The sequence below is a fragment of the Mesocricetus auratus genome, unplaced genomic scaffold (genome assembly GCF_017639785.1).
Source record: "Mesocricetus auratus isolate SY011 unplaced genomic scaffold, BCM_Maur_2.0 Super-Scaffold_100011, whole genome shotgun sequence".
NCBI classification, from domain to species: Eukaryota; Metazoa; Chordata; class Mammalia; order Rodentia; family Cricetidae; genus Mesocricetus; species Mesocricetus auratus.
The window spans coordinates 57586385-57802748 of NW_024429195.1; the positions used below are offsets into that span (position 1 = coordinate 57586385).

General features: G+C 37.7%; 1 protein-coding gene across 15 annotated transcripts; it reads right to left on the reverse strand.

Moving 5' to 3' along the window:
• Window positions 1-16121: 16121 nt before the first annotated feature.
• Window positions 16122-199524, reverse strand: Kcnc2 (potassium voltage-gated channel subfamily C member 2). Of its 15 annotated transcripts, none has more exons than XM_040754868.1 (6): window positions 199243-199524; window positions 197436-198141; window positions 26012-26939; window positions 23876-24040; window positions 18297-18391; window positions 16122-17237 (listed from the first exon to the last, which is right to left on the reverse strand). In XM_040754868.1, exons 2-5 carry the CDS (start codon window positions 198120-198122, stop codon window positions 18330-18332), a joined length of 1842 nt encoding a protein of 613 aa, XP_040610802.1. In that variant the 5' UTR covers window positions 198123-198141; window positions 199243-199524; the 3' UTR covers window positions 16122-17237; window positions 18297-18329. The 15 variants fall into 15 exon arrangements, 14 of the variants coding, with proteins under 14 accessions (XP_040610802.1, XP_040610805.1, XP_040610803.1 ...); XM_040754871.1 differs by lacking the exon at window positions 18297-18391 and adding an exon at window positions 25520-25623 and having other exon boundaries at window positions 199243-199521; XM_040754869.1 differs by adding an exon at window positions 25520-25623 and having other exon boundaries at window positions 16122-18391; window positions 199243-199521.
• Window positions 199525-216364: the final 16840 nt, after the last annotated feature.

Sequence of the window (216364 nt, forward strand, 5' to 3'; positions counted from 1 at the left end):
CTACTTAATACCTGAGCAGAGTCAAACCTCAGGTCATGAGTGTATCAGTTAAACATCTCCCTCCATTTCCAGTGCCCTCCTCTGCTTCCCAGCTGCTCAAGGATTGACTCAGAGAATGACTTCCTCGTAAATGTCGGGTTCAAGATTTTGCCGTTCACACTCAACACACCTCATTCACGTTTTGTTCTCACAGTGTGTGACTTCCTAGCTAATCGGATTTGAGAGGATTTTTTTAATGGATAATGGGTTATTTTGCCTGTCCTCTTGAAGGCTATTCAGATAATTATCAGCAACCTACAAATGCTTAACTCAAGGGAATGAAATATGTGGTAATTTTCAGCCCTGTGGCAAGGATAGGGGAGAAATGTCTTTGAATCACAGTGTGTGGGAGTGGCAGGATTCTGGTTTAAGAAGCGCTGAATCACTCTGTGTGGGCAATTCTGCCCACACTGCCCACTGACAGGTGACAATGCTCTGTGAGTCGTCAGCCTAAAGTTACAGGTGTTCAGAGGCTGAGGACTCAGTCTCCAAAGATAAACAAGAGTCAACACATTGGGAACACTGCAAACATGGGCATATGTATACACTTGTACGTGTATATATATATATATATATATATATACACATTACTTAGATAACATAAATAGGAAACTCAATTTTATTGAAGACATTTTAGCAAATTAATTTGCTCTAAGCTATGAATTTCATATTACATGGAAATAAATAAGTTGACTCATTGATAGCTAGTTGTAATTGTAAAGATTTGTTGTTTTCATTTTTTCTGTTTTTTTTATGGCAGCCTAAAATGCTTCACCTGGTCTAGACCCTACATCATCCCTCTTCATTTCATTCCCATCATTCCAGTCAAGCTATGGTATCTTCACTCCCTGTCATTTAAAAACTCCTTAATTTGTTTCATAGTGAGGTACTTCCTGAAGACTTCATATAGCATAGTACCCGCACATCAAGTCCTTGTTCCTGTCTACCTGTCTGCCTGTCTGCCTTTCTGTCAGCCTGTCTGTCTGTCTGTCTGTCTATCTCTCTGTTTATTTCTGAAACAATGTCTCACATAGCCCAGGATTTCCTTGAAATCACCATGTAGTGAAAGATGGTCTTGAATTTCTCATCCTGCCTCTCTGTTCCCAGAGCTGGGATTACATATGTGAGCTACCACACCTGTTGAACTCAGGGGCCTGTGCATTGCTGGACAGGCACCTTACCAACAAAGCCATATCCACAGACCTTCTTTGCTAAGTGTATAGCCCTAATCACTTTCTAGAAGCATTTTTTTCATAAATGTTATGTCTTTCTCCAGTGAAGCACATATTTCAGTCAGCAAAGAATTTCTTTCATTTGTTAAAGCTGTGTGCTTTGGAAAGTAACTGGAGTTCAATAATTATTTACCAATGAATGAACCAGTACGGACTTCATGTATAGTGTTAATTATAAAAGAAATCATATAATTCTGAAGCAGTGCTAAATAAACTTGAATGGCAAACTGTGGAAACTCCTTAAAGTACATAGTGTGTAGTATGAACAAAGGATAGTAATTCTCTATAACCGTCATTCATAACTGCAACTTCATAAACTATTTATACAACTGAGATGGTTTTATTTTGCTCTCATTTCTTTTGCCTTTCTCCAGTGCTGTATATCAAACCCAGAACCTTGCCCAAAAGAAGTGAGCATCATACATCACATCTACATCCTCATTCCAGAAATAAGACTTTTCATCATCGGAATAATATTGATCTGAAAATATAGATAAAAGAATGCCAATAAGATCAATACAAAAATAAGCAACAATGTGTAAGCATTTCTTTCATTCCTTACTATTAAGGACCAGAAATTGATTACATTTGGTGACTGAAATAGTAGATTATGATTGCTATTTTTAGAATGGTACTATAAAGTTGAGTGGCAAATGAAGTTTTGAATTCCAAAACATGCATCAACTATAATAAATTTACAGTCATGTTTTGCTTCACATGCTTTTGTCACTGTGGCAAAAAACAAAAACAACTGTATTTATTATTAAACATGTTATCTGTTTTGTTCCTAAAATTCTAGGAAGATGCTAGGGTCTCAACAATTTCAGAAAACAAACATTCCCCCTGGTCTTTGGTTCACACAGATGGTTAAAAAATTTTCAAGTGTTTCAACTTGACATTTTTCCTGGTGGGGAAAAATATATGTGAAGAGTTACAGAAGTTCAAGGCTGCCTGTCTCATCCTCCACTTTCAACCTTACTATATTTTGTTTTCTTCCAACCTAAGAGACTAGGAACTCTGGGATCTCAATGTACCTGATTCTGTGGGTGCTTGAATTACCATGTGATTCAGTACTGATCATGAGTTGTAGAGCATTGTTTTTCCTTCATGGCAGCTTACCCATTCTATTCCATAGACCAACAATGAGAGGCTAGAATATGAAAAGCAAAGTGTCAGTATCTTAGTGACACTGGCAGAACAGAAGGACACAACAGTTTGTGTCTCCAATAACATTGCTGAATAGCTTAATGGTGCAAAAACCCCACTATTTACTGAATATGAAGACAGAAAAATAAATATCTTGGTTGAAGACACTGGATTAGTTAGTTTTCCTTCACTGTTACAAAGTCACAGAGGAAAATCACCTTGAGATGAAAGATTTGTTCTGGCTCATGGTTTTGGACCATCCATAACCACTTGGCACTGTTGTTTCTGGAATATGGTGAAGAAGATATTCACAGTGACAGGAAAGTGGTATAGAAAAACTTTTCACCTTGTGGCTTTGAAGAAGCAAGGAGGGGGGAGGTAGTGATATCTTGCTTATACTCTAACAAATAAAGCTTGCCTGAAGATCAGAGGGTGGAGCTAGCCACTAGTTAGCCATAGAAGTCTGGAGATCTGTACACAGAGACAGGAAGTGATATAGCTGGGTGGAGAGAGGAAGTGATAAGGTGGAGAAGACAGGAGCTTAGTCTCTTTTTGTCTGGGAGGTAAGTGAGGTAAGGTATAACAGTGGCTTGTGCCTTCATCTCTCTGATCTTTCACCAATTTTTTGTATATCTGACACCAGGCTTTTGAATTTTAACACTCATGTTTATTTTTTATTGCTAGAACTCATGCTACAGAGAGATAGAGTCCCTGGACAAAAAACAGCCCGCAGTCATGCTATCAGTAGCAAGCCTAGGTTCCATCAACTCCCTGCAAAGCTGTAAATCCCCTGATAGATTAAGTCATTCATGTTATAGTCTCCATTATCCAATGGCCACCAAGGTGCCTTATCTCTGAAGACTACACACTTTAAACACAGGAGCTCTCAGGGGACACATCAGATGAAAACCATAGAAAGTGTTTTACAGTTCTGTCTTCTGGATGAAAATATCTCTGACTCAAACACCAGCCTGGAGACAGGACTGTCATCTATAGTGCTCCCCCTGCCAGTTAGAATTGTACACCAGGCAGCTACTTCCTTAGTGCTATTTCCTAAGCAATCATGACACAATGGGTATAATTGCACTAATTAGCTTTGATTGCTATAATGAAATTCCTCAGTTATATTGGTAGTTGCCTATACAAGAGTAATGTATTTTTTATAATTCTGAATGCACTGGTGTCCATAATTAAGATACTAACTTTCAGGGTTGATGCTTTGGAGTGATCTCCCTACATGAGAGAACAGAAAGGGTAAGTCTCTGTCGACTTTTATGATGTCTCCTTTGTAAAGTACTTGCACTTATGATGTAATCAACTTTGAAAACAATCTCTTCCCTATACCATCATACTAGTGCTAAATGTCAACATATTGATTTAATGGTGTACAAACATTCATACAAGATGTGATTCCTATAACTGCCACTATGCCTTAAATATCTGTCTCTTTCCCTGTTTTAGGAAGTTTTACCCATTCCTAGAGAAGGTGGCTCCAGTCTTTCTTCTTCAAACATTTTGTTCATCCTTAATCCTTTTAGAAAGATCAAATACATTCACTGAAAATGGTTTTCAAACCCGAAATTGAGATTTTTTTAAGGGTAAGATATAGAAGAGGAATAAACAGAAAGGAGGAAATTGATGCTGATGCTTGGTATGTTTTTTGTGTTAACTTGCCAAGTTACACCGTGATAACCTAACTTCTCCAATTTCCAATCAAAAAGTCAATTTTAAATTCTGTAGTCTGTGACAGCTACTATTAGTCAACTGAATGACAAACATACTTGAGGCATTTGTGATGAAGATAGGACAGAACAAATTCCCACATTTCAAATGTTAAGCTATACTTGAAAAGATAATGACAGGCAAAACCAAAATTTAGTTTGGAAACACATCTTATCTGAGAAATAAAAGCAAAGTCTAGTTTCAGTTCTTTGTGAGCCACTTGAAGCCTCACTTGGCTCAGAGACTCTACACTACTTCCATATAAAGTGCAGTCTAGAGCAGTGGTTTTCACCCTTCTTAATGCTGTGACACATTAATACAGTTTCTCATACTGCGCTGACCCCCAATCATAAAATTATTTTCATTGCTACTTCATAACTGTTACTTTGTTACTGTTATTAATAATAATATAAATATATGACATGTAAGATATCAGTCTTGCTAATGCTGCAACCCTTTAATATAGTTCTTCATGTTGTGGTGATTCCCCCAATCATAACATTTTCATTGCTACTTCATAACTATTGTTTTGCTATTGTTAAGAATATAATGTAAAGGCTGGAGAGATGGCTCAGAGGTTAAGAGCACTGACTGCTCTTCCAGAGGTCCTGAGTTCAATTCCCAGCAACCACATGATGGCTGACAACCATCTGTAATGAAATCTGGTGCCCTCTTCTGGCCTGCAGACATACATGGAGGCAGGATGTTGTATTCATAATAAATAAATAAATCTTAAAAAAAAGAATATAATGTAAATATCTGAAATGTGACTTCCAAAGGGTTGTGACCCACAGGTTGAGAACCACTGGTCCAAAGAAATCTTCGTTTGTCCAGACATAAGTGCAGCACATTTGTGAAAATATTATAAATCCTGCCTTATTTATTTCTTTCAAAAGTAGTATTACTAAATTCAACTGACAGAACTCACAGTGCTCATGTGGTGGGTTTTTAATTGGGGGAAAGGGATTTTAGAAGGGGGGGTTGGGAAGGTGTCAGGAGCCCCCAGCCATCAGCCAGCTAGGCTGCATCACATACTCATAGAGAAGACGTGACACTAAGATCACCCTGCCATCTCTTCTGACATAAAGCAAATTCCAAGAAATAGGCCTGCGGTTTATCTGTCAGTTAAAGATTAGCTTAATTGGAAAACTACAAAGTCCTCAGGAGGTGGGCCTGAGCAATAGTGAATTGTAATAGATAGGATCAGACCCTGCTGTGAGATTACCAAGCAACATAGGTGGTCCTACCCCTGACCTCTTGCCCTGTAGATTAGGTTACCAGGCAACGCAGCAGACCACCTCTCCCACTGACCTCTTGCCCTGCCAGTGTCGTTGCAGCTGCAAGTACACTCTCATCCCTTCCCCTCCTCACTTCTCCTATATAAATCCCTTTGTGATGAATAAAGACGTCACCCTGATCAGAATCCTGTCTTAGTGTCCTTTCTCGTATCCCCGTCCTCCATCTTTCTCCTAGGTGCCATCCAGTCCCCACATTGAATGTCCTGTGGTTCAGGATAAGGAGGGAGAGAATGGCCTATGGGGACAGGAGCAGCAGAAAAGTAGAGGCAGAGAAGGAGAAAGAGGGCGGCGAACAGACAGACAAGCAGAGAAGCAGAGAGAGAAAGGGACTCACAGAAAGAGAGAGGGAAAAAGAGGGAGATGGGAGGTGGGCAGGGCCATTTTAAAAGGGAACATAGCGAATGTGCACAGGTGGTGCTCTCAGTGGCTGCAGCTGAGGAAGTATCCTGTAAGAACCCCAAGAGCAAGCCAGTAGAGATGCCTGAATACTAACACACAGTGTATTATAACCTCCATTTACTCCACATTTCAGCTACTATATTCTCCTGTATTCCTTTCTAGCTCTCTTTATTCTTGATTCCCTTGCTGCTTCTCAAAGTCCCTTCTTCCTTGTCAATGTGGAAATGACTGAGGTAACAGTCCTATGCTCCTCTTTCATGCCCCCACCCTGCCCTCCTTGATGAGCTCAGCCGGCTGGATGACTTGAAAGGTGTTCAGTATGCTAACTATATCAAAGTGGATGTTTCACAACATAGATTTCCCAGATAATCTGCAGGCTCATGTATCTACCTCATGCCTGAACCCTCCATCTGAGTATTTAAAGGGAAGTGTTTGCATATGATTCAGAATTACAGAAACCTTATCAAGTTTTTAAATAGATTCTACCAATTTCTATTCATTTTTATTAAATATAATTATTCATATCCCATGAGAATTAGTCTACCATCAACAAAAGACATTTGAGATATATTTATGTTCATTAGAGGATGAATTTAAAATAACATTTATTATCTTTAAAGACATTATGGAATGTACTTAAAGACCCATCCAAAATTGTTCCATGGCATACACTTCAAATAAAATCATTTGCAAGAAAAAATTACAAGTTACTAAGCAATAAGAATTGTTTGTAAAAACAAATCAATGATAACATAATAATTACAATCACATAAGTTTATTTTTGAGAGGAATTGCTGAGCCCATTACTCCACTAAATATATCACTTATATCATCTTATTTAAATCATATGACTATATTATAAGCATACTAGTTTTACCAGTATACCAATTTTTATAAAACCTACAGTTCAAGGTGCTTTCCTGAAGTCACTGAGCTAGTAAAGGATCTCAACTTAAATTTACTTTGACTCTAATACCCATTTTTTTGCCATGGTTAAATCTACAATGCATAGCAGGAAACAATTACTTGAGTTATCTGAGGGAGGAAGCACCAAGGGAGAACAGGAATGTGATATTTGGCCCTAGGAATTAACTTTAACACTGCTCCCCAAAAATGTTAAGGAAATATATGAGACATTTCAAAAATAGTAACCATAGAGTCAGTGACAAAATGAATTGCATTACACTGGAATTAATGGGTGAGAGAGTCCAGCCCAACACAAAAGAGAGATCAAGAAATCCAAAGATGGTGGTAAAAACTGTGCTTACCACATCCCAGACAGGAGATGATGAGAGAAAAAAAATGAAAAAGAAATCAAGAATGCATTCACACTTGACCCTAGCTAGGTAAAATTCACATCATCAAATGCTTTGGATGGGTAAGATTTTAAAAGTTTGCAGATTTTGTTTTCCTCTTAGGTTTAGAGATGAACAACTAGGGACAACACAGCAATATATGTATATTTCAGAAAAGTTAGTCTGAGTAAGTAACTACTCACTTCAACAAATATTTATTAAACATCTTCTGCAACCCTGGAAGAATATCAGGCATTGGGGATGGAGTAAGACATGCCTGCTGGAGGGATCTGGAGGACAATATCCAGAGAAAAAGCCTGAGCACTTAGATCATTTTATCAAGTTTCTTTACAGTAAAGTGTAGAGTAAAACATAAAATAGAGAAGTAAAGCTGCAACAATGATTTTAGAAAGAGGGGACTAAAATATTAGAAAACAAAAGGAACTGGTTTTTAATGATTCTCACATAATATTTATGATATTATTAAACTTTAGCAACAGAGACAAAGATGGGGCACTTAGGAAGAGAAGCAGGAAAGATGTAGGTCCTGGGACAAGATACTACAAAGCACCAAATCGTATCCTTTTAAAGAGGAAGAGTCTGATTGTGGCTAATAACCTAATATGTCTACAGTTTCAATTCCATGTGACACATTTTAAAAAGCTGGTCCAAATTCACTCTGCATGACTCGCACTGGAGACAATGACAAGGGGGCTAGAGTTGTGCTAACTTGTTAAGAGAACAATTTTTTTAAAAAACAATTTTTTGACTGGGATATGCAGATGAATGATAGAATATGTATGTATTATTCAGAAACCCCCGGGTTCATTCTCTGGCACCACATATGCACCCATGATGTTATAAACTGAACACACTTATGGCACATGATCCAGCAGCAATAATGCTCTTTGGGAGTTATGCAAGTAAATAGAAACATATAGCCACACAAAACTGCACATAAATGTACACAAATCTTTATTCATAATATTGGAATTCAAATATTGAAATCACCCTATCCCAGGATAAACCAAATGACACTGTTCACCAGTTAATGTGGTAGTTTATGGAAGTCAGGCAATTGACAGTTTTGGCACAGATCCATCTTCCAGTGATCCCTGGGGGTTTCTCATCTCACTTGGATAGATATATTCAGCAGATGATAGAATTCCTGTATTCATTTCCTGACTTGTAGAGTGGGAACTATTACGGTGAGAAAAATCAAGTGGAAGCCACTATAACTGTTAGTAAAACAAAGTACTATGTTCAGTTTCCTATGCACCAGTTAGCGTGATATTCAAAATAAGTATTATTCTATGTTATTAAATTATATTAAAATTATACATGTGAAACAACAATTAATAAAAAGAGGCCATGGATTTGAAAGCAAGGAAGGCAGTTTACATTGCAGAGCTTGGAGGAAAAGGAAGAAGGAAATTCTGTAATTGTATTATAACCTCAAAAAAAAGAATGTGGAATATTATTGCCATATATCTATTCAATTAGCACATTTTACCAATGGGAAAGAAAAATGGATATTAGGAAATGACAATGAGTTCTTATAAACTTAATCAGGCAAGGATTTTAATTGAAGGTGTTCTCTCAGATTCGCCTTTGTTTAAACAAACTAACACATCTGGAATTCAGCTATTACCTGACAAATGTCCACCCCTGCTCCCGTTAGGAGTAGTTGGCTTTTACCTGGTGGGACCAGCAATATGCCTTCACCTCAGGAATGTTTCAGTCTCCTGGATTTTCACCATAATTTTGACATAAACTTAATCATCTTTCTCTTCTGCAAGATAGCACTTCTGTTCATAGCATTAACAGTATTATTCTGATTTGATCTTGCAATCAAGAAGTAGCTACTACACTAGACTTATTGCTAAGGCATTTCTGAATGTCAGAAAATAGAAAAATTATCCCACAAAATTCTCAGTTCCAGAGGTTCAGCATCACAGAGCATGTCAATATATTCCTTCAAAAGTGAGATATATCTTTTGTTACTTGTGGTTCCACCAACAAAGATGAGCCACAGCACCTATTGAACCTCTCTGAATTGCAGAGGTGCCATATACCTGATATGGATGTCTTACTTGTGCCAGTTTGCTGCATGATCCATAAACCTTCTAGTTTTGTGTGGGACCTAGTGAAAGACAAGGCACTAGAACGGGACCAGGCTTTTATGCCAGCTACAATGATAGGCATTATATAATAGAGTAGATCTATTGTGCTGTGAAGCATTAGTTACTTTTAAGGATCCCATTGGAACCTATCTGTAACCATAAATAAATTATAGCAAGAACTCTTATGATTTATAGAGTAAAACATGTGCCATATTACATAGACAAGCATTATTTTAACAAACAGATTTTAGTCTGTTTTGAAGAATGCATAAACTAAGCACATAGACACATAACATTGTTATAATGCTTAATGTACAATATCAACTTGATAAGATTTGCAATAACCTAGGAGACACACTTTTGGATATGTCTTGAGGGAAATTCCAGAAGCATTTTAATGAAGAAGAAGACCTACGCTAGTATTTTTGTGTTAGTAAATATAAAAAAAAATGTCAAAACTTAAGTCTACCCCAGTGAACTAGGATACTGGTACATTCCATGTACTTGGATCCCACACTAAATAAACAGAGAAAGACAGAGGAGCAACATCATTCACCTGTCTCTGCTTCCTGACTGCTGAAGTGGTTAGGAGTGTCTGCCTCATGTCTTCTCTACCACAAGGAACTGTATCTTCTCAAACCATGTGCCAAAATAAACTCTTTCTTCCCTGAGTTAGCTTCACAAGGCATTTCGCCCTAGTAGCAAGTAAAATAACATTAATTATGCAACCTTACCTAATTCCATGAATTGGGTGTTGACACATCAAACTATTAATTTGGGAATGCACAGTATTCCACTAATGAATGTTGGCGATATATAAAATTTGGTTGTACAATCCATAAAAAAGTATCACATGAAGTAATGTAAATGTGAGTGGACTGTTACAATGCTTCTTGTCTCCTAGCCAATTCTCATGAGAAATACTATATTAGTTGTAAGTGTAAGAGAGACTCTGGAATGATATATTGATTATTCAGCATCATGTATTGGCGCAGCCTGAAAGTGGACAGCTGTGATATGAAGGCATTTTTTCTAGGACATCTCTTAAATGCAATGATAAATAAAAAATTTTCTAAGTGGTCAGAAATTGCACAATTTCTTCTTTCTTGGAAGGAACTACAAAAACACATGTAACTACGTGGTGTATGGCCATTTATTTCACTGGGTAATAATAAACTTTGGAATAATATATTTGAAAATTGGTGGCAAGGAATTTGGTAGACTTCTATGAGTGCATACTATATGTTTTGACAAGGAAAAATGTGGATAGTTTTATTGTGTATGGATGTTCACTAAAGACTAAACACAGAAGGAAAATAGTTTTATTATCAGTTCACAGAATGGCCTTTTATGACAATGTCAGTCTGTGGCGGAGTATTATTTTAAGGCATGTGCCTTTTGTTTATGCTGCATTTGTTTAACTCTGTGAAGCTGTGATTCTTTGCTTTTCTAAAACACATGATGGTCTAATAAAGATCTGAACAGCCAATATTGAGGCAGGAGAAAGGATAAGTGGGGCTGGCAGGCAGAGAAGATAAATAGAAATGAAACAAAGGAAGCAGCAAGAGAGCAAAGAGAGAAGGAAGACTGGGGGGGGGGCACCACCCAGCCAGCTAAGGAATGAGAAGGAAAGTAAGATAGGCAGAAGTAAGAAAGACAAAAACCCAGAAGGAAAAGTAGACTGGATAATTTAAGATAAGGAAATCTGTAGAAACAAGCCAAACTAAGGCCAGGCACTCATAGATAACATAGCTAAGATAAGCCTCCATGTGTGATTAACTTGGGAGCTGGGTGACAGGCCCCTCAAAAAGACCAAAAAGCCAAAAGAGCAAAAAATCAAAACAAAAACAAACCCACGATATCAATCTTTTTGCCCAGAAAACAATGCCAATGACTAGTGGGATTAAGAACAAAATTTCTGTGGTGGTAAGGTTAGGTTATAAATCAACAAGTTCAACAAGGCATATTCCTACTCACCTAGACTGACCTGGCTATAGCCGTTGCTGCAGGCACAATCGTCCAGTGGCAGAGACCCACACTGAATTGCTGATGTTGCATCATTTCTTCAGAAGGGATGGACAGACAGCTGCCTGGTGGTAAGTTGACTACACTAGACAACTTCCATCATTCTTGTTGCAGTGTTTTGTTTTTACTGAAACACACAGGACTCTGGATATGGATTTCCTTTCTGAAGTACAGTATTCTTACCTAAAGTCCATCTGTGGACTGACAGAATACCTACTTATGGACTTGTGACACAGAACAACCATCAAGAAGCAACTGCCATGTGATAGCTGTGAATGACTTTGGGCGTGCTCATTTGTATCATGGTATGGTGGCAACAAGTGCAGGCCTTCTCAGAAGGCTCTATATACTCTGAAACTACACCAAATTTATTTCTCAATAGGACAATGATTCATAGATCCAAGAGTTAAGTGGAGGAAATGCGGATAGCATCACTCTCACTACTAGTGACCTGTTAGAAAAATTTGTGTTTTCTTATTTTCACTTATGTTCTGCTGGAGGAAATATCATACGTCTGTGGAAGCCCCAGAGTCCCAAACTACTGTTCAGTTCCTTTGAGCTCTTCATTCCTCTTCATCAAAAGAAGATTGTTAGTGTATTAACAAGGGTGACTTGTGATTTTCAAGGAAAGTTATCTGGAACATCTCAGGGAATCTCATTACTATTTTTGTCTGATGACTAGCTTTAGTGACAAATACAATTCCTCAGAACTACGGGACTGTGAATGCTCTAACTCCTTAAGGAATGAAGGTTGTGTCACCCTACAATAGAAGAAATCACAACTAGCTTGATGAAGGAGTACAGAGAGAGTGGTCCTGTAACTGGTGATGGGTCTTTTCTCACTTCTATGCATGTTCATCCATGTAAGTATAAGACTTGATTTTTTTCTTCTCATTTTCATTTTTTATTATGATTCATAGTATCTACTGACTTTGTATCACCGTATTATTAATTTTATGACACAGCATTTAAGTAGTTACTTTTATAGCACAGTATTTGAGTTCTTGGCTATTATAGAGAAAAATAATCACCACTTAAGGATTTTACCATGTTTCCTGCCTAATTATTTAGTGTATTTTCAAATGAAATTGGAATATTTTAGTCAGTCACACCAGAATTTGAAGGGTATCTGTGAGACATTAGGACCAGAAAACCACCTTCCAGTACAGAATGCACACATGCTCCAGTTTCTTACAACGGAAGACATAGAATCTGCATTATCTAAGCACGTCTTTCCCTATGTATAAAAAAAATAGAAATTACTTATGCAACTAATATATGTAAATGTTATGTAAATAACTATGAGAATGTTCTTCAGTAAATCATTGCAAGAAAAGGTGTGTGCATATTTATCAATGAAACAATTATTTTCCTGAATATTGGTTGGGGGAATTCAAGACCCAATTACATAATGTCAGTTAGAAATATGATCTTCTTGCTATCCTTATTTGAAGGGTAGGTATCACTTAAAGATTTACTTCTGGGTTCAAAGTGATAAGTTGAATATTTTGGATTTCTGTTGTTTGGTTTGCTTTGAGTGTCAAGGATCAAAGACAAGACCTTGTGCATTCTGGGTAAGAGCTCTAGAGAACTGGAAGATCCCATACCCATGATGCAGACTTCAAGCTCTAAATTCCATGTGTCATTTCAGTGGACCAGTATTCTGACTAAACATTATTTCTGGATGTGTTTCTGATGGTATTTATGGGAGAGATTAACATTTAAATCAGTAGGATGAGCAGAGCAGATTGCCCTCCCCAAGGTGGGTGGGCATGATCCAATCTGTTGAGTGACTGGATGGAATAATATAGTGGAGAAATGGAGCTTGGTCTTCTGACTTAATGTTGGAGCTGCCATATGAATCTTCTCATGCACCTGGCCTTGGGTTTCTATTACCAATACTTACTACTAGCTCTGAGGCCTTAGCCTAGATGGAAATTCCAGTCCCATTCTTCAGTGGTTAGGCCTTCTGACTTCCACTAGAACTTCAACCGTGTTCTGTTTTCAGACCTTCTGACTCACAGTAGAAATCTAGCACCACCTCCAGCGTGCAAATGCCAGACTGAGAATTCTGAGCCTCCATAGTTCCATGAGCCAATATCCTAAAATAGATCTCTTCCTGTACGTGTGTGTATGTGTGTGTATTCTGTTGGTCCTGTTTCTCTAGAAAGAGCTGACTCTGACAATCTCCCCTAATAAGTAAAGAAACTGGTGTACATATAAAGAATGGAATAATAAAGGAAATGAGTTATCCATTGACCTACTTTGTTTCTCTGCTGCTGTGATAAAATACTCACCAAAACCAACTTGGGAGGAGAAAGGGTTTATTTCATCTTAATACTGCCAAGCCACAGTTTCTATAGAAGGAAGCTACAGCAGGAACTCTGGATGGAAACTGGAGCAGAGGCCATGGGTGCATGCTGCTCTCTGGCTTGCTGCTCCTGCCTTGCTCAGCCTGCTCCCTTACACAGCCTGGGAAAACCTTCACAGAGGTGGCTCCTCCCACAGTGGGCTGGACCATCCTACATCAATCATTAATCAAAACAGTGTCCTCACAGAAGTACCTCACAGTACCCTGTGATGGAGGGAGTTCGTGAATCAAGGTTCCCTCTTTCTAGGGTACTCTAGTTTATGTCACATTGACAAAACAATAAGCAGCATATCAAATCATTAAAAGATATAAAGTGACTTAATGTACATTAGTAAATAAAAGATGCTTCCTCTAAAAACTGAGCTTACTGAACAAAGAAGCCTCAGGCTGTGAAGTGGTTCTGTGTGGTACCACAAAGGAGCATATAGGGCACTATTTACTTTTCAGACTACATAGAAGCACAATGCCTATGATGAACTCTACTTTGAACCATGGACTCTGTGTGATAATGTTCACTGAGTGCACGCAGACTCCCCAACTGAAGCAGAGGGACCGTTCAAGTGTGGGGGAACATGTGTGCATACAGGTAAGGAACAAAAGGAACCCTCCCTATACCTTCTTCTGTAGAAGAATAAAAATTCTATTTTTAAAATAATGTGTGCTAGGTTATCTGAATGGAGGTGCCTCTATACATTGGACATAGTAATGCAATGTTCAAATCACACATTCTCTCATTTGTCACTTTGACTTGATAATGTAATGACAAACTAAATGTTATACTAATGGTTCAACCATTTAGTTTTAGAGAACAATGGAAATATATTTCTAAGAAAAAGTTGTTTAATAAAGAATTAGGTGGGCTGGGCGTTGGTGGCACACGCCTGTAATCCCAGCACTCAGGAGGCAGAGGCAGGTAGATCTCTGTGAGTTCAAGGTCAGCCTGGTCTACAGTTCCAGGACAGCCTCCAAGACAATACAGAGAAAGCCTGTCTCGAAAAACCAAAAAAAAAAAGAATTTGGTGGTATTTTATAACAATATTAAGCTCACTGAACCCACAATAGAAACTATTAATGTAAACCTATCATTTAATAATATTTAAATGTTAAAATGTTAAAACTTTCATTTTGGCAATGAAAATTGGGAGGAAAGGGGACATTCTTTTCAGTAAGGAAAACTTCAAGGGACATATTAATCAAATTTAACTCCTAATGATTTCAATATTTAAAGTGATTCATTTGCTTATAATTATGTTTCCAAGCAGATTGTAATCCCCCCACCACCACCACTAGAATGATCACTGGAAAGCTAACCTTTAGTCTGACTGATTATTATTTTCATTTTTTATTTATATGAGTGTGTGCCACACTGCATGTGTGGAGGTCAGTGGACACGTAGCGAGTCAGTTCCTCTTCCATTGCGTAGGTTCAGGGCTTAAACTCTGGTTGCCAGGCCTGAAGGCAAGAGCCTTTACCCTCAGAGATATCTCACACTCCCCCATTTGTGATTTATTTTAAAAATAAGATGAATATCTTTACTCTTGAGTCATGATGACATATTCCTGTTTTTTAATAAGAATTGGTGGTAATTACTACCTATATAAGTGTATGCCTTCTCTTTCTTTCACAGCACTCCTTTTCACAGTAAAACTTTCAACCTGATATCATTGTTTGTTAGTAAAAAAATGTTAATAACCTTTCACAGGTAATTCCACTTGCAAATGCCCCTTTGCTAGGCTCAGCTTCTAAGAAATTCCTTAATCATTAGCTTGAACAGCTTTGAAGACAAAAACTGCATGCTGATACATTATAGAAAAAGTTTGGATTTGCCCACATTCTTTTCTGCCTCAGTGTTTTTTCTGTCTTTCCTTTCCCCTCCTACCATAGGCAGGCATGACAGATTTGTGGATGGTAAATTTATGCGCATTCCTGCTCTATGACTGGAATGCCAGCTTTGTATGTCCCATGTAGGAAACAGAGATCTAAAGACAGAAGGCCTGTTTTAAAGTAGAATTTACACCAAGAAGTTCAGTAAATATTTAAAATGTAGGAAGCTACTGCAGGAGCAATTGTGACTAAAAAATGTAAATGAACAGTTGTGCCTTCCAGGTCCTTAACTGTACTGCTACTAAACTTAAAACAAAAGTATTTGCCCCCAGAGCTGTGGAAAATATAAAATATAGCTAAATTTTTATAATGATCATAAAATTTCCTATAAATATTGAGTACCACACTAATTAGTGATTTTATACTCTTCTAGGAGGAATTTAGACAGGGGAAGCAAGAAGGCATAAAGAACAGGAAAGTATTAGCTATCTTTCTAAGATGTGAATGAAAATGAGAGCGTTAGGTATTTTAAAAGCCCTTTATTCCCAATTTCATTGGGATGTATGAGTGTGTGTGATGGAACCAGGAAGCAGACAATCGTAAAAGCCTGATGAAATAGTAACACACAAAGAAAGAAGTCCAGAGAGTGATAGGAATAATTTAATCAGATAGGATTCAAGTTTATCCCCAGCTGATTTGCCTTTTATTCTTCATTTAAGCTAGTAACACGTCCATTGGTTTATCACCAAGGTCAGGCATGCACCTTGAGATGTCACAAAAGGTACACAATACAGGGAGTTCATAATTAGGTTATATAGTATATTCAGAATCCCAGGGCAACTAGTCAATTCTGGAAACATTGATTAAGCAAGATGAAAAACTCTTATACAGTTTCAGCTACAGCAGTGTTAAAGACAAATACACGCTTCATTAGCCACAAAGCTCACAAAAAAGGAATTGATTGAAGAATATCTCTTTTATGCAAAATAGACATTTTAGGATATAATTTGATAATATTCTACTATATACTGACATTTTCCTTGATCATTTAATAAAAAAATATTCTCATTGCCAGAATTTATATTTTAATATTTATAATTGAGGTAACAATGACAAAAGACTTAAACTATGAATACTGTTGGTAAATTTCTTGTAGATAGTAACACTTTTCCAGAACTAAATGAATACATGACTAAAAATGAATTAGATTTTATGTGGAGATACTAAAAGTCTACAACACAGTTGACAAGCTGATATATAAGTGGTTTGCAAGAAAATGAGGCAGTCAGTGTTTGTGTATCCAGCACGTAATGTACAAATAAGAGAAACGAAAACAGACCTATACTACATCAGATTCGCTGCTTCTGTAATTCTCAGCAAAACCACCATGAGCCGGAGAGGAGCCGTTCAAAGCCTCGTGAGCATTACTTGAAGCTTCAAAGATGTTGATCACAAACTTGGCTTCCTGTGCTATGAGATTGTCAGAGCGCTTGACCCGTGCACACGTTGGTATTTACAGTTCTTTCCTGGACACTGGTCAGTCGAAAAGCAGAATATTTCCATGGCAAGCACCATTTCAATTCCAGCCTCCATTCCTTTACAAACTTTCAATGCCTCACGAAGGTGCGGGACCTCTTCTGAGCATAAACTGGTCACATCAGGGCACATTCGGTATCAGAAGTTTCCAGTACAATCCTTGGTATGGCTAAATCTCACTGCCCCTTTTTCAGCAGTCAAAAATCCATGATAAATTCTGTACAACACTGCAGTCAATAACAGCAGCACCAGACAGCATATTAATTCTTTACCATAAACCTCTGAGTAGTTATAGCATTCTATGTGTGGTGTTATCAAAAGAATCACAGTATCTCTAAATCTCAGATAGCTACGTCTGGGTAAATGCATTGTTGTACACGATCTCTGACATGCAGCTCATGCTCTATGGCTTGGGAATAACACATATCTTTAGCCAATAGCAAAACTGACAATTGTCTTCCTATCAAAAATAAACAAGAGGATTAAGAATTCATCAACAATCTTAAGGATCAATGCATCAAAAGTAGTGTTGTCTATGCTGCAATTATATTATGGCATTTTTCTTCCCTCACACACCCAAAATATCAGACACACTATTGCTATGGCATTTGGTAGGGATGTGTAAACAGACTATCCTCCCTCCAGACTGCAGAAGACTCCCTAGGGATGATTGCTGGAATGTAGTGATGAATGCTGGTTGCTAGGTAGTAAAAACCAACACTGCAGTAGGCAACCAAGTCCTATGGTGAGATTGCTGCTTCAGTCCTGCTCATCCAAAAAGATTCACAGTGCCTAGTAATTTAGGTAGTCTACAGAGCATCATTAATGTATATACAAAGCAGAGAGGCTGCTCCAAGTAGCAAAGAAGACAGGGGGCAGGAGGTAGGGAGATCAGTACTAAGTTTAAAGAGCCCATCAGGGCACGTCTACCCTCTATGGAGACAGGTGGCGTATGCGGTTAAGACAGGGAGCTAAGACAGACAGAAACAAGACATAGGACAAAGCACCTGATTAAACACAGCATGAAAAGTCTGGTTAGTCCTTTGATGCAAATTTTAAGGCTATTCCAAAACAAACAAACAAACAAACAAGCAATCCTCCATTGAACACCAGTAACCTTTGATGTTCACACAAAATCATAAATAAAAACACACGAGACCTTTGGGTAATATTTAGTGCTCTATCTCTGAAAATAATGACAAATTGTAGGACTTATAGCGGGGGAAATGGCTCTATTACCAAGCAGCAATTCCTGGCTAAACAATGCAAGCCTGGCTAGCAGTTACCTTTCTGTCATGTTTTGTGCCTTCCCCAAGTCATTAAGTAAGAGATCTGGCCTCGGCTTGCGTGTAACCAGTAATGACAACCTCTTTGCAGTTATCTGTGTGTACAAACAACCAAAAACATTCAGAACACCAATACAGCATTTTCAAAGACAAATTAATCAATCAAGAAATTAAGCTATTTAAAACAAATATTTCTATCAAAGAATAGGAGGGAAATACCAAGGAGAAGGGCACCCTCCCTGCCCCACAATTCAACATGCAGAACAGGCGACCAGTGCTTTCACATTGGCAGGATGGTTTGAAGCAAGAGCACATATCCTGAGCCATCCAGTCCCAGGACTCTACAACATTGTATTCAGGTGATTACAGACAAGATGGTCCATGCAAATGAACTGACCAAAGTCATGTTGTGTGCAATCTAGATAGAATCCCAGACATCTTCAGAACGGTTTGGAGTCACAAGAAATGAAAGTCCAGTGGAGTGGTTGGCATTTAGAAGCACACTATTTAAGTATATCTCCCTGAAGATATGGTTATGCATTAGTGTACTGGCCAATATCTGACACTATTGGTCACTGTATTGCAAAAGGAAATTGGGGGCAATTCATACTGAGTAGTAGCACTACTTCAGATCATCTTTAAAGCCAGAATAAGATGTTTTAGCTACTCAAGTAGCATTTCTGACTTCAAATAGTAATACCATGCAGAATTTAGACTGTATTAATGGAGCCTGGAGAAACTCTACATTTAATTATTTCCATTACAGGGTAAACAGTACTTGTATTGATATAATTTAGCCGGTTGATGCAGTTTGGTTTACAAGATAGATGGGATGGGAGACCGAGAGCGCCTCAGAGGACAAGGAGAGTTGTAGGGTGATGTTACTGGAGAGAGCCTCAGAGCATTGCCTGCCAAGCCCGCTATGTTGTTTAAGCTTCGGGACTTTTCATATCCTTTTATGAAAAAATGCACAGACATCAGTTGAATTCAACAAGAGAATAGACAGAGACAAACAATACCGTGCAGGGTAATCAAAAGGGATATTTTTGTGTTCAAACCATTTGCAGAGGATTCAATATTGAGACAATTCATATACCTGAAAACTGAAATTCACTGTATTTGGCATTCTGAAACTATTATATCAGCTATCACAAGTTAGAGCTACAATATTCCAAAGTATGTTTATGTCCAGATTATATTTAGCATTGAACTAATTTGGACATAGAGACTACAAGAATTTTTAAAACTTTGGCAAAGCAACTTAAATAAGATTACAGACTCAACAGTTTAAAAAGTTCAGGATGGGTTTCTAAAAATTAAACATACATGAGCTATTTTTCTTTTTTAATTTTAGTTTTAGTAGCAATTGAAGCATGCTTAACTTGAAGTGTACACTTGTTTCCAATATATGTATTCTTTGAGTTTTACAAATTTAAAAGGGTGATTCATATAATAATGGCATTTGGTGCCATTATCCAGGTGATACAGGATGAAAAGCATGTTACCAATCCCTTAGGTAACAAAATAAAATTAAATAAAAAAGAAGCAAATGAAATGTAAACTGAGTCATAATTTCAGTGAAATAAATCTGAATTTGATGTTCTCAGATGACTTCATCGTTTTCCCTCACCCTCTAGAAATTGAGGCAAATTTTATCTTAGTCCAAATTTTTCCACCTAATGTATTGTTAGTTATAGATATGTACTTAGATAATAAAACAGCTTTTCAAGAATATTGACTTGGTTGTTTTTTTTTTCTTAACCATTCAGCTAGTTACCCCATCCTGTGACCTTTGGAGGGACTCACATGTTGTAGCATTTTCAGTAGAGTATTGGAGGCAGTTGAATGAGTTTGGGGTGCATCTCATATAAAGTGTGATGGGAAGTAGAAAGCAAGACATTTGAAAGAAAATGGAGTCCTATCACACAGCTTTGGAAACAAATGTTTTGGCAGTTCCACTGAACAGTTATAGGGCTGGAAATGAACTTCCTGTAGGGCAACCAAAATTGAGTAAATGCACACAATCCCAGTGAGCTTCTTGTCTTGTGTCTCCTCTAGACTGGGTAGTGCTCTCCATGGGCTCTAGTGTGCTGGCTGAATGTGGGATGAAGAGAAAAAAAGAGTCCTTTGTAACTACCTCTACTGCTTTTAATTGGGACTTTAGTAATTTACCTATTACTCTGACATAGGGGAGGCCAAGACAAATATGCATCAAGACAAACACCATAACAACCTTGTCACAGGCTAACACTGGATAGACAGGAGAGGAGAGTAATGAATACCCCCTACCCACATGCATACACACTGATTTCCAGCAGACTGGGTGTCTTCTAAATGGTTTTGTGAATAGATATTTCACCACCCATTAATTATAATAGTGGTTTGGGGGGATATATTTTCTGTTGAATACACATTTGCCTGTCTCTGTTCTTTTAGCATCCTTTATAAATAAACAACGAAGAGGGTGTGTTTTCATTCCATGTTGCTAGATGCTGTGATAGTTAATGAAAGTATGTCTTCGTTTTTTTAATCGAAAGTAATTTATCCTCACATAGAAACCATGTGCATGGTAATTTCATTATTACCGCTCTTCTCTAAAGTGACTGATATTATGACTTTGAAAATTACAGAGAAAGTGATTTTTCTTATGCAGTAGAAGTTGATTATGTATCCTAAAAAATGTAAACTAGATTATAAACATTGATGAATGTTAATTACTGGTGTCAATGCATCAGAAGTGTACTTTGTATCCCAAGCCCTTTATACAACTCTCAGGAATGTAATGACCTGTAAGATAACTTTATTTTAACCACCCAGTGATAGATGAATCTTGATTGCTATTTTAAATGTTAATTGTTCTTCTAAATTATAGATTTTAAAGTAAATATTTCTTATTTTGTTTACAGATCCTTTTATTTTTAATATCAGTAATTTAATATCATTTGAAAGAGCTCTCCTCATTTAGCAACAAGTGTTTAATTAGTAAAATTAGATGCTCTTTATATATCTTTAGTTTTACCTACTCTAAATATTTCTGATTAAAAATTCTGATACATTTTCTGCTTAATTAAGCTTTTCCTGGAGTGATTGAAAATATCAATGATGATTTAAATATAAAATCTAAGTTACTCATGAAAATAAACAATGGTAAACCTACTTAGAAGCAGCATCAGAATATAGAACTCATATCTTATTCAGTTCCTAGAACCATGTGCACAATTGGAGTAATGTCAACATTATTTAAATATGCATGTGTGTGTTTATATATATATATGTGTGTGTGTATCATTGTTTATATATGTATATGCCAGTGTTATATTATATATGACTGTTTTATGTATGTATATGTGTGTTTATATATATCAGTGTTTTATATGAGTGTTGTTATATATAACACTGTTTCATACGTATGCGTGTTTATATTTATATCAGTGTTTATACATATCAGTTATTATATTATACATAACATATTTTATATATACATATACAATGTGTGAAGGCTTTATTTGAATAATACGCTACTTAAAAGCGTTGTAAAGAAACACAAAGGTCTGAAATATTGGAAGGCTACTCTTTAAATGAATTCTTTCTCTAAAACCATTATGGAATCTTCTCATATTTATTTGTATTAAAAATTTATATAGGAAGAATATTTTGAACTTTGAAATAAAATAAATAGAAAAATCAACTTGAAAATTTAATAGCTTCTATGGAAAGTAAATATTTGGGTAGAATAAAATAACTCTATATACTACGTAAAAGAAAGAGGAAGGCCAATGAATGACTTTCTGTAACAACAGAAGCCAAAAGTCAAAACGGTTCAGTGTTTCCAGAAACAATATCCACATAGAAAGAACATATAGTTATGAAAGAAATGAACAAGGGTGTGGGAGAGTTGGTGTGGTAAGAAATGATGGAACACAAGAAACTCACGTGGGCTAACTGGTTTACAAAAAAAAGTCATTAAAAAATAAATTTTTCATTTGTGAAATAAAACTGCATATATGTTCCCTTGCAAAATAAATACCTTATTAATGACTTTGTTCATAAAGCTTTGTAATTTTACAATAAAATTTTATATTAACATACTATCTTATAGTATCCAAAGGTTTTCTCAGGCATTTCTTAACAGAAGTAGCAAGTATTATTTAATGGGGAAGAAAATTTGTGTCAAGATCTTTAAACACATTACCCTTGTATCAGCACTGCATATAATACTTTAATGAAAGATGCATAAAAATGAATATATGTTTAATCTCATATACATATAGATGTGTGTACACACATATATCCATGCATGTATACAAAGATAAAGTTTATCAAGTTTTATTTGCCCTTAGAAAAGTATTTTGAACACACTATATTATGATCTAATGTATACACATATATTTGCTCAAATACTAAGAGATTTTTAGCTATCCTCATAAAACATTTAAACTTTCTAGCACAGATATAAATGTAAAATAATAAAGAAACCCATTCAAAAGACTGGAACACATTTTTGCTCAAGGAACACATGGAAATGATGGAAATGATTGGGATGATGAACTATTTGAAATATTACTCAGCAAAAAATGAAAACACAATGAAGAGTCCTCTATCTTTGCTTTCAGTGTTCAAAAATACCGAAGCAGAGAAGAAATAAATGTACAGAAGAAATGAAAGTATGAACTATGAGATACTTTTTAAGGAAGACATCACAAAACACACATTTTAAGTTTAAAACATTGAATAATTAGAAAAACAATTTTGCATGACAAATATGGACATGAGTTACAGAATACAGTGTACAAAATAGAGAAGTTTCTGTTCAGATTTAGCCAATGAGGCTAATAAATCATTACATACCTTTACCTGTTCTTTAACAAAGACACTTGCTCAATATTTTAATCTCATCAAAAAAAATTATCATCTCCTTCATGTTAAGTAGTCTTTAGTATCTACTGAAAAAATTAATGGATTTATTTTATTGGGTCTACAGAAAAATGTGTGTATTTTTAATCACAAGTGAACTTTCAAGTGATATTTTTAAAAAATGAACATGGCAGAGCAGAGGCTCTTGCTCATTGAAACAGTCAAGGAAGCTACTGGTATTAGCTATCTGGGCAGTTATTGGGAAAGGTATTTAAAGGGTATTTAACTCCTCCATTTGAAAAAGAATATGCCTTACCAATTGTTTAATGGCTATTAGTTACTTAACAAACATAGTTATAGAGCCATTTAATGAGTGTTGTTTTAAAACAAAAGATAACTTTTAAAGGCTGGTAAAAGCATTGTGCCAAAATAATTAACGACTGACTTAATGACATTTACCTGTTGTTAAAATTCTACCCATAGACAAATGGTAAATGTAAGGATGAAGAAAGTATTAAGAATAAAGGGTGATGCCTTTTACATGTAACAATTAAGTAGTCTGTCATAATAGGTATTATAAAGTGCTTAATAATGAGAGAAGATGTGATGGAGAGACTAAAAGAATACCACATGCAGAGTTCCCTGGAAAATGATGAATGAGAATTTACGTCACTCTTACTTATTGGCAAAGTTACCTACTACGATTTGATTAAATGCGTGCCTACCTTTCCTGATCCCTCCATCAGAAGCACACGTGTAATCACCTGTCGTCAATAGGAAACACGTTTCCCCTCTTCTGTTTTTGTCTCTGGTACTAGAGCGTCTGATGGGGAGTCTTTCTGGAGGTGATAATGGCGGCTCACTTCCTGTACTGTCGTCACCTGATAACACTGGTCACAGCACCATGCCCATTGACAGACAGTGATGGATGAGGAAATGAGACAGTACAGAGAGTTTACAACAGATACCTGTAGGCCAGTCACTCAATATACAAAACACAGTAATCACATCACAGTATTCACCACAATAAAGAAAAAATTACACGGAGTAAAATGGAAATGTATCGAAAAGGGGAGAAGTGTTCCCTACAAAAGTCTGATTCATTTTTGGAATCAATCTCATGGATAATTAGCTTTTACACAGGTGGTATGAACTCAAAATAAATGCAGTAATGACTTCATACAAATTTACCATGTAATTTGTTACATGTTATTCAGATACTATGAATGGAGATGGCTAAGAGTATAATATCTTTAAGGAAACCTCTCAAGAAATACTGGTCTTGCAGTTAATAGAGACATGCTTTCCCTACCCTTCTGAAGTTAAATTCCCCAACAAAAAAATCTTGAATAAAATAATCCTACAGCACATAACTACCATCCCACTTTGAAGACACAAAATCATCTTGAGCAAATCGTACAGCAAGATCTCCCTTGTTGGTGGAAGTGGTGTTTACTTCTGCATGCTTGCCAAGGCTTCCTATTTATCTGTATCAACCTGTACACTAGCTTGACATTGCAATGCTGGACAGAGATGAAGATGTGTCCTCTTTGCCTGTGCCTTTCTTAAGGCTCCTACATAAATACACTGAGAGTAAGTAATGAATAATAACCTTAGCTAAGTTTCCCCTTTCAGGTAGATATTCTTAATAGTTGTAAGATAGGTGCTGATGGAATTTGCAGATGAATTCTTAAATGAATATAAGGACTGCCAATGAAAATTTTGAACAGCAGTTTTTCTCTAGTCACTTCTTTAAATTTTCTGTTTACTTAATAAAATTTTTGCGAAGCTAAGGGGGTCCTTGTTTCTAAATGAGACATGAGAACATCAACAGTCTCATTTTTTCATATAAGAAATAGTTAAAGTCTATCTAAAAGTGTGCTGTACATTTACTTTAAATTTCAAAGGAAGCTACTTAAATTGTTAATCTGAAAAATATTGTGTGTTACTAGGACATAATAGACAAACAAGAATTCCCTCTGCCTTGGCTTGGACAGACTGACTCTCAAGTTACAATCAATCAACTGTAGGTTATCTATAGCACACAGGGAGCAGGATTCCAGCAAATGCCAAGCAGAAAAATATTCAAAATTCAGTTCTAGAAGAGAACAGAGACCAAGGCAAAATGCAATTAGAAATGATTGCCAAAAGAAATGGGACTTGTCATTGGTTACCATGGTAGATTGGTAGATTGGCTGTGCACTGAACAATAGTGGGTATTTACTTTTTTTTTTACATTATATGTAACTTTGTATCATTAAGTGTTAGGTTGCATTATACTACTTAATTTTAAAACAATGGAATTTTAGTCAGTCTAGAATATTGCTAATAATGAGCTTTCCTATTGAAATATCTGTCTTCCACATCACCTCTTTAGTGTCTAGGTCTTTGATGTGCAAGCATCTATTCCCCTTAAGTAACTGTTTCTCACGAATTAGGCTGAGATGCAGAGTACCATGCGGCAGAGGTAAAACTGAGACAAACACACCAAGCCAAATGATATGGAGGTGAACATTTTGAGAACGAAGAGTGGAAAATGGTTAAGATCATACCATCACATCATGCAGATAAACAAAGAAACATTGGCACAGAAGCAACAAATGGGCAAAAGAAAATATTGGCACCATCAGCAGAGGTCATTCCCACCAATTTTAGAAAGCCCCACCGACCTGCTATGCAGATCTACATGCAGAGATGCTACAGTCTCATTATCTACATTATCTACATAAACACACATTTTCTGAGCATGTTAATCTGAAAACTCAAGTATATTTACAGCAAATAAGCACAGCTCCCTTCTACCTATAGGATACCCTGATCTATAACGTCTTTCATGGTACATGTTTGAAATCGTGCCTTACCTGATCTGTTATGTTCCAGAAGTCGGTTTTCTTTCCCCAGACATGAATCACTCTGGGTACTGTTGCAAGCCATATTTAACTCTGTCTTGCAAAACGTAGGTGAGCTTGCCAGAGGGGCAGGAGGGATGTGTTTCTTTCTTTTTCTCGGAAGTTTCTGTTTTGCCATTGCCAAGGAGTAGTACATTCCAAAATTGTTGACAATGACAGGCACAGGCATGGCTATTGTCAGCACTCCAGCCAGAGCACACAAGGCCCCCACCAGCATCCCTGACCATGTTTGCGGGTACATATCCCCGTAGCCTAAGGTAGTCATGGTCACCACAGCCCACCAGAAACCAATGGGTATGTTTTTGAACTGTGTGTGCTCACTAGCTGAAGGGTCATTAGGCTGAGCTCCCACTCTCTCAGCATAGTAGATCATTGTAGCAAATATCAAAACTCCTAGAGCCAGGAAAATGATCAGAAGCAAAAATTCATTGGTACTTGCACGAAGAGTGTGTCCAAGCACCCTCAGACCTACAAAATGGCGCGTGAGCTTGAAGATTCTCAGGATCCTCACAAACCTAACCACCCTGAGGAAACCAAGCACATCCTTAGCAGCTTTGGAGGACAGTCCGCTAAGTCCAACCTCCAAGTAGAAGGGGAGGATGGCCACAAAGTCAATGATGTTCAGGAGATTTTTGACGAATTCAAGTTTATTGGGTGAAAAAACAATACGGACTAAAAATTCGAAAGTAAACCACACCACACACACTCCTTCTACATACGTCAAGGCAGGATCCGTTTCGATTTCATACTGGAGAATAGCACTTGTGCCATTGATGACTGGCTCTGTCTTGTTTTTAACAATATTGAAAGCTTCGTGTGTCTCCAGGCAAAAGGTTGTGATGGACACCAAGATGAAGAATAAAGAAGCAAAAGCAATAAACTGCAGAAAGAGAGAAACAGAAATAGAAAGTGACCTGAACTATCACAGACATATATCTGAATCCAAAAGGCACTGGTCACTGTCCACCAAAAGGGATTACAGTGTATTTGGGGATGTCCCTTGCGATGATTCTCAAAAGCAAACCAGGCTGGAACTGTGAGATTATTCAAACCCTTGTCTTTGCACACATATAGACAAAGCTTTGCCTTATGTTGAGTGAAAGGGGCGAAACTGTGAAGAAACCATGAAAATTATCTCATAACAATACTTAATGACAACAGTCTGAAAAAGGAAAACGAAATTATGACAATAGCTCCAATTTTGACAATAGCTTATGCCCTGGAAATTTTAAAACACAGTTTATAACTGCACATATAAGGCAGATTACACTGGTAGAAATTCAGGAGCCACACAAATGTAGCTGCCAATTTCTATATGTGTTTTGGGTATCATGTGATGTGAACATGAAAAGAATACTTGCAGTGTACAATGGCACACTGAAGGCAGAGACTCCCAAATTTAGTAAATCTGGGTGGAGGGCAAATTCAACCAGTAGGAACTGAAGGAGACAAACTGAGTTATGGAGACAGTTAACATATACATATCTTCCTATGCTTAAAATAGGAACTTGAAAAAGGTGATATGTTACAAAGCTAGTTTTTCAAAATTAAAGATTCCACTTCTTTAGTTAATGATATATGAAAACATATGTACCTACAAATACAGATTAATCCTAAGAACTTCCAGGTACTTAGTTCTGACTAGGACTCCACATGGTTGACCTTATTCACGTTGATCTACATGACAACACTACCACCATCCCTATTTTACAATTCAGAAATATCAGCTCAGGAGCGATGCATCTCTTTATTTTAAGTCGGTTTATATAAAGTGATAGGTTCAGACAATAACCTGGCAAATTCAGCCACAGCTTCCATGCATTTAAACTATCAAATTCCTAAAAGAAGGAAGTGGACTGTTGAAAACCCTTCCTTTAAACCAGGGTCATGTCTTTCTTATTACCACAGATCTTAATATTTAGAATGTGGATGTTAGAAAGAAGGGCATGGCTCTCCTTCAAAGAAGGAACTGCAGAATAGCCGAGGCTTCTGGTACTCTCCTCTAATGTCTCAGAAGCTACACTTGCTGAATGAGAAAGCTATTCCTCTAAAAATCCAGGGGATCACCAAGAGAAAGAAACTGTAGTCAAGCAGAAGGAGTCTCTTAGTTGTAAATTATGGGAGCATTTCCAATACCCAATCTGTCCCGTGACAGCTGTTCTTCAAGCATGACTGCCACTGAGAAGGGCTGAGCTGTGTCTCAAGAAAATACCCCAATCCCCTCTGTTTAATTCAATGAGCTTGTGGGGGTATCACAAAATAACTAATCATTACTGCGCCTGCCTTATATAACCAGTCCAAATTAAGGTCTTACCTATGTGGTCTGAGCATGTGCCTCATAAGACACTGAACAGCTGTCACTTCTTCAGCTTTGACCTGGCCCCCATTAACATCATCCATGCACCCTTGGTTTGGGCATTATAGTCCAACTGTTCAGTTTCACAGGAGCATTTGAGACATTAACTTTTTCCATTTCACATTTTAATTTCACGTACAAATAATACACAGCACTGTTCAGTCAGTTGTTGTAAGACTAAGTACCGCTACAACTTTCCATACACTAAATGATGATGTGCCGTGACTGGTCATTGATTTAGAACTGCATCCTTACTTTAGCTCTAGATTTGAAATCTGTATTTTTTGTCATTAAATTTGAAAACATTTTTTATTAAGGCCTTACACATATGGTTCTACTCTTCTCCGTGCATCCTCCTCTACAGTACCTACAAGGCCATTCTGCCTCCAGCATTTCAGATTACGCATAATACTTTAGCTTGCAAAGTCTACGATCTATCAGTTAAGCTGTAGTTTGATGCCCTGCTTACACCGATCTTCAGTTGACTCTGTAGTCTTTTTTTTTTATTTTATTTTATTTTCCAGTTTAAATTTAGATAAGAAACGAGGTTGCTTCACAAGTCAGTTCCAGGTCCCTCTCCCATTTCCTCCCCTCCTCCCGTGCCCTCCCCCCAACCCCCCCGTTATCCCCTCATTCCCCCAGGGAGGGTGAGGCCCTCCATGGGGGTGTCCATAGTTTGTCATTTCACATAGGGCAGGGCCTAGACCCTTCCCCAAGAGTTCAGGGTGAGAGTGCACCTCACATTGTTCTATAGGAGTCCAAAGTCCGTGTGTATACTTGGGATGGGTACTGATCTGCTGCCCAAGGCTCAATAGATTCCCTAGGCCTCCTCACTGACACCCAGATTCAGGGGGTCTTGGGACTGATCAAGACTCTGTAGTCTTAAATAGCACCATTACAGACAGTCCTAATGTGCCTGCCACATCCAAACAACAAAAACAGTTCTAGAATATGCACTGATCCTGGTTAAAAAAAACTGGTACTTTCATAACAAAAAGTAAAGGGAAAATATATAGGATAAAGCATGGACTGTATTTGGGATGAAGGGTCCCTGTGACCTTTGTCCATAGACTTAAGTGGGATGAGCCAATGTTAACTGCACAGAAAGTGAAGAGTTTTAAAACCATGTAAGAAGTTTTAAAAAGTCGTTCTATGATTGTTTTGAGAAAGGATATCATAGCTCAGGCTACCCAAAGACAAATATTGGGGTTCACACTGAAGATCAGGTAAGCAAATCAGCCAGCCACTGGAGACTTCTCACATCTACCAATGCTCAGACCGAAGGGGCAATCTGCCAAACCTCAGACTGCTCCTGACTGCATTGCTGCTCGTACTCACTGAGACTGCAATGTGGTCCTGTCTCCTCCTGTCCTACATTCCTTTCTCCACCCAGCCATACGACTTCTGTCTCCACCTCCCTCGTGCTGAGATTAAAGGTGTGAGTTTTGTTTCTCTTTTAGACTGATTCACTCTCATGTAGCCCAGGACGGCCTTGAACTGACAGAAATCCATCTGCCTGTGTCTCCCAAGTGCTGGGATTAAAAGTGTGTGGCACCACAGCCTGGCCTCTATGGCTCAGGCTAGCTTTGCACCCTGATCTTCAGGCAAGCTTTGTTAGATCATAAACGAAATATCACCACAAATTCTCTATGTGGGCGATGACGATCATCAACCCCCGGTTCTCCTACTTCAGACCCTAAAATGCTAGGATTATAGGATTGAACCACCAAGCATGGTTTTTACAGTAGTGGAGATCAATCTTCAGGTTTTATGCATTTAGGAAAGAATTTTGCTACTGAGCTACATCTGCAGGCAGTTGTTTTAATTTCTTTTCTCAACTGACAGTTTGTTGCAACACCGCAAGAGTTGCAGGGTTTCCAAATCTGCCATCCATGTATAAACTATTATTTAGAAACCCCATCTAGCACACATACTGTCTTTGCCGAGGTTAACCCATTTCTCTGAGGAAATGTTATTGAGCATAAATATTACCAGGGTTTTAAAATATGGCTACAAAGTGACTTTAGAGTAGTGGTTCTCCACCTCCCTAATGCTGTGACCCTTAATACAGTTCCTCACGGTGTGCTGAACCCCAACCATACAATTATTTTCGTTGCTACTTCATAACTGTGTTTTTTGCCACCGTTATGATTAGCAATGTAAGTATCTGTGTTTTCTTATGGTCTTAGGTGACCCCTGTGAAAGCCTTCTTTGACCCCCTAGCCCCCAGATTGAGAACCATAGTTTTAGAGGCACTTAATTACTGATAGTGTTATTTTGGACTTCTTATTCCATATAATTCACTTTTGTTTTTGAAACTAGTGTACTAACTTTAGACAATATGGACATAGAAAGTCTATGCAAAAGTGATTTTTTTTACTTTAAAGCATATATGTATTTTTAGTTAACTTTCTATAAAATGCAATTTTTGTCTCAAAATGCTCTTCCAGAATATGGTGTTTATATGCATTGAAGCAGCTGTATTTATAAACAATTTAAGTTATCTCCCCTGTTCCTAGAAGAGGGTAGAGCATAGCTCCATTCAACAAAGTCCACTGAAGAATGTACAAAAGCCTGAATTCCTTACTGCCCACCACCAGGAGACTTTCTTCTGCAGGGAGAGGAAACCTGCATTTAACAAGCTTCCTGGGTGATTGATATGCATATTAAAATTAAAAATCCATTTCTTGTGTATTTTTCAGAAAACAGATAAAACAATTATCTAATGAATTGGAATGTTTTTCAACTTGTAAACATCCATCACTATTCTTATTAAAACTCCCCAGAGGCTTACTAATAATAAGCATTTACCAGCTTGATAGAAGCATGTCTGGCTGTTAGGTCTGCTTTGATGTCATTCTGGGATTTTTCCCTGACCCACCCAAAAAAAAAGTTTTGAGAAAATAAGCCATCTGAACAACCTATGAATGCAAACAAGTTTAAAACATAAAGCTTTGGACTCATGCAGCTGTTTCTGTGAGCCATGTGCTGCATGAAGCTGCTGATGTTTGTGTCATCATTATTTTAAGAACCATAACTAAGGGGCTGGAGAGAGGGCTCAGCAGGCAAGAGCACTGGATGCTCTTCTAGAGGACCTGGGTTGGATTCCCAGCACCTATATGGCATCACAAAATCATGTGTCGGGAGATCTAACACCCTTTCCTGGCTTCTGGGAGCTTCACATGCAAGTGGCACACAGGCAGATATGCTTCCAAAACACCCACACACACGAAGTAAATATAAAGGTTATAAAAGATTAAAGAATTCTAATGAGAACTTAGAAGCTGCTTCTGCCTAAAGCATCTGCAGATGTCTGAGGAACAACACAAAACAAGATGAGTTTGCCATCACTGTGTCTTTCCATGTGAGTCGTTCTTTGCAGTCTGATGGGGGAAATCCTGTGTATATGTCAATAAAGCACTGTTGGCCAATAGGGAACCAAGATAGGTGGGACTAGGAGTCCAGGAGGACTCTGGGAAGGAGAAACACAGAAGTCGAGATGTAACCACCATGGGGTAGGAAGCCCGGAAACCTCTCCGGTAAGAGAAATACTTAGATTAACAGTTATGGGGTAAATACTTAAGTCAGAGCTAGCCAGTAAGAAACAAGCAAGGCCAACAGCTTCATAATTAATATAGTCTCCTGTGTGTTTATTTGGGACTGATGCGGCTCTGAAACCAGGCTGGTGGGAAGGCTTCTCTTTACATAATGGTGATCAGAAGTGGGATCATGAATTTCCACATAGAGCAACAAAAGCTTTAAAGGAATTTTAGAGCCAGGCCGTGGTGGCGTTCGCCTTTAATCCCAGCACTCAGGAGGCAGAGGCAGGCGGATCTCTGTGAGTTCGAGGCCAGGCTGGACCGACAGCCTCAAAAACAATACAGAGAAACCCTGTCTCAAAAATAAAATAAAAAAAAAGAAATTTTAGAAACAAAAGGAAAGAGAGAAGCACGGCTTTTTGGTAGCAGCATTTTTCTCAGGTGGGCTCTGCTTTGTAGCAACAAGCACTCGTTGTGCTTAAGTGAGTCTTCCTGACTCAGCATAAAAAAAAAAAAGAAAAGAAAGAAAAAAGAAAAAAACTAGCAAGGTTCTTTTAAGAGACTCTGCTAACAATTGAAAAGTGTGTATGTACAGCTGGAAGTGGCAGTAACCACATCTCTAGGCCGGCAGCTTTTGCTGGATGTCAGTACAGACTCAGGCGATGATCTGGAATCACGCTTACGCCCGCCATCTTGGAAAAACTGCAGTTTAAACAGCCGCGGTTTTAACAGATAAAACATGTGGCCAGGAAAACATAAAGATTTACAGTAAAGTCAGACTTGGATGAAGAAAAACCTCTAAAGGTTTACAGTGTGTTTAAAAATGTACATAGGATTGAGAGTGTAAAAGAAATGACATAGTGGTAAATAGAGAAGCCGGCTGTGGTGGTGCATGCTGGGAGGATTTGCTCCAGAGGCAGAGGCAGGCAGATTTCCAAAGAGAAACCCTGTCTCAGGGAAAAATAAATAAAAGTAAAGGAAATATAATAATAATAGATAAATAAATAAGCCACGTAAAGATGGAAAATACACAGAAAATCTGGATAGTGTATGCTATTGTGTTTTTCAGTTTTTTGATTGCTCAGGAAGGAACAACTGCTAAAGTACACTTGATTATAAATGCTGCTGAATTAATTCAACTTATATCTTTTGAAAATGCCTTGACGTCAAAATTTAAGTATAAGGATATGTTACTTGGGAAAGGAGTTTTTGTTTATGTTTCTACAGAAAATGAAAATCTGAAGATTCCTTCCAGGCTTCTGTGGTTTGATGAACCAAGACCCCCGAAAGCAATGGCCCAAGTGATTCAACATCTAGAACAGCTAAGATGATGCAGTCTTACAGACCCTGAAACTAAGGACTCATACAGGTTTCTGAGTTTTGTCATGATCCCCATGGTATAAACAGCGCCCCCTTCCAGCATGAAGCAGTTTGGAATGAGCGACGTCCTAATTCCCATCGTGTTTATAAATCTTTGTTTTCATTTAAATGGGATTGTTTATAATTGGCTAATAATCACAGCCAATCTCTTTTTAATGGTAAAAAGGGGAATTATGGTATGGGTATGGTTTTTCATTTATTGATACAAATTTAAGGTCAGTTTTGTGATGTGTGTATTTCTCCTCTTGATTAAGTATTGTGCTTATACTGGTCATTTAAAAAATAATGCATAATTAAATACAAACTATAGATAGTTAATTATAATAGTCAGATCTTATAGTTAGGTAAGTCAGGTTTTCTAGATATACAGACATATATTTGAGATAGATAATCTTCAAACCTTTCAAAGACCTTCAGAAAATGGCATTTAAAATGGTTTAGGGTTTTTCTTGACAATGAGAAATGTCTACTCTTGGCACATCAATTACGTCTGATAGGAAGATGGGCATCGAAGACTCCTTATGGAGTTTGCTTTCAACATGGCAAGATTAGCCATTTGGGCAAGAAACTGCTCTTGCCTAGACTTTTTGACTGTTGCTGTATAAACTGGATCTGCAGGACCCATAGGAAAGTGACTGCTGAACTCAAACAGTCCTACAGGGTTCCTGCTTCATGGAACAGTCTACGAAACTTTCTCCAGGACACAGAAAAATGACTGACAGACTGCCAATGCAGATGGACAATTTGAAATTTCCTGCTTTGCTGAGAAGTGTTCCAGACACACTGTGGCCTATGGGCTGAAGATGGATGCCCCAACGTTACAGAGGAACTTCAGGTGACTGTCCAGGAAGCGAGATGTCTCTGTCAGTTCTAGTGTTTATATTATCATCCTTCTGTGGGCTTTGATGGAGTTGAAGGCAGATAGTTATAATTATAGTTTTCCTTATTTATGATAAAAGATAAGTTACATATAGAACTTTGGACTCACAAGGATGGGATGGATATTTTCTTTAAATCTTGCTAAATGTTTACAGACAAAATGTTGTAACTGTATTCTTACTTAATAACTGTTCTGTTATATATAATTTGACTATGTTAAAGTTAAGACCTTTCTTTTGTTTAGACAGAAAAGAGGAGATGATGGGAGAAGTCCTGTGTATATGTCAATAAAGCACCGTTGGCCAATAGGGAACCAAGATAGGTGGGACTAGGAGTCCAGGAGGACTCTGGGAAGGAGAAACACAGAAGTCGAGATGTAACCACCATGGGGTAGGAAGCCCGGAAACCTCTCCGGTAAGAGAAATACTTAGATTAACAGTTATGGGGTAAATACTTAAGTCAGAGCTAGCCAGTAAGAAACAAGCAAGGCCAACAGCTTCATAATTAATATAGTCTCCTGTGTGTTTATTTGGGGCTGATGTGGCTCTGAAACCAGGCTGGTGGGAAGGCTTCCCTTTATAGCAGTCACCTTGGATCCTGGGAACAACTTGTTTAGCCTACAAGAGTCCTATGATGAGTTGAAGTGACTACATAGGCTGCATCAACTTTCTTTTCTCCTAATAAGATCCACATGACCATTCCTGAGGTTTCAATATACATACTTATTGACACCCTCACTCTCGTTCCTCTTGATACTTATTTGAAAAGCTCATGAATACCAACACAGGACTACTTATTTCCTCAACTCCCCAAACTGTCATCCTGTTTAGAGTACCTATCTCAGTTTTCACAAATTCTTTCTTCTGTTTGAATTTTGTGGGAGTGATTCTGTTGGGGTCCTCAGAATTGAGTCTTTGACTTAGGACCCCACAGCTGGACCACATTGTGATTGTGTATTTTTGCATCATTTTTTATTGCTATATTATAGCTATAAGTAGTGTTCACTTTTAGGTGCTTTATAAATCTGATGGAGTATAATATTACTAACACCGTGAAAAAATGATTCCTAATTATAATTCTGTTATACTTGCAGATCAGAGTCTTGTTCGGTGGTCATTGGTGCAGAGACTCACAGCCAGTCATTATGAGAGAAAGAGAGATTTCGAGGGTGCCTCCCCTCAGAGATCAGGAGACCCCATGGAAGAGAAGACTAATTGTAGGGCTCAGAGGTGAAGAAGGACACCAGGAGGACATGGCTCACCAAATCAACTAAGCAGTTCTCACAAGGGCTCAGAGATAGAAGTGGCAAGCACTGGGCTGCATAGGTCTGTACCAGGTTCTCTGTGTATATGTTGTGGCTGTTATCTTGGTGTTTTTGTGGGAATCCAAACAGTTGGAGTGGGTGTATCTCTGACTCTTTTGTCTGCTCTTGGGACTCTTCCTGTTATTGGTTGCCTTGTCCAGCCTCAGTATAAGGGCTTTTGCTTTATCTTACTGTATCTTGTTTTGTTCCATTTGGCTATGATTCTTGGAGGCCTGCTCTTCTCTGAGGAAGAAACAGAAGGGTATGGACCAGGTGAGACGAGAAATGGGAAGGAGCTAGGAGATGTGGGGAAAGGGGGAACTATGATAGGTAGGTAGGGAGGCAAAGTATGAGTGAAGAATCTATTCCAATAAATGTAAAAGGATAAAAATACTAATAATCTTTAGCATCTATAAAAATGGGCATCTATTTTGGAAACAGATAATTGTTATGTTTACATAAAATCAGAAAAATAAAAAAATTGTTTAAAAGTTAAAGATCAGGCATACACTAAACTGAGAGAGTTACAACAAAGAACACAAGTGTTCTATATGACATGAGAGGAGTTGGAGTGTCTTCTGACTCCTTGAGAGTAGAGAATGCTTGAGACAGTAGAAGATGAAGTTTGAGAGGAAGGGGAAAAGGCAAACTCTGTAAGAAGACAGAGTTGGAGATGTAAATCAAGCAAATACCCGCACAGGTTCACCAACAAAACTCTGGACAAGCAAGGACAGTATCACAGCTTAAGATAACATAACCTCTTTTTGCCACTTGCCAAAATCTGTTAATTTTGCTTTAAATCAAGAAGGCATTGAACCATGTGAAGACAAAAAGAGAAAGGAAATCTTATCTGTGAGACAAGACAGTCAGAGAGGTTCAGACCCAGAGAGCAGAGCACTCAGGGAGGGAGAAAGTCAATCAGAAGTTTGACATCAGTGAAAATCTTAACAGATTTTTAACAAGCATGCAGCCTCCTGTGAGAGGAAGAGAAGCTTGGTTTATTAGGAATTTCATTTACATATCAAACGAATGGGTGATCCTTGGAGCTTTGAAGATTGCAATCACCCAGAGGCAAATATTGGCTACATTTGTCACAACTTGATGTGATTTATCTTAACTTCACTGTAAGCTCTTTGGATACAGGAAATGTCTTCTTTTCTGGCTCACTGCATGGGGCTGAAACCCTCAGATGTGAAGTTAGAGTAAAAGGCTAGGAAACAAGCTGGAGCCCAAGAGAGATGGACATGGTGCCCCAGAGAAGGGGAAAGGGACAAGATCTCCTGAGCAAATTGGGAGCACAGGCTGAGGGCAGAGGGAGTTAGGAGAAAGAGAGGGGGAGAGGAGGGCATGAGGGAGCAGGAAGTTTTAGTCCGGGGGGGGGGAAATAGAGGAGAGCAAGAAAAGAGATACAATAATAGAAGGAGCTAAAATAGGCTTAAAGAGAAATCTGAAATAGGGAAATGTCCAGAGATCTATAAGGATGACCTCAACTAACAATCTAAGCAATAGTGGAGAGGCAACTTTAAATACCCTTCCCCTATAATGAGATTGATGACTACATTATATGCCATCCTAGAGCCTTCATCCAGTAGCTGATGGAAGCAGAGGCAGACACCCACAGCTAAACACTGAACTGAACTCCTTGAATCCAGTTGTAGAGAGGGAGGAGTGATGAGCAAAAGGGTCAAGACCAGACTGGAGAAACCCACAGAAACAGCTGACCTGAACAAGGGGGATCATATTGACCCCAGACTAATAGCTGGGAAACCAGCAGAGGACCGACCCAGGCCCCCGATCGCGGGTGTCAGTGAGGAGGCCTCGGCAATATATGGGGTCTCTGGCAGTAGATCAGTACTTATTTCTAGTATACAAATGGATTATGGGAGCCCATTCCACATAGAGGGCCTAGACACATGGGGGAGGGCCTAGCTCCTGCTCCAAATGATATAATAGACTTTGAAGATTCCCCATGGAAGGCCTCACCTCCCTGGAGAGCAGAAAGGGGATGGAATAAAGGGTTGGTGGGGGGCAGGGGAGGAGGGATTGACATGTAAAACAAGCTTGTTTCTAATTTAAATTTAAAAAATCTGAAAGAAAGTAAAAGAAAAAGTAAAAGGAAAGGAATTTGGGAGGAGATAAATTGTTATTCTCATTCACTGAAGTGGGCATTCATTATGAGTTGGAGTTATGTCATACCTGTTTTCTAAACCCCAATGCCTTGAATGGTCATTGGTGCCTACATGATCAATAGAGATGAAAATACCAGACAAATTATTGAGAGGATAAATAAATGTGAAAAAATAAAGTGAATTATATTTCTTTGGTGATTGAAATGTTCATTTAAAATTACTAACAGAAATTAAACAATACAATAATTGAAGGAAATTGTCAAATTTACGACAGAAGCCAATTAAAGTGGTCATTATTTCCCCAAATGTTGCCAGTAGTATCTTCCATCCATCCTGTTAACAGAATGCATTTGAGGGAGGAATTGGGGGAAATCACCTTGCCATTTCTCTTGGTTTCCCATTATAATAACACCACAGACTCTCATGGCATGAAATTAAAAATAATATTACACAAGTTAAATAATTAAAGTGTTAGAAAGCTTTCAGACAAGGTGGGTCATTCAGCCTGAATTCAGAGAATTAGTGCATAACTCCAGGAAGTTTTAGAATAAAAATACCACCTTTTAAAAATTGAGTTGTGAGTCTAATCAGTATAAACTTTTCTTCCTCGAGTCTAGTGTCTCTTATCTGCAAAAAGTGAGTTTGCCTCAATACAAACAGTCTCTCTCTCTCTCTCTCTCTCTCTCTCTCTCTCTCTCTCTTTGTATCAAAGTAAATGAAATTGGGTTCTATTAGCTTGTCCACAACTACCAAGCTTTCCAGTTTATTGTATTCATCTTTGCTCCTAATACCTATGGTCATCAATGTGATTTCTTCACATTTTTCTTATTTCACTTAAATGCAACTTGCTCCAAGTAAGGGATTTACACACTCTGTCCTCACCTTGCCAAAAACATGAAGTAGGTGTTCAGTTCCTGGCATTGACTCAATAAAAGGATAGTTTTTTAAAAAAAATATGTTAGTGGGCTATGCTAGGATTCCAATAGTCCCAAAGCAGGGTATGTCACTTTATTCACCAAATAATTCATGATCAGAAAACTTGGCAACAGAAACCTTAAGAGGAACATATTATGAAGAAAATAAAATCAATCTTCTTAAGTCAACAGGCAAGTTATTCTCTCAGCCTGGACACTTGGGGAAAGGCCTAGGCCCTGCCCTGAACGAAATGACAGACTCTGAATACCCCATGGAGGGCCTTGCCCCCATGGAGTGGGGGGATTGGGTTGGGAGGCTGGTAGGGGGCAGGGAGTTCTGGGGGTTTGGTGGATGGGGGAGGAGGGAGGGAGAGGAAACTAGGATTTACAGGTGAAGCAAGATTGTTACAAATTTAAATAAAAATTATAAATAAATAAAAAGAAAATTAACATTTTATGGGATGTTTTTATGTTGCTTTACTATATAATGTGGAATTTCTCACCTGCTAGCATCAAACAAAATGAATCCATTTTAATTTATGATCTAATGATATTACATGTTTTCAAATTGGGAATGCCACACTTCTATAACATTTTCACTCCTTTCTTTCTTAAGTAAATGGCATAAAGACAGAAGATTGAGAACAAACAGGGCCAAAATAACAGTTGCTCATGGAGCCCCAGATACAATATTCACACTTTCAGAAACCTATTTGCTAATGTTCATATTAAAGCACTGGAAAAATGAATGTATAAGGATATGCAATTAGTTAGCATTTGTATTTTGAAAGATTTTCAGGTGAACGAGTTGACATTATGCCCATAATATGACATTAAATACTGACATTGGTCAACATGTATTTAAATGAAATAATCCCAAATAATAATGTTGAAATAAAAATAAATGGCACATAGTCTAATTCTGTATACCTAAGGAATCAAATGAACAGAAATACTATGTTTTAGTAGCAGTAATATGTGGGTATGAGGCAGTAGCATTGGATTGGGTGTTGCTAGGGGAGACTCTTGTCTGAATTTAGATCTTCACAAAAAATTTAATCACATGTTATAAGTTTAATTTTAAAATAAATTTTAAATAAGACAATAAGAGAATATCAAATTTAGTGTTTAAAAACAGACTACTGAACTTTTTTCTAGTTTTATTAGTCAAAACTTATACAGTAGATTTTTTTCTTTGCTCCTACAGCATCTTAAACTCAGTAGATTGCTCTTGGTTGTCTACATAGTCAACTCTTACACACAGCTTTGCCATAATTAACAAGAGTGCTGTACTTTTCACAGCACGATGGTCTTGAAGAAGACAAAGAAATTTCCTTCATTAGTGAGTCTACCCTTAAAAGTCATGCAGACAGGAGTAACTAGGCTGTCAAGTCTCCTGTTCCCATGGAGAACTGAGAAAGGCTAGAGACATCAAGCTGGTATCATCCAAGCTTACCCACTTAAAAATAGAACCCCAGGTTTTCCTGAATTCTTAGTACCGTATTAACATAAGGAAAGCCAATCACATATCAGTAGATTCTCTGTACATGATTATCAACTTCAGACACTGGTGGAGATGATTAAGTTTCAGGCATCTATTTATAAGCATGTGTATGGCATGTGACACATTCACCTTTATAAGCATGATATATATATATTCTATAAAAAGTACAGATTATATAAAGAAATTATTATATTATTAATATAGGCCTAGGAATTAAATTAACATAATTTAGCAAACAAGAAGCTATTATCAGGAACTGATTTGACCATTAACATTCATGTATTCCCTAATAATATATATTCTACAGTTTTTTAAATATTTTGGTTCAATGTGAATATATACCATTCCCTTTATATTTTTACTTCAGACTATTTTTAAGGGAATATCAATTGTTTAAAGTCTGTTCACATCTAAGTATAACTTAGGAAGACACAGCAAGGGAGGCTTGCATGATTTAGTAGTGTTATTGCAATAGGTCTGGCATACAGTCATGCAGCCAGCATTGAGAATCATCAGTTATGATACAGAGCACAATTTTAGTTTTGCAAGTCTCATGATAAAACTTAAAGTGTTTTTCTTTCCACATATTTCCTGAAAACAATTTTTAATTGTTTATCTATACTAAGGTAAAAATGTCACTTCTCACTTGTAAGTATGATTTAAACTCTATATTCCATAAATTCATGTCATAAGCCAGACTTTCAATTTCTAACTTCAATTATTGAAATACCTCTCCAAATTTCCATATTTAATATAATATGTTTGTGAACTTCTCTTTTAAGTGATTCAGTTTGTCTGGGAATGAAATCACCTACCCTATCATAATCTAGGATGTAAAGCATGGATCACGGATTTTGTAGCAGACATATGCTCCCTTGACTTGTCAGTAAAAGTGAGACTCACCAGTCCATTCTGCTATGTTCCTCCAGGCATCAAACCCAAGACTGGTTTCATTGACACTACAGTCTCATTTCATCCTATGTCTAAAGCCATGTGTTAATCCTCCTCAGAAGACACAGGGAAGTTTGTGGTATGCCACAAAAGCAATAATGATGTACACTGTGGAAATTACAATCTGGTTACAAGAAGATTATTAATTGATTAAAATTAATTAAAATCCAGAAGGGATCAGTTGGCAATTCAATGGAGAAGCACCAGGGATGGGTCTCAGTGTTCATTGCCTTCACAATTTAACTAGAGCAACAGATTATGAACTGTGGTCTGTGAACTACTAATGACCCTTAGTCCTTTCCTTGGGTTCACAAACAATGGTATTGGAAGTAATACCAAGAAATTAAATTCAATTTCAGTAGGGGTGAGCTCATATTATAATCCAAGCCCCCTTTAGAGGCATGGAAAAAGGTACAGACACAGGTGAAGATAAAAGGAAGCAAAAGAAAAAGTACTTTTTTTTGGTTGGAAACCTGCTACATTTCTGATCTCCCAGCTTGTGTGTAAGTTCTTTCTCTGGTAAATAAATATATTATATTCCATATTGCATTGACCTCCCTTGTCAAATTTCCCTCTCATTGCCTTATTAATTTACAGTGGAATTTTTTAGGGCTTCCTGAAATGGTATCTCAACAGATTGACTACAGAATCAGGCAAAAGAATCTTAAAATACTTGTCTTCTATCAAGCCAAATAGGAAAGATATTTGAAAATGTAGAAAACAATGCTCTTCTGATCATTTTATATTTACTTTTTCAGAATTAGTTTTCTCTTTCAGATCTTTAGTTTTCATTGAAAATATCCTTGCTTATGTTGCTGGGCATATTGTAGTCAAGGAAAACCACTGACTCCCAGAATTTTTATAAATCAGTAAGAGAGCTAACTATTCTGACTCACAAAGTCTCCTGGTCCTAAGCAACACAGATGACTCCTTTATTATATTATAAACAATATGTACTTACTATGCCAGAAACATTTCACAAGCATGAACAATTGGACTCTAATATAAGGAAGTCTAAGACTCACAGGAATTTTGAATAAACAATAAATAGGCCCACTGTCCAAATACTGGAGCTTATTGAAATAAATTGATCTCATTTACTTCTGTGATTCCAACAATGATCAATGAACCAATAGCAACTAAAATGTCAATCTCCAGCTGATACTTTGTGCTTGTGATTCATAATCTTTATTTTCAAGGCAGTAACACTCTTCACATCCAGTTAAGTGACTGGCAATGTGAAGACAATCAAAACAGGTGCATACACAGTTCTGTATTGAAATTCTAGTAGATATCTAAACACTCTTTCTAATATATTGTTCAATTCTGCTTTTTTCATCATATGTTTTTGTTTTGAATATTCTATTTCTAATTAGCCAAAAAATCATGACAAGGCATTTTCTTCCTTCAACACCTGCATGTGTTGGATCACTGAATCCTGTAAATTCTGACTCTAAATATCTATGACATCATGATCTCTTTTTTGCCATTCCTGGAGCCAAGACCCTAGCTTTTAATTTGCCTTAATTGGCCTTTCTTCATTACTTGGAATAAATCCCCCTTCAAAGAAACAAAAGTAATTCTGTTAATCTGTCCAAAATCATTTAATGACTTCTAGCTTCTTGCTAACCTATAATATTCTTTTTTTTTTAAAGCAAGGTTTAATGATTATTCATCCAAACATAACAGGGACCCCGTCTGGCTAGCAGCCCTTAGAGGGAGTGAAGCTCCTGTCTCCTGCTAGGTTTTATTATTATTTTTATTTTTTTATATTTTATTTATTGTGTATACAGTCTTCTGCCTGCATGCCAGCGGAGGGCACCAGATCTCATTCAAGGTGGTTGTGAGCCACCATGTGGTTGCTGGGAATTGAACTCAGGACCTCTGGAAGAACAGTCAGTGCTCTTAACTGCTGAGCCATCTCTCCAGCCCAACCTATAATATTCTTAACCTACTATTCAAAATATTTCTTCACATGGACCTTCTTAATCTACCATTCCCACTGTGAATATCACCTTCTTCATGATGTATCAATCACCTACACAATATGGCTCTTTTCCTTTTAAACACCTGTTTACTTTGTGTGACTAGCAAAGAAATGGATAGAATTCAACTAAGAAATCATTAAAGAGATCCCTGATCAAAAAGGCACAAGCAAGCTCTTCTTGTTAGTTCATCATTCACCTCTTTGTTCTAACACCCATGGCTGCCATGTTCTCTTTTCTTCTTTAATAACTTTTATGCCTTTCAGAGTTATTTTAATTCACTTTTCTTCTAATTGCATTGAAGCTAGTAAGTACTGAAAAATGATGCTAAAATTTGTGGTCATGTCAAGTATAAAACTACATTCTTTCTTGCTTCCTTTTTTACACACCCAGCCATTTCCTCCAAGTAGATTTTTACAAAGGTTCCCCAAAACAAAGGAAACAACGTCACAGGAAGAAAAATGTAAGCTATTAAGAGAAGAGTAGAAAAAAGTAAGTAAGAATGGGACATTTTCAATGTTCCTGGGACAAGTCAATGCCAGAGACATGAAGGGAATTGAACATATGGCCTCCTGAGGGAAGGAATAACAATGTCCTGTTATGCAGAGTCTGAAGAAAGATATAAAGAGGCTCATTGAATGAGATCATTCACTGATGGCTTCTATCAGAACATTGTTTTTAAAGTAAACTACAGATTTCAAAGGATTAAAAAACCATGTGGTACCAAGATGTGTAGTGGCAAATGCATGAGTACACACGTGTTACTCTGTACACAACAGTACATAGATATCATCACATTTCAATTTTTTGTTCTTTCCTAATACTGAACATGTTAATTCCAGCATATAATCTGCACAGATGATGTAACTGTCTGATCACATTTAAGCTTCAGAGATCACATTTAAACATCAGAGATTGATGGGAATATCTTGTATCTGAATGTCAAATGCTCCTGGGTACTATGACTAGGGTTGAAGAAATAATAGTTGTTTTAATATAACCTAGTACAGAGCCACAGTATCTATGTATTATTTGTTATTGCTATTGACCTCTTTTCTAAAAACTAAACCGTCTGTTGAACTAAGGACATCAAGAAAGGAAGAAGTTCAGGCATGTGCCACTGATAAGGACAACGCAAAAGTGTAAAAGAAGCTAGCAATAGCTTTACAATGGCAGTGACCATGCTATCTTGATGCAAGAAAAGTAATAATGTTAAAAACCAAGACACATTTAAATTGTAAAAATGATACTAATAACAATATCCATAGGCAAAACTCAATGAACATATCTCTCTTAATTATAAATTTTTATTTCATTAAAATCTAGACAAATAGCATAGCAAATTGCTTTAATACCATCTTTCAGAAAACCAAACTGATGGTTGAAGAGTAAAATAAAGCTGACTGCTTTACAGCATGTATATTATCTCTAAATGTGTCTTTTAAAGCAATAATTTCCCATTCTATAAAACAGAAAAGCTTAGAACACAAATGCTAGTAATACAAATTCCTGTAAATAGTATTTAATTCACATATACCAAGACACACATACTAAACTTTGGTTATTGATAGCTAAAGTGTGATAAAAGCAGAAGAATGAAAGTCCTAAGCTTTTCTTCCTCTCATCTTATGGAGTTTTCAAAGTTCTTATAAGGTAAAAGTATAATAACTAAAGGCTTGTTTCCCATAAATGGAGCAAACTAAGGAAATGAGCATGTGAGTAAAATAAAGTACATATATGGGCACTGAAGGCAGGGTTTTAATGAGTTCACCAGACCCAAGATAAAACATGAATAGGTGTTTTATTGGAGAACAACTTACACAGATAAGAATAAATAACCACAGCAGCCTTCCTGCTCTAGAAGATGCAGTCTCTGCCCTTCAGATGCTCTCCAAGACCCAAGAGAGCACATGCCTGCAGACCCTCTCCCAAAGGGTGAGGCTCAAAGAGTGTGGCTACTACTGCAGGTTCACTGGCAAGGCAAGATGGCACTACAGGGCACTAAAGACTGGAAAATTGTATATCCTATGAATGGTTCGGTGTGAGCTGCATCATTCCTTTCCTTTTATATTTCCACTCTAACCTCTATTTTCTTGCTGGTGGAAGAAGTGATGTTTTCATAGATTACCTAGCTCATTTCAGGACTTATGGAAAGGTATACAAGCCTTGCCCTTGATACAGAGATAGCAGAAGAAAAACCACTGAATATTTAATAAAGCTGGGAAATACTACATTTAATATGCTCCTGACTTTGCACAGAGCTGACCCTGAAGGAAAACCAGAGTCTCTTTGCACATGTAGATGCTCAAAACTAGAGACAGCAATCTGTTCTCTAAAATGACACCCATAACGTGAATGACTACAGTCTTAATACCAAAGAGTTTCTTTTAAAAATTGGTGTGGAGTGCTCTTGGCTAGCCAGAGAACAAATTACTGTGAGCTCTCTGTACTCTAGGGCTTCCTTTCATCCTTTTTAAAACAAACAAACATTTCTTCCTTTTCCAATTTCAGCTCTTCTGACAATGGCAGAATTTCAGTTAGGCTTTATGTTATATTACTTTGATTCCCACTTTTTGTTTTCCTTTGTTTCGAAAAAAGGTAAATTTTAAGAATGCTAAGCAAATCATTCCCATAAGATATTCAATAATTTATTGCATACCCCTGACAAACATTTTTATTTTTGGTTTGACAAATGTAAACATTTCTTTAAATTCCGTAAACCTTTGAAAACATTAGAATTAGAGAACTACCCCTCATCCCTAGAAGCCAGAAATAGTAACAATCATTCATGGGACTGTTTAAAGAATATTCTGTGTTATTATATGTCTTCTCCATTCATCATACTGCTGATTTTCTTTATGATATTTTGAGGAGAAATGTTTTGAGACAGGTTGCCACTAAGAAGTCTCAGCTGGTCTCAAGCTTGTGGTAATCCTTGTGCCTGCCTCCCAAGCCAGTGTACCACAAACATCTGTCACCATACCAGAATTGTGAATATCATAATAGGCAATGGGAAAGTCTGCAATTCAATAAATATTTATTTTCCAACAATCAAGTAATGATTTTCAACTGTGAGGTTCTAGGAAGACCAAGATGAATTCCCAAGTGTGAGAAATATGCAAACTGTTTGGAGGGTGAATATAGAGAAACAAATGCCTTTAAATGTGTAGATAAAGTAAGTCCAACGAGGAATACAAAATGCTGAAGAAATCATCAGACTAGCCCAGTCTCCACTCATGTTTCCACATACAGAAAAGCTAGCTTAGAAGACGAATGGAGGTCTTTTATGTTCACAATTCCAGGATCAGAAATGACTAGAGATTTTACCATCTCTAAAAGTCTCAGTGATTAGTTTCCCAGATATCATGTTCTCATTGAACATTTTAGGTTTTGTTTATATGTTTCTTTTGTTTTCTCAGAAATATATTTTTTCTCATATAACATGTTCTGATTATGGTTTGTCCTCCCCCAGCTCCCTAGAGATCCCACCCAGCCTCCCTTTCTGTCTCATATGTGTCTTGTACTTTTTCTTTGGCTCCTTTCCTTCTGTATGTTTGTTTTGTTCTAGACTGCCTTGTTTGTTTGAGTTTTATCTTATTTTATCTGACTATTATTCTTTAGATTCCTGTCTTTCTTTCTAATGAGAGATAGAAAGGATGTGGATGAAGATGGGAGAGGAGATGTGTAGGGAAAAGGGACCAGTAAAAGAAACATACCCTGAGCAGAGCCAAAGAAACACATGTTGGCTCTGCAACCAGAACTAAAGAAATGTACCTTGACCCTGAAACCAGTGCCAAAAGAACACATTTTGTCCCTGGAATCAGGGTCAGTGAAAGAAATGCGCCCTGGCCCTAAAATTGGAGCCAAAAGGCTAAAAAGGACCAGAGAAAGAAACACACTTTGGCCCTGAAAACCAGAGCCAAATCTGACCCTAATCCTGTACAGAAAACTAGCCAATCCTCGAGCAGAGGTCTAGCCAATCTGAGCTCAGCACTAAAATCTGACCAATCCCCACCCTGGAAGCCCTATATAAACCCTGTGTCTGTTCAGCTTGTGGCTGTTCGTGCTACCCGACTGTCCTCTGCCACCATGGCAGAGGGAAGCCCCTCTCCTAGATTCTTCCCTCCCAATAAACCCCTTGGATGAGGCGACCCTGGGCAGAGCAGAGCAAGCAGGGCTGTAACACTTTTACTGGGGAAACCTTCCCTTGGCAGAGCAGAGTTGTTACACTCAGCTCTCCACTCTCAAATCTCCACTCTCTGGGAGCCGAGCTGAACTGTAGCAGCTTCACCTGAGAAACTTCCTGCTGAGCAAAACTGCTATACTGGATGAAAATCCCCAGCTGGAAGACCCTGTCCTGCTGGAGCAGAGCCAATACACTGGGGAAGCCTTTCCCTGAGTCTAGGCTGGGCTGTAAGCTGTTAAGCTTAGTCCAACCTGTGGTAGTCCTTGGCTCCCGAGTTCCAGTATACCTTTTCCCCTGAGCTGTGTAACTCTCAGTATTCTGTGGCTCCTGAGTGCCAGAATACCTGTCCCAACTCGATCAGCCCACAACGCTTACAAGATGAGGAGGAAATGGGAGGAGTAGGGGGAGGGGAAATCATAAGAATACATTGTATGAAAAAAATCTATCTTCAATAAGGAGAAAAAACAGGCATCTAAAGAATAATAATAAAACAATGTCTACAATTCAATAAATATTTATTTTCCAACAATCAGGTAAAGGTTCTCATCTGTGAGGTTCTAGGAAGAACAAGATGAATCTCCAAGTGTGAGAAATATGTAATCTATTTGGAGGAGGAATAATCCAATTTAATATTTTATTACCAAAAAGATATATATTTATGAAAAATAATTTTAAAATTCATGTTCATAGATAACAGGGCAAAAAAACAAAACTTTAAGGTCTTTATGAACCTTTGTTCACTTCTTTTTCCCGGAATTTCATACTTTTTCCCACAACAGTATGATGGGAGAACTGATTTGCTGTCATGACTCAGACCCGATTTGCTGATAACTCATCTACTGGATGGGATGCAATTTGTGACTCAGGGTTATCCAGGCATCTCTAGGGAGTAATTGCAGCTGCCTCTGAGCTGGCATTGATGTGGCTGCTGACCTTGGGAGGCATCCTTATCTTTCTCATGACCATTCTCTATGGGTCACCTTTAAGGGAAAGGGCCCCTGTAGAATTGTGGCTTGAAATAATGCTACATCATCTGCTTTGTTGATTAACTTGTTTCCTTTACCCTACCCTAGTTCTTTTCCAGTAGGACTGGAAGCCTGTTTTCTGAGACCATAGGATCTGACCATAGAGTAAAGTGGAAGAAAGTAAAATCTAAAGGAAACCTAACTGGAAAAGCCTACTGTTAACAAGGAAGAATGAAGGAGACTGAATAATCTCGGTAACATGGAGGAACTTGAATTTACACACCGTCCATAGGGACTAAAGTTACTTCAAATAAGGAAGTTTCAAAATGGTGACATGAACTTAACAGCAGTCTAGGAAGTGAAAAATTATTTCTTTTCCAGAAATGGTGACAAAAGGTAGCAAAGATTAAAGGTAATCTCAAGAAAAGTCATCTCAGTTAGGCAAGAAGGTTAAAAAAAAAGATGGGAAAATAAGCTATCAACTATCAACTGATGTATTAATATGTTTAGGATGCCTTTATGGAATACCAGTTTAAACAACATCTGAAAGTTTTTGTTCTCATGGTCCTGAGGCTGCTAGAAGACATAGTGAGAGGGGAAGTCTCTTCCTGGTTTGAAGCTACTTGCTTTCTTGCTGTCTCTTATTTCAGTAGGTGGGTGATCCATAGTCTTTCTTTCTGTTATGGATGTAGTCTTATTGGATAAAGAGTTTTCCTTGTGACCTCACTAATCCAATTCTGTCCTCAGAGGTCCTAACTCCAAATAGAGTAACAATGGTTTAGGACTTCAACCTCTGACTTTGTAGTAAGACATGGTTTAGTCTACAGAACTGGGATAGTTATTTGTAATGAAAACAGAAGGTGAGTCCCGTGGTCTAAGAGAGAATAAGAGAACACAATGTTTCAGGCAGTTCTAGAAACAGAAAGGTATTAAAGAGTAAAGGGATGGGAACTCAGAATAGAGGAGTGAACAAGAGTAAAAAAGGACTTAGAATCAGAAGTGGAGTCATTAGAACTATTGAAGGGATGGCATGAAAGTTATTACAAATCACAGGCAATAGAGCTGCATTAAAACTCAGGGTTAAGTTAAATATTATTGGCTAGGAACTATAATGTAAGTAAACATTCAACTTATGTATTATGCCTTGGCTCCTCTTGGTGCCAAACAAAAGGACTTCCCATCCTCACAGCTTGCTTTGTCTAACTCTAGAAGGGCAATTGCACCACAAATAATGATGACTTTTAGTACAGAGACTAAGGGCAGCACACATGTTACTGTAATGGGCTAGAGATGATGGTGGACAGTTCAGGACAGGTAAAACAGAAGACAGACAGTGGATTGTCAAGTGTGGGCTGAAGACAACCTAAACTCCCTTCGATAAGCAATCACTGGTAGCCGATATGAATCATTTGAGACCCTTACAATTCTGATTAAACAGTTGGGCCACACAGCAATCCGATGGGCCACATCATAATGTATACTGGGCGTGTCTAGGCAGGCAAGAAAGAGCGGAGAAAATAAGAGTGGGAGCAAACCCCATCATGTATGCCAACATTTCCTCAGCTTGTCAATGAGTTCATTTTCACTCACTATGTTTCCCCCCCTCTCAAATTCATTCTGTTGATTTGGATGAATTTAAAACATTACAACAAAAGCTAGATAATTGCAAAATTCCTCAATATTACAAAAATGATCTTTGGTAATAGGTGACCAAAAGAAAATATGATGAAAAACTGTACATCTGGTTTGAAATTTTTGTCTTATTTCAGTAAGTAGAGAGAAAAATGAAACCTAAGAATCAAGAATGATATATATGTGCATAATCTCCCCTGAGTTCTATTTTTGAAATATTTTATTAGTGCCTTTCTACTGTCATTCCTTTGCTACACTGTTTTGAGGCACTGTTTCCGACTTCTGTGCTGATTGGTTTTTTTTATCAACTTGACACAAACCTAGACATATCTGGGAAGAGGGAATCTCAATCTCTTCATCAAATTGGCCTGTAGAGAAGTCATCAGAGTCATTTCCTTTATTAATAATTGACATGGGAAAACGCAGCTTACTATATGGCAGCCCCACCACTGGAAAGGTGGTCCTGATGCAGAAGTCATGAGGAGCAAGTCAGTAAGTAGCATTCCTCTATGATCTCAGCTTCAATGAGAACATCCAGGTTCCTACCTTGAGTTCTGCATTGACTTTCCCCAGTGGATTATAACTTAGGATATTTATGCCAAGTAAGTCCTTTCCTTCCTAAGGTGCTTTTCGTCACGATCTTTATCACAGCAATAGAAACCAAACTGAGACACCCCTTTGTCATAATTTAACAGATTCTAATCCCATTATCTCTCATTTCATCTTTTATCTTTCATCCCTCAGGTATACATCATGAATGTGACTTTTTTAATAAGGCATCCAATTTTATTTGAAATTTTAATGACAACTTTTCACTTCTGTGAAAAATTCATGAGTATGCTGAATTATATTTCTTGGGATATATAAGTATTCCGTAACTTCAGGGGAACCCCCAATAAATGTTTCTTTAAATCATAGCTATTAAGAACTGATACAGAAATAGCCTTTCTGATTGGGAGTCTTCATTGTAATTAAAAGACAATATAAATATCATCCCAATGAGATATCTTTCTTCTATTGTCAACAGTGACAACTGATTAATAAAAATAGACAATTTCAAAAGCAGTTGGCAATAGAAATAGCTCACAAATATGACTCTGGGTTTGATTTCTTGTGACAAGTTATGTCATTCTTTTGGGAACTGACTGACCAAACTGATTCCTGCTCCTTATAAAGATTTCTTTAATGCTCAGATGCATTCGTTTTTAACATATTTTAAATCAGCGTACCAAGTACTAAGTTTCATGACAGCATTTCAAACATAATTTGTTCTTGCTGGTGACCACTTTTCCTCACTCACTTTTCCCCGTTCCCACATTTTGACACAGTGGCATAGACAAGAACTTTCTGAACAGCTAATAACGCATGAAAGGATCCCAAGAACTGACAAAAATGATTGTGCAAAATTAAAAAAAACATAGGAAACCATCAGAGAAATGAGCAGACAGTCCATGGGGAAATTCCTTACCAACTCTACTGTAGACAGAAGTTAATATCTAGAAACTATGCAAACTGTAAGAATTAAAGCAATACTGCCTGTCAATAAATGGATCAATAAAATGAAGAAAGTGCTCATACCAATAAACACCAACAGCCAATAAATACTTTTGAAAGTTTTCAATTTAAAGTTTATATTTGAATTTTATGAATTTAATTCTGTTAAAGTATATTACTTACTATTTCCTTTCTTGCTGTTTCTTTTTTCTTTAAATTAAAAACAATCTTATTTTTTATACCAATCCCAGTTCCCTCTCCCTCCCATCCTCCCATACCCGCCCCCCACCAACCCCCATCCCATCCCTCATCCACTCACCAGGGAGGGTGAGGCCTCTAGCCAAAATGCTTTTATGTGTTATGGGAAATTTAGAGTGTGAATATGAACACTGTACTACACATATATACACACAGTGCAACATTAACACATACAGAAATTTCAAGAACACTGACAAAATTTCAATATTGTGTGTATTTCTAGAAGACACAAAACCAACTGTGTAAAGACATGCAAACACCACTCAATTTCATCATAATTTGACCATCTAGTGATTTGCATTTACTAACTTAACTTTTCATAAGGTAGCATTGATGCTCTGAAAATGAAAATATGACATATGGCTATCAGTCTTGGAAGAAATGTATTTTAATGATAAAATAAGACTGAATCACAAGAACTCAGTGAATACCCAGAAAGGAGCCAAACGATCCAAAGATTAGTAATTACTGTGCTGAATATGCACTGATTCAATTTATTTAGGTTTTTGGGTTGGATATTATGCTTTTAATGAAGTCTGTATGCATTTTTCTTAATATATTAAAAATTTAATTACAATAAAATTCTCCCCTTCCCATACCTCCTCCCTCCAAACTCTCTCATGACCCTCCCTTACTCTCAACTAAATTCACATCTCTTTTAATTGATTGCTATTGTCACACACATATGAGTAAATATATAAATACAACCTGTTAAATCTGTTCCATGAAAGGAAATTCCCAATTTTATCTGATTTTTCCAAAGTCCTGAAATTAATAGCATTTTTAAAACTTAAGATTAGTTTTGTAGAAACATATTAAAACTATTTTACTCACTCAGAAGGCTTACACTTCACTAAAATTGTAATTTTATAATGCTCAAAAGATAACACACAATATCAAGCTCCTTTTAAACTCAGTAATCAAAATTACATTCACATTTCTAAATATACATCCTGGATTGCACCAATAAAAAGAATTTTACAAAAAAAATTTTAAAGCAGTCTATAAAAACCTTATGTTGAAACACTCCTACTTTCGTGATGTTACCCAAGCCTTCGTGGAGTTTTATGTCAATGTTCCATTTGGGATTGAGCACTCCACATATCTATTCTCAGCTCAATGACTCTCTGCACTAACTGCAGCTCACCACAAAGATAAGCTTCTCAGACTCAGGTTGAGTGCAACACGAATCTCCAGGGAATAAACATAAATATTTAGAAAATAGATTCATGTGAGAATTTAGTAAAACAATAGTGGTTCTCCCCAGGCTCTATGATGTCCCCAGCAATGGGCTTTCAACCAGATTTACAGTACCAGGACTCAAAAAGTTGTTGGTAACTTCCATAACATTACTCAACCATTGCACAAAATGGGCACATCTTGCCTAATGGATCATTGCTGAACCATTTTGAGACCATTGATATTTATTCTTACACTGCACCCCAGCAACAGCCCACATAGCACAGTTAAGCACTAAGAAAGTTTGCCAGCTGGGAAGAAGTTTCCCCCTATCAGTTCTAGATTGATTTTTCCATGTCCTGCAGTCAAAGTGGGTGGTATCATTAGTAAAGGGGTTTTGGCATGAAGTTATAGTGCACTAGCAATAATTTGTCTTCTTTTTCGAGGGGTAGATGAACAATGGGATTCCTTGACTAATAACTCATAAGACCAATATACTCATGAACTCATGGCAGATACGATTTCTCATGTAAGAACTGTGCAATATCAAGCCAGTAAGTATTCCAGCATGGACAGGGAGAGCTCATGAACTCCCACCACTACCTAAGGAGCTATTGACAGTTGGTGACTGCTAATGGGGAAGGTTCTATTGCTGTGACATATATCATGACCATGGAAAAAAGGGTTCATTTGGCTTATATGTCTAGGTCAGAGTCCATCATTCAGTAAAGTGAAGACAAGACTCAATATATGAACTTAAAGCAGAAATTTTGTTGTTGTTACAATGTAGGCATTTGGGCCGGGCGGTGGTGGCGCACGCCTTTAATCCCAGCACTCGGGAGGCAGAGGCAGGCGGATCTCTGTGAGTTCGAGGCCAGGCTAGACCGACAGCCTCCAAAACAATACAGAGAAACCCTGTCTCGTAAAAACCAAAAAAAAAAAATAAATAAATAAAACAATGTAGGCATTTGTACTGGCCTGGCCTTGGAGCTCTAGCAGGAAAAGTCCTCAGCTGCAGCCATTAAGGGCACCACCTGTGCACATTCACTATGTTCCCTTTTAAAAGAACCCTGCCCACCTCCCTCCCATTCCCCTGCCACCTCTCTCTCTGCCCTTCTTTTCTCTCTCCCACTGCTCCTGTCCCTGGAGGCCAGTTTCCCACCTCCCTTTGCTGCTTTTTAGGATCCCTTTGCCCTAATACACACTCCCCACCCCCTTGAACTCTGTCAAATGACTCTCTCACTTTCTCACACAGCTTTTCAAAAATCACAACAGGTGTAACACTGCTTGCTGGCTCCGGCTTATTTAGTTTTAGACTAAATGGCTTGACTTCCAGAAAAGGAGCTATGAAATTTGAAGAATGTAGTTCAGATTAACAGTTATAAACACCAGAAAGGCTGGGCATTGGTGGCACAGGCCTTTAATCCCAGCACTCGGGAGGTAGAGGCAGGTGGATCTCTGTGAGTTCAAGGCCAGCCTGGTCTACAGAGAGAGTTCTAGGGCAGCCTCCAAAACAATACATAGAAACCCTGTCTTGAAAAATTCAAAAATAAATAGGTAGATAGATAGATGGATGGACGGATGGACAGACAGACAGACAGACAGACAGACAGACAGACACGACAGATAAACAAACACCAGAAAGGCAGTGAAGGAAATTTTAAATGAATCCTTGGACTTAGGAATGGGAAGTCCTTGTTGACTCTTTCCTTTTCATGCTGATTACAGATAAAACTTCTCTGTGAGAGGGCTAAATTCAGAACCAACTTGCAATAGCTCCAGACTACAAAGTGAGGGGCTCACTGTTCATCCCAAATTCAGCAGTGTGAAGAATGAAGGCGAGTAAAATCCTAAAGGACCAGCACAAGTGAATTCATCTTTGATGGAAGGAAGAAGTCAGGGGAATGGAGGTGCTTGGGCATACAAAAGGAAGCCTGCATCTCTGGAAATATCTTTAAAAAGCAGTTTTTGAAATTAAAAAGCCATTGGAACAGGTCAAACAACTGAAGCATGACTTTGTTTTCGTGGAAGTAAATTGATTTTTACTTTAGGCTTAGCATAATGCTTCTACTGAAAATTTCTGTTGGATTGAAGTTAAAATATATAATAAATGCTTCAGAATAATTTCAGTGGACAAATTCTGGAAATCTTATTTCAGTTCTTCACATCCAAATGCAGTGGGTTCAATTAACCATTATTTATTATGAAATATTCAATAAAAAAGAAATTCTTTCATTACATAGATCAAGAAAAAGAAGACATGGTCTTCCACACTGTCAGCCTCAAGTACAAACTTCTGGCATAGATCATAAACTGTTGAGATTAATAAAACTTGGAGTAAATAAGGTGTCACCTCCATGCTTCAGGTGAATTATTAATACTGTATGGAGTCTAATAAAATACAGTAGAATGACTTTCACTCTCATAGACAGTTTATAAGATAATAGTAATAATAATAATAATATAATAGTATTAATAATGATAATAATAATAATCAGAGCCAAGGAGAAGCCCCATGGGTTTAAAGTGTTTGCTATTTAAGCAAAAGGACCTGAGTTTGGTTCCCGGAACTCACATAAGAAGTTGGGCAAGGCATGACACACCTATAAGCCCACTGTTGGGAAGATGAAACAGAAGAATCCAGGGGAACTTTGGCCAGGCAGTTCTGTCATTTGGTGAACTCCAGATTCAATTTAAGATTCTGTCTCAAAACTAAGGTGGAAAATGTGTACACAAGTACACAGTCATGCATATGCATTCACATCGCACAAAGTATTAATAATAACCACCATTATAATAAATGAGATGAACATGGTTCTCTCTTGTGAAATACATGGATTTGTGCTATATTTTGATACTACATTTCTACAGGCAGCATAGTCATTCTAAACTCTAAGCAAGGAGCTGAAAATCGAAAAAGCAAATTTTTAAGAATAAATGCGCCAATACCAATAAGACCTCTGACAGTGGAACTAGTATTTATCCCTAGTACACAAACTGACTTTGAGGGTCCATTCCTTATCGAGAGCTACTCAGTCTAGACAATATGACAGACTTTGATGATCCCCCATGGAAGGCCTCATCCTCCGAGAAAGTGGATAGGGGGTGGGATGGGGGAGTTGATGAGGGTCATGGGAGGATGAGAGGGAGGGGGAACTGAGATTTATATTAAAATAAGATTGTTTATAAATAAAATAATAATAAAACAAAACAAGAAAATGCAAAAAAATTATATGTGTTGGAAAGATCATCCCCAACCTGACAAATGCATTATAAATTCATTTTGATTATCAAGGTGAGATATGCGCAATAGGATCCAGAATAAGTACTATTCACTTTTTTGAAAGTATATGGCGTTAGTTACAATAAGATCTTAATATATACTAAATATGGGTGTTAAGAGATGCATACATATCAGAAAAGGTAATGTAGTCCTGGCTCCACTGGGTACACACTTCTCAAGAGAGTGTCATCTCATATATATTCTAAAATATCAGTACTAAACATAATAACATGCATAAATACACAGAATATATAACTTATATACAGGTGTTACAATGTTGATGTATTTTCATTGAGTACAAAGAAAATGATTTTATTAATTACAAATATAATTAAAACAGTGTAGGGAATAAGTGGACTACAACTATTTTTTGAAAAATCTCATTTTTTTAGCTTAACACTATAAAGTATACTCATGGGACACTTGAATGCAGAAACACCTAGTCAATATGCAAACCTATTGCAGTAAAATTGATAGTTAAATTTCTGAGGCACAGGCATGCTTTTTACATTAGCTCTTATTTTGCTTGGAGCTTTATTTCACATTTGCATGATTTTCATATACTTAATTCATTTTCGTGGTATAGAAGAAAGCAAATTTTACAGGCCTGGGCCTGAATCATATCTTTAACACTGCCCATTTGTGTAACTCTGGGCAATTTACTTAGGGTATTTGTGTCCCAATTTAAAGATGTAGATAATGGAACTCTTTATATAGCTGCTGTTTGACCCTGAAAATGACCTGATGTAAGTAAAGGCATTGCATAATGCCAGGCAGGGTCTCTTGTAACATAAAGGATGCCTTGATAGCACTTAAAAAAGAAAAAAGGAGAGAACATCATAGTCTTGTACATTTATTGAAGTAGTGTTCAATACTCAGTTTCATCTCTCCTTCTTTAGATTTAGCTACTTTATGAACAAAGTCTGGCCTAGAAAACATTGTGTTACCTTTGTTGCACTTCTTAAGGTAAACAATCCAGGAAACAATTTACTTTCGTTTGTGGTTTTAAATGGGTACCTACATAATCTTAAATAGCTGGGTACAGGGTTTATTCTTATTGATAGCTACCCCATGCAGGCTGCATAATGTGTCCATTTTCAAAGAACAAAGTAGCTATGCTTTCTACTGAAACTGTGCATAAATCAGCAAACTCCAGTGAATCATTGAACAGCTTACAATATTGTATCCATCACATCCCTTAATGTGAATAAAATCTGAGCATCTTTGGAAGCAACGACTGCCTAATAGAATGGCAGGTGCAAAGTGCTAGCTTGGTGTTAATATGTAACTTTATTGGTGGATACTTAGAGTATCCTTGGTCTTTCTGCTGTGCTCTTACTGTCCATTGTAACTATTCCTACCAGTGACGAAACTTCACTTGATTGAAGTAGAGAGCTCATGATCTTGACAGTGCCCTGAGCACTGTGGTAAGATGATTGTGCTATCTAAATTGATTCAGTTTAGAATGTTCTAAAAGTTACTAACCTCTACTGCTAAATTCAAAATAAGTGGCATAAACAAATCTTTAAAGAAATAAGATTTAATGGTGAAAAGGAAGAGATTTTTCTATAATTTTAAATAAAAGACAAGTCTGAGACCTTGAGGAGAGCTGTTGTTTACATGCAGGTGTTTTAGATACTGTAATCTCATTAAGTTGCTGAAGTCTTGGAAATAGAGACTACTTGGGAAAACCAAAAGATCTGTGATATTTAAAGAGTTAAAAAGGAAAACAGACAGTAAATCAAGTAAATCCTATATGTAGGAGATTATTATTAGCTTTTTAGGAACACCTCTGCACAACTTGAAGTTTTCTTGCCAACTCACAGAGTGCCTGGGAATGACAAACAACTTGAAATTTTCCTTGTCTTCTCGGTTTGAATCAGAATTTCAAAACTATTTCAGTAAAGATTTCTTAACTGCAGGTCTTGAAATGGCTTTGATCTGGCATGGTTTTAAGACAACTTTTTGTTTTTCATAATTGCCAAATAAATATAATTTGCAGACTATTGAGGAGTTTGGAATTTCTTGATGAGAGTTTCCGCTGATGCAGGGAAAATGATGACCTAAGCCCCTGTTCCCATTGAGGAGTTGCTGTTGTTTCCTCCATTATCTACACTGGGTATGTAATGTGTGTAAGCTTCACTAAGCTGCCTTCAAACAAATGTTACTACACTGATGACAAAATATTGACAATGATTTCAGGAAGAGTTTTTAAAAAATTAAATCAGTGAATGAGTTATTGGTTGTCTCAATACTCCTGAAAATAAATTTTGGTTCTACTTGAGAATTTCAGGCTTTAAAAGTAAATGAGAATTCGAACATCAATTTATGAGCCCAGATTTTTGTAATTCTATGTGCATTCTCATGTTTTTAGCTAGGTGAGATTTGCATTAAGTTAACCTAAATATCGAAATAGAAAAACGTCTCAACATGTTTAATTTTTTCTCAGTTACAATGTTATATGAGTTTCAGATAGATATAAATGCTCTTATCTAGGATGTTTAGTTTTGTTTTGATTATCTTAAAATATTCCGCACACTTAGAAAGGCTCCACCTAAATTTAGGAGACTATGAATTATTCATTCAAACTACCTACAATTAAAAAATATTTTTAAGGAGGAAGACTATCATATTCCAAAATCAAGACAGAAGGTTTTTTAATATCTTTACTGAATAAGTCATTGAAGAAATTTAGTATTCCACAGAGCATATTAATTTTGCTCTGTCTAGAGTCTAGATAATAATTATGCTTAAAATATTACTATGTCTTACAATTCATATTCCTAACTCAATGGATATAAATAAAGCTAAATATATCTACCCTCATAAAAATGTTTTCTTTGTAATGAAATAGTCCTTAGATTTATGTCAATTTGACACAGCGCAGACACTGGTCATTAGTAATCCTTCTCTTTGATAGCTGTCCATATTGCCTGCCTTTCGAAATTCCAACTATTATGAGAAAGATTTGGCCATAGGAGAGCCAAAGAAGAGAGTTAGATTGACAGCTAATTATGATGGCAGTTTGGTTTTATGATTGTTTCATGGAAATGTCTTCATAAAAAGCACACACCTTGGGCTATAATTCTTGTCACGTGGGAGATAGATAGAAAATCGCCCAGGGATACTTAAGACTCCTGATAGATAAAATTCCTATTGGTATTCTTTCAAACTCTTCAGTGTTTGTTACCAGGAGGGACAGTACAAAAGAACCCCATAACCCGATTTGGAACAATGCAATGAGGGAGGAAGAACGGTGAGGTAACAGATTCAGTTCTCTTCCTGGGATGTTCATCCTGACGCTCAAACTTTTATGAAGTTTCTACTATTCTTCTTTGTCTTTCTGGGTATTCAGCAATATATCAAGTTACTGCAAGGCAAATGAAAATTCCTCAACTCACATTTTTTTTAGCCTGACTCGGAATTCAATCTTGGTCTGATGTTGAAATCCCTTGGGTCCTATACATAACTCAGGATTGGGACATGATCTTGGCTATCTCTTCCAAATTTAGAGTTCTAAGTCTTGAATAAAACTAGAGCATTGTTTATCTCTAATGTATTTAATAAACATTTAGTGTCTTTCAAACATTACAGAAGTCACTGAAGTTGATGGGGGATGTCCTTCTGTATGCTGTGAATATGTGTTTCTCTCATTGGTTGATGAGTAAATGCTGATTGGCCAGTGGCCAGGCAGGAAGTATAGGCAAGGATAGCAGACTAGGAGAATGTTGGGAAGAGGAACACAGAGAGTGAGTCACCAGAAAGACACCTTGTAGCTACTGGGGAGATAGGATGTCTGGGCATTCTCTGGTAAGCCAGGACCAAGTGGAGATACAAACATCAATAGAATGGGGTTAATAATTAAGGGAGAGATATCCAATAAGAAGCCTGAGCTATGGGCCAAAAAGATTATAAATAATATAAGCCCCTGTGTGTTTATTTGGAACTGAAGGGCGACAGGACCAGGCTGGACAGAAACATCTGTCTACACATAGTCACAGAGTATGCAATGCTAGTTCAGGAAGGCAGGTGACTAAGTACCATGGTAAGTAGTAAGTGTTGTGTCACCAAGGAATGTGTTTTACCTAAGGAGGAACAGTAAGAGACAAGTCTAACGCAGATGAAAACAAAGGATTTCCAAATAGGATTAAGCTTCAGATTATGGAAGGAGGAACCTGTGCCCAGTAAAAGATAGAAAGATAAATTACTTACTGTAAGCCTTATTTGAAAAATGAAAACATAAGTTAGAAGTAATTGTCGGTGAGCCTGAACATAGATGCATTAGTAAGAGGAAACAATGGATAACGGCACTTATTGCCAAACCCAATAAGCTGTGCTCTGTCCTCAGACCCACATGATAAAAGAGAGTACAGACCCACATGATAGAAGAGAGTACCAACCTCTGCATGACATTCTCTGACTTCCATGCACACATCATTGCATCCACACACATGCACACAAGTACACATGTACTTGCACTCAAATTAAAATATGTAAAGTAAATGAATAAAAGCTTGTCAATAGTATGAAACACTCCCAACGTCCTATAGCATGATTCAAGGTCTACTGCAAGAGGCTGATAGAATTAAAGCTGTCCCTTGGAGCCCCAAGGAAATGTGGAATGATTATGTATTTCTATTCTTGTTTCACCCATCTCTTTAACTCATATCTGAAGAGACCAAGAAGGTGATTTAATCTTGCTCCAGCAAAGAGATGATGTGATTATTCCCATCATTGCTCAAACAAACAAACAAACAAACAAACAAACAAAAAACATGCCTTTGGCATATGAACAGTCTACTTAGTTCCTTGGAGGGAAAAGAGATGCACTATTGCAGCCAGGTCTATTATTTGAAAAACTTCTAGCCTTAGAGTTGAAAATTAGCAGATGTTTTATAAAATAATTGTTTTATACATAGATGTCTTATAAAATAACACTTGCATCATTTAGACTCATCATGGTAGGACACTTGGCCTGAGTGCTGACCCTCCAGATTTGGACCCTGAATGCAATCTTAGCTAAAATATACAAATGAGAGGCCTGATGTAGCCATACTAGTGATAGCTCTTGATAAGCATATCTGGGAGAAGTAGAGTACAGGAACTTTTCCAACATCCTTTAACAAGGTCTTCTTCATAGTGGGTAGTAGACTGCAATAAATTGATTAGTTCCTGTTTAACATTGCCTTAATAATCCTTCTCCTCAGCCTTTGGAAAAGACCAATTCTAACTATAAAAACATTGTCAAATAATCCAGTGTTCAGACTAATGATCCAAGGACTTTCACTAATCTGTTCTCATTTTACATTTCTCATCTCATAGCCTTCCCTTTCTCATCTTTTTTTTCTTAGATTTATTATTTTTTCCTCTTCCTGTTTTTAATTTAAGTTAGAAACAAGGTTGCTTCACATGTCAATCCCAGCTCCCTCTCCCCCTCCTCCTCCCCCACCATCCCCACCAGGTCCCCCAGTCCCCCACCCAGTCTCCACTCTAATCCCCAGGGAGCCTGAAGCCCTACATGGAGGATCTCCAGAGTCTGTCATTTCATCCAGGGCAGGGCCTACGCCCTCCCCCAAGAGTCCAGGCTGAGAGAGCATCCCTCATTGTGGGATAGGCACTCAAAGTCTGTTTGTATACCAGGGATAAATATTACCCACGACCCCAGAACCCTAGGCCTCCTCACTGACACCCACATTCATGGGGTATATATCAGTCCCATGCTTTCCACACAGCCATCAATCTGGGGTCCAAGAGCTCCCCCTTGTTCAGGTCAGCTGTTTCTGTGGGTTAAACCAGCCCACTCTTAACCCCTTTGCTCACCAATCTCCCCTTTCTGTCTCTGGGTTCCAGGAGTTCAGTTCAGTGTTTAGCTGTGGGTGTCTGCCTCTGCTTACATCAGTCACTGGATGAAGGTTCTGTTGTATTCATAATCATAAAGTCTCTCACACGCACATAAATACATGAATAATCTTACAAAGGACACACATATAGAATGCCTGAGATATGCATAAACGTTTTTTCCTCTTACCTACTTAAGACAGAACTACAAGCATTAAAATCTCAAGCCATGTAAAGTGGGAAGGACTTGGAATACTATTACTCCAGAGGAAAGGCAGGAAAGTACTGTCTCAAAGCTAGACGTCCGGGCTACATAGTGATCACAAGTTGTCCTGGCTGTAAAAAAAAAAACCCACAACACGAGTATTAGAATGCATAACGAACGCCAAGGCAGAATTCCTCATATAAAGAGCTTTCAACCAACTTACCATTCTTACCATTCGGCACAGTAAAAGCAGCATTGCTGTTGCTATGGCTGTTGTTATTGCTCTTTCAATTAGTAACTCCTGCCAATATTTTAGTTATGACTAACATCCAAAGTACACGATTCTTAACATTATCCTTTTCAATAACTGCTACCTATGTCTGCTTTTTGCAAGAGATATATTGGCTTACTGATTATTGGCCTTTATTTTTTTTTCATGTTAAATGTAACATGTCCCTGTCTAACACTGTGCAAACATCACTTTTTTCTCCTATTAAAGTTTGGGCATGCCAGCCTACAATCCCATGGCCAGAGAGTCTGGGAAACAGAAACTTCATTCAGTGCCTGATGGAAGAAGAGGCAGACTCCCTCCATTAAGTACTGAGCTGAACTCAAGAAAGCCAGTAACAGAGAGGGAGGACTATTGACCAAAGGGATTAAGACTGGGCTGGTTTAACCCCCAGAAACAGCTGACCTGACAAAGGTTAACTCTTGAATCCCAGGCATCAGCCTGGGAATCCAGCATGGGACTGATCAAGACCCCCTGAATGTGGGTGTCAGTGAGGAGGCCTAGGTAATCTACTGAGCCTTGGGCAGCAGATCAGTACTCATCCCGAGTATACACATGGACTTTGGACTCCCATCCAACAATGTGAGATGCACTGTCACCCTGAACTCTTGGGGGGAGGGTCTAGGCCCTGCCCTGTATGAAATGACAGACTATGGACACCCCCAAGGAGGGCCTCACCCTCCCTGGGGGAATGGGGGGAAAATGGGGGGTTTGGGGGGGAGGGCACAGGAGGAGGGGAGGGAAAGGGAGAGGAACTGGAACTGACTTGTGAAGCAACCTTGTTTCTTATCTAAATTTAAACTGAAAAATAAATTTAAAATAAAAGTTTGGGCATGTTTTTATTTCTGGCTAAAATTACCTTTAAAAGTAATGTGATCGATAAATATAAGTTTGTAAACTTAAAAAATTCTGTTTGATCAACTTTCAGTCATAGATTTATAATGTCACGAAGTACCTGTTAGTGCTAATATCATTGTGATTATCTAGGGAAAAAATTCTCTTGAGCGTCATTATTAGACAATACAATCAGTTATGTATGGTGAGCCATATTGAAATCAATTCTTTTCTTAAGACTTAGTGTCCTGCATTACAGGTTTGAATGATACATACTAATTGCTTCCTACACTTGGTCATTTCAGTAATATCATTTCACAGTCTGAACAAATTTATTATTTTTTCTGACGGGATATTTCACACGTCTTACTAACCACAACTGAGAGACAAAGTAAGGATTTTGATACAACTCAGCTTCTTGGTATTGCTCATTTGTTCTTTTATTATTTTGCCCATGGTAACACCGAGGGACAAAAAATTTCATCTCTTCAAAAAGGATTCCAAAGTACACCTTAATTTATAACAATGGACCTGTCACCCATCTTAAATAATCATGGTAATCATTAGAATCTCAGAAGGGAGGCTCAGACAATTTAAGACCTATTCAATGGGTAACATTCTTTGTTAGAATATCTAAGTAATAATAGGATAAGGCCTTCAAAGTACATTACAAAAGATGTGTTTTCAGGGGGAAATTAACTGACTCCTACTTCTGCCATAGTGATGATATAAGGAGGAAGAAGAGAAGAACCTTTAGGACAACAGCATACAGGAGTCTCCAAAGATGACTGATGCTGGCAAAAGACTCAGCACCACACGCTCAGGTAAGTTCAGGGCTTGCTTCACAGAGGAGCCAGTCATTATCATAGTATCCCTTCCCAGCTCACAAATCACACTCTGGCCACATTACCTGTGCTACTTTGTTTCTGTGAAGTCCTAATTCTTATACTTCTGTTATTGTGTGGATAATCTGAACAAAATAGAATCCACTCGATCCCTTGTCATTCACCATGGATATAATATTCATTACAGAGTTTGTTCAACAGCATCACACCACAAACTATACATGCAGGAAGTATTGTAAACAAAGAGTAGAGAAGCCAGGGTGTGTGTTCCAGTGCGTGGGCATGCGTGCGTGCGTGTGTGTGTGGGTGTGGGTGTGTGTGTGTTTAAGAATGTATTTCCCCAAAGAAAACTGGCTCTCAATAACCCATCAGCCACCACCTTCTCATCTAGAGGTGAGACTTCATTTAGTCGGCTTCTTTCTTATGTGCTCAAGGAATTAGGCAAAAAGAATTACTGGATGGAATTGTAATGATTCTTTTGCAGCGGTTGGAAACCTCTAGGCTGTGACCCCTTTGGAGTGGGTGAATGACCGTGTCACAGGGATCACATATCAAATACAGGGGTCTCATATCAAACATTTTGCATGTCAGATACTGACATTAGGATAAATAACAGTTGCTAAATTGTAGTTGTGAAGTAGCAACAGAGTAACTTTATGGTTGGGGGCCACCACAGCATGAGGAACTATATTAAAGGGTCACAGCACTAGGAAGGTTAAGAACCACGGCTTTAAAGTGTCAGTAAGCTGCAAAAAGGCATTTTCTCTTAAATGAGCTAATTATTAGTGAGACAGTATTTTGATCGTGGCTGGAAAATTTTCTATAAACTCTATATACATGTGATTTTTCAAGTAAAGGCCACTGGTAATTTTTAAAGTATATTTCCTTACTTCAATTATATAAGTATTTATTGTTTTTACAACACAAATACTATTTTAAGTGAGAAGTTTAGATTGGATCAGCATCTCACTGAAAATAGAATTGCTTGTCTTCATTTAGATCCCAGAAGAGCCTTCCAAGCTGTAGGTATAATATGTGATAAAAATCTGTTATGTTGTGAATACAAAACTGAGGGAGTATTTCAGGTCACAGTTATGCACAGATGCCTCCTCCAACAAACATTTTAGGCAAGTAAGACTAATCTATAATCTTTATAATAGAAGATCAACACAGGGGTGCCTGGAGATTCTCTGTGGTCCTTTCACTGAGCATGAAGTCCTTCTATCAATGATTGAAAAAGTGCATTAAAATTTCTATTTTGCAAGAAAAAAATCAGCTATGAAAAAATATAAAATCTTTGAGATTTTAAGAGAATAGTTTTAATTGCAGTTGGCATATTTGTGAACCAAATGAATGAATGAAAGAATGGATAGATGGATGGATGAATGGATGGATGGATGGATGGGTAGGTGGAAAAATTCAAATAGAATAATTTTGTTATATACCTAATATTCTAGATCATAGACATCTGTACATGCAGACACTTGTATACTGCTTGATGCCAGGAATTTCCCACACCACAAATCTTAGCACATGCCATAAATACAAACTGGGTCAATACAACTAGGTTTCTTAGTAAAAGTAAAACAAAAATTCAGTCACTAGGGATCAAAGCCTAGGATATTTCCGAGGATTCAAATGATGAGATAACGTCTGCAGTTCTCTGGATCAATGTCTTAATGTAAAAAAATCAGCAAATCATCCAAAGTAGAGAAGCTTGTCTGAGCGTTTGGGGAACAGAAAAAGACAAGTGCAGCCCCTCTCCTTGGTGTACAAGCATTTCATCATGCAGTTGTACAGAGATGACGCTCCTCTGCTCTTGTCTGAGGCCTTCCCACAGAGCACGAGCAGTAAGAATAAAGAGTGGCCCAGGAGGAGCCTTGGTCTGTGCCTATTCTGGAAGCACAGTCTCCACACCCAATGTATTTGCTGCTACTTTTAATCATTCATGTTGACCTTAGAAGTCCCTTTGGCTGAAGGAGACACAATAAAACAACATAATGAGACCAACCTCAAAACCTTTGTTCTACAGATTTATAGCTTTTTCTTAAAATAATAATTTGGTTGCCGAGGATAGTTTGCTAAATATTTCATCTAGAAATATCTTGATTCACATCTTGTAATAAATTATTTTCAGCTCTCTGGGAAAATGGTAGCAATAAAATTTTCCAACTCAGCTAACAGTTATGCTTATATGATAGCTTGAAAATATAAGCACAATATAAGTACATTTTTTTGTACTTCAGAAAAGAGAGTTGTAAATGCTTTAGTGGAAACATGAATAAACTGAAAATCATGATGAGCACATACTAAGCACAGACAACTTTTATCAGCAGGCATTATCTGGTAAAGTGATGGAATGATATCTAGAAGTCTATTAAAATCACAAAGTCAATCTTTTATGGGTGTTTCTGTTAGTTTTCAGTATCCATTGTCTTTAAAACAAGTACTTACAGCACAGACAGTGAGATCAACAATTAATAAATGGGACCTCCTGAAACTGAGAAGCTTCTGTAAGGCAAAGGACACAGTCAGCAAGACAAAAAGGCAGCCCACAGAATGGGAAAAGATATTCACTAATCCCACATCTGACAGAGGGTTGATCTCCAAAATTTACAAAGAACTCAAGAAGCAAGTCTCTAAAACACCAAAGGATCCAATTAAAAAGTGGGCTGCAGAACTAAATAGAGAATTTTCAATAGAGGAGTCTAAAATGGCTGAGAGGCACATGAGAAAGTGCTCAACATCCTTAGCCATCCGGGAAATGCAAATCAAAACAACTCTGAGATACCATCTCACTCCTGTCAGAATGGCTAAAATCAAAAACATCTAAGACAATTTATACTGGAGAGGATGTGGTGAAAGGGGGACACTCCTCCATTGCTGGTGGGAGTGCCAACTGGTTCAGCCACTTTGGAAAGCAGTATGGAGATTCCTCAGAAAAATGGGAATAAACCTACCACAAGACCCAGCAACTCCACTCTTGGCATATATCCAAAAGGTGCCCATTCATACAACAAGGATGTCTGTTCCACTATGTTCATAGCAGCTTTATTTGTAATAGCCAGAACTTGGGAGCAACCTAGATGCCCCTCAACCGAAGAGTGGATAGAGAAAATATGGTACATTTACACAATGGAGTACTATTCAGCAGAAAAAAACAATGGAATCCTGAGATTTGCAGGCAAATGGATGACACTAGAAGAAACCATCATGAGTGAGGTAGCACAGTCACAAAAAGAGAAACATGGCATGTACTCTCTCATATATGGACTTTAGACATAGATCTGGGGAGTGCCAAACATCACTTTTTTCTCCTATTAAAGTTTGGGCATGCCAGCCTACAGTCCCATGGCCAGAGAGTCTGGGAAACAGAAACTTCATTCAGTGCCTGATGGAAGAAGAGGCAGACTCCCTCCATTAAGTACTGAGCTGAACTCAAGAAAGCCAGTAACAGAGAGGGAGGACTATTGACCAAAGGGATTAAGACTGGGCTGGTTTAACCCCCAGAAACAGCTGACCTGACAAAGGTTAACTCTTGAATCCCAGGCATCAGCCTGGGAATCCAGCATGGGACTGATCAAGACCCCCTGAATGTGGGTGTCAGTGAGGAGGCCTAGGTAATCTACTGAGCCTTGGGCAGCAGATCAGTACTCATCCCGAGTATACACATGGACTTTGGACTCCCATAGAACAATGTGAGATGCACTCTCACTCTGAACTCTTGGGGGAGGGTCTAGGCCCTGCCCTGTATGAAATGACAGACTATGGACACCCCCATGGAGGGCCTCACCCTCCCTGGGGAAATGAGGGGATAATGGGGGGCTTGGGTGGAGGGCACAGGAGGAGGGGAGGGAAAGGGAGAGGGACCTGGAACTGACTTGTGAAGCAACCTTGTTTCTAATCTAAATTTAAACTTAAAAATAAATAATAAAAAAGGAAAAAAGAAATATAAAATAAAAAAAACAAGTACACACAAAACATAAAGAGAATTTAAGGTTCCTAGCTGTATGCACTCTTGAGCATTCCTTAAATCTGTTTAAGTTTGAACCAAGTAGCCTTTGTGTTGTTTTTGTTTTTGCTCTTTGAACATGAAAACCATGTAGATACTTATTTTTTTACTATTATCTCACAGAAACAATGTGAAGATCAACTAAAGCACTGCTTGGGGGGAAAACACTGGAAATTGATGTATAAATATAAAGTAGTGCAATTTGAGAGATCATAGTTAGTGAAGGGTTTTCAATCCTCAAAGCTGGAAATGTATGCCAAGGTGCTGCAATTGTGTGTAAACACGCAGGAATATAAACTATAGTAATGGCAATAAATGCGATTTCATATAAAGTTATAGAATCCCAATGGAAGAGAGATTCTACATTCAATCTTGTAGCTACACCTGCTCCCAATGTTTTGTACTAAAATTATATCTTCCTTATACACACCTGCAGGAAAATACAATCAATAGCATCCTTGACAAGTGTATTATATATCACTGCATTATATATCAGACACTACACTATAGGGCTGATATTTTATAAGTTAGTTTTATACAATTATAGCATTCTAGTTTTACAACAATCCTTGAGTTGAGCATGAGTTTAATTAACTCAGGGGTAGAAAAATCCTGTCTCAGGTATTTCAAAAAATGTACTCACATCAAGCAACTCTTACTTTCTAGAATTTACATTCATGTGTTTTTGTTCTTGTACATCAACATGCCATGAATATTTTCTCATTGACATATATATAACAAATGCTACCCTCACTTAATGGGACTTGAAACCTATGAAAAGGAAAAATATTGGCCATCCCTAAGGAAAGGCACATCCACATTTGAGAAAGGAAATCACCCATTATTGGGAGGACACTATTCAGTGAGTAAGTAGATAACTTTTAGCATCTCAAGTGAAATAAAAATAAAGTAAACATCCTTAGGATAGCTGGCAACACAGCTCAGTGGTAGAGCATTTGCTTAGCATATGTAAGATCCCATGTCAACTCCCATCATTGCAATAATAGCAATAATTATTGTTGTTATAACATCATGAAAATAATATTTGCAACATCTGTGATGAGGATTAGTATTTTAAAATATAAAGAATGCTGTTTAAAATAAATCAATATATTTTAAACTTACAAAGTGAGTTATACAATAGAATGAATCTGTCAGGGCTTAAGCACAAACATTCATTATGCATGTCTTAATGCTTAGCTTCATTAGTTAGAAAAATAAATAAATCAAAATAATATTTGTGAGGCATTGAGATAGCCTTATGACTTGAGTTCAATCCCAGGAACAAACAACATATTGAAATGAGAGCATAGAATCCCATAATTTTCTGGCCCCCACATGTACTGTATGTAGTATGGGCGTAGACTCACACACACAAGTGTGCGCGTGCACACACACTCCATAAACAAATGTAAAAGAAAGAATTTACAAAAAACTTCTGTGAATCAAGTGCACATGTAAATCAGTGATAACAAAATTCAGAGATTCCCATTTTAGTAGTAAAATGTAACTAAATTGTAGACAATTAATATAATTTCAAGATCTTGAGAACATAAGTTCTATTTTCACAAAATCCCTGACAAATGAATTTATCACAGATGTGTAAAACAGGGTGAGCTGCAGAATGTACATTATGGTGCTGCTCTCAGTGACAAGCAACCTCTATGCCCATGTAATGAAAGATGGCAGATAAATCCTGGTACATTCACAGCTTGACTTATTGTGCAACAAATTAAGGTGATATATGGAAAAATATTTAATGGCATGACAACTCATGATTAAAAAGAATCTCAAGGATTATTCTAACTAAGTTTAAGAATTACATATGCTTGACTGTTGAATCTAAGAATATCTATACAGAGAAATATGAATGAATACAGGTTATTAAAGAGCAATATAGTAAGAGAGATGGAGACAAGTAGGCTACACAGGTAGAGGTATCTGCAGAGAATAACAAAATACATCCACAAAGATATAAGACACAATCATGTTTATCAAAATTTATAGATAGTTGTATATAGGCGGTGAATACTAGAAATGTTTTATTTATCTCTTACTTCAAAATTGTCCAAAAATTACAATACTGTTTTCAAAAAGTGAAAAAAGACATATTTTAACAAAGTAAGGGCTACTACTTTTTTTTCTCTCTTAGTCATTTTAGCATATAGAAAGAAGAAAGCTAATACCTGAGTTGTCCAGTTGCAATTTATTAACTGAATTAGTGGTTGCTTGGATAGTACTAAAAATAAACTTCAGAGTATAACTTCTAATCCTGTCAAGAATGTAGCTTAACTTGATCATATCAGCTGGGTGAGATCGAAGCTAACAAGAACAATAAAGAAAAAGTCACGTAGGCAGAGTCCAGCACAGCCTCTGCCATTGACTGGCAAAGAAGTTTGGAACATTTCCTGAAATTATCAACTACTGTTTCTTCATCTGTAAGACTGCGCTAAAAACAATCTCCCCCATATTAATAATATATTTGAGTACTATGATATATATGAGTATGTTTTGCATAAGCATAAAATTTAATTAAATTACATAAAAATTGGAAAATTGGTAACTCATTTTCTCTATTTGTGAAACAGATTAAGTTATTTAAATACAAATAAGTCAGATCCCCCTCATGTTCTTAGTACATATTTAGTTGGTATGTGGTAGGCTAGTTCTAGTGGTCATGTCAACCTTCAAAGCTAAGAGTTATATTGAGTTCACCTTCAAATAAGAATGGATTTCCTTATAAATCAGATTCATCTACATATATACTACATAATATAAGTATAGTTTATAATGTATATTATATATATATATAGTGTCTGTGCATGTACAGAGATAGAAAATATGGATACCAATCAAGACATTAAAAATATGAGAATTTTCCATTTCCCATACTAAGTAGAACATAAATGAAATATTATACTCTTCCTTAGTTGGATAGACTAGTAAACTGGCATTGAATCACTACAATACATATTTTTACAATATTTGCTATGTTCAAAGGCATTTTTGACTATTTATATTTCATTGACATAGCCCTTCTACAACAAAAAAAATTAAATATGTTCTACTGCCAAGATTCCTGCTAAATCCCAATGATTTGAGAACCAGCAGCGCTCTGTGAGGCCATGTCTTTGCAGAACCTAGAGTGTGAAGAGAAGAAGCACATGAAAACAATAGCTAGAATTCCATGGAAGAAGTGAACATACTAATGAAAGGACATTTCAAAATGTCAAACCATTTTCCCCTCACAGCAACCTTCTGAGCTAAGCCAGTTGTTAGTAACATGACTGAATTGAGGCTAAAAATAGCATAATGGCTATAGAATGGCTTCTCTAAGGCCTCAGAGCTAATTGAAAAGAAAGAGTATGAAGAGCCTCATCTCAGCCACTCAAGAACTTGGCACTTCCTCCAATAAATCAAAATAACGTTCAAAAAGTTTCTGCTCACAGACACTGTGCAGGGGTGTGTGTGAAAGAGAGTACGTGCACACTCATGCACTGAGATGAGCAACACAAGCAACACTCAATAAAATATGATAATTTTATATTCTCCATATTAATACCATATTAGTGTATTATTTGAGGAAGGCAGAGTCAGTACATATTGATGTTCCTCAGCTTGATGCTTTAGTTCAGCCATGTTGAAACCTCCAGTAGTCTGGGGAAGACATGATACATTTTCAGGTTAAGTTTTTGAACTTTCAGGTTAATTTTTTGAACACTTTCCTTATTCTGAGGAATAAATATTTCATTTTTCTTTTCAGTGTCCCCGACCTCAGTTCTACTTGTTCACATTAGTCTCATGCAACTCAGTCTTGGAGAATCTCGGGCCAGCAGGGAGAGTTAGTTGGCAGGAACTATTTTGAGTGTGCAGTGCTTTGAAACTAGAAAACCAGGGCTAAAGCTAGCGAAGGTCAGGAAGCTGGAGGAGAGTGGCCTCCTTGCACCAGCAGTGTAGATCTGGATTCAAAATCCTTTGCAAACATCACCTACATGAGTAGACCTGGGCCACACTCACATACTTCAAACGAAAATCTTGACCGACAGTTCTGATGACTTCTTCATCCTTAAACTAGCCATTGCCCCAGTGTCAGAATCCTAAGTTTCATGACACCAAGCAAATATGCCCAATAATTGAAGAGTAGCCATTAATCTGACAGACTTAAATTCACATCTGGTTAATAACACTCACCAACTATGTGCCACGCACAACAGGAATTTTCAAAGTTACTGGCCTAATACATTCATTATAAGGCCTAAATGAGAAAGCATGCATATTTAGCACAGGGTCAAGACGAATGCAAAATAAAATTTACCAAATTATATGAAGATTAAGTCCTTTATTAAAGGCTTAATGAAGATTAACTTTTTCATCCATTAAATGGGGATAAAACTACTCTATCTCATAAATTTGGGGCATTTAATGAGGTCCTGCATTATATCTATTTCTCTTGGTGTCTGTTTGAAATATGAGCTTAATAAGTGTGAACTCAGTATACTGTGTAGACACCAAATTACAAAGGAGTCTCTCTCAAACCCCATGTGACTACTGTAATTAACCAAAACTCCTATTGTAAAAACTGTATGGCTGATAAACGACCAAAAGTCTGTCTATTCAATGAAGCCAGTTATGGCCCCTGTTACCTTAAAAGTATCTAAATTGGATGACAAGTTTTATCATCATTTTGCAAGTATACAATAAAGGTCTTTGTCACTGCCCAATTATTTGCTTGTCAAGTTTTCCCATATCAGTTCCCACTGGTGGATTTTTTTTTAGTCCAGATCTACCTATTACTGATACTTCATCATTCTATTGATATTTGAAAATGTCTAGAAAATACCCATGGAATTATACATATCTTCAATAAAAATTTACATAATCTATGGCTATTCCTGGAGTATCTATTGGATATGACAGAAAACTTTTTAAAAAATCAGGATGTGGCATTAAAGGGATTGAGATGTGTGTCTCCTCACTCATAACGCTTTCTAAGTTAAATTTCTGCCTAATAACTCAGAGAAAGTAAAAGTTTCAAATGATGCTTTAAAAAATGTACAGAATTTGAAGGCAGATGTGAGATCACATACTTGAGATCTCAAAACAAACTTGTTAGTTTGCCTGGGTCCATGAATCTAACGAATAACTGCGGTGAATCCCAAACATGGGTGTAGCCAAAGCAGAATACGATTAGTAGTTAGTTAGTACTATCTATCCCCTCATAATGAAGAAACAACACAGAAGCCACAGGAGGAAAATTCAATGTCAGTTTTAGATCTTAAGTCAAAATGATCAGAAACTTTCTAGAAGATAGATTGAGATTGTAGTAACAAACCCCCACCAATTAAGGATAAATCATTATGCTCATGCATGAGCATTCAACAGAAATTCCCATGTGTGTTTTTAATTGCTAAGGAAGAAATTAAAATGAAGTTAGGCACACAGTGTGATTATTTCTACATGTATAGTTTACCAAACATTAAGTTAGTGTACAATCTTGCTGTAGCACACTAGTAGAATATGTTTACTCTTCAATCAACCAATGCATAAAATTTTATGTCAAGTAAGAACTTGTAATTGCCGGGTGGTGGTGGCGCACGCCTGTAATCCCAGCACTCGGGAGGCAGAGGCAGGCGGATCTCTGTGAGTTCGAGGCTGGGCTGGACCGACAGCCTCCAAAACAATACAGAGAAACCCTGTAAAACAAAAAAAAAAAAAAAAAAAAGAACATGCAATTGCAACCTCAGCTTCCACCACTTAATGCTATGAACCAGATATCTTGTCTCAAAACACTGTGTGTATGATGTTACCATGCAATAGATTTATGGCCTGTCAATAACTCAGTTGGCTGTTCTTTGAAGGGTGACCTTAATTGCAGTGAACTCAAGCAAAGATAAAAGCCTAGTTATGTTTAAAATATACCTTATAAATTTTGGAACATTGAAAACATTTTTGTCTACATGCTTCATTCACATTTATGGTGAATGTACAGCTGCAACAATGTGCAACATTAAACAATTTTAGACTTAACTAGCTGTACATTTTTTCTTTATGAGTGATGATTTGGCGGAATTATTTCAAACAGATCCCTCTGGTTATAAAAATTATTTATCCTAAAAGAGTTAAAAATCAAATGAAATATTAAATTCATCTCCTCAGCTGCATTAGTCACAGTTTAAGTATTCATTAAACACATGTGGATAGTGATAACTTATTAAACTAGGTAGACCTGAAACAATAAAATTTCTATTGTATGTCCTTTTATTAGCTTTACTGGAGGCTATTTTCAGTTCTGATTTTTTAAAGTGAGTGTAATACCCAGTTCAAGGCTTTTTGTAAATCTAGAACCATATATTTTAAAAATAAAATAGCATCATAACAGCATTAATAAAGTAGTCTTTTCATGTTTGCCTTACAAGGAGCTCCAGTCGTACTCAGACACTCTGATGTTGCCTGCTTGGGTGTTTCTGCAGACTCTCAGCACACTAAGAAGCTGCTCACTCTCCATTCTCCTGTTCCCTTCTCTATGTTGCCACCATCTCCAAGGCCACTTCAAAATAAACTTCAAGAGCAAATCTCTCATCGCCTCTTCTTCCTGTCTTTGCTCTTCTCAGTGACCATCAGGCCTTGCTTATTGCAGCCCAGTGCATGGCTGTCCGAAAGAAATGTTAGGTTTTTAACTTTGCACTAGCTAATAAGTAACCTTCACCCATGCATGTTTGTTAAACAACACCAGTTTCAAATTTTGAAATATCTGAAAACATATTTTATTAGCATGGGAAATATGCATCTAAAGGATGTAATATTTAACATTTTTAGACTTAGCTGGTTCAGTGTACAAGAACACACAAAGTGTACACACACACACACCTTTTCTTCATCTCTACCCTCATGGTCTCTAGTTTATTTATCATTCTGTCACCACAGTGTCCCTTTTAAACAAAAGTCAATACAGCCTTCTTGGAAGACAGGTAGGATAGTATATCTGAGATATCAACTGCTTACTATAAGATTAAGAGACTAATCATTGCTTTCACCTACCACCCAATGCCCTTCATAGTGCCTTTAAATATTGAGAATTTTACGCACTCTGAATGAACACTCTTCTAAATACTTGACAATGATTTCAAGATCTTTAACTTTTATGATTATTGATTCTTCCACCTATGAAACAATATTTTATTCAGTCATAACTAAAAGGCCCAAATGAAAGCCTGTAACAAATTGTTACTGCTAATTTCACCAACACCATCATTGCGATTGTGGGCTTTCATTGGATTGTACCCTCCATGTCTCCAATTGTATTCTCAAAGTTGTCCACATAGACACGGAAAAACCCTGCTGTCCTGTTGCACTAGTGAAGAAAAATGAATCAGACAATATACAATCCACTTGCTATAGCCAATCATATCAAGTAATAGTAGCTTTGTATGAAGATATCCTCTCCATGATAGAACATAATCATTGAGCACTTAAGCCCTTTACAAAGGTAGTATATGTTCTATGTATGATGTCCAGATATGTTACAATGCTGATACTACCCAATTGATGGTACTGTTTCATGAACACCAAATAAAAATTATTGAACCTCCATTTTTTATTTGCAGTTGAAGTTTTGTGTTCTTTAGGGTTGTTGTTCAGCTATATGACAGCAACAGTTCAGGAATAGTATCCCATAAAAGCAGTGAACTATGTCTTTAGAAAAAACAACAACATTAGTGAAAACATAAAATTTTGGGTTGTGACAAAAAATAATCTTTTTGAGGCTGTCTCAACAAGTTAATTTTTTTGAATTTCAGTTTTGCTCATACTCAGCTCTGCTCTAAAGAACAACAAAATATGTTCAAAAAGAGCTTTGCCGTCTAGGAAGTCCTTTTATCCTCATGGAAACTAGAGACAAATTCAAGTATGTCACCCTGACATGAAGTCCTCTAGTTTCAATGATGCAAACAGATTTTGTTTTATTTTGCTTTTTAACAATGTTTAGAAATGTACTACAGTAAAAATTCTTCCTAAGTCATTCTAAAAATATATATGGTTCTTAAAAATAATAATCTAATGGTATGGTAGGGCAGAAGAGGCTGTAGGAAGAAGGGATAAACAACAGGAAAAAAAAGCTATATGGGAACCTACTATATTATAATTCCACTATAATACATAATAAAAATGTTAAAATGGTACTATTGACATGGAGTGATAATGGTCTACAAGGCCATAAATTATTAGATAAAAATTCTAGGTGTAGATCTTTGGGATCAAGACCCCAGGATGATACAGCTTACTGCCATAGCTCTTGGATACCCATCAGAACTTAGTGGCAAAACTGTCATAAAGATACCACACTTGGTCACATGACATGGAGGAATAAACTGGTGCAGAACAGGAAACTTTCTCACTGTTGACTAGTGTTCGTAGCTCATGCACTATCATTTATATGCGGACTGCTGGTGGAGAACACTGATTGGGAGTGTTACCCCCATGAAAGCCACACTTGCTACAGTAGTGACTGGCCTGGTAAGGCTTAGCCAGCCACGGGTGAAACAGTGGCATGAATATGATGGGCAATCAACTGCTTTCTGATTGAATTTAAGACCTGCTCTAAAGGACAGAGCTCATGCCTGGTAGTGTAAACCGGACTATAAATAAAATCATAATAACCTAGAAGTAAATGACTCACTATAAAATGCTGTGTTTTTAAAAAACTATATCCAAAAAGGCAAAATATCATAAAGACTATAAGAAAATTTAGAATCATGTTCTTTAAGATAAGCATGTAAACATTGCATATTGTGTTCTAAGAAAGAACTTACTTCATAATTTATAATAAATGTTTAATACTTCAATTATACTACACTAGTGGATTTAATTTAAAATATCCATGTTACATGTCTTCATGGTTTTCTTTAATTATTAGCATCTAAATGTTTCAAAATGCATTTCCTGGGTCAAGATGTTTGTTTGAATGTGGATCCCTGAAATAATATGAATTTTAGATATGTGGTTTTCTCTGAATTTTAGCACTATCCTCAGATAACATTCAAGGTGTCAGCATTTTAAGATGTTGTACTATAATATTTGGAGTTATAGAAGCTGAGCAGCAAAGACAGAAAAAAAGCATGATGAGAAGAAACACAAAAGTTCTCTATTACTCTCTCAAAACTCACACTGAAAAATAAATTTCTCCGTTTAGATGTAGGGCTGAGTTAATATGATGGATCTGATTTTCAATTTTTCCTGACAAAATTTTAATATTAAAAAGTAATATTGGCTAATACTTATACAGCTGGCTTAATAATTGCTTTATTGTTATGAAGAGACATGACCAAGGCAACACTTATAAAAGAAGGAATTTAATTAGAGACTTGATTATAGTTTTAGAGTGTCAGTCTGTTATTATCATGGAGATTGGTGGCAGACAGGCAGGAATGGTGGCAGACTACCTGAGAGTTCACATTTGATACACAAGTTGCAGTCAGAAAGAGACTCGAAGGCTTTTCAAATCTCAAGGAAGTCCTTTCTACAATGGGGCAACACCTACTCCAAAAAGCTCATACCTCCTAATCCTTCCCAAACAGTTCCCCTAACAACTGGGACCGAGCAGCAAACATGAGACTGTAGGGGCCATTCTCATGCCAACAACCACAACAGCCAACAGTTTATTTGTGAAAATATATTAATCAATGCAGGTCTGCCCTGAAAGAAAAAAAACAAGATTATTTTTTTCATTCTCTAATGAATGTCTCCAAGTATATTTTGACTCAAGTTTTCATTAAAATTCACTGATGACAACTTATGTAAATATCTCCAAGGCAAACTGGATAAACCCGTCACATCAATTTCTGGAGAATGAGACTATTCCTTAAGTGACGATTCTAGTAAGGCAACATAATTCTAAATAATACACAAAAGATGGATTTATTATAGCTAATAAATGAATAATTATCTATTATTTCCTTTTCCTCATAGCTCCAAACATCTGACATACTCTGGGGGGAAAAAGAAAGTAATATATCAAAACTATATTTCAGTCTCAAAGGCATCATTTCAATAAAAATAGCATGTTAATAACCTTGATGAAAATTAGCCCTAATGTGTATACAGGCTTCTAATATTCCAGAAGAAGTTATTATTGTATGTATTGTCCCACCAGTTCATCAAAAAATTTAATCATAAACATTATCGTGACATCAAAAGACAATGAAATCTAGTGTGGGATTGTTACTTGATCTTTTCATTTTTAAAAAAACTGGTTGAATAATGTGAGAGTCAGTGAGGAGGCCTGGGCAACCTATGGAGGCCCTGGGCAGTGGATCAGTGTTTATTCCTGGAATACAAACAGACATCATGTGTCCATAACAAAAAGAAGGATGCTCTCTCAGCCTGGACTCTTAGGGGAGTGCCTGGACCCTACCCTGAGTGAAATGACAGACTCTAGATATCCCCTATGTGGAAGGAATTGGCAATAGGGTGGGAGACTGGGGGGTGATGGGGGATGCGGGAGGAGGGGAGGGAGAGGGAACTGGGATTGACATGTAAAACAAGCTATTTAAAATTAAAATAATAAAAAGCAAAAAAAAACTGGTTGAATATCTCTGTGGTTTTTTGCTTTACTAAAAACTCTCAAGGAAATTAACATGGAGAATGAAATGATCAATCAACTAAAAATAACCCTTTATAAAGGGTCATTCCATGAATTCATACAACCACAATCCCCTTGCAGCCATAAACATGAAAGAAATGTGTGTGTTCCGATGAAGGAGCACTACTGCCAACTCTGAATGTATTACAAGACTAGTTTGATTTAACGAGAGAAAGAGAGAGTGAAAGAGAGAGACAGATAGTCCAACAAGAGAGTTCCTGTCCTGATACCCTTGGTGAAAGCTGAAGGTTACACAACCGTGGATTTCCTAGATGCAATATTTATCTTTGGTGGAAATCAGACATGATGACCATTACCTGGAAATTCATGAAACATGGGGCTATTCAAGGTCTTGAAGCCCTCTTCCAGTTTACAAAGGAATAAAACCACTTCAGGAGGTTTATATGGAAACATGTTAAAGAGGCAAGAAAGTTGTCTACATTGCTGACACTGTGTGTGGATTCAGAGGTCCTGGGACAAGGCTACCCTTACTAAAGCTGATTTCAGTTTCATATCTAGGGACAACAGGAACTTCAAGAGGTTCAAGATTTTCAGAAAAACCACTGTGAAATTTTTATTACTTACAGTTCAAAACATGTTTCTATTGGCAAGAATAAGAGGAATAAGAAGGGCTTTGCTAACATGATTTTATTTTGCTACAAAGTTCAAGACTGTGCATACCATGCTGATTCATCATCTGTGTGTGTATACTTAGTTTCATGTTACGCACAAAGTTATATCTTTTATTTTAAGTAATTTTCAGATTTTCAATTAGTTTAAAAAAGTATATACAAGGTTCATCAAAAGTCAAAACACAATCTATTCCTTTTAACACTACATAACCTTTCCCGTCTGCTAATATTGAATAAATAAACCACCTTAAAACATTTCTCTACCAACATGATACATGGTGAATGAGTTGCCAGTCTCAAGAAGACAGTACAGTAGCCTAATATGCTTAAAGTACTATAAGAGATACAGTAAAATTATTTTGCTCCTGTATATTTACAAACAGCTGCATCTATTCTATATTCTCCTAGCTCAAAATGCAAAGTTGAACATCAAAATTCTTCTCCATTTCTTCAAAGTTATATTTAACAATAATTCATCTTATTTAAAGCTACTGAAAAACATAACCACTCTAACTCAAGAACCTGTCTGAATTGTAAAGTACTTGTTTCTTTTTACCAAGGATTTAACCTTTCTAAAAATCAAGGTTTCCAGAAGACAATCAAGCAGACCTTGAAAAGTTTCCAGGAATTTTTTAACTGAATCAGAAATGATAAGGATTAATTAGCTACATCTGTCCTCATTACATTGCTGCTATGGCATCAATAATAGAATGAAAGGTCTGTCAACAGAAATTGGCAATGATGTAAGCTTTCCTGCCTCTCTTATCCAAACCCTCACTGCAAAGACATCACAGAAAAAGATCTAACAATAATATGGAGAGTATACAACCCATTGCACTTGGAAACAGAGTCTAAGAGTCTAATGAGTCTAAGAACATCATTAAAATGATTTTAGTTTAACAAGAAGAAAAATCTGAAAACAACATAGAATGTTCCCTTGATATATATAAAAGAGCATTACGTTGTTTATTCCAAGGACAGAAGAATCTTTGCTTATTGGTTACTGATTTATATATAACCAAATAATCACAAGGATGGAGAGGTACAAGAATAGTGAATGACTTGATAATGATTAATACAAAATTATACAACTGTCATGACTTGCAATTTATTCTCTTAATTCTCAGTGCTGCCCCATTTCCTATATTCTGTCAGTTAGATCACAATCCAGGGTTTGGTTGAGCAGTGTCATGCTTGGAAAGGATTAGAGTCCGATTAGCACTCCACTGTCAATCTCTTGACATTCTTATCAATTTTAGCAAGAGCCCACAGTTTGACATTTTCTTGAGTCCTCCCTACTCTTGGCAACTCATCCCTACTCTCTCTTTCTCCTTCGTGACTATTTCACGTCTTGTTTTCTTTCATCCTCAAGAATATTTCCCTTCTTGTTCCAGTTTGTTGATTTGGAGTTGTATTTTATTACAGAAGAAATAAATTAAAATTATCAAAAAGAGTTCCTTTCCTACATCAATGATTTACCGAATATACTTAACTATACTTAAATAAAGTCTGGTTTCCCATTAAATTGGATGGGTGTTCTTTTTTTCTGAGTTAGCCAAATCCCTGGCCTATTCAGTCCTATAACAGGGTAATTAATCTGTGTGATTAATTCCAAGTTCCATTTTGCCCTTAACCCTGAACGATGTTTTCCATAGACCATAAATATTATTATACTTTGGTCTTAGTTTTCAGTGGGAAACCAAGATGACATGGCTGCCCCTGTAAGACTCACGTAGGAAGTGATAGCATCTGTGGGACTTGAGGAAATGGACAAATGCTTCCTGTTCTGTTCGTAAATGTGCTTCCTTAATCTGCTAAATAACTTTAAATTGCTCGATTTTCTTAATCTTGACTCTTCTAGTGTGATTATTATCAGTCATTCCTCTCTCATGAGAAAGTGGGTGTACACAGACTTTATTTGTGATTCTACACTCCAGAGAAACCTGTTTCAAGTAAGAGGGCAGAGGCTCAAGTGAGACCTCATCTGAGAATGTAACTTAGATTGAATTTGGCAAAATGGTGAAGTTACTAAGCAAAATATAGACTAGGTTTCACTCTTTCGTATAACAAAGACAATCTGCAGTTTGATTGGTTTCCTTGATTTTCTACAAGTATAATGGACAAATCCGGTTAGCGTTTACATATCACTATAGTCAGTCAAGTCTGTTAAAAGCAACTCATGTCAAACTGATTTCCATTTAGAAATAAATATCCAATTCATTCTCCCATATCTACAGGAGTTTCAGTTTATATAAGAATAGAGGGAAGCATAAGCTAGAATATATTTAAGTCATTTTTTAAAAAAATACTTTGGAACAGCTTCAGGGAAACAAGGATACTGGGGGAGATTGTCAGAGTGTAAAGGGTCTTTTTCTCTACAAAGTACATCATCATCTCCTCCTCATTCATTAAATGTCTTCCTAATACTTCACTTGAAGTATTATTTTTCTAAAAATGACTTAAGGTCATCACAGCTTTAATATGTGAAGGAAGCTTTGTATTGAACATAAGAAAAACTACATGGTCAATTTGTTATTCAAGGAATCTGTATGTATAGAAAGATTATGTTTACTGAGAATAAATTCCTGCTAATAAGTAGAATAAAGGAAAATTCATGAAGGCAGAGGCCAGCATAGCCTCTGCCATTAGTTGGAAAAGAACTTTGATACATTTCCTAAAATTCCCAACCACTGTTCCTTCATCTGAAAAGCTACACTTAAAACAATCTCTCCTGCTTTAATATTATGAGAAATAACTGATTTCTTAACACTATTTTTTCCTTAGGGTAGAGAGTTAAAGCCAGGACATTGTGAGCACCAAATACTCTTTCACCTTTAATCACCGGCATGAAAGTTTTTTATAAATAAAAATAAGATATCACATAACTATTCATAACAACTTCGTTGAGAATTGCCAAGCTTGCAAGCAACCATGCTCTCCACAATGAAGAGGCTAACAGACCCACCTGTAAAACACAGCTGTAGTGGCATCTTGCCTTGCCAGTGAAATTGTAGTAGTGTCCACACCCTTTGGGTATGGTTTCAGGTGCAGACATGACCCCTTAAGGTAGAGGAGGAGCTGGCATGGTCTCATGGGTCCTAAAAAGTGATTATTTCCTCTTATCTGTGTACATGCTTCTCTAATAGACACCTGTTTATCATTTATCTTGGGTCTGGTGAACCTCCACCTTCACACAGTCACAAAAGCCAACTCTCAAAAAACAAAGTGACATGGAAGAAACTTAAATGCATGTTGCTAAGTACTGGCTGCCTTCTCTTTCCCTACCCCCCGTAATTACTGCTTCTTTCACTGCCTCCAGACTTTTTTCTGATCCATGATGTCATGAAATTGTAATTCACAATTTTCTATGATGTAGGTAAATAAATCAACTTCTATTCTTTAAAATCTAATAAAGCAATAAGGAAAAAACATCCCACCTTATTTTAAAAAGTAATCCCACTTAATAAAAATATTTAGAAATAATATATTTTAGTTCTGATGACAAAGACTGGGGACAGTTCAATAATCTCAGTATAAGCAGCTTTACTCCCTAACAGCTATGTCACCTATGACGAAACAATTTAAATTTTAACCTCTCAGCACGTAAGTTTAAATATTTACAAAATAGAGATATCATGTGCAGTTATTCCCTGTGTTTGCTGTTCTTGATATGAAATATTTAGAAACCTAATCATCTTTTATTTCCTCTTGTGAAAATAAGAATGGTATCAAGTTATAAGATAGTTTGCCCAAGCCATTAGTATGAATTTACTACTTTCCACCTTCAAGAATTCTATAATAAGCAAGCAGCTTATTTACATTGATATGAATGTGCTTAATTAAAAAGTCTTGCTCATTTCCAAACCTTAAAGGGAAGGTCAGTTTACAGTGTTCACTATCCAATCTGAGCTTTTTGTAAGTGCACATGAATCATATCTAGATATGATTAACTTAAGACATACTTATATCAGTGAATATTTTATGTTACTAAACATTCGCAGCATTTTATAGATGTTCTCTCCTATTTTTCTTAATAAGAAACATAAGCAGCCGTTTAAGTGCTCATGTGTCCTACTGGGCTCTCATGTTGCTATGCAATCTGCTGCTATTTGTAAAATATTTATTTCACATTACTTTAGTTGGCTGACTCAGGTTTCATTTCCACAGAGAAATGCAGAGAAGCTTTTCAAACATTCTAAATCTAACCTAAATCCCTTTTCTATGTAGACTCTTAGATTTTCATGGTCTGGTGAGAGGATTTTTTTCCCAGCAATCATACTGGAAGAATTTCAAGGATGAATAAAATCACAAGCAAAGTGTGGTCTGAAGAAAAACATCACACAAGAGACCTGCTAATACATGGAGTAGGACTTTGCCTTGGGAGCTTAGAAATGTACTCCTAGAGTCCTGCTGATTCATTGTTTGAACTTGTTCAAGGACTCTCTTAACTGGATGGGTCAAAAGAGCAGAAAAGTGTGAATATTTCTACATTCTTTAATGGTAGCTTCTGGAGTAATAACCTGTTTTAAAGACACATCTCACAAAGGGTGCTGCTAAGAAATACAAAGCATCACTATTATTTATGCAAAATAATGTAGTAAAATGCAAATGGAAAGCCAGAGTGTATTAATTTGAAAAAAAAATGAATAGGTTTTAGAGGACTGGCAGAAATGTGAGGGGCCATTTGTGCCAATATAAAATAAGTTTCAAATCCTAAGATTCAGATGAAAGAAGGAAAATAATTATTGTGCATGCGAACCCTCAACTGTACAATGTACTCGGGGTCTTGGAGTTGAATTTCATTCACATTCAGATACAGTTCCATTTGTTCACACTTTTGTTTTGTTCATGAAAAGCCCAGCTGCTTGCCCAGCTGTGTATCAGTCATTCTTGACCACAGCTCTATTAGTGGGTTTGTCCTCCTGCTATTTCCTTCAATGCTAAAAATGGTAGAGTCTCTATTTCCTCCCTCTGAAGGTCACACAGAAAAGTTTCTGATTCTATGAAAACGAGGATTATAAAAGAGATACCATTCAGATATTCTCACATAAACATATGGTGTTTATCAGAATTCAGTCCTGAGTTATTGGAGCTTTATCACATAGCTGTCAAATGATCAATTATCTGAAGATAAAGAGCTCAGCTTTTGCAAAAAAAAATCTATATACCTATTACTGCCATTCCAATTCCAAGTAACTACTGAAGAGAACAAAATAATATACACAAAACATACGTTAAGAGTTGCTGTCATATTTTTGTAAGTTACCACATTTGTCAGAGAGGCAGAACCACTGTGATCTGTGGAACAGGAGAACCAGGGTCTGCTTTTTCTGAGACCAACAGCGGTTTGACATGCTGTCCTCCTTGTTGGCAGTCATTTATGCCCGAAGCCAGGGTACTTTACAACTGTGTCGAAAATGGGATTCTGTGATCATATTTTAGGGAAAGTTTAAGTGTCAGAAAAGAATTCAGCTGGATGGGACTCAAGACTTCTACTCATTAGTCTCACTGTATTTAGTCCTTGAGTTGTAATAAGATTCAACTTAATAAAGGTACTTGCTCTTGTAAGTACACCTTAAAGAATAAGCTAGTTTCCACAGCCTTTGTGTTGGAATTGAAGAGCTAATAAAGAAACAGTTGATGGAGCTAAGATAAATTGTGTTCAACCTGCTCCTCAAGCAGACCTACATCAGAGGTTTGCTCCTGCTTCAATTAATCTTGTGTTATTATAGCATTATGCACTTAAATATGTTTCTGCATGTCTTCTGAGAAACAAGGTCTGTCTATTCATATGGCCATTAGGAAAATGTATAAAAGAATCAATAACATTTTCCTGGTGTTATATAATTTGGATAGATGCATAAATTTACATACTGGTTGTGCCCTTTAATTGGATGTCACAGCTGGCAGTATATAGAATAATCCAGATATAAAGCATACAAACAGAAAAAAAACACAAACAGATAATTTGCCTTTTTCCTGAATCATTTTGCCAGCACCCTTTCAGAATTTTTCACTTTCAATAGTGGTTGTGAGTTTAAAGTGTCTTGGTAAAGTATATAGATAAATTATTCAAATCTAGAATTATATCATAGATTTTTGACTACATACAATTTTAATACAGTTTTGTCTCAAATACAATGTATGTCATAATCATGATAGTCTTTAATCATTTTAGGCCATAAATATTGATCTATGTGCACATAGATTCTAATGAAGGTGAAATTAAAATTTTAAGTAATCATATATCAGGAGATATGCTGCTGCACAAAACACTATGAGATTAAAAACAGTAAGGGAGTTTTAAAATAAGACATAACTTATATAAACATCAACCTAATTTGGAACATAAGACTAAATGAAAACCCTAAAACTACTCAACTTCCAGAAGAAAACAATGGAAAAATAACCTTGTAAAAAGTGGGTTAACCCAGTAGTCATAACCCAAACCTTTGCACCCTAAAGATGATAAAAAATGAAGTCTTGTTTTCTGTTTTTATAAAAACAATGTAGCAAAACAGGCAAAAGCTCAGAAGTCATTGGCAAAACATGTGAATGGTGAAGGACTTGTGCCTACAGTATCCAAGGAACTCAGGACCAAGCATTAAGAGGGTCAACCAGACAAACACTGGACAAAAATTCGGAAGATGTTTCATTAAATAAGAGAGCAGATGCTGTACAAAGTATGTAAAATAAGTTCAGTAGTCAACAGAGAAATATGAATGAAATCAAGTACTGGAAAGGCTAGAAATGAATGCTGTGCAGCATAGTCACAAAGATACTTTATTAAGAATACTGTGGCCGGGCGGTGGTGGCTCATGCCTTTAATCCCAGCACTCGGGAGGCAGAGGCAGGTGGATCTCTGTGAGTTCGAGGCTGGGCTGGACCGACAGCCTCCAAAACAATACAGAGAAACCCTGTCTCATAAAAACCAAAAAAAAAAAAAAAACAATACTGTGAAAAGTTGCATGGTGCTTCATTTACCTTGGGGCACATGCAATACTTGCACGACTATATTGCATTGGGCCATTTAGATAATTTGATAATGTGCATGAAAACATATTCTTACTAAATAACTTCAAAAAAGGGAGAGTCTCAGAATATGAGCATCAAGATAACTGAAGCTACTCATTCATCCATCATTCTAGCATATAACCTGGAAAAAACTATCAATAGTTAACTGGAAATTGTCAAAGCTCAAATAAAATTTTACTTAATCTGCATACTAGACATTATACACTTCTAATTAAAACAATTGATGGCCCAGACTTTGTTGTATCTGGCCCCTTTCCTTCTCTGATTTTTAGGTTTGCCAAACTTGCAGCTAGCCAAAGATGGAAAATGGTATGGAAAAATACTGAATGAATGTCAGGGGATCTAACGCTTTATCCTCTCTGAATGTGACCAAATCAATTAGCCATAATAAAATTCGATTTCTTTTTAAGAGGACTTTAAATGTATCTAATTCCATTGGATGACAAATTAAAGTGAAAGAAAAGTAGCTCCCTGAGCCATTATATTATAATATTGAATTTAAAGTGTATCATTAATAAGATGTTGAAAAATTAAAAATCTTGACTCTTTTGAATTCCCTTCACATATTTTATTTATAGCCCATAAATTATTATTTTACCTATTTCAAATTATTTTAGATATTCCACTCAAGTAAATATGAAATTGTGATGTACTTAGGACTGTAACATAACTAAAAGCATGCTAGTTGGTAGATTAAGAACACGCTTTTCCATATTTTGTCACTATGCTATGGCTTGGCATTCTTCATATCTCTGGGTAACACTGGTATCAATGCCTTAGCACAGTGGCTCTCAACCTCATCGAAGCTGTGACACTTTAACACAGTTCCCCACATTGTAGTGCCCTCCCCCGCCCAACCATAAAACTGTTTTCGTTGCTACTTCATAACTATAATTTTGCTACTATTATGAATCATAATGCAAACACCTGTGTTTCCCATGGTCTTAGGCCATCCCTATGAAAGAGATGTTTAACATCGCCTCAAGGGGGTTGTACCTCCCTGGTTATGAAGCACTACTTAGAGAAACATTAGGTGTTTAAGAGAATCATCCTCTAAGCAGGACCTGGCTGAAAGTTATATCACAGCACTGAATTATAAATATTAAGACTGTCTGAGGAAATCAGCTTCTAAACAGGAGGTAAATGAAAGATGTGTTATAACACTGAATTGTGTATATTAATTTGCCTTTAAGGAAAGAACTTATGCTTATGCAATGAGATGCCTGTGCACACCCATCATACCAATACTGACAGTTTTCAGTCAATGAACCTAAATGAACACATTTTATTTTAAGGCAGACTTGCTTGCCCTGTTGATATGATGAAACTTTCTCACATACCGATAGGTGTCTTGTACTGGGTGGCAAGCTTCACTCCAAAGACAAAGCTTTCTAATTAATGTGATTTCTTATCCGTTCCCATACACACAAAAGAACAAAAACAAACAAAGTAACACAGTAGAGGAAGGCAGCTAATTGAATTTCTAAAAAATGAACATTTTACTTACTTGGTTTTTTTCCACATGAATGAGAATGGTTAAATTTCACGGAACACATTGTTCAGAGACGTACTGTATCATTCTGAAGCAATTTCACATCTTAGCCTATTCTAGGAATCCCTGTAAGGAATTCTGAAGTGTTTTACCAAGAAGCCATGTTTTGTTTCTGAGCTGGCTGTGTGGTGGGTTAGACAATGTGAGGAGCTTTGTACTGGGCTTGGCAACAGAGAAGGAAGGATTTGTTGATTTCAGTGTAAGAGTCTAAGAATCCTAATTTCCACACAATAAACAAATGTGGCCACCATCTACTATCCCTGGCTCCAAAGAGCTATGTAGTGTACAGGTGCTTCTTCATCTGAAAATTGGAAGGACCAAGAACTGTAGTTCTACTCTGTTTCAGAGCAGATCACCCAAAGCTTCAGGTACAGCCTCACTGGCACTAGACTGTCCTTCCCCCGTCAGCACCAAGGGGAAATGATGAAAGGAAAGTGAAACAAAGACTGAATTCATATTCCTCTGTGACCAAACTTAACAAGCCTTGAAATCGTGAGAAAATGAAATCCCATTTAAGAGGAAAGAATGCGTGTACATTACCCAATCATCAAGTTCAAACCACTTATCCTCGCAATGCAAGCTGACAGCATATGCACATGTATAATCAAGTGGGAAAAAGTAAGGTGCATCTTAAAGGAGTACCTAGCACTGGAAAGTCCCCAGCCCAAGGGATCTGTCAAGAATAATTTCTTTGCATGTGTTGGCCTCATGCTGAGTTTTGTCACAGGGCAATTTCATCAGTGGAGACTGTGTGAAGCTCACAAGCAATAACAGATCTTTATTCCCAGCAAATGTCTTCTCTAGGGGAAGATAAATCAGGTTTCCTGTAGTGGAAGTAGACATATTTTTGTGTTTGCACAAAAATTAAGAAAGGAGAGAAATGAGTTGTTTTTCCATATGTGAGGTCAAAAAAAACAAACAAAAAACAAGCAAACAAACAAAAAAACGGTGATGCTGTGGTGGTGGAGTAGATTTCTCCCCGCCCCTTTCCTAACTAATACTCAATCGTTTGGAATACTTTTAAAATAGAATCATTAGATGTGGATTAGGTAACTAAGGTGACAAATGCATTGTTGCCTATTATTAATTTTGGAGGAAGCCAATGGCAATAGACTCAGGAAGAAAGTATGCTGGGAACCAAAATGGACTTCCTTTGGGATCATTAGCAGTGTAAATGACTGGACATATTCATATTTCCTACCATTGGCCAAATACATATAAGAATGTGTGTATAAATGTACAACCAGATTTCATATATATATATATATATACATATATTTAAATACATATGTTTCTAATGACATAAACACATACACACTGATTTTGTATTTTAAAATAAAAAGAAAGAGTTATAAAATTCACCCAGTAACCTCGTATAATGCAGGGACACAAGATCAACTGTCACATGGAAAAAAATTGAAATGCCTTAGAGAATTGATTCTTATTATCAATGACTATTCTAGATATTCTGTCCTTACCTGGTTTCCTTACTCTCTAGCCCCAGATGGTACATAAAGGTGTATACATATCTCATTGTAAGGTGAAGTGAGTACACTTTAGCATTAGTAATTCAAAGTTATCCATTAAGCAACAGATGATACAATGATTACAAAACTTCATATCTGCTAGGTGGTGTTAACACAGACCTTTAATCCCAGCACTTAGGAGGCAGAGACAGCTGGATCACTGTGAGTTAGAGGCCAGCCTGGTCTACAGAACAAGTTCTAGGATAGACAGAGCTGTTATACAAAGAAACCCTGTTGTGAAAAAACTAAAAAGTGAACCAAAAAAAAAAAAAAAGCAAACAACAGCTTCACATTCATAGAGAAACTGACAGAAGCATATAAGAATCAGCACAGTACATTTGTTCCAGAAACATTAACTATGGAGCATTTTGCACTTTAGCAGCTTCCAATGAAATGTCATTCTGCCCATGATTTTGAACTCTGACTAGTCCATGCAATCCTCATCATAAACTTTTACTTAGAATTTATATGCCTTGGGTGTCTTTGAAATAATTTCCAAGTGTCAATTAACCTTTGCAATATACTTTTAGAGTAGATCCACATAAGAAAAAATAACACAGAGAACTTAAGTAATTTGCCAGAAAGTAGAATCAGGATTCAAGTTCAGAAGTCTGCTTGAAATGTGGATTTCCTTCAGATTGATAAATCAACAAGAGTACAATCATGTATTTCATTTTTTAAACTATGCATGTGTTATTTAGAGAAAACTGCCAGTAACTGTGTGTGTGTGTGTGTACAAATGAGTAATAACTTTTCAGTACAGCTCCATTTTCTGTCAGCAAATTTAAAGCAAATTGTTTTATGTTTGATTAAGATAAATAAAACCAATGACAGTCAAGAGTAGAGATAATTGCTCTTTATAATAAATTCATTATTCATTATGAAGTCACATATCATAGAAGTAGTGATAACAAGTATTAGTAAGCAACTTTCATATTCTATGTATTGATTGGAATATATAGTTTATTTTGCTAACTTCTGTTTGAAAAGGAAAGTGTTCTCTAAGATTAATCTCTGTTTAATGATAAGACCAGTCAGCCTCAAACCTTTGTAATAGTTACAGGTTCAGTTGAAGCACAGGGAGAAAACACACAATATATCTATTGATTTGAATATATTGCTTGCAAATACTTCCAAGTGATACAGTTACAGCTTTTTGGTTTAAAACCCAGAAAAGTACAAGGAACTTGTGATGACATTCCCCAAATAAAAGATTTTTTGAGTAATCTTAAAGAGCAAACAGAGAAAAACTAGTTCCTAAGTCATCAATCTTACCCTTTCCAAAATATTCAGAAAGAGCTGCAATACAATTACTCTGCCTGATACATATTAAAATGAAGAGCTCTCCAGACTCCTTTATTTCCTGGAAGTAACAAGTAGAATACTGGTGCAAGCCCAATTCACCTTTAAAGTCTGTATTCACATCACAAAAAAGTAAAATAAAAGTTGAGGAAAACAAACGTAAGACTTCAGAGCAAAAGTCCTCAGAACCATCCTTGGGCTCCTGCCTTTGGAAGCAGACACATCATTTCAGCTGATAGTAACAAAGAGTCGAGTCGATCAATGCCGATTTGACATCATTTTCTACTCACTTCTTTACTGACATGACTCTGTCTTGTTAAATATGTATTGAAAATTAACTCCCACTATGGATTTTTTTTTTACCTCGAGGATAAAGATTTAAATGAGAAACACATAAGTCACAGATGTGGCCTTCAGAAAGCTACTCAACCTCTCTGACATTTAGTTTCTGCATCCACAGTTTTGAATGAACTTTCTGATTTAAAGACATGGGACATGCCTTCTCTGTCAGTAGGACAACATGGTGACACACACAAAACATTAAAATGGGGTCTGAAACAAGACAGAAGCACACAGCTGCTCCGATGACTACTCTCATCTTCATTGTGATGTATTTGTCCCCTGCCTCAAAATTATTCATGGATTCTAAAATATACACGCCCATGGTTTACTCATTCTACATCCCTGAATACTTAAATTCTTAATATATTACCCACTGTGAGGCCTTTAAGAGAAAATTATACTTAGAAAATAGAGGAAGAGAGAATGTGGTGATTATATTCTGTTCTGATTATAGCTTCAAAAAATTATGTTCATCATTGCATAGCTATATCATTCTTTTCCATTGTGAGTGAACTGGACATTCTTTCAAGGGGCAAAATGGGGACATGATGTATCCCTCCTTTCCACCCCCAGAATCACTGGGTTAATTTCTCTAACAGTGTTGTTTAAGCATCCATCTTAGCAATTATCTGAAAACTACTCAAAGTTAAGTTTGTGACTAGACTTGACTAAACTTTCGACGGCCACTGTCCCTTCCAGAGCAGCTGCTGATTTCATAAACCCAGCAATTACTACTTGTTGCCGTAAGCCCTGTTTAATACATTCTAACACACACGCAAAAAAAAGAAATGTGTTTACATGAATCTCTGTCATGTTTGAAAGTTCAGCTCATTTTGTTGGGAAAGGGTATTTAAATATTTTCACAAAACATTCAGGTGATATTTAAACTATTGCAGAATGATTCAACCTAAATCTTTTGAAACTGCATTTGTATATGTGTCTGGGAGAGAAAGGAGGAAGGTGACTGCAACTGTCACAATTTTCTTATAGTCAAATACAAGGTGAGCTGGGAATTATTGCAGTAACATACTAGACAAAGTACCAAGTTTGCAATCTAGCTAAATCAGTATCAAAATCATATTCATTCGTTAATACAACTGTGGAAGTTTATCTCTTACCAGTATTTCAATTTCCTCACATGATAAAACGCAAACTATCTTTCATTCATTACTGATCGTCTTCCAATAGGCAAACATGGAAGATTCTAGAGAGATAGCATGTCTGGACCTTACGTTTTAATGTCTCTACTATTCCCCTTCATGCTCGTTACTTCAGGATGGTATGAAAATACAAAGTAGATACTATTCTCCTGGCACCAAAAACAAAACATGTGTCTGGAGTTATCATTTAGACCATGGTACTCTAAGAGATAACTTTTTTTTGCAGACTTTGAGTTATTTTGGAGATCTCATACTTAGTAGTGTCTACAAATAGAAGAGCTGTGGTAGGGGTTACATCACTGCTAGATATGAAACTAAAGTTACACAGGGTTACATTGCATCCAAGCAGACATGCAAGCATACAAGAACCTTTTTCCTGTTGCCTTCTCAGATCACAAGTTCTCCTCATGCTGTAAAGAATAAAATGATATTGAGATGATCCCCTTCTCTGACTGGACAGCTCTTATGAGATCCTGAGGACTTGGCATGATGCCTACAAACAGACAAGGGAACCCAGCAACATGCAGAGGAAAACGAAGGTTTTTGTTTTAAATAGCTCATTAAGAAAAGCTAGTTGAGACGTAGTGGTGCATGCTTTTAATCTCAGCACTTGGAAGGCAGAGGCATGCAGATCTCAGTGAGTTCCAGGTCAGCCTAGTCTACAAAGCAAGTTCCAGGACAGCCAGGACTATTACACAGATAAATGCTATCTTGAAAAAAAAAAGAAAAGTCTGACGATAATATAAAACAATTAAGAGTAAGAGGACCATGTAAAGACTTCATGGATATTTTTTCCAAACTAGAATTTTTAAAATGCAATAGATAAAAATGAAAAATGGGATTAAAACTTTTAGAAATTGCAAAGATCTGTGGACAGGAGTATCTCAGAATACAAGAAGGAATAGATAAGAATATAAAAGACTAAGAGAAAAGTTGATTCTGAAGGAAAATACAGGAGGCTTGATATGCAAATAATGGGAATTTCAGATGAAGGGAAATGAGCAGATGAAAGAGAGTGAATAATCAAGCCAACAATAGACAAAACATTTTCTGCACTGAAGAAACACTTAAGTTGCAGATTGAAAAGGTTCACTCTGTCCTAGGAAAGACTAATGGGAGGAAAAAAAACATGTCCTGGAAAATTATTCTGAATTTCTAAGGTTAGGTGAATTATTTAAAGGAATCGGAGTAGCATTCAAAAAACACCTGAAATACCAGAGTATCAGTAATATTTACAAATCATTTAGAGAAGATGTGATTAATAACTTATACCCAGAATTGAGGGTGCAGCCACTAAGCAGAGAGCTTGCTAGCATGCATGAACTCAGAACCGCATAAAACCAGCCTCGTCGTGTATGCCTGCAATCCAAGGATTAGGAAAGTAAAATAGAAAAGATCACAGTTGAGGATCATTCTCCTGCATATATTGTGAGTCTATCCCCAGCTACATGAAGGCTTTTCTTTCCTTCTTTTTATTTAAATTAGAAATAAGCTTGTTTCACATGTCAGTCTCAGCTCCCTCTCCCTCCCCTCCTCCCCCGCCCTACTCATCAGCCCCCCAGTCCCCCACCCAAACCACACTCCGATCCCCAGGGAGGGTGAGACCCTCCATGGTAGGGTGTACAAAATCTGTCATTTCATCCAGGGCAGGGCATAGGTCCTCCCCCAAAAGTCCGGACTGAGACTCCAATCCTCACTGTGGGGTGGGTACTCAAAGTCTATTTGTATGCCAGGGATAAATACTACCCAAGGCTCATAGATTGGGGGTTGGAGAGATAGCTCAGAGGTTAAGAGCACTGACTGCTCTTCCTAGAGGTCCTGAGTTCAATTCCCAGCAACTACATGGTGGCTCACAGTCATCTGTAATGATATCTGGTACATTCTTCTGGCCTGCAAGCATATGTACAGATAGAGTACTGTATACACAATAAATAAATCTTTAAAAAAATTAGCACAGAAAAAAACCTATGTTAATATATGTTGTAAAATAGTATATACATATTATGTACTATATATAAACCATGTCCAGATATCACTTACTAGACAGGAAAATAAGAGGTAGACACCTCTAGATGCACAACCATTTTCCCGGTGGAAACTGTGGTGGTCACCAAACTAATATAAAATGCAGCTAGTCTAAATTCCCCATAGTCTTTCCGTCTTAACACTCTTTTTCTGTCTTTTAAATGTATGAAAATGTGTTATTTTATTTCTTTTCGTTTATTAAAATAGGTTCTTTTCCCATGCAGTATATCCTGACTATAACACCCTCCCTCTCTGCTCTTCCCTGTTCCTCCTCACCTCACCTAACTTCCAGATCCACTCCTTCTCTGTCTCTTATTAGAAAAGAACAGATTACCAAGAGACAACAATCAAACATGACAAAATAAAATATAATAAGATGAAAAAAGACTAAGATATCGAACTTGGAGGAAAAGAGTCCCAAGAGCATGCACAAGAGTCAAAGATTCACTAGTTCACACACTCAGAAGTCCCTTAAAAATACTAAGCTAAAAATTATATATGACCTGGTGTAGACCCATGTACACCCTATACTTGATGCTTCAGTCTCTGAGTGTGCCTTGCTTAGTTGATTCAGAGGATATTGATCTCACCATGTCCTCCACCCACTGTAACTCTTAAATGCTAGGGAGGGGCCAAACTCTCTTCTGAGACCCTAGGCAATCTCTCAATTGTAACCCCTATAAAAATAAAAAGGAAAATTGTAAACTTCCATCATACAACTGCACAGAATAGAATATACATTATCATGGCAAATGGGAGGAATGAAGGCATAGTGAGGAAATGAAGGGTCAAAGCAAGAGTGAAACATCAAAAGCTTTAATTCCATGCCCAGTGCCAATGGGCTTAGCTGGCTCCATCCCCCCAGTTTCACTGCCTTGAATCTTGGTCTGGTTGTGTTCCCTGTATGCAGCTCTCCTTGGCAGATATCCATTGGCTCTGGCACCTCTATCTCGGGGGCTACAATGCATCACAGACTTTATTTTCACAGCAAAAACAATGGCCTTTCAGGGCCTCTTGCCCTTTTCCGGCCTTCATGCAGGCACTGTTACTCATATGTCCTTCGTGACACTAAGAGCCAGAACCAGATTTAGAAGATGTCAACCTCATCTGCCCACTTGGGAGGAACTTTGATTCCCTTAAATTATGTTTGCGGAGTTTTGTTTGTTGTGTTTTTCTAGGAACAGAAAATTACCTAGACCTTTTTCTTCTACAACTTGGAAACTTAGCGGAGTAGGGTTTTGCCCTGAGAGCACCCATCATTATCCCAATGCAGTTCAGGCATACCCTTGATCATCTAACCTCGGGACATGGATATGGTGTTCTTTTTCTCTTCAGACTACACATTTTGTATTGTTGTGCCCCACTTTCACTTCTTCATTGTAAATATGACTGAGTCATTACTAATAACCGTGTGACAAGATCAATATTAGCCTGTCTTGATACCTTCTCCACCAAAAAAATTATTCCATTACTCTTAAAAAATCAAAAGGATAAAATTAAAATAAGAATAATAAAGCACTTTCATGTAGAGGCTAGGAAGAAAATAAGGATCTTGAGAAATGTGTGCTTTTTAAAATTTCATCTTCCTTTATAAGCAAAGGAATAGTATTCAAGTCCCACTTAAAAACAATAATTATAAAATATGAACATGAAAACTGCCTTTCTCAATAAAACATTAGAAGATAGCAGTACAAAGATATTACAAAACTCTAAATCAACAGCATATGAGTTAAAACTTCAAAAGAACTAAAATCCCAGCACTTGGAATACACAGAAATACACAGTACACAAACAACTGAAATAATAATTTTACCCTGCAAAGTATCACAGGAGTGTTATGTAGAAAATTGATTATTTTGGAACCCTCTATTTTTAAAATATTTACATATACATATACATGCATTCCAGATATAATGTGAGGAAAAATGTGCAAAAATTGAATACTCTGTTAAGTTTACACTAAAATTTATGTTTTAATTATGTTGTTTGTTGTAGGTTCATTTTATTTTATGGTCAAATTTTAATTAGCATATAATTAGCATAAAATAATGGGCTTCCTTGTGAGATTTTTGTACAAATCTATATCATTATCCCTTCTTGGTAATTCTACTTTCATTGCTACCCTGCCCCTTCCCTATCCATTCCTGGTCCCTTTTGCTTAAATTTTACACCTTTAAGTGAATTTCAGAAATATCTTACTAGAAGGTAAGAGGTCAGTTATTACTTCTAAAAATTTATAATAATTTAACACTTTATATTATGTCAATATTCCATCACAAATAGCCAACACAGAAAATGGCTCCTTCTCCCATTGTAAGAAGAGTTATGAGAGGTTGAAGGAAGAGTTCTCCAGTTATGCTTGACCTTTGGAAGTGTCATCATTCACAAATCAGTCATGCAATGTCATCTATTCAGCAGAAGGATTACATTACAATGCAGATGAACTTCCCAGAGTGACATCTGAAGCTATGCCATCCTCATTAGCAACTATGCCGAAGCATACATTTCGTTCTGCAAGACTCCTAAGAACTGGAATGTTTTTGAAGTATTTATTAAGAGTTTTTCCTGCATTAGGCGGTTAGCTCTGCACACAACCACGCTGTTTGGGGGGGTGTTGGTGTTATTGCTACTGCTTTGTGATATGAGAGTTTGCTCACTCCATTTTTTGTTTCATCTAAATCTAGAAAAGTATTTTCTCTCCATTTTTCTCCCCACTCCCACTCTCTCCCTCATTTGGTCTCCCTCTTTTGGTCTTACCTTTAAACTCCTCAGTTGAAAAATCCAACAAATATCTCCAGAAAGCCCCGGAAATCACAAAGGTAAGCCACAATTTCATTAAGAAGTGACTCTCCAGATAAAAGTTGTCATGAGTACATGAAACATTAGCAAGCCACAAAGCTTGAGAATACTTGAGAATAAAGGAATTGTGCGTATAGCTATTTTAAATCCATTGCAATCACTAAAAGAATGGATTTTCATGAATTACCATGCCCAAACTAAAAATGGAAATGTAGGTGAAAACAAGTAATAAATGACTACAATACACATATATTGGGTCTTTTCTTGAAAATTAACATTGTTTGCTGATTGGTAGAAAATTGGACAGCCACAGAATTTTCTCAAAATGACAAGAGACAGAATCAATATAGTTCAAAAATTAGATAAACTGTACTCAATTTATGAGGAACCAAATATACACAATGGAATTTTCATCTATAAAGAAGAACAAAGCCGGGCATTGGTGGCAAACACCTTTAATCCCAGCACTGGGGAGGCAGAGGCAGTCGGATCTCTGTTAGTTCGAGGCCTTCCTGGTCTTCAGAGTGAGTTCCAGGACAGCCTCCAAAACAAGAGAGAGAATCCCTGTCTCAAGAAAACCAAAAAAAAAAAAAAAAAGAGCAAGTTTATATTGTCTGAGAAAAGGAAATTCAACTGGAGATCATCATGGTATATAAATTGAACCAATCTTAGAGAGACAGATATTGTATGTTTTCTCTCAGTGTCAGGTCCTATATTTTATATGGAAAAATGAAACCTACATATCACATGAGAGCAGAAGTGGAAGTTTCCAGGGGAAGAACCAGGACCCACAAGAGGGGGGTGATGGGGGATATGCCTGATATACAATACAGATTTGTATAACGGTGTTTAAATAAATCTTTTTTTTTTTGGTTTTTGAGATAGTGTTTCCCTGTATAGCTTTGGAGCCCATCCTGGCACTTGCTCTGTAGACCAGGAAGGCCTTGAACTCACAGAAATCCTCCTGCCTCTACTTCCTGAGTGCTGGGATTAAAGGCGTGAACCACCAATGCCCACTGAATTAAATTTTTAAAGAATGAAAAGTCCTAGTGTTTGAAAAAAGGCATTTCTAACTTTTGAACATCTGGAGTATTCAGCATACACACATGAAGCTATCCATCATTTGACAAATGTAAATGATTTATAAATAGTGAACTGACATTAGTCAAAATATTCTTATCATCACATTTGGGCCTGTAGAGTTAACATACACAGCCACCATACCAGCTGTTCAAAATGTCATCCAACTTCTCCTCAAATAGAACTGATAGTAACTAAGGACATCACTTGCCCACTAGGAATGGGAAACTCTCATTAAGCCTCAGAGACCCATCTTTGCAAACTTACAATACAATACTACAGGGATGAAGGGAGAGCCCTCCCTCCCATTCCTTTTGTGCTGATGTTTAGTCTCCATCATGTCCCTAACAGAGTTAATCCCATCTGTGGTTCATTTGCATCATAACACTGTGCTGAAGTGTAGACATTGACTTCTGGTCATTCAAAGTCTTATTTAAAGTCTTTCTAGTAAAGAAACCTTTAAAAGCAATAGACCTGTCTTAATAAAGTATATTTACTTAAAAACTTACTACTTAACATATTTCTCTGTGTGGGTGTGCATGCATGATTTACACATGGACATCATAGGAAAGCTTTCAGAAGTCAGTTCTCTCCATCTACCATAAGGATGCCAAAGAAAAAGTTCAGATAATCAGGCTTGAAAGCAAATACCTTTACCCAGTGAGCTTTCTTAACTGCCACACAAATCTGTCTTTATTTTCTCAGGATAATACAAACACAACTGTTTCATAAAGGTTTAATTTCACAGACCACAGTTCAATAACAACTTCAAAATCCAAAAATTTAAGTGATAAGATTCACATTAAATTTCATCTCAGTGAAGTTTTAATCTGAAGTAGAATAACTCCCCAAACTGATGGCATAGTAAGTAAAATATTCCACCAAAGAAGAGAGGGCTTTTCACTTTTGTTTCAAAGACTCAAACCAACTACAGGCAGAAGCATTTTACTAACAGCTATAACTAAGTAAAACAATTGCAGAGTTATAAAGTTCAGCTAATCACAGACAGTTGTCTGGTTGGACCCATTCTTCCTTTTATAGCCTATAGCTAAGCTGCCATAGCTGAGGTTCTACTCAAATACATCTTTCTGCCTGCCCTTCTTTCTCCCCCCTTCCTTCTTTCTCCCATCCCTCACTCCTGTCCTCCCTCCCTTTGTCCCTCTTCTGTATTTCTTCTTTGACAAAGATTCTCTGTGTGGCTCAGGCTGGCCTTGTTCTTGCAGTGATCTCCCAGCTTCAGCCTTCTCAGTTGTTGAATTACTCCCACACTCAAGTTATCCTTTGGGCATGATTTATTTCTCTCAACAAACACATATGGACCATCTAACTCCTGGTCCAACAGAAGAATTACAGTAACGAGTAAAATGACTCCGTTGCCACCTGAGCCTGTGCACTCTAAATTGCTCAAACAAGTGTTATACCGTGTCTGCCACCAGAACCATAACCCCCAGGGAGAGCAACTGACCGAAGCCTGACTGGCATGAGAAACTGAACTTTAACCTATGCATGTGCAAAGGACCTGTGCTTTCCTTCTTTAAAGGGTACTCATACCATTGTATTTGCTTCTTTAAAGGGTACTCATACCATTGTATTTGCTTGTTGTCTTTCTCAAATGTTCTCAAACTCCTCTGAATACCAAACAGTTTGTGATACGTTTTAATAATCCATTCTCCAAAATCTCCCATCAACCTCCCACTTCTGCATTTTCTGAGCAATGATCACACTGTCTAACATCATACAGAGACTCTAAGAGAGAAGAGAACTGATGCTTATGAAACTTCCAGTGAGAACCAAGGCCCACCCAGTAGCCTTCCACATGTTATCTGATTCATACACATGATCCTTGTTAGGAAGTTAGGAGGTATTCAGTATTTTAGGTCATGGAATTGACTATGCAAGATGCTGACCACATATGAGCAAACAGCAAGTGCAAAATTAATATTGATCATAACATTCTGAACTTCATATATTTCATCTCATTATATATTTATTATTTCTCTGTTTCTTTCCCCATTCTCTCTCTGTCTCTGTCTGTCTGTCTGTCTCTCTGTGTGTGTGTGTGTGTGTGTGTGTGTGTGTGTGTGCGCGCGCGCGCGCGCGAGCGCGCTTATAGGTAAGAGATGACTAGCCACAAGAGTCATAGTCATTCCTCAGGAATGTCCCACCTTGTTTTGTAAAAAGGGTTAACTCACTGGCCAGGATCTCACTGAATAGTCTGGGCTGGCTGGTCACAGCTTTGTCCCCAGCCCTGAGACTACAAGTGCACACACCATGCCCAGCTTTTCACATGGGTTCTGGTGAATTGAACCCATGACTCGTGACTGCACACGTACTTGAAATTTGAACTATCTATCTCCCTAGCCTCCATTCATTTACAAACATATGCTTCTAGTCACAAAGAAAGCCATTTTCTCTGTGTGTTCTACCAAGATTGAGAATTCTTCCTGGAATTCTGGTCTACTTCTCCTTTGCATACAAAACTCTTCAAGACCCAGCTGCCACAACTTGTCCCATCTAGCTTTAATCACACTGACACATCTTCTCTAAACTCAATGTCCTCTTGGATCAAGCTTACCTGCTCATTTTTCTGCTTGTGTGAGTTTTCATCACTTCTAAACAAAATTCTTTAAAGACCTATGAGAACTCTAGCTACCCTCCACAGATACACAATGAATGTAAATATAATGTTGTACATACCCTAAACTACCCCAGGACTCTCTGGTTTGAATGATTTATTTAAGTTTCCCAAGGAGATCATATGTTCCTTGAAAGCAGCAGCCACAATGGACTTTCTTTTGTGCTCCCTGATGTGCTTGCCCTGATGCAGAGACCCTCTGTGTCAAAGAGCCCAGTACTAGAAGTAATAGGCGTCTGGGATAAACTTCTGAACTCCATTTGGCTAGATAAACATCCTGTGTGCATTTTGCAAAAGCCAAAGTGTAGGACACTGTAATTTTACAAAGGCAGCCAATGCAGTTCAGTACCTCTGTGTCAGGTCACTGAAAATCTAACTTCAAAGCTGGCTGTAGAATCTCCATTTCTCTGTTCAGATGAATATCTGAAGGCAACTAAAGGGGAGTGGTTACACTGCTGCCTCTGAGGCATTATCAGAAGCAAGTTCCCTCCTAAAGATGTGATTGGAATCCCTCAGTATAAAAATGATAGCATGATGACAAGAGGAACCATTATAAATTCAAAATTAAAGCAGCCTGCTGGAAATCAGATATTTCTTCCTTCCTTCCTTCACATATGTTTCTTTGTCAGGTTCAGATCAAGTGAGCATTCTGAGGTAACTACCTATATATAGACACTGAATAGAGAGTGCACTATTAAAATGAAGACAGCAGCATTTGAATGGCAAAATCAGCGATAGGAATAAACAACAGATGACAGTATCCTGGCTTGAAATTGAGATTTCTAGTCAACAGAAAGACACTTGGAAAATGAAACAAAAGCATAAGGTAGGAACTGTGAAGCTCTCAAAATACCTTATCCCTAACCCCCTAACCTGGCACTCTTATCCCATACCCTTGAACCCACTGTCCTTAGAAGATAGTGTGTGCTAACATACCAAACAAACACATGCAACTATGGTTGATACAGCTGACTCTCTACTTTATAGTCAGAAAAGATGGTACCCTACACTATCAAAGCTAGCCTTAACTATATGGCTTTGATATAGTGGAATACCATCTATTCTAACTATAATTTCTACACTAGCTTTGAACATCACTTCCTTTTCCAATTGTTCTTTCTTTGAACCAATTCACACAGCAATGCTTTTTTTCTTTTGTTTTGGACACAGCTACTCCCTGACTCTCATTATCACTATCACCAGTAATTGCCAGTAATTGCAATTTGTCTTTTTTGCATTGCTGTTAATTTTTTTTATTTTACAGAAGAGAAAACAAAAAAAGAAAGGAAGAACTCCCAAATTTAATTATACATTTGTCTTCATACACTGAGAAGTTTCTAGGTTTTAAGGCTTTGTGTTTCTTGTGCTTTGTGATGCTCCAAGAAGGTTTTCTTTTGAATCCATTTGCCTATTCATTTCAGATTGTACAAAGGAGAAAAATATACAAGCTGCACTGTCAACAGGCTGGCCCTGTATTGCTTTTAAGATCTGGATGACAGCCGCCAAACAATAGTGAATATAACAGTTTGTCCTCAGAAAAGACTAGAACACTGCCTTTGGGGAGGGTCATTTTTAAGACCTTGGAGTAACTCTGCAGAATACAAATGATTTCTAAAGTCAGGTGCTATTTTCCTAAGTCCAAACCACTCTCTGCAGTTTTTATCATCATTACTTAACAAAGGTGATGTCGCAGCATTTAGGATATTGATTTTAAGACAGAAATTACTAACCCATGGGAACAAGCTAAATAATTAGAGTTCCTGTTCCTGGAGAGATGAATCTGAAAGGACAATAAAGCTATATTATGTATATTAATGTCTTCTATATGTCCTTTATGCACATAGTGATCTATAGACACTGAAAATGGGAAAATGTTCTCTGTCTATTTTTTAATGGAGATGTTGAGTGATATATTAAAGTGTTTGCAAGTGTTTATAATAGTGCGTGTTACAAGTTGGAGATATAAAGCTTGAGCATCCCAATGAGCCCCAGCACTGCCTTTGAGCAACCTTAAGAGCCTGCATAGTGATTAACATATTCAAAGACAGATGTGTTTGTGAGTTAGCTACCTCACCAGATAGCACTCATTAAAATGAGAATAGTCCATCTTCTGCACCAGTGTAATTCTTTAAAACTTAAATTGGCTTTTAAGAAGCTTCACAAGACCCCAGGAATTTTATCCAGAAGATATTAGACAGACAAACCAAGTTTCCAGAGGGCAAGTGACTTAATCAAGAACTTTCAATTGTGTGATGATTGGTCATTTACTGAGTACCATCGCTGATTAACTTATAATTTATCAGACTCCCAAGGCACAGCTAAAGATGACATCTTCTTATTACTGTAGAATTTTGAACTTCAGGTGGGAACAGTTGAGTAGTGAAAACACAAACAAAAAATAAAATGACCTCAGATGTAGCTGATACGATTGGTTAACACTAGTTAATATAAGGGATTTATAGAAAGCTTCATAGAAGGATGACCCTGAAGTCCTTCCTTAATGAAAGTAGGTAACCATGAAAATGAGTAATAAATAAAAAAAATTCTAAACAGGGTGTCTTAGCTAGGATTTCTATTGCTGGGAAGAGACACCATGACCATGGCAACTCTTACAAAGGAAAACGTTTAATTGGGGCTGGCTTACAGTGCAGAATTTGAGTCTATTATCTTCATGGTTGAAGCAAGGCAGCATGCAGGCAGACATGGCGATAGAGAAGGAGTTGAGAGTTCCTATGTCTTTACTCACAGGCAACAGGAAGTGGTCAGTCTCGCTGGGCATGACTTGAGCATGTATGAGACCTCAAAGTCTACCCACACAGTGACACATTTCCTCCAACAAGGCCATACCTACTCCAAAAAGGACATACCTTCTAATAATGCTAGTCCCTATGAGCTTATGGGGGCCATTTTCTTTCAAATCACTGCATTTCCCTCCTGGCCCCCAAAGGCTTGTAATCACACCATAATGTAAACATTTATTCAGTCCAACTTCAAAAGTAGCTTGGGTAATCCCAGGCATCAGCCTGGGAATCCAGCATGGGACTGATCAAGACCCCCTGAATCTGGGTGTCAGTGAGAAGGCCTAGGGAATCTATTGAGCCTTGGGCAGCAGATCAGTACCCATCCCAAGTATACACATGGACTTTGGACTCCCATAGAACAATGTGAGGTGCACTCTCACCCTGAACTCTTGGGGAAGGGTCTAGGCCCTGCCCTATATGAAATGACAGACTATGGACATCCCCATGGAGGGCCTCACCCTCCCTGGGGGAATGAGGGGATAACGGGGGGGTGGGGGGAGGGCACGGGAGGAGGGGAGGGAAAGGGAGAGGGACCTGGAACTGACTTGTGAAGCAACCTTGTTTCTTATCTAAATTTAAACTGGAAAATAAAATAAATTTTAAAAAAAGTAGCTGGAGTATACTTAAATAAAACAGAGCATAGGAAGTGTTGTGTTAGACACTATGTTCAAAAGAACAGGCTCCGTTCTGTTCCACTGGTAGTTCAAGAGGCTTTTAGAAGGAACCAGGGCCTGCCCAATAGTTCAGTGGGTAAATTACTTGCCACCCAAACCTAGTAACTTGACACCCAGGTCCTGAAATTGGACCCAGAATCCACAGGAATTTGAAAGAGAATCGGCTCCACAAAGTTGTCCTCAAACATTCATGTGCTCACCATAGCACAAGAGCAGACACACACATATGCATACACACAAACACATGTGCATACACATATACACACACAGGTGTGGACTCATGCACACAAATAATGAATTTTAAAACATTAAGAAGGAAATAAATTGCACAACACCACCGTTAGAGATCATGGTGGTGTGCTGTATGTTTTTCAAAGCTAAAGGTAAGATTTTTTTAATGTTTTCCCATAAAAACAGTAAATGTTTTTAAGGAAGTTGGCCTGTTTAGTTTGACTTCAACACCACACAATGCACAGTGTACTGAAACATCATACAGCATCTCATAAACATACTTTTTGTCTTATGTGACACTTAAAAACTAAATGTAGGTGAGAAGGGCAGCAGGAGGTGGTCCATGAGGGATATAATTTAAATACTGAGTAATGCTAAAATTAATATGCAGAATCTGATGGAAGAAAAGGCCCCCAATCAGGCCTGGGAAGTGTCACAGGAAACAAACTCGGATTTGGAGTGTATCTACCACTTCAGGAGATAGAGGAGCCAACGAGTGATACAGAACATGCTTAGATTAACATTACTCTCCTTATTTCCAGATCCATGATTGATAAGAAGCAGAAAACACTGGGAAAATTTGGCTACAAATCTGATTCAGAAACCTTACATTTTTATAACATTGTCATTAACTCTCAGAGAATTTCATACAGCATTTCTTGATCATAGTAACAGTTTTGATTAGCAGGCCAAGTTAGGGTTCTCCCAAATTGGAATGACCCAGAACATTTGCATCAATTAACTGAAGTGTTTCTTGGGATGCAATATGCCCTTCTGTTGCATCTTTTAGGCATTTTGTTTTGTACTCAGCGGCCCTGTCAAATCGGTGAATGTCGTGTACAACCTTGATAAGCACACAAACTGAGGTATGAAGATGCTCGCAGGTGTTTTCGGAAACACAACATCCACAAGAAGGGACTTCCAGGAGATCCTGCTCATATCTTTCAAGTTTTCATTCAAAGGTCACTCTGACAAAACCTTGTCACTGATAGAAAGAAATACATATTTCCATCTCTGGCGGAGACAGACTTCTTCTAAACATGAGTAAGTCTATATTCTATTGTTTATTTATTAACAGGGTTTTCCAATTCAATGTCCCATGTGTTCCTCAATTAACGCGGGTGTGTCATGTTACCATAATGATTAACCACAACAGGTAGGCAAGGTCAGGGATGTTGGCAACAAAACTACAAAGCTCAGCAAATACCTGGGATAACAGAAGAGACTTTGAGGCCATTTTTCTGGCTCTTGGGTCATGCTCGTTCTCTCATCCCATGTTTCCTATACTTGTAAAGCCTCTCCTTCCCCAGCAAGCCACCCTGTAACAGAGCAAATAGACTGAGATAGGCCAGCCTACCAACTCTGCTACTTGAGAGCTCTCTGTATCTCTGTAATATTCTATATCAGTGTTCTTACACGTAAAACTTTCTGAGATGTCTTCTATTGTTGGTAAATAAAGCAATGTGTGAAAGTTTTGTATGACATCTTAAGCAACAGCACTTTCTTCAAAAAGCCACTTATCCACACAGATGAATAAAGAGTATGCTCTGGCTGTCTTTGGGGTAAAAATGGCAGACAAATAATCAGGCAAGAGATGAATCAGACAGTTACCATACTCTGCAGAAAACTTCCCGAGACTCCCAGGCCATCTTCCCTGTCTCACTTATAATTAATAGAAGGCTGGACTTAAATTGTAATAAATACAGAATAAATAAAATAGAAGACTAAGTCTCTCAAGAGCTTTAGCTTAATAATTCTGGTCATATGCACTTAAGGGGTATGAAGAACAACTCACTCCAGTTATTCCCAAACACTCTATCACTGTAATAGTTGCTGAGATGCCACAACACAGCAGCAGTGTGTTGTCAACACTCACAATTGATTCATGCTGCAGCCCAGACCAGTTTCCCGGGTGTACTGGCAATAACACTTGGCAGACAACCTCCCGCCTGGCTTTCTACCAGAAGCTGTAACCTCCTCCTTCTGTCATCCCATAGCTCTGTCCTCTCGATCAAGCCAGATTTACAGCTGGGCGTGCAGGGAACAGTTCTTCTTTATGATGCATTCTATGGTGCTGCCAGTTGTTTATGAGGCTGGAATGAATCCATGCTGATTCCTCTAAGTCCTAGGGAGCAGGCACTCTTGGGAGCATCTGAAGCTATCTGCGTTAAGGCCACAAATGAGGTTAACAACTTTAAAGGATGTCCCGCTCCTGACACAGGTTGATGAAAGGCCCAGACGAAAGAAAAGACTCTTACAAACATCTGGATATTAATTACTCTGCCAAGCAAGGCAGTGGCTGGTCTACAGAAGAGGGGGAAGGGGATGTGGTGCCGTGTTCCCACATACGTCTATTCAGAAGGTCTTGGGCTTATTCTCACAGTTCTTTGCCGTTCACATTTCATTTCCTTTGAATTGGCAAAATATTTTCTTCTGAAGCGTGAGCGTGGAGCATGAATCTGCAAAACTCTCCATCTAAATATTTTAAAACAGTAGCTGGTGCTACGTCGCCTCTCCTTCCATGCTTTGTGACGGTTATGCATCAGGTATTGATGCAGACAGCTCCCAGAAGTGGCCCTCTCTGCAGTGTCGGCCTTTTTCCTCTTCCAGTCTCTTCTACAGCTCCCTCTAGTCCACCTGGTCCAAGATGCTAAGTCTAATTTGATGACCTAATTTTTTCCCTCCTGGTTCATTAATGTTTCCAGGTCCTAATCCATCTCCCTCTAATTTCTCACACTACAGGGCTCCATCACTAACCCTAATGATATCCTGACTTGGTTCTTAACAAATGGCACCTGATTTTAGAAAATTTGCTAACAAGTCCTCTCTTAAATTCCTGAATTAGAGAAGATGAGGCTGCAAATAGCATGGGGTGCTAAGGATATAGCAATGAACAATAAATAAACAGGATCTCTGCCCTTGGGATGGAACAGATGCTGAACAACTACACACACATAACTAGAAAATATAAGTTGTCATGAGTGATAGGAAATACACACAAATACACACACACACACACACACACACACGGGGAGGGAGTGTGCAAAGGCTCCTCAAGAACTGATTGCATTTCTCACAGGACCATAATCAGTCTTCTTTGTTTAATTACGCCTTCTGATTAGCTATTGAGGTTAGAATGTTGTATTAGTTTGGTTAGTATTCAGCGTGTGATTCAAAGACCCTTTGCAGCTGTGCAGGGTCCTATTTCTTTTGGAACTCCCTATAGAACAGAGCAATCTTCGCCTTGGGCACATGTGATGAATTAAAGGGTGTGTTAGTCACTTGTCAGCTCAGCTGTAATGCCAGAGCGAACTTATCCATCCTCTCTCTGGTGTTCAGAGTGATCATTGACTGCCTTTACTTTAGCCAGAAATGATATCTTTGTGTTAAGTTCACTCAACAATTCTCCGGGAAAATGGAGAGAAAAAGCTGTAATACAGTGTTCCAGATTGCAGGCTTCCTAATTGGCTAGATGAAGAGTGATCTAAGAATCCCCACCTAAAGACCGCTGCAGATAAAATGAAGTTTTAGATGGCATAACAGCCCAACTAAACAACTCAGAAGATTGTGGAAGAAAAATTGAAAGATTCCTCAACATTTGTAAACACCACTTTGATTCCTACAAGAACTGAGACATTTTTGTTCTGTAGACCAATGGGCACTGAGACAGACTCGTGTGTAGAGTGAAGGAAGTAGGAAATTTAGATCTGTATTGTACTAGTCATAACAGCAGACTCCCTATCAAAATGACATCCAAATTTCACAATAACCTTACAGGCAGGCACTGCCATCCCTGTTCAAAAGACAGAAACTGAGTTTCAGAGCCACTTAGGTGGTAGAAAGAGTCCACTTCATAACTCCAAATAAACTGAAGTTTGGGAATGCCTATGTGGGGTTGGGAATTTAGTTCAGTGGTAGAGCACTTGCCTAGCAAGGGCAAGGCCTTGGGTTCAGTCCTCAGCTCGAAGAAGAAAGAAGAAGAAGAAGAAGGTGGAGGAGGAGGAGGGGGAGGAGGAGGAGGAGGAGGAGAAGAAGAAGAAGAAGACAAAATAACAAGAATGCTCATGTAATAAAAGGACCACATATTAGAAGTCAAAAGGTCAATAAAATACTAACTATTCTCATTTGTGGCTGAATGATGTTAAGCACTCCTATATGTAAGATAAGGAAAACAATTGTCATCTCCTCCCCAATGGTTTCAGTACAAAAAAAACTGTGTCAAACCGTACCACAGCTACTAAGGCTCTTTTTTTAGAAGGCAACAAAATCTAAACAGAATATTATTAGAGATATTAGACAAATAAAAGCTAATACAATTAAAAGAAAGCACATCAGAAAATACAAGCATTTTGTTGTTGTAGTTGTTGTTGTTCGCTGTGGAATAGCCACTATCCTCTAACATCTGTGAAGGTTGTATAACGAAACTGAATACTAGTCAAAATAAGAAACCTGGAAAAAAATATGAGGCAGTATTGTGGGCCATAGTTTTATCATAGCCCCTTCAAAATCTACTCTTTGGAACACATATTTATTTTAAACACAAGCTATTTAAATACAATTCTTAGGCCAATCTTCCTTGGTAATTTACAAACATTTTACTGAGTATGAATACCTTTTAATTGAGTCTATCATAGTCTAGATATAAAAATCTAACAAATCAAGGGCTTGCATAACATTAAGTATAGTCATTTAAAAAGACTGCAAATTTGTAAGAAAAAAATGAAGATCCACATAAAAGCTTTACTCATTGTCAATAGGTAAATGCTGAGAATTTTACCCATCTATGGATCAAACAGTAAGTCAACAGAGTATCTTTAATACTATGCCTTTTTTAGCAGAATAACAGTAGTAGGTTCACCACCAAGGTCTATGACCTATTTAGCTCCTGTTTCTTGGCCCCATCCATCTGTTGGCATGAGCCTTAAATTCAATTAAAAAGTATGTGGTTACTCCCAAAGCATCTGTGCCACTTTTGCACCAGTAGGCATGTCCTGCCTGGCCGGACATTGTAGTTCACAGACTTCATAGGAAGGTAAGAAGAATGCTGATTGCTTTCCTCTTCCTGCAGTGTGTGTCACACTTTCTAGCACCATAAACTCTAGCCAGTAGGGACACTGCTCCCATGTCAGTATCAACCAGATTTCTCCACATTCTTGGAGTCAAGTATGCAGTTTATTCAGCAATACTACAGTATTACTGTCAAGTTCTAGAGTGTAACCAAGAACGTCAATAGTCTTTAATGTCTGAAGGGGTTCTGTGTGGCCTCACAGGACAATGACTCCAAAAGTGTTAAACCATTCTAGGCACTAGGCTTTTGGTTTGCTAGTCTGATAAGGGTATTTCCCCCTTACTAGAGGGAAACTCCATTTAAACTCTCCATGTGGGTATACGCATATATTTTGGGAAGGTTTTCTAGTATTAGGCTTCTTCAGAAGGTCTTCAGTGTTATTGTATCAATCAATCCTAAGGAGATTTTTAAATGGAGATTAATACAGAGATATACAGCAGGTCAACATACAGAGAATTCCCAAATGGGACATGTATGTCACATTCCTTCCCCTGGGGCTAGGGTTCATCCCAAAAGATGGGGCAAAAAGACTCTAAGACCCAGGGGTGGTGAAAAGGAACAGTTTCCTAGAGAAGACAGGGCAGATGCACAGATGAGCTCATAGTTCCTGTGACAGCATGCGTAAGATCCATGAAATCTCAAGCCAGAAAATAGTTCAGCATGGAGAGGAGAGGTATTCATGAAATCTTGACCTTAGTTGAGGAGCTATTGGCACTTGACAGCTTCTGGGGATGTGATCCCTGGTAGGTCAACCATTTGCCAAGAGTTGGCCCCCACCCAAAAATATTTGACAACACAAATTGGACACAATGGGCATTATAAAAGAAGGCATAAATTTTACAATAGAAGACACAGGTGTGGATGTGGGGTGGATCTCAGAGGAGTTAGGAGAGGTGGTGTGTACATGATCATAATTTATTATGCAAAATTCTCAAAAAGATAACAAAATATTATTTCTAAAATGTAAATGTCTTCCTAATACCATTATCTGATATTAAGGTATGGCTTAATACCTTAATATCAGATAATGGTATTATCTGATGACTCAAGTATAGTTACCAAAGAGACATACATAGCAAAGCCCTCTGTATTTGTTTTATTTTACCTTTCATTATTTATATATATAAATATATAATAAACATATATATATTTATTTGTTTTGTTTTGGATGGCTTAAAGTCAATGCTATGTAAATCTAGCTAGGGTACGGCTTGAAACCAAATCTATTCTTAATAGTATAAAAATAGATATAATGAAATACTTTTCTTCTAATTAAATGTTTTAAGAATACACTTAGGGAGAAGAGCAAAACAAACAGCTTGGCATCCACCCACTACCCTGAGCATCTACCTTTCCCAAGGGCCTCTTTTAGGGGGGGAACAGGCTGTTTGTAACCCTTCTTTCTGTTAAAGCCTCATTTTCCTAATCATTCATTCTCATTCTGCCAAGAAAACCAATATAGCAGCAATCCTTTTTCTTCCTCTTATGGGAACATCCTAATGTGTCTGAAAACAAGCTTGGAGACCTCGATTCTAGGCCAATAGAATTTCATCTAACACAGCCTAAGGATAGTTGTGCCTCAGGGATGTGCACCAACCTCTCTGTCCTCTAGTTCCTCCACATCGCAGTGGAAACTTGGGAATTCCAGGCATCAGGAAACATTGCTCTGATGCACACAGAAAACAAGAATACCCTCAGCTAGGACTCAGGAAACTGACTATTGAGAGACCTAACCAGAGCAAATTATGAATGCTATTTGTACCAAACTTAATGTTATATCATGCTTCTAACACAATGAAGCCATTTTTCAGTGAACAATAGAATTCCTAAGACCTTATATGGCATTCATTCACCTAATCAAGCAAGTAAATTTCAATGAAGACAAGAGCAAGGTGATGGAAGATTCCATAAAAAAAAAACTCAAAACTCTATGACAGTTTATCTTCTGTGTTCACAGATTGGTTCTAATTTAAGTAATCACCTATATCCCAAATCAATTTTTTACATCATGTATAACTCCCAGGAAAAAAGCAATCTATCTTACATTGATCAATTTTTATGCTTCAATAAAGAAAAGAGTTGTGATTATTCCCATGTCACAAACCATATCCAGGGAATTTATACACCCCTCAAAATACCCTCTTTTGATTTAGGTCTCTGTCAAAAGACTGCATGTTTACTTCAGCATAATCTTCAGTTCTATAAGGGCTTAATATGTAGCTGGTATCTAACTGTTTTATACCTTCCCTAAGGTCAAAACAAGAGATTTAATTGTGAAAAAAGGTATGATAGGTAAATACATATTGTTTGCAGAAAGATGTCTTTGAGATACTTAGGCATTGACCTTTTAATCATATAATTAGATAATTATCTTGGGCAGTCCCACGATTCTACAGAAACAAACCACGACCCAGGTGAGTCTTGGATGACAAATATGCTTTTTATATACTAAATAAGGATTAAGATGTAGAATTTCCATGTGTTATGTGATTCATTATCTCCTCCCAAAAATACCTAGCTTTCTGGATGATGATTAAAACATTCTGTTCAAAAATTATAATCCCCTAATAAAATTTGTCATAGTTGACATCTTTTTAAAACTATGCCTACAGAGTAGAGTTTACTCAGTTCAGATCAGAAATTATGGGCAAAATGATAACCAAGACAACAGAAAATATCAAAAAGATCCGGGTGCTTGTTCTGATGCAAGGGGGAATGAGTGTGCCGAGTGGAAAGGTGGTTTGTGCAGATGGCATTCTCCCCTAACAACTGTTTTGCAAGTGTGGATATTCAATGGCTCCAGAAAACAAGTACTACTCTAAGCTGAGTGTTTTGGAAAATAAATTCTAAATTCCTCCACAAAACTAAGTTTTGAATTTCTTGTGTGTGAGGAAGGATCTCACTATGTATCTCTGAATGGCCTAGAACTTGGAATATAGACCAGGCTGGTCTCAAACTCATAGATATCCACCTGCTTCTTCCTCCTGTTTTCTGTGATTGAAGACTTCCACCACCACTCCAGACAAGAAATATATCTGAATCTCAGTGCTCGGTACACTGGTTTTAATTTAATATGTGATACATTGAGGATGATAAAAACTAATAGTGAGTTCATGAGTTATGTCATTTACATTGTTTCTTTGTTAAGAAAGAGTCATTTGAAAGGCTAGGGTAGAAGTCTTAGCTTACATACACCATGCCATGGCTGACTCACCAGTGCAGCAAGTCCTTGAAACAAATAAATCAAATTGATAAATAAGAACATAGAAAACTATTTCTCCTGAAAAAGGCAATAAATTCCAATACTGAAATAGTTTTGTCTAATCACACATTTCCTCAATAAACATTTATTGAATACCTGCCCTTTACAGAGCACCAAACAAGGAGCTGAGAATAAGACTTGAAGAAGACATTACTATATTCCTAGTAATTTATGAACAACATTTATCAGGCTATTAACACAATAAAAATTAATGTTGTTGTAGTTACATTTGGAGGTGGGCAGGAGTCTTAAAAGAGTCATGTGTGATGCAACAAAGTAAGCCAAGTTTGTGAAGTGAAGAAATTGTTGTAAGAGGTGCAGGATATTCCAAGTAGCATGAAATGTATCAGTAATCCATCATTATTCAAAAGAGCTCTGGACAATGTTCAGAATACAAAAATGGGACTGACAACAAAGAATCTCGAAACATCTTGATTACCTAGGAAGTCATTACGTTGCTCAAGCAAGAAAGTTCAAAGCAACTTTTAGTTATAAAAAATAACACTCTAGCCGGGTGTTGGTGGCTCACGCCTTTAATCCCAGCACTCAAGAAGCAGAGGCAGGCGGATCTCTGTGAGTTCGAAGCCAGCCTGGTCTACAGAGCGAGTTCCAGGACAGCCTCCAAAACAATACAGAGAAATCTTGTCTCAAAAAAAATACTCTAGCCACAAGGAAAGTTAGAAAAAAATTCTTTGGAGATCCTTTTGAAGAAGAAATTAAGATAGAACAAAAAAAAACATTGTTAAGAAGTACTAAGGATATTAATGTTGAGCATAGGACTTTTTTTATAAAAACTCTTTTCATTTGCTTTTCCTTCAAATAATCTAAGCTTCCAGGGCCAGGCTGTGGGCCACTGATTGACAGTTGTCAGAATATTGTCTTGTACTCAGTTGCCACGAGCCTGGAATAGGCCAAATTTCAGAACTGTCCTGGACTAGCATCACTACAATTTAGTCACTTCGAACAATTCTCAGACACTTTGAGGAAAGTTTATCCCCATTCCCAGGACACTACTGCTGTGGCTTCTGCTGAAACCATGAGCTGCTTAAGGAAGCCCTTCTATGGTACCTTTATTATAGCCTGCACTGGTTCAACTATACCTCAGCTCTAACCTGCAGCTGTTCCAGAGGCCCCCATCCCTGGAGCTGGGCCTCTGCTAGGTCTAGGAGGAAATGCATTTCACCATAACACACACACACACCTCTCTCTCTCTCTCTCTCTCTCTCTCTCTCACACACACACACACACACACACACACACACACACACACACACACTAGGTTACCTATACTTTGTGAGCCTTGTAATTGGTCTTTATGTAAACCTTATAACTGGTTTCTGTGTGAGGCCTATGATTGGCAGCACTGGTGAAGCCAAGCATATACTAAAGATTGGTTGAATTACAGTTGGTAAAGATTGATTGAATTACAGTTGGTGCACAAGCATGAAGCAGCCCAGTCCTAGTGATAGAAACACGTTGTTTGCCACTTTCTGAGATTAGTCTAGAAGATTTCCTTCTTGGGTACTGTCCCAGTGACAGTTCTGCAAAATGATCTCTTGCCTACTTGCTCATCACAGGTAGAGTAGGCCTAGCTTGTTATCTTGGAGCAAACGACAACAACAAAGGAAAACTTGAGGCTTTCAACCACAGGTAAGGTACCAACAGCAACTTAAGGCAGGAGGATGCTGCAGGAGGATGCTGATGAGCTGCTGATACAAATTGGGTGCAACTACAGATTCCTAGAGAGCACAGGAACCAAAGGCTGGGTACTCAAAACTCCAACCTGTATCAGACTCAGCTATGCATCCTAGAGAGGCAGGGCTCCCACACCAAGAGTCATAAGGATAAAACATGAAGGAGATGGCTATGGAGTTCCAAGGAGCAATGAAGACAGAGTCCAACAACGTTAAGAACAGTAGGAGAACTCCAAAACCAGGCAGGGGTGGAAACACTGAGGCTATAAAAGAAAACAGGCTATGAAGAGAGCTTCAGGTGGATCTTGAAGCTATGGAACTCTATGCCTCCTTCACTAGACTCAATGGAGGAGGTCACAAAGGTTTAAAGGCCAGGGTCTCAACACCTGAAGCTCAGCTGTAACTCTAACCACAGTGTGTTGACGCTAAGCACCGAGAGCATTCAGTGTTTGAGTTTCAACACTTGGAAATACAAACCTCTAGTTCTCTGTGTTAAAGGCAGAAGCTTCTGGATTTAGAAGCCTAGCTCGTTGAGTACTCACAGCCTTAAATATTAAGAGAACTGCCCTTTTGCCAATCTATAATTTCTATTCAGCAAGACCAAGCAAGCCCTAGCCAGACTTTGGGGAGTGAAAGTTTCCTTTGTATTCTTAAATCAGATGTCAGAAAACTAACAGTATCCCCTATAATTTCCACAGAATGACCCTGACAACTTAAGAGGAAAAACTCACTTATAATAAACTTTTCAAAAATATTTTCATAATGCTCACTAATGCAGTGCTGTGTTAAACACACCCTACATTAGTTAATGCACTATGTGCTGTTTTCTTTCTTGATTGTCTCAGTTAGTGTTTGGGGTTTGGAACCTGTCACATAGATTTATGAATGGAATCTCAATAGTGGAAATTACGAACGCAGGTAGTAGCAATCTCCGGGTTCTGGCAAAAGCCGCATTTTAACAAAGTGCGAATTAGTAGCTACATGACAGCATTAGTTAGAAATGTAGCTCAAATTAAATGCAAACAATAATGAAAATTACAGGATCTCTCTCTTCCTTGCAGAGGAAAAGGCTAGTTCTCCAGCTGTGGACAAGCAAAGGGGGAGCTATGCTATTTAAGGGACATCGCCTAAGGACTCAGTGGAAAGCAGAGAAACTGACATTATGGCGAGCCTGTTTTGTTGACTTCTGGTGATCACTCGGCATTAATAATGGCACATTTCAATTGCAAAACATATAGGGAACTGTGAGACAGAGATACACAGGTCTTCATCAGATCCCCACATCCTGTAGGGTATCTGTCCCAAACCAGAAGTCTTCAGAGAGGAAATGAATCCTTGTGGATGAGAATTATAAAGATGAGAACAGACAGAGAAGTAAATGAAGGACATCATAGTGTTGCTCTAAAACAAGGAAGCAGATGAAAACGACCTAACACCTTTTAAAAAATGTTACAGATGGAAGACAAATTCAATTTTTTAAAAAGCCTACCACAGAATTCTCAAAGGAATATTTTTAATCACTAGCCCAATGTGACTTTTCAAATATGTTATTAATTGTGGAGTTGCTCAAGAATTCCCTTTTATATTTAAATTAAAAATTCTTCCACAGATACTCCAGTAGACAACCCAAGCCTGTAGCCATCTAAAAGCATATGACTAGTTCTTTTATATAAGCTAATACTTTTATGGAAGCTAACAGTAAAATAAGCCATAATAATAATAAATGTCATAATGATAAATATATTTTCAGTGTGAAATGAAAGTGGCAGAAAATATCTGGTGCTGGGGTATGATGTTCCAGTTCCAAACACATTTTTTGGTGGGGAATTCAGATTACAATACTACCTCTGTCCTCTACTTTCTCCTACTCTTATTAGTAATGGAATTCACTTTTATTACAATAGTTAACATGGCAATATCTACATCTTGTTTTGTTTAAAAAAGCTAAAGGATGAATGAGAAAACCCTTCCATATAATAATCAAAAAATTAAAATAAGAACATAGATTATATTTAATTCTGGCCTACAGTACAAAACTACTCTTTCTACTCATTCAGCAATAGAAATGCATTCAGTATAAAATTATATGCATATATGAGCTTAATGTCTATTAAAAATGCTGTAAGCAGTGTGAAAATTAAAAAGAGCTAAATTATTGACAGCCAACTCTGTGGCTTTAAAACCATATCCTGGGAGCAGATGGCTGTATTTGAACCCCTAAGAGATGTTCATGATTTCAATATCTAATTAAAAATAAGGTAAGCAAATATTTGGAGCACTAAAGCCACATGTTTAAAACATAGTTTAAAATATAAGTACCTGGTAGAGGAAAGGGTTCAAAGAAAACGTTATTTATCACCAAAAAGAACACCAGGAATGCTAGGCACTCGCATTCATGGGAACGATACTCAACCTCCTTTGTTAGCTAGAAGGAAAAAAATGTCTTATCTAGTCCTGTCCTTCAAATTGTACATAAAGGAAAAATAAATATTCAAGCCTCAGAAGGATTTTAAGTACCTGGGTATGTTATTAAAAATAAGCTTAAACTTGAAACTTGTTAATTTCATACATGAGGCAAAAGGAAATGCATTTAATCAGATAACTCTGAGTGGAGTGCCCATTATGCTTTATTTATTTCCGTGTTTTCTCTGGAGAAGGTGCAATTAGCCACTCACCTGCTAATCAGATGTATGGCTTCACGCCTCTCAGAATTTCAATTGGTATTGATTCATAAAACGAAGGTCAGGTTGTCACAGAATAGGAAAACCTTCCTCCACTTTCACAACTCAAGCTTCTTACAGGCTGCAGACGTAGATTGAATAGCCGTTTCTGACACAGTTTGTACTAAGTTTACCGGGACAATAACTTCCAACTATTGTAAACCTCTTATGCTCAATCTCTCCCATGATTATGCACCTCAACACCCATCAAACTACTGTCTTATCAGGACAGATCATGAGACTCAAGGGCAAATGAATAAAAAGTGGGAAATCAATAGCAATAAGCAGGTCCACATAATTTGAAGATGACTAGTCAAGAATACTACACAGCTAGGGAATGGGAAACAATGTGCCAGGCACTAACGTACTTTGAAGGGTTTGTCTAACGACAGCCAGATCAATGATCATTCTAGAAAATAATTATGCAGTGACTTCAAATAGAAACAAACAGCTTACATTGAACTTGCCCTTCCCAGGTCTCCCATTTATCAAGAGCTAAATATTAAAAATTTGTACATCCGGTGCTGTGTGTCTTTACCTACTTTATTCCAGTGTATTGTATGGTGCTTGGCGTACCAAAATTCCCCATGTATATGATTTGAAACAGGAAAGTAATGCAGAAAAAGTACTGGAGGCTAACAGAAAATTATTCATAAGAAGCTCTGCCATGATGTTAGAATCTTGTAGGAAAATGAGGATAAAAAATGTTTGTTAGAGATAAATGTTTTTTGTTTTGTATTAACATTTTACTTAAATTAAAAACAGTCTTGTTTTGAATGTCCATAATAATCACTATACCAGGGACACATTTATAAAATATCATGCTTAGTGTCTCACTGTACTATTTCAGAAGACATAGTCACTGCAGATTAATTGTTTGGTTAGATAAATATTAAAAAAATCTAACTAGAAGTAAAATGTATACACAGTTCGCTAAGATCAGTGGGTCTATACAACACTCCTCAATTCTTTGTAGTATCTATGATATGCCAACCATTAGCCTTGATCCAACCACAAGATTTATCTTTGTCTATTTATGCTTTAGGGACACTTGTCACATTCTAAATGGATGGGACCATTGAATTGGTACTGAAATGTCATTACCAAACAGGTCCTAAACACCATATGAGATATAGATATACATGCAATTACTAATCACAAGAACCCATTTTATATATGATGTGTGTGTATAATTATGTATTGACATATATGTATTCATTTCTATTTCAAGTCTCCAACCATACCTAGATTGTGTTCCTTTAGCACTCTTAATGCTAACAATTAAAATTCTGTATCAATGGCTTTATGTGCTGTTCTTTTCAGCTAGGTCATAAACATTGTTCGGAATCTGCATCTGTCTTTTCTTGGACCCTGACCTTGACTAGCACAAGATAGGCCTGAAATATCTCTGTCTAAGATACATGAATGTATGATGGGATTAAATAATCAAAACCATTGAGTGCTCTCTTTGAGCCAGTACAGATCTAGGAAACAAGGAGGCTTTAAAGGTGAATCACATCTAACTTATGGTTTAATGAATATGCCGAAATTATTACTATAGAGAGCTATGGTTCTCAACCATCAACACAACTCCTCAAGTCGTGGTGACCCCCAACCATAAGATTATTTTGTTGCTACTTCATAATTGTGATTTTGTTACTGCTATGAATCATAATGTAGTATCGGGTATACAAGATGTCTGATATGCTACCCATGTGAAAGGATCACTCAGTCCCTCAAAGAGGTTGCAGCCCACAGGTTAAGGCTGGGCAGTGGTGGCTTACACCTTTAGTCCCAGCACTCGGGAGGCAGAGGCAGGTGGACCTCTGTGAGTTTGAGACCAGCTTGGTCTACAAGAGCTAGTTCCAGGACAGGCTCCAAAGCTACACAGAGAAACTCTGTCTTGAAAAAACAAAATAAATAAATGAATAAATGAAACACTGGCATAAAAGGTGATAAAAATAACATCTGTATGTATGTTAAAGGAAAGTTTTACATTTGTTACAACAAAATCGTTATATCCGACACATTTCTTTTTAAACTATAAAATGGAGGCAATGTCTTACAAAAGATTTCTCATAATAATAAAAAAATGATGCATTTATCCAGAGATAAATGAGGCTAGAAACAAGTAAAATGAAGGAGACAGGCAGGAAAGTAAAGGTCTAACTCAGCTCACCCTTTAAATCATGTAGGCTTACTGAGAATCCTGAATGAATCTCCAACATCTGCCATTCACAGACAAATCTATCCCATCTGTTAAAGCTCCTCTATGATTGCCGTTTGAAAGCACCAATGCACTCATGTGCAAAATGCTCCTCAAGATATTACTAGAATAAGCATATGTTGATAAAAAGCCTAAAACTTGAGGCAACCAAGGTACTTACCCACCAAAATAAACAAACTTTCATATGTGGGTGGAGAATTTTGACTAAGATGCCTAAAATAAAGGCACAATGATTCATAAAAGAGAACTATAGTTTTTTTCTTTCAAAACAAAATACAAAAAGATAAAACAAAAATCATCATGTTGAAGTTGGACAAGGCAAACCAACAGAAAAAGAGAGCCCCAAGATAAGACAGAAGAATCAGAAACTCACCGCCCCCCCCACCCGCCTCATTCACACATCCAAGAGTCTCACAAAAACACTAAACTCAAAGTTATAATATATTCACCGAGGATCCTGTGCAGAGCCATGTCAGCCCTGTGCTTGCTGCTTAAGTCTCTGTGAGTTCATATGAGCTTTGTTCCATTGAATCAGAGGGCCTTAACTATAGTTTTAACATCTCAATATACATGGCCATCAACTCAAACATCAAAGAGTCAATATGAACCTTACTGCACTTTCTTTACCTTCAAATACTATGTACAATTTTTAATATTCACTCCAATTCAATTTATTTATTTTGTTAAAATAAACAAGTACCGAAAGCAAAGACATTTCATTGTGACAATGGCAGACACAACAGTTTCCTAAGCCATGTCTCCAGACTCATCATGTTACATAACAAATGGAATTTTCAAACTGTAATTGATATTTTCATGTGAAAACAATCATACAACCACAAGTAACTCAATTTGACCAATATCTCAATAGATTTGGAGGTGGATTCCTCTTAGACACAGAACCCAGCCAAGATAACACTTTGACCACAGACCTGAAAGTCCCTGGATATATGACTTAGTTGTGTCTCACTCCATATAAACTTCTGGCCCATAGAACTGTAAGATAGTAAATGGATGCTATTTCCAATCACTAATATTGTGGTAATGTGTTATAGCAGCAACAGAAGACAAATATAGGAACTGGGACTCTGGCGTCTGACTTTTCAGGTTCAAATCCCAGTCCTCCTCCAGAGACATAACCTCAGAAAGGGTACTAATGCTAAACAAGTTTGTAGGACACTAGAGGTGAAAAAAAGAACTTTCAGCAAGTCATGTTTCTGCTTTAACTCTCTTTATTTTTATTTTCAAAAAGGAATTAATAAAATCACCGTCTTCCTCACTGCTCTATTTGAGATATTAGATACCAGTAGTAACAGGCTTAGCAAAGGGTTTTGCATGATAGTTACATTAAATATAACAAATACTAGGTATTTATATTTAGCATCAAATACATTTGAAAACATATTTAACTCGATGTGTGTTTGTATCTGCAATTTGCTTTGAAATTTGCCAAACATAAGTGAATTGATAGATAGAAAGAATGTTAGATAAGTAAATGGTCACATGACAAAGTAAATGTAATTCAGTCTGCATAGTAGAGCCTGTTATGGGCATATGGACACTCGAGGCAAGATTGTTTCATCATCTGATATACTTGACATTTTTTACTACAAAAAACATATAAAGAAAACAAAGTTCTTGAATGTGAGGAGGCATTGGGGAAGGAACAAGAACTACAGTGAAGTAAATGAGATATTATCAGCAAAAACACAAGCCTTGGGAGGAAACTTTGGTTCAAACCCCAGCTCCTTCTCCTGAGTTGCAATCCCATGTGTTCCTCTAAGATGTTCGGAGGCTCAAATTATGAGGGGATCAAATCCCATGAGTGAAATTATCTACACAAGACAAAAATGCTATGTGGTATAGTTTCAATACACCAAAAGATTTCACAAAGATACACATGCATGTTTCAAATAGTTTCATTATGCTAAATGGACCACACTAAACTGATGAATACATGCAACATAAATTTAATGATAGCTTTCCTACTAATCCATATTCCCTGTACTTCTTTAGATGGCATTGCTGTTCATCACCTCCAGGACTCACATCTCATTAATTCTCACTTTGAAATCCACATTTTTTAGCTGATTAAAGTTGCCGCTTGAAGTTGTCCTGAATATTTAATCATTCAAATTCTAGATTACTAAGTAAGCAAACAATTATTGCAAAAATTGACTAAATGTTTTATTAAATGTGTTATGTACCTCTGTGTTATTTGTAATCAACGAGTTTAATTATTCTTTTTTATGTGTGACAAAGCTTATATTGTATTTTCTGTCTTTTAATAGTTCTTTTAAAATTGCTACTTCAGACCCAGAGTCTTAATTGAAGTTTATTATGGGTTCCTAACCTGGTGTTAGGGCTCTGATATTGTAAGTAAGTAAGCATGATCCAAAACAGTAAGGTTCAGAATTTACATAAACTTTCTCCCACTTAGTAGCTGTATTTCATATGAATGAGTGCTACTATTGGATAAAATGGCAAGTTTAAATTCAGGTTTGTCAAAATCTATTGCAATTTTAAAGTTTAGTGTCTAAAATTGTAGAGAATAGACTACAAATGCATCTGTAATAAATGCTAGTAACAAATCTTGAAAAGTATTGATGTCTAACAATTGTGGCCTAACTACAAAATCTAATGTATATGATCACTACTTTGTATACTATAATACACAATGAATGAGTGAGAATACTGAAACTATGAAATCAAATAATATAAAGATACATGAACACTGACTTTAACATGCACCAGAATTCTAACAATCACCCCAGATTAGCACTCAGAAGACTTGGTTCCAATGTAAATTAGGAAAACAAGTGAACTCCATTCAAGGTACAATGAGAAAAATTAATCAGCATTTTAATAAGTCATCTATGATAAAATTCCAGGTCTCCCTGATGATGGGGAAGATGATATTAGAGGGATTATGACTGATCATTCATTAGCTATTCTTCAACATACGTATTTTCATAGTCTGCTATAATACAAAGATAAGTTATAATCCAGAGAATTCCAGATCTTTTAACTTCTGAAATGTTGAGGAAAGTCTTCTTCTATGATGTTGACCTTGATCATAATAAACTTAGATGCAGGAACCAAATGCTAAAGCTGTAGAAATGTTAATTTACCACCGAAATCAAAAAAATCAGGACCACCTTTTCCATATTGAGTAGTCATTTTGTATGTAGAAAGAAAAATATTACTTTCTGTTTCCCTATCACTAGGGACAAACAGTAAACATATAAGAAGAGTAGGGCATGGACTCTAGACACCCCTTTAATTAATCAGCTGGGAAAAGACTAAAGGAGTTAATTCAAAACCAAAGCATCTGTGCAGGACTGTAGGTATTTGGGAGGGAGCTTTGACTTTCTGCCTGCTGAGATGATGGAGGAACAAACAGACACATGGATGTCTGGTCTCTGTCAGTTCCTACAATTGACTGAATCTTGTTAAGAAACAGAAAGTAAAGAGTGCAGCTAACAGGAAACAAGACTGAAATAAAGCATGGAAGAGAGGAAATCAAAGGTCCGAGAGGCTAAGAAGGAATATCCAACCCCTTTCCTATCACCCAAGAGGATGCTTCACTTACAGGAGTAAAACTGAGACAAATGAGTTAAATTTTGATAAGAATGAATCAAACCGTAGTACTGTGGGAGGAATGTCTATACCACTCTCCCCACAGGCTCAGTCAGGGGCCTGATAATGCTACTGTTATTAAATGAATGGAGCCCATGTTCCTGCAAAGTGGATCAGAGATAAAATATTGAAGTGGTGAAAGGAATATACTGTTTGAATGCAAAGCATTCAGAATTTTACTGCTAGCTTTGGAGATTGTTTTAACAAGTGGTAACTGAGCATGCTTCATTTCATTCCTAGCTTGTTGGGAAATTTTATTACAGTCATTGCTTAATATCTTAGTGTGTTGAGAAGGTTCCTCTGTTTACCTTTATTGGTCTGCTAGTGTTGTGAAAAGGTGAATTACATTGATTTGTTAATGATAAATTTAACTTGCACTTCTGGAATAACCCTCAATTGATACCTGTATATTATTAAATTTGATTTGACACTGTGTGAGATGGCTTTTGAGTTCATGTTAACAAGCAATGTCAGACTGTATGCATCCATCTTGTATCCTTTCTGTGTGCATCTTACCTCTTCCCCTTTCTGTAAGAGTCTTTATACAATGATATTATTTCTTCCAGTAATTTTTTTTACTAGAATCTACCAGTGGAGGCATCTGAGGCCAGGAATTTTATTTGCAGGAACCTTTTAAATAATAAGTCCAATTACTTCATTAAGTCTGGGTTGTTCAAATCACCAGTATAATTTTATAATAGCAACAATGAAGTGTCCTGGAACTTTCTTTGTATACCAGACTGGCCTTGAACTTACAGAGATCGCTCACCTCTGCCTCCCGAGAGCTGGGATTACAGGCATGTGCCAATGGTACTAAGTTATGAATATCCAGTAGTGAATTTATTTTTCTCTTTAATTGTCCTCTATTTTACCAGAAATATGATACATTTTTTCAGATTACATAGATCATTCATGCATGAATTGAATTTGAAGCATTAATAAAAAATTCAAATTATTATTTTATATACAAAAGATAAATAAGACCTCATGGTTTTAACTCCAAATTTTAAGGACAAGGAAATGGGATTTTTCTAGTAGCAATCCTTCAATATTTGAAATTATCTACAAAATCTGGTGACCAAATATAGTACAAATTACAAAATGTGTCACTTATGTTAATCAAGTTAGGTACTTGACAATGATGGAGTCCTGTTCCTATTCATATGGGAGATTTGTTGGGTTTCAGAGGCTGAATGCAATCTTCCAAATCATTTATAATAGATATGCTTTTACTGACTATATACCGGTTTTTGTAAAATGAACTTAAAAGCATCCTCCCAAACCAGCTCTAAAATGCACATTCAAGTCTTTACTTTCAGAAAAATCCTTCCTCGCATTCCTTTCTATTTCTAATGCAAGAACTGACCCAGCTCCTTAGTCTCTCCTGAGCTGAAATGACTAATACATATTTATTTTCTGCATAAGAAGCCACTCACACTTAAATCTCTATGTCTAAGCTCAGCTCCACCTGCAGGTACTCTCCCAGAGAGCTGAGCAATATGTAAATAGCCCAGGAAAAAAGGAAAGAAATACGATGCAAAATAAAAGAAGTGGATTTGGTTTGGCTAGTAGATAAACTAAAAACTTGTTTGACTTATCTATAACTCATACATTAATAACAGTATCAATTTATTCACCCGGTGATGGCTATAAATCACCTATTCTACACCAAGAACTGGGCTTCAAAGAAGCAAGAGTCCTGTAACAGACATACTTAAGTATTTCTTTAAGCAGCACAATTGCAATTATCAAAAGTAATGGGTGGTGGGAAAAGATGATACTAACAGTCTGTATCAGGAGTATTATTGGATATCTATCCTGTATTTTAAGAAACATAATATAATATATGCATGCAATGCTGAAATTAGACAAGTCACACAAATGAAAAGCAGTTGTCATCAAGCTATCAACTTGATGCACATGGGCTTAGACACTTGTCAGTCCTCTGACAGGTCAGCCTCTGGTCACTTCAAATTGGTTTGGTAAAATTAAAACATATTCAAATAGATATGAATTGAATTTGGAGCATTAATAAAAAAATTATGACAAACACTGAGTGATTACTCTTGAATGATGTCTTGATATTTAAAGGTCTTCTGTTGTGTTTGTACTTAACCCAGGAAAGCATACGAATAACAAATATATGCTTCTACCAAAACATTAGGTAAACCTGTGCTCTCTAAGACTAAAACAGTGCAACATAGAAAAGATGATGCTGCCACTGGGAGAAAATAGAGATGGCTACCTTCAGGCTGACTTAGAAGTGATTAAATGTGTAAGTTCAGGACTGGGAGAAGTTTTATGTACAATTACATGTATTTCTTATAATATTACCAGTCTCAGTGTGTCTGCAGAGCTGGCAAGGAAAAAGAGTATGCTATTGTTCTCTCTTTGTAGAATGATCAAACGTCAGATTTGCAAGTAATAAGGTTAGGAAATCTTAAAGTAGCTACTGGCCTTTTCTAGAAGCATCTATTCACAGATAATTAACTTATGTTATTATATGTGTGTGTTTTTTTCCTAAAGTGCACTCATTTTTATTCATCAATTTATTTAATATCCTGACCACAGCCTTCCTGCAATCCTCCAGTCCCTCTACCCATCCCCCCTCTCAATCTCCCCAATCCTCTCTTCTTCCACATCCATCCAGAAAGAGACATGTTTCCCATGAGTATCAACAAAACATGGCATAAAAAACTGTAGTTAGATTAAACATTCCCATGTATTAAGCCTGGGCAAGATGACCCAGTATGAGAAGTAGTGTCCCAAAAGTCAGTAAAAGAGTCAGAGACAGCCCGTCCCCACTGCTAGGAGTCCCATAAGAGAACCAAGCTACACAACTGTAATGTATATGCAGAGTGCCTAGGTCAGTCCCACGCAGGCTCCCTAGTTGTTGGTCCAGTCTCTGCCAGCCCCGATGAGTCCAGGTTAGTTGATTGTGTGAGACTTCCTGTGGTGTCCTTAAGTCCTCTGGCTCCGGCAGTCCTTTCCTTTCCTCCTCCACAGGATTCCTGAACTCTCCTAATGTTTGGCTAAAGCATACTCTTAAGAAGAAAAGAATATGATACAGTGTCATTTGCCTTAAATATTCCAAAATTCTGCTTCCAAAGTTTTTCCTGGTATGATTATCCATATAAATATAAATTATTATACTTACTCTCACAAAAAGGAATGTATTCCAGTAAACTCATTCATAACCATTATTATATAACCTTATGATAAATAAATACAATGATTTTCTATTATGCTCTCAAATATCATGTAACTCAAGTGGTCAAGCTGAGATAACATGGATTGTTATGCCCTAAAGTTGAAAATTCCGGTTCTCTTAAACTCTCCATTCACTGTGACATAGCAAATGGGAGTTAGTTCAGGGCAAAACAGATGGAGATTAGCTGAATTCATTAGGCAACATGCCAGGTGTTTGTTTCTGACAAAAATGTAAGGAGAAAAAAATGTTCTTGAATCCCTGACCATAATGCACTCACAGCTGTGTGTGGATGTGATGAGGATAGTTGTTACATTAGTGTGTCCCTCTTTACCACTACAGGGTTGGTCTCTATTATTTAAACATGCCCTACATAAAGACTCAATGGACAACTTTCTTAATATGAATGATGCTCTTACATTCTTTCTAAACAAGTAAGAGCTAAATAAAGAATGCTAATATCCAGACTTCTGATACTTACAAAAATAAGTATTTTTAGTTCAAGATGGAACTTAGAAAGTGATATGTAATAACAATGCTATGCCAGTGGTCCTGCAATTGGAGACGATCAGTAGAAGCTTATTGAAAGTCAGACAAAGAGACTATAAAAGCATCGTATATAGGCTCAGGGACAGAGGGCCTCTCTGTATTCATCACATATTTGGTGATTATCACAATGGACATGTTCTTGATCACAAAATGATGATAAACCTTAGTTTATATAGTGATAGACTCAATCTCAGGTTTTCTAATCACGAATGGCAAGATGTATATGTCACCTTGCATGCTCCCTGAGAATAACACAGGCTAATTTAACATACTCCTTCTTTGACACACCTATAACCTACTGAGGAAGGACTCAGAATTCTTTATTCTGTAGATCACACTTATCTTTGAGCCCCTTTCTCTGATGTTACAGAAAAGTATCCTTCATGTTTAAACTAACTTTCTAGTTCAACAAATGATACACAGTCTCTTATGTTGTTGAAGCCTCAGATCCACCTCTTCCCTTGCTCTCCTCGGAGCTTCACCCTTCTGTCTATCATCTTTTCTGTGGCCAACAATAAAATCCATGGCTCTCTCGTCCTTTACCATTGAACAGTCTGTTTTGCTCTGAAATTTTCCATGGAAACACTCCCATGCTATATCAATTTTATCCCCTCCTCCCTTCTCCATCAAATTTGTTAATTACAGGTAGTCCATCTAGCTTCCTGCTATCCTCTCCTAACGTGGTTTCAGTTGGCTGATATTTTTCCAATAATGTCATTTCCATGGTCACCAGTGATGCCATGCCCCATTGAATCTAATGAACATGTTTTTCTTTGATTTTCAAAATACAGTCTCACATAGACCTATCATACTTAGTCAACCATTTTTCTGAAGCCTTTACCATTTACTTTTTCTTCCCTTTTGTCCTATAAATACAAATTCCTCAGGGATTCCATCTTTAACTCTTGTGTGTCATAATCTGCACACAAGTTCTGGAGAATTTCCTATAACCTACTAGTTTTCACAATATTATTAAAACATTTTTTTTGGTTTTTCAAGACAGGGTTTCTCTGTGACTTTGAAGGCTATCCTTGAACTAGCTCTTGTAGATCAGGCTGGCCTGGAACTCACAGAGATCCACCTGCCTCTGCCTCTGCCTCCTGAGTGCTGGGATTAAAGGCATGTGCCACCACCACCTGGCTATTAAAACCTTTTATGACTACATCTGTGATAAGGTATGGTTATCTGTCATAACCAAAGTTTCCATCAATTCAAGGATGAAATGAACTAATTTTGTTTGAGTAAATTAGGACATATGAAATAAATGTTACTCCATTAAGAGTAACAACATCTTGTGGTACATCTACACAATGGAGTACTAGTCAGCAGAAAAAAATAATGGAATCATGAGATTCGCAGGCAAATGGACGACACTAGAAGAAACCATCCTGAGTGAGGTAACCCAGTCACAAAAAGAGAAACATGGCATGTACTCTCTCATATATGGATTTTAGACATAGATCTGGGGAGTGCCAGCCTTCAATCCTATGGCCAGAGAGTCTGGGAAACAGAAACTTTATTTAGTGGCTGATGGAAGAAGAGGCAGACTCCCTTGGTTAAGTACTGAGCTGAACTCAAGAAAGCCAGTAACAGAGAGGGAGGACTGATGATCAAAGGGATTAAGACTGGGCTGGTTTAACCCCCAGAAACAGCTGAACAGACAAAGGTTAACTCTTGAATCCCAGGCATCAGCCTGGGAATCCAGCATGGGACTGATCAAGACCCCCTGAATCTGGGTGTCAGTGAGGAGGCCTAGGTAATCTATTGAGCCTTGGGCAGCAGATCAGTACCCATCCCAAGTATACACACGGACTTTGGACTCCCATAGAACAATGTGAGGTGCACTCTCACCCGAACACTTGGGGAAGGGTCTAGGCCCTGCCCTATATGAAATGACAGACTATGCACACCCCCATGGAGGGCCTCACCCTCCCTGGGGAAATGAGGGGATAACGGGGGGGGGGAGGGCTCGGGAGGAAGGGAGGGAATGGGAGAGGGACCTGGAACTGACTTGTGAAGCAACCTTGTTTCTTATCCAAATTTAAACTGGAAAATAAAATTAAAAAAAAAAGAGTAACAACATCTCCTTCATTCACACAAGTCTTAATGATGAAATGTCTCTACACAAGTCTTTCATATTGCTGCAAAAGAAAAGCTGTGTAGTCAACACAATGCTTAAGACAATCAGGAAAAGGATGAAGTCAAACATAAATCCTGCTGAAAATCCATCCTCATCTATTCACATGCTCATTAACCACTCTTTATCACGACGAAACAGCCTAGATTTCTTCAGCCTGTGCATGAAATAAATAAGCACCACAAGCTCCAATTGAATCTCTTCATACAAAGCGTAAAACTAAGAAAGGGATGGGGCCATGAGACAGAAAAAATAATGTTCCAAGGGAAAACCAGGTTCATGGAGACATGTGACACGAACATGAAATAGGGAACTTTAGGTGGTTTAAATAGGAATAAGCCCCCCCCAGGCTCACATGTTTGAATACTAAGTTCCCAGTTGGTAGAATCGTTCAGTAAGGATTGGGAAGCGTGGCCTTGTTGGTGTGTCACTAGGGAGCAACTTCAAGGTTTCAAAAGCCCACACCATTTCCAGTTAGCTCACAGTGCCTTGTAGCTATGTGTTAAGATGCAAATTCTCACCCTCTGAAACTGTAAGGCCCCCCAAAAAAATCTTTCTTATAAATGTTGCATTGGTTATAATCATTTGTTGTGGTGGTAGAAAAATAACTACAATGGGGCTACAGAAGAGGGAAACGGGACAAGCAAGGGCACAGGAGGGCTAAAGAGGAGGACAACAAAAGCATAATGCTATGAAAATGCATACTGAAAGTCATCACTTTCTATGGTAGTTTCTAAAGTGTCCCTACTAGCAGTGCATATTTATTATTATAGTCACCAATAATAAAAAAGTCATTGAGTTCATTTCCTAGAGAGCAAAGTCTAATTAATCAAGATTATAAGCATTTCTGAAACCCCACTAAGGGAATGAAATGGCTGCTTGGAGCGGGCTGCCACTAATAAGTTGTACCCATACTGTGACCTCATGTTGACTGACTCACTGACATTGACATAAACAGAGTCCTGTTAATTTATTTTTGTGCTTGCTTTAGGGGAATGTGTGTCTGAAGCATTTACTGATGTAATTAGAAAAGCTATCTAAATGTTTTGTTGTTGTATCCTGATTCTAAGGAAGGGAAATGCACTCAAGCCATTTGCTTGTCACATGACCATAAAGGTACTACTAGTAACAGTTTTGTCTTTATCACTGGTCTTAAAATACCTTTTTATACATATAGATGGATACTAGTACTACTTGGAAGGAGAGAAAAACAACATAAGAAGGCCTTGCAAATTTGTTTGTTTCAGGGGACCAGTTTCAGAATCACAGAATGTTCATTTAGGAAAATTACTAAAATAAAACATATTTCTTGGAGATAAAATGAATTCCATTTATATGACAGAACAGGAGTCTAATTTTATAAATGTGTGTGTGTGTGTGTGTGTGTGTGTGTGTGTGTGAATGTTTACCATGTATGTGGAGGTCAGAAGATGGTGTTGGATCTCTAAGACCTAGAATTATAGGATTTTGTGAGTCACTCAACATGGGAGCTGGGAATTGAACGTGGGTCCCTTGGAAGTGTAGCAAAACCTCTAAATTGCAGAGCCATCTCTTCAAGCTCATTGGTTTATATTTCAATAAATTTGCAAGGCAATCATTAGGCACATTAATTTTGAGGAAAACATGTTTTATTGCTTTTTGCAGTTGTTGTCATCAAATTATATCCAAAGGGGGTTTTGATAGAAGACATTGCCAAAGATGCCACCCTTTAAGAAAAATGGGTAATTTTCAACTTCATATGGAAACACAAAAATCCCAGGATAACTAAGAAGAAACTGAATAATAAAAGAAATGCTGAAGGTTTCACCATCTGTGACCTAAAACTGTACTACAGAGCTATAGTAATTTTTTCAAAAGTGTGGTACCGGTACAAAAACAAATACACCAGAACTGAATTGAATTGAATTAATCCATACACTTATGGATGCCTGATTTTTGATAAAGAAGTTATAAATATAAACCAGAAAAAATAAAAACACAGCATCTTCATCAAAGGGTGCTGGTCACAATAGGTGCCTACATTTAGAAGAATCCAAGTAGATCCATACTTGCACAAAACTCACCTCCAAATGGATCAAAGACATCAACATACACTGGTGGAAGAGAAAGTAAAGAATGCCTTTGAACACATTAGCACAGGAGATGACTTTCTAAAACAGAGTATTATTATCACTGAGATCATCAATTAATAAATGGCACTTCATTAAAATGAAAAACTTCTGTAAGTCAAAGAACACCATCATTTGGATAAAGGGGAAGGCTACAGAATGGGAATATTTTTAGCAGCTACACATCTGATAGAAAGCTGGAATCAAAAATACATAAAAGATTCAAAAAACGAACTATCAAGAAAACAACCCAGTTTTCTCAATAGAGAAAACTCAAATGACTTAAAAGAAATGTTCAACATCCCTAGCCACTAGAGAAATATAAATAAAACTACTTTGAGATTCCATCTTATACCACTCAAAATGGCCAAGATCAATAAAAAAAGATAGTTCTCACTGGCAAGGATGTGGAGTACAGGAAAAACACATCCATTGCTGGTGGGAGATGGGGAACACCAAGGAAACAAGACTCTCTAAATAAACAGGATCCATGAGGCAGCATGCACATAGCCTGTATGGGTTTGCACCAGATGGGTTTCTAGAGCTAAAGGAAGTAAACACACAACCCCATCCCTACCCAAGAAGCAATTTCCAATTGAAAACAACTTGCAACTGCAAATTTAGTTTTCTTCAAGGGAGTCTCACTAGGGAAACCAATTATCCTAAGGGTAGACTGCATGGCCAGCAGTAGTTGTTCAATAACAATAACAACAACAACAACAACAAAAGACTCAACAGCATCATTGGAGGTTTCCTGTCTCACAATGTCATGTCATGGCTTTTTAAAATTTTTACCTGATTTTTTATTTTTATTTATTGATATTTCTTCCTCTCTCTTTACCCTACAGGATAAAAAGAAAATGAGTGGTTCTATGCATTTGTATCTTTTTGTGTGTTTTACTTGGGCTCTTTTCCTTCTACTTGTTTGTTTTCTCCTATTACAGTGCGTAATTTTGTCTTATATTTTATTTTATTATTATCCCTTGGAAACCCTTCCTAAAGAGAAACAGAAAGGTGGAGGATCTGAACAGAAGGTGAGGTGGGGAGGGACTATGAAGAGTAGAGGGAGGGAAAACCATAATCAGATTATATTATGTGAGGAAAAAAACCTATTTTTCAATAAAAAGAAAAAATAGAAGTTGGATAAGAGTTATAAAAGATTCCAGACACTCAAGAGTTGCTCATCTAAAGAAAGTCGAAACAATGAAGGCATTCTAGGATACTGCCCTAGAGACCTCAGGGACTGAATAAATCAAATACCTACTGTCTGCATCTTTAAGATCAGCATAGCTGTCTCTGCTCCTTCAGAATTAAAATAACCAGCTCACATCACATCATTTTGCTGTACAATAAAGCATTCTTTGCAAACATCTAAGCTGGCCCAGATATAATAACAAGGCCATGCCTTGGAAAAATAATGAAAAAGAATAAAACATCAACCAGAAATTTTACCTCATCCTCAGTTACAGTCACAGACAGTAAAACTTAGATGATGTTTTGCTTTGAAAACAGCCATGCAGCCAAGAGAAAGAATGTAACGTTTTCATTAAAAGGGAGATCATGTTTGAAGCCAAAATCTTGTAATGCGCATAATAATTTTTGTGCAAATTCAATTCAATTTTAATTGCTTTTCTAAATCACAAATATTATTATCAGGCTCATTCTCCTATTTTTAAAATGCATTTTAAGATGGTGGCTATTCCTGAGGGGATATCCTAACAGAAATACACAAAAGCCCTCTTTCCAGTTATAAAATGCAACAACATTTGACTTTGGATATATAATTCATAGTTTATAGTAAAAGGTTTTATAAATTCCTGAAGAATTCTGTGACAATCATGAGAACGTTTTCTTCTAAGCTATCTGAAGGAACTTTTAAAATATCAAAATGAAAGAAAATTATGAATAATTCCATACTTGGGCCAACAGTAAGGAGACAATGGTTTCTTTCGTAAATACTTCACAGGGTGGCTAGTTAGATCAATGGTAATATGCATGTCAACTACCTATTGCTTAGAAGAAACCACCATAACATGGAGAAGTCTCAGTAGAAACCATAAATTAACTCAGAAATCTACAATTTGGACTGCATTTTTTTAGATGCTGTTTTGGCAATATCCATCATGGTTACATACCAGGAGATCTTATGGACTTGCATGCTTCAGAAAGGCCTCAAAGATGTGCTGACAGGCTAATATTTGTTCCTGCTCTGGGTCACTATTTTCTTGTCTGAAAGACTTCTCCAGCATGTTTTAAGAGAGAAATCCACAACAGGCAAACAACTATGAAGCCTATGTTTCTATCACATTGTAGGCACATCTTGGGAAGGTTCATTCACACAGAGGTTGAATGACATAACTAGAGCTGTTGATGCATGAACTCAGATTCCACTTGAGCTCAAGCTGAATGCCAATGTGTGAATATACACCTTGGATGTCCTCTGGAAAAAATCCTACAGCCGAAAAAGTAAAAAATATTTGTTCAGGATCACACAATGACTGATAGATCTGAGATTTACAATCAAGACAATCTGGCATGGGTGGAGCAGGGGGGAGGAGTATTAAGATCATAATATTTCCAGAAAGCATGAATCTGTAAGTGTGAATTTCTCATTAAGTCATTTAGATGAGTTTTATTCATAAGTTAAGAAGTAGTTTTGAACAGAAAATATGACAATAAAATCAATATGCTAAGCAGTTTGTTCAATGTATGACCTCCGTGTGACTACTACTCAAGTAAATATGCACACTATCTGTAAAATTACAACTCATCCTCTACACTTAGTAACTAGCAGTCATCATTTGGTTTCACAAATTTCACTTATGGGAGACAAAATAATTTCTGCTCAGGGTATTAGGTGTTTGGATGGGAGCTCCAGGCTTCACTTTCTGGATGGTTCTCTTGTATGAATAAAAGGTTAGATTGTCATCTGGCTGTCAGTTAGCAGTAGGCTAGGACCTTTTTCTTGTCTGTGCTTAAAGAAAGGGAACACAGAAGGGCACTTTTCTTCCAGAGAAAAGTGGCAAAATAATTAAATAATCACACACTATTTTTCTTTTTTAATTTAACTTTTTGTAGGGGCGGAGCTCAAAAATCTCAGCAGCATTAGACCCATTTTTAACTCTTGAATGAATATGAGGGATACACCGAGCTTTGATTAACCAGATCAGTAGCTTTCATGCATTTTGCAGCTGCTGTTATTAAAGACTACCACTGTGGAGGTGGGCAAATTTAATGTCTAAGTTCAAGAGATTGGACCATCTTTTTATGCACTTAAGTCTTTGGAGGCTTCAGTTCCCTCATCTGCAGCATGAAGCAATAGATCTAGACAATGTCCAAGGACTCAACTCTTGTCCTGAACTTCCGTGTCATTCCTCACAGCCAGGTGTCCTGCCCTAGTCTCTGAACAAGTACTTGTACCAGCTGCTGTCTGTCCTCTTGGAAGACAGTCTGCCTTCTTAGATTTTAGCCAACTGTGTCTCTTCCTCCTACTGTAGCAGCTGACTAGAAATGTAGGTGTTGAGTTGGTAAGTGATCTGGCTATGATCCTAGCTTCTTGCCCTTGTGCAGGCTGGCTTCATCACTGGGACACATCACTCAGTTGCTATCTTTCTAGGGTACTTGTTCATGTCTTCTTCATCCCAAGCTCTCCTGGAATCTTCTTCATTTGACCACATAGATCCAATAAAGCAGCTGAAGAGAAAGCTCTGTCAGTAAAGTACTTGTACTGCAGGCATTGGGATCTGAGTTCAGATCTCTAGCATCTATTAAAAAACAGGTACAGTATCACCTGGGGAGGCAGACACAGGCAAATCCCCAGGACCTGTTAACCACATAAAATCTAATCAGCAAACTCCAGCACTCTCTCCAAACACAAGGAGGACAGTTCCCAGGAAAGACATCTGAGGATGACCTCAGAACTTCTCACAGTCTCTGTCTTCCCTCCCCCGGCTCACATTCTGGCCCAAAGGTCCCCACTGTCCGCTGATTTTTTGTTTCCAAGTCAGATCTCCACACCTTTCTTTTCTTTTTTTTTCTGAAACATATTAAAATTATTTTTATCCACACTTTTCTTGTCCATAGTCACTTTTTACAAAACCAACCATTAACTACTCATAATTTTCATTGTGATTTCTATTGCTTTGTCTGCAAAATATTAGCTGAACCTCTTGCAAGTCAGCTTGAAAACTCCTGGAATGTGTGATATATTTTGATGGAAATTTTAATTAGACACTTAAAACAAATTTAAGTGTCAGCAGTATTTTCATACACTTGTAGGCATACTCTTCAATTGATAATAAAAATGACATGCAGATGGCAAAGAACATGGAAGTAAAGATTACCTAAGAAAACATTGGAATGCACAGTGAAAAGCCATTTTTATGTGATTGATATCATACTAGCAATTATAATGGTTTCACTTGTCACTGAAAGCAGATAAAAGCAGAATACAATTTTTACTGTACAAAGATAAATGCATTGAATATATTGCCTGATACTTCTAACAATTATGTTTTAAGTTTTCATCTTCTTTTGAAAATTACTATGTCAAAAGCATCTACAGGGAATTAAACATTTGGAAATTCAAGTTAGTAAAAGAAATGTATATGACACAGAAATATCTTTAAAATGTAGTGCAGAGGGATCATCATGTGCTAGGATCATATGAGAGATTAAAGAGAATTGGTTAACAGGCAGAAAATTGTTTGCCATATCATTAATATCTTATTAATTCACTCCACAGTTTGACTATACTGTTAAATTAGGCCTACTAAACTACCAGATATGTTTTCACAGCCAACCAAAAATATATTCCACAATTCCTTACCATTTTAACACTTATAGAATACACACCACATACACATGTGCATACACACACACACACACACAACTTAATAAATACTTTTATTTTGCAAATGCACTGTAGATATGTCTGGGCCACCATTATTCCATATGTTACACAAACAAGGAATGGACTTTAGAGTATGGTCTCCTCCTTTTGACAGATGCTGCGTCCATCATCCAAATGACCCTAAGAGCACATCACCAAGTCAGTTCACTTAACTGGTATTACTGTAAAAGTCAGGGCAAAAGCATCTCCATGAGAGTTGGCTACAAAATACTTGCATGCAACACAAAGACTTTAGACTTTCCAGGTTGGGATGGTTTCCATGTTATAAAAAATACTGAGCCAAAAATCTAAAGCCTTGAAATGAATGTACAAGCAATATATGTAAAGGTTAATTCTGTGTCTACCTGCTTATCTTCAAATTGCAGATCTTGCCTATTTTCTGGACTTAGGAATTTCTCCAAACTCTTCCCACAGAAATGCATGCCTGAAACCACCTACGGATACAAGTTGATGAGTGACTTTCTTAAAACTTCCCTCATGTTGTTTTTAGCACCTCTATAATTTGCAATCTGAAATACTTAAGTCCAAAGACTTCTAACATTATGGAAAGAACAAATGTTTGACCTGATATATTTTTGTACTAGCTATCAATTCTTTACACGGTAGGGATGAGCTTGACACATAAAACTCACAGCCTTTTTTTCCTTTATCTCTGGAAAACACCATATCCTATAGGAGTAGTCTGAGATAACAATGACTTTAGGGGCTTCCCAAGTCATTGGTTCATTTAATCATTTCAATAAAAATATAACTTAGTGAACGTTGCATCAATATTTCTTTCTGGGAGGTTAAAGGAAAAAGATGTATTTGCGTTTGATACTGCATTTGGGAATTAGGTTTTGGGGGGTTTTGTGCTTTTTGTGTTTTGTAAAACAGGGATGTTGACTGACAGTCATTGCTGGAGCTTTAGAGCCTGTCTTTAAGATTTAGCCCAGTTACTTCAAAGAGCTTGCAAGTGTCTGAATTTTCTTTCTGAATTAATATTCGCTAGCATGATAACATGTATCTAGGTCAGCTTTTCCAGTATCTATCTATCCTTCTCCCTCCTTCCACTTTAAACTAACTTTAAATTCAATTGTTTAAGACTGAATAGTCGCACAATGCAAAGATTTTTTAAGACGGCATCATTATGAAGGCTAGAGAGATGGCTCATTGGTTAAGAGCATCAGCTGTTCTTCCAAGGACCAAGGTCCAATTCCCAGTACCCACATGGCAGCTCACAACTGTCTATAACTCCAGCTCCAGGGGATCTGGTACACTCACACAAACATGCATGCAAGTAAAACATGAAATAAAAACAAGTAACTTTTTAAAAATTGTTTTCTTCTTTGTTTTTTTTTTTGGTTTTTCTTTCTTTAATGTATTTATTTATTACATATACAGTGTTCTGCCAGAAGAGGGCACCAGATTGACTTGTAGATGGTTGTGAGCCACCATGTGGTTGCTGGGAATTGAACTCAGGACCTCTGGAAGAGCAGTCCGTGCTCTTAACCTCTGAGCCACCTCTCCAGCCCCAAGTAATGTTTTTTGAATATCATCATTTCTTATTTGCCTTCTGTCACATTGAAATCAAGAGGAGGATGAACCTTTTGGTGACTAATACTCAAAAATTAAAAATAAAATAGTCCTAGTGGAGACTGAAGGTTGCTATCATCTTATCACTCCCTACCAGAAAATTAAGAAGTTTTAAAATAACCATTTCACAGTCACTCAGTGAATCTAGTCTTCATTTCAAGAAAGTCCATATCCACTCACTCACATGGGTAACATCTAGTAAATGTGAAGAATTCTCATGTGTATCTGTGTATGCTGCAAGTGAGCCATTTGCATGGTAGTTTACTCACTCACTCTGCTTCTTGTATTACAAATCAGAATCCTGTGTTGACAGCTCCCATTCACAAACTGCTTATTAGTCATCACTTACAATATCTTGGTGTTTGGAACATTAGCCATCTCTCCAAAGCACCTTAAGCAGTGTGAAGAAAGTCAAGAAAATGTGTATGCTTCTAACATGATAATCCCAGATCTCGCTGGAAATTTTTATCCATGGAACATAGTTCTCCTTGCCAGGTTTCCAATTAAACAACAATCAGTAAATACAGTATATCTTCCCATGAATATTCTAGATCAATTCTCACATTAGGCATCTTCAATCTTCATTAATGCCCCACATTTGCAAACTAAATGGCCAGTGTTTATTTCACTTATATTTTGAACAGCATCCCAGAATTTAAAGTGTAACTGAAAAGCATTTTAATTACCTGCTTTGAAAAATTACTCATATAATTATCTGGTAATATGAAAGGGAATATAATAAATCAAACTAAACATACACAATGATTATTAAATTTAGACATAAAATTTTCAACACCTTCCTTCACAATCACTTTTTTCTCAAATCGTTTTTCCTCAGGTCTGCAACAGAAGATTACTGAGGTAAATTCAGGAAGAATTTCAGTATGTTCAACCAATAGAGTCGGTGCCTTTAAACTACTGTTTTGTTTTAAACATTCTTAGTTATATAATAGAAGTCTTAATTTAACAAAGTTCTCAAAACACCCTGATGTCTTACCATGATTTTTTAGCATCTCTTCTCTGGCCTTTATGCCATTTTCTTGCACAACCTCTAGCATGCTAATATTATGCATCTCCATCCAGAGCCTTCTAGGATCAGCTCCCAAGTAACTTTTACTCCGAAAGCACAAAACATTGACATTTATCACCAAAAATGCATCTTAGGTCCTGAGAACTGAAAGTGACCTAGAGGTACTGAAGGGATTATTGATCTTTGTTGACAAGTTTATTCCACTTTGCACTATACCCGTACTTTGCTTCTATAAAATATAACACGCTGCCAAACCTTTACAATTTCTACTCTCCAAGTTAGAAGCATTATCTCCACAATCCCAAATTTATTCACTCGGCACATACCTATTCTTTGTTAAGGTCATTCATGCCTATGAGGTATTTGATCCAACTGGCAGACTAAATTGGTCTTTCTCTAAACGTCAATTGTTCTTTGAGATTACATCATAATTATTCAGTTTTATGGATGTTCCTTTGCTAGACTGTGAGGTGTCATCTAAGATCATCTAAATACATATCTGCACATTCTATAATACCCTTAAAAATAAAAGATGACATGACTACAGCCATATTTAATATAAGTAAAATATTAATATTTTACTTTTTGAAAATAACTTTATTATAGTGAACTCATCACACAGCTAGATTAAGGTACACACACACACACATACACACTTACCCATCCCAAAACTCTATGCATCTCAGTGAACTTTTATACAGTTAGAATGGCCATTCTGAAGCCATGAAACTTTGTGTAGAGTTTCATAATTTCATAATTTTTACAGGCTTAGCTACCACACACACAAACACACAATGACAGATAATGACAGATTTTAAACTAGAAAAGCCATTAGTGTTGAAATCTCACTTCTCATGTGATTCAATTCTCTCTCAACAACTAATAGTGCCCTTTCTTTGTCTCTTTCCTCAAAGTTATGTTATACCCACACTCTACCCAGCCTTTCTTTTTTTTTATCAGGTTTACAGCCTTAATCCAGAAATCAGTTATGGAGGCTGAGCCTACATCCTACTTCCTGAGTATTATGGGCTAAATTGTGTCATCACCAAAATCCACACATTAAAGTAGTAAGCACCAGTACCTCCAAGTATGTGTGTGCTTACAAGACAGTGTATATCAAGACATTAAGTTCAAATGAGGTCATGGGGGTGGGGCCTCTCACAATAAAACAGGTATCCTTATATGTTGCAAATATTTGTATACACTTCTACCCAGCCTTTCTACTCCCAGGCATACAGTCAGAAAACTCCATGTCTTACCACAGAGACTTTTTGATACCCATGTGTATTGTTTCTTTGCATATAAATAGTAAGGAAACAGAACCAACCCCAATATCAAAATATGAATGGATAATGAAATATGGTACACATACAAATGAAATTTAATTCATCTGTAAGAAAATATGAAATCATAAAAATGAATGAGCTTATAGTGCATAATACTGAAGTTACCCAAACTCAGAAAAAAATTCATATTCTTCCTCAAATGTGGATCCTACATTGTAAACTGTTTTAAGTCTGATTATACAATATAATGCATTATATATTTTTGTAAATAACCTTCTAGGTATCAATAATATTTCACTAATTATTTGTATTTATTTGGTTGCAAAAATTAAAATGAATGTTATAAGGATAGTTAATAGATGAAAAATAAACTTCAAAATTCAACAAAATGTTTAAAGAACAGATACAATTTTGATAGACAGATTATAAATAGATAGATGATAGAAGATAGATAGAGAGATGATAGATGATAGATAGATAGATAGATAGATAGATAGATAGATAGATAGATAGAATATTATAGTTAATACTTAACCACTTTAAACATCATGGCAGTTTATATGTTCTACATAAACTCTGTGAACACCAAAAATATTTTTACCTTGCCAGTCTTTGCATAAAGGAAAAAGACTTGGTACTTCCACTGTAATTACTGGACTCATAAAAATATTTACACAAAAGATTAAGTACAGGTCGGGCGTTGGTGGCCCACACCTTTAATCCCAGCACTTGGGAGGCAGAGGCAGAAGGATCTCTTCAGTTCTAGGCCAGGCTGGTCTACAAAGTGAGTTCTAGGACAGTCTCCAAAACAATACAGAGAAAAAAGATTAAGTACAGGAGAAATGAACTCTTTGAGTGTGTAAAGGTACATCACACAAGCATAACTCCAGACACATACTGTTGCTGACGAAAAGTAGCAATGGAGTGTTGACACAGGTTCACAAGGGTAACCTATACAATGTGTAGAATCTCAAATTCCTCATATGGAAAAATCTCATCTAAGGGTGATATGGAGTCAGATGACTAGAGAAATAACTCAAAGCATTGAAGGGAGGGTAGGAAACCCTGGTTGTGTGAAGTCCTGAGTGAATGTGTAATTTTGACACATGTGCAGAGCTCTAATGCCTCAGTTCCATGGGGGTGACAAAGCCTTAGTCAGACAAGGCTCTCTCTGGAGTCCAAGAGTCAGTGAAAGACCAGGTGTCCAAACACTAACAACTCCTCTTCTTTCTCCCTCTTCTCTCTACCCACTTTCCTAGTCCTGGATGTTTATAGACTGAGACTGTTCACATACAGAGACCTCCTACAGAGACCAGATAAACCCTCTCCCTTGCTCTACCTAATAAACATGATGCGATTTAGGTGGCTATCAATAGTAGGTACCCCTACTAAACACACATCCTCACATAACTCCAGATTTACCACATGTATGCCTGTCCTTCCTTCATTTCCTCACTACCCCTAGTCATGGTCCCAGTACCTGAGTCATGAGAGTTATAATAAAGTCTGAAGTGAAGTGTTCATATATATGCTAAGGTAGCCTCCAGAAAAACAGTTATGGGCTATATACCTTTCAAAAACCTGAAGAGATGGACTAAAGAGATGGCATGGTGGTTAAGAACAGTGGCTACTCTTCAAGAGGACCAAAGCTTGATTCCCAGCACCCACCTGGCATCTCACAACCATCTGTAACTCCAAATCTAAGAGATACGTCAGCTTGCAAGGGCATCTGACATGTGCATAGTGCCTGAACATAAAAGTCAAAACCTTAAGCACATAAAACAATTTTTAATTGAAAGAGAAATATATAAATTTGAAAACTCTGTTTATCCGAAGTGGAACTGGTAATAGTGGAAAAACATTGAATAAACACAAATGTCAACCTATCATAAACAAAACCAAATACTATCCTTTCACATATTTTTACAACCATAAAATGTCATTCTCCTGTGTGTTATTTAGAGAATCTTCCAGGGCTACGGTTGTAGCCCTGAGGTACCACACTTACCTACCATGCCTTAAGGTTTGGGATTAAATCTAGCATGCCCAAACGTGGGTGGGAATAAACAACTTCTCCAGGGTCCTTCTTGTCACTAATATTTAAGGGTTTGTTAAAAACAAGCACCTTGTACATGGGTTGATCCAGGAGAACTGACAGTGAAAACTTATGAGGGTGCATCTCAAACAAACAAATTTATGAGATTGACTTTACAAAATGGACAGCTGAGATCTGGGACTCTTTGCTTGAGTTCTTTCCAACAACCACCACACCTGGCTCAACAGTGTCTAATTTCAGCCTCCCTGCTTGATGCCCTTGAGGAAGTTCACGAGATCCCGTCTCATGCTGCCTTTACATCTTGGCATCTAGGACTCCGCATCACTGGCATTTGAGACACGTGGACACTCAGCTACAATAAATCAGGCTGACTAAATCTCCCAACACCATCTGGTGTGCCTGGAGGCCTAGATAGAAGCCATCATGTTTTAAAAAAAGAAACCTGACTGGCAAAGGTGTGTCTTGAGTCATGGAATGTGTGAGCCACTCACCCAAACAAGTAAAAGAGGAAAATCACAAGAAGTCTTCATAATTCTATTTTCATTTTATGTCATTTCATAAATCATGTGACTCCTAAGCTATAAAAACTAAGTATATAGATTATAAATAATTATAGAAGAATCTTCTGATTTTTTTCCAACATGGTAACTGCCAGTTAGAATCTCTTTCCCATTTTAAGCATTTTGAAAAACTGCAATTTGTTTCTGTTAGCACTTCTGTCTTTAACGATAGATTCTATTAAGAAGTATGTTCCAAGCTTCAACACTCTTCATCACTTATATATGTGTTATCAACTGCATATGAAAAGAGTTCCATAACTATCTCTAAACAGTCTCACGTTCATGTTATTTAACAGCTCATTAGGAGGTATTGGAAAACAAACTAAAAGTAAAAACAATCCAAGCTAGACTAAAGCAAGTTTTAAGTAAATATGACAAAAGACATAATATCACTCAAGAGAATGACTTAGAATGACTATACTAAGATGAGACCCCAACCAATAAAGGTGGATTTTCTTTGAAGTCAGAATTGGTGCCTGAGAGATTAGAACAAAATGAGGATAATTTGACTTTGTATGAACAAAACCCTATGCCTCTCTTTACCTGTAAGATCACAGGCTTTATTTCTCCACTGACAACACAAAATGAGAAAGCTTATTGAATCTCAAGTGACCCTAAATTTTTTTTTTCATGAAAAGGACAGCATTAATGATAGTATTGTCCAAGAAGGTTAGAGGGCCTTGTTTTCTTTGTGTCCCCTCACTCATATTCTTTCTGCCTTCCCTTCCACAAAGTTCTCTGAGCCCTAAGGGGAGGGATTTTTTGATAGAGACTTATCAACTAGAGTCGAGTGTTCCAAGATCTGACACTCTGGATAATTGCTGGCTGGGAGTTTTTGCATTTGTTCCCATCTGCTGCAGGAGGAAGCTTCTATAATGATGACAGAGCAAGGCACTTATCTATGAGTGTAGTACAGTGTAATTAGGAATAATTGTATTGTTACATTTTTGTTGTTGCTGCTGTTCTAAACAGAACAATAATGTTTGGTTTCATCCAAAATCTCTCTGTCCTCCAATCTCAGGTTCTTGATCACCAATGTAAGGTGAAGTATAGATTCCATTTAATAGAGTGCACCTAGAGTAAAATCAGATATTGCTTGGTTACTCCCACAAGATTTGTGCCATCGTTGAAGTAACATAATTTGCAGTCAAGACACTATTGTAGATAGAAGGATTTGAGGCCGGGTTGGTGTTTACATTTCTCCTTTGTAGCATGCAGAGTACCTTCCAGTACCAAAGACCATATCACATAGGAGTGAAGGCTCTATGAAGACATCAGCTTCACTTCTTCATGTTCAATGACTTGTGTGGGTGTTGTCTTCTACATCAGTTAGTGGAGAGCAGCCGATATAGCCTTGATAAAGGCTTGGGTTGTTTCAGGATTTTCATAAGACTCTTTTGGCCAACAACTCAATTAGATAAAACCCGATCTCAGCACTGGAAGCTTCATATGGTGACAAGAATGGGCCATTTAGGGCTTTGTTTGTCCCATTATTTAGTGATTTAATTTTGATCACTTTAATATATGTATATATTTTAGGAGGTTTCCATACTATCCTTCAAATGGCTCTTAATTATAGCTGTCTCCTCCTTCATTCATCCACCTCTCCCCTCATCCTTCCCACTTGATCCTCCTGTTTCAGTCCTCCTCATTCATCCATAACACCTATTTCCCTTCCCTAGGAAGATGTATCTACCCATCCCTACCCATTAGACAATACCTAACCTTTTTGGTTCTACAGATTGTAGCTTACTTATCATTGACTTAACAACTAATATCAACATATGAGTGAATGCATACTCTATTTGTCTTTCTGGATCTGAATTACCTCACTAGAGATGATTTGCTTTTCTGGTTCCATTCACTTACCTGTAGATTTCATGATTTTATTTTTATAATGGCTGAGTGATATTCCATTGTGCAAATTTATCACATTTTCTTTATCCATTTTTCTGTTGGAGGAAACCTAGGTTATTTTCAAATTCTGGCTTTTATGAATATAGCAGCAATGAATATGATTGAGCAAGTATTTCTAGGCTACAGGTTGAACATCCTTTATGTATATACCCAAGAGTTATATAGCTGGATCTTCAGATAGTCAGGTAGATGGGCACATCTTCCTGGCCAACTGCCACCAGATTTCCTTAGCGACTGTACAGTTTGCACTCCAACCAGCAATGAATGAGTGTTCCCCTTATTAAACATCCAGACAAGCAGGGACTGCCATTTCTTTATTGATCTTAGCAATTCTGATGGGTATAAAATTAAATTTCAAAGTAGTTTTGATTTGCATTTCCCTGATGACTAAGGATGTTGAACACTTCTTTAAGTGTTTCTCAGCCATTTGAATTTTCCCCATTGAGAATTCTCTGTTTAGACCCATAATAATCTTTAGTTGGGTTGTTTTCTTGTTATTGCATTTGTTTAGTTCTTTATAGATTTTAGATATTAACCCTCTATAGAATGTAGAGTTGGTGAAATTTTTCCCATTCTATAGGCTGCCACAGTGCCTGAATGACATTACCCTTTGCCATGCAGAAGTGTCTCAGTTTCATCAGTTCCCATTTATTAATTGTTAGGTTTTGCACCTGTGTTGACAGTGTTCTATTCAGAAAGGCTTCCCCTGTGTCACTCAGTTCAAGGCTATTCACCACTTTCTGTTCTATCAGGTTCAGTGCATCTGGGTTTATATTGATATTTTTGATCCACTTGGTCTTGAGTTCTGTTCAGGGTAATAGCATTTGCTTTCTTCTACATGTGGGCATTCAGTGTGAGACATATTATTTTTTGAACATGCTGTATTTCTGACCTCTTTCTCAAAAAATCAGATTCATAGTGTGTGGATTTTTGTTTGAGTCTTCAAATCAATTCCATTGATCAACATGTCTATTTTTGTGTCTATACTCTTGTTTTTCTTACTATACATACATAATACAACTTGAAATTGGGGATAATTATATCTTTCACAGTTCCTTTAGTATTCAGAATTATTTTAGCTATCCTGTTTTTTTATTTTTTTCTATATGAAGCTGAAAGTATCCTTTCATGAACTGTGAAGAAGTATGTTGGAATTGTAAAACAAGATAGACTTCAAACCAAAACCAATTAGAAGGAAAAAGCCACCAAGAGAAGATGGCAAATCTTAACATTTATGCACCAAACACAAAGGCACCTAAGTTCATAAATAAAACACTAATATAACTTAAAGCATGACTGTTTTAAAATAAACATCAGAACTTAATATGACTCTTACAGTCTAAAACATTGACTAACTGGAACATTATAGAAACAGTTATTTTGCTAAACCTATTATAATCTCACTGGACATTGAATTCAAATCCTAATATTTTCTTAGATCTGTGACATTAACAAAGATCCATTCAGTGCTTCCCCTGAAGACCTGGTAGAGACAAAGTGATAGACTACCTTTGCACATCATGAAAAGTTGTAGTTAAATGTTCTGCTGAGATAACTCAAGCTCCCTATTTGATCTCACAGCTAACCATTTATGTACGTTTGCAAATCTCAAAGTTCACTTAGAACTTTCAATCTCATTGTCTGAGTAAGTTTGTCTTGTTAAAAAATGTTTCTATATAATGTTAGTGACCGGGATAGAGGCATAGCTAACTCTAACTGTATGGTGTCAGTGAGGCCATGATATTAAGTCATGGCATTAGCTACAGAGAGTCCCAAGTGCCCTAATTCTTACAAACTTAGCCAAATGGTTGCTTACTGAGAGTGATTTTTTTCTTCTTCCTCATTCTTGAAGATTCAGATTTGTTGGAGATAACAATATGCTTAGAATACACACACACACACACACACACACACACACACACACACACTTCTCTTTTGCCTAAAAGCAAATGGCAATAACCATTTGGTAACAACTAAGAAGTAGCGTAAGATTTGGGCATTTGGCTGCATTATCCCACAACTCTGTTGTCCATAATATCTGCTGTCCTTGCCCCGGAATCATACACATAGTTGCTGAAAAAGCAATCATTTTGTAGTTTTGAGAGAAAAAATAAAAACTTCACAGAAACCTGGCCATTAAAATTCTTAAAATACTAAACCAGGGACTATCTATTCCAACACAATTCTACACATATATTCCCTATTTTGTCCTTTAATTTCTTTGTGCCTTCCAGCCAAATCTCTAACTCATCCATTCACCCTTAATGTTTCCACAACCCCATGCATCACAACAGTGGTACTGTTGTAGGTCGACAATTACAACATTCAACAGGTTTTCATGTGTGATAAACTATATACAGTGCCTGTGATGTGTGAAGGGGTGAGGAAATAGACATGGACTCTTTAGAGAAAGGAGTTTGAGATGCCAGGCTTTAAATGTGGAATTCTACTCTGCACTTATTTGACGAGATCCCTGGCTCAAATGTATAAGCTGTGTGCTCCATGTATGAAGTGCAATTAAATTATCATTTAAAGACATTTTAAGTAGAAAATTAAAACTTAGTGAACCTTTGGCTGTCACATTCTCCAGCAAGCATTTTCCCCTAGAATTACTTGACTATTACTGTGGTTTCACTAGTGTCAAGTACATTTAAATTAGACCACATTCAAGTAGGTCATGGATTCAAGTTGTATTTTGTATTTGACAATATTTGTCACTGCCTTCCTACTGTGTTATTTATGCAATTGACATTTGAAGTCAATAGAGGTCAATGGTAGACATTTACACTTCCCACAAAGTTTTATTTAAAAATAGGTGAATAAATTTTATCAGCCTTTTTGTTTATTAATTTATCTGAGTAGGTCAGTTACCCAACCAAGACAGGTTATGAAGTTGATCAGAAATAACATCAACACGATTGACATGCAAATTTTTAAGTAGTTGTAATTGGTAAAGTCAGTGAACTCAATTTAACTTCTAACTTTCATTGAAAGGGGGGAAGTAATCATCATTTTTGCTGACCACTTTAACAATAATAAAACCAAACATACATTTGAAAAGCTCTCAGCAGATGACTGAAGGTTATATTTTTAGATATGCTTCAAGGAGGAGTGGGGAAGCAACCACACATTTTAGTGAGTAGGAAAAGCAGAGGAGCAGAAAACCTCCTATCTCTGCACAGGGTATCACATTGCTTCTCCCTCTGGAGAGGAGGTGGAACTTTGAAACCCAAGTCAGGGACTTTTCATGGTTATGACATTTCCCACGACATTTACTTTTTAAAAAATCAATCTGGCTTTTAAAGCACTGGAAACAGGGGTTTGTGAACTTAAGGGACCATAACAAGGCTCCAGCTAGCGAAGTTACTTTGAATTCTTTTCCTCTGAAAAGCTTTATCTGAAAACGGATCTAGATAGTTTTACTTCAAAGGCCAAGGCCTCTTCAGATATATGTATAATATATGCAGTGGAAATGACACACTCACTCCTGTATAAAAGGATTCCAGATGGTGAAAGTGCACCCCAGGGAGGAGAAAGGGAGAGAAGCTCAAAGTGTGTGCAACACAAGAGCCTAACTCAAGAAACTTGGGTCCAGCTGTGGATTTTGATTTCTCATTCAATAAAGGTTCCATGAGTGTCAGTTTTCTGTTGCTGGGATAAGTAACCTCAGAGAATCAAGAAATTTAATTGGGCTCATGACTTCTGAGATTTCATGGTGGGACAGCATCATTTTTTCTGCGACCTTAGTGAGTCAGAACACCAAAAGTGGAAAGGCAGAATGGGAAGAGACATTTATATTATAGTAGCCACAAACCAGAGAAAGCTAACTGGCCAGAGACAAGATAGACCCTCCAATGGCATGTATCCCCTCCCCCTTACTTCCTCCAACTAGATTCAACCTCCTCTTTTCCAATCCTGCCAGCAAGCCCATCAAATGGCAGGTCAGAGCTCTCGTGGTCACACTCTTCTCAACACTATATAGGCAGCCAAGCTTTTAAAACAAGGTCCAGGTAAAGTCAAGAAGTCCATGACTTCTGGCTTTGTGAACAATGGTTTGACTTCCTGCTACATTCATCCTGGTTAAAGTATGTGAGGTTGTCTGACTATATGACTAAAACTTTATCAGTGTGCATGAAATGCATTCAAAGAGCACAGTTCTATTACATAATTTAGCTGTGTCAATCTCAGACAATGCACTTGGAGTCTCTAAGTTTATAGACTGACATCTCTGAAATAGACAAGTTAATGAGCATAAAGCGACTCAAAATATCTGAAAAATAAACAAAACTGCCACTTTGTCCAAGGATGTTTCCATAACTACACACCCCAGGCCTACCTCAGAGGAGTTATGTATACTCTGGAGTCTATAGATGTTTAAGTCTTTCAGTCATTCTGAAGCTCTACTGAATTCAGAAAACAGTATGACTTTACCATGACTTAATTAAGGGTAGAGAGAGTATTCATCATCTTTGAATCTCCTGTACCTAGCAAGTGCTTATCACAGAGTAGATTCTATGTGAGTAGATGCTAGCTAGAAAAGTTAGAAATTAATACAAAGACCATGGGGTAAGCATGTTCCAAACTTTAGCCCTTTTCACTAGAATCTCATAATGTGACCTTATTAGCAGAGAGAAGGGTTTCAAAGAAGTAATAAACTATGTGGAGTTACTAGTGAGACCCTAATAGAGCCACCATGACTAACACGGAAACAAAGCATTTGAGTCCACATCAAGAAAGTGGTCAGGGAAAGTAACCTCAGAAGTCAACATCACCAGCCCCTTTGTATGTGTCTTTTGACTTCCAGAATTGTGTAACTTTAAAATTCATTCTTTATATACCTGGATCATTTTGTATGGCAGCTAGCAAGTTAATAACATTAGAAAAAAATATAAAAACCTCAAAATGGCTATAAATCTTATTAGTAACTCAGAAATGTCACTTATATTCCTTAACTACAGCAATCACATGAACATGACCCAAAGACATTAATATTTTGCCCAAGATTATACAGCCAATACATCCCAAGACCAAAGTAGAAACATGAGTTTACCAGGCGGTTTAACCACAATTGAAAAATTTTAATCACTACCACACAGTGCTGGAATTTGTTCCTACTAATCATAGATCCATGATTACAACTATCCTCTAAGATGTGATACAACCTATAAAGTAGTAAGGGTGATGTTTTTAAAAACAATATACTGTTTGATAAGTTCACTGGTGTCTTCTAAGATGGCTCCTACCTTCCTAACTCATATGTATACTCGGGGTTCCATTAAGATCCAAGAGAAATGTAAGTATTTAAACCCAATGGGCTATAATAACAATAAGAAATAGTTCTAAATACATATAACAGAATTTTCAAATACATTATTGATTTGAAAAGTCCATATCTCCCCTTAAAAGAAAAAGAAACAAAAATGCATCAATCAGAATAGAGTCTTGAGCATTTTAAAAATAAAAATAAGAGATTGGAGAGATGGCTCAGTGGTTATGAGAGCACAATGCTCTTGCTAAGGACCTAAATATGGTTCTAGCACCCACATTCAGTGGCTCACAAGCATCTCTAACTCCAGGTCTGACACCCACATCTGGACTCCACAGGTACCCACACTTTTACATATAACTAAAAATAAAATAGGACATTTTATCCCCACTTATTACCATGGCATATGATTGGCAAACACACACACACACATTTATACAGACACATATGAATTAGATCTCATGTTGTAAACAGTAATGGAATTTAGAGGCCATAATGTATCTGCTAATGAGTACAGTTTCTTTCAGCAATCCTAAATGCATCAATAATAAATATTATCAAACCTTATGTCATTGGAAGTAAACACAACTACTAAAGTTAAAATTACATTGCAAATATTCTAGATTTATTTCTATAGGAACGCTTTAAAAATGTAATGACATTTACCCAAGTAAGAACTGACTTTTCCCCCAAACCCACATGAAAAGCTATTTCAAGTTCTGACTCAAAAACAAACTTAGAGGACAAACACATGTTTTGTCCCACAAAGAACTTGGGTGTCTTTTGAATGAGGAAAGACCCCAATTTCCAGAACCTTTAAAGAATACTGTTCTATCAACTGTTGTCAACACAAAACTGGAACACCAGAAACTCCTGCTTGGTAGAGACTTTGCCATTTCTCCCCCAGCAATGCAAAGAAAAAGAAATGACTGCTATAATGACATTGGCAAATTTTCTGCATCAGAAGGTTTCACAACTAGAGTTGCCACACACAGTCATGCTGCTTAGCAACTGCCCAGCTCCTGGGAGTGACAGTCACATAAGCTGGAACAGGAATGGAATCCTCTGGGCTCATACAACACTGCTCATAACTAGGGAATATGGTTTGGTTTAAATTTTCCTGTTAAGACAAAATAGAGCCTTTCTCCCATCCTTGGTTACCCTCCCTCCCACTGTCCTTACCCCTGTCTCTTCTTGCTTTCATCTCCATCTTTCTCAACCCCAGTGAATCTTTCTACATGGTTGGGTTTTGCAATGAGTTTTCTCTCCCAAAATAAAAGTACTTCTTTACAAGTTTTTTTTAATTTAAATTAGAAACAAGTTGTTTTACGTGCCAATTCCGGTTTCCTCTCCCTCCCCTCCTCCCCTGCCCCCCCCCCACTGACTCCTATCCCATCCCCTTTCTGCTTCCCAGGGAGGGTGAGGCCTTCCATGGGGGATCTTCAAAGTCTGTCATATCATTTGGAGCAGGGCCTAGACCCTCCCCTGTGTGTCTAGGCTGAGAGAGTATCTCCCTCTATGTGGAATAGGCTCCCAAAGTCCATTCATATACTGATAAATACTGATCCACTACCAGAGGCCCCATAGATTAACCAGGCCTCCAAACTGACATCCACGTTCAGGGGGTCTGGAACAGTCCTATGCTGGTTTCCCAGCTATCAGTCTGGGGTCCATGTTCAGGTCAGCTGTTTCTATGGGTTTCTCCAGCCTGGTCTTGACCCCTTTGCTCATCACTCCTCCCTCTCTGCAACTGGAATCCATGAGTTCAGCTCAGTGTTTAGCTGTAGGTCTCTGCTTCTGCTTCCATCAACTACTGGATGAAGGCTCTAGGATGGCATATAAGGTAGTCATAAATCTCATTATCAGGGAAGGGCATTTAAGGTAGCTTCTCCACTATTGCTTAGATTGTTAGTTGGGGGTCATCCTTGTTTACAAGTTTTCAATACAGAATAAACAACTTTCTGAAATGCAAATAAAATTGGACTCGTTTTCCTTGACAGATATTTCCTACTGGTTTCTTTATTTGTAAGATTTGGGATATATGAGTTCTACAGCCTGCTTCTTGGTGTTTGTAAATTACCAAGATGGTAGACTTCAAACTAAATGAAGACTGAGCTCTTAAGCATGCTGAGAGTATCAAGTCAGGATCCACTCACATTGGTGAGACCCATTTCTACCACACAAATGACACCTGATACAGTGTGTCTCTGAATTTGATGGATGACTTCAAATGTCCTTTTCCTCTTCTTCCTTGCTAGTATATCATCAGAGGTCCAGTCTCAATAGTTTGAACATTAGGCAATCCTTTGAGGTAATAGATATTGTTTTTTAATTAAAAACAATCTTATTTTATATACCAATCTCAGTTCCCTCTCCCTCCCATCCTCCAGTGCCCCCACAACCAATTCCTCCCCACCACCAATTCCTCCATCCCCCCACACCCCACCCCCCACATCCCCATCCATTCCCCAGGCCTCCTATAGAGGATCATCAAAGTCTGTCACATCATTTGGGGCAGGGCCTAAGCCCTCTCCTGTGTATCTAGGCTAAGAGAGTATCCCTCCATAGAAAATGGGCTCCCAATACTGGTTCCACTAACAGAGGCCCCATAGATCGCCCTGGCTTCCCAACTGACATCTATCTTCATGGGACCTGGTACAGTCCTATATGAGTTCCCCAGCTAGGATGGCATTTAAGATACTCATTGATCCCATTATAGGGGAAGGGCATTAAGGTAGTCTCTCCACTATTGCTTAGTTGGGGTCATCTTTCATATGCAGATTTCATATCTGTCAGCCAAGCCTGCAACAACCATATACAAGTGGTTTGCACTGCAAGGCCTTGGATTTTTAAGAAGAAAAATCAGACTTAATGATGTCTGTGCTCATCCTCTGAAAATCTCTCATTTTTCTTGGCTTCATTTTTTTACTAGGTACCTCCTCCTCCCACTGCACTTTCAGGTTAGTAAAAGGGAATATTTTCAGCTCCTTTGGGCAGCATCTATTTGGGACATTTTTCACAGTTGATGTATTTTACCGGTTTTGAAAGTCCAAAGGCATGACCTACTTCCTCAGATTTCCCATACTTAAATATGAGAGGATCTTTCCTCTTAGAAGCTGTCCTCACCAGGAAGATATTCTTGGCTGACAATCATACAAGTGCATCTGCAAGGCCAGACCTGACTCTGCAGCAGCCCATCAGCATGTGAGTCAGAGTTTGGTCTCAGGCAGGATGATGGAATCTATTTGTCCTAGAGCTCACGGCCAGAACTGCAGCTTCCCAGAGAAGCCCAATGTAAGAAGGTGGTAGGGAGAGTGGAGAGCTTTTCTGTTACTTAGACTATTTTACTCCCTGTTTATCTCTCATTTCTTGTATTTATAGCTTCCCTTGACCAGGACTCTGGAGGGAAATGGATTTATTAGGTTTACCTTACATAAAAATTATGGAGACTAGGCCAGGCGTTGGTGGCACACGCCTTTAATGCCAGCACTCAGGAGGCAGAGGCAGGTGAATCTCTGTGAGTTCGAGACCAACCTGGTCTACAGAGCGAGTTCCAGGACAGCCTCCAAAGCCACAAAGAAACTCTGTCTCGAAAAACCAAAAAAAAAAAATTATGGAGACTAAAGAGAAGTTGGTAGAAGCCTATTATTTAAATAGATTCCTAAATGGAAAGCCGACCAGATGGTGAAAAAGAACATTTCTCAAACAGAGCAAATGAATTTGAGTTTGTGCACATTAATAACGTGTTTTAATACTAATCACTTACAGCTAACAAGTTCTAAGCAGTAAAGTGAATATGAAGCTCACAATTATTCTTGTGAGATATGAAAATTAAAAAACAAGAGCTGGATTAATAAGCTATGTGTTGTATAGTGTAGAGCATCTCCAGCTTTATAAATGCCATTGTGTCTCCTACACCCAAAGGTTAAGTGAGAAATCGCTAATTAAATGGGGAACTAAGCTTTTTTTAAAAGCTGCCCCTGTTTTGTGTGATACCATGTATCTCTGCATTTTAATATCTAAAAGTAAAACCTACAGTGTGCTTGTTTCAGGCTCTGCCAAAGGGACTTCGTTGCTTTAACAGTAAAACAGTGCTTGAGATTTCATTCTGCCTCTTCAGCACCAAACTAATGATACAAATGTTAGGACACTTTGCATTCACTCTTTAAATTCTCACTATGCTGAGATTATCATTATAACTTCTTTTTTTGCCAACAAAGAAAACAGACATCAAAATGATTAGAAACTTTCCTAAGAAGGTTCATCTATTACTGGCAGACCTGACACATGAGCCAAAGAATCTCTCTGTGGCAGCCATGTTCATAACAGTGGTTGGTCCACAGTTGCCACGAACAAATACCTCAGACACTCAAAAGCAGGCACTGATTCAATAATCTCATCTCTTATGAAATACTATAACTATTAAAATTGTGATGTAAACCTGTCTTCACTCATGAGTGTCACTTTCTGTCTCTTAAGTAAAACTGAAATGGATGTGTTCCAGTGTGACCTAATTTTCAGAAAATAATGAAACTCAAATGTGAACTTTTCTTTAAAGGTATGAATGAGTATACGTCAATCAAGGATGTTGAGCATCTACCTGCAGAGTTAGCAATAACTTTCTTGGGTTTCCTGTATTTTGTGTTCTTCTTTTTCTTATATTTAACAAAAAAGATACATGTGCAATTTTTTAAATCTGTAAAATGAAAATACTACTTAGTTAATGAAAAAAAAGAGGCCATGAATTTGAAAGTGAGCAAGGAGGGATATGGGAGAGTTTAAAGAGAGGAAAGAGAAGGGAAATGATGTCAATAAAACAATATTTTTGTAATCTACCATACTTATTTTTTATTTTTCTTTTATTGAAAATGGATTTTTTCATACGATATATTCTGATTATTGTTTTCCTCTCCCCAACTCCTCCAGACATGAGAGGAGGTGGAAAATATATCAAGAAATAATTTTTGTAAAAAAATACTGTTGGTAAACACAGCACAGAAGTAAATGGATGTTAAAAGTCTACCATTTTCCTGAGACATCAAAAACAGACTGCATTTTCTTATTATAATTGGGGTTAAAGATAGAGCTCAGTGATAGAGTATCTTCCTGGGATGCTAGAACCACAGGGAAAAAAATGAAAAAAGTTAAACACAAGAGAAACAACAAGAAACCTGACAAAGTAACTCAGAAGTTAATGTATATATAGACCCATGACTCGAGAACCGAGTTCCTGGACTGCCAGGGCTATACAGAGGAAACCTGTCTCGGGCAGATGGTATCCTAAACCTTTATCATTTCCAAGTTTCCTTAATCTCTACATTTGGTCTTCCACTTTTGAATGACATGTCTTTGTTATAAATATATGATATGAGATTTCTGGATACAAAAATGAACTGAACACTCAAGCAATTTAGAATTGCTTTATACAAAGCCAATTTTTTCCAACTGTCATCATTCATGCCTTTATAACTGACTAATTGAAAACTGATATTTTTTAATGAGTGATTTGAGAAAAACTGAAAGCCATAGCTATGATGAGCAAAGCAATCAGGAAACAGAAAATTATTTCTAAATAGACCAGTTATTCAGCATAGTGGTGCACTTAGCAATCCATAAGGAGTATTTGTTAAACACAGAATTGAGGGGTCAGTTTAGTCCTTTACCAAACATATATGCCAGACTTGTACAATAGAGAACTGAGTCAAAGAAGCTGATCGACAATGGTTCAAAGGAAACTGGAAAGTGCTAATGCTAAACTGCAGACCAAGGCTGTCCCTAGCCTGAACCCTTAACTACAAAGCTGCAATTATTCTCCACCAAGTTTCCACACATCAAGAAGCTTTACATAATTTTCTGCAGAAAATACATAAGGTAAAGTTAAACAATATCCAGTTGTCTGGAGAATGACAATGATAAATATCTTTTTCCTTTTACTTATTTTTTAATTCATCTTTTAAAAATTTTTTTCTTTTATCTTTGTGATTATAATTATACAATTTTCCCTTCCCTTTTCTCCCTCCAAACACTCCCATATATCTCTCCTTACTCTTTTTCATCAAATTTATGGCCTAGTTTTTCATTAATTGCTGTTGTCACATGCATACATATATATGCATATACATGTATATACCTAAATACAGCCTGTTCAATCTATATAATGTTACTTGTATGTATGTTTTCAGGGCTGGATATTTGATATTGGATAACTAATTGGTGTGTTCTCTCATGGAGAAGATTGATTCTCCCCATTTCCATTACAGAAAACCAGTCAATCAAAATCCAATTTCTTTTACTTAGATAACTGCATTCTCTATTTCACACTCAACCATCACTGATCAATGGAAGTTAATCAAAGGTGAGAATCGTTTCTTCATGAAATCACTGTTCAGTTGTGATAGTAAATAATATGTTGGTCTGTGAAAGCAACTAGATGTTAGAACACATTGAAAATGATTTAGTTTCTGCAAAAATGAATATCACATTCTGTTTCATAATCTATAAAGTCCTTCATCAAAAGATTCACTCTGCCAGATCAGGACATGGCTGCCACTGCTTCTGCAGACGTACCTGCAAGAAGGATGCAAAGACTCACAGCCAAGCATTGGGCAGAGCTTGGGGGAAACCCCAAGTAAGAGGGGAAGGAAGGGTTATAGGAGTCAGAAGGGTCCAGGACACCATGAGAACATAGCCTGCATAATCCATTATGCAGGGTTCATAGAGGCTCACAGAGGCTGACGCAACTACCAGGAAGTCCATATGGGTCTGAGCTAAGGCCTCTTCATATGTTATGGTTGTATAGCTTGGTATTCTTGTGGGATTCCTAACAGTCAGAGTAGGTTGTCTCTGACTCTTTCATCTGCTCTTAGGAACCCCTTCCCTCCTCCTGAGTTTCATTGTCCAGCCTTGGACATAGTCTTATTGTAACTTGCTATGCCGTATTCAGTTGATATCCCTGGAAGAACAGCTTTTTTTTCTGAAGGGAAACAGGAGGAGTGGATCTGGAGGAGGGGGAGGGGGAGAGATAGGGGAGACTGAGAGGAGTGGAGGGAGGGGAAACTATGGTTGGGATGTACTGTATAAGAGAAGAATTTTTTAAAAAGGACCCAAATGGTAATTAAGAAAAAAAGATCTTCCTTTGTGAAGCTCAGGTAGACAATGTGTAAGTCATAAAAATTCACCAGAGACAATAAAAGAAAGTGTGTGTGTGTGTGTGTGTGTGTGTGTGTGTGTGTGTGTGTGTCTGTATCTGTGTCTGTGTCTGTGTCTGTGTCTGTGTTGGTCAAAATCATCGAATATACACCTCATTACTACACATAGTCTTCCTTTCTGAAATCTAGAGATTAATAAAAATATAAGTAAACCGAGATAGCTAAATTGTCCTTTTAAACCTAAAACTAATTGGGATTGCTTGGCTTCCTCCTATTAATTTATGATCCTACAAATGCCAGAGTCAGCCTCACAATAAACACTGGAGAAAAATATCTCTTAATGAATGAATGAGTCATTCACTGACCATCACAAAAAGTAAAACTGAAACATCTTGGTGACTCATTGAATTAACAGTCAATGAGGCAGTACAAATTATTAAAGTTGATAAGACAACAGTGATGGTCTATATGAGTTAGAAGGCTAGGTTTTCTTCTTTTTCTTCCTTTTTTATTTAAATTAGAAACAAGCTTCTTTTACATGTCAGTACCAGTTCCCTGTGCCTTCCCCTCCTCCCCTGTCCCCCCATTCTTTCTGCTCCCCAGGGAGGGTGAGGCCTTCCATGAGGAATCTTTAAAGTCCATCATATCATTTGGAACAGGGCCTAGACCCTCCCCCATGTATCCAGGCTGAGAGAATGGACTTTGGGAACCCACTCTGCACTAGGGATAAATACTGATCCACTACCAGAGGCACCATAGATCAACCAGACCTCCAAACTGACATCCTCCTTCAGGGGGTCTAGAATAGTACTGTGCTGGTTTCCCAGCTGTTTAAGACTTAGAAAGAACACATTTTAAAAAAATCTATCTCGTAGTATAATTTTCATAAAAGTGCCTGCTCTCCTGTGGTCAGCAATAGTCCTCCAAGCCTGCTGAGTGTTAAAAATCAAAGGCAGGGGGAGAGAATGCTTTCCAAATGCTGTTTTCATCTTTTGTGTTCCAGGGAAAGAAAAACAAGTCTCGGATGATTGTGTTTTAAAATCACAGCTGCTTTCTTCTTTTCCCAAGCTGACATCTCCAGAATTCTAACCACAGGGTAAGGCAAAGACACAGAAGATGACTTCGAGATAATCTGAGCTCTGTGACTTCACAGAGTTCATTCCCATTAAGTGTTACATATGACTTAAGCAGCCTTGTGATGGAGCTGGAGGAGTGTGGGTACTTTCATTTTATGGAATGAAGCATATGCAAAGGCAGGGCGGAGTGGCTTGTGCAAAGGGCCATACAGGGAACAGCAGAGCAGCCTAGACAGAAAAGCCATTCTTCTGAAATTCTCGGTAGACACACAGTAACAAGATGGCCTGAGCTGTGAACACCCATCCTAACTGTCAGAGCTCAGGCTTCCTCTCTAAGAAGAGTCATTAGATTCTGATGCAGATGCAGGTAGGCCACAGGGTTCAAGCCACTCTATTGAAGGGTGAAAATCAATAATGTCCTCAAAAAACTCAATAGTCATAATTTAATTTCTTAGAAAGAAAAGGTACCAAGATGTATTCTATTAAATGGTTTTCTTCCAGAAATATGCATGTGAATCAATGACATTTGTATGCTATGATGAAAAAAACGTGTGTGTGTGTGTGTGTGTGTGTGTGTGTGTGTGTGTGTGTGTGTGTTTATGGTGACCATTGTCAATAGCAGTAATATATGTTTGAGGATTCCATCTGTCCATTGTCCCAAACTTCCTGAAATAAGAAGTCTTGGCACAACATAGCTGCCCTAGACCTCACAGGGTCATGTGTATCAAGCTGTTGTTTGGACAGCCTTCACGTTTAGGATATGGAATATTCTCCTGAGCAAGAATCCAGAACTATGTGACTCATTTTCTGCCCACCTGTCAGTTTATGGATGCATCAACTCCTAAAGGCCACTCTTCCACAGTATCCATCCAGCCTTCTCACTACATGAAGTGTATTACTTCAACACCAGCAGGAGACTCTCTTTGTGTTCAGAGGTACCTAGTCTTGTCTGTGTCTGACCTCTGGACTATCTTAGAGGATGCGTCTAATTAATTCCCAGCCACCCTCCATAGACTCCCTTTTGATTAACATAAGCTTCACTGATTAGGAGTCTTAATTACATCTGTAAAATTATTTTGCTTTTGCCACATAATGTTTCCCAGTCACAGAACTGTCATTACTTCCTATTAGCCCACCCCAGCTAGTCTAACAGAGAAGAGACCATGTAGGCTTCTGTGGACACAACCAGTGGGAACCAATCCTCATTTTATAGTGCACTTATTACTACCAAACGTGTTGCCTTGATTTTACAAATAAGACTTACAAAGAATAAGCAATAGAAATAGTTTTATTGCCTTTGATTTATTCTTTTGTAAATAATGTTAGCTCTCAGGCTGTTGAGGTGGTTCAGTGGGTTGCCACTGAGCTTGAGCCCTGAAATCAATAGCCTATACGCACGTGATAGAAGGAGAGGGCAAGTTCCACAGGTCGGCCTCTGACCTCTACACATATGTGCTATAGCACAGACACACACACACACACACACACACACACACACACACATACCAAAGAAAATAAAAATGAGTGTTATATCTCTGAGTGAGGAGAATAAGTCTGTTGAAAACTTCAATTCACATAGCTCATTCATAATCATTTGAATATTCAGTTTTCCATTCTTTAGCAAAGAAAAACTCAAACAAAAAGCACAACAGCATTTAGCCTGTACCTGTATCTCGCAGCCACAACAAAGGAACATCAGGCTATTTGTAAGTGGGCTTTCTTCCCTATGGAATCACTGCTATGTCATCTCATAGACCACCGACATAGAAACCTTCTGCATTTGAAGAACTCAAAACATTCCCCTGGGTGTTGGGAACTGGGAACTTAGAATGTGCTGGTCTTCACACTCTTTGGTTATAACTTAAGGCAATATTCCTCAGCCAAGTCCAACCTGACAGGCTGCAATTGCCAGGGTACAATCCTACAATATCACATGTTATCCCACCCCCTGTGTGCCTGCTGTTTCCTTTCAAGTCTCCAAACCATCAGTCTAGGGATTCCTACCCACCTGATGACAGCTAACTTTGATATGGTACACTTATTACAGCCACGGAGTCAGACATAGCTGGGGAAAGTGAAACTGGTCATTATAAACACTTTGTGACACCAGACTACTTAATAATCAGGTTCAATATTTTATGTAATACACTACATAATTCTATTATATACAATTATGTACCAATCACATAGTCTCTATGAGCTACCATCTCTTTTAACATTTTCACAAAGTTTTTATACTTACCTATGAAATTATTTACAAATTCTATTTTGCGATCTGTATTTGTACCCTCACCAAACAAAAATTAAGCATGTTTTCATCCTTCTACCTTCTTAACTTCAAGTCCATCCTAGCTCTAACATTCTTTGACTCTAAATTTTTTAATTCCACAGCCCTCTGTCTGATGTGAAAGAATTGTGTCAAGTTCACTCTGAAGGTGCAGATACAATTATTTTATAACTTCCAAGGAAAATGATGAAAACTACACTTTCACTTCGTATTTGAGCCTGTCAATCACATTTTCCATTTCACCATATTCCCTTCCTTTTCTACAGGCAGAGAAAAGATGTGTAATATAGAATAGATCACATTCTTCACATGCACACTGCCTGTTTTTCATATTATTACAGACCCACTTCTCTTCCCATAGTGAGCCCATGCCTGTCATTGTCTTCTTCATTAATATACTACATAATTATATACTCTTTTGTAAACACAAACATTTTAAAGTAGGAATTAGGAGATGGAAGTTAAAAGGAATTTTCAAAGGAGAGTTCATCATAATGAGTTTTATAAGACGTAAAAATAGATTGGAATTGAGTATGCAAAAATTCACATAAAGCTGTTATTGCTCTATCCATCATGCTATTTGAATATTTAATTCTTTCTAAAGCTTTGAAACTCAGATATGTTTTAAAATATGTCCTTTGTTTTAGTTCCATAATATTACCCTCATATATAAATTTCTTAACCAGCCAAATTGTATTGGTAGTTTCTTGTCACTAAGCAAGAAGAAACAATTTAGAGTGAGGACTGCACTCTATTTCAGAGCATTTTCATTTTCCTATCTTCTGAGTTTCATGCATTATATTTAGGATATGTTTTTGTCCTTCCCAATAAAAAGTCATTTAGGAGAACTTTGATTTTTTAACACGGATTTTTGACCATGGTTAGGTTTAATACAACAGCATTTTTCAAACCTTTATAATTAAAACAGGGAGTAGAAACAATAGCAAACATGAATAAACTAGATCATTAATTATACCTGATCAACATTCTTGAATATTAATGTGACTAAATGTTGTGAAGTGGGTGCAGATGTGTAACATCATTTTTTTTCGAATAATACATGCAGACACCACAATAGACATCACAATAGCTAACAAACTGTAAGACAGTGTAACATACACATTGAGCTAAGGTTGGAAGAAGGTGAGTGAGACTTGGATCTCCTGCACAAATAACAAATATGTAACACCAGTGACTCATCCATTTGTGAGGCCTACTCTTATATATAATTATAGCATCTGCAATTAAAAGAAATTATTATAATCAAAGGGTTCATGCTGTGGAATATTTGCACAATGTATGAAAATGTGTTGCTGTGATTGGTGTAATAAAAACTGAATGGCCAGTAGCTAGGACAGGGTTAGGTGGTACTTCTGGGGACAGAGAGCACTCTGGCAAGAAGAGCAGAGTCACAAACTAGGGTGAAGAAACAGCAGGTACAAGTTGAAAGAGAGGTAATTCCACATGACAAAGCATAGATTAATTCAAATGGGCTAATTTAAGTTAAAAGAGCTAGCTAAGAGAAGCCTAAGATAAAATTCAAGCTTTCGTAATTAATAAGAAGTCTCCATGTTGCTATTGAGGAGCTGGCTGGCAGGACAAAGAAAGACTCATTACTAGTTAGACCAGTAGAAAGTGGTAAAAAATTCTAAGGTAGTATAAGATACATAGCATTAGAGAATTGAAGGCTGGTCTCACCAGAATATAAATCCAGAGCTGACATCATTAAAGCTCTTCCCCATTTGGGTTGAGGATCGCTCCTTCATAGAAAGTAGCAAGATGGATTCTGGGCTTGCCCCTCCACGCTCAGTAGACAGGTGAGTCCCAGGGACTCTTCTAGTCCACCTCCACCTCTTTGAGTCCCCTGACACTGCCACTGAACCCCACAAAGAGCCCTGGAGGCAGGAAAAAGCAGCCAGACTCATTGGCCAACATTCTGAGGAAGAGAGAGAGAGAGAGAGAGACAGAGACAGAGACAGAGACAGAGACACAGAGACAGACAGAGACAGAGACAGACAGACAGAAGAGGATAGAGGCTTCAACCCATACCAACCAGGAAAGGGAGAAACCCCACCCCCCATACCCACTGGAAAAAGGGATGGGAAGATGACAGTGTAAGAACACATCCAACAACAGAAAGACTTACATGACACTACCAGAATCTAGGGACTCTACACCAGCAAGACCTGAATATCCCAGTGCAGATGAAACAGAAGAGAATGTCCTTAAAAACAACCTTATGAGAAAATGATAGAGGCCCTCAAAGAGGATATAAGAAAATCCCTTAAATAAATGGAAGAAAAAACAAACCAAAAAATGCAAGAAATCAACAGAAAGTAAGGAATGCCAAGAAAAAAAGTCAAACAGATGAAGGAAACAATTCAAACAGTTCAACCTAAAAACTGAAATAGAGAAAGTAAAGAAAACACAAACTGAGGGAATGTTGGACATAGAAAAGCTAAATAAATGATCAGGAATACAGATGTAAGCATAACAAACAGAATACAAGAGATGGAATTTTCTCAATATATGTTTTTATTTAAATTAGAAATATGAATTTTTGACATATCAATCCCAGCTCCCTCTCCAACCCCTCCTCCCTTGTCTCTCCACCAGTCCCCTAGCTACCTTTATATGTTACTTGGCTTTTTTCCTGTGCTGCTCCTAATATTCTTTCTTTATTCTGTATGTTTGGTGTTTTCATTATTATGTGATGAGGGGACTTTTCTTTTGGATCAGTGTGTTCGAAGAATTACATCTGACTTCTCCATGGAAACACTGAAAGCCAGAAGGTCCTGGATAGATATTCTACCAACACTAAGAGACCATGGATGCCAGCCCAGACTACTATACCCAACAAACCTTTCAATCACTATAGATGGAGAAAACAACATATTCCATGACAAAACCAGATTCAAACAATATATATCCACTAACCCAGCCTACAGAAAGTTCTGGAAGGAAAACTCCAACCCAAGAAAGTTAACTACAACCAGAAAAGTATAGGCAACCTTAACAACAGCCAAAAGAAAAAAAAAGAGGTGGAAATCCTCATATAATTCCACCACCATCAACTATTCCAAAACCAACAAGAATGAGCAATCAATGCTCATTAATATCCCTCAATATCAATGGTCTTAACTCACCTATAAAAAGACACAGGCTAACAGAATGGATACAAAGACAGAATCCATCCTTCTGCTGCATACAAGAAACACACTTCAAATTTAGATACAGATGTTACCTCACAGTTAAGGGTTGGGAAAAGATTTTCCAATCAAAAGAACCTAAGAAGCAAGCAGGTGTAGCTATTCTAGTATCTAACAAATTACACTTCAAACTCAAATCAATCAAAAGACATGAAGAAGGACATTTCACATTCATCACAGGAAAAATCCATCAAGATGAAGTCTCAATTCTGAACATCTATGCCCCAAATACAAAGGCATCCACATTCATAAAAGAAACATTACTAAAACTCAAATCACACATTAAACCCCACATACTTATAGTGGGTTACTTCAACACCCTACTCTTACCACTGGACAGGACCACCAGACATAAACTTAACAAAGAAACAAAGGAACTAACAGAAGTTAGGACCCAATTGGGTTTAGCAGACAAATATAGAACATTCCACCCAAACACAAAAGAATATACCTTCTTCTCAGCACCACATGGAACCTTCTCTAAAATCAACCACATACTTGACCATAAAGCAAACATCAACAGATACAAAAAAATGGAATAACTCCATGTATGTTATCAGACCACCATGGCTTAAAATTAGAATTCAACAGCAAATTGCAGAAACCCCACAAACTCATACTCAGAGAAACATCACCCTTTACAATATCCACATATAAAATAAAATATTTGGGGGTGTCGCTAACCAAAAAGATGAAAGACCTGTGTGGCAAGAACTTTGAGTCTTTAAAGAAAGAAATTAAAGAAGATACCAGAAAATGGAAAGATCTCCTATGCTCTTGGATTGGTAGGATCAACATAGTAAAAATGGCAATCTTACCAAAAGAAATCTACAGATTCAATGCAATACCTATCAAAATCCCAGTACAATTCTTCACAGACCTTGAAAGACAATTCTCAACTTTATATGGAAAAACAAAAGATGAAAGACAGCCAAAAGAACCCTGTACAATAAAGGAACTACAGGAGGCATCACCATCCCTGACTTCAAGCTCTGTTATAGAGCTGCAGTCCTGAAAACAGTTTTATATTGGTACAAAAATAGACAGGTAGGCTAGCGGAATTGAACTGAACTCCCCAATATTAACCCACACACTATGAACACCTGACCTTTGACAAATCAGCTAAAACTATACAACGGAAAAAAGAAAGCATCTACAACAAATGGTGCTGGAATAACTGGATGCTGGTGTGTAGAAGACTGTAGATAGATCCATATCTATCACCATGCACAAAATTTAAGTCCAAATGGATCAATGATCTCGACATAAATCCAGCCACACTGCACCACTTAGAAGAGAAAGCAGGTGGTACCCTCAAATGAATTGGTTCAGGAGACCGTTTCCAGAACATAACAACAGCAGCACAGACACTGAGATCAAGAATTAATAAATGGGACCTCCTGAAACTGAGAAGCTTCTGTAAGGCAAAGGACACAGTCAACAAGACAAAAAGGCAGCCAACAGAATGGGAAAAGATATTCACCAAGCACACATCTGACAGAACACTGATCTCCAAAATTTACAAAGAACTCAAGAATCTAGGTTCCAAAACACCAAATGATCCAATTAAAAGTTGGGGTACAGAACTAAATAGAGAATTGTCAATACAGGAGTCTAAAATTGCTGAGAGACACTTGGGAAAGTGCTCAAAATCCTTAGTCATCAGGGAAATGCAAATCAAAACAACTCTGAGATACCATCTCACTCCTGTCAGAATGGCTAAAATCAAAACACCAGTGACAGTTTATACTGGAGAGGATTTGGAGAAAGGGGAACACACCTCCACTGCTGTTGGGAGTGCCAACTTGTAAAGTCACTTTGGAGATCAGTATGGAGATTCTTCAGGAGAATGGAAATCAGTCTACCACAATATCTAGCAATTCCACTCTTGGGCATATACCCAAAAGATGCACATTCTTACAATAAGGACATCTGTTCCACTATATTCATAGCATTATTTGTAAAAACCAGAGCCTGGAAGCAACCTGGATACCTCTCAACTGAAGAGTGGATAGAGAAAAAGGGGTATATTTACACAATGGAGTACTACTCATCAGAAAAAAAGAATGGAATCTTGAATTTCGCAGGCAAATGGATGACACTAGAAGAAACCATCTTGAGTCAGGTAACCCAGTCACAAAAAGACAAACATGGTATGTACTCACTCATATATGGATTTTAGACATGGAGCAGGGGAGTGCCAGCCTACAATCCCAACGCCAGAGAGTCTGGGAAACAGGGAAACCCTAAGAGGGATATTCATGGTACCCAGGAGAAGGGGAATGGGATGGCCTCTCCTGAGGGGATTGGGAGCAGGAGACAGGGACCTGAGTGAAAGAGAGAGGGAGAAGAGGAATGGAGAGGAGAACATGGGGGAGCAGGAAAATTGAATCAGCGGAAGAATAGAGGAGAGCCATTATAGGTTAGAGGAGAGATCTGGCACTATCGCGATATTCAGAGATCTACAAGGATGACACCACCTGGCATCAAGGCTTCCTTAAATGCCCTCTTCCAATAATGAGATTAATGACTACCTTATATGCCATCCTAGAGCCTTCATTCAGTGGCTGATGGAAGCAGAGGCAGACACCCACAGCTAAGCACGGAACTGAACTCCTGGAACCCAGTTGCAAAGAGGGAGGAGTGATGAGCAAAGGAGTCAAGACCCGGCTGGTGAAACCCACAGAGGCATCTCACCTGAACAAGGGGGAGCTCGTGAGCCCCAGACTGATGACTGAAAGGCTAGCATGGGACTGATCCAGACCCCTTGAACATGGGTGTCAGTGAGGAGGCCTCAGCAATCTATGGGGTCTCGGATAGTAGATCAGTATTTATCCCTGGCATCCGAATGGACTTTGGAAGCCCATTCCACATCAGGGGTTCTCTCTTAGCCTGGACACATGGGGAGGGCCTAGGCCCTGCCTGGGATGATATTACAGACTTTGAAGGCCCCCATGGAAGACCTTACCCTCCTTAGGGAGCAAAGAGGGGATGGAGTGAAGGGTTTGGAGGTTGGTGGTGGGCGGGGGAGGACAGAAGGGAGAGGGGGTGGGAACTGACATGTGAAGCAAGCTTGTTTCTAATTTCAATTTTTAAAAAAGTAGCAAGAAGGCATGCCTGGTCCTCTCTTCTGATGGGTGGAGGACTCAGTAGTGTTACCAGCAATGGTGTTCTTTGTCATTTTGAGACAGAGCTAAAGTCAGACTTCCAAAGGATCTTTTCACTTCTGGCACTTACTAAATATATACTAAATACTCAAAAGCCTATGTGCTGATTTTTGTGTATATGCAGCTTATCTTTTTAAACAATAATTTTATCATTAGTATCACACTCATTTTCTAACTCTAATACTAAAAATTCCACAGGGAGACCACATTGGTTCTGTTAATGCTGTGTAAACAAGATTCTTACAACACATTAAAACCTCAAAATGCTTAGTGAGAAGTTGACACTAATCTCTGTATGAAGCCTCTCTTATGTAGGGTTTGTGAGCCAGAGCCGTTTGCTCATGCCAATCGTAACTCACTGTAAAACTAAACGGTTGAATTCTCAGTATAATTTGAGTAGACTTTCTTCTGTGAAGAGAATAATAAAGCACAAGGGCAAAACAACCTTAGTGACCCCCACAGATAAAGATTCAAGTCTTTCGCCATGAGTTCCAGATAAACGAATACAGGTACATTAGTCCTCAAGTTTCTCGTGCCTTAAAGCAGCATTCTTTGAAGACATTACAGAGTCACCAGGATGATTTGAAAGAGAAGCATAGTACTATGGTACACCTCATGAATCATTTAATTACTCCTGGTATTATATCTTCTTTTTTTCAGGTGATGAAGCTGTTTGACTCTTGGAGAGAACCGTTCATGTGGGATTTTCTAGGGTCTTTGGTGTCTTGTTCAAAACCTCTAGGGCCAGGTGTGTTTTCCAGTTTTCACCATTTTAGATTTCAGAAAAGCAATGTGGTGTGTTTAGTACCTGTTACATAAAGCCTGCAGCGGGGTAAGGGGCAGTACCCTATAATCAAGCACATTAATATTTCTGCAGCAATCAAAACATTCACGCTAAGTGGGACAAATAAAGAAGACTATAAATAGCCTCACCGAATTTCAGGAGAAGAGATGCTGCAAATCAGTTAAAAAAAAAAGCACTATTTCCAGACTTTCTGGATTTTGGGGTTGAGGACAGAGATAGCATGCTTTTCTGTTTTTAAAGTCATGGTGGGTGCTGGGAACAGGAAATGAATGAAGAAACATAAGCTGGACCACAGAGCAAGGGAGACAATGGCTGCATCATGATCCCAACCTTCTGTCTCTCAACAGACAGGTCTCTCTGCTTCCTGCTTTACCCATTCCCTCATTAATGGAGTAGCCAGCAATCTAATTACTGTTTTGTCACCATGTTTATAGCTGAGATAAACTTAACAGTGACCCCTCTCAGGAAACATTTGTATGATAATAGACATTCAGAAACCACAGTGCATTAATTGCAAGGACGGATTCAGTACTAGAAATTTCTGACATCATAGCAGAATACTATGGTGGAGATTTATTAGTGCTCCCTAACATATATCTTTTAAAACAGATGAAACATGTAGGACTTTGAAACAAAATTTGACTTTTTTTTCTTTTTCTTTTTTGCTAAACAAATATGCAACTTCACAGCCAGGCTAATTAAAAAAAAGTGAATACCATGATTAAAAAAAAGTTGTTTCAATTTCAATATCTAACCCAAAATAACTTTCAAAACAAACAGCACTACTCTTCATGCACAGCATGTTATGCTCAGGTGTGAATTAGACAATTTATAAGAAGACTTCAAAATTACAAAATCCCAGAGATGAAACATTATTACCTTTGTAATGTTCACAATGTTTTCCTGACCTTTAAAATGCTACCAGCATCCTTTAGGACTCTTACTGCTATGCCAGTGACTCTTTTGAAATGCACCTGAATGCTATCTCTTCCTTGTCCCCACAAAAATGATTCAAATATTGATTCTCTATGATTATGTCTTACATGATAATAGAAATCTCATTTTCATAGAACAGAAAGTCAAAGTGAATAATGTTTTCATTTTGTAACATTTCCTTGATCAAGGGAAATTGAAAGCTTGTTTAATTTTTTGAAAGTTAATAAATAAAAGTAAATTCTAAATTGTTCAGCATCTTTGTTAGGATTTCTAGTACTGCAACAAAATACCATGAAAGGTTTTGTTTAACTTACATTTCCACATTGCTGTTCATCATCGAAGGAAATCAGGACAGGAACTCAAGCAGGGCAGGTTCCTGGAGGCAGGAGCTGATGCAGAGGCCATGGAGTGGAGCTGCTTACTGGCTTGTTCCTCATAGCTTGCTCAACAGACCTTCTTATAGAACCCAGGACCACCAGTCCAGGGATGGCACCATCCACAGTGGTCAGGGCCCTCCACCATTCATCACTAAATGAGTAAACACCTTACATCTGTGTCTTACTGACCTATTTCCTCAACTGAAGCTCCTTCCTCCAATGACTCTAGCTTGGGTCAAGTTGATACACAAAGCCAGCCAGGACAACCAGTGAAAGTGGTCTTGTTTTGTACTTGTTCAAATTTGCTAATTTTGGTGCAGAGTTCTACAGAAGTCAAATCTGTGTGGCAGTTAGGCCTATGGGGAGGTGGACTACCATATTCAAATGGCAGCATTTAAGTTCCAATATTGCCTGCCTAACTCCTCTCTCTGTCTCTCTCTCTGTGTCTTTGCCTATCGCTCTGTCTCTGTCTCCTCTCTCTCTCTCTCTCTCTCTCTCTCTCTCTCTCTCTCTCTCTCTCTCTCTCTCTCTCTCTCCTGCCTTCCTCCCTCCCTCCTCTCTCTCTCCCTCTCTCAGCCCTCCACCCCAGCCGTCTTTTTGTAAAGTCAAGCCAATGGCACTTCTAAAACTCATCTGTCACTCACCATATGTAAATCCTTCACAAACATCTCTTTGCTCAAACTCTTGACATGGCTTACCAAGGCCTCCACAATCTCCATCTATCTCTCTAATCTCATCTTTCCCTCTTTACAGTCTATGCCTCAGTCTTGGAGCTCTGTGTTTATTCAGCATCAGGGACTTCCTGGATAATTGCACGATCATGGCTAGTCTGCCTCATACTTTTCATCTAGTGGCTCACATAATCTCCATCATCATTCACTCTTGCGGTCTAAGCCACTCTTTTCCCATTCAAGAATCTCTGCAAGCTTCAATTACTGTGGGTTTTCCTTGGTTCTCATGACTTGTTTTCATTCTTTCTATAAATATCCTAGTATAACACATATTTGATCATGGTGATTGATCCAGGTTCCCTAGGCAAAATTCTATATGGCATTCTAATCATTAATTTGTTTATATAGCCCTACTGACTAACACAATCTCTTTCACTTTCTGCAAGCACAAAAAATGAATTAAGTTTTAGCAACCACAGATTCTTTTGTAGGACCCGGATTTTCTCTGCACTAATCTAGAACAGATACATATAACTAACAAGTGAATCATCTAGTTGATAATTCCCATAGGTATAGGTTGGCTAGACAAAGTATCCTCTCCTGCAATCAGATTGTGAACTACCCCAGTTGTCATCAGAGAACCTTCATTTGGTAACTGATGGAAACAGATCTAGAGATCCACAGCCAAACGTTAGCCTGAGCTTGGGGGAATCATGAGGAAGAGAGGAGGGAAGGATTGTACAATCCTGAGGGGTCAAGGACATCACAAGAAAACCCACAGCATTAACTGACCTTGCCCATAGGAACTCAGAGTCTGAACCAACAACCAGGGAGCCTGCATGGGACTGACCTAGGTCCTCTACATATATGTGACTGTTGTGTAGCTTGGCCTACTTATGGGATTCCTAAGTAGGAGCAGGGACTGTCCCTAATGCTTGGCTCGCTTTTAGGACCCTATTCCTCATACTTGATTGCCCAGCATTAATACAAGGGGAGGGGCTAAGCCTTACTGCAACTTGATACACCATGTTTGTTGATACCCATGTCAGGCCTACCCCTTTCTGAACAGAAACAGGGGTGTGGACTGGGGGGATAAAAGAGATGGTCAGCATGCAAAATAAATGAATAATAATTTTAAAGAGAAATGGAAAATAGTTTATTAGCAGCCTTTTTTAAGATTTAGCATGAGAGCCACCATAGTCATCAATGCTAAAATCTAATTGTGACTTTCCATTGCAAGTCCACTTCCTAAGTTGTCTTACTTTCTGTAGGTCTCTCATGGAAGCCCATACAAATTTTCTTAGGTGTATTTTTCCCTGTGACCTGCACCTCTCCCATAAGCACCAAATAGAACCATATTAAAAATATCTCCTTAAAGAAATCCTAGGCTAATTCACACTGTTTTATCTTCAATATTATCAAGCATTAGATGTCTGGTTTCTTTTAGGAAAACAATGTGTATAAGTTGGTGTTACTGTTGTTATTATTCTTAACCATCACTATAGCTTCTTTTTCAAAAATGAAAGTAGAAACTTCTTGAAAGTCAGAAACATAATTAGTAGGGCTGCTATCAGAGGCCAGGTTTAATTTTATCCCAGACTCTCCTTACAACATTCCATTACTTGATAAAATACACTGTCACACAGTATCTATCTGTTGAATGAAGTAATGACAGAGTCTACTGAGTACAGTGATCTCTCAATTATTATCTCACAGTACCTGACACGATTATACACAAAATATTCATCCAGTCCTCTAATGACACGTTGACTGAAGAGGCATTTATAGGCCTCCATAACTGTCTGTGAGGTGATATGTGACTCCACAACAACAGAGCGTAAGTATGCTCACATATCTGACCTTCCTACTCAAAATCAGGTTATCAGGTGATAATATCATGGGAGACTTTTAGTATGTAAGTAATTCTTAATGGACCTGTGAGTATAGATTCCATACAAAATGAATTTAAGTCTAGAGTAGAAGGATACATCAAATCAAGAGTGGGAGAAGTAAAAAGAATGCAAGTGGTAAACTCTCTGTGAAATAATTTAGATATGTTATATTGTTTCATAGAAGAAAAATCATATTCAGGAGTTATCTTAGTGTTTGTATTGCTGCAATGAAATAGCATGACCAAAAAGCAAGTTGGGGAGGAAAGGGTTTATTTTGGCTTACTTACTTACACTTTCACATTGCTGTTCATTATTGAAGGATGTCAGAACAGGAACTCAAGTGGGGCAGGAACCTGGAGGCAGCAGCTGATGCAGAGGCTATGGAGGATTTCTTTTCAATATTCATGTTTTGTAAACTTGATCTCTAATGTTGAGGTGTTGAGGTGTTTAAACAAAGCAGGAAGCATTTGGGTCATGGGGACAACACTCTGCTGAATGGATTGATGGCCTTTTCTTAAGGACATATCAGTCATAGTAGGAGTGAGTTTTTAGAAACGACTCCCTTTCTCTGTCTTTACTCTCTCCCTCCTTTCTTTACTTTTCTCTTAGGCTATAGGAGAAACAGCAAGAAAGCATTCACTAGAGGCTGGCACTTTGATCTTGTACTTCCTAACACCAAGAACCACAGGCTAATAATGAATGCACCGTCGCTCTTCTGGTGTCACTTTGGTTATTCAACCCCTTAAAATTCCAATAAGAATGAACTGAGGTGTGACTACGGTGGAGTTAGGAAACACAAGTATCTACAAATCTACACGTTGGGGAGTTTCCTGCAGGCTTCTTTGAGAACTCTTTCTGGGGTTCTTGAACTTTCTAGTCTCCACAGCATTTCAAGAAAAACACTAAGCTCTTCTCCACCACACATCCTATGCCTCTGCACACTACCACCCAAATTATTGACTGGTGGAGAATGCTTAGACACAAGGCATATCTGATGAGAACCCTTTCTTGAAGTCATCTTTCTTCTTACTCAACTCCTACCTACATAGAACCTAACTTTAAGGCCATGTTCAGGTCACCTTCTCAAGAAAAACTCTTGTGACTGTTTTTAGGTTGGGGTTAGATTTTCATTCCATGAGTCCTTAAGATAATCCTAAACATCTCTCTCTTAGATCAACTGAAATACATATTAGTTTGCTCACTTGTCTGCTGCTGCCACTCCCTTCTACCCCTGTGCCTGACTGCACTTTCTATTTCTTCATAGCCAACATCAATAATTTCTAGCAACAATAACACTTAATGGACATGGAACTCAATAAATATCTAGTTCCTGAAAAAGCTAAATCAATTTAGGTGCTTAATTTTTCTCACTGATGTTTTCTCTCAGTGGTGAACATTGGAGCTTACACAGCAGAGGTCAGAGTCTGGAGAAATTCACTGCTCCTTTAAACCAGAAGATGGCTAATGGATTCCCTGGGTTGTTGTATCTTCAGTCTCATGAACTTCACTTGCAAATGTTTCTATATCTTTGTCTTTTAAAGCTACTACAGCAGGGTACTGGAGAAATGGTTCAATTCAGTGGTTAAGAGCACTGACTGCTGTTCCAGAGGACTCAGATTCAATGTCCAACACCTATATGGCAACTCACAACTGTCTGTAACTCCAGTCTCAGGGGAATCAAGGCCCTCTTCTGGCTTCTGCAGGCACCAGGAACACATATAGCACACAAACATACTTAGAGGCAAAACACCAATATACATAAAAATAAAAGTATAAAGCTATTGCATTATGTGCACTTTATAAAGCTAGTAAATATTTAGAAGTACATAATTTGAAGGACAAAAAGGAAGTAACATCAGATGTCTTTGCTTCCACTTTATAAACCATAACCCACAAAACTAATCCTTAGTATGTACTTAGTACATGCTCCTCTAGTGACATGTCATAGAAGAAAAACTTTGTGTAATAACATTTTTGGAAAATATGTTTCTGTGTTACTATATTACCTAAATATTTTTGCAATAGAACAGTTTTCCTACTTAACCATAAGAGATTTGTTCCAGGATACCATAAACATCAAAAGGATATTCAAGATTTTTTCATGAGCACACTTTAAATCGCATGTACGTTATTCATAATAACTACAATAGTATAAGTGAAATGTAAATGTCTTTAGCATTGTATTGTTTGGGGATGAATGAAAGGAAAATTCTGTCCTCAGACATGTGCCTACACATGCAATTATTTCCCTGAACATTTCCAATATTCACTGGATTGATCCCACATGATGCAAACAGCTGAATTGTTATAACTTACATACAACTCTTACCTCTTTCTGTTTGAAATTAGTTATTGTTTTACTGTTGTTGCTACTGTCATATACTTTCCAAAGAACACGTAATACAAAATTGTTTTTTCACATACCTGATATATTTTCTTGTAATTGATTCATAAATGTGAGAATGCCAGATTGGAATGTAATTTGGCCCATCACACAGCTAACAGTATTTTGTCACTTGTGCTCACTAATGAAAGAAGGGCTGGTATTAGTTCAGAGGAAAAAATATTATATTCACGTTTTCTCAGTGCTTCATCCCTGAGGATTTGACAGTCACATAAGCAAAATTTTCCAATGTTGTCTTTACTGACCAAACTTAAAGCATACAGTAAGCTAAATCATGTCATAAAACTGGTATCTTTCAATTGCAGTTAGGAGAAGGAAAGTCCCCGGACACCTGTTTCTTTTCTTAGACATCTTAACACATTTAAAACAACATATGACTTCAGGGCAAGGACATTTCAAATTCAGGGCTGGGGAGATGATTCAGTTGGTAATGTCAATCATGGAACACGAGTATCTGAGTCTGGTTCCTCAGCATGTATCTAAACACAGTAAGGCACCACAGACAGCATGGTGCTGGGTAGAGGGAGACAAGATGATGTCTGGAATCCACTGGCCAACAGTCTAGCTGAATCAATGAGCTACTACAAGTTTAGTGAGAAACTTCATCTCAAAACATCACTGGGGAGTGATTGAGGAAAACACCCAATGTCAATCTATAGCCTACACACATGTGCATACTCACAAATGCATACACACACACACACACACACACACACACACACACACACCAAACCAAACCAAACCCTAGATAAGTAATTGATTTCTCCTTTAAAATAGGCAATAAGGACAAGCCAAATGGCTGACTAATGTCTGTAATCCCTACAAGGAGCTAAACCAGAAGAATGGTGAATTCACCCTTCTATGTATACATAGGGAAATACAGTCTGGGGAGGGGGAAGAAAGATACAAAGGATTTCTCTTGAATTTGAGTGATCATAAGAAAGACAAGCACTTTGCTTTTTATGTTTTGAGGCTACCTGGGAGACTAACACACAGCGTGCATTGTGAATCCACAAGTGGAGGTAGCAGCCCCTCGAAGATGGAGGTGTCATGATGAACACTTTCAGGGGAACACATGCCTTCAGCTTGATATCATTGTTGCTCAAAACACTTGGGGAGTCTAAAGGAAAATTTAGAGAACTAGCCGAATTTGTAGTTTAGAATGTGTTCTTTGGTACTGCCTTTGTCTTAATCTTAATTTTCCCAGATGCACTTCTTCACCTTCTTGCTCCTCACTGAATGGAAAGGAACTTACAGTGACACAAACTTCCACTGCTACAGTAGCAGTGGAAGTTACTTGCACATAGCACATTGAAATGCAAAGTGAATGACTGAGGATCAAATAAAGGAAGAAGACACCCTACACAGAGTGCATCGGGAAAGAAATGCTTAATTTACATTTAACTGACACCTGACACTTGAACACCTGAAATTACCACAATAATCTTCATGTGCATAGCAACCTGGAGGTGAATGAGAATTTAAGTTGCAAAACAATGCATATGCTTAGACATTTTTAAATGTGCATGTACTAAAGACATGCATTTCTGTGTAGCTCAAAAGTAAATACTTCAAATTCAAATACTATCACCTTTGTGCATAAGTATTTAACAATAATAAAAATCTCCCCCTTTTCACAGCAGCAATGTTTTATAGAATATTCAAGTGTGAATAATGGAAGTTGCATAACACTCAGTAAATGCAAAAATGATACAGGTTATTTGAAATATTTTGGTCCTATACTGTTTCCATTTCATGAAAATGTTATTAAATCTTCCCTGGGACCATAGAAATCAACTCTGGCAAGGACCCAACCATGCCTGTTTTGTTCTTACAGTGATGATAATAGTTGGCTAAACAAGTTACTTGTCTCTAACTGAGCAGTAACTGCTTCCAAATTATATCCTGTGGAAGAGCCAACACAGGACCACATCGTGAGTTTTCTTATGTCAGAATTTTTTGTGCGTGGGCTATTCTTCAACAAAGAAGGCCTTAATATAAGAGCAGGGGGGAATTTCCTCCTGAATTTTCTTTATAATATATCATCTGGAAACAGTAGATGTATAAAATAAGGACACAGGAGCTGAGGAGATGACTTAGTTGGTAAAGTACTGTGAAATCTGGGACATACACATTAAGATCCCAGCAACCACAGAAGGCTGAGTGTGCGTGGATAATCCTAACACTGGTACATTAAAGACAAAAGGATCACTGTGGCTCACTAGCAAGATAGCCTCTGTGAATTAGTCAGGTATGGGTTTAGTTTGAGAGCCTGTCTCAAATGATAATATGAGCACTCATTTCCACAGTGGCTCCAACAGTTTGGACTCCCACTAAGAGTGAATAAGTTTCCTTCACCACATGCACGCCAGTGTTTATTGTCATATATCTTTTGGGTCTTAGCCATTCAGGCTACAAATAGTCCTGCAATACCGTCCAGCTATCTCACTCCTTGCCCTATCCCAAGGACTCTACACCCTACAACAAAAATACTTGTTCAACCATGTTTGCTGCTGTTCTACTTATAACAGCCTAAGTGCCCATCTGTTAGGTAATGACAATGTGGTATGTATAATCCATGGAATATTATTCAGCTCTAAAGAAAAAATGAGATTATGAAATTGGCAGGGGAAAGGGTGGGACTGAGAGAAACTCATTCTGAGTCATTTAATTTGGGCACAGAAAGACAAATGCCACATGTTCTCTCTCACATGTATGTGCTAGATTTTAATCCTTACATACTTGTGTTTACATTGGAGAGCCCATAGAAGGTTGGAAACTAGTAAAGGCCATGAGGTGAGTGGATTTTATGGTACAAGAGTAGATTCGGATGTTGTGAAGAATAAATCTAGAAATAGTGGACCAAGAAGGGTGACATTGAGTGAGGTCCAGTAAGACAGGGTAGAAAAAGAACTATGGGGAAGAATAATCACCTTTGAAAATGTTATATGTGGAAGCATCATAAAGCATATACATGCATAAAAGAGTTACCCTATAATGCTGATTATCAAATGAAAAACCCATTGCCAGGCATGGATTATTTCCTCTTAGGTTTTAGTCAAAGGGGTCTCGTAGACCCTACCAAACACATTAGTTACACTCCAGAATTTGATGATAAGTCCCAGTCTCTGAAGACATCACATACCTGAGTCATAGGACATGGGAAATTCAATATAGTACCAAACTGGAAGCCTCACCCCTACTGACTAGTTTTCACAGACTAGAAAGTACTATCTATAGGCTTACTCAGTTGTATGAACTCTGCAATCTACAATAATGACTGGCCTAGCAAGGGATATCCACTGGTACAATAATGGCACAAATATATGGGAGTAACCAGCAATTTTTCAGATTAAACCTAAAGCTGGCTTCACAAAACAGAACTCATTCCCAGTGGCATTAACCAGAAAAATAAGAACACGGATACCTAGGTCATGGGTCCCAATAGCCTAGTACTATCGTTCCACTAAATGTACATAGTAATGAAGTGCCTCCTCAGTGCTTACACTCTATACACATAAATTAGTTCATTTCCTAAACCTGGCAAGAGAAACTTCCTTACAGTAGATGTAATTATAGAGACCCACAATGAGGCAAGATACAGAGAATAAGAGACTGCAGAATTCCCAGCTCAGAATGGAGCATCTCCAGCCCACCCTTCCACTAAGGAATTGAGGAAGAGGGGGCAGAAAGATCATAAGAGTCAGAGGCAGATCCAAAGTGGCAAAACAGAGTTCACCAGATGTGACAGCTCCCTTGCACACATGACCTCACAGCAACCTCGAGTACTTGCACCACACGGGCACAAGATCAAACCAGTCATAATCTCAGGGTGGACAGGAAAGTATTGGCAATGGATGGCTGCTGTCTTCTTCAGGATTCGGCTACTGAGAGATTAACCATGCTCCACCAGATGTTCCTATACCATACACATACAATTGCATACAACTGGCACTAAGTAGTGTTCATGGTTTTGTTGTTGTTATTGTTGTCGTTTTGTTGTTTTAAGAACACATGAAATCAGGAAGAAAAATGGCAAAAGGGAAAGCGGAGAAATTGGGTGAAAGAGAAATGGAGGAGGTGAATTTTAACAAAATTCATTACATGAGTGAATGTAATGAAGCTGTCAAACCACAAAAAAAAATGTAAGGTAAAGAGTAATAAAAGGAGAGACACAGGTGATTGAGGAAGACACCCAATCTTCTATATGCACATATGCACACACACACGGAGTGAGATTGGAGAACAAAGAGAAATACCTGTGTTTTTATTATATGGATCTCAAGCGAACAGTGATGCTCAGAATCTTTTGGGCAGTAATTGGTTCAATCAACCGAAGGCTCACTGTGTACCTAGGGTGATGGAAAGGAGGATTGCTTTTCACTGTTTCAGAGGTTAAATCAAATCCAGAATGTTGCAGAAGAGGTTTTGAAAAGTGTTCATCACATGTTTTTGTCAATAGGTTTTAGTACACGCTGGCAGCCCACTATCAATTCTTTGACCATATATCAATTATGGAAATTAGTTACATGACTACAAATATGTCAAATATTGTGACTACAAAATGGACAAATTACACTCATTAAATGATAACAAAAGGAGATGACATTTAGGGTAAGGTATATGATACGCACACAAAACCCAAGACAACACACTTAAGTATTGAGTCAAGAAGAACGCAGTGTGAGGAGATAGATAGATGGCTCAACAGTTAACAGCAGCTGCTGCCTTTTACAGAGAACCAAGATTCCAATTATAGCACATACACAGCAGATCACAACCTCCTGTACTCTAGTTCCAGGGGATCTGATACTCCCTCCTAGTCATGGGAACATACCCACACAGACATACACAAATATATAAAATTGAAAAATAATAAAAATACGCCTTTAAAAACCCAGTAAGATTATTTATAGGCATGGTTAGTATATAAAAATTAATAGCTTTCTTGCTGGGCGGTGGTGGCGCACGCCTTTAATCCCAGCACTCGGGAGGCAGAGACAGGCAGATCGCTGTGAGTTCGAGGCTGGGCTGGACCGACAGCCTCCAAAACAATACAGAGAAACCCTGTCTCGTAAAAAACAAAAAAAAATTAATAGCTTTCTTATATAACCCCATGACTAGATAAAATATCACAGTCAGCAACATATCACTCACAGAAACAATCAAACAGAACTGTTTAAGAATGTTTATGATAAACATGGAAAATCTCTATGAAGTGAAGTATGAAATCCTTTTTGAGATCTAAAAACCATATCTGATAAAAATTGAAAGATGTAGTGTTTCTGGCTACAAAAACTAGCTGTTAGATACAAAATGTAGAGTACTGGACAGATGGCTCAGTCAGTAAACTGTGTTAAGATTGATGTTCAATTCCCAGCACACACATGAAAAGCTGGGGGGTGGTACACATTGTAATTCCAGAAAAGAGGATGTTGACACAATGGGCCTGCTGAGATTCCCTGGCTGGTCAACTTAACTCACTTGGTGAGCCCCAAGATGGTAGTGAGATATATTTCTCAAACAAGGTGGATTCCCTACTTCCCACACTGAAAATAAAAATGACTCTTAAAGTCAAGCCCTAGCCTCTACATCTGTGTGCATACACATGCAATCAGAATACACCAACATGTGAGGACTCACACACACACACACACACACACACACACTAAAAGTCTTCTATATGCCTTTAAGTCTATGCCATCTTAGAAAATATGGCAAGTTTCTAATAGCCTTTGAAAGGAAGGCAATCAATGTGCCCCTTCATCTAGCCAATAGTTTTTCAATGTCTTTGTGTAAGATTTTCACTTTAGACCTACTGGTACTTTTGTCTGAGAATATAAACTACAAATACCTTTCGTTTTAAAGCAACATGCTCATTCCAACACTCTACTTTGAGTATTGTGTTACCATCTATCTTTCCCTGAGCCATCTCACATTACTTTTAAAGCATGACTTACCTTGATCTCTATTATGGATAGTAAGATCTTAAAAACAGAGACTTTTTTCATTCCCACAGTGATGCATGTGTGTCTCCTTAAGTGTCTTTTAAAATCCTGATATTGTACCTGCTCAGCTAGGATATCTGGGCATAATTGTGTTTTAAATATGAATGTCCTTTGCTTCTTTCATCTGATATTGTTTATGCCAAATCATATGGGGGGAAAATCACCTTTGGACAGCCCTGATTTGCTAAATGAAGCAAAGTAACAGGAGTGTGCTAAATAGGAACAATTTTTTTGCCTGATCTTCTTGTCTGATTTCATTGATACCGGAGTATCTAATTTCTCAGATCTTTCCTGAGGACACAGTGTCCTTCACCGAAGGTCTTGCTTCATGTACTTATTAGCAGGACAACCAGTGTCATCTGTCACTGCTAGGCAGATACATCTTTGCCTAATGAGGACTTGACATGCACTCCCACTGGCATTGCCTCCCTGGTAAAATTAAAGCACACTAATATGTAAACATCCTTCCAACTTAGGGGCACGATTTCTGTGGAGACTCACAAGCATCTGTTGAGAGATCAAAGTTCATGGCTCTTACAAATGTCTTCTCAGTAGGTAGGTGACAAATTAAAGTGTTACTGTTGTCCAGTGGATAATTTTCAGAAAATGTTTAAATATGAGTCTTAACAAGACTTAAAATTACACACTATACATGGACTCTGAAACCTCTCATTTATATGGAATATCCAAGGACTAGAGTAGATTTTTTTAAAGTGGGGAAAACATGGGGTGAAAAGAGAGAAGGAATACTACCTTTGTGGGAAAGGATCAGAAAGGAAAACAGCCTTGTAGGCAAGGAAATCACAATGTTATTCAGACAGTGATAAAGGCCTGCTGAGGGAAATAAGCTTTAGTGATCCACTGCACAGTATGGTGGTTACAATAAATAATTCATATTATATTTCAAAGCTGCTAAATGAGTGGGTTTTAAATGCTTTTCCTACAAAAAATAAGTCCATGATATGCTGAGTTTGTTAATTAGCCTGATTTAATCATTCCACATTACAAATATATATCAAAACATTACATTATGCCCCCATAAACATACATAATTGCTATTTTCAAAAAACCTACATGGAAAATTACCACCTACTGTTCATAAATGTGGGGAACAGAAAGGATGCAAGAGCATCTGCTACACAGCTCCACAACCAGTGAGGACAAGGAGTCTATGGGCATATACAATCATGCAGCACGTAATAGGGTTTTGACCAACAAGAACCATATATGCTATTTTGTGCCCATCTTATCCGAAAGAGGCTGAAAAATTCCTGTCACCTATTAATAATATAACATGGTGGCCATCATAAAATTGTAGCATGATTCATTATGTATTTTTGGTAACACTGGTGTAAACAAGTCTACTCTGATGCCAGCAGTAGAAAGATCACAATAATGTTTTCACATAAACCGGATAACAATAGCAAACAGCTGTGTTCCTGGGTCATGTGTATGCTACACCAGACTTTTATCATTTTTATAGAATGCACACCTTATATCATGAAAACATAGCTAACTGTAGAACAGTTCCATTCCAGGGAACCTTGCCTTCAAGAGATAACAGCTCTATGTGTATGGCTGCCTGGTAAGGCCTCCCTGTGGAACAAAAGGCACAGGTGGAGGATGGAGACCCTAGGCCCATTAGCATGTTTGTGTCTTAGTCACTAACAAAAAAACATATATGAAGTAAAGATGCCTAAGAAATAATAAAAATTAGAAACAGGCTTATAGAATCAGGTTATAAAAAAACAAAACATTATACAGCTCCATAGAGTATCCATGTCATAAGCTATGTGTTCATTACAAAGTTAAAAGCTTAAAATAATCAAAGCATTTAAAGTGAACTAAAGTAAGTTTATTACTGATAAAAAGAACTTTCTTATGACTATAATATAATTTAAGTTTATAGTGTGTATAAAATCTACAGCAGTGTACAGTAATGCCACAGGCCTAACATTTAGTGACTACTATTTCATACATAAGTTACATAATTAGAACCCTACATAAGTGTACAATTTTTATGTTACACTACATTTAAATGAACACTTAATACTTAATAGTATGTTGAAGACTGCATTCAGCATATACTGTTATACAAACCTACTACCAAGGAACAAAATGTTATCTCACAACGTCAAGGTGCTTAGTCGACCATCCATCCAAGTTTGTGGAACCGAACTGTACAACACTCTCATGAAGATGAACTCCCTTAACTATGCACTCCTTGGTTCTTCTCTTCCTTAGTGTGTCACACAAAGACACCCAACTACAACTTAATTCTAATACAATAACCTCACCCCTTATCTGAATTCCATTTAAAATATTGACAAAAACACAAGGATTAAACTCAGAAAAATTTGCTTCATCCTAAATAAAAATATTTAGATATGAAGCAGATAGGATTTAACTAGTGGAGATACAGTTTGAAGAGTAATACAATTCAGTATCAGACTGTGTCAATGTGTGTGCCTGTGTCGATGTGTCTGTGTCTGTATACATGTGTGTACATATGAGTGTACCTGTGTGAGAATGTGCATGCCTGTATGAGGAGAACACGGAGGAAGACATCGAGTGTCCTGCTCTACCCCTCTCCACTTTATCCTCTTTAGACAGGGTCTCTCAATGAACCCAGTGCTAGGTCAATGCCAGCAAGTCCACAGGGCTTGAGTTATAGACACCCATAGAGCCAGTTCTGTTTTTCACAGGAGTGATGGAAACAGAACTTGGTCTTCATGTTTGGGTATCAAAAGCTCTTACCCATCAAGCCATCTCTTCAGCTTTGAGAGTATTTCTTAGGATTAGCCATGTTCCCCCAGTGTGATCTAGAGGAACTTGAAACTCAGAAGCTGCAGACATAGTAAGGGAGCTGGATGCCGAGTAACTTTACAGGATGTGCCCCACTCCCTCTGGTGACTGTACACAGAATTTGCTGTAAGAATAGAGTCCACTAACCCCACATCTGACAGAGGGCTGATCTCTAAAATTTACAAAGAACTCAAGAAGCAAGTCTCCAAAACACCAAAGGATCCAATTAACAAGCCGGCTTCAGAACTAAATAGAGAATTTTCAATAGAGGAATATAAAATGGCTGAGAGACACTTGGGAAAGTGCTCAACATTCCTAGCCATCCGGGAAATGCAAATCAAAACAACTCTGAGATACCATCTCACTCCTGTCAGAATGGCTAAAATCAAAAACTCCAATGACAGTTTATGCTGGAGAGAATGTGGAGAAAGGGGAACACACCTACACTGCTGGTGGAAGTGCCAATTTGTACAGCCACTTTGGAAATCATCATGGAGATTCCTCAGGAAAATAGAAATCAGTCTACCACAAGACCCAGCAATTCCACTCTTAGGCATATACACAAAATATGCACATTCATAAAACAAGGATGTCTGTTCCACTACATTCATAGCAGCATTATTTGTAATAGCCAGAACCTGGAAGCAACCTACATGCCCCTCAGCTGAAGAGTAGATAGAGAAAATGTGGTACATTTACACAATGGAGTACTATTCAGCAAAAAAAAAAAATGGAATCTTGAAATTTGAAGGCAAATGGAAGGCACTAGAAGAAACCATATTGAGTGAGGTAACCCAGGCACAAAAAGAGAAACATGGTATGTACTCACTCATTTATGGATTTTAGACATGAATCAGGGGAGTGCCAGCAAACAATCCCACTGCCAGAGAGTGCAGGAAACAGAACCTTCATCCAGCGACTGATGAAAGCAGAGGCAGATGCCCACAGACAAACACTGAGCTGAACTCCTGAAATCCAGTGTCAGAAAGAAAGAACTAATGGGCAAAGGAGTTAAGAGTGGGCTGGTTTAACCTACAGAAACAGCTGACCTGAACAAGGAGGAGCACTTTGACTCCAGATTGATGGCTGTGTGGAAAGCATGGGACTAACCCAGACCCCCTAAATGTGGGTGTCAGTGAGGAGGCCTAGTAATCTATGGGGCCTTGGGTAGTATTTATCCCTGGCATACAAATAGACTTTGAGTGTCCATGCCACAATATGGGAGGCTCTCTCAACCCGGACCCTTGGGGGAGGGCCTAGGCCCTACCCTGGATGAAATGACAGTTATTGGAGATCCACCATGGAGTGCCTCACCCTCCTTGGGGATCTGACTAGAGATTGGGTGGGGGACTGGGAGACCTGGTGGGGAGGGAGGGGGAAGAGGGAAGGGAGAGGGATCTGGGATTGACATGTGAAACAAGATTGTTTCTAACCTAAATAAAAAAAATACAGTAACAGGACAAAAAAAAAAAAAAAAAAAGAATAGAGTCCACAAAGCAGTCACCTGAATCTAGAAGGAAATCCACCCTTCCATGAATAGGCTGGTGTGACAGAGGAAAACAGAGAACTCATATGTTACCTCCAACTACATGGAGAAAAAGAAACATGACAGTCTGTCTGCCAGTCGTACTCATTTTCTTAGACTGTTACAGGAACCTTGGATTCAAGCATCGGGTCTTATGCACTCACCTTAAATGCTTGTATGCTTGCATCATGGATGCTTACATATGATCATCTGTTTACCCACAGTCTCTGTACCACAGTCACCTTCAGACAGTCAGAGGAAAAGACATTTGAAGAGAATTACTCACTTAAGATACAAGAAGGTTAAAAGAAAAATAATGTTCAGAAAGGGACTAGCATTAATGCCAGAAATGAAAGAGAAGTTTTTCAATTACCTAAAATTAATACCTTAAGAGGAATCTTAAAGTCATTTTGTCTATTAAAATGTGACATAATATGGAAAGGGGGCAAAAAAAGAAAGACCCTCAATGTAATGGCTCATATCTGTGACCCCAAACACTAGAGAGAATGAGGCAAGAGCATTCCTACAAGCTCAGGGTCATATTATGGACTACATAATGAGATCTAGACTAGCTAAGGCTACAGAGTTAGAGCTCTGTCTCAATTTTTAAAACAGAAAGAAAAATTTGAAAAGATAAGAAAGATTTCTTGGGTGTTGTAAATCTATAACAAAAACAGAAATCAAGAAAACTGCTGAATAATGGCGGTCAAATTCATGTATACCACAAAGAACGTAACATGACCTTATCGGAAAGGAAAGCATATTTGCATATATAATTAGCAAAATTAAAATGGAGACATACTGCATTAGGGTAGATCCTAATCCACTGCTTGCGATCTTTACCAGAAGAGAAATAAGACTGGTTCAGAGAGCTTGTGAGCAGAGACAAGGGAAGCACTTGGAGTGATGCATCCATGACCAGAGGCAGCCAAGGCCTGCTAAGCAACCATCAGACAACATCAGTGAGTAGACTGCTCTTCAGACCCTCCAGAACTGAAACTGCAGAGTCCCAAATTCCAGACCCCACATCTGTAGGAGGGTATGTTCCTGATGTTTTAAGTTACTAGTTTTGTGGTGTCTATCTATTATAACAGTCCTAGGAAATCTATACAGTCAGTCAAGTGCTATAATACACATCTATGAAGAGATGGGAGCTTGGACAATGACACAGTTTTGAAGGGGGGTTGGGAGATAAGAAAGGGTAAGCCTTGTGGGATGTTCTGAGATGATCGCATCTCTCTATTAAACTAAGGTGGGAGGGTGGCTATTCCAGGCTGTAGGAATAATGGTGTGCCTAAGTAAGAGATAGGAGCACATTTCTTGTAATCAAGGCTGAAAAGGAAAACTATTGCTTGACTTAAGCCCCATTTTTATGGCAAAGTTGGAAAGAGTAGCTGGGAGTTTGGGAAGTCACAGCATCTTAAAAGCTATAGCATTCAGTGATCTTAGTTTGTAGCCAAACAAAAGGAATAAAGCTTTCCTAAACAAAGAAGTGTGTGCAGATGCATGAGAAGGAATTCCTAGGCCTTGGGTCTGATTACCATCTTCTTCCACCTTTAACTCTATGATACTTTTGATTTTATTTTCTCCCTCACCATTTTTGCTCCTTTCTGAACCTTTCAAAAAACTTTTGTTTGAAGCAATGTCCTGAGTATTCTAACCTGTGAGTCATCTACCATTCATGTACAAGTTTGTAACTTTGGAATCCACATGAATGCCTACATTGGGTAGCCAGTTCTGTGACATAGAAATGCAAATTTTAATATTCATGGCTATTCTATTCTATTCATGGGCTTTAATTCAAAGTTGTAGCAGCATAAACTCTGTATTTCCTGGAGAGGAGTGTGATCATCCCCCTCCCCGTCTGTCCTGTTTTAGGGTGAATTATATCAAGAATTTCAAGAAAGCACACAGCATAATGGTCATATTATCCATAAAATGCTTTTTGAAATTTGGTTGTTGATACAGAAAAAGAGGAAAAAATTTCAAGAAATAATTCTAAATATAATAGTACTAAAGCCCATGAAATAATCTTTACTATGAGCCAATATCCAAACCATAACCTTTCAATTCAGAGTTGGAAAAAACTGAAGCCTCCCTTATTGCTCAAAAGAATGGTAGGAAAGTTACCAAGTTCAAGGTCAGGCCAGCTGAAGCTTATACAGAGACACTAGAGGAAGGAGGTAGGAGGAAGCATTGCCAATAGAGAGCAGGCCTTTTGCGATAAAATTTTCCAAGTCTTCTGAGCCCATCTCAGCTCTACCAGTGGCTGACTCATCTCTCCCTTAGTAATCTAGTTGCATTCATTTATCCACAGTACTTTGAACAGGCCCCGCCCTCCTTTCCTTTTGAAACTTTATTTAGGCTTTTCCCAGTATCAGAAAGAAATATCTGGGCATAGTCTCTTTCTCTTCAGCCTCAATCTTCTTCAGGAAGATAATCCATTCCCAACATGACTGTGTTCGTCTCCAAAGCACTCTAGCTTACATCTGCTGAAGATGCCAGGGTGTAGCAGAGCCACCATACTTCTGTACACTTTCAGTACACTACAAGCATGTTAAGGGAATATGGCTTCACTCTGCCACTGGAAAAATGCTTCATACATAATAAAAATGCAACGTATATTGTTCTAATTGATCTCCATTTAAGCATGAACCATCAATAGTCATTTTTTCAGTCCAATAGTCATTCAGGATCCAGAAGAAAATTCTCAAGGAAAAATAACTTCTTCGGAATTATTCCAAATGCAAGAAAATTTCTAGAAGACTGACTATTAATACCACATTACCTGCCAAAAATGCCTCAAGGCAGTAATACTAATTATATCAATACAAATCATGTTTTTAAAATGGGGCCTAGATTTTTAACACGAACGCCTTTAGTTTATCTTTATAGCAACCATTCAGTAAGATATTGTTTTTCTCTCTAGTCCAGTGAGCCAAAGGAAACTCAGAGAAATAACTTCCAAAAATCATACTTCAACCTAAGGTATTGTGAGAATGAAAATTTAGCAGACTGAGTCCAGCCCTGAACACTCACCTCAAAACTGACTGGGAAGCAGTAGGATGAGTTTTCATCTCTTTGACCCAAAGAAGATAAGGAGCTTAACAGCCAGGGCTCCAAGCAAAGACGTTCTGTCTTTATGATATCCCATGTCCTCTGACCTTGTGCTGTCCTGTCTTTATTTATCGCAAGCGCTCTGACCTTGGGGTGTCCTGCTGTTACTATATCTCCTGCCCTCTGACCTTGACCTGACCGTATCCCATATCCTCTGACCTTCTTCTGTCCTATCTTTACTATCCCCCATGCCTTCTGACCTCCCAGTGTTACTTGATGTGATACTCGCTATGAAGCATTCATGTTTTTTCACTACCTTGTTGACCTTCCCTTTGCTTATATGCAAATGTCTATGTATCTTCTGGGACTTAATTAAGATGCTGTCTACTTTGCACGATAGCATAGCTCCTCCATACCCTATGTGTTTACCTTATACCCCTATCTCCACTAAAGTATGTAGTATGCAATGCATGATATTGTAGCTATTAATTTATAGATCTTTCTCTTTCTGCAAATATGTATCCCGAAGCCAAATGCAAAGTCTCAATTTTCTTTTCATTCTTACTGTACAACATAGTCCTGGCCAACTGTTGAAGCAATTGTCAGTTGAGAGACACAAAATTAAAAGCATTTAAGATCATTGATTCTCACATTTCACTTGGTTCTTAGTTAAATAAGAATATCATCATGTTTTCCAACAACACGCTATTTCATCAGCCAACAAATGCAAACCAAGGTACAGAAAACACAAAAGGCTATCAACAAGGAAACCCAGTGCTGAAGGATTATATGGAGATCCCTCTCAGCTATGCTTAGTTCTAGAAATCAAATGTCAAAGAGAAACCATGTAAGACACATGACTCAGAGGTTCATTAAACCAATGCTAGCCAAAAATAATGAAAAGAACATGCTGATAAAAGAACATTAAACTTAAAAACATAAAAAATCTGATAATGTATACATTGCAACTAAAATGTGAGTAGTATATAGAAAATTTAGAAAGTTAATTAAACCCACCCCTGCTTTTGCATGAAAACTAATCACTCTAATGTCTTTGAAGTCTAATATGCCAAATTAAATTTTATGTCATTAATTTGTTTGAATTGTGTCTCTCTACATAGAAAGGTACAATATATACCATTGTAAGACTAAAATGAATCATAAACTTACCAATATTTATAATTCATAGTATAAATGCAACAGTTCAATTTTACTGCATCCTCTGGTCACATGACATGACTGTGACAGAGTCATTCTGATCTCATCATACAATTCTAATAGATAGCAACAGGACAAACCAAAGCATACTGTTATTTCAGACTCAATTTTATACGCAAGAAAAGGTTGCAACTATATTCTGCCCATTTTCTACTTAATCTACCTGAAAGAGTGATTCTATGGCAGATATTCTCACAGTTTTCACAATTGCTCTATCATTAATCTCTGCAAGATGCCTGAATGATGGACAACTTGAGGATAAGTTAAACCATAGTAACTGTGTTGTTCTTTTTCTTTAAATACTAATTTTACTAATCTTATCCAAAATAAATATAACATCAGTAGACAAACACCAAAGTTTATTTGTCCTATAATTACTACTATGGCATCAATATAATTATTGCACAATATTCTCTTTTAGTAAATAGTATTCTATAATAAATCTGAAGAGTAGATAGAGAAAATGTGGTACATTTACACCATGGAGTACTATTCAGCAGAAAAAAACAATGGAATTCTGAAATTTACAGGCAAATGGATGGCACTAGAAGAAACCATACTGAGTGAGGTAACACAGTCACAAAAAAGAGAAACATGATAAGTACTCTCTCATTTATGGATATTAGACATAGATCTGGGGAGTGCCAGCCTACAATCTTATTACCAGAGAGTCTGAGAAACAAAACCTTCATTCAATGGCTGATGAAAGCAGAGGCTGACTCCTACAGCTAAACACTGAGCTGAACTCAAGGAACCCAGTTCCAGAGAGGGAGGACTGATGAGCAAAGGAGTTAAGACTGGGTTGGTTTAACCCCCAGAAACCTCTTACCTGACAAGGGTTACCTCTCAAATCCCAGACTGATGGATGGGAATCCAGCATGGGACTGATCAAGACCCCCTGAATGTGGACGTCAGTGAGGAGGCCTAGGCAATCTATTGGGCCTTGGGTAGTAGATCAGTATTTATCCCTGACATACAAATGGATTTTGGGTGCCCATCCCACAATGAGAGATGCACTCTCATCCTGGACTCTTGGGGGAGGGTCTAGGCCTTGCCCTGGATGAAATGACAGACTATGGACACATATTGGAGGGCCTCACCCTCCCTTGGAAATGAGGGGGCACTGAGGGGGGTTGGTGGGAGGGTGTGGGAGGAGGGGAGGGGAAGGGAGAAGGATCTGGGATTGACATGTGAAGCGACCTTGTTTCTAATTTAAATTTAAAAATAAAAATAAAAAATAAATCCATTAACTCAAAACTACTAAAAAAAAAACAACTGATATCTGAATTTCTCTTGTATCCTTAAGAACTCAGACATGAACTTGGATATTCAGCCACAAAAACTCAAATACTCAATTATTTTACCAAGGGGGTTTTGTATGAACATAATTCATTATCATGTAGTCTTAAATTTAAGCATATTATTTGAGTGTGTTGATAATCTTTAAATTTTTATTTTGTTTTTAAAAAGTAATATATCTTATATTTACTAAATATATGAACATGTTTCAATAGAAATATAATTATATTATTTTCCCTCCCTTGATTCCCTAAGTATTTTAATCTAGACAAAGTATTTATTAAAATAGAAGAATATGTAGGGCAAATGTTGTTGGCTTTTTGTCTCTAAGCCCCTTTCCAGAGAGGCAATAAAGGGAAACACTTCCTACTGCTGAGACTAAATCACTAGGTATCTATTGAAAAAGATTGTCTTGGGCCAGGCATGGTGGCATATCCCTCAAGTCCTTCAGGACTGCTGCAGCAGTTACCTGCTGTCTCCCCAAACTTGACAATAAGGACATCTTCCAATATGGTAATCATTAGAGCCCAACATGTTCAGAAAATACCATGAAGAAACTTCAGGGGTATCTAATTCATTTGTCATGTTCTTGTGTGTGAAGGTTTCTGTGTGTTATCAGAAAGCAGTGTCATCATTCATGCATCTAACTATATGTTTAGATTCTGTTTAACCAGTTCATTGTGTTGTTAACAACCTAAAACAACTGAAACAAAAGCTAGAACTGTCTTTTGGGGCAGTTTTTTTACTTCTTTTTTTTTTTTTTTTTTTGAGACCAGGTCTCATGTAGTTCATTTCAGTCTTGAATTTATTATGTAGTGCAGGTGATCTTGAACTCCTAATCATTGCTTCTCCACCATGCAAGTATTCAGGGTCTGAGAATGAAAAGGAGGTCGGTGTGTCAGCAAGTTGGCTCTGAGGCTTTAAAGGCAGCACAAAGCTAGAAAGTGGACCGGAAGAGGGCAGACTGAAGAAGCAGTGTTGCAAGGATATGTCTAAGGCTGATGGTCCCTCCAGATGGGGCAGTTGCCTGATATTTGCTCAACAAACCCAGACTGATCATCTTACGCAGAGATTAACATTACTCTTCCTAACATACTTGCTGCTTCCCGGAGGCTACATGTGAGCATTCAACAGGAAGCCCAGGCTAGACCAAGCAACCAAGGTTGATTAGAAAAGAACACTGACCCAGAAGTCAGATGATCTTAAACCTAGCCCCTCTATTATCATTAAGTGGTCATGGTCAGAACATGTCAGTTGTCTCTTCAAAGTGAGGAAGCTGGGGCAGATGACTAAGTTTTCTTCCAAATCTAATCCTAAGGAACACTAAAAGTCTACTACATTTCTTGGGCATAAGTCCTATGGAAATAGTTTCTATTTGGGAGGGGTGTGTGTGTGTGTGTGTGTGTGTGTGTGTGTGTGTGTGTGTGTGTGTAAATATATGTCTATTTGGGATATTTGCTATATATCAAATGTAAACTATTTGGGATATATGTATATATTATATATTTGGGATATATATATGTATGTATATATATACCAAATGTCTAATGTATTCTCGAAACTTAAAAACACATTCCTACAAATCTCCTCCATCTCTTTTCCATATAAAATTACATAAATTTGTTCCTCAACAGTGTATTTCTCATCTTTTACTTGATGTAAACACATATATCCTGCAATAGACTATGTTCTCAAAAGAAAAATGCAGAGGCCTATATAATAAACTTACACATCATTTTGAAAGTCTTCATAAATGAACACATTAAATCTTAGCCTTCAAGAGTGCCAGACAAACTTTTTTCCACACTCACTCTGATAGACAAGGTTATGAAGGAAATGATAACTGGAGGATTTCCGACAGTTTTGTAAACATTTGTGTGTTAGACACATTTCAGAAACCTCACATGAATAAGATTCTCCCCACTGGATAAAATATGGGAAAGAGAGAAGGATGGTGTCTTTGCCAAGGCACTTTTCAAATGGAAATAAAATTGAGATTATCTAATCAGTTACCCTTGTGGGTAGATGGAGCTACACCTGCACTGAATCTGAGACCTAGGAAATGACGGAGCAGATCATCTTCATGGCTTTCATGAAAGAGCCACCGCAAAAATGATTTCCTGAGATCAATATGTGGTTAAGAGAAAGCTGTTTTCAATGGAAACAGGAAGCTAGGAGCTAACTTGTTTCTATGGTAACCAGAGCAGCAGCTACCCAACAGCTGTAAGGGGGGAGGAAAAAAGGGCAGAAAGTTACAAATGAAAAAAATCAATTCTAGTTTACCTTATTGATGTGACAGTTCTCGGGTTGCAGTCAGAATGGGTACAGACTTGCTGTTCCCACCCAGGATCTTTAGTAATAATTACTCTACAAACATCAAACCCTTAGAGTCGAAAAGACGTTTGGGTGCTATCTTGGTCCAATGCGTCATGCCCAGTTTTTATTTATTATTTATTTATTGGAGTAAGTCAGAGGAAGACGGACTGACCTCACCTTGTGTTGACATCAGAGCACAATTCTTCTGACTCCTAACACAGATTTTTTTCCAGTTGTTTCCTTACATATTCTTTACCTCTTATCCATTCCAAACCCACATATTATTCATTTTCTGTGAAAATATTGACTGCATAGAATTAAAATTGCCACCCTTCAGCCTATGGAACAAGCAACAAACCATGCTATTTTATCATAAAAGACTGTCTGAACTGTTCTAAAAGAAAAGCCCTTAAAACTTCAAGCAAAATTGAATTATGTTTCTAGAATATATTCACGGTTATTGTTTAGAATATTTGCCACTCTATATTTCCTTCTGGAGACCTGTATTTATCTTTAATGCCTTTGCTATTTCAGTTAGACATATCTTAAATGTTGCCATAATAAAAAGGATTATATAAAACTTGAAAACTACATTTACTTGTGGTAGCAAAAATAAATTATGGTGATTTAGATATTCAAATGGAAAAATATGATCTTGCATCTTCACACAAACTTGAACATTTCCTTATTTTTATTTGCTTTACATATAACCTCTTGACAGGAAGAAACACTTTATTGTCTTTCATTCATTTTGTTTAACTTGAGCCTACAAATCGGCTGTTAAAAAGATACATGAAAAATCACACAGTATGTTCAACTCCATTCATCTTTGGTACAAGTAGTACCCAACAATGAAACAACTCTCTTAATGTGTGATCATATATCTACCAAAAATACAACAGAACTAATAAGTGGCTTTGGTTCCTTTACTAATATGTTGAGACTCAGGTAGTCTCTCATCCTAGTTAATCATTCACAATACATTAAGTTAGCTAGAATTGTATTTATTTATTAATTGTATAGCTAGTGTTCTGAAAAAGGTCAAAAATGCTTAGATTGGAAATGTAAACAATCAGACATCACAACAACATCTTCTCAAGCACATGAACTTGGATTTGCTTTGTCCTATAGTTGGCCATGATTCAAAATTAATAGAGAAAAAATGAAGAAACTTAGCTACATTCTAATAGTTCACTTGTTTGAACAAATACAGTCTTCATTATACTAGAAAAGGGTTGTAAGTTATTCTGAAATCAAAAAACCAAGATTTAAAAAGCCATCATATTAAATCTCCAAGACCATACTAATTGAACTATCCAAGTGTGCCAGTTTTGGTCAATTGACCATTTTTTGAAGTCAAAAAGAAAGATGTTTGAAGCTTTTTTTTAAGGTATAAGCAGCAGCTAGGTGATAACAATCTTAACTGTCATATTAAGTAGCATGAATTTTATTCTGAGATTCATGGTGCCAGCTAAAGATTTTTAACTAAGGGAAATCATTGTGACAAAAACACACCCAAGATGAATTGAGGATGATTTAGCACAGGCTAAATTCTGGGAACATGAGCTTTTGTAGTAATTTGAATGGTGGATAGAAGAGAATGTAAAGTCAATCAGGGTCTCTGGAAGAAAAATATGTAACATTATTGGTATTATAACAACAGCTAGAATATAGTTTTATAATCAAACAATTGGAGAAAGGTGAGCTATTTATTTAAGGAAAACACTTCAGTGTCTCTGACTGAAACACTTTCCTGTCTTACTAGTTCTTCTAATTCAAATGATGTCTTTGGGAAATGTTTTACTATAAATGAAATAATTAGCTTTTTGAAAACAAAGAGACATAGATTTTAGTGTAGAACAATTAAATAATAAATACAATCTGGAGAAACAAGTTTTCTAAAAGAAACTCACATTTGGATACCATCATTTGTGAGCGAGCTATATATGACCACTGGAAAAAAATTCTCTTTGAACCTAGCTGTGAAAAGTGAAAAAAGTCTACCTAGTAATTAAAGACACTCATAAGTCACCACAAAAGGGTCACACTCTCAAACAGAAGTAAGGTCAGTCACCTCACTTTACCCACAAAGTAAAAAGGTGAAGAACAAAGATCAATATAACCCAACCCCTTTGCACTTTAAAAATGTAAACACGCCTTTTGATATGTTTTACATTCAAAGTCACTTATCCTTAATGTAATAATAACTGGAAAATAATCTAGGAGCTCTACCAGGAAATGTCTGCCACCTGTGTCCTCTTATTATACTGAACCTGAAATGCTCTAAACTGTAAACGTTGAGTTGGAAGTATACAATACATAATGCTTTCACAAATGCATCCCTCCATGTTCTTCATTATTTGCAAATATTGTCAATATCATTAACAAAACCATCTCTCCTCTCTTTCCTGATAAGTTTTCCACAACAGATTTTCATGACAACTTATATCAGCATTTTTATACATTTATTATTGAAGAAAAGAACTCAAGTATGACAGAATAACTTATTGACCAAAATTTCTCAAATATCTATTTATATCATAAATTAAAATTCTAGATAAAGAGGACATGCCATCCAACAAAAGCAAAATTACAGTGTATGGAAGTCAATTACTATTTCTATAGCTAGTGTCTTAGTGCAACAGTGTAGGTCATAAAAGTAAAAATAAAACAGACCTATTTTAAAATTGTACCAGTCTTCTGATATTGGAATATTATAAAGCAAATAAAGGAATGAGTATAAAATTTGAAAAAGAATTTCAGTTAAAATTGTTCATCCACATATTTCAATAAAAATATGAGCTAATGTGAAGGTGTATAGTTTATAAAAATACTTAAGTTTATTAAGAATGAGATTTGTGACAATAAGACCAAATGCAAACCACGTGATAATTGATTTATGTTTTCTGGAATCACAGCACTTAAGCACAGTTTTACCCTGGTGACTGCTCAGTGGTATTCTACATTAAGAAATAGTTTGATATTATTATCTCAGGTTCAAATATTAATTCACTTATGAATTAATCTAAGCCTCCTGATCTAGGTAACCCTTAGTGATCTGAAAAGATGCATTCCTGAACTCAAAGTCTGCAAAGAAAAGCACTGACTGGCCAATCACAAACAGAAACTTGCAGCAGGATTCATGAAAGAAGTAGAGTTCTCACATATTTTTATTCTGTTATTGACTGGTGCCATGTAAAACTTACACCAGCCAAAGCCCTAAAATGCATGGGTTTTAAAATGTCAAAAGACGACCTTTCCAGATAGGAACCCTAATTAATGTCTATGGCAGCACTGGATCACAAGAGCAATAGGACGTGCAGAAATGCCACAGTTTAGTCAGTTACAGAGGTTTTTGTGGAAAGGGGCTGGGAGGATGACATGACGCCACCAGAATAATTTTGGTTCAGCTAAGAATTTGACGTATGACCTTGGCCATTTCTTAACATCTGAGTCTTCATTTTTCTCGTCTCATTTAGAATGGAGAAGGTCTTTTCTAGGTGACTTCTAAAACAAATTTTAGGTCAGTGACTGTCAGCTGATGTTCTTAACTGCTCCTGACCTTGTGCTAATCTTTTTATTCTTTCTTCATCTGAAGATACAATTCAAATCCTCCATATAATTACAACAACATCTAAGTATGAGTCCCAGTGACTGTCAAGTCCATGAACTACTCTTTGGCTAATAATCAATAGAATCAAATTTCATAGTAGCAATACAAGTTGGGCACCTCGTTAAACTTTTAGTTATAGGACCTGGCTTACAATAAAATACAAGACAAGCTGCAGATATCATGCTATATTCTCAGTAAGAAAGATGATAAAGCATCCATCTATTTTATTGTACAAAGACAGGAAAATTGTCACATGATGAGCCTGAAAACAAAATCAAATTATCTCCTTAACCACCCAAGATGAAGAGCACAGTGAAACTTAGCTGAAAACCAAAAAAAGAGAAAAAAATGAAAAAGAAAAAGAAAAAAATACAAAGCAACCTTCATTAGTCTGTGATTTTATTGATATCAATAATTACTTTTCTTTTCAAGATAGGGCTTCTCTGTGTAGCCCTGTCTGTCCTAGGACTAGCTCTATAGACCAGGCTGGCCTTGAACTCATTGATCTGCCTGCCTCTGTCTCCCAAGTAGTGGAATTGAAGGCATATACCACCATGTGCATCTATCAATAATCACTTTTAACATTCAAACTCTTCTTGCAATTATGGGATAATTTTAAAAGTAAAATTTTAGGATTAACATTAGTAATTCCATGTTTGAATATAGCAGTGTAGGGCTGTGATAAAATTTATGCATAGCTTCAAAGACCAGGCCCAAGAGATCATCACTATTTTACATTGACTCTTTTGTGTTCTACTTTGCCTGAAAACAAAACAGATGTGTACGTTTCTGAGGTGGTGTCAGAAGCATATCTCCCTGGAAGTTCGTGGGCAGACAGCAGTATAATAGCTAAGATGCAGGGTTTTGTTTTGTGCAAAGAAAATTGGTCAAAAAGATGGACTTAAACTTAAGCAGGGAGAATTACCACCCTGCAGGTAATTACATCTTTTCTGGGTAGCAAAAACAAGACATATAGTTGCAAAGATTGACTAAATTCAGTGTTCTGTCCTCATATATAATTAAGACCAATTAGTATACTGTATTATTTTTGGTTATTTATATTTCTATTTTTTTAAACTGGAGACACCATCATTGGTGATGTCTCTGATGACTTCATGAGAATTCTGGGAAGTTAACTGGGAAAGAAAGGAGTAAATGTAATCACTCACTTAAATGAGAAACCAAAAAGAAACATTGAGGGTTAAAATATACTACGTAATGTCAGGAAAAGTTTTCAACAATCAGAGCTACTCGGCTATAGAAGACAGGTCAAAGAGGTGATGGATTCACGGTCAACCTGAAAGAACACTCATACTCCTAAGAAGAAGGGCACCCAGCTGGAAAATCCACCCCGGGTGCAGGCAGGACCATCAGGAGCAGCGATGGCAACATGGTCTTCTCCCTTGGGAAGAAAGAGAACAGAAGCAACCTCCTCACAAAACGATCCTCCCTGCACACCCTGGCTCCTCCTGGCTCCGCCCAGTCACACAGATTCCCTTTGCCCTCTCTGTCCTTGGATTAGATCCTTACTCTATCTACTGCCCTGGTGAGTTAGATCTGAGAGTCGGGCCTCACTGAAAATGTCACATCAGGATGGGCAACAGGCTCTGAAACACATCGTAGCTAAAGGGAAAAGTTGGAACAAGAAAAGTTAAGTCAAAAACTGAGGTGAACACAGCAACAGCATCAGGACACAGCCTGGGACTCTTACACGGCTCTCACCTGCTAAAGTAAATCTGTTTGAGGGGGGGGGTCGGTGGAGTGACTGTCAGGGAGGGTGGAAAGATGGGACAAGGGTCTCTGGGCTTTCCCTACCCCACGTGAAGCCCCTTGCAAACTATCTCTACTGAGCTCCTGTCTTCCTCTTCATCTCAGGGGCTGTTGGAGGAAAGAACCAAAGTTGGAAGGAGAGTTGAAAGAGTTGAGGCCACAGGGAATGGTGTTAGATTCGGGTCTTACCCTGGCGGCTCTGGATGAATAGGGGTCCTCAAAGAGGGCCCACATGCGGGGCTGCAGCCTCCTCCAGCGACCAGACTTGCCATCGGGTCCTCCCAGCCCCGCAGCATCCTCGATGCCCAGCCTCTTGGCCGCTAGGTCCTCGTCGTCACCAGGGTCGCCCCCGATGAGGTCCGGCGTCTCGAAGATGTCCAGTGCCTCCTCCGCGTCACGGTGCTGCCTGTAGGTCATCCAGCAGCAGGGCTCCACGTCGGTCTCGTCGATGCCCCAGAAGGCCAGCTCCTCCTCGAAGAGCGGCCCGCACACGTCGGCGGGGCAGTGCAACTTGCCCGTGCGATAGTAGTTGAGCACATAGGCAAAGACGCCTGGGTGGCGATCGAAGAAGAATTCGCGGCCTCCCCCAGGGTGGTCGCTGCCGTTGCCACCGTGGGAACTGCAGTTGCCCGCGCCGCCCTCGAAGCAGCTGCTGGGGACAGGGGACAAGGGAGGCGGTCGCGGCGGCGGAGAGAGAGGAGGGGGCAGCGGCTGCAGCTTGTCACCCGCGGCGGTCAGGCAGTCGCCCTGAGGTTCAGAGGAGGCAAGGAGGGCCAGGCGAGTTCCGGGAAGGGTCTTGAGGGTGCTGCGGTAGGTTTCGTGCCGGGTACCGCCGACATTGAGGATTACCCTCTCGTTGTTCTCGATCTTGCCCATCTCTGTGGCTCAGACATGACTAGGGAAGGCGAACACAGCACCAAGTTAAAGCTCTTGCGGATCATATACTCACCATGACCCCTCCCCTTATCCCTGCCTCAACCCAAGGGTGCCAAGATGCCTAGCTGGCAAGTGGGAAGGGCCCTCCCAGGAGGAGCCTGGTGTTCGGTTGTCACCGCCTCTTGCATCATGCCTGGCCCAGGCTCCCAAAGAACGAAGAACAGTTGAGTGTTCCTTGACCTTCCAGGAAACCTTTTCTCTTGCGGCACACAGTCCTCTCCTTCCTTTTTGCCCTCCACCATGTATCTCCTCGATCCCTGTCACATCCAACCTGCTCTGAGTCCCCAAGACCCTCTTTTCTTCCCCAACCCCTCCACTGCGCACTCGCCAGCCCTCTTTCTCCACCCGTCTTTGCTCCAGTCTCTTCCTCTCCTTAGATGGGTCCCCTGCTCCGCTATCCCATATCTCTCTCAGCCCCATCAATTCCCCATCAGGGAGTTATGTTCGCTAAGGCAACTTAGCAGTGCTGAGCGGGGGCCCTGGGGTGCCCCAGCTGCCTGCGTACCCTTTGCCAACCCTGGACAGCTCTCTGATCTTCAGCGCTAGGGGAGTACCCTCTGCCTGCTCTGTTCTTGGTTCACTCCCCGCACCCCCCCCCCACCTCTCACCTACCAGGCAGAAAAGCTGGAGACAGAAGTCACAACAACAACAACAACGTCCCTGCTGCTTGCTGCCTTTCACCAAGGAGACCTCTGACTAATTTCCTCATCCAATTTCCTTTTCACATTACTGTTATCGTTGTTGCTAATGTTATTAGTACTTGGGAAAGGAAACGACTAACTAGGATCCATCTTTGAGGACAAAAGTGAGCAATCTATCGCACCCCTCCCCCTTCCCAAGAAAAACAAACATCTTGGGGTGGAGAGCCAGGGGGTTGCTTTCGAGGAGGGGTGAAGCCCTGGAGAAACCGCAGGAGGCACACCCCCTGGCTCCCTGAGCTGGAAGACCGGCTGCTTCCAGTCTCTCCCTAGGGCTTTGCATCCACATTCTTACAGCTAGGCAGGGGGGATGCCCGCCTGCACCGCCCTTCCTTTCTCCCCCTCCTAGTCCCCCCGGATACCTTAAGGAGACAGGGAGAAAAGTGGATCTTCTTGGGTCTCCGAGTGGACGAGGTTTTCCCTGCAGCCGGACGGAGTCTCTGCGGCCAGCTGAGCCGCCCTTCTCAAAGGAGAAACTACTTGTTGGCGTTTTCGGGGTTCAGGTGGTTGAGCCGCTTCTCTGGGTGCCGAGGTCGAGGAGAAAGTCCCCGCCCGCCGCCCGCTGCGCTCCCCGCCTTCACGCTGCTGCGATCTGAGGGCTCTCCCATAGCCACCCTCCGCGCCCAGAGTCACCATCGCGTAGGGCTGGGCGAACCATGGAGCTTGGGGCGGGTCCAGCTGGCGCAGCTCGACCCCGCCGCAGACCTTCAGCCCGGCTGGCTGTGCCTGGAAAGGAGGCTGACCGGACGACTGGGGATGGGGGACGGGAACGCAGCTCACCCAGTCGAAAGTGAAGGCGACCAGCTTAGATTTTGATCCACAGATTTGGTCCTCCCCCCCACCCCCGCCCGAAAGCAGCCTCTGCTAGAGCTGTTCCTTCAGCACCACTTGCCTGAGCACACAGCTCCAGAGTGGGTGGGTGGGTCTGGGGAATCTAGGATGAACAGCTCCATCCTTGCCCCCTCTGGGGCTTCTGCCTGCACTCTTTAGACACGGTTCTCCACACCCGGTCACCCCACTGCCCCACCCCTCCCAAGAAGTGAGGGAGAATCTAAAGCCAATTGCCATCTTTCTCTTAATGACAGCTGGCAGGAGGGGTCTGTTTACAGGTGACAGTGGATAAAGAGATCCACTTTCTCTCTCCACTCAAATGTAGGTCTCCAGTCACCACATCACGGTTATATAAAACAAACCAAGTTTTAAAAGTTGATCCCGGGGACAGGATGCTCCAAAAAGTACAACTTCGGCTTCCTTTTTCGGAAATAACCAAGCAAGAAGCAACACTCTCCTCAGCCACATCCTGCTTAAAGCAACTATCTGCCGGGCCTTGTTTACATTTGCTAGTCCTGACACAACTAAGCATTATAGACTTCAGGGAATACCCAGAAGAAATGTATTGTCCCACAGTTTGAGAATTCAGTGTTGGTCCTTCTGTAGGCCTGAGGATACAGTGTGATCCGGTCAGCTCTAAGCCTGAAGATGCCTGTCTTCTCCCCACATCTCCTCATGTCACTCTCTTCCTACAGGCATGTTGTCTCTGAACCCAAATTCTTCCTTTTTCATAAAGACGTCAATACACTACTCGGAGACTCACGATAACGGTCTCCTTTTGACTTGATCGCCTCTAAGAAGATCCAGTCTCCAAATAAAATCACACTCTAAGTAGTAGACATTAGGACTCAATAGATTGTCCTGGAGAGAGCATGATACAACTCATACTAGTCACATAACCAATAAGAGTATGTTCTGTGTGTATTTATGTGCACATTTCAAGAAGAGACAGAAGGGGTAGGTGGAATGGAGGAGGGGCCAGAGCTAAGAAGGGTACCATTCTATAATTCCATGAACATTGTTAGGACCAATATCCAACAAGGAAGGAAAGTACCAGGATGTAAGTGGAAGAAGACAACTTTGAAGAACAAGCGTTGACCTCCATGTTATTATTTGGTGACTAAGTTAGCTTCAGTAGTCAACTTTGCCATGCCCAGGAAGACAGAGGCTCAATTGAGATATTACCATCATCAGATTGGCACGTGGGAATAGCTATGGGACATTTTTCATTAACTATTGATGTGACAACAGTAAATTCCAATTGCTAGAAAAATTGTCAAATTCAACCATCCAGTCTCTTCTTGTCATAATCTCTTTCTGTCTCTTTAATGTCATAAAGTCAATACAGAAAAAGAATAAGATGTTAGCTTAAATGTAAATAAACTATAGCAATAATAGTAACCCAAGCACTTCTAGTAATATATAGTATTTACTGAGAGCATATCAACTGCAAAATTCTCTGCATAAACTGTGTATTTTAGTTTTAATGAAAGAAATATTTATATTAAAAAGTAGCTTGTATAACTATAGAAAGAAAACTTTTATTTATTTATGACAGGAATCACTAGTGAAAGACTTCATTTTCATAATATCAATTGTATTCTGGGGAAATATGTGAGAAAACCAGCAATTAAAAGGGAACGGTGGAAAGAACTTACACGGAGGGAAATGAAGAGTGGGCACAAGTTTATATGAGCTATTCAGACGTAATCACACAGATCAGACGTTGCCCTTTGGAAGAAGTTGGAATTGTCTTATGATTCAGTGGTTAGAGATTATGACAGAGAAATTTGACAACAAAATGTGATAAAGTAAAGGATGAGATGCATATGCCAAGGGAGAGCTAGTACACAAGCAATGGATGAAAGTCCATTTTTGTTTCCCTGTCAGTCTAAGAGCATCCTAATACAAACATTCAGTGTTCGTTATGTAAGAGAGATGAGAACAGAAAACCCCTCCAGCCAGCTATCTCCACTGATCTTGCTGTAAAATTCAGATAAAAGTGGAAAGACAGCAAAGCATTAAAAGATGATGAGCAAAACAGAGGAGGGGAAAAAAAGTAAAAAAATAAAAACCAGCAGCTCCAGTTTCCTTTCTGACTGATGTGGTGCAAAGGTTGCAAGGACCGTATGAACAGTGCTGCTCACAGGAAGCAAAGGAAATGTGGTTCCCTCTGTATTCTGGAATTAGCATCAGAAAAAGCTACAGAAAGTAAGCATTACATCATCACCAGAACTCTGGATCTCATGAAAATACGTGGTGAGCCCAGTACACTGGTTCCTGCCTCTAATGCCAGCACCCAGGAGGTGGAGAGCCTTGGATTATTTCATCTTCGAGGCTCTAGCCTCACTCCACGATGAGACCTGTAATGATCTGGGCTAGAGAGTGAGATCCTATTCAAAAAGAAAATAAAATACCATGATGTAGAATGACATACTTGTAAAAGTTTAATATCTAAGGAAATTAAATCGTTTAAAGTCTAACAATTTTTAAATGGTCACCCTTGCAATGTCACATATTCATAAAGAGCTCCTCTCTGGTGGATGAAAAATAACCACAATTTCCCATGGGTTGCTTCTTGTGAAGTGACCCCAGACTACTCCACTACGGCAGTCTGCATAAATACAAGGGAAGTAAACCTCTCAAAGCCTGGTGACAAAAGTACAGTTTTGAAAAATAATTTTTGATAAGTATTTGTTTAAATCATCTTTTTTTTTTGGTTTTTCGAGACAGGGTTTCTCTGTGGCTTTGGAGGCTGTCCTGGAACTAGCTCTTGTAGACCGGCTGGCCTTGAACTCACAGAGATCCGCCTGCCTCTGCCTCCCAAGTGCTGGGATTAAAGGCATGCGCCACCAACGCCCGGCTGTTTAAATCATCTTTTAATGACATAGTTTGTTAACTTAGCCAATTCTATACTACCTTAGCAGGGAATCACAGACAAAATTTGTAGTATATAGAAACTGGTTTTTGTTTTGTCTTTTTACAGTTCAGGAGTCTAAGAAGTTCCGGAGGGTTCTAGACTACCATGTGGACCTTTTTACTGTGTTCTCACATAGAATAGCAGAAGGAAGAGATAACTCATTTCATTTAGGTTCTTTGATAACAGTGCAACTCCATCCTTACTACCTAAACACATCCAAAAAGGCCTCACCTTCCAACACTGCCAAATAGGGGATCAAACTTTTCAATACACTTTGAGAACACATAATCAGGCCATAACATTCATGCACTTCATTGACATTCCTACCTAAAGCAGTCATTTATGTGGAATATGATGAGATAGACTTCAATAAGATAAATCCATGATTTTAGGATGTGGCAGTTTCATTTGTATGTAATACATGCTAAGTTCTTCTTGGGGACTGGGGATCTACATAAATATCCATCAGAGCAAAGCTATTTAGTCAATTTGAACTTAACTACTTACTTAAAATAATAATGTGCAAGTGTTCTGAGGAGAAGCATATTATGTTGAAAGAGAAAAAATGTCCGTGTATATAGGGTGGTTTTCACAGATAAATACTTAAAAAGAGTTGAAAGTAGCTTCTTTTGATAGAAACCTGCATCATGGTCTTTGACACCAGCAATTCACCTAAAATAGATGAAAATGAACTGTGGAGAACACTCAGTCCTTAAAGTGCTCGCCCCACAAGCATGAGCACCTGAATTTGAATTCCCACAGCTAATATAAAAAGTCTGGCATCACAGGACCAATATAAAAAGTCCAGCATTGTGGGGCATGCCTTGGATTCTCAGTGTTAAGCAGGCAGAGACAGGACAATTCTTGTGGCTCATTCATTAACCAGTACAGCCACACGGTGAGCTCCAGTCTCCATGAAACTGTCTCACAAAATGAGGGGGGGGGGAAGTAATTGAAAAAGATACCTGTACCAGTTAGTGTCCTACACAGAGAGAGAGAGAGAGAGACAGAGACAGAGACAGAGACAGAGAGACAGAGAGACAGAGACAGAGAGAGAGAGAGGGACAGAGAGACAGAGAGAGAGAGACACAGAGACAGAGAGACAGAGAGAGAGAGGGACAGAGAGAGACAGAGAGAGAGGGAGGGAGAGAGGGAGGGAGGGAGGGAGGGAGGGAGGGAGGGAGGGAGGGAGGGAGGGAGAGGTGCAATAGATCATGATGCCTAAGGTAGCTACCCTCTATATAAGGATTTAATTGTTGGCAGATATCAATAAAGTACACTCTCATTGTTTGTGTGACTCGGTCATAGATGTTAAATAAGATGTGATTCAAGTATTTTTAGTATTTTCTTGTTTTCTACTCTTATTTCACTTATATAACTTTATTTGGTTATCCATCATTACTGATTCTCTTTCTAGCATTTTCTTTAAAATCAGTCATGGAATATTACTGCACATTAAAGTCTATTGGAAAAGTTCTAGTTACATCCTTTGAAAAGCATTTTTTTAATTTATTTATTCTCTTAAATTTCATTTTACATTCCAGCAACAGTTCTCCCTCCCACAACTCCCACCCACCCTAGCTTACGGGGAGGGGGTCTCATGAGGAGTCAACAAAGCTTGGTATAATAGGTTGGGGTAGGGTCAAGCCCCTCTCCCATGCATTAAGACTGAGCATGGCATCCCACCATAGGGAAAGGGCTTCAACAAGCTAGCTTATGTACCAGGTTTGTATTGTGGTCCTACTGCCAGGGGTCCCTCAGCTAGTCCAAGCTTCACAACTGTCTCCCACATAAGGAGGGCCTTGTTTGGTCCCCGAGAGTCTCTACAGCTGTCAGTCTAGAGTTCATGAGTTTCCATGAGCTTGTTTCAGTGGTCTCTGTAGATTTCTCCATTCATGATCTTGACCTCCCTTGCTTGCAAAAGTTTATATCATGAGATGCTGCTATGGCTAGTTTACTGTAAAACCTTGTAAATCAGTGACCTAAGCATCCTACATTCTTATAAAGTCCTCTCTAAACGAAGTTGGATTGAGTCTAAAGTTTATGAAATACAACAATGCATTAACTGAACTTCTGTCTGTAGCATATAGTATGAAGGAGTGCCACCAGAAAATAAGTAACTTTTATTAAGGACAAACCAACTATGCCAAATATTATCATCTATCTTTGATCAATCAATATACCTATATACATATACAATATGTATGTAAATATTCATAAATGCACATATAATTTTATTATACAATATGGTAAGTCTACCAAGTAACCATTTAAATAGTCATTTTCCTACTTAACAAATAATTGTCAAGGTAATGAAGGGAAAAGTATTATTAATAATTATAGCAGTCAAAACTTACCTAAGCATTTAAGTCAAAAATAAAATATCAAAAACATTTGGTTTAACTCAATCATTAACCAATCATTTTACTAGTGTGTTAGGAATGGAAAGTTGAGAGTGAATTTTTCAAATAGCTTACTCAAGTTCACACAGTAAAAGCAAGTGTCATTCAAGGCCACCATTGTTTATCCCAATATCTATATCCTAGTCAGAGAATAAATGATAGATTCACAGTTTGAACAGATATATAACCTTGAAATGTATAGGAATTAGTAGAAGATGATAAATATGACAAAAAAACCCACAAATCTTACTTGATATGTCCCAGTTGTTTGTGAATTGAAAATTATTTCAAAAAAATTGAAATACATCAGAATTCTGTCTCTTCCTTATGTTTTATAAACAGCATATGATAAAAGCAGTAATCACAATAGGGAAGAAAAAATGAGTTTTAAGAAAAGAAGTCTGCTTGGATTTGTTTTGTACTAAAGGAGGAGAATAGAAAACATGAGTCACAAACACTGTTCTGAAAAGGTTGGCAGTAATCAGGTTGGTTTCCTCAGGAAATAAAAATAAGGGCTCCAGGATAAGGAGCTAGAGGAGACTTACAATAAGATGAGAGCATGTCTAAGTACAGCACACCAGCTCAGTTTCAATATTTAGAAAGACATCTAGACAGGTGGAGAGTTAGGCTTCTGAAAAGGCACTTTTGCAGCTCTCAAATGGAATTGAGGGAAGTAAAAATAACATCAGGGCAGAGAGCGGTTCTGGAGAGGAACTGTACTAAGAAACCATTATTGAAATTCTTTTTCCTTAGCCGGGCCATGGAAATATGTTCCTCGGTTTTTATTTTTATTCAATTATTTCTCAAATTGGACTATGGATAGCACAGATGATCATGCAATTTGGGGAAGGTAAGTGAAAAATAATGTAAGACTACAATACAAATTAGCATGGTAAAGTAACTCCTCAAAAAAAAAAAGAAAGAAAGAAAGAAAGAAAGAAAGAAAACTGCTAAGCCACACAGGGAGATAGACGCCGAGTTGTATCCAAGAGAGACAATGCACTTTGCAAATTTCTGTCTCACAATAATTTTTTAAAAACACCAATTTCAATGACTTATTTATATGTATAACCATAAAGGGTCCAGTATTTTCTGAATGACCTGAATCATTTTATTGTGCTAATTAAATTTGGATATCCACTTATATGTAAGAGTACCTTTCACTGTTGTTACAGTCTAAGTGTGTCCCCCTTAGTCACTACCTGTAAGCTTATTTCTAATTTGATAGCATTGTGAGATGGGTTTTTAAGAGAGAATTTAAGTCATGATAAAGGTAGAGTGTGGAAAACTCTCCTAGGTTGGATTCAGGCCATTGTAAAAGGTTTTGAGGAATGGCTGGCCTCCTACTCTACCTCCTCCAAGGCTTCCTTAAGACTCTGAGACAAGCTGTACTCAACATATGCACACAGCAGCTTTTATTTCTTCGGGACAGCTAGAAGTCAAAATTGCAACCACTTGATTAATTGCTTGTCTCTTATGCTAAACTATAAGTACTGGAATTAAGTACATCTCAACCACGATGGCATACCCAACATCCAGGATAGTACCTGGATTATAACATATCATAATACTGACAAGATGACACAAATGATAAAATAGCTTTTATAGTTATAATGCCATGTGACCACAGGTGCCATTATTGTGCACATAGCATTTTCCGGGTTCTGGGATAAGTGATTTGCATGTGTTCTTCCACTTAGTAGTATCAATAGTCTGATGGTATATGAACAATAATTATTTGTATAATATAGGTAAAGATGTATTTATATTAAAAGATTATTAATATTGCCTTACGTCAAAGTCACAGTGATTTGAAGAAACAGCAATTGAATACAGATGCTTTGCTTTAAATTATCATGTTTCCTAGCAATATTTATTTCCATTGAATATTCACTAGTGAAGGGAATGGTTTATATAGAATTTTCATATCAGAATGTTTCTGTTCTGTTTATGGCATTGCACTCTTGCTCATTCATAGTACAATCCTATTTCCAACTGAACTTTGGTTTCTTCACAAACCTAAATGTAGTTCTTTGATAATTAGACATCCTTCAATGTGCAATAAATTTATGAAACTCGTAGTTTTTAGTAAACATTTAAGCATTTCTATATCAACGTCCTCCTCCTAACTTTGATGTTAAATTTTTAGCTGTCATTGTTATGTTTTGCTTTTTTATTCTTTTTGTTTTATTTTTGAGATTATAATATAATTACATCATTTCTTCCTTCTCTTTCCTCCCTCCAAACCCTCCCTTACCCTCTCATTTCTCCCTTTCAAATTCATCCCCCCCTTAACTGCAAACATGCTTGTCTATATGCAGGTGTGTGTGTGTGTGTGTGTGTGTGTGTGTGTGTGTGTGTGTGTGTGTGTGTGTGAGTGTGTGTGTAGTATTTGGGTGTATTCCTAAATATCAGCCTGGATAACCTTACTCATGTGTATGTTTTCAGGAATGACCACTTGGTATTGAATAACCAGTTGGTGTGATCTTCCCTGGGAAAGACTCCTACTCTCAACATTCCTTTCTTGCCTGTAGTTCTTTGTATAGGGCTGAGGTCTCACAAGCTTTTCTCTGTTTATTTGGGCATGGCTATTGCTCTGGTCTTTATCCTTGTTCAGATAGTTTTTAGGCAGTCATGTTGGTGAGACTTCATCGTGTAGCTTCTGACACTGCTAGGAATCATGGTGTCTATTTTTTTTTCAGTTGCTTCCCTTCTGTGACATTAGTTAGATGCATCCAGGAGCAAGATGCACATGCAGCATCTTTCTACCTGTGAGAACTCTGTCTCTACCTGAGATGGGTTAGATTCCAAAAGCATTCTAATTTTTCTGTTTACTTTTTCATATTTTTTGGTCTTTCCTTGTCACTAGCAGTTCAAACTAATATAATTATCTTAAAATCTTAGTTTATCAAATCATAATATACTCCATTAAACAAAAATTGTATCATGTACCTTTCCTTTAAAAAGTGGATATACCCTGAAACCCAACAAAGGCTGCTCACCCCATAGACTCAGAAGTGACTATGTTTCACAGGGAAGGTCTATGGAGAATACCTTTACATTCTTTAGATGGCTTCTATCGAACTGGAAGGGTCTGAGACACCAATGTCTGTCTTTCCTAGCTTTTAACTGAAGCTCTCACAGCCCTATTTGGATTTAATTTCTTTGATATTATTTTCCTGAAAGAGAACAAGACAGCACTCGGGAGGCAGAGGCAGGCAGATTGCTGTGTGTTTGAGGCCAGGCTGGACCGACAGCCTCCAAAACAATACAGAGAAACCCTGTCTTGTAAAATCAAAAAAAAAAAAAAAGAGAGAGAGACCAAGAAAAGAAAACAGTTTCAATTCCCAATTCAGAAAGTCTGTCTCATATTATTTCTCGAAATTCTGTTACAGCTATTGTGGTTTCTTTTCTGGTGTTACTTTCCTTCTCTTATTTTTATCACAACCACCAAAAAGAAGCCATTTGTCACTTTCTGCCTTTTCTCCTGTCTAATACATGAGTTTATTAGTGTCCCTGCTCGTTTCCCACAAGACTGGAGGCTGCAGAACTGTGAAACTCCATGCTACTTAATCCATCTTCAACAGCATTTTCTTCACTTTCACTCAAGCCCTCTGCAATGTTTCCTCAATGTCTTTGCAGTTCTGTTGTGCTCTCTCAGCTTTAGACTACCACTAGGCCCCAAGGCCAACAGCAAATGCCTTGTTCTATTACAGTAGATTCACACTTCCAGATTCAAATTCTGTTCTGGTTGCAGTTGCATAACAAATCATTCCAAAGCCCTAGAGTTATCACCAACGATGGTTGGGGTTGGGGGTATCCTAGGCACAGAAAGAGTTCACACTAGTTTGGTCATGTCTGTGGCCTCCTGTAACCTTAAACCCCAACCTTAAACTTCAGGTCTGGTAGCATTATTTCTAGTTTTGAATTGCTGAATGATTCTCTACCTGCAGATCATTTCCCTTTGTTTCTTTTTCTGGATTATCATTCAAGTCTGTTCAGACTTAATGTCATACAGTGACTGTCCTGACACATAGCTCATATCTGCCCCAGTCACCCAGAACCCTGGGAGGGATGTCTCTCTACTTAATGTGACAGAGAGTGTGCAGTGAAGTCAAAAGGAAGACAAGAACCCTCTTGGGGAGGTAGTATTAAATTATAAATACTGAAAATGTAATTTCATTCCAGTATATTATTTTCATTCCTGAATAACAATGGTCTTATGAGGGGCAGTTGTTCACAATTTAATCTTAAGCTTCTTTTTTCTTCTCATGAACAATGGCCAGTCCTAAAAGTCAACTCTCTTCTCATCAAGGATGTCAATCACCCCTAAATTATTTATCTATTATGCTTCACACCCGTTTCTTGAGAAAAAGCAACAATATGGAGTGGGAAAGGTCTAGCATAAAGCCAATGCTTATACATTAATAGACATATAAAAATAGCCCTTATGCTCTCACAATTTCTCCCTAGACAACAGAACACAAAATGCAAAGGCAAGTTGAAGACTTGGGTAGAAGGTTCTACATGAAAGTGAACTGTGTTATGATGTCATCACAGATGCTTTAAAGTTATTACAAAACAATATTAGATCATGTTAGAATGACCTCTTCTTCTAAGAAAGAAAAGGAAAAAGTTAATTGCAATGTTCCCCAGTCTCAGAAATGTGTGCTCCAAGAGAATGTCATTAAACATCAAGACTCATCACTTTCAACCAGAGTTAGAAAAGGCATTTTAATTTTACATGCACTTTTTTTTCTTAGTAAGGAAAATGTTACCATAGAATCTAACTCATGAGAATCATACTAGAATCTATTACACAGTGAAAAAATGATACAGAAATATCTCTGTGCCATTACTGGACTAAAAAAGCAGAGGAAGGAAGCTAACTTGCATTACCCATTAAAAAGAGAGAACCCAGAAGCCGTATTCTTGGGTTGTTGAAATAAACATCTTCAGTCAGTTCCTGTAAAGAAAAAATTACTTTACTGGAACAAAAAATACTTCAGATTAAAGAGAAATGAAGGGAGTCTGGTCATAAAGGGCAATGGCACCTATAGTTGTTGACCGATACAATACACTGTCTTTGACAGTTATGCTGCACTGTTGTGAAAAAAAGAGGAAAACTCACACTGTCAACATGGGAATTTGTCTGAATGTTCATAATTGCAAGATATGTACCAACTATCCTTTTATTTTCAAATATTCATTTTCATTATTTTAAAGAGTCCTTCCCAGAATGTATTTCACATTTTTCTGCCTTAATGTAAGAAATATAACCTATGTCCAAGAAGCATACTTGTTTTCTCCACTGAGATGATAGGAGAAAAATGTTATACTACTGTTTCATTATGTTATATTCGTTAGACCACTGATAGTAAATCAGTCTGAACATTTTAAGCACATGTGATTAACATATATAGTTACATTTATATGTAGACACATTTATATATATACATATGTATGCATCTCTGAAATCTGTTGAAAATAAGTTTGACCTGAAATATTCATTTATCAATATTGCACTATGTATATCTTATGGATGAAGACACTCTCCTACATAGCTATAACTACCAAAAGTAACAACTCAGTAATGTCTAATAAAAGCTGCACACTAAATTCTGAAGTTTGCCACATATACCTCTGAGGACTATGCTTATTTCCAATTGAGTAGCTAATCAGTATTATGTTCATTTTGTCTCTTTGGTATCTTTACAGATGGAATTTCTTAGCCTCTTTTTGTTTTTCATAATGTTCACTTCAATGTATATATCAAGTTACAAATTTTCCCTGTTATTCCCATATTTTTAAATTCAATCAAATACTTTTAAAAGGAATACTACAAAAAATATCAAGAAGGGAAAAACATTAACACATTAGTCTCAGCTGACATTCTAATAAATTATTATTACATCAGTGTAACCGGACATCCGATACAAATGACAAAATTATCAATGAACTGGAGGATTTGTCTGTCTGTAGAAAACATTGTGTATGAAACACACATAGAGAAAAGGAATAGAATGAAGAAAACAATATGAGATGTAGGGAATATTGCACAAGGTCTGACTTAGTGCTAAGACCCCTGAGGGAAAGGACAAGAACCATTAGACAGAAGTATAATTTAAGTAAATAGAAGTTGACAATGTTTCAAACCTGAAAAGAACATCAAATCACGGATTCAGAAAGTAGTCCTGTAGCCAAAGCATAATTAATAAAATGATAGCTGTACCAACTATACCTAGGCACGCCAGAGAGAAACTGCCAAAAACAGGCAGATAAAATATTCAAATGTAGCAAAAGCCCACACGCTCTTTTCAAGTGAGTCATGGTAAGGCTAGCATCTGGGTTATAAACAGAAACAGTGGATGCTGTGGAAATAAAAAATGACATCTTCAAAGTATTAGAAGAAAATAAATGCAAGCCGAAAAGTCTTTGAGCAGCCAAAATACCATCCAGACGCAAAGATTTTCACACACGTGAAATGCATACACACACATACATGCATACACATTCACCTAAGAAACCCTGTAAATGGGAGATCCACCCAAAAGAAAGAAAAGGGATAAGAAATAAAGAAGGAAAGAAAGGGAGAAAAAAAGAGATTTTAAGCATAAGTAAAATTGATCCCACACGAAGAAAGAATAATGAATGAGACAATGGTAAAAGTAAATATAAGAAGATAAATCCAAAATTTAAAAGTTGACTTTTTAATGAATATATACTTTCTAACATTTGTATTGAAATAAAACAAAAATCATACAAAACAATAAGTGAACACAGAATTTTACTTATGCTCATGTATTTTAATTGTCTCACATATGTAAAATTGGTAATTTTATTATACTTAAATAAGTAGAGATGCATATAGCAAGGTCTAAGGATTCATTTATTAAATAATATTAACAACATTTTAACTAACACGGAAATTCCACACATGACTGAGATTACAAGGGTACCTTCTTGTGTGTGCCCGACTTACTTCACTTGACATGATCATCTACATGTCATTCATTATGTTTCAAGTGACAGGATTTTGTGATTTGAGGGTTCAAATATATACCAAGGCATCACAGTTTTCTTTTTGCTTCAGTTCCTGAACTTCTATGAATCAGACCCATGTACCTGCATTTATGAGGCAAGTGCTCTGCCACTGAGCTAAAATACTAAGCTCACGTTCTTTATACTGGTTGTTTCTGTTTGTTGGCTATCGTGAATGATACTGAAAAAAATCATGAAAGTGTGCATTTCTGTTCAACGTGCTGATATCATTTCCCACGGATGTATACCCAGCCCCAAGACTGAGACACTGTCTTCCATGGTGTTTATGATAATGTGCATTCATCCCAACCATATCAAGAAAATACCTGTTTTAAGCTGTGTCCCAAAAATTGCCTGAAATTATATGGCTTTGATGCTTACCTGATTACTGAACCACATGTTGAAAGAATTTTTTCATGAAATATGCATTGGTAGAGTCATTATGAAAAGTACTACAGTGACTCCTTAAAAAACGTTAGCATAGTTTTAGTCTTGGTGTTGTGTGACTGAAATTCTAGCATATAGGAGGATGAGGAGGAACAATGTTGACATCAAGACCAGCGTGGCATACATAACAAATTTCACGGCCAGCCTGTTTCAAAAGATAATCAGCACATGGCCCAGAAATAATTTTCTGATTAAACACTCAAGAAAAGGAAAATCAGTTTCTCTGTGTCTACATCATCATATTCACACCAGCTTCACTCTCAGTTTGATGGCATGATTAAATTACCTATCATCAAATGAGTGGACAAAGGAAAAATGTCAAACACATGCAATGAAGAATTATCACACCTTTAAAAGGGAAGAATCCTTCCATCTTTTACCACATGATAAACCTGGAGGACACTGTGCTAAATGAAACAAGCCAGGCACAGAAAGACAGATACTGTGTGATCTCTAGAGTAGCCAAACACTCACGGAAGCAGAATTGAATGATGGCTTTCAGGGACTGGGAAATGCAAGAAATGGGGAGACAACACTCAAATGGTACAGACATTCAATGATCTATGATTGATGAGTTCTAGGACCCGAATATGCATCATGATAATTATAACAATGTGACCTGTATATTTGAAGTTTGCAAAGAGTACAGAACTGTATTGACCAGGGCTAACCCTCCTTGGACAAATTCCAGGCATCGTTTTTCCCAGTCTTACAGACTTATCTAGAAGCTTTACAAACACCAACCACCCTCTGAAACACCATTTTCATAATTAGCAGATTTGCTCTGCCAAAATACTGCCTCAATGTCAGGCTAATTTCACAGTTTCTCTCTATTCTTGAGTGTTGACTTCCTAATTCTTCCTTACCCCATTAAGCCTCTGTACCTTCAAACAAGACTGTGTAGAGGTTGTGTGCACTGTTCCAGAAGTTCTCAGTGATCTGTGTTTCTTTGTACTTTCAGTATTTGTGTGTGGAGGCACATGCCAAAGCATGTGGAGACAAGAGGACATCTCTATGGAGTCGGTTCTCTCCTTTCACGTGGGCAGAGGAATGTATGGCAAGTGCATTTATTCTCTGAGACATCTCACTGGCTCCAGGAAGTTTTGATAACTTTTAGTCACCTTTTCTAATTACTTATTAAGGATTTACCATGCATGAAGTAAATTAAGCACACAATAATGAAACACTTCATTCCTGTGACATAGCATTTGTTTTCTCCCTGGTGTAGCAGCACAAATCAACAAAGCACAGTGTTTCATACTATAGTAAGTGATATGAAGGAAGAATAAACAGGGGGTTATTACAGAAAAATAAATGGCAAGCTACAAACTCAATATTAAAAAGAATACACAGGCCAAGCTTGAGGAGTGTTGTGTGTCTATAACCCCAGCACTTATGGGGCTGAAAAGGGAAACTTATGCATGAATTTAAGGGACACAGGAGGAGACAGAGAGAAGAGAGGAAGGAAATGACGTAAATACTATGTGAAATTCTCAAGAAAATTTAAAAAGTAAAAGAAAGAATGGAAGTAAAGAAGGAAGGAATGAAAGAAAATGAAAGAAGAGAAGAGAAAAGAAAGGAAAAGAAAAGAAAGACTCTCCCTTGGCTACACAGCGAGGTTCTAGTTGAAAACTGAAAAGAGGAATGAGGAGGACTTCCAGTCCACAGGGTTGGAAAACACAGAGGTGACTAAATGGATAAATAACTTGTTGTGTTAGTGGACAATAGATAAGTATGATATGTGAGTTAAAGCTGGGAAAGCAATGCATCCAAATCATCACAGGCTGTGGGAAAACAACAGTTTTGTATGCTGAAATGCTTAGTAAAGCATGGGCTGCTCACTTCGGGCCTGTAGATATGGCTGTGTGGTCAACATCACTTGCATTGCAGTCTTGAGCACAGAAGCTTGGGTGTTCCATGAATGACTATAACTCCAAGGGATTTAAAGTCCTCTTTTGGCCTAGACGTGCTCATAGGTACACACACGTGGGTGCACACACACAGGGAGAGAAAGGGGAAAAAGAGAAATAAGTCATAAGAAAAGAAAACACGCCATACATAGGGTTCTGTATCACAGCTAAGTTAACTGTTATTACAGGTTTTTCCTTTTGGGCCACCAACTAGCTCCCAGATCATGACACAGAGACTTATTATTAATTATGAATGTTCATTTTATCTTATGTTTGTCCCACTAGCTCTCATGATTTACTTTAACATGTTTCTCTGTCTATATTTTGCCTTGGGTTTTTTTTTACCTTTTTTTCATGCTGTATGTCCTACTTTCCCTGCTTCTTCTGTGTTTGGCTGTCTGGTGGCTGCCTAGATGTCCCTGGGTGTCTCCTTTCCCTAGCCTAGATTCATCCTTCTACTTATTCTCTCTGTCCACCAACTCCACCTATATAACTATTATATAATGCTACTATATAGCTACTATGTAATAGTTACTGCAGGACTATTGGCTATTCAGCTTTTTATTAGACCAATCAGGTGCCTTAGATGGGCAAGGCAACACATCTTTACATCGTTAAAGAAATGTAGCATAAACAAATGTAACACACCTTCACATAGTTAAAGTAATATTCCCCAACAAACCGTCATCACATTTCCACTGAAATAAGGACAGACATGTGCTCCAGACACTAAACTGATAGGAATTCAACGGGTTGTCAAGAGCAAATAGATTCCTTTCACTGGCAATTTCATCTTTAAACAAGAAACAAGGCCACCACAGTGTGTAAAATCATAAGACAAGAAACCCCTTGGCGCATGCAGACAGCATTCTGTCCCTGAAGTGAACTGCCCTTTTCTAGTTTAAGAACAGGGTAGAAATTGACTTAGGTAGTTGGATCCTAAAAGAGGATATGAATCATTTCTTAGAATGTCCCATGATTGAGCAATTATGTCATGTCATCCTATTAAGGAAGAATGTAAAGGCACAAACCAAAATGTTGATGTTCCACAAAGAAAGCATTTTGATTTATTCAACTCAAACAGTCATTGATGATTACAAAATAGTGGCACCTAAAAATGATTATTTATTTGAGAATCCTTGATCATACGGTATTTAAAATCACACAATAATATTAAAATGAGCTTGACAAAATGCATAACCAAAGAAAGAAGTAGTTGGAGAAAATATTAATTGGTCTTAAAAAGAAAATAAAACAATTATTTTGGATTTGATTTATCCCGCCTGATGAAGAATAAAACAGGCCAGCAACTGAGAGCCAAAAGTTAACAAATCAATCAATAACTTATGAACAGGTGACTCAAATGACACCACCTCCCTCTCACCAGGATATCATTCCCAGAGTGTTAAAAATCACTCACTTGCTGAATTCACTCCTCAATAATTCTGGGTGAATACATGAATCCCTGGAAGAAAAGAATTTAATGTCCCTCTAATAATCAAAGCCCCAGGAATCTGCTCATCACTGCCTCCCTGAGGCTGAGATTACAGACACACACTACCATGCTCAGCTTTCATTGGAATGACAGGAACTAAGATCTTCTTGATCTTACAATAAGTATTTTACAAGCTGAGCTAACTCCCTAGACCTTGGATTTCAGATCCTTTTCAACTGGGAATGTTTAAACAGTATACCCTTAGTAGCTATTTTATAAAAGTCATCACAGTTGTTACGGATTAGTTATTTGGGTGTTTGTTTATCATCTCTTTTTCTCTCTAGTCTTATTCATTTATCTACTTCAATCCTCCAGGATAGAGAAATTTAAGCCATAAATTCTTTGCTCGTCAGTTGGTGGGTGTAGTCTTTTATAAGAATAGTCTAAGAAAAGATGGAGAAATATGAGCTAGTCATGGTTCAGTTCAGTTGAATAACA

Excerpts from the sequence above, each read along its gene's own strand:
- Kcnc2 (XM_013111911.3), bottom strand. The coding sequence starts at position 198,122 with ATGGGCAAGATCGAGAACAACGAGAGGGTAATCCTCAATGTCGGCGGT. Across the intron at positions 26,940-197,435 it reads ATTCATCCAGAGCCGCCAGG|TTTATTGCTTTTGCTTCTTT; the intron begins GTAAGACCCGAA and ends CTCTTTCTGCAG. Across the intron at positions 19,250-23,875 it reads TGATGGAGGGATCAGGAAAG|GATATGAAAAGTCCCGAAGC; the intron begins GTAGGCACGCAT and ends TTTTCATAAAAG.